This window comes from Fundulus heteroclitus, chromosome 19, assembly GCF_011125445.2.
Source record: "Fundulus heteroclitus isolate FHET01 chromosome 19, MU-UCD_Fhet_4.1, whole genome shotgun sequence".
Classification (NCBI taxonomy): domain Eukaryota; kingdom Metazoa; phylum Chordata; class Actinopteri; order Cyprinodontiformes; family Fundulidae; genus Fundulus; species Fundulus heteroclitus.
The window spans coordinates 132,901-400,603 of NC_046379.1; the positions used below are offsets into that span (position 1 = coordinate 132,901).

Here is a 267,703-nt window from a genome sequence, read left to right on the forward strand (position 1 = left end):
GGAGCCAGTTGAGGTGGCTCGGGCATCTGGTCAGGATGCCTCCTGGACGCCTCCCTGGTGAGGTGTGGATGGATGGAGGAATTAGAATTTATGGCAGAAACAAACATCTGATTGATTTCAGAGGCTCAGGAATTCCTTGAACCAGTGTGTGCTCACTCTCCGTGGTCCAGGCATTTTGATTTATGAGACATTAGGAGCACACAAAGAAATTAATTCTCATCCCTCCCTGTTGAAGGACTCCCACCCACATGATGAGATGTTGCAGGAAATGGCACCGGCACCCCGGCACCAATCAGCCACAGGATGAACCTGTTAACGACCTTTAATATGTTTCTGGGAGGTGGAAACAGCGTCTAATCTGACAAACACTGCGGTGAAGAGGACTCCTACTAATGTTACTACTGATCATTTAGACCCGTCAGTATGAAAGAGGCTGATGTTCGGTTAGATTTAAGAGTTTATTCAAATTTATACAGCGTAAAGGAACTTCACAATTCCACATTAAAGGGTTATTTAGCAAGACAGCGGTGGATAATGAATGTTTTAGAGCTTGTTCAATAGGATTACATTTTCTGAGGGTACTTGAATGCACCACCTGCACCAACACAAAGTTTGCAGAAGCACGGACTGGGAGACAATAAGAACTGATATAAAACCAAAATATCCTGTTCCACCCATTTATATATGATTATTAAAACACTATAATAAATTATTCTGCTAACATGAGATCAAACTTTTTGTCTTTTGTTGAAGGAAAAATAAGGAAATACAAAAAACACCCTAATAACTTTTATAGCGTTTAGTTTTGGCCGCTCTCGGCTTCTGAAGAAAACAAAGTCTTAAATAATTTTGGATTAGATCTTAATTTATACCAGATTATTTCAGATTATATTACTGTCTGTAAAATAGTTTTCTTTTAACCTACAGAGAGTTTATTATCCCAGATCCTTAACCCTATAACACCCGTGAGCAGCTGCTTTATTCAGAACAGGATCAGAGTTTAACCACAGAGACTCATGCAGGATGTTCTGCAGTCTTTGCCTCAGAGGAAAGCTGCAGGTGTTGCTTCAGGCCCGCCGCTGCAGCAGCACCGCCGGCAGCAGAGCAGCCAGGAAAACGCTCGGCTGTGGAAACGCTGCCGCCGCTGTGGTAGCTGCAAGTAAACAGGCAGAAAACATTCAGGAGGAACCGCATGGGTCACACATCCTTCACGTCTTCTTGATTCGGCCCGGTAACTTTACCCTGGATCGGAGCTACAGTGGTCGGCTCGGTCCGGTTGCTGATCAGCCCAATACCCAGAGTGTCCAGGTCGGACTGAAACTGCAGGTTGGCCCAGGTCCGAACCACGGTGTCATTCTCAAACAGCTTCAGGTCTCGCAGCTGGTCGCCCATGAGAAGCTGCACGTTTCTCACCGTCAGATTCTGGGACAGAAGAGAAAACAGGAAGAAAAATCTGTTTCTAGATTCTTTCATTCATACCACAGGTAAAGAAACTCACTCAATGGGTTCTTTCTGGCTCTAAACACTACCGCCTGCCATCTTAACTATCAAAAAGTAATCACCCCCAGGGCCAGGACGGTAGTGGCAATGCATGGGTTACACATTCTACCTGTGACCCGGTTAAGCCCAGATAAGCTCTCCTTACTCTGATCACATCGAGCTGCAGACTCCTGAAGACATCCACGTCCATGTTGATGTTCTGGGTGGACAAGAATACCACGTCACCCAGGGGAGCCCCACCTGGCAGAGGAGGGAAAATCAGGAAAACGTTCTTGGTTTGACAAAGAAACAATATAAAATCCCTTGCAAAAGTATTCATGCCCCTCGCCCCTCTTTTTTGTTTCCTTGCCGTCCAACCAGGAACTAAAACGGTTGTTTGAGAGTTCGCACCGTTTTCATCTACAGATCATGTCTAAATCTCTGAAGATGGATTTTTCTTATTAGGAAGCAAACAACCAATAGAAAAAATACCAGAAAACTTCAGTGTGAATAAGTATTCACCCCCCTACAGCCAGTCCTGTGTAGCCTGTCTCTGGGTCGTCTCCATGATCTCGGAACATCTGGACTCTGGAGGTTCTGCCGTTTCTGGAGGCTGAACCACTGCAGCTCCTCCATGCTGGACGCTTCTCTCTGCTGAACAGAGACCTTCACGTCTGGCCACAGATTCTCCCTGGACTTTGACTAGGCCGTTCTAACATAGTTTAGCACTTTGTTGTCCTGTTGGAAGGAGAACCTCTGACCCAGTCTCAGAAGACAAGCAGACCGACAGCGGTTCTGCTCCAGAACATCCCTGGACTTAGCAGCATTCATCTTTCCCTCGACTCGGACTTATTAATATCATAAATTACACATAATGTTTGTTAAACTTATAATTTCACTGGATTGTCTGAGATAAATGAATTTACTCTTTCCTCCCCCAGCATGATGCTGCCACCACCATGTTCCACTGTGGGGACGGAGTTCTGGGGGGGGGGGGGGGGATGTTTGGGTTTGGACCAGACCAGTCCTTCCTCCAGACTCTGGGGTGCTGCCCATGTGCCTTTTGGCAAACTCAAATCCTGCCTTTTTTCTGGCCTCTCCTCCATGAAGCCCGGCTCTATGGAGCGTAGGGCTGATTCTGGTCCTCACAGAACCTCCATCTCTGCTGTGGACCTCTGCAGGGGGCCTTTGGTCTCTGCTGCCTCTGATTAAGGCCCTCCTGGCCCCGCCTGGGAGTTCTGGTGGCGGCCCTATCTTGGCAGGTGTTGTGGTACCAGGTGCTTTGAATGTGCAGAAGATGGACCTGATGGTTCTGCAGAGGAACATCAGAGATCAGGATTTTTTTTTACCCCACCCTCACATGTCTGGAGCTCCTTGGTCTTGATGGGGTTTCAGCCTCCTGCTTGGTGCTGCTGCTCCTCTGGAGCCTTTCAGCAACGCTGCACACAGGTGGACTTCACCTCACTATTTATGGGACTTCTGAAGGTAATTGGTTGAAGCAGAACTTTCATAGCGAAGGGGGCGGAGTCATATTCAGACTAATTTTCTGTTTATTTTTTATATTTTCCATTTCACTTGACAAACTTTTGACTATTTTCTGCAGATCCTTCACATAAAATAAGATCAAAAGCATTTAAATTACCGTCTGAAATGCATCAAAGGAGGTTAAAAGCCAAAGTGGGTGAATACTTTTGCAAGGTTCTCTAAAGGATGCTTAGTGTGCCGTCTGTACCCAGATAGGGCTTCATCAAGTTGTAATAGTCGATGAAACTGGGCCGATATACCAAGAAGGCATTAGAGCTGGTCTCGTACAGAACCGTCTTCTGCTCGGTGGAGCATGAAGCCACATTAGCAGGCTGGGCAGTCCTGACAGCATAAGAGAGAAGAGTGACAGGCTGTGATTGGTGCAGCAGCTCCTTCACCGTGTAGCTGAGCCTGAGACCAACACTAACAGGATACTGAGAGGAGATATGGTCTTCAGCCTGCTGGCATTTAACGAGCACAGGTTGGAGCCGATGATTGTCAGCTCAGTGGGGCCCAGCGAGTTCCCCGAAGTCCTCAGATACTGTTCAATGATTTCTTTGCTCTGCAAAACATCAAAAGAAGATGTGAACACATAGAGAAATATGCCCAAACATTCTCAAATCACCCAGATCCTCGTAATAGAACCTTTTCTGTCTCCCAGCTTCCATCGTCAGCGCTAAAAAGAGCTGACAGCGTGTCAACTTTGGTGATGCTCCACTTGGAGATGTCCTCTAGCGTTGCAACACGAGACACTGAACCGAGCATCTGGACGGCCTGATCAGGAACGCCTGATGGATACGCCTGGATGAACAGAGAAGGGGTAGTGACTTCTGCAAAGTCAGCATTTCTAGGTTTCCAACTTAAAACATCCACCTACATTTCTGCTGTCTGTCAACGGTGCTGCCCTACATTTTAACCTTCAGTCAAACATCTGGACCTACCAGGCTGAGCTTCTTCAAAATGACCTTCTGGAATTCGTCGTCGTCCACCTTCTGGCAGATGGTGTTGAGGTTATCTCTCAGAACAGGAATATCCAGGCAGAGATCAAATTGCGTCTCATCGTAGCCAAAGGGGAAGGCCGGGTCGCTGATTATCACCTGGCTGATGTTGCCCTCGGTGCATCCTGGGAAGAATTAGAGAGCTGGTGAGAGCGCGGTCAAAGGTCACACTACAAAGCTTTGGACTTTCCTTTTTCTCCTGCAGAAAACAACACAAAATATCTATTTTTCAGCTAAACGCTGAGCTTCAGTCAATGATGGAGAATTTGTACGATTGTGGTTTTTATCACCTGAAGCTCCAGCTCCTGTTTTTAGTAACATTTTTAATAGACTCTCCAGTTTCATCAGAGGATATTTTCACCTGCTGCTCTTTTAGCCACGATGGGGATGATCTGTCTGAACAGGTTCTTCAGCTTAATCTTCTGTGTTTTTAGTTTTCTCAGGTTGGGCATGAAGGTCTTGAGAAAGTTCCTCTTAGCTGTCTGCAAAGTCAGGAAAAAGGTCATTATTTACTCTTAAAACTGTTGATTTTCACTTGTCTTCAGAAATGTGAAGGAGATAAAAGTGCGTACAGTCTGGAACCGGCCCCAGACGTTTCTGCTCAGATGTAGAGGAAGCGTCCCGAGGCTCTCCAGAGTTTGCTCGCTCCAGGACATGGAGTTTCTGAAAACACACAATTTCCTCTCTTTTAGGGTTTCCATGGAGACGCAGCTTTGTGCAACAGCAGAAAAAGGTAAAAACCATAAAAAAAGCCTAATTAAACAATGCAGATTTGGTGCTTTTTGCTCTTTTTAGTGAACATGTCTCCATGTGGACCTCCCAGAGCGCTGGTTGTCCTGCTGAATGCTGAGCTTGTTGGCCAGTTGGGTTTCATGGTGAGAGTCGTTATCCAGCTCAGGTAACCTAAATAATCTCACCAACTGGTACCTGAACCCGGGTTTTCTGGCTGGACGTGAATATCCTGCTCACCGCTAATCTGAATTTAACTCTGAATGTTTTTACTATTCGAGGGACTTCAGACAGTCTACAATATTAGTGAAAAGGTGATGTTAGTGCTCATTTCTGTGGTAATTTGGTCTGGTACCCGTATACTGTTTCCCCAGAGAGCAGCAGAGTCTCGACTGCTGCAACTTGGCCGTCAGAGAGATCTTTGCAGGCTTTGAGCTTTTCCAGAATGAAAGGATCCGAGTTCTCTATGTAAGATCTGTCCAGGGTGCAGACCATGTTCCCCAGGACCTCCACAGCATCTCTGCTCAGGCTCAAGCCGGTTAGACCCTGAAAATATGGGAGTAAAGAACGGAATGTAAAACTTCTCTGCTTGCTTTAAAGCTCCATATAAACCTTGTATACACCTGCGCATTTCTTTGCTGCGTAAAAACACAGCTAACTAAACCCTTGCTTCATTGAAGTGATCCCCACCAGGCAGGTTGTGGCTTCAGTGAACAGCTGTGGACCTTTCCTCAAAATGCCAGAGGCCACGGAAAAGTCGGCCGCACCCAGTGCAGAAAAGTATGACCTGCAACGATCCTTCTGGATGTTCTGAGTCCTAGAAGATGAGCAGAGCAAATGTTTGCATCATATCACAATGTGCACGAAGCAAAATTATCATAAAGTCACTTACTCAAAGAAGAGAAGCATGTCTGAAGGATAGTCTAGAAAGTTTTCAGTCAGGGAGTTGCGGACCAGGTTGTACATGCAAGTCAGCTGTGGGTAAGAAGATGGAGCTGATATTCACGTTGCACGCTCATGTCACCTGAATGGACTGAAAACTATGTTGAGGTTTTACCTGTGACTCTTTCAGCACCACCTTAGGAAGGCCGAGCCTCGGCCTGACGGCACGGATCAACCCGGTAACCTTGTCTGGAGTCATTTTCTGCACCGATGTGCACGTAAAGCCTTGCAGCACAAACGGCGAAAGCCTGTTCACGGAAAAGATTGCAACAGATCCTCAGTAATTAATAAACCAATCGTTAATGAATAGAGAAAAATTAAAACCGCCACAATATTGATGCATGAGCTGCAGACTTACAGGTCAGCCTCAAAAACTGTTGCAGCCAGATTCTTAAAAACTAAGACAGCCTGAAAGAGCCAGAAACGGAAGCATTTAGTCCAAAACTCACATCTGAAACTTGAGGTTAAAATAGAAAACTATTTTAGTTTTTTTAACCTCTGATTGTCACTTATTCTGACCTGATCCGGCGTCCACAACATTGCATTGATGATTTTGATGTCCACACTGCCCTCAGGCAAAGCCAGCAGGGAAGGAGGAATCGCTGAAGCCAAACGATTGGGGACACTGAGGAGCAGCGTGAGCGGGTCTTTGAACAGAGAAATGATCTGCAGCATTGATTAACACATTATTGTTAGTGTCATATATTTATTCGCAAAAGAGTCAAATCACAAATACAAAAGGATTTTAAAACCCTACATAGTAACGTTTTTAGCGCGGCTAATGCAGTTTAAAGGTTTGGAGCCAAGCTTAAAGGTGCATAGCCACGTCTTTTCATTTATACGTCAGCAGCTCACTCTGGTTTTATGAGAGATTATTACATCCTGCAGCGTATTAATTGTTATTTTTGTGTTTTATGCTCAATGTATTAGTAAATAAAGGCTTTCGTGTTTATTTAACGGCTATTAGCATCTCCCAGCGAAACAATGAAGGAAGGTCCAAGATCCAGTTATCTTATGAATAAAAAGCCTGGAATGTCTTTGGTAATCCAGTCTGAACGTTGGTGTTCACTGAAGCTAAACGTGCCGAGGCTCAGATGTGACGCAGAGTTGACTGATGTCAGTAAACGTTCTGATATGAAGCTCTTAGAGTTGCTGTAGATCGGTTTATTTAATTAATTAACGTTGGCCTTCAATCACGGTGAGCTGCTGCTTTACTGTGAGGCTTTGCAGAGGGCCAGGCTCAGTCCGCCATTATTTATATTGTTTATTAATTAAGCAAACCAGCATTATGATAGTTCTGCAGTACTGTCACTAGATGGCGCCACGTCTGTTTATATCTGCTAATCGTGCCCGAGAGCAAATTATCTTTTGGCTCAAGGAGGACTATCAAAAAAAAAAAAAAACTATCAAGATGGAGGCTTAGTGTATATAACCATATTTTATCATGATCAAACGGTTTTTGGCCTTTTTTTAATAATTGGATCCCGTGGCTATATACCTTTAAGTTTTTGTCCACATCTCCTGGAAACTAGTGTATTCTGGGGATTTTCTGGTGTTTTTGCTGCTTGATCAGAGTCATGGTTTCAATTCAAAAGTAAAAAAAAACAGCAGCTTGCATGTCGTTTAAAAGCCATGCTGCATTCCAGCCACTAGAGGGAGGTCTGAAGAAAGCAGAGTCTAAGCAAGGAGAACCAAATACCTGATGATTAAAGGAAAAATGGACAACTGACTCATCAAATAGTCAAGTATAACAATAAGACTTTTTCTCCTGATCTTGTTTCCAAACTGTAGTCTAGAGTGATTTCTATCAACCTTGCAGTTTGCTCAATGAATTCAGTCAGGAATCAGTCCTCTCACCTTCTAGGCTACAAATCCGCATCTAGTACTGAATTGAAATTAAACTCATCATATAGTTATTTTATTTTGATTTATTGTCTCGTGCTGATGTTGTGACTCTTAATAAAGTAAAATTACATCCAAATCTTTAATCAGTAAAACGTTTGAAGTTTCCCTCATGCTTAGTTTAAGGAATAACATCACTAACAGCTGAGTTTAAAACAGAGAAACCTTTAATACCTCAGTGTCTTTTATCCTGAAATCATTCAATTTGCCCCACACAGGCGGGACAGATTGTCCTGCAGGTCTGGTGGATTTTGTACCTTATTGACGAAGGTTAGCTGGAGGATCTTGGGGGCTGACAGTATGTTGGAGATAAAGTCAGAGCTCGTGGCGATGCTGAACAGATCAGCGGGGTCTATTTTGTCAAGAAACTCTGAAGCAAGCCCGGTAACGATGGACCCGAGGGACTTCAGGGCAGCCGCAGAGTCGATCTGACGCACAAATAAAACCTTCAGTAACACCCAAATGTTTTATTCAGGTAGGAAATAAATGTGTGGCAACAATTTCACCTTAAAGTCTGAGATGAGCAGTCTTTCAATGATGGTGCGGGCTTGGTCCTGGGCCCAGTCCGTCACTGAGCTCAGGGTGGACAGCGCAGAAAGCAAGACTGACGGGGACACCGAGGTGATCTGACTGATGGACAGGCCTGAGGAGGCCTTCCCCAGCGCTCTGAATATCTCCAGGGTTAAAGTCTTGATGTTTGAGGCCAGAGTCGCAGCGATCTGTTGCAGGAGATTAACCATAAACTTAAAGAGTCAAACTGGAGACAAGATGGCTCAACAATCAAGCAGAAGATTTTATTTCATTGAACTAAAGTAAACAGCGGAGAATAAGAAGGTAAGCAGATACCAAAGCAAATATTACAGACAGCTGCAGCTTCACCTGCCAGGCTTTTAATGATAAATGCAAATAAAATATTACCAAATATTAACTATTTGAACATACTGAACATACTGTTAACATGTTCCCTCAGCGTTTCCTTATCATCTCTCCATACTGACTGAACAGAACCTTTTAGTATAGTCTCAAGGGGAAAACTGGTACCTCAGGGTTGTTGGTTCCATTGCAGAACAAGCCGAGCCGGTCCAAAATGATAACGGTATTATTTTCATCCAGAGAAGAATACGATGTGCTTGGGACGTCGGAGGAGCACAGGAAAATGCCTGGAAACCTAAATGAGAAGCAGACAACGTACAGATGGAGTGTGTGAAAATATTTATCTTGGCTGGATGTACAGGTGTGTTCCAACAGGTGGAGTACTCACCTGAGCGGGCTGAAGGTTGGGTTGAAGGTAAAGACCTGCTTAATGTAGAAGCTGGTCACGTTAGACGGGATTGCCACGTTGCTGAAAAGGTCCAGATTAAATTGATCCTCCAGAAAAACTTCAATCTACAAAGAAAATAGGAAGAACATCACATGTTAGAGATTCCTAAAGTATTCAAACTTCAGCAGGTTAACTGATTACTGATGCTTATCTATTCTACGCACTCATTTATACATCTAATATCATTCCTACATTTATCTTCCAGAAATGGTTTCTAGGTTTATTAAAGCTTAGACCACACTGCTATCCTAAATAAATAAAGCTTAGATCTAAATACCTGAGTGGTGTTGACAAAGCTGGTGAGATCGTCCAGGGTGATAAATGTGATAAAGCTGCCGATGTAGTTGAAGAACCAGGAGGTAGAGTTCAGCTCTGGGTCTCTGGGATCGTAGCATCTGACTCCAGAACCTAAGGAGAAACAGAAATTCTGACTCAGTGTGAACGCAGAGTATTCAGCGTCGTTACACCTGCAGGTTTGGTTGCACAGGAACCTCACCAGCGCTCAGGTAGCTCCTGATGCTGCTGTACACGTCTTCCCGGCCAAACTCAGAGCTGTTGTAGGTGAAGTTATTTCCCATGACAGACACCCTGAGGAACAGCAAACAACAGGAGCTCAGTTTCACTCGCTTCCTCGTCCATTTCCTGACTGACGGACGCGCAGACTTACAGTTTCTCAAAAGCTAAACACGAGGCGTTCTGCACTGCCGTGGCGCTGATGAGGTCGGGGGTGAGGAACCTCAGATAGTTCTTCAACCGTAGGTCAAACCAGAAATTCACCTCAGATCTGCTGCTGCTGCTCAGAGCCAAGGGCCACACACAGGGGAGGATGGCCCTCCTCACATCATCTGGGACGTCCTCCTGCAGGAGTCAGCACCATGCGGTCACAACTCCTCAAACACAAGCTCCTGTCAGGGAGGATGGTGGCGGCGTACCGTTTCCAGGAAGGCTGCGGTGTGGTTGTAGAGGCTGAAGAGGGCACAGACATCTGAGCCGTTACCGATGGCTCCAGGTCCACTGAGGAACTGGCTCAGCTCGGAGGCGTTGAAGCTGTTGAGAAGCTGAAGAGGAGCAGAAACCATGCCAGAGATGAACAGAACAGCAGCTGTGGCTACAGACAGGAAGTGGCTCCGCTTCGGTTAAATCTGCCAGTTGGACGTTTGTAGGATTTCCTTCACCTCTGACTTGCGTGTCGGCGGCAGGAGAGAAATGAGCGTCGACACATCTGGAAAGCCGAAGCTGAGGAAGGTGTTCTTCAGGAAGAGGTAGAAGCTTCCACCGCTGTAGCATTTCAGCGGCGTTGGTCCTGTTTTACAGATAAACGTGTATCTCAGTATCACATCAGGACACATCTGGGCAGTAAATAAACGCACGATCAGACCAATATGAGGAAAAAATATATTATTTTACGTTTATTTCTCAAAGCAAACTATGAACCCAAAACAAATGGGTTTAGTCTGATGAACCACTTCAGCCTTTAACTGCACCACCAGGAACGCCATGGAGAAAGTGTTGCTTTGCATTTTCTGTTTTCTTAGGTGACTAAAGTCAAAGATTTTTTATTACATAATCTTTACATTTCAAAATATTGACAGAAACGCTAGCTGGTTTATAACCAAGTTAATAATTTAAATTACATTAGATTCAATTTGCTCCCAATACCATTGTGTGGCCATGTATAAAATTATTAGACACATAATTTAAGTATTTGTGCTGCATCATAGGTAATTACTTTGTTTAATAAGGCCTCTATCCGCAGAATATGTCAAAAAGTCTTTATCTCAAAGTTTACTCAGAAACAGTCATGATCATAGACATATATAAAGATATATATATGTCTATGGTCACGATGCCGAGCTTGATATTCTGGTTCATGCTAGAGACGGATCATTTATGATCACAGCGCCATCTGGTGGATGTTTTTAGCACTACATACTTCAATGGAATGCCAGAGACGGCGTTTTAACTAGTTTAGACTTGGGGTGAACAATAATTAAATATTACTATATATCACAATCTATATTGCGGATATAAGTATTTTATTACTTTTCAACCTTCCAGTTACAGCTAAGTGCATTCTCACCAAGCATAATGTTTTTAGGGATTTTAACACTCTTATGGATAATTACAACTATATTATCGCCAAAGACTTTAATTCATCTTCAGCTTTGGACTCTAGCAATACATCCATCATTCTATGCATGTTAAAGGACATTTTTGGACTTAAGTTGTTGTTCAGGTGTTGCACCTGACTGTAAAGCAGATTCTCTCCCTCCTTCAGATCATGTGCTTTTATCATTTTTATCATTCAGTGTCAGTCTCTCCCTTTCCAAATGTAACTCTCCACATAATATAACGTTTCACAAAATTAAGGACATTCACTAGAACAACTAATCTTACATCAGTCGCCTTCCCAGTGCTGACAGGTTTTCTACCCCAGACGATTTACTCTCGCACTACAACAACGGCCTTCATCACCTTTAAAACCACCTCGCTCCACTCAGAACCAGATCTGCTTCATTTGCTCATACTTCACCTTGGTTTACTGCCACTCTTAGACAATTGAAAGCAAAAGGACGTCAACTTGAAAGACTACAAGACAACTGGTGTCACTGTGAGCGAAGACATGTATTCAACTCATATTTTTAATACAAAGACAGCATCTCTAAAGCCAAATCCACATATTACTCCAGCTTAATCAGTTCAAATAAAGGTAACTCTAAGGCTCTTTTCTCCCTACTTACAAATGTTACAAAACCAGCTAATTTACTTCCCTTCACCTGTTCTCCTCTGACTTCTGTAACATCTAACATTCTTTTTTTCTCCTCTCATTACAGACTTCATTCACTCTACCTTTATAATAATTAATAATAATAATAATAATAATAATAATAATAATAATAATAATAATAATAATAATAATAATATAACTTTATTGATCTCACAGTGGAGAAATTCACTTCTACATCTTAACCCATCCCCTCGGGGAGCAGTGGGCTGCCATGTGCGGCGCCTGGGGAGCAATCAGGGGTTAAAGGTCTTGCTCAGGGACCCAGAGTGCAGGCACAGGGGATTGAACCGGGTACTTGCATCCTTCTCTAAGTGCAAGCGCGCTGCTCTAACCACTAGGTCACAACTCTCCCATAATATTAGTCATCAGCATTGTAATATACATTCAAATGAAAAAATTACTGAGCCTGGTTTTGCTGGAGGTTCTCCTCCCTGTTAAAGGGGAGTTTTCCTCTCCACTGTCGCTTCATGCATGCTCAGTATGAGGGATTGCTGCAAAGTTAACAACACAGTACAGTCGGTTGTCCAGACACTCAATTAGGAGGAGAAATTCCCACAAGAGGGGGGATTGCTGCAAAGTATCTCGATGCGATCTGCTGTGTTTTTATTACTTTGATAAATCAAAACGGCTTGACTGCATTTTGAATTCACTAGTATCTAATCGTAATGCACGTCATTGACTTTGGTTTAGATTTTACACCAAAAATAAATCATGAGAAGTGCAGGGGCACTAAAAGCTGCTGATAGTCCTAGAGCACTGTTTTATATAAAGAATAGAGAGCTGCTTTTACTAGTTTTATCAGGAAAAAATGTCTCGGCTGATTGAGAAGAATCCGAGACCTAAATCTGCCGGGGTATGAATCATTTTTGGGTGTAGCTGTAACATTACGTCTATATCAAACCTTGAAGGAAGCGTACAATATTCCCAAAGATCTCAGCTTTTGTGTTGCTGCTGAAGGTCGTCTGGAGAGAATTGAGCAGTTTGATCCTAAATAAAAAGATAAACATTAAAAATGAACCTTTAGGAAAGAAAGCTGCTGTCATTTGGTTCTAAAACCCGGATAGAAATCTCACATCTCCTCAGTGGTGTTACACCTCCTTCCTTCCCCCAGTTTGGCCAAAGAGGTCACCAAAGCCGGAGAGAGGTCGACCAGAAGAGGCCTCAGTCGGACCCGCAGCCACAGCAGCACTTCTTCATCGCTAGCAGCCGTCAGACCTCCACGGTCAAAAACTGCCTGCAGGAAGGCCGACTTTACCTCCTGAGTGTGGTTGGTGGACCGAGTCTGTGTGGAAACATCAACTGTTGTAAAGGTGGAACCTTAGAATCAAACTGGTATTGTTTATATGAAAACCCCAATAAAGGAAATTCATCAATAAAATGTTGCCCAACATTCACAGCTTGCTCGGCTGTAATGACTCAGTTTTTGTTAATATGTCTGATGATGTTTAGGTTTTGCCTGAACCTCCCTGTGAGGGGCGGCAGAGTGACTGTAATGGCACAGGCCTCCTCTAGTTATGATAAAAGAAATGAACATGAAACTCGACACCTTTGCTGTGATTTAGCGTGAGTTCAAATCCGCCTGGAGGCTGCATGTCACATCAGGGACCGTTCTAAACCCTTTTATTCCCTTCACTGTTTAAAGCACAGGCGGTACTGACGTGACCTTATGTGCAGGATGTCACTGAGTCTTTTATTCTAATCCTAACCTGATGCTGAACACTATTTCCTGGGTGAGACTGACTAAAATGTATTTTCTTTGGACATGGGGTGGAGCACATCCCTCCATATCATATCCTGTCAATTCTTCTATTCTAGGAGTACACTACAGGTCAAACATATGATGGTATGCAGGAGTGTCTAAGTAACAACATTATTCTTTTAGCTTTTTAACTTTCATTTCAAATAAGTAGGAAATTACACAGAACTGTGTCCAACAAAGTGGACGGCATGCCTTAAAAATAAAAATAAAATACATTTCCATCATAAGTCATGTAGTTGCATCATATTTTTTTTAGCAATATTGTGATTACATTTCAGTTCATTCTGGGTATACCTAAAACTTAGATTTAAACAATATAAAGGTTTGTGCAACTTAGGGGTAGTTTGGGTTATTTTGTCACATTTGTAGACCACGAGTGCAGCAAAGAAGAGGAAAGACGATAAACTAGGAAAAGGAAATTCCCTCCAACTCCAGTGGTGATGAGGGGCTACCAGAGAACAATAAAGAAACAGGAGGTGAGGATGATGAAGACGATGAAGCCCTGAGCGCTTTCTGTTTTTTATATTTAGGCCTAAAAACAGAGCTTTAGAATATTAAAGCGTTCTGTACTTTTCAAAGCATTTATGAAAAACTCAGTTTCTTCTATTCTTCCATTAAGTTTATAATGTTTTATATTGTGTGCTTAAGCACATGTTGTCCACTATGGGGGGAATTCTGTAGCTTCCTGAACAAAGTCTATTTTTTTTTTTTAAATAAATTAATATTTGTTTATTCCTGCCCTAAGACGAATAGAACCACATAAACATTTTACTCAGTATTTCATATTTCATGCATCAGAGGGTTAAAGGCTTAAATAAGGTGGCATCTAAACAATGGTGCAGAGCATGGCGCTGTCCTGAGGACGTCTGAGATCTAACCAATGAAACACATTGGTTAGAAGAAGACCTGCTGCTGGGTTGGGGTTAGATTACAGACTTTATATACAAGTATCAAACCTTTGGTTTGTTGTGGAGCCCTCAGTTATAAATCAGCATTTCTGTTGATATGTTATAGAAAAAGCGTGTTTGCCATCTAAGATCATATGGACACAAATATATTTCCAAAATTGTTGCAAGTAAAAATCACAATACATAAAAAATTATTTGATAAAATGTTATAAAACCACCTTTCAGAAATAGAACTGCTTAATCAAACAAAGGGTTTTGAGAGTAATTTATAATGTGTATAAAAAAGTTTAACAAACATTTTTGTTAGTTTAATTTTTCTCTTTTCAAATTTCATTTTTTCAAAATAATTTTTTTGGGGACCAAACCAAAGGAAGTGCTTCCTAAGTTCATGTCCAACCTGACCAATAGAAACACTGTTGCGTCCATGAACACCAATGGAAATGCATCTTTGATCCACACCTCAGAGGAAGCTCTGCCCCCTGAAGTATAGAGATCTTTAAAACGCATTTTAAAAAGAATGCAATCTCTAAAACTTAGTCTAAAAAAATGGAAAAAATACAATCTGAAAAATATCAAAATGCAAAATTATGGAACGCCAAAGTGCTCAACATAAAATATGTAACTAAAACATTATGAAATGATTGTTTACTTCAATAAATAAGGGACAAATATACAAAGTGACAGTGATATTGTGAAATAATTTAATGTATATAAAATTATCATCTCATTATTATGAAATACTTTTTCACTCTTCTTTAAAAATGTGCATGCTAACATAAAAATTAGTTTCACAAACATTTTCCCCACAATAATATAGATTATTATTGAGGCATTATTATTTAATTCCAAAAGTATTTATTTCAAAATGTATTTTTTTAAAGTCATCTTTTTTCCCGTAATGACACTTTTGAGCAGAATCGCTTCGCCTACTTGAAACTTGAAACTCTATATTGAATTGCTTTGGTCTGGGTAAAGAATCAGCCAATCATACAACTCGCCCTGCCCTGTTTCTTTTGATTGGCAGGCAAAGTGATCTGCCGAAAAGTGTCATTATGAAATGAAAGATTACTTCATTAAAAATTACCTTTTGAAATAAACACGGATGGAATTAACTAAAAATGCATCAACAATCATTATTATTATTATTGTGAAAAAACATAATGTGAAATAAATTTTTATATTGTTATACACATTTTTAAAGAATAATGTAAAATATTGTACAAAAATGAGATGATAATTTTACAAGGATTCACTTTGTATATTGATCTCTTATTTGTTAAAATAAATTATTATTTCATAATGCTTTATTTGTTTAACTTTGGCGTATTTTGCAAACATTGTAAATTACTTTCAAAACTTTTTCTTAATTGGGTAGTTTTTCAAATTTTAATTTTTGAAAAGTTTTTTTTTCCTTGCAATAATATTGGAACAAATTTTTCTCAATAAGTTCCCACTCATTCAAACAAAGAGGTCAGATATCCCTAAAACAGGAATTATCCAATATTTTTACCTTAATTTCAAATTCAAGCAGGTCAAAGAAACGGCTGAAGTCAGATGCGTTGATGAACGTCATGATTTTCATCACATCTTGCGTCCCGTTGAGCTGTGAGGGGATTGCTGCGAGCTGGCTCAGCTGAGTGAAGGAAAGAAGATCTGCAACCTCCACCTGAAGGGACAAGACGAGATGAAACAGTGAAAAAGGAACTCCCCTACAGATGTCTTCTGTTTTTGCCTTTTTCTGACACGTTAACATGTTTCACATCATCAAAACAATTCTACGACCAGATAAAGATAGCCTGAAAACATTTTAAAAAATGATTTATTTTATGTAGGGAATGAAAATCTATTTAAACCAGCCTGGTTTTTAGTCAAAAACTATTTGGACCAATTTTTATATCATGAATTAAAGCTAGGGCCTGTCAGTTTCCCCAAGTCCCTTTTTGAATAACTCTGCATGCACAAAACCGTCTTACCTGCTCTTCAGAGGGATTGTATTAAAATAATTCTCCTAAATCTACTCTGGTCTTATTTCTTTCTACTGAGGACTTCCTCTTCTTCTCATAAACATGAATGCGGTTTGCTTCTTGTGACTCTCAGCTATGGTCAAAGTCTATGGTGAGAGCAGCGGCTCTACAATGAATGGCTAACCGCTAAGCTAACTGCTAAGCTAACCGGATGCATAAACCATAGCTCTCAACTCTCACGCATTGACCGTGTGACACACGCATTTCATCAATTGCACACGCTGACACGCATTACTTTGAAAATCTCAATCTTACAATGAAAATCTCACTCTTGAAACGCACGCGTACGGACGCCTCGCGTCATGGCGGAACCAATTTGCGGTATAATGGTTTCCGCACGTCCAGTAGTTGAGGTAACACAGCTGCAAGGACCGCCGCCGCGCAAAGAAGTTTCCCTCATCCTAAGTGAAACACTTGTGCGGTCCGTGTTGCGTGCGAATTAAATGGTAAGTCGGCATGTGTTATTACAAACTTTAACATGAAAGCAAAGTCCGTATAAAGTAGTGACAGTCTTGAATCGAACAGCACCCCCCCCCCCCCCCCCCGTTGGACCGTTTTTATCGAACAGCACCCCCCCCGTTGGACCGTCTTCATTCGACCAACACCAACAGCACCCCCCCCCCGTCAACAATCTCACTCTCAACAGTCGTCAAAAGTTGAGAGGTATGCATAAACACTGGAAGTGCCCATGTGCAGCCAGCAAGCGGAAACTAGGAAGGAACGAGCACAGACACTGGCGTTACGTGAGCGCGTCAGAATGATGGCATGTGGGACAACCAGTAGATAAGGAGGTTCCCCCAGAACTGGAGGGACAGAGGGGGGAGAGTTTATAACGTCTATGGATGAGAGCTGGAACAGAACTTTGACAAATCCCTTCAGAACGGCAAAAGGCAAAGATTGGCCGGATTTTTACAGGCCTGCAGCTTCCACAGAGAATGACTTTTTAAACTCCTTTTAGTGAATACATAATATATTTACTACTTTCAGGATGGAAGGACGATTTTACCCAGTATAACGTACCCAGTATGCGTTTCTGAACAGGATAACCAAATATAGCTTTGTGTATGACTGCATTTTCTAGGAAAGCAGGGTCCACACCCAGGCCTGATTGTCTCAGAAAGCAAGCAATCATGTCCTGATCTAAAGACACTCAACAACAGATGACAGACAAAGTCATCCTCCCATCGGGTTAGTCCGTTTTCCTGATCCACAGCCAGAACCACTGCTGACCCAAAAGAACACAAAGGCCTGTCTCACATTTACAAACAAAATTTTGACGATCCTTAAGACTATTCTTTTGGACATTTTGGACATTTTGTAAGGTGTGGGTCCCGTTAAATCTGGTGTAAAACGGACAGCTTTTCAGAACCAGAACCGACATGCAGTCAATGGTGGTGGCGGTGTGATGGTCTGGGCTGCTTTGATACTTCAGAACCTGATTTACGTGCTGTAGCTGATGGAACCATGAATTCTGCTCTGTAGCAGAAGATCCTGAAGAAGAAGGTTCGGCCATCAGACGGGTCCTGAGCTCACATCAGGTTCTGTAGCAGGACAACAAGTCCGCTTCTGATTGGCTTCAAAAGAAACTAAATGAAGGGGTTGGAGTGGCTTATTGAAGTCTATTCTTAGATCTGATTAAAATGCTGATCCATGACCTTTAACATGCCCTTCATGCTGGAAAACCCTGGATTAAAACAATTCAGCAAAGCAGAGCGGGTCAATGTTCCTCTACAGTGAAGTGAAACACTCCTTACACTTGATGGTTTAACAACCAGTCGTGAAGTTTGGGGGGTAATTGTTGTGTCCACTCAGATTATCTTGCTTGAGTTTGACATTTATGTGATGATCTGGAACACGTTAGTGTGGCAGGAAAGCAGAAGGAATCTCTCGCACCTCTGTCAATGTCAAGAGATGATGTCAGATGATCCCAACCGTGGGTTCATTCATGAGTTTAAGGCCTGAAGTTAATTCATGGTAGCATAGTTCCTTTTTCTTTACCTCATCCTGTACATTCCCTGTTGGCCTACATCTTTACCGAAAGAAGCAAAAATCTAAGTTTATTTGGGGACCAGGATGAAAGACTCACTCCTTTAAAGTTGACTTTGAAGGTCAGAAAATCCATAAATGAGGCTTGAAAGCGAAATTGTCCAAAATTGACCTCCAGCCAGCGTCTGTCATCAGTGACATTGCCAGCGTCGACACACGAGAGACCTGCAGGTAAACGATCCAAAGTTTGAATTTTAGAAAAGAAGAGCGGCGACTGAGGGATTTCAGAGCCATGGGTGTTGAGGCGTGATGATGCTGAGCTTACCTGAGGACAGCTGTCCTGTCAGATAGTCCAGAGAAAAGTTGAAGACCAGCTGCGTCTGTTCTCCTGAGAGCTGACTGATGATGTTGTCAAACCCTTTGACACTAAGAACAAAGACTCTCCATTACTAAAGTCTGCCAGACCTCACCTCAGAAATCCAGCAGCATTTTAACTCACATGTGTTGGTAGGAGCTGCAGGTGATGTTCCTTGGAATAACCTGGAAGGTTTGTGAGTTGGCGCTTGGTAGGAGGAGAGGAAGGTAAACCTGGGACCATCGCTGGACTCCTTCATCATTCAGGAGGTTAAACTGGGGAACAAGAGCTGTTAGCGTCAGATTCAGGAGACGGTCGCGCACGTCCACGCTGAGAGCAGTCAGGTTTCTCTGCAAAGCAAAAAAAGCGCCTGTCAGAGGAGGATTTAGGGATTTATGGAGGAAAGCAAGCGAGGCTGACTAGAAGAAACACTGACCTTCGCAGCACCAGCCACAAAGGAACCAAAGAAAGAGTCGAGGTTTTCTAAAGATGTGTTAAGCGTTGTGAAGACGAGCACCACCAGCGTTTCATTTGACAAATTGTTGGATTCAAGGAGGAACTCAGCTTTTTGTTCTGGAGAACAGGATTTCAACACGGTCTCCTGAAACAGATTCATGTGAATAAAAAAAAGAAGTCATCTGGCCCTTAATTGTGCTGCGATGTAAGAAGGAACGTTAAAAAGTTTCCCTGCTGAGACGAGCAGGAATACCAACGGCCTCTCAGGAAAAACTGGATCAGCAACTTTCAGCCGTATTCAATGTTTGGATCTGTGGTTCTGATAATAGCTTGTTTTCTTGAAGAGTGCCAGAACCCCCCCCCCCTCCCCCATCATTAGAAATCTGAATTAGAGATGCTCTACACTGCATCATAAGATTACATTTATTATATTTTAAGATCTGGCAACAATTTTTTGAACATATTCAGTCACTGCAGACCTGCCATGTGCCCACCTAACTTTATTAATACTGCTTTACAGCTACCAATATTATTTTAGTCATAAACCTTCCTGTTTTAAATACATCTCTACTTATCAAACCTTACTGGACCATTCTCTACAATACTTGCTTTTTTATCTTTCTATCTCTGTGAAACGCACCGTACTACCTGTTTTTTTTTTTGGTTTTGTTATCTAAAATATTTCACATATGTTTTGTATTATTGGTGTAAAAGCCCAATAAAAGAAATTTGCTCTGTAGTCTAATTTAGGTCTACCTGTGCTAAGTGTCTCTTTTGTTTTTGATCCTTTGTGTAACTTGGAACCGTTTCAAACTGAATTCTTCCACCTTCTCGAGCTCCTTTATCATTCCACATAATGTTTATCTTCAGAGGTCTGCGGGTATTTCTTCAGAAGCCTGTCTGCTGCACCCTCTTCTTTGTCATGCCACAGACATGTTTATGTTGGCATGGGGTCAAGCAGCAGTTTCACCTTTTCTGAAACCACATTGCTGTTCTCCTGTGACACACCTTCTGGCTCCAGACCTGTTCGAAAACAATTCATTCACATCATGTAACCGTACAAGGCAAGGGGATGAATCCCTTAAAATGACAACTTTAGATAATAACACATAACATTTAAGACAAATATCCATTTTCAGTCAAGATCCACCCTGGACTAGTCTCCAGTCTATCACAGAGACACAGTGGACAATTTGGAGAACCCAATTAAACCAAGCATGAGAGGAAACTATAAATTATGTAAAAACATAAATTCAAAAACTAAAAATGTATTTTGGTCACTAGATAAACATGCCTGATCAAATTATCCAGGTCATGGTAACAGCAAACAGGCTTAAATCAGAGGAACCAGGACCTTCTCTCAGTTCTCCTGAAGACGTTTCCTCACCTGTCCAGGAGGCTTTATCGGTTCTGGAGGTTCTGATCTACCTGCAGGTGGAGCGCTGCTGTTTCTAAGCACATGGAGGTCCATCCTCCTAGAACCGCTCCAGGTCAGAACCAGAATATCTGGGTTGTTGAAGGACTTGGTCACCTGAACCATGATGAGATGCTGATGTAATCTCTAGAGTTGGAGGACCGAGCTGAAAACACTGGAAGCGTGAAGAGAAAAGCCAACAGTGAACAGAGGGGAGGGTCTGAGCGTTGATCATCACTGCAGCTCAATGTTGGCAGTGAGTTTCTCTCTCTGAATATCTGCTGGTTTGTCCTGATTAACAGTTCTGAGTCCAACAAAATGTCTTCTCCATCTTGTCTTCATGTCTGAAACACTGTTCATCTGCAGACACAGCAGCACAAAGCTGCTGTTTCTGCAAAGCTGAATATCACGCCTCATAATGACCCTAACCAGAGACAGCAGAAGAAGACAGAGACAGTGGCATGGAGAACATCCATAACTTTGCTGCAGATGCCATGGAAGAAGAAAGGAGAACTCTGCTTCTGGGATATAAGTCCTGTAGCTGCAAACTTTCTCCAGAGTTCCTGGATTCCTCAGCAGCAGAAAGAGAGCGGCAGGATGTGAGAATCATCGGTCATCTGCAAGCTAACGGGCGTACAGCGGTGACTTCAGCCATGACAACGTCCACCAAGAAGACACAGATGAAAAGAAAACAGGACAACTTATATAATCAGAGCCGTCAAAGTCTGTGGGAATACTCTTCAGTTCCTCATGAGGAGAGTTTGACCGTTTAAAAAACTACTGATGCATGATATTGAGATTAAATCCGTGTATCTCCCTGTTTTAATGTCCAAACATGATATAAATCACAGACGATTTTAGTTACCTGTTTCTTAGCTAGTGTAAAACATAAAAAGTAAAAAGCCCTGAAGTGGCTGCGTAGGTGTCAGCTGACCCGCCCACAATAATACTCTAACTGGACCGGTGTCGCAGCAGAGCGCAGCACCAGCCTGGATATATTAACATCCAACTGAGTTTCGTTGTGGGCTGTTTTTATCATGTCGTATTTTTTATCTGGGTAAAACAGGAAAAAGAATTAATGTTTCGTCTTAGACTTTTATTCCTATAGACACTTATGCAGACATTTTTCTGTGTTTAGTCATACGAATGTTTTAATATGTAGCACTGGTCGATGTAAACCATGAGCAGAAACAAATAATTTCATTTATTTATTGTTCAGAACGGAGCGAGCCCACGGCCACAGGGCCCCGTTTTATCAGCCGAGTTCTGGAGTTTATAAAGAACTGAAGACCACGGCGTCATGCTGCCTGGTCGCCATCCTGAACACCAGCATTGGCATGTGAACATGCTGCCAACACGTGTCAATAACATAGGAACAGTCAATGTTTTAATGTCTTGTTTGCTTTCATTCACAGCTTTGATGCCAACACACCTGTTGTAGTGCTAGCTGCACTCACCGTAACGAAGAGCCTGTTAGCTTTCAGCTGCTGCGTGACCAGGAGGTTCTACCCAACGTCACGTGTAATCCTGCCTTACCTGGACTCTCCTTCGACAAACAAGCGCGTATTTATTCAAAGACTAGGCCTTTCTGGTCCAGTGAAGCCAAAGACATCACATGTCCGTTCGTCCGTCCCCCGCTTATCCGGGGTCGGGTCGTGGGGGTAGCAGCTTCAGTAGGGAGGCCCAGACGTCCCTCTCTCCAGCCACTTGGGCCAGCTCCTCAGGAGGAATCCCAAGGCGTTCCCAGCAGAGAGACATAGTCTCTCCAGCGTGTCCTGGGTCTTCCCCTGGGCCTCCTCCCGGTGGGACGTGCCCGGAACACCTCACCAGGGAGGCGTCCAGGAGGCATCCTGACCAGATGCCCGAGCCACCTCAACTGGCTCCTCTGGACGTGGAGGAGCAGGGGCTCTACTCTGAGTCCTCCCCGGATGACTGAGCTCCTCACCCTATCTCTAAGGGAGAGCCCAGACACACTACGGAGAAAACTCATTTCAGCCGCTTGTATCCGGGATCTCGTTCTTTCGGTCACGACCCAAAGCTCGTGACCATAGATGAGGGTAGGAACGTAGATCGACCGGTAAATTGAGAGCTTCGCCTTTTGGCTCAGCTCTCTCTTCACCACAACGGATCGGTACAGCGCCCGCTTCTCAGCAGACGCTGCACCAATCCGCCTGTCGATCTCCCGCTCCATCCTCCCCTCATTCCTGAACAAGACCCCAAGATACTTGAACTCCTCCACTAGGGGCAGGACATCCTCCCCAACCCGGAGAAGGCACTCTACCCTTTTCCGGTTCAAGACCATGGTCTCGGATTTGGAGGCACTGATTTTCATCCCGGCCGCTTCACACTCGGCTGCGAACCGCTCCAGTAAGAGCTGTAGATCACGCCCTGATGAAGCCAATAGGACCACGTCATCCGCGAATAGCAGAGACGCAATCCTAAGGCCACCAAAGCGGATCCCCTCAACACCTTGGCTGCACCTATAAATTCTGTCCATAAAAGTTATGAACAGAATCGGTGACAAAGGGCAGCCTTGGCGGAGTCCAACTCTCACCGGAAACGAGTCCGACTTACTGCCGGCAATGCGGACCAGACTCTGACACCGGTCGTACAGAGACCTGACAGCCCTTATTAAAGGGCCCGGTACTCCATACTCCCGGAGTACCCCCCACAGGATCCCTCGGGGGACACGGTCGAATGCCTTCTCCAGATCCACAAAGCACATGTAGACTGGTTGGGCAAACTCCGATGCCCCCTCCAGGAATCCTGCTGAGGGTATAGAGCTGGTCCAGTGTTCCACGGCCAGGACCGAAAACCACACTGCTCTTCCTGAATCCGAGATTCGACTATCTGACGGACCCTCCTTTCCAGAACCCCTGAATAGACCTTACCAGGGAGGCTTAAGAGTGTGATTCCCCTGTAGTTGGAACACACCCTCCGGTCCCCCTTTTTAAATAGGGGGACCACCACCCCAGTCTGCCAATCCAGGGGAACTGCCCCCGATGTCCACGCAATGTTGCAGAGCCGTGTTAACCAACACAGCCCCACAACATCCAGAGCCTTAAGGTACTCAGGGCGAATCTCATCCACCCCCGGGGCCTTGCCACCGAGGAGCTTTTTAACAACCTCGGCAACCTCAGCACCAGAGATGGGAGAACCCGACCCAGAGTCCTCAGGCTCTGCTTCCTCAATGGAAGACGTGTTGGTGGGATTAAAGAGGTCTTCAAAGTATTCCGCCCACCGATGCACGACGTCCCCTAACCCAGCACACCACCCCCACTGTAAACAGTGTTGGTACTGCACTGCTTCCCCCTCCTGAGACGCCGGATAGTGGACCAGAATCGCTTCGAAGCCGTACAGAAGTCTTTCTCCATGGCCCCTCCGAACTCTTCCCACGCCCGAGTTTTTGCCTCGGCGACCAGCCGAGCCGCCTGCCGCTTCGACTGCCGGTACACATCAGCTGCTTCCGGAGTCCCACAGGCCAATAAAACCCGGTAGGACTCCTTCTTCAGCTTGACGGCTTCCATCACCGCTGTTGTCCACCAGCGTGATCGAGGGTTGCCGTCGCGACATGCACCGACAACCTTGCCGCCACAGCTCCAACTAGCCGCCTCAACAATAGAGGCGTGGAACATGGTCCATTCAGACTCAATGTCCCCCGCCTCCCTCGGGACGTGTTTAAAGTTCTCCCGGAGGTGGGAGTTAAAGCTCCGCCTCACAGGGGACTCCGCCAGACGTTCCCAGCAAACCCTCACAATATGTTTGGGCCTGCCAGGTCGGACCGGCTTCCTCCCCCGCCATCGGAGCCAACTCACTACCAGGTAGTGGTCGGTGGAGAGCTCCGCCCCTCTCTTCACCCGAGTGTCCAGGAAATGCTCAAGCTCAGGCTCCTTCCCCACCAGCGTGGTGACATTCCACGTCCCAAGATCCAGCTTCTGCAGCCAAGGATCAGAACGCCAAGGTCCCGCCCTCTACTGCCACCCATTGCACAATGCACCCGACCCCTTTGGCCCCTCCCATAGGTGGTGAACCCATCAGAAGGGGGACCCATGCCGCCTCTTCAGGCTGAGCTCTGTGGGTAAAAGCCCGGCCACCAGACGCGCACCAATGTGCCCCACCTCCAGGCCTGGCTCTAGAGTGGGGCCCCGGTGACCCGCGTCCGGGCGAGGGAACATGAGATCCATTAATCTTACTCATCATAAGGGAGTTTTGGGCTGCTCTTTGTCTGGTCCCTCACCTAGGAGACATCACATGTCTAGCTTTGCAGGACCTGGCCCCCCGTGGGTCTGTCAGGGCCCCCGCCGGGGGGCTGGGAGTGCCTAGGCCTCGGTTCTGCTCTTTGTCTCTTTGTCTGGTCCCTCACCTAGGAGACATCACATGTCTAGCACCAAAAAGCACTACTTGGTAAAATGTAATTTGTATACAGTTGAGCACATTTTTAATTAAAAACAACATTGCAGCACGATCAAAATCAAGTTAATTAAGTCAGTGTTTCTCTTCCTGGGACCATTAAAGTCAAGGGTTTAAACAGTTGATGAGTACGGGTGAAGTGACTGCAGTGCATGGTCTCTGTTCTGCCGACTTGTTCATGGTTTAGCTGTGGCAGGTTACGTATGAGTGGAGGACCTAAAATGGAGCTTTGTGGATCAAAACGTGAAGCATCGCTTCTTACCGAGGACTGAATGGAGTTGAACCGTCCAGAGATGGCGACGGGCTGCAGTCTGTTATGTAGAACATCGGGTTCAGCGGTGTCAAAAGCTGCCCTGGTAATACCAGAAACACCACCACTGTTTGCTCCATGTTCCTCTGACTTCAGCGCTGACAGACCCCCCCCCCCGTAGGTCTGTCAGGGCCCCCGCCGGGGAGCTGGGAGTGCCTAGGCCTCGGTTCTGCTCTGGCGTAGCTGGCTGCCGGCGGAGCCCATGGGCTCATCCTTTAACAGCTCCTGGGGGCTTCGGCATTGTGGCTGTTGGTGGGTTTCCTGGGGGCCGTCTCTCCTCTTCCCTTGGGTAGGGGGGGCGCAGCTTTCCCTGTGTTGGTTCCTCTTGGGCCCCTTTGCTCAGGGGGTCCTTTCAGGCATCTGGGGTTCTGGTTCCCCAGCGTCTGCCTCAGTGCTCTTGGGGGTATTTGGCTCCTCACATCCACTGCTGAGCATTTTCAAATGGATAAACCTCACAGACACAAGTTTGCTCTGACCAACACCTGCAGGTGGATCCAGGTGCTACAGACTCACTTCTATCCAGAAAACCCCTGTTCTGCTGTCACTTTCTACATGTTATATTAATTAATCCTGTATATTCTTCAGTGATGGTATCAAGGTGTTGGTTGGTTGTACCTGTAATACTTTATCAGCTGGTTCTGCTGTTCTTTATATCTCTCTCTGCAGGTGTAGAAGCAGACTCAGAGGATGTTATATCACTCTCTACCTTTCCTTTCCTCTTTCTCCTTCACCTTTTCTCCCTTTTAGCATTTTGTCTCATCTGTTTCTCACCTTTTTTCCTCTTCTACCTTCTTGTCTCTGTGTCCATTTAACATGAAATATTCCCTGTGTAAATCATAATACAGCTTTATTTATATATAAATCAAGCAGAGCACCATGGTGAAAGCAAGAAGGCTCCACTGGTGAAAATAAAATCTGTTGGACTCTCTTTGACATTAAGACAACAATTCTAAATGCTTCACAGCCAGACAGGACACAAAACAAAAGCAGCAGGCAAGCAGCCATCTGAAGATAATCGTTATGATGTTGGGCCTGTCCTCCCAGAGATGGATCTGAGAGGCCTCCACCTGAGACAGATTATTGGCTAGAACTGGATCCATCATGTGGAGAATCATCATAAATGATCAGAGTAAAGAGAAATGGCAGTTAATTAGCTCTGATGCAAACTTCCCCTGGCAGGAGAGAGGACCAAAAATATTCCTTTGGCTCATAAAGGTTGCCGAACCATGAGGTACGTCTGGGTAAAGGGATAAAAGTAAGTGCCCCCCCCCCCCCCCCCGCAATGATTTAAGTTTCTTCCTAACCAGAACTGGTCCATCTGGTTGAACCTGGCAGAGTTCTGCTGTAATTCACCCTTAAACTATGACAGCAGCTGCTGCCTCAAAGGTGACAGGTAGACATAAAGATTTAATGATTGATGCTCTCAGTTCAGTGGAACACAGAAACAGGTTTCACTCAAACATTTGGCCCGTATCTGTCATCCATCTGGTTCTTCCCAGTGACAATCATCCCCACAGCATGATGCACCCCTCCCTCCCCATGCTTCACTGAGGGCGACGTTCTGAAGCGGCTTCAGCCCCGTCTGGATGGAGCTTCTAGAGCATCCTGATGAACCGATGGACTGTAGAAACTCCTCACCTCCACTTCTAAAGCACAATGCTGTCAAAGTCAAGATTTGGCAAGAGGAAATGTCCCATTTCTAAAATGTCGACTAAACTGCACCCCTAAGAAGATGTGAAGATTATTGATTCAACGTTTGGTGATTAGTGAGGGAGAACCAATGTGTAACAGTCTAAGATCTGAGGATTATACTATGTGAATCAGGACAATGAGAAACTGCTCCGTTTAAATCATCAAGATCACAAAAGGCTCTGATAACAAAGCATTTTCACACGCTTGCTTTTAATGTATGAAGCATTTCTGGATCTGCAGCATTATTACGGCACCAGGGCAGCTTCTGTGTAAACAAACAGAGAAACACTTTCATTTTCCGCTCTTTTTTTCTCCTGATATCTTAAATAAATCTGCAGCTGTTTCATCATCAGCAGGAATCACATCCCTGTTTGAAACTGTTCCTCACACTGAGAAAAACAGCAAACATTTGTCAGGTGATCCAGTTATGGGGAATAGAAAGTACACCCCGTTAATTCTATAGTTTTAATATTTTAACAAACTTGGCTTTAACAGGTTCTAAATTTATACAAACCAAAGCAACAGAGATTTGTCTTTATTAAGTAAAGTATTAAGTAAATTACTTTTATTAAGTAAAGTAAAACTATGGAATTTTAAGGGTGTACTTTCTTTCTAACACCACAGTTGATTGTTGCAGTTAAAGATGTACATCCTCTCATCGTAGACTTCAGTGATAACTTAATTTAAACATTTCCCATGTGAAAAATTTTAATGATTTTTAAAACAGGAAGTGGGCGCTGGTGTGAATTTATTGTGGATTTCCTCTGATCCCTGACAGATGAAGCTCGTCAACAAAGGCTCAAATATTTGCATATATTGAGGCAGATCCTCTGATAAAGTGTGCTGGAGGTTCTGGTTCTGGTTCTAGCTTGACAGGCCCAGAGTCAGGTCACTGATGCCCGGTGATCAGAGCTGAATGCTGCTGGTAGGTTCTCTGTGACGGAGCTCATCAGGTTCACTGGAGGACGTCCAAGGAAGTTCTGAGAAGGAGAACTGTAGATTTACGTAAGCAGAGTCAGTATTTTAGAACCCCGTCTGAGCTGGAACGGTACAGGAGAGCAGCTCGTTGGGATGTATTATCCCTTTGCCAGAGCCTGGAAGATTATCCAAGCCGCCCCCCTGAAACAAAGGGATGGTTAGGATCTTCAAGAATAATCCAGGAAAGCCATGAACTGGAAACTACAGGAGCACCAGTGATTAACATCCCTAAGAACACTGGGGGTGCTGACCAAAAATAAGAGGTTCTTGCTTTTGTTGTGGAAAAAAAACTTATTTTCCTAAATTATCAGGAAGGTGATCTTCATACGAAAAGCGTTTAATAATTCTTGCAAGAATTGAGAACAGGTTACAGAACAGGAGGTGTATCTCAAAAGGTGCTTTGATCCAGAAAAGGACAACAGTGATTTTAAACTAACTTGTTTCCCGTAACAGAGACATCTACACTGCAAAAACGGGACTTAAAATAAGTAAAATGTTCTTAAAATTAGTGTATTTATCCTTGATTTGAGCAGGTAAATAAGATGATTTGCCAATGGAATAAGATTTTTGCACTTAAAACAGGAACAACTCATCTCCATCGCCTCTTTTCAAGTGCAGGATGTCTAATTATCTTATTTTAGGGGTCGAAATACTCATTCCATTGGCAGATAATCTTATTTACCTGCTCAAATCAAGGACAAATACACTAACTTTAAGAACATTTTACTTATTTTTAGTTCCGTTTTTGCAGTGTAGGATCCAGGCAGCTGCTGTGCAAAACACATTTATACAATTATAAAATTATATGATGTCAAAAGCCACGGCTAAAACAATACTTTTTTTTGGGCTCTAGTGGCTCGCTTTTTATTACAGTAGACTGACAGGAAGGGGGTGGAAGAGGGGGAGAGACATGCAGCAAAGGACCGCGGGTCAGATTCGAACCCAGGCCGACCGCGTCGAGGACTAAGGCCTCCGTACATTGGTCGCGCTACCTGCTACGCCACAAGCGCGCCCGATATATACTTTTAATCAGCACGTTAATACCAACCACTTCAAGCAGGATTCAGGTCTGTCCCTCAAGGACTGCATGAGTTCTGGAGAAAGGTCAGAGGGAATCTGACTGAGCTGTTTAGACACAAAGACCATGGAACCTTTAAACCCCAGAGCAATGCTTCGACGTTGAAGCATGGTGGTGGCAGCATCATGCAGAGGGGCTGGTCCACCTCTCCTCAACAACTAGATAGTCTAGATAGAACCAGATGTTCCAACAGGAAAATGATCCCAAAAACTCATGCAGGCTGGTTTGGATTGACAAACACCTTCACAAAGCCCCAAATAAAGCCTCTTTTTGGGCCTGAAGTGAAGTCTAGCAGATCTTTGAGGAAACGTGGTCAAACATCCAGCCAGAAAGATGCCAGGCGCTGCGTGACGACTTTCATACAGCTTGTTGATGAGGGTCATTTTTATCCAGATGTCAGTGAAGATTGGTACATAAATGGTACATAATTGGTACATAAATGTCTTATTGCTGCAGGTCTTCTACCTGCGCTCTAAACGGATGTTTACTCTCTATAAATATAAAAGCTTCATATTTGTAGTGCACAATCAAATGTTTCTTATTATTATGTAATTAAGAAAATAATCTAAGACATTGAGTTTTCGGTTGCAGTAATCATAACTTTTCACAAAGACACCAAATCAACACTATTACATTATTTTAATTTTAATGATCAGATCACCAGTGACAATGCTGATATTATATAAATTATAAATAAAGACTTTTCCAGGCCTTACGCCTAAGGTGAGGCTTTCTGCTACCTGTTCAGCGAGTTCTTCAGTATTTTCTTACTAAATGCATCTGAGAGAGACATAGCTGAGGCATTGAAACTGTAACAGTCAAGGCAGCGGTGCGTGAAAGTTAACCCATTCAGTCTTCTGCTGCAATGCAACGTGATTTTTGATTTAATGAAGCTCCTAAAACACATGACAGTCATTAAAGGTGCCATAAATTAAATGCGCCATAAATTATCTGTTTTAACTATAGGTGAAAGTCTATTTTCATCATCTTCAGCTACAGGTTGCTTACCAACAGCTAGAAAATTAGCAAACATGAACCTTTCTCTGCTGAATGCTGTTTGGCGTTTAGGTTTTAAATAGATTCATTTTCTCCAAATACCTGAATGGTTTAAATGCTGTTGATGAAGTTGTTTCTGGGTTTTCTGAATTTCTTTTAAAGAATTTCTGTCTGTACTGGATCTCGATGCTGTATTCCACCCAGCTGATGAAAACACGTACAGACTGGGAAATGAGGTCAGATTGTAGCGCAGAACTGGCTCAGGTCTTATTGGCTGACCGAGACATCTTGGTGTCACCTGTGGGGTTCCTCAGGGCTCCATCCTCGGGTCACTCTGAGGACATTAAACCTTTTAGATCTGTGCTACCTTGACCATAGTCCACCACTATAACTGAGTCAGTGTGTCCAGAAAGTCTTTGAGCAGATATCTCAGTTTTTCCCTAGTTTAGAAAAAGGCAATTGTTTTAAATCATCGTCCCAAAAATGGCAGGTTAGAAATCAGAAATCCGAACTCAGCTAAGATCATGAGACTAAAAGCTGCAGAGCAGGAAACAAAGCTGACATCATGGACTCAGACCTGAACTTAATTCTGGTAATAAATCAGCCAGTAAAGGGATCAGGCAGCTGGATCTCATCCTTAATGCCAAACACTTGAACAACACCAGGAAGTGGATCACATTGGATCACATTACACCGCCTGACTTGATAAAGGCCGTGATCTAAAATGTCATTGATGATCTATTTGGCACTAGATGGTCTTTGGGTCTGATCAGATTTTAGAGTTGCTGGCATGAAGCTGCAGGAAACAGTCATGCTTTCATTCACAGTTTAAAGCTGGGGTCACCAACATGGGGTCTGTGGGCACCAGGTGGCCCCCAAGGACCACATGTGGGGCCCTCAGGCCCGTTCTAAAGCCAGCACCACCCTCCAGTCAGCTGCTTCTAAAATGTTATTTTAGTCTGTTGCTCTACTTTTGTAATCACACTCACACTTATATAGATTTAATGACAATATCTAAAAAAGAGCATTGCAAATATGTTTTCTGGTTTATTGAGTGCCGACTCATAGGTGGCCCTTTGTGTGGCATGGTACCGGTGAAGCAGCTCTCAGTTTCAGAAAGGTTGGTAAGCCCTGGTTTAAAGCACAGCTCAGCTTTTCAGACAGTTTGTCCAGCGCTGAAGAGAACAGAAAATAAAAACTTCCTCCACCTGATTAGTTCTGATCCTGGGAACGCTGAAGACCTGACGAGTCTAGAAAGTTCATCTGTCAGAACTCTGGCAGCAGCATGTTGGATGATCTGTATAGACACCATTACGGTAAATATTGGTCTTTAGCTGCTTTTAAAATCATTTTCTGTCTTCAGTTTACCTGAACACTTCAGAACATTGAAAATAAACCAGGAAGTTTCCGGTTTAAAAAACAGTGGAGCCATGAAACTGGACCCGAGAGACGCCATGTTAGACATCTACTGTCTTTACTACGTACGCCTGAACGTGTCAAAGTTCTTTTATGGATCAGCGTTTATCGAGCAATATCTGTTTACGTGTTTGTTTATTAGTTTCTTCTGTTCAGATGATTTTTATTGTTTGTTGAAGCAGCTTTGTTTAGCGTACAATGTCCAAGGCAAATTTCCCCATGGGGACAATAAAGCATATATCTATCTATTTACTGCTATCAGCTTGTTGGAGCCAAAAATCTGTTTTCCCTTAAAGAAAGGGGATCAAACTGTGTGACGGTTGCTGTTAGCAAAAGCCCTAAAGGTCAGAAATGAAACATGTTGTGAATTTTATCTGAGTTAAAAGGTAACAGAGGTCCTGCAGATCCAATCTAACAGCAGTTCTTTGCTAAAGTGTTGACGAAACATTTGTTCATCTCTCAGGTTTAGGAGTCTTTTTTTTTAACTGAAGGAGTTAAAGGTTAAGAAGCTTAACAAACAAACACCTGAAAATGGAGAAATACAAATCTATGCAACCTTCACAAAGCCTGCAGAACTATTGATCCAAACCACTTTAAAGACTGCTGAGTTTGGCATATTGGAGGAAAATAGAAATGAGACGGATGGACTTTAGTTCATATCAGTGAAAGCTGCAGAGATGCACCTGTCTGTGGGTTTACAGGTAACAACAGCGAGCCGATCTGTTGCCGATGTGACGGGTCAGACTGAATTTCTGTGTTTTCTCTCTGACCAGCTGATGGCAGTAAAGCAACGCTCACAGTAATCAGCAGCTGCATCTGGAGAGCGAAGTCTGCAGTGAAGCAGATCTCAGGGGTTTCTCTCAGCTCTGAATGTAAAACATTGATGATTAGGACGTGGAATCAGTCCCTCCACCCTGACGCCGCTGAAGAGTCACGAAGCTCGTCTACATCATGAATATTCCCTTACCTGTGCACTGAGGGGGCTCATCCCTCCACCCATTTCCTTCACAAAACATTTCAGCAGCGCCCGCTAATTTGAAACCATGGTAACAGGAGTACAGAGCAGTCAGCCTGCCATGTTTGGAGGAAAAAATAAAATCTCCATTCTTTATCGGTCTTGGAAAGCCACACAGCTGTAGGTCTGAAATGAGAAGGAAGAGGTTTTTCTGCCTTAGTGCAGGTTTTACTCTGCGTTAGAAGGGATTTATCTCCTTAAGCTTTTAAGGATCACCGTGACTCTTCTCCTCTCTCCAAGCTTCCAGACTCATGGACGGGATTTCACTGCAGCCAACATAACCAGCAGGATACGGAGCAAACGCGAAGGAGTCTTTAGGGATTTCCTGGATGTCTGTGTTGTCACAAATAATCTGAGAGAGAGACGATTTTAAAAGCTCCTCCTTCTGTTGCTGTGTGAAAACGCCTTCGGCCTCCCACCAGAACCTACAGAACAAAATCACACCGTGTTAAAATCTTTGCCTTCCAGCTTCTAAACCCAGGGTAGCTGTGATCATACCTGTCACCGTCACGGAGAACCTGCATCTGCTTTGCGATCAGACAGGCGAACAGCGGGCCGGTTCTGGAGCCAGGCAGGAAGTTTTCCACCAGACCTCCGAGCCACACGTCCATGTTGTCAGGGTGTCCATACAGCTCAAGGATCTTCTCAGCAACTCTGCCATCTCTCACCACTCCTGCCAGGTCAGCCAGTGTTCTGATGCGCTTCAGTCCACAGAACTCCCTCCACTCGTTATATCCTGAGAAGAAGAATGAGACGAACTCAGCTAAAGCACTGGGCCGACCCCACGGTGCATCATTTGCCAGACAACAAAGATCACGACTGAGGTTCCTCAGGGCCGCAGTCTTGGACCGCTTTCATTCACTATACACTTGTTCCCACTGGGTTTGCAAAGTATCACATTATTGATCTTAACTATCTGTGACATCATCCAGAGAAGACAGATCATCCTCTATTACCATCTAACATAGAAAGTACTCCTGGGTCAGTGTGAGCTTCTGTGCTTTCTGTGTCTCTGCTCTGTCTTCTCTAACATAGAAAGTACTCCTGGGTCAATGTGAGCTTCTGTGCTTTCTGTGTCTCTGCTCTGTCTTCTCTAACATAGAAAGTACTCCTGGGTCAATGTGAGCTTCTGAGCTTTCTGTGTCTCTGCTCTGTCTTCTCTAACATAGAAAGTACTCCTGGGTCAATGTGAGCTTCTGTGCTTTCTGTGTCTCTGCTCTGTCTTCTCTAAGCCCCAGTGGGTGGAGGCAGATGAGCGTTCACACTGAGCCTGGTTCTGGTTCTGCTGGAGGTTTTCCTTCCCGCTAATGGGGAGTTTTTCTTCCCACTGTCGCTTCATGCTTGCTCAGTATGAGGGATTGCTGCAAAGCCATCAACAATGCAGACGACTCTCCCTGTAGCTCTACGGTTCTCCAGGAGTGAATGCTGCTTGTCGGGATTTTGAAGCAATCAACTGGTTCCCTTATATAGGAAATTTTTGACCAATCTGTATAATCTGATTGATTCTGACTTTGTAAAGTGCCTCGAGATGACATGTTTCATGAATTGGCGCTATATAAATAAAATTGAATTGAATTGAACTGAGATGGTTTGGACATGCTCAGAGGAGGCTTGGCTCCATCTCCAGGATGCTGAGGCTGGAGGAAGACCAGAGAGGTAATGGATGGAGGTAAAGAGGACATGAAGGAAGATGGTGTGGGAGAAGAAGATGCAGAAGATGCTGTGATCACCCTGAAAGGGACAAACTGACAGACGAAGGACAAAAAAGATGATGACACAGCTTTTTCTGTGACCACAGTCCCTGAGGGAGCGTGTCCACAAAAAGTGGACGGGTCAGAACTTCCTCTGGGTTAGACCCAGGAAAAAACTGAAGAATAGTTTATGGAGGTTTAATAAGGTTAACGATCAGAAGTCAGACTCTGTAACACATTAGATTTTAAGAAACAAAGAAGTTCTTTTACCAAATCAGCCCATGGCCATTGTGGAACAGAATCATTTTCCTGATAAAACAGGACACAGAAAAACTGCTTTTATTTTCACTAGATTAGATCAGAATAATGATGATGACTATACTAGTGTCTGTAAAATATCAATCTGGCAGCTGCAGCTCATCTAAAAGGCTGCTTCCAGAGTTTTGTCTTCAGACTACAGCTGTGGGTCGGTGTTTGGGGAATGTGAGCTCGTAGAACCTTGGTGCTGGTCTACAGGAGTCTGAACGGCGCCACAGCTAAATCCGTCTCCGTCAGTCTGTGGGCGGCCACACCCAGGGATGCATGAGATTATCCAAACAAACGTTAAAATATTCTCTAAACATTAACACAAATCTAACTGCAATAAACCAATTTAAAACAATGTAATGCATCTTATAAAACAAAGCAAAGAACTTCCAATACTTCATGTGGAAAGTTAGAAATGCTACTTTGTGAAAACATTTTTGAAGGAAGTTCGCACAGATTCAACCGGAGGCTGGAGGATTTGGCACCGATGAACATCTAATTAGATTCGCTGGAAATAAATTGCTCTATTAGGTTGATGGCAGCAAGCCAGCAACATGTTTAGATGTGAAGGCAGCAGCAGCCAGTTTTACATGTAAAGAATGGCAGGAACTCATCACTTCTCAGAGCGATCAGATGCAGATTTAAATTAAATAGCCTTAACGACTGAAACTGTTTGCCTGACAGGAAAAAAAAAATTATCTTTTATATTTTATTTGGGAAGAGTCACATGACCAGCAGAAGCTGTAGAGGCGTCCAGGTAAAACCACACCATCAATCTAATCAGTGGAGTGATTTCTATATTATAGAGATTAAACTAGTAGAATAAGTTTAAGGCAAAGCATGCAGGCAGCCTGGCTTTGCATGGAAATGTCACCTAGAACTATTAAAATGCTGCTTTTTTTAACAAAATCTTTGCCTCTTCTCTGGTTTCTTGTTTTGTTCTCTTGGTTTAGCACCATTTTATCTGCAGCACACCTCCAGCTTATCTTCACTCCACTGGTCTTCAAGCCACTTCGGTTTTCACACAGTTCTCCCTGGAGCTGCAGGAAGCGTTTCACATACATGATGAAGTGCTGCAAACTCATCGCTCTTCCCGTTCAGCTTTGACTCTTATGGCAACAATTAGGCTCAATCCAGGGGGGGTTACAAAGAGACAGAGTTATGGAAAACTAACAACACTTACACTTCATTCTGAGCAGAAAATTAGTCACCAAACAAACTACTCTGATATTAATCTTTTATCTATCCATAGATTTAAAGCTCCAGATTTTACTACCGCTGGTATTTAAAAAGCTTCCTGCATGGCTGAGGAATGCAGGACCTTTTACTTCAACGGCTCTCCAACAGTATGAAAAATAAATTAAGCACATTTTCAAGGTGGAGGAGAAATGAGAATATAAGAAAACTCTCTATACTTTACTAACCCTGACATGATGCTACAGAAATATAGTGTGAATGTTCTTGCTTCATCTACAACAAACAAAATGATTTATAATCGATTAGTGATTGAAGGAGCTGAAAATCCCAGGATTATCTCCACTGGTCGCTTCTTTAAAGTGAAACCAGAGACGAGTCACAAGAAGGAGCAGCATGACTTCAACATGTTATCAGTAATCAACCAAAAATGACTCCATAAACTGAGTAACTGAGCAAAACACACATTTTAATATTTCAATCAGAGAGCAAAAATATAAAGTTATATGAAAATGATGGTATTTAAAAACTGAAGTAAAAAAAATTAACCAAATAAATAAAATGATTAGAAAATATCAAGTTCAGGCTGAAGAAACGTTTTTCCAAATCAGTTCAAGCTTTATGGAAGCAACGCCTGCAGAACGGGCCGAGTGGGTCCAGGTTCTGGACCTCCTCCAAATGACACAACGGGCCCAGAAGGTAGAAAACAACAGGACAACAAAGCTGGTGTCCGAACAAGAGGTCTCACTCCAACATAAATCTGTGTGTGTGTTCTGTAAGTTTCAGCTTAAAACATCCGTGGGACAAAGATTCAATGAATGCAGCGATCAAAGGTGATCAGAACGCCACATGAACGGCACACTGGACCTACAGCTAAGAGGGGTCTGTGCCTGCTGGACCTGCTGGACCTTCTGGACCTGCTGGACCTGCTGGACCTGCTGGACCTGCTGGACCTGCTGGACCAGAACCTGACTGATGGTGATCCATTAATGTCTTCTTAGTTTGAAGCTGATCTCAGTTCGTTGGTTTCCATTTCTCCACCAGAAACTGACTCCAGGTTCTCAGTGGGTTTCCCATCTCTCCACAGGTCCAAAGTCTACATGTTCTGATCTCTGAGGAGGACAGGCCTGAAGCCCACTACTGAGACGGAGAAGACACTCTGCATGTAGACCGGATCAAGACGTTTCACATAGGACTCTCTACCTCTCTTCTCCACATGTCTCAGACAGTCAGCTGGAGGATTTATCAGAGACGAGAACTTTGCTTCAGCCGTCTTCCTACGTGTTTCAGTCTGTCCTTGATGGCTTTTCTTGGACAGAAGAAGTCCTGACTCGCTGGACTCTGCTGGACATCTTGAAACTTCTCTGCAGCTGAATCTCTCAGCTTGAAGTTCCTGATGATCCAGGAAGCACTTCTCATAGCTGCAGTATTCTCAGCAGCAGCTTTCTGCCTGTGAAGCTGTTTTCATGCAAAATGCTGCAGCAGGTTCTGTTCAAGTCCGTTTAAACCATTTAATGTAGGCAGCTCCAATTCACAATAACCTGAAGCTTCTAACAGTTACTGACAACTAAACTGGGAAACTTAACAGCTCACCAGCCATTCAGACTGCAGTGCTGGTTCAGGTTTACTGGACAATAACCTCCACCTCCTTTCTAATCTACCTCTTAACCTCCAAAATACGTGTAAAAACTGTTAAACTTTTACCCCATAATGACCTCTGTGAACAACTCCAGGACGGTTTTCTCCACAGCGCTGGAGCTGCTCTCCTAAAAGTCACCTAGGACCTCCTGATGGCAGCTGACTCTGTTCTCATTCATCTGGATCTGAGGGCAGCCTTCAGTAAACGTCTCTCCATCCTCCTCCACAGATTATCCTCAGCTGGCATCACTCACACCCCCTGGACTGGTTTCATCATCACCTTCCAGGCTGCACTCAGTTCATCCAAATAAAGTCCTTCCCTCACCTCCTGCCCATCCAAAACTAAACTAAACCGTGAAAGGACTCAGATCCTCCTTGTAGGAACCAAATCTATATTATCCAAAGTTAACAGTTTGTCTCTCAGTTCACGGTTCCACAGTCTCCTTTCACCAAAGTTTCAAATAGTCATGAAACTTTGGGTTTTCTTTGCAAATAATTAATACTAAATCTTTTTATAAGCGCCACTAAAAGCTGCCAAAAAGTCTGAGAAGTGTGGATATGGACTATGGCCTCAGGGATGTGGGCTGCCTGGTCACTGACGTTGCTTCTGGACCAATGAGAGTGAGGTTCTGAGTCCGTCCCGTCCAATCAGCTGGTGCACTGGGTCCGACTGGCCGGCACCGCGGAGGCAGCGGATCCTCTCTCTGGGTTACGAGAGAGATGATGACCACGTTTTAAGGGTTAGACCACTGATCTAGAATAGTAGTAGTAGTAATATAGTAATATCATCTTTATTGTCATTGAAACATACATTACAATGAAACGTGTTCTCTGCTTTTAAGCCATCACCCTTGGGGAGCAGTGGGCTGCCATGTGCGGCGCCTGGGGAGCAATCTGGGGTTAAGGGTCTTGCTCAGGGACCCAGAGTGCAGGCAGTGGGGATTGAACCAGGTACTTGCATCCTTCTCTGAGTGCAAGCGCGCTGCTCTAACCACTAAACCAACACTCCCCCAGAAGAAGCAGCTCCAGTCCTCCGTTTAAAGAAGTGAAGAATCCTTTGTAAAATCTGCTTTTGTTGTTGGACGTCACGGCTAAAAATCTTCCCCAGGTCCTAAATGTGTTGCTCATCAGGTCAGGAGTCTGGGTGTCATCCTGCATCTCTATCCTTTACTTCTCACGTCTATGACATCACTCAATCTGCAAACATTCATAATCATCTTCTTCTTCCCGTTCCCATCACCGTGCATCAGTTCCATGTCCTTCTCTCCTGCTGCCTCCACGCCTGTAACTCTTCTTCTCTGTGGTCTTCCTCAGAAGTCGCTCCATGAGCTTCAAGTGGTTCAGATTCCAGCTGCTCTCATTTCATCAGCTCAGTCCTGCTGCAGCTCCCGCTTAGATTCAGAGTGGAGACACATTATGGACACGTTCAAGGCCAGCCACAGCCTCGCTCCCCAACCTTCTCATCTCTTTCACTTCTTCACTCCTTCCTGCACCTCAGCTCCTCCATCGCTTCACTGCTCCTCCGTCCCGCCTCCTGCCTCAGCACCAAACCTCTGCATCTCTCCCCCTTCAGACATCCGCAATACTGACGCTTTTCTGACTTAAAGTCAAAACACATGTTTGAGAATGCCTACTCACTGTAATTGTCTGTTCTGTAAAACCTTAGTTTTTATCATGATTTGTTGTTATTGTTGAAACTGTACAGTGTCCTTGGGTGCTCTGAGAGGTGCTGTCCAATAAAATGTATTACTATTATAATTATTATTGAAGATTTCAATAATCTGGTAAATGCATCGTTATCAACATGTGTCTAAATCAGGGGTGTCAAACATACGGCCCGCGGGCCGGATCCGGCCCGTCGAACAATTTAGTCCGGCCCTGTGGCTAAATGCATTATCATTATAAAAAAATATTATTATTTTTTTCCCCCCAGTGTCCTGTCTGGCAATGTGGCAATAAGATGCCACAAAGAGCTCATCAGATTTGACTTTCACAAGTGGACAAGATAAAAGGAAGAGAATGATAAAACAATTATTGAAAAAAAACATGTACTTCGTTTAATTGAAAATATGCAGTTCCTATATTGTCCATGAGGGGCGCTGTGTTTTAATTAGCAGATTAAGCTTCAGGTGTGGAAAAATTCAAATCATTTCTTAATTTTTATCTGTTTGATGTATTTTGTCATGTAGGACAGTGTTTTTAAGTTCCAAAAAATGTGAATAAATGTTTCTCAACATTGTATAATCACTATGATCAGTTCTTATGCATAATGCACTTAAGTAAATGTTTAACTGAGTAAAACTATTGTTGAAATTGCACATACTTTTATGAAAAACGCTGAGGTTATTCATAATATATTGTGTAAGAGTGAAATTAACTTAATATAAAAATCAACAACAAGTCCACATTTATTAGTTCTATTTAATCTTGCAAAGAGTTTACTCATGTGGCCCTCTTGACTCTTGAGATCAGATTAAGCTGAATGCGGCCCCTCAACCAAAATGAGTTTGACACCCCTGGTCTAAATTAATCCTGACGGGTTTCTGCTAGAAGGGCCTGACCTGGGAGTCCGTGGTCTCGTCCCCTCTGCAGGTTGAGGGAAGCCAGGTCCATGTGCTGCTGGGACTCCAGAACCAGCAGCATCTCCGTTACCTCCTCTGCTACCAGGGAGTTTGGACCTGCAGCTGGTGCTGCTGTCCCGATCAGACCCCTCAGGATGGGCTCAATGCCACCTGCCAACAGAGACAGAATCAGTTCAAATCAGCATTTACCCAAAACCAAAGAACATTTAAATTAGTATGAATTAACTCCAAGAAACCGACGGCTTTGTAATTTAGTACATTAACCAATAAAAAAACAGCTTTGCTCAGTAAGCGCTGCTTTCACTGGATTCAGCGCCAATAACAAAAGCAGTTTGTTTCATAGTTTGGCTTTTCTGCTCTGGTGTCAAAGGAAATTTAATTCAGCAAATACAATCAATGGACTGTGTGGTGGGGGGGCAGATTTTTCATGAAACACATCATTTCATAAAATAATGATGGTCAGCTACTGCAGACCAGCAGGTGTCCGCCTACTTCTCAAGGTTTTAGAAATGCTGTAAAAGTGAAAAAGTTTTTCCACTACAGCAAGAACAGAGCAGCAGCTGAGTGGCTTAAATCTGTTTTTCAGCTCCTAAAATATCGGCATGGAAGCAGTTTTCCTCTTAGATGATGTATTTGTGAATAAAGGTTTCAGCGTTTGTTTCCACTTCTGTGGAGGAAGAGCTCAGCCGAGACCTTAGAGCAAAATCTGTCACTTTCAAGACCTTCTTTTCCAGGAGCTCCATGTATTTTTCTGCAGGACAAAAGAAAAGCTCCTCCCAAAGGCCTGGCTGAGGAAGAGGAGGGTACAGCAGCTGGACTGGGCGGTCTGCTGTAGAAAAGGTGCCATGATTACCATATTATGCACTTTGGGATGTGTCGCTGGGCACTGGGAAAGGTATCAGCTGAAACATTTCTTTGTATCATAAGCATCGGGTTGTCTTTATGTTCTGAGCAGGAAAAAAGAAAAAAACCTGCAGACGGCACTAAAGGAAATCAGCTTTACAACATATTGTTCAACATATTTAGCATTCTTTGACCTCAGGTATCTGACCCTGACTGACAGCAGGACAGACACCGGGTGCATAATGCTCGCAGCCGTGTTTTTAAAATTTTTAAAAGCGTAAATTTACAGCAGACGCTGCAGAATACGCTCCACAGCTGCGTGTTTCTGCACAGACAAGAACCTTCACCACATGGAGGGACACCAAGTAGAAGGTGCACCTCAGCCTAACTTTGACAAAGTGTTGTGAGAAGAAAGGCAGAGAGCTCAGTAAAGTTGGTGCATCTCATCAATCTGCAGCGTCAGCAAATTGACTTCTACCACCTTGTGGCTGAACTGGGACTCCACACTGAAACTCTGGTCTTCCTCAGGTCTGAGCTCCGTACGGCGGCACTGATCCCAGGGCGGTCCGCTCCTCCCCCGCCTGCTTTCTGTGAGATCTGTTGCCTCAGCCACAGCGGGAGGGAGGAGAACATCTTTAATGTAATCAGTCTGATACAGCGCCGCCCCCCCCCCAGGCTGTCTCAGCAGAGAGAGCTCCCCGCTGAGTGATGCTACAGTAGATATGATTAATAACTTAGTTCCAATTAATGAAAAGTGACTAAAGACCGGGACAAACCACACAACCTTTACACCTGCCCTGAATTTACAAGACTTAATTTAGACGTTTTCGCAGATCCCAGACTGAACCACTGGACCCGAGGAAGATTAAAGATTAAAGATTAAATTAATAAAATGCTTCAAACTCAAGAGAAGATCAGTTTGAAGGAACAAATAGCCCAGTAGGTGGCGCTGATACTAGATATTCTCAGAACGCAGAACGGCTGCAGCTCTTTTCTCCCACTTAGATTCAAATCTGTGAATTTATCAAACCAAATGATGAGTTGGACAGTTTTGAGTTTTAATCACTCATGTTGGGAGTTTCTGTTTTTATTCTGGGCTTGTTTGTAGGTTTAAGGGTGATTTTCATCTAAAATGTTAGAATTATGGATCCTAACAGATAGAACCTCAGGTTTTTGTGCAGGAAAACATAAACATAATTTATCAGTAAATGCTGAATCTTCAAAACCAAACAGCAGCTGAACCTCTGGCAACATGACCGTGTTTTCTTTTAAAAAATCTTCATTTTCACCTTTATGTTCAAAACTCTAAATAATTGTTTTATTTTAACAAGCTGCAGGTTTTTACTAACATCTGAGCATCTTTTCTCTCTGTGTCGTATTTTATTTGTTTCTTTACGCTCAGTCTGAGGCGCTGGTGCTTTTACAGAGATTCAGTCTGATTGGTGATGTGGGACATTTAGACCTAAAGAGCGGCTCCAGCTTTTCTTCTTCATTGGTTGTCTACAAACTGTGAGAGCAGTCGGTTCAGTACTCAGTTCCCAACAAACCCAAACAGCTCGGCTCGGTTCTCCGCTGCACCGGCAGACTGCAGGAAAATGTTCCTGAGACTTTATGCTCCTGTTCTGCTTATATAAGAGCGCACTGACCTTCTTTGACTATCCTCCATGGACTGAAGAACGTCTTGTGAAGTCTCAGGTGGGGAAAGCGCTCATGCTCCTGGAAGCTGTCGTTGAGCCTGCTGAGGATTGTGGGTATGGTGGCGTGACCGAACCTGAACGCCGCGGTAGCAAAGACGTTGGAGGCGGAGGCGTCCACAGCTGGATCGTATCCCCTGTAGGCTCCCAGGTAACGTTCAAACGACGGCAGACCAATTATCTTTGGCACATAATCCCTCATTGTTATTATCTGAAGGTCAAAGAAGAAACACAAGGCATCACAGACTTAACTGGTTATGTTAAGGTTTAAAACGCAGTGGTTACCGCCTATTTTTAGTATTGTTACGCCTGTTGATGATCTGAAACTGCTTCAAACTCAGCCAGAACCTCCTGCTGGACTCCATTTTAGCACCCAGAGGAACCTTCACCTCAGCTCACACCTCCAACCTGCTCCCCAGAGTAACTTCTCCTTCCAGTCCTCCCTAAGAACTCAGCTTCTCACCGGTTACCCTGTTCATTCTGATTTCCCATCTTCACACATTATTCACTGTTTATTACAGTAACTCTGATTGTATTGAAACATCTCTGCCTGCCATTAAGAGGCAGCGGTTTATCAGACATCCTGCTTTATGAAGGTGTTGGGGAGAGTGGATGAGGGAAACATGCAGCAGACGTAATAAACCCACATGGCCTCGCCACCGCAGACAGAACAGCAGCTTCCAGAGCTCTGAGCCCCGTACTGAAGCAGCGTCTGACCTTTCCTCTGTTTGTTCTTCATGTCCTGTGCTGAGATGTTTTCAGGTGGCCGCCCACTGACAGTCTGCTGAAAATAAAGCTCTTCTGCCTCCCTCTTCCCCCGGCTGGACTCTCTGACTGCTTAGAAGATGGAAAAATCATGATGACTCAACAAAAACACAGACAACAAGGAGAGGACGCCTTTCTGCTGTTCACGAAGACATTTCCACATTTATGAGAGCTAATTATGTGTTATCCCCTAATTAGAGAAGAGTGTAGATGATGTGGGCTGCCTGACAGAAATGATCAGAGAAATATTCAGCGTATTTATGAACGGCTGTTGTTAATTGATGTTGGTGATATGGTCGCTGCACTAGAATCTGTGAACAAACATCCAGTTTCCATCCAATCACTTCATTGTTTTACTGTTTGTGATTTATTTGACTATCTCAGAGGAGAATAGTTATGTAACAAACCACTGCCATTCAATATCGTCTGGAAAGCTCCTTAGCAGCTTCCACCTTCACCCAGTTTGTAACTCTGTGGGCAGACGCTGCGTGATCCAGAGAGGACCAAAAACACAGATCCAAACTGGTTCTGAACGGATCGGGCAGACTGGTGTTGGGCTCCTGGCCTCCCAACGCTCTGATGTCCAGATTTGTTTTCTATGTTGTTTTCTGATGTGTTTCAGTGAAGTCGGGTGTTTTAAAGCTTGGCAAGTTGGAAAGACGACTTTACGTCTGATGAAGGCAAGTTTATTTATAAAGCACTTTTCAGTAAAATGACAATTTAAAGTGCTGTATATGAACAGAAAAATATTACAGACATAGGAAAACAAAAGAATAAGCTAAATATATACTTGACTAGACTTCTTTCATACATTAACAAACATACAGAAAGACTTTAATGTTTCTATTCATAATAAGAAATAAGCTAAATATATTCTTTGGGATTTCTGATCTAAAGTAATTTTGTCCAATCTTTCTAAGCTACAACTAGAATAACTTCATACCTAAAAATTCAAAGCTTAATTTTTTTCTATTCATACATTCCTTAAGGTCTCTGATCTGATCTTTCTAAACCGCAGCTAAAATGGGAGAATTGTTCCTATTCAGGATAAAGCTTCACTGGAATGAGCTTCATCACTAGTAATCCTAAGAAAGCTGAAGCTTGAGGCTCTCCACCAACAGAGTGCAGAGCCTCGTTTTGACCTTTCTGACACAACAGCTAATCCAGAAAGCAGCAGAGTGAGGGAAGAAAGCACAGTAGAGGCAGGTGAGGATGCTGGTCTCTGTCTGCATCGTTCAACCTGACCGTGTGTCTTAGAAGCTCCAGAGGCTGGACACCTTCACCATAATAAACTCCTGTTACTACAGATAATCTCTACTGGTGCTGTTTCAGTCAGAAATGTTCTGAAAGCTCGTCAAAGGCACCAAAGGCCAAACATTGGTGGGGGTGTATGAATAGATGTGAGCCTGGATAAACATGCTGACTTTGAGTAAATTAGAGAAAGTAAAATAAAACTTGTGTGCCGGCTTGTTCTGATATAATTTAGTATTCATGGCCATGATGAGTGGATGTAAACCTTTGACCAAAACCATGAATTGTGTCATAAAATTAATAAGAAAAGAAAGTAAAAGAAGTTTATTGTTAAAAATTAATATTATATCTGATTTTCTGGCCAGCTAATTGTAACTTCTGCAGGATAAAGTTGAATAAGAACATCTTTTCTCCCCTGGAGCAGAGACTGTGAACCAACAGGCTGCTCAGATGCAAAGAGCATTTCTGTCAGACACAACCATACCCACCCTAACCCTCCCCATACCCTTACCTACAACAATTACCTGGTGTCTGAGCAGCAAATTGCATCATCAAACACTTTTACCGTCATGTTTCATTTCCTGTCTGCGACACGCCGCTGTTTTAGGCTTCAGCTTCTGCTTCTCTTGTTTAACGTATTAAAGTTGTGCTTTCACAGCGACTTGTCCAGAACAATAGAGTGAAACAGGCTCTCTGCCCAGTCGCCCTGTTTGTGGGAACAGAAGCTGGAGGACTCAGAAGCTGGAGGACTCAGAAGCTGGAGGACTCAGAAGCTGGAGGACTCAGAAGATGGAGGACTCAGAAGCTGGAGGACTCAGAAGCTGGAGGACTCAGAAGCAGGAGAACTCAGAAGCTGGAGGACTCAGAAGATGGAGGACTCAGAAGCTGGAGGACTCAGAAGATGGAGGACTCAGAAGATGGAGGACTCAGAAGATGGAGGACTCAGAAGATGGAGGACTCAGAAGATGGAGGACTCAGAAGCAGGAGAACTCAGAAGCAGGAGAACTCAGAAGCTGGAGGACTCAGAAGATGGAGGACTCAGAAGCTGGAGGACTCAGAAGCTGGAGGACTCAGAAGATGGAGGACTCAGAAGATGGAGGACTCAGAAGCTGGAGGACTCAGAAGATGGAGGACTCAGAAGCTGGAGGACTCAGAAGATGGAGGACTCAGAAGCTGGAGGACTCAGAAGCTGGAGGACTCAGAAGCTGGACATGTTGAGATTGAACCATATGGAGGGAAAAGCCCAGCAGAGCTGACAGCTGCTGTAGGCTGCAGAGGAGCTGCAGTCAGATGCTGCTTTCCCAGTGGAGCAGGACAGCCGGGTAACACTTTACTGCAGGAACAGACACTGCAGCACTGGTATCCAAAAGTATGAAGAAGGTTTTTATTTGCTCCTGAACGAAGAGTTTCATCACTGCATTGGATCTTCTGACAGATTCTAGCATTTTCTGTCTGACCCTGATGGCTCGCAGTAATCACCTGGAATAATTGGGACACTGTCAATGTGTCGGTGACCTGAGAGACAAATCTAATATCTGCTGAGTTTTTAAACACAACTGAAGAAAGTGGCTTGGCTGGTTTACTAGCAAGGATGCGGACTCAATAACACAAGGATGAAGGTTGAGTGTTCAACATCCAACGTTCAGATGAATCAGTCTTTCTGAGTGAAACGTCTTCATCGTCAAATGTTTAGAGCAACTGGACCCTTATGTCTGCTCTAATGTTACTGCAGACCTTGAAATGAATAAATTAATTCATGTGTTATTTCAAAATGGCTCAGAGAAGACCAGTGGGTCTCATTCATGGATCTTTCCAAGATTCTCAGGCTCCTAGAGGAGGATCCCAAGACGTTCCCAGCCCAGAAGACTTAAGCCTTCCACAGAGTTCTGGCTCCTCTGAGGAACCAGAACTCCAGGAGGCATCCTCATCAGCTGCACCCCTTTCTGTGTGGAAGAGCAGCAACTCAGCTCGGAGCTCCCCTGGATGACGGAGCTCCTAAACGTCCTACGCTGAGGAGGACACGGCTAATGTGTGCTAGCTTTGAGCAGCTCTGGTTCTAAAAGCAGATACATTTTGAGAGGTCTAACCTGAACCAGATAATTCATCACGAAACAAGGATTCTTTAAAAATAGTTTAAACTTTTTAAAACCATTTTTAAAAAAGGAGCATTTTCACAAGCTTTAGAGCCAAACATAGAAGGGTCAAGCTGGGTATTTGTAAATCTAATATTATAAATTGTCTCATCTCTTTTCATTCATGTCCCTTTAATCATTTAATCGTTTAATTGCTGCTGTTATTTCCTTTGTAGTCGTCTCTACTGTAGTTCTGGTTACTGATCAGTAAAACCAGACAGAAATCCTGTCAACATCCTAAACATGTCACATTCCCCCAACAGCTCTGCAGTCTGACCGCTCACTGGTTTTATTAAGGAAAGCATGAAGCTTGCAGTCCTGTCTGCACTTATTAAAGCTGGTAAATAAAGAATTCATTTCTAACAACATTATAAACACCAGAAACAGTCACTGAGCATAATTTCTTCTTATTTCTGGCTTCTTTTTCTTTGAAACACGAGATAAAGCTCCTCCTCTTCACAGCCTGGTCTGACCAGATAGTCTGTCACTTAAACACATCTTCCAGGAGGAGGATTTTCGCTGCAGCGTGTTAATCCTCTACCTGCCTTTTATGCTTCATCCCTAAAAATAATGCAAAGAGAAATCCCACACTTTAGCTCCCCTCTTCATGAAATCTCTCTCCTTCATCGCTCTGCAGGTGTCACATGAAAAAATTAAGCTGCAGATTCTCTGCTGTGCAAAAATGTCAAATATTACAGGAGAACTTAATCATTTGCTCAAATATTATTTTACAGCCTTAAAGTGGGTTCACTGGTTCCCTTTACTGGATTAAATGAATAATTTGCATAAAAAAATAAAGATGCTTTTCTAATAATTTGTCATACATGATATCTGCACCATTAAAACCATCTGCAGCTATAAGGAGTCTGCAGGCATTGAGTTTAACCAGTTTAACCAAAAACACGACACCCACTACCACATCATCCAGGACCACTTTAAAATCTTACAAATTCAACATAATCTAAAAATATTCAAGCATGCTTAATCATTTCAGTCCAATTTCTAGTTGGTTTTGGACACGCTTGGTTCTGATCGTTCCAGAAGAACGTCGTTTTAGCTCCGTCATCATCACAGAAACAAGCCAAGCTGATAATCCTGATCATCACACCAGAATATTAGGCTCTGACAGGGCTGGATTTCTGTAATGACCCTCACTGGCTCCTCTCACTGATGGAGTACCACTCGGCTCAGTTCTACGTCCCACAACCTTTATTCCTCGTATTCTAGCGCTGGGCGGAGTTGTCGGCTGAGATAGCTGTAATTTTAATGAATCATGAAGAAGTCTGTTCTGCCAGAACTCATAATGCATCAGTAGCATTTCAAGTAGTCTTCAGCTTAATTAGGACAAAATGGATGTTTTATTAATTGATTTATTAATTGAGAAAAAGTTCACATGCTAGGAATACAATCTGGGATCATGTTTGATCTGAGCTTTCTATGTTTCTCAAACTGAATAAAACAAAAATATATTTTATCTTCTTAATATTATCAAAGCTCTGCTGTTTGTCTCCCAGTGAAGTATGGAGACTTTATCAGATTGTTTTATAACTATATGTAATTATTTCATTAACCTGACAGGGAACTTATTCTAAATCAGACCAATTTATGGTTTTGGTACAGTTCAAGGAACATTTAAAAACACATTTCAGGTGTTTCAAAGCTAAATTTAAAGGACTAAACACAAAGGTTGTTACTTTTCAGGTTTGTTTTTACCATACATGAAGGACGCTGGTGGCATTTACACTTTTTAGACCTATTCAGCTTGGCTATTAGTTCTAGATGATTAGTATGTGTTTTATTATTTATTTTTACTTTGATTTTATTCTACATTTATAAATCTGTTAATTATTTGCATTTTTATTCATTCACTTGTCGTTTAGGTTTTGGAATTTCTGTCTTTATAATTTCTTTTATTTCCAGTGTTTCCTTACAACATTTTATCAGGTCCATATTCTCTATATTTACTTCATTTCTTGTATTTATTTCATGTTTTTTTAACCGTTCTTGTCTGTCCATGAAAATATTTGTTGCCTCTGTAAATAATTCTGTGCTGTTTGTGTAAAAGTTACTCTACAAGAAAAGTTTGATTTGGAAAGAGTTTCTTTTATAGTAACAACGTCCTCTGGAAAAAGGACCTGACTGACGAGGACAAAATCAGAAAGTCTTTGAGGATTAGGGACTTTTCTGAAAACCCGTTCTTCAAAGTGAAAAGTGTATTTTATGATACATTAGAATAAAGTCCAACCATTTAAAGAGCTGCAGGAACAAAGAACTTGACATGGTTCACTGCTTTCTAATGCTCTTTTCATGTGTAATTGAGAGCAGCAGCTTTTCTCAGCTAATACAGGACGTCAGGTTGCATGATCGTCTGTTCAATGATTCATTTATCTTTTGTTACAGCAGGGCCTAATTTAGGCCATCTGAACAGAATACCACTGAAACATTAAACACAATGCAGCGACATCATCAGAAATCCAGTCAGACGGAGTCTCAGAAACTCAAACATCTGCACGGCGCCCGCCGATAAACCATCTGACAGCGAGACGCAGCAGAGGGAGCGGTGGAAATGAAGCTGCATGTGTTCAGCATCAGAGAACAGGCACCGCCTCTTTCTACTGGTACCTACTCAGCTCAACTCTGCTGGGTTTTTAATTACATTTTATTTAATTTATAAACACATCATCTCAAGGCTCTTTCCAAAGTCTCATGTCCGCCTCTTCAGTCTTTTCTCCAGCCGCTTCCTACTACTTTAACGCTGACATTGACTTATTTTTTGCCATTTTGTATTGATTTAGATAACAAGGTAGACTAGTTTACAGTTTCTGTTTCTGTTCAGTCGTTCCTTTCTCCGTCACACCTCCATGTTAAACTTATGGAATGTAAGAAATTAACTATTTCCTGTTTTTAAGAGAAATATAAGCAATAAATGTAGTGGAGAGAGCTGCTGCTCCACAGTAATTCTGTGTCGTCTTGATGAGGTTCTGCTGATAAGATGTAGTTGAATACTTTCTCAGACCCAGTCAGTCCTTCTCCTTTTGATGAATGCACAAAGAAAAAATGTTTTTAATTCAAATTATTGCATATGATTTATGTTTAGGGCTACAGGGTGGGTTTAGGGGCATCAAACTGATCATGTTGGTGCATAGATGAGCCATTAAAGGTCGGACAGATGGAGTCGGAGACTTTTTGGTTCAGCGGTCACATACCTGGTGCAGCGCCCCGATGATCTTGCGTGTTTCTTGGTATACAGCCTCAGGGCTCCAGTGGTCGTTCATGTGCGTCAATATCTCTGCAATCCGATTGTGCTCCCTGAGCCACAGGGTATGCAAAGCGATCAGAGGAAGACCCTCGTTGACCCGACTGTCTCCAGCCCGGAAACACTCCACTCTCTCTCCCTGCGGGTCAGCGCGGCACGCTGACGGCGTCGTGGCTACGAAGGGAAGGTAAGATCTTCCGTATGGGTCCTTGAATTGGTCATTGATGGCAAGTTTTCCATTGAGGCCTGAGAGGTCACGAAGGGCACTCTGCAGCTGTGGAGTGTGTCCGTAAACGAGAGAAGCGTCTAGGTAAGACGTGATGGCGTTCAGCTGCTGGCGCTGAAGGGCTTGCTGTACGTCAGAGCCGGACCTGTCGTAGCAGTCTGGGGTGGAGCGGCGAAAAGGTTGGCAGAGCGAATCCTCAGTCTGTGAGCAAGGCACAGTGAAACAAGTTCAGTCTGTCAGAATGACGGCAAAATGAAGTATTGAAGGTTTGAATTAATGATTTAATGTCCTTTATATTACGGAGCTGACATAGAAAGGAAACAGAATAGATGAGTCCAGGACAAAGAGAAAAATCCAGATCTTTGAATCAGCAGGTAGGCCAGCATGAAAGGATTCCTCCAACCATGAGGAAAGAGTTGTTTCCAGAAGGAGAAGAGGAGACAGTTGTATTTATGACTGCTTTACACTGGATGAAGACCAGGCAACGATGTCAGAGTCGATCAAGCAGTGGAGGGTGTGTGGCTGTGAAACCTAAAGGGACAGAGTGTGACTAATTTGGCTTTTAATTGGCAAAGATCAAGTATTGCTTTTATAAATACGTATTGTGGCAGACTAATAGCTTAGAATTAGTGGTTTATAAATACATACACTGGGAGGCGACATGTTGTGTCGCTCTTTCTGGTTTCAGTAGCTGAAAGGAGACAAACATGTCAGCCATAAAGGTTTTCCCTGTCTGTCTCCTATATGAGGACGCGCTGTTGTCGATGCAGTAGTAGAAAACAAGCAAAGATGACCGTAGATCATTCTATTTGCCGTTTTCTGTTGAAATGGAGGACCGTCCATACTCTCTGCCCAGCGAGAGGAAGAGAAAGAAACCAAGAAAAGAAAAAGTAGTAATAACTGAAGAAAACTAGAGTCTATATCTGCGCAGCTATTATTACCAGGTGGAGATAATTCATGAGGGAGCGAAGATTTAAGATGTATATGGTGGTTGTAATCTTTCTACTGGACAGCTAAGTTAGTTCAATATTGTGGCGTTATGTTAGAAACTTGGCATTTGCAGCCCAGCAGCTACTCTGTCCTCCCTGCAGAGACGGCTCGTTTGTTCGTCTTCGTCTCCCTTCATCAGATGATCTCTGCAGGTCACTAAAAATCATTTCACACCATGACCGCAGCTATTAGCTATTAGCTGTAGGTTGGTACCAGATACATGGAGGACATGCTGACATTGTCACATTTACGACTCTGCAGCTTCAGCAGCAGTTATTAGGCGCTTAGAGGCGAGGCCGCTTGTAATTCATTTAGCGTAAAGCTTTAAGGGTCCCATCTTTGCTTTTTGCAGACGGTGGGGTTCTGTTGTTGTCCCCAGGCCGTGACTTTCAGCATCTATTGGAGCGGTTCACCATTCAGTGTCAGGCAGCAGGGACAACAGTCCATTATGTCAGAACCATGAGCTCCAACCTAGACTGGGCCAGGATTCTGGAACCAGGAAGAGCTGGACTTCTCTCTCCGGGTCAAGGACCAGCGTTTGCCTCAAGAAGAAGAGTTTAAGTGTTTGTGAGTGATTGTAGGATGGAGAAGACTAGATATATCGGGGAATGGAAGTAAAGCTCTCATCTTATTTTGTCCCGCTGTGCTCCAGACCTGACCTGTGATCCTGGGACAAGAACTATGGCCAAAAGTACCAGATTCTGGGTACAGGCTTCTGAAATGAGTGGCCAGACTTTCCCTCAGATAGGAGTAGAGCTGCTCAGGAAGATTGAAAGGATTCAATGGAGGTGGTTGATCTGATGGGAATGCCTTCCTTTGGAGGTTTTCCGGCTATGTCTCGCTAGAACTTGCTGGTGCTGACCAACATATCCTGTAGGGGACTTTATATTCTATCTGGAATCAGAGCGCCCTGACGAGGGCTGCTGGGAGAAGTGTGACTGGGTTTACATCCCCGACCGGTTATCTCCACGCCTCAAACTGATGGATAGAAATGATGTAATGTACCGTATTATTCAGACCTTAAGGAACATCAAATCATAAGGCGCACTAAATATTCCTCCCTAGTGTGTAATATCTCTCCTCCACGTCCACAGCTCTCTATCGTCTCTGGAGGACAGAGTAGCTGGACTACACTGCCCTGTTTCTGACATGAGGCCAAAATAAACTTTTACATTGAATTAACTTATTAGGTTTATTGCTGCTAGCGCGTACTCCAGGCTGCCTTACATGAATGCTCTTCTAGTTTAGACATTACAGTCAGGCAGTCTGTAGACAGCTCAGGGGTCCTCAGGTAGTGACACAGTGTACCGTAATGCTCCTAATATCCACTGAGCAGAGCAGCTTTGTTGCTAACCAAAGTCATATTTACACATTTTAACAGATTTTTGAGCTCATGGTACCACATAAATATAAAATATACGGCGCACAATGAATTTTTGAAAACATTTAAGGATTTTAAGTGTGCCTTATAGTCCGATAAATACGGTAGTTCTGAACTTCCAAAGTTTGGATAAATTAAGCACAGTGCCAGACAAATCCTTTCTATAAATCAACTATATCAAATCCAGCACTGAGATCCAGTAAAACTGTTATTTTTTTTAGATGCATCACTGTTAAAATGTGTAAGAGTTAAAATCTCACCACTGATTCTTCCCACTGGTGAAACTTTTCTAAAATCACCAGGATGTAGATCCTGAAAGGTGCTAAAGGGCTTTACCTGCTTTCACTTAATTTGAGCTGTCCAAGTCAAGGTTCCCATTAATTCAGAATAAATGCTTCATTCACAAACGTTTAATGAAACACATTTTTAAAGCTATAAATTGAATGCACTAAAATGAAAGGACGTATTTTCATTAATTTTGAGTTTATTTTGCAACACTAAAAGATCAGTTTGTTAAAATGATTTTAAATAAATCTTCACCAGGGGGTTGCTATTTCAAATTAAATCTGAGGTTTCTGGGTTAAATGTTAACTAGACAAGAATTAAAGAAATCTCATTCAGTGAGAAAGTGAATTAAAGACATGAACTGTTTGGTTCTGTTTGTCTGAGCAGAAATCACCTGAATGGGGAAGCAAGGATGCAGGTTTTCACACGACTGCTGGCAGTCCAGCTCCGTCCAGAACGCAGCGCTGCTGATGCTTTGGGGGGTGAAGGTTACGTCGTGATCGATGTACTGTCCCCAGTCCACCAGCAGCTGAGAGTAGTCATCATCTCTCCACTTACAGGAGCTCCTTATTATTTCCCTGCTGACGCTGCGAGGCTGCACACACAGTCTCAGCTTTTATTATGAAGGACAACTTATTTCATCCCAACAAGTTTATTCTTTCATCCTTTAAGCTAAGCTATAAAGAGAAGAAGAGCCGAAGCTCCACACTACAACTACATTAAATCTAGCAGCTGGGTATTATTAATTATAATTAACTAATTATTCCTCCTCAGTCAATAAAAGATGACGGATCATCTGAAGCAGCTTCACGGGGAGGGAAACTTTTTAAAAGTTACTCCACAAACTGACCGCATTCTGTAATGAGCCCCGGAAATTATGGCTGGTTTCCATGTGAGGATGAGAAAAGGTCCAAATAGTGTTTGGAGGAAATGAATGTTTATCCAGATAAGTAGAAATCAGCTCGTGTCAAGACGAGGGAATAATATTCTGCTGCTGTATATGAACCCAGCAGCGTCTGTCGCATGTTCCGGCCTCTTCCTCAGGGCCTTATCTGCCTTAAAGCAGGTGGGAAAATGAAATGCGCTGCTCTGACTTACAGGGTCAGCTCATTTTATTTCTACCGTAATTTGTGCAGGCCCGCCTTAAATTACCGGGGGAAGCTGGAACCCATTATGGAGCCGTTCTCGGTTCCAGCCCTTGGGTTCGCCCTCTCCGTCTTCATATTCAGCAGGAAGCCATCTGACCAAGGCGGTGTTGGCCGCTCCCCAGCCAGGATTCTGCCTGACAAAAAAGAAATCAGGAAATGTGTCAAAGAGCCTCAGCAGAGCAGAATGGATCTGGGTAAACCATCTCTGCCTGGCTTTAAAGCCCCAAATATGGACTATGAAATCTGCTAAGGTTTAATACGAGTTTAAGGAAAGCTTTGCTTGGTTTCTACTTTGCTTGGTATTATGGGATGGTTTAGATCAGACCAGATTCCTGGTAGTCCAGGGGTCTGCAAACTTCACTTTCCAAAGAGCCATTTAGACCAGCTAAATAAAACTATTTTAGAGCCACAAATCTTATGTGACCAAAAAAGTCACCTTATAGATCTGCTGTTGGTTATATTTAGAAACCTGAGTTTTAAATATAGATATTATAACATCATTCTCCAGCATTTTTAGCCTTAATTATTCAGAGTCATTGTGGAAGGTGACTGGCCTAGTCAAAGTCCAGACTTTAATCCAATGAACCTTTTAACAAAAGAGGAATAAGCAAAACTTTCAGTCTGGATCTGTTCCACGCTGTGAGCTGGGCACCACAGGGATGGTGTGAAGGACTACACTTCTGTCAAACGCTTAAAGTCTCTGCTGAACTCCAAACTAAAGCCTGGTAATTATTGTTAAAGCATAAATGAGAGCTTTAGAAGTAATTTGCCACTTTGAATGTTGACTCAGATGTCATTTCTCTTGGATGTAATGAAAAGAACCTAATCTGAAGCAGTATCATGTCTTTAACAGGTTTCCCTGACGCTGCGCAGCGAGGCGCAGGTCTACCTGTTGTTGCAGACTCCAGAGATGCTGCGGTATTTGCTGTGATGACTCCCTTCACAGGCGGCTGGGTTTGCTTCACCTGGACACTGCGACAGCTCTGCAAGCAGCGCCACGTTTTCCCAAGACAGCAACTCTGGTACAAGCAGATAATCAATCAGCACAGGACCAAACTAATGCATCTGAAAGGCGCCATGAAGTAGTTTAAGAGCTGGCAGGCTTTAATGTTTCCAAATGAGTCTGTAAAAGTCAGATGGGGCCTGCAGCTGGAGCTAATAAAGGAGAACAAGCCTACCTGCAGCTGTGAAACTCCTTTCATATTTCTGCTTTGCTCTGATTTTCACCACTTGCAGGGCAGTGTGAAAAACTTCCCCCGCTCTGGAAATCTCCTGAGTCTCCGGCTCAGCTAGCAAATGAAACCTGAGCCCGGAGTGTGGAGGTGTTCTCCGTCTGTGTGCAGAAATGGGTGGACTGAAGCAGCTCCTGCTTGTTGTGCATTAAAGCAACAGTTTATCTGAGCACCCACCGTTGTCTGGAGCGATGTAAGGCGTTGTCGACAATTTGAAGGCTTTCCTGATGAGATGAGATCAGCAGGTCTCTGAAGGACGAGGCTGGACAGAGATGACAGAATGGACATGAAACACGGCCCTGCTTCTACAGAACCTTTGGACCTGAGACCTTTGGACCTCCTTCAGCAGACACAAGCCTACTGGGTTGTCACTGAATCCTTAAACTTCACGTTTTGTTCCACCCTGAGACTCGGCTCTCATGGGCCTCAGCAGAAGTCAGGGACTCAAACGTGATGTCTGGCGACTCCGTGGCTAACAAACGGACCGTTGCCCAATAATCTGGCAAAGACAGTCAATCCGAGCCGGTTCCCCCAGGGTGCTGGACTGCTGCCTGTTTCACCACAGGCTGAACTCCTCCTCAGGATGCAGGACAACCCCCCCCCCCCACGCTCGGTGGTCTGCTCTGTATCGTGGTGGAAGAAGGTTTGTGGGGCAGAAGCTGCAGAGCATCACGGACCTTTGCTCTGACCGGCTCAGCAGGTCCACTGAACACTGGAGGAGTTCTGGGCAGAACATGCTGGGTCAGTCTTCCAAAAGAACCAGGGGGGTTTTCACACTGTAGAACTCAGTGAATAAGATAAAACATCTAATACTGGAAATTTAACAACAGACTAACCTTTTAATTAAGAAAAAAAAGATTGATCTTGACTAAAACTGAATCCTAAGCAGTAAATGTTCCTTCTCCTGTTTATTCTCGCTCCTTTTAATCAACGATTCATCTAGTTTCTGACTTAAACAAGTTGTTTTTAAAATAAAAACGTACTCACTGCTGAACGTCGAGTTGTCCGGTGAAGGAAACCCTGCTGGAACGCTGCAGACAAACGTAGCTAGAAACCATAAATGAAAGCTTTCCATGCTTACGGCCACCCTGTGCAGCCCAGACGGTCAGAGGAGGTTCTGGAGCGCGTCTCTATGTAGACGGTCGGCCCGGCGGGAAGGTGGAGTCAGCAGGTCACACATTCTCCTGATCTGATCATTTTTGCTTTTTACCGCTGGTTGTTTAATGAGACCTCGCCTCCATGTGGTCAGCGCTGCAGGAAAACAAAGCCTTACAGTTTGAAACGGGGAGGTTTCTGGATAAAGCTGCGCTCAACACAAAAAGACATTTAAGAACATAAATCTGGAGCTTAGTAGTTTTAAGAGACACACAGACGTATGTGAATGTGTGCATCAGTCTGCATTTACATATTCAATGTTAGGTTGTTTATTAATTTTGTTCTATATTTCATAAATATTTGTTACAAGGGCTGATGTAACGGATGAATTTCTCCATTGTGAGATTAATAAAGTCCTATCTTCTCCAGTTAAGACCACTAGGTGCTGGATCTGTGGCAGGAGACTGAGGTTTGCTTTGTTTCTGCTCATTCTGAGGCCTCTACATTTCAACCGGTTCAGCTCTTCTTCGCTGCGTTCCTCGATTGAAGGATGTTGAAACAAAACTCATTTTGGAAGATGTTGTCATCTTCCAAAATGAATGCTGTTGCCAATCTAGTCTGTTGTCTGCTTGTCTCTGGGCAAATGTGACATAATCTGCAAAAAGCCCCATTAAAAGCTGGATAAAAGTGAGTTTTGTCCAGCTTTTAATGTCTGTTTAAAAAATGAAAATAAAGAAATAAAAGCTTGTGTGGAAAGCCCGGTAACTCTATTCAGCCACCTGTTTACTGCGACCATTTCCCAGTTATTAATCCATTATTCTCATTTTGCCATATTGTATATCCTGTATACCAGAACTAGCTGATTCCTGTACATACCACCATACATTATACTCATTTATTCCAGCATCCTCTGCACACTGTGGACATTTATGTCTGTCTGTGTTCCTGTACACTTCCACCCTACATGAACATAATATTTCCTCCTGCATAATTTGCTCTCTGCTCGTTGCACCATTGCATGATTGTCTCAATCTGTCCACTCGTTTATAATGTGTTCCTAAGTATTTCTAGAATACAGCCTGTCTTTGACTTTATTATTGCATTATTGTATCAGTCAGCAAATCCTTGTATATATATCACATACCTGGCAAATAAAGCTGGTTCTGGTTCTGATACCAGCTGGCCTTGAGATTTTTGCAGGAAAGTGACGTGATCAAGTCTTTAGAAATAATAGCTGTCCTTGAGCAACATTTTAACAAAGAGTTCTGAGTGAAATGCTCCTCACAAAGCGCTTGAGTGACTGAACATCGATCGGCGCAACTTCTTCACTTGAAGGACAGAAGCGACATGCTGAAGACGCAGCAGAGTGCTCCAGCAGTCTTTCAAGGGTTTGTGGATTTATACAAGAGCTCTGATAGTAGGAAGGGAGACGGTGTGGGTTACCCTGGAAACATCTCATCCCAGATACTCCAGTTTGCTGCAAATTCCCACCGTCAGCTCCAAAAGCCTTTACTCGTGGCTGGTTGAGCAGAGTGCTTGAACTTCATGCTTGGCATGATGCTGATGCAACTTCTTGATGCTCTGTGACTCCAGCAGTGAGCCAAAGCTCCTCTTCAGCGCTCTTCAGCGCTCTCGTCACAGTTGCTGCTTTATCTTGCAGCACAAACAGTCGGAGCCAAAGCACCTCGGTGGTTATTTCTCAGGCTGCTGAAGGATGTCTGGTTTAAACAGCAGCTTCAGTGGATCTTAGTGACATGAAACTCCCTCCCAGCTAAATAACATCCACTCCCTGGACCTTCACAGTGGCCACGCAGGTCTCTATAGACATAGTTATAAAATGTCATCTGCAAAGAATTCAGTTCTTGGAAATTAGGCTAAGCTTCTCACAGACACATACTTTTTATTTTTGTCTTTTATGATCTCAAAACTGCCATAAAAGCCAAACTGAGGCTCAGCAGGGACACCACAGAGGAACAGATGATTGTCCGCTACTGTGAGAAGCTTCTCGTTCTGTAGGATTCATGGACATTCTTAGAAGTCCAGCTTATTCAAGGTCAAGTGGAACGTTTCATTGACAGGTGGTGGACCATCTGGCTGTTGGCAAACGTCCACATCCTGAGGTAGTCCCAACAGAAACAGGTCCAGACTCACATGTTCACCTACATCCTGTGGATCATAAAGTCAAAGAAGTCTCCTAGGGACGAGTGTGTGCATGGTTGTCCTTTGTGTCTCCATGTTGTCCTGATTGGACTGGAGACCGGTCCAGGATGTCCCCCCCCCCTCCCATCCATTTACTGCTGCAAGTGGCAGAACCCGGCCATAAATGAACCTGGATCATTTCTGCAAACTAACACGACTTAAGGAGAAACTGACAAACATTTGATTTCAAAATGTTATACTGTCCCTTTGTTATTATCGTTTAGTTATTTATATTGTTTAAGTGAAAATGTTTACTGTAGTGGTCTGGCTTTGTTATCAGGATGTTCCAATAGTAAAACATAGACTTGTAAAAATAACTGTCAGAGTTTTTTCTCCAATGGTCTAAACTGCAGGTTCTTCAGTACGTCATGATGTTCCTGTAGCAGGAAAGCCTGTGTGAGCTTTCTCCCTGGGCTAACAAGTTCTCTATAAAAGCTGTAAAATAGGGAAAGTATGAATAAAATCAGAGTTTGAGAGACTACAGGATCCAGATTTGATTTGTCTGGTAAAGACAACGTGCTGACGGTTAACGAGACTCTGACCACTTCATGTCCAGCATGAACTAAGACGTGAACTTTCAGTCACACAATATGACCATCATAATGTTAAAGAGACATTTTTAGCAATTTAGGAATTTTAGAAACGTTTCTTCTTCTTTTTAGAAACTATTTTTTTTATAATTATCTAGGCCTGATAATATTAAACAGAAAGTTTCACAGATTTTACACAGATCAGGTTTGAGGTACTGAATGATGTTTGTGTCTGAAAGTAGATGATTATTAGTTTGCAATTTGCTACAGAAAACCTGTGATAGAAAAACACTGAAAGGTGTTTTTATTGATGGAAACATGATGGTGGCAGTTTGGTGGTTCGGGTTGTTATCAAAAAGCAAAAATACTGAGAGAAAATCTCATTTTTTCCACTAAAAAAGGGCAACAATGCAGCAAAACAGAGGCAGAACCGGTTCCAGAGTCTGTGGGGAAGGGACAAACTAAAATGATTTATTGTGCTACAAATATAAAACTAATATGTCTGTAATAAGCAGCAGAAATACAAATTATAGGCAGCTGTATTTATAACTGGTTTTGGGAGGATTTTCTTTAGTAAAACAGCAGAAAATCTGTGATCTATGAGTAAACCCAGAACTATTAATCAAGCAATTAAACATTCACTGCATTGGAATGATAATTCTTAAGAAATAGTGCAACAATATTCTGCACTGAAAAGTTTCTGCTATCTGGAACCAAGTGAAAAGTTTAAACCTGCTCTGTGAAAAGAAAGGAGAACAAAGCTTTAAAAAGAGTCCGGCTCAGTGAAGAAGACCTGGCACAAAGAAAAGGGAGAGAAACTGTCACTCAGCTCAGCTAATTAGGCTGCAGCTCTCTGAAATCCTTTCAGTTTTTATAAACATTAAAGCACAGGAAGACATGACAGAGACAGATCTCTCTGCTCGGTAACAAAACAGTGTGAATGTGAAGAAAGGAAAAGGTAGAGATTTGGGGACAAATGTGACCTGTGTGAGCCACCATCACTGAAATGGATCCACATGGTGTGGATCAGCGGATCTCTACACAGACCAGTCATTTCCAGAAGTTCAGACAGCAACATAAAGGTGTTTTGATGTAATTGGTAGTTTTCTACGAGCTGAGGAGGAATTAAACACATTTCAACCTATTTTTCCTTCATCCTGGTTACTTAACCAGATGATTGTAATTTAAACGTTAGTCTTCGTCTCTGCTGTGGAGCTGGAAATGGTCCACAGGTTTTTAACTTTCTGAACCTGAACACTGCAGATAGCAGCAATGTTGTTTCTTCCCATTCACAAATCGATACCTTTGCTAACAATGTGACTTCCTCATTGCGTTCTGCATTAGACAATGTAGCTCCCTTGAAAAAGAAGGTGATTATTCACAGGAAGCTGGCTCCCTGGTTTAATTCAGAGCTGCGTTCCTTGAAGCACAAAGTTAGGAAATTGGAGAGAAAATGGCGCTCTACACACCAAGAGGAATCCTACCTGTCTGGAGGGACAGTCTATTGTTGTATAACAAGAACCTTCGCAGAGCTAGAGCAGCATATTTTTCATCATTACTTTAGGAGAACAAAAATAATCCCAGATTTCTCTTCAGTACAGTTGCCAAACTTACCGAGAGCCACAGCTCTGTTGATCCATCCATTCCCTTAGCTCTTAGCAGTAATGATTTTTATGGGATTCTTCATAAATAAAATTGATTACATTAAAAATAAAATAATTACCATCCCAAACATGATTAGCTCGTCCTCAGTAAGTGAGGCAGCATTGGAGGAATCTTTAGAACCTGCGCAGTGTTTGAACTGTTTAAAAGCAGTAGAGCTTTCTGAGCTATCTAAAATTTTAGCTTCTACCTGTATGTTAGACCCGATCCCAACCAAGTTGTTTAAGGAGGTATTCCCTCTGATCAGTGGTCCTATTTTAGACATGATTAATCTATCCTTGGTAAATGGATATGTACCACAGGTTTTTAAAGTAGCTGTTATTAAACCTTTACTTAAGAAACCATCTCTTGATCAAGATGAGTTAGTAAATTACAGATTAGATTTATATCTTAGATATAGATTAGATTATATCTAATCTTCTTTTCTTATCTAAAATTCTTGAGAAAGTAGTTGCTAATCAACTATGTGAACATTTACAAAGTAATGACCTACTTGAGGAGTTTCAGTCAGGCTTCAGAGCTCATCATAGCACTGAAACAGCTCTGGTGAAGGTCACTAATGATATTCTCATGGCCTCAGATAATGGACTTGTGTCTATACTTGTCCTGTTAGATCTCAGTGCTGCATTTGATACAGTTGATCACAATATTCTCCTACAAAGACTTGAGCATACTGTAGGGATTAAGGGGAAAGCATTAGGCTGGTTTGAATCTTATCTGTCAGACAGATTCCAGTTTGTTCATGTTAATAATAAATCTTCCTCAAACTCTAGGGTCACTTGTGGAGTACCACAGGGTTCAGTCCTTGGACCAATTCTATTTACTATATATATGCTTCCGATTGGCAAAATTATCAGACAGCATGGGATTAATTTCCACTGTTATGCTGATGACACTCAGCTATATTTATCCATAAATCCTGATGAATCCAATCAGTTACTTCGACTGAAGTCATGTCTTGATGACATCAAAAGCTGGATGACTTTAAATTTCCTGCATTTAAATTCTGACAAGACAGAAGTTGTAATCTTTGGGCCAGAGTCCTCAAAAAATAAACTTCTTAATCAATCACTTAATCTGGATGGCATTAACTTGGCCTCTGGTAATAAAGTAAAAAATCTTGGTGTTGTTTTCGACCAAGACATGTCATTTAAATCCCATATTAAACAGGTTTCCAGAGTTTCCTTTTTTCACCTCAGGAATATCGCCAACATTAGAAACATTCTGTCCAGGAGTGGCGCTGACACTGAAATTATATTAAATCAGCTGCAGCTGCCAACAACTTCATCTTCTAGATGATCCAGCTGGTTCTGTTTCTCTCCTAGACGGAACTGTTGGCTAAGCTTTACTGCAACTAACTTTCTTTCTTTCTTTCTTCCTCTAGACCTGAATCACAGTTTATCTGCTTGACCGTGTTTCTCTCCTAGACACAGTCACCTATGGAACAACTCCCTCTAACATAGAAAGTACTCCTGGGTCAATGTGAGCTTCTGAGCTTTCTGTGTCTCTGCTCTGTCTTCTCTAACATAGAAAGTACTTCTGGGTCAATGTGAGCTTCTGAGCTTTCTGTGTCTCTGCTCTGTCTTCTCTAACATAGAAAGTACTCCTGGGTCAATGTGAGCTTCTGTGCTTTCTGTGTCTCTGCTCTGTCTTCTCTACCATAGAAAGTACTCCTGGGTCAATGTGAGCTTCTGAGCTTTCTGTGTCTCTGCTCTGTCTTCTCTACCATAGAAAGTACTCCTGGGTCAATGTGAGCTTCTGAGCTTTCTGTGTCTCTGCTCTGTCTTCTCTACCATAGAAAGTACTCCTGGGTCAATGTGAGCTTCTGAGCTTTCTGTGTCTCTGCTCTGTCTTCTCTAACATAGAAAGTACTCCTGGGTCAATGTGAGCTTCTGTGCTTTCTGTGTCTCTGCTCTGTCTTCTCTAAGCCCCAGTGGGTGGAGGCAGATGAGCGTTCACACTGAGCCTGGTTCTGGTTCTGCTGGAGGTTCTCCTCCCTGTTAAAGGGGAGTTTTCCTCTCCACTGTCGCTTCATGCATGCTCAGTATGAGGGATTGCTGCAAAGCCATCAACAATGCAGACGACTGTCCACTGTGGCTCTACGCTCTTTCAGGAGGAGTGAATGCTGCTTGGAGAGACTTGATGCAACCTGCTGGGTTTCCTTAGAGAGGAAACTTTCTCACCAACCTGGAGGATCTGATGGAGTCTGACTTTGGAGAGAGCCTTGATGATGATGTGATGTTAATTTGGTGCTATAGAAATAAACTATATTCTAACTAGTACATTTTTCATTTAAAATGAATGCATTCAAACTGGTTCACATACTCACTGTGAATTCGGCTCTGGACAGAACTATGAACATAAATAAACTGAACTTAAAACTAGTTCGCTTGTTAACTGTGAGCAGGAACAAAACTGCTTCATCAGGCTGGAAAATCCTCAGATCGTCTCCAACGGCTTCTGGATTGTGTGAAGAAGTTTGATCCCATCATGGAATCTTTCAGGTTTTCTGCTCCAGGTTCCATCAGCAGGAAGATCTCGTCTCCTGGTCTCCATCTTGTCACAGAAGTTCAGTCTGTCCTCTGCCCTCACACCCCCCTGCTGCCATGCCTGAACAAGTTCTGCACTGGTGGCATCAGGATTCTGTTAAGCCCCCTGATGAGGAAACATCCCTGGTTCCTGGTGGACACCCTCGGTAGACGAGTAAAATTATTATTATTGGTCTTAAAGCGGACTTGTTAGGTTTAACTTCTCAAATATCTAAATTCTCTGAAAATAATTTAAAAACTGAAGCTGCAAAATCTTGTTGACTCTGCCAGCTTTGATATTGTGAAATGTATCAGGCAGGCACTTCCTATCACAGCTCTGTATAAGGATGTTAACAGGGGATTTCAGTTTTTCAATACACCTAAAATCATTTTGTAATATTATCTATGTACCATAATTACTGCCATGTAATTACATGGCAGTAAAAATCTGCATTCAGGCTAAAAAAAATAAATATAAGGATAATAACATGTAATGTACTACATGCATAATTACAAAGGTAAAAACTGGGTGACTGCTAGACATTAAAATATAATATTTGATAGTAATTTATAATAATTAACCAGAGCTAATGCAGAAAGTGCTGAAATAATTTTATTTCATCATTAGAGAGGAAAATTAGTCCTTTCTATGAAACACCACCAGAACAGATTATTATAGGAAATAACTCATCGCTGAGAGTTCACTGATGCATCAGCATCAAATCAACATTTTTACCATCAAACTAATTTCCATAGTTACTATTTTGTGGAAAGGGTTCATCAGATTTAGGTAATTACATATTATGAAATAATTACATACATATTGCTACACTATTACTGCATCTTTATCCCTTATTCCAGAGCTGTGACAGGAGGTACAATCCAACCTCCTCGTTAGATATAAAACAACTTAAAAGGTAAAGAAGGAACGTTCAAAACTGGATAAAAACCATCTATTGGTGCATAATCTGCCTTTACAGTCTTTTCCCAAGATTTGTTTTACAGACGTTTATAGAAAAATAGCAATGACAACACAAACATATCCGGGGCTAAGTTACAGCAGCCAGCGTGTTTTTAAGTGTTCATATAATGTCCAGGGAAGCTCTGACTGCACATAAAGCGAGGGTCCATGGAGGCCACTTTGGCAGCAATGAAAGAGTGAATGCAGTGGAGGACTGCTGTTAGATTGGCAAACTCCAGCTCCTGAGAGAGAAGACAAGAAGAAGCCGCATCGGTTAATAAACGGTGTTTAAAAACTTTGATTTCTTTCCTCTGCCAAACCTGACAATTGATACAAAAGCAGCATTTTAGCATTTCCTGCTACAGGTACGTCTCAATAAACTTTAATATTGCATAAAAGTGCTTTTGTTTGCTATTTATTTAATATTCATCACACAGAGTAAAATATTTCAGGCTTTTATTTCTTGTAATTTTGATGATTATGGCTACAGATTATTATGAGTCCAATCAAAAAAGGACTCTTTAAAGTCTAACTCTTGGACTGAAAAAAAATCCTGAAAACCAATAAAAAACCAGTAATGTGAATCTGAATGACGTGTATGTATAAATTGGTTGTTTCTTATATGAAGCTGTAATTTATGTACATGCCTCCGTGTCTTTTTTTTTTTTTTTTTTTTTTTTGAAATGAAATGAAATTTATTCGAACATGATACAAATATAAAAATAAAATAGTGCACAGTAACAAGAAGTGCATAAGAAAGAAGAGAAATGCCTCCGTTTCTGATTTTGTCTTGTTTTCTGTATCTGTGCTGTATAAGTTTTGCCCTGTTAATGTTATTTTCTTTTTTGTTTTTGTATAAACGTTCAAAAATGCCTAATAAACATAATTCATAAAAAAAAAAAAATCCTGAAAACCGTTGAATAACTTCCAGAACAAGGTAAACTTTGAATGTTCATGTATCAAAAGTTTTCAAATTAAGTTTAAATATGAAATATTGCAAATTTTTTACACCAATTATGGTATTCCGCGTTTGAGTGCTGCCTCCGTTTACGATCGGCCATTTCTGACGTGTGACGTCAGTTCAAGAACACCGAGAATGTGCGAAGCGAACTTGCATAGAAACACACATTGTTTACATTGTACAACTGGTACGGCGAACAAGGATATATGGATGTTTTCCAGTATATTCTTTCACACACCAAATCTGCTGATCCACGTCTACTTTGAGCAAGTGCTTTTTTTTAAAAATCGCCAAACTAAGTCCACAATAAAATGCCTTCTAGGTGCGTAGTTGGTGGCTGTAGTGCAGACCGCGGTGAAGTTGGTTTGACATTGGACATTCAAGCTCCGCGGAGTCAGCGGGATCTAGCTCACGGTTGATCCGGTTGAAGGACTCTGATTTCGGCCAGCGTCTCTCAGCTGATTAGATTTTTGTTTCTCAAGAGTGCTCCGCTGACTCCGCGGAGCTTGAATGTCCAATGTCAAACCAACTTCACCGCGGTCTAGTGCAGGCCAGAACGTAGCGCTATATACTTGGCCGGTGGATCAATAGGTCCGAAAGAAATGCGATAAATTCGTAAAAGAAACGCGAAAGGACTGGATTGCCGGCAGTGACAAAATGTTTTATGCAATTCACACTTCACGAACGAGGATTTTGAAGGGTACTTACAATGGAGCATGGGCTCTATGTGTTGGGCAGCGTTAGATATAGTATCCTCAGGTTCACCTTGTTCAAACTCCGTTTCTTCGTATATATATTCGATATCGGAGTCGCCGATGCTTGAGGTGGAGTTTGTAGATGTATCAGACATTTTTTTCATTAATTTTTTGTACGTAGAGTAAGAGTTAAATAATTAAATTTAATAAATCGGTAGCAAAAGTCGTAGTGTTAGCAGCAGGATGCACGGTACTAGTTCTGTTTGTGACGTCACATTCTGCAGCAGCCCGATTGAGGAATGTTCGGCTCTTTCATTTATACAGCAAGTTTTATCTAAATTACTTCCAAACGCCGCACATAATTCACATATAATATACATTTCTTTACTCTGGTGACTTATTTGAATGCATCTGCATTAAAATACATTCAGCCCAAGAGTTAGACTTTAAGCATAAATGTAAGGCTTCTGTAAAGTGAGTCCATTTCTATGCTTGCAGGACTTGGTTGGGCTCCTCTTGCATGAATTCCTGCATCAGTGCTGCGTGGCCTAGTGACCATCAGCCTGTGGTTCTGCTGAGGTTCTGGAAGCCCAGATGCTTTGATAGCTGCTTTCATCATCTACCCTGGTGTCTCTCATCTTCCTCTGAACAACAGCCCAGAGATTGTTTCTGGGGTTCTGGTCCGGCTCAGAGTCTGGAACAGGACCGCCGTGGTCGTTGGACCAGCTTTAGGTACCTGTGGCAGTGTGGGCCGGTACCAAGTCCTGCTGACAATAAAACCTGCTGGTCTGCAGAGGGAAGCATGAAGCGCTCCAGAATGTCCTGGTGGACGGATGCATTGTCTGTGGACTCCAGAAAACCCAGCGGACCAGAACCAGCAGATGACATGGAGCCCCAAACCATCACTGACTGAGGAAACTTCTCTGTGGAGCAACGAGGGTTCTGTGCATCGCTTCCTCCAGATTTCTAAAATAAATGAATAATTTACGTTCATCTGAAAAGAGTGCAGTTCCTTTCTTGCTGAGACCAGGGAAGACGCTCTGATCACATCTGGTCTGGATGCTCCTGCATAACTTCCCCGTGTGAAAGAAGCTTTCATGCTTACAGATTTATTGTGTTTCTTATCCAAGGACACAGAGAGGAGTGGTCAGATAGGAGGTGGATGGTACCAGAGGCTGCACTCCTCTGAAGATTACTCCCACTTCCTATACTAACCCAGAACGTATAAAAGTGTTCTTCTCCTCTCAGGAAACATTCAAACGCTTCTCGCCTTTGAATTAAAACTTGCAGAGACAAAGATGCGTCTTTCTCTTAATTAAATGAGTAGTGTGGGTATTTATTTAATAATTATTAATTCACCACAGAGTCTTGCATCCATCTGTGTGCAGCGACTCAAAGAGGCACCGACTGCAGCCTCAGTTCACTCCTGAGAAGCTCCACCAAATTCTTCAATGGATTTAGTTTGACAATAATCTCAAAGCTGCAGTTCAGGTGATGTCTTCATCTGTCCAGGTGCCTCCTGACTCAGAGTGAGAGACACTCAGGAAACCACCACAGGTGTTTGGAGTTGATCAGCTGATTAAGGTGGGACGCCATCAGTTTCCATTTATTACTTTTTTTATTACTGATTTCTAATTTTTTGAAACACTAAATTTTGGGTTTTCATTCTCTGAAGTCAGAATGAACCAAATGACAAGAAACAAAGAAACAAAGACCTGGAATATATTGCTTTATGGGCAATGAGTCTGTATTATACATGTGCTTCACAAAATATTGCACTTTTACTCAATATTAAATTTTTTCAGATGTGTGATCTTCCAGTTCTAGAAGTACCATCAAAGGTTCCTCATTAATGGCCTGTTTACTCTCATGAACCGACATCAAAGCAGGAATTAGTCTAAATTAAACAGAATAAAATCCTCTGTAATGCAGACAGAGGAAATAAAACATATTCTTACCTTCATTTCTATCTGATTGCTCTCAGCATTCTTAAAAAGCAGCTTTACTCTGGTCTTCCCGTCATCCGAGGAGCCTTTCAGCTGAGAGAACTTGTATCTCCACAGAACAGCCTGGAAACCATGAGCAGGCTTTTAAAACAAAGCAGTCAGATCTCAGTAACGAGCAAATTTCACCACAGAGAAAACAAGATGAGATCTGAGGAGAATCTGAGGAGAATCAGGAGAACCGCTGTGTGGAACGTGTGTGGAACGTGCACCAATAGAAGAACCTGGAAAAGAAGGACTGGAACCGTAATAATTACCTTTGAAGCGACGTCTGAGCAGGTGAACCCTGATCCAAAGTCTATGGTGAAGCTCAGAACGTTCCCCTGACTGCTGCACATGTAGCTCTTAGACTGGGAAGGAGAGAAATGATCTCCGTTAGCAGGTTCCTCTGACAGACATGCTGCAGAAAAAGCTCTGAGCTCGTCTGTCTGAAGCCCGTTTCAGGTCCAATCAGGCCCAGGTTCTGCCTGCTGCAGCCCAGCTACAGGTCAGCTCCAGGCAGAGAGAGGAAAATGTTCTATCAGACGATGAAAGGGTCCGATCATTTAACCCAGCGTTAGCCTAGCAGAGCGGCTTTTCCTGCAGGGGGGGTTCTTCCTCTGCAAAGTGACAAACATCTGATCTGAGTTCTGCTCGGGAATCTGTGCCCGTTGAAGTCTGTGCTGATGCATCATGACACGCAAAGGATTGTGGGATTCCTTTTAGCGCCGGTAAGGGACGTCTAGGGGTTCCTAGGCTAAACTAGCCGTGAGAGGAAGCATCCAGGTTCCTTTTCCTGCCTCCTTCCTCACTGACTGCTCTGATCATGGCGGCCGATGACGCTCTCTGCTTTGGCTGAAAGAAACAAACGGGGGGGGGGGGGGGGGGGGGTTGACCTGCTGTGAAGGTTCTGGTTCTGATCCAGTTGATGAATAAATGTGGGTTCTAACTCTTGGTACCAGTTTCCCCTCTTTAGGTAGGAAGCAGAATTCAGCCGTAAAGCTACAACAAACAGACAAATAAAGCCTTGAAAATGTTAATTTTAATATGTTTAGATAATATTTTTACATTTATTCTGGATTTAGAAATCTTCTCCGTCTCACCAGCAGTTGTAGCAGAATTAGTCGTTTGTTCGTTTTGCATGATTAATTCCTCTAGAGAGAAAGTATTACTGGCCTGATTAATGAAAAATATAATTCTTGATTCTGCTAATAATTAACTTTTGATGATTCTTTATATAAATATTTAGTCCAAGTTTAATAATCTTTGTTGATTCTGAATTAATTTTAATCCTGAAAATCATAGAAAACCCTTCGTGCTTCTTTTAATCCTTCAGATCGATTTGTCAGCTTTATTATAATCGTACCAGTTTAAATCACTGCAGAGGTCTAAAAATGAGAACCAAGTAAATATATGAAAACTGTAGCGAACCCAAAAAGTCTCGTCTGCAGAATTATATTTGGAAGCAGAACCATAAAATGACCTTGTGTTCTGGTCAGGAGGATAAAGAGACGCTGGACGCTCTGCTGCTCTCTCTGCTAATCCTGAAAACAACACGCGTCTGGACAAATAATCCTGCTTCCCTTCATCCCACAACTTTTTCATTTCCCAGAAATGCCTTAAAATTGATTCTTCCTATTCTTTGTTTCACATCAGGTGAAGATCTGCAGAGTTTGCTCCTCTCTGTCAGGCATCTCTGGAGGATTTCCCTGCATGTAAATAACTGTTCTCAGTCTAATTATTAGCTTACATAAGAGCAGAAATTACTTAAGACATCAAAAAGTTCTTTTTCAACCAAAGGGTTCAGAGGAACCCAGGCAGGTCAGACCAGAGCTAAATAATTAAAGATCCTTCCTGGAGAACGTGTTGCTCCAGTTGCAGTGGATAAATTAAAGAAGCCGTTAGAGTGAAAGCTGCAACCACAGCAGTCTGAAGGCGATCCTGCAACAACAAACAAATTGGTTCTCTTACTCGATGCTGCAAGAACAAGGTTCTCTCTAACAAGAACATTTAATACTTCACAAGAACTCACAGGAGGTCTTCAGGTCTCTGTAGCTGCAGCAGAACCCAAAACACAAGGAAAAGGTTCTGACTGAGTATGTCTGAAGAAGAGGAACTCCAGAGCTGCAAGAACACGATGACAGCACTTTGTTCTTGTCGACCTGGGAGAGGGAACACGATTCTTTGTTCTTGCAGAACCTTGACTCTCCCAGCAGAACCGGCAGCTGCTGGTTCTGCTGGACTGAGGTTGTTGGACACAGACGCTGAAACTATGCAGGGCGCTCACTCTGTCATTCTGGTGGCTTTGTTGTTCATTTAATTACTCTTTACTTTATTTCAGACGGTAGATCGAGTGCAGAACAGGTGAGGTTCTGAGACGGTTCTGAGATGGTTCTGGTTCTGCGTGGGTCAGACCGTCAGAAAAACGGGTCACGGCTGATTTCAGCCTGGAATGAGGCGGTCAGAGAAGAGCAGCCGAGTGACGTAGAAGAGTTGAAGTGATGAAGCCTGAAGAAGCTGAAGAGCAGAGGCCATCACAGCAGATGGCCAAGATGGCGGCGACCAAACCGTAACCATGGAGACGCTGCAGGGAAGTCCGCCAAAACCAGATAATCAGGTTCCTACAGCATCAGGCTGGCCCCCAAACACCAGCAGAGTGTCAATAGGAGGAGGACCAGAGGAGGACCAGCAGGACATGAAGGTCCACGACATAAAAACGATGCAGAATGGTGGGTCAGATGGAGACGACCTTCTGCCAAGAAGCACCAAGTAAGAGTCGCTATAAAAATAAACCAGCATGACATTAAGAACCATTAATAACAGCATCTAAAAAACTCTTTCTTACCAAACGCTGTCATTACTGATAATAGTGGAAACCAGACAAAGAAGTGAAACGTACAGGAGAAGAAAGTGGAAGTGAATGTCACACAGCACTGCCGATATTTCAGAAATACTCCAACACTTCTGTCAATTAAAAAGCTCAAACTGATCTTAAAGTGTCACCTTAACGAGCCACGTCTCTGTCGGGGGGGGGGGGGGGGGGGGTGAGCTAACGAGCTTCCTCAGACCAGCAAACTTTCTCCCTTCCAGCATGAAATCGCGTTAAAATCAAACATAATAGGAAGCAGCGCAGAGACAGGAGATACGAAGAGCTTCTGACCAGCAGCTAACACATCTGGAGCTGCTCCCCCCCCCCCCCCACATGGGTCTGAGCTGTTTTCATTTTGCCCTCAGTGGAGACATTTTAAATCTATAAGTCAATAAATAGTTCACACATGTCTCTGTGGGCTCTGCAGAGATGTTAGCTGTCCTTTCTCTGAGCCTGGACCTGACCAGGTCCTGGGTGCAGGTAGGTCAGCCTGAGGAGCCTCTCTGCAGACCTGATGGTTGCAGTTTGGACCGGTTCTGTTCTGTGGACGAGCCGAACCGCTCAGTGAGGGAGGAAGACAGGACCGACTGAGTGATGGAGCTGAAGAAGACGACCTGTGGACAGTTGGACAGCTTGAGTCGCTGCAGCAATCCCTCACACTGAGCATGCATGTCCAACATTCTGGTGTTCTGGGCCTGTTCTGGTCCAGATATTTAAGTTCCAGGTCTCCTCCAGCTTCACCCAGCTCCTGCAGTCGTAGGAATTAAAGCTGAATGCAGTCCTGAGCTACATGTGCAGAATTTTACACCAGCTGTAAAAGCAGTTTTACTCTCACTTCAGCTGATATCTGCAGCGCTACGCTGAAGGTCTCCATTTGCTGCAGAGTAAATCTTTGTATTCTGGCTCATGCATCTTTGTAAAGACAACAAAAGAATCTTGTTCTCCATTTCCATATAAAACATTTGTTTTAGCGCTCGTCTCTCCGTGTCTTTCTAAAGCTTCCTTCCAGCCACTTCACGCCTCCTGAGGCTCTTCTTGCATCACGACTTCATTCTGTGACGGTCCGTCCTCTCGGCTGGAAGACACAGAGTTTCTCTATGAGGATTCTTCTGCGTGCGCACACACTGTGGGGGCCTGGTGATTTTAATTATGGAGTGCAGTGTGCAGCGAATGTGGCATGGGACTGTACAGAAAGTGTTTTCTGCTTCCAGACCTCGACCCCCCCGGCCTTAGCTGAGTAGGATTTCATGTGTGACGGGCAGGAAAAATAAATATAAAACCAGCAGCAAGCCGTCTGCTAAGTTCCTCCTGTCACCAGAAATAAGACGCTGTTGTGAGATGCTGAGCTGTGACTGCACTTCACTAATTGGAAGGGATTTTTCTCGGGGAATTAGCAACATGGATTTTTGCCCCTTTAAGAAAATCTTCTTAGCAGATTTAGACAGAAGTGGATGAGACCAGGAGCCACAGCTGAAATCTAGTCTCCCTGTGATGGAGGGCGCCGCCTCTCGTCCGGTGACTGCTGAGCGAAACGGCTTCAGTTTCACAGCAGATCCACCATCGATATCTCCTCCCTGGAGCCATGTTTCACACCCATACCAGAGTTCAGGGACCAGATATAAAAAGCATTTCAAATGCTTGCATCATACAAACATTGGATCCAACTAGTAATAACTGAGAATACAGAATAAAGATATGACTACTGTCTCATTAAATATAGAAATACAAACGCAGTTAGACAAAGACAGAACCATCCTTCATCAGACCAGAACAAGTGAAGAGGAATAAGAGGCAGAGGTCGCCAGGCGTGGAGCTGCATGACACTAGAAAACCTTCTGACTGCACTAATAATGCTAAATACTGCCATGGTGGAATAAACGCTGTGAGCCTCTGCTGTCCAAATATTGCATTAGCGTGAAAACTACAAGTCCATAACACGTGGAATATGCTAACGATGACCAATCAGACCCTGAATATGATCACTGCTCTCACTGATACTGAGATAATATATTTTCATTAGATTGTGCAGCCTCAGCCGGCCCACAGCCAAACACCCTGACATCAGCAGCAGACGCCTGGAAACCAGAACCAGAACCGGGCCTGAGACTCGTTTACTGTGTGGACACAATCACCATGTCATATCCACCTGCTCTGTGCTTAATGTTTACCTCTAGACTCCCATGATCACCTGTAGGTCAGGTAAAAGCCAACGTAGCTTCTGATCAGGTCATTGCTCAGGTTAAAGCTGAGGAACCAGAACTCAGAGCAGCTTCATACACTGCAAAATTGGATCTAAAAATAAGTAAAATGTTCTTAAAGTTAGTGTATTTGTCCTTGATTTGAGCAGGTAAAAAAGATGATTTGCCAATGGAATGAGATTTTTGCACTTAAAATAGGAACAACTCATCTCCATCATCTTATTTTAAATACAGTTTGTCTAATTATCTTACTTTAGGGGTTAAAATACTCATTCCATTGGCAGATAATCTTATTTACCAGCTCAAATCAAGGACAAATACACTAACTTTAAGAACATTTTACTTATTTTTAGATCAGTTTTTGCAGTGTAAAACTTCTCTAATTTAGCTCAGAAAGCTAAGACCTGTCAAATGTCCTCGTCTTTCACTCTGACAAGCTTACCAGGGTATTTAGAAACCAGCCTTATAGATTACACATCCGTACCAACACTGGCTCTCAGGTGCTTTATTCACATTCATTTTCTACTACAACAGGAGAATAAAATCCTGACATTATGGCTTTTAGTTTCAGTGCCACCCTAAGTTTTTAAAAGCCCCCCCCTACGAAAGGTTTCTGGAGGCGCCGTTGAACTGAACATCCCCAAATTACTGGACTTAAATTAGAAGCTGGTTTTTTCTGAGTGATATTAAGCTTCTCCATTAAAAGAGGGATTTATTAATCTGCATGTTGTGAAGAAATGTGTCCAGTGCTGCAGCTGAACATGTGTAGCTGTCATGAGTGACCCCTGCTGTGAGCTAAAAGAGTCCATCAGCTCCATGTTGGACACAGCGGCCCCCTCATCCAGGGACAGCATCAGAGCAAAATGCAAACTAGAACATTAGTGGAGTTGCAGCCAATCAGCACCGTCTGTGTAACACTCTGATCAGTCAGTTTGAAGGTCAGCCTATGCTGGACTCTGCAGAGGGCTTCTGGGTAGCCGCAGGAGGCCGCTTTAATTGGCCGGAAGGCAAACTGAAATACTTCATCAGTCTCAGGAGCTTCCCAGAGGACCACGTCCCACATTTGCATCATTAAAGAGCAAAAAATGCTGCATCATGTTTCATCTTAACAGGATGAAAAGAAAGCTTTGTCTGAGAGGAAATTAAAGACAACCATATGCTTTACTTTAAGCTGAGTTTCATTCTAAATTGGATTTTCTTGGTACTGTAAGCAGAAAATAAGAGCCTGTGACTTCTCCAGGAGCCTTTTAATGTGTTTCAGGAGGCCCTGCTGTGCCTGAGTGAAAACACGCAGGAAGAACTTCCTCTTGCTGAGTTTGTCCATTTTAAATTGATGGCAAACAGAGCAGAAAGAAGAGCAGCCAGAGAGATTTATCCTCTCATTCAGAGCTCCCTGTTACAATTTACTACCCATTCAGAGGAGCAGATGCCATAATTTATTACATTTCAAAGCAATTATTGATCATTTTACCATTTATTGGACATCCTTATTGCATGTAATGTTCAGAGAAAGGATGCTATGTTTTAGGTGCTTTCATAGGGAATTTGCAGCTCCTGCTTCTAATCATAAGAAAAATCAACAGTTCTTAAAAGCTGCTTCTTTGAGTCGTAGTGTTTGCTGTTAACTTTATGCAACAACACATAAAGACATAAATAAATCAAGGTCACTAAAACTTTTAGCAGGACTCCTTCAGCCTGGGAGCTCCTCTAACCCAGCAGGTTCCTGTCATCGCTGACATATTTGCTCAATTATCAGACCCAGCTCAGCAAACATCCACCATGCTGCACAAACTGCTCAGACAGCGTGGGGAGAACAGGGATCCATCTTCAGCCTCCTAACTCTTAAAAAGAGAGACTAAACAGGACACGGTCCACAGCAGCGCCATCCTTCACTCACACCCAGACCGTGTTTCTGGTTTCTGAGCAACGCAGAGTTATATGCAGAGACCACGCAGCGAGCAGAGAGAACCCGGCGGTTCTGTCGGTCATTAGCAGACATTAGCTGGATGGTTCGGTCACAAAGTTCTCTCCTGCAGGTAAGATACTGACTGCTGGACAAAGCCTCACAGTTCAGTCATAACTCCTATCACCTATTAGAGGTATTTTTCTAACAGTAGATTATTCTAAAAGACATTCTGTACCTTCCTCTGTCGAATGGCTACCTCACCGTGGCGAGGGACAAGAGGGAGCTCTGTTATCCAGGAGGAGCTCAGGGCAGAGCCGCTGCTTCTCTGCATGGAAAGGAGCCAGCTGAGGTGGTCTGCACGCCTGATCAGACCCCAGGGAAGAGCCAGAGCTCCCTGCAGGGACTACGTTTCCCATCAGGCCTCTGGGTCCCCCGGAAAGAGCCGCAGTGGAGAGGGAGGTGTGGGTTTCTCCCACTGAGCTATATAATACACTGGAGTGCTAATCACCGTCTTTTTGAACGAGTCGCTGTGAAGCCACCAGCCGCCATATTGGTACTCCCTATTTCCCCTCAGTAACTAGGGAATATGTGCGCTACAGCATCGAATAACGAGGATTTTCTCATGTTCAGGGGGGCTTAAGACTTTTAAAATGTCAAATGCCATATACTTTTATGTTATGTTCTAAAACTATCAAGTACTGAAAAAGTCATGTGCTGAAATATTTTGCATTTTATTCATTTAAATATATATATATAACATTTATACATTTATAAATAACAATATACAAAAACATATTTACATATATCTATACATATATATATACATATACACATACTTATATATGCACATATATATATATTTAATATGAATAACATGTAAAGATTTTCAGCACCTAATTTCCTAGTAGTTGATAGTGTTAGTACATCCACTGACTGTAGAATTACCTGTGAAACGTTTTCACTCAGCCAGAAAACTGCTTGTTGTTGCAACCAAATCCTATGGGATTCTGTGAGAGTAGGGAGTAGCAAGATGGCGGCCAGTGACTTCATTTTTTTTGCATAAATCAGCACTCTTCAGTGTATAATAGAGCTCAGTGGTTTCTCGTCTGGACCTGTGGCCCCTGGACCGGCTCTGGTAAGTGGAACGATGGATGGATTCATTCCTCCAAGCAAACAAGCAGGACCCAGAAAGTGGCAGCGCTGCCTTCAGTGATGCTGCTGGCTGGGAGTAAAATGCTGTTCAGCTGCCATGTAATTATTTCTGGTTGCCATGCTGACCCAGAAAGGAATGCATGTGATTAAAACATTTTCAGACAGGTGCTCTGCTTTGTAATATTTATAAAGGTCTCCTCCTAAGTGTCCTGGGCAGCAGAGCCCTGCAGCTTTGCAGCGTTCTCAGCCTTTATCTCTGCGTGGCGTGTCAGAGGCCTGAGAGGTCGGGAACGGGGAGAATTAGAAAAGGCACCGCCGGCCATTTTGTGAGGAGTCTGACCTGACAGGTGGCATTCTCTCCTAATTCCTGAATACAATGTGTGATCATGGCTGGCAGGAGCTTTTAAAGCTGGCTGAGAAGCGGCGATACGGCACATCCGGATGATTAAAGCCGTGTGTGCCGCTTCACAGGACCGAGGCAGCAGCGATCACATTTTATCAACAGAAACAGAACAGAGAAAAAGAACAAACCGCTGAAGGAAACACGCCCTTCAGTCACATTCATGATTTTTCTTTTATTCCAAAGAATTTCAGATTTTAATAAGAGGAAATTAAAGATAAAACCTTCAAAATAACGTTCTGTGCACTGCAAAAAGAGAACTAAAAATAACTAAAATTGTCTTGAAATGAGTTCAGGCCTTGGCAGAGAGAAGTTCTGGAGGACTTTACCTCACAGGAGCCTACAGTAGAAAATAAAGTTCATTCAATCCTTGTGTTTAAAGCAGATGTTGTGTTTGTGATTATTTGGCGCTAAAATCCACACTGACTGATAACTTTGACTAAACTATTTAGTTTAATGCTCCAAAGAGCAGCAGTAAGTTGCCGTTAGTCAGATTCAGCGTTGTTAGGTTGAAGGTTAAAACTGATCTGGATCTCTCTGATTTGTTGCTATATTTAATAAGCAGCCAGTTTACATTGATGTGTTGGTTAAACACGCTCCATCAATTATTAACCGCTGGTGATTCAACAACAACCAAATAGGATTTCTCGTAGTTTCCTGCTCACATGGAGCTGCTGAAAGTCAGACAGTAAAGTCAGACTCTGATCTAAACTCCTCAACATGTTGATGGACGTCAGCTTCACCACCAGGTGCTCCTCAGCCAGCTTTACCTTTCAGACACGTTGCTTCACAAGCAATTTAATGCTTTATTGATGTGAGGACTAATTCTCGCACGCATTTTTAAAACAAACACTGCAAAAAAGAAACTAAAAGTAAGTAAAATGTTCTTAAAATTAGTATATTTTTCCTTGATTTGAGCATGTAAATAAGACTATTTGCCAGTGGGATGAGTATTTTGACCCCTAAAATAAGATAATTAGATACCCTGCACTTGAAATAAGATGATGGAGATGAATTGTTCTTATTTTAAGTGCATAAATCTTATTCCATTGGCAAATAGTCTTACATACCTGCTCAAATCAAGGAAAAATACACTAATTTCAAGAAATTTTTACCTACTTTTAGTTTCCGTTTTGCAGTGAAGTTTATGGAAACCTAAGCTATGGGAAACCGCTGCACTTTCTAAATGCAATTAAAGTCGTCTTAGAAAAACCACAGAATCAATTAGGGGTCCACATGTATGCAAATCAGCCGTCGCTGCTGAAGCATTAAATTGGTAGAAAGTGTCTGAATTAAAGTAATCTGAAATAACTCTCAACCTAATGTAGTTAACCAGAACTCTACTGTGTTGATTAGGAGGGAAGTCCTGCTGCTGAGAAGAGGGAAATACACCTTTAATTAAATCTATATAAAGGTACGGTAAAAAAAGAAAGCCCTCCCTCTGAATTCTGGGGTTTTACATATGATACAACTGATCTGATCATCATTTAGAAGCCGAATATGAAGCCTTGCTGAGGTCATCAGGGTCTGATTTCCAGCAGCAGACAGCATCAGAGGCTCCACAAACTGAATCCAGGAAGACGGCATGAATGGAGGATGCAGTGAGTTCACGAAGGAATGATCTATATTAGCTGTGAAAAATGCTTCCCCCATGATACCTTTAGAAACCAAACAAACACAACCCAGCCCTCTGTCCTGCCTCAGATTCTGGGCTTTCACTCTATTTTCCAGCATTAAGCTCCATAAATAAATCACCTAAACAATCATGGAACGTTAGAAAGCATGTTTCAGACAAACAGCAGCGATAAAACGGAGGAGCTGATAAACGAGGAGCTCTGTGTTTGTGCTGAGAGCATCTATCAGCAGCCATCTGTGTTTGATGATCCCATCTGTCTTCAGCATCTTCATCCCAGCAGGAGTAAAGATGCTGAATAGTCCTGAAGAGTGCCGCCGTGTGAAGCCAGAGGAAATCCTCCGGCCGGCGCTGCAGATTCCCCGAGCCAAACGGACTGAAGCGTGCCACGTCATACGAGGGGAAACTCACCCGCACTCGCTGCACCTCCAGGTAGACGGCTCTCTGGAAGGACTTCTCCCAGAGGGCCAGGTCGGTGGCCAGCTCCACCCGGAAGGTGTGGCTCTGGCCGTGGCCCACCAGGATGCTGAAGCAGAGCGACTCGCTGCTGTCCTGCTGCTCAGGAGAGTGCTCCAGGCCCAGGTAGAGCCTGGCCTGCAGCCAGCAGTCCTCCGTCATCCACAGCTGCAACACAAACAGCATTTCATCCTGAGCCGGGAACACCTCTGCCTCCCTCTTCTTCTAATCACAGCAGGAAATCTGGGTTTAGCTTCTGTCACAGTGCAGATCCTCATTTATGAATCAAACCGAGCTCAGTGCAGCCCGGCTCAGTCTGGGCGGAAACAGAACTGATGGGACTTAACAACACTGATGGGACTTAACAACACTGATGTGACTTAACAACACTGATGGGACTTAACAACACTGACGGGCACAGCACCATCTCCCACGTACCTTATGAACTTTGAAAAGAACCTCATAGAGGTGATACGTCGTTTCCGCTTGTCCCCAGTCGGTGGCGCCGATCTGACAACATCAGAAAGAGTTTGATGAGAAGGTTGTGCATCAAAAAGCTTCCCTGCACTCGTTAGAAGCTCACTTTCACCCCAAAACAAAATGCAAATGAAAGCTGGGAGCTTCAGTGGGGGTGCCGTCTGGATCTGAGCGGCTTCATCCTGCAGCTCCCTGCATGCGCTGAATGTCACAAAGGCTGTGAGGACAGGATGTACCCGGACACACTGAGATCTAACGCACATCATCAACCACCTAAAACAGGTTTTAATGGCATTAATGACTAAATCTGACAGCAGGAAACACTACTGGCCTGATTTAACATAAGATAAGATAAGATAAGTTAGACTTTATAGATCTCACAGTGCAGAAATTCACATGTCACATGAATTTGTCACAGATATTTGATCCAATATCTGACAATGACGTCCTTCTAGGATCAGACATCAGACCTAAGACCACCATCCATCCACGGATGCAGAGGCTTGGTCCTCAGCTGATGAGGCCGTGTTCTGGACTTGCTCTGCCTGAATGAACAGCTTCCTCTGAGGCTTTTAGGCTCACAGGTTCTGTCCAGGTTGAGCCTTAAAGACGGCTTGGTTTGCCGCTTCCTTCACCTCAAACCAGCCGTTTAACATGCTGACGTCAGCAGAAGGCTGGGATGACGTCCTCCCAGCTTCCACTTCTCAAACACTCAAACACCGCGTCAGCCACGTCTCTTCTTTACGTGCTGCGCATCACCTTTAGGGCTGAAGACGAGAACATACGAGGAAACCCAGGAGCACTTTCTGCTCCTCCTGTTCCAGAAGCCAGGACCTCCGCCTGTTTACTGGCTGCCGTTCAGTTAGTTGTCCTTATTCTATCTCAGGGCTGCTCAAACTGTTCATGTCAGATTTTTATTACTGTATAGGAAATCACATAACAGAATAATACTCCTTTATTTCAGCATTATCTGCACTCATCTCTGTGGACGTGTGTGTCTGTGCAACTGTACATCACTTCTGCCTCTTATATAGTAATAATAATAACAATAATAATAATAATAATAATAATAATAATAATAATTACTCCTGCATTACACCTTTGCAGTATTGTCTCAATCTGTCTGCTTGTTTCTAACGTGTTCAGATGTGTTTTCTACCCCGCAGCCTATGTTTGATTTTTATCACTGCATTACTGCGTTATTGTATAATTTTATTATTATATTATTGTATTACTGTATTACTGTATTGTTGTATTATTGTATTACTGTATTACTGCGTTATTGTATAATTTTATTACTGCTTTATTGTATTACTGCATTACTGTATTACTGTATTGTTGTATTATTGTATTATTGTATTATTTTATTATTGTATTACTGTATTACTGTATTATTTTATTATTGTATTATTGTATTACTGTATTATTGTATTACTGTATTATGGTATTAATGTATCACTGTATTACTGTATTACTGTATTATTGTATTACTGTATCATTGTATTATTGTAGCACATCGGGAGCGTTGCCCAGAGTCAAATTCCTCGTATGTGCACACACACCTGGCAGATAACACTGATGTAAATTAAATACGTCCTACTGTGTGTTTTTATTTTATGTTATAAATAAATGTGGCATTGGGGCCTTTTTTGCTTGAGCGCCTTTGCCATAAATTACTCTATGCGTGCCTGTCTCCCACATGTGAAAAGCTTGCTCAACAGCAGGAGCAGTGAAGCAGAGACTTTAGGAGATGCATTAACCTCTAAGGCTTCATTGTTGCAGGAAACCCAGAGGACCCGCCGGGCTTTCAGGACCTGCCAGCTGCACAGCACCTCCAGAATCTTTACTCATTAGCATGAACAATAAACACACAAACAATGTCAATACTGCTGTAACTCCAGACTTTTGTCACAAACAGCACCGACTTAATCCGCTGTTTTCAGTACTTCAGCAGGAACTGCAGCTCTGACTTGACGCCAGTGGACAGAAAAGCTTTTTAACATCCTGCTGGGTCAGGATGTGGTCAGAAGATCAAGGAGGACACAAAGTTCAGCTGAAACAGTGATGGCTGTGCTTCAGATGACCAAGCAACCCTCAGAGGAACCATGGTCTCCATCCATGATGATGTCTGCAGCGCTGAGGCTGCCAGCTCCAGCTCATCTGCTGGGATCCAGCTAGCAGAACCATCCATGGAACCAACTGAGGACCTACCCCAGCAGCCAGCCTGTAATACTGAAGGAAGGCTGCGGGGAACTGGAGCAGCACCAGGATGGTGGACCGGCCGTGTAACGCACCACAGAGAAGGTCATCTGGTGACGTTTGAGGCACGCCGACCACGCCGACCTCCACCAGAGGAACGCTCAGCATGCAGTTCTGCTTGTGTAAAAGCCGATGAAGGGGGCTGCAGGGAGCCTGGAGGATGCAGACTACAGAGCTTTCCCCAGAAAACAGCGAATCGTGTCCCACAGAAGCTCAGCTGCAGCTGAAAAGTCCAAATCAGGCTTAGAAACGAGAATCACTTCAACAAACAGCTGTGATGACAGGAAGGCGTTCGTGTTTTGCAGCGTCAGGATCCGACAATTAGTGTCTTGGAGTAAGAAGCTGGAAACCTGGTTGGAGATGAAAACAGCTGCTGCATCACGGTTTCACCTGCAAAACCTCGTTTAGCTAAACGAGAGGAAGCAGACAGAAGAGCATCATCTCTGCAGGGACTAACCACTAATGCTGCCGCTCACTGACCAATGACGTTAAGACGGGAGGCTGCAGCTTCATTAGGGCACACTGGGCACTGGAAGCACTATGGCCTGCAGCAACAAGGTCCTGGGTTCAAAACCCGGCCTCAGTCTTTGTGGACGGTCTCTCTGGGTACTCCAGCTTCCTCCCAGACGCCAAAAGTCTCTCTTAGGTATCGGTTCAGGCGTGGTTGCTTGTCATGTGTGTCCAAGTGTTACCTGCTTCTCGCCCAGTGACTGCTGGACACCACAACCCCCGTAACCAGTAACCAGAGGAGGCCCCTGAGACACAAAAGGTGAAGGAGTCTCTGCAAATTTCTGACCAATCTGTATAATATGATTGAATTTGACTTTGCAAAGTGCCTTGAGATGACATGTTTCATGATTTGGTGCTATATAAATAAAATTGAATTGAAGTCACCCCAGAATAACACAGAGTCTCTTCCCAAAGCTCTGCTGAGTCTATCCTCACAACAGCCTCGTCTCAGATTGGTGGAGGCGGGTTGGAGGGCATTCCTTGAAATGTTTGCTACTTCTAATAACTCTCAGAGACTTAGAGACTCTAAGTCTAAGTAATAACTAAGAACTTTTCCCCAGGCCAACAATCTGACGAGCAGTCATCCAGATCAATGCCCTGCTTATTTTCACCAATCCAATCACGTCTTCCTCTGTTGTTCAAGACGAATAAATCCATACTACAGAGAAAACTATTTATATTTGCCTCCTTGTACATTTTCCTTAAATGTCCTCGCAGAGAGGAAGTGGAACTGAAGTCAGACTCCTCTTTGTATGAAGCAACTTGGTGATTAAACCGATTCTGACTCCAAAGCCAGTCTAGGAACGAGTTCTGCTAATTAGTCACTGGCCAGATGGCCTCTGCAACAGTTCCTTCATTTTAAAGCTTCTTTCTCTGAACAAACGGACGGATGGAGCATTGGTGGCCAACACACAGCCTCACATAAACAGCCAACAGTGTCTGTAGTAATCCAGTCTCTGTTTATCTGTCAGGGTTCACAGGAAGGAGGGCCGTTCAAAGCAGCATATTTAAGACAGGACAGCTCTGAAATGTTCTGCCTCTTCATCTCCTGCTGACCTGAACGTTCATGCATCATTGATATCACGACCAGCACAGTTGTTATGTTCAGGTCAGGAAGCTCATCGATTATTTTTTAGCAGAGTGTAAATAAAACACAGCGCCTGCCAGAGCAAATGTTAACATCATGTCCCGCCATCTGAACAACGCCGAGGTACCATCAGAGGCCGACCATCAACGCGATGAAGAGAACATGAAAGAACCTGACGTCCCACCTGTGCCCTCACATCCTGCTTTAAGCTTCAACTCTGAACAGAGACACAGGGAAACAACCGAGGTGTAATTCTCTCCCTAAACATTTGCTTCTCGTGATGAACAGTGGTGCTTCCATTAATCAGATACTGTCTTAGAACATGGAGAAGAGTCATGCAGGCTCAGGATTCTCCGCAGTAAATACAGTTACACTGCAGGCAACGGGTCTACTCAACATTTATCTCCTAGCATACCTAACTAAACTAGCTCTCTTCCTCAGCGTCATGGTCCTGGAACTTTAGATGCACCCTGCTCCAAAACACCTGAACTGAATGTTCAGGTTCTGGAGAATTACTTCTCCAGAACCTGAACACAAAAGGCCCACAGCATTACACACCCACCACCGTACAAAACAGTGAGCAAGAGGTGCTTTTCCAAATATTTATCTTTTATTTCTTAGCAGACACGTCTCGTGCTTGTTGGTTCTTGTCTGAACTCCTGGTTTATGCTAACTAGGAAGGTTCTCCATTGTGCCTTTGAAAAGAACGTGCAACCTGTTCCACGTTGAAAGATGCTGATTACTTTGTTTCATATCCGTTCTTATTAATTTTTGAGGTCTTTCGGCCTACTTCATGTTGTCAGACAGGTACTTTTTAAGTGATCCTTTCCTCTACAGGTCTGGCACTAATCCTACTTTTAACTAGGGTTAAACTAGGGAAACTGACCCACAAAATGTGTTTCATGTTTCAACAGGGGGAATAATTCCTTTATGTATTGCTAGTTGGTTTGGATGGATTTGTTCCCTTATTATACAAAATTATCAATTTAAAACAGCTTTTTATATTTATTCATGCTGTCAGATTTTTTGATGATCAGAAAGCGAGACAAAAAAGTAAAAACAGAAGACATCTGTATGGGGTAAATATTTTTTAACAAACTTAACTTTTTAAGCTCACAGTACAATTAATGAACTTGATAACTCTGCCCAACAGCTGCATGGAAAACAGCCTGTAATGGCTACTACATCCTCTCGGTTATCTAAACAACTGAAAAATGTGTCATCAAACATGGACACATCTTGTCCAGTGAGCAGACCCGGCTCGATCTGATCCGAGCTTTAGAACTATTCCTATTGTTGCCAAGAATGGGGCTGGTAATCTTAGAGATCTCTTGGTAAAATGGGAAAGGTCTTGGTAAAATGGGAGCTCTCTTGGTAAAATGGGAGATGTCTTGGTAAAATGGGAGCTCTCTTGGTAAAATGGGAACTCTCTTGGTAAAATGGGAGCTCTCTTGGTCAAATGGGAGCTCTCTTGGTCAAATGGGAGCTCTCTTGGTAAAATGGGAGCTCTTTTGGTAAAATGGGAGAGGTCTTGGTAAAATGTGAAAGGTCTTGGTAAAATGGTAGATCTCTAGGTAAAATGGGAGATGTCTCTTGGTAAAATGGGAAAGGTCTTGGTAAAATGGGAGATCTCTTGGTAAAATGGGAGATGTCTTGGTAAAATGGGAGATGTCTTGGTAAAATGGGAGATGTCTTGGTAAAATGAGAGAGCTCTTGGTAAAATGGGAGCTCAGGGTCGACTGCTCAACGTTTCCAGTCTCTGCTACCTGGGGATCATTTCTCTTGTACTGGGTGTTTCTCAGCGCCCTGCTGAGAGTAAAATTTTCATGACAGCTAAAAACCTCTTCATCAAAAATTAAATAACTTTCCGATTCAAGTGGTATATTTATTAAAATGTCCATGCAGCAAAGCTAAGAGTGTTAAAAATCAAGAGACGAGAGATGCCCTGCGTCTCCACAGTTTAACCCAGCAGGTCATGACATCTTGTCCTTGAAATGTCCAACATATGGACGTGGTGTCTCCTCCTAAAACAGAGGCAGACTCCTGCTGCAAAAAGAGGCATTCTGGATCTATGCTTTGCAAACAGTGAACCCAGAGGCTTTGAAAGAGGAGCAACTGTTTTCTCTGAACCCTTCCTTTCTCCCATTCTGTGACTTTCTGACTCTTTGTGTTTCTAGAGACGCTCTGCTTTGTTGTTCAGTCAGAGCGGCTGATTGGATATTGACTGGTAGTTCCCTGCACTGATGTTTCCTTTTGGGCTTGATTGGCTGAGCTGTTTTCTGCTCCGTGTACATCGACGTTTGCTAGTTTTTTTACACATAAATGTGCAGACGATGGCATTTAGCAGAAACACGTCCATCTTGCCTACATTAAAGAGAGAAGAATGAATCCTGGGTGCTGGTTCTCTATTTGTTTTAAACCAACATTTGCTGGAGGATTTGATGGAATCTGGACTATTTGTAACTCTTGAAGAGATCCTTGCAGATGTTTTCTTCTGTACTGAGTTCTTGGTGGGGAGAAGCCAGTTTTTTTAAGATCCAGGCTTTAATTAATTAATTAATTTAATCTCTCAGGGTGCAAGGTAACGGATCCCAGGAGCTTAGAAACCTGACTAATCCCCACGAGAAAACCTCTGCTTTTGGATTCAGCTTTCTCTTCTCGAGCTGATGGGTAACACTGCTTTGAAGCCAAGTGCATTTACAACAACATCCTTTGGTTGAAGATGCTGGATTTTTCATCCACATGAAAAACTGAATGCCAGTTTGCTCTGATGCTCCTCCTGTATCGCTCGTCTTTTGCAACCGACCACCATGCAGAAATGTGCAGATACCTCATGAAGCATCATCGTTGTTATGCTCCATGGCAGAGCAAAACCAATGCATTTCAAATCAACATTCAACCCTTTGCATTAAATATTTTTAAATTACTTTCAGGTTTTTGACACTGAGATCCAACTGGCAGGTTCCTACTCGAGTGCAATTAAAAATAAAGCCGACCTACTTGAGACTAACCTAGGCAGAGCACAAGGACCCGTGTGCGTCAACACTCGGCAGAATTGGAAATACTCAGCGGTGCAGCTGCTTTCTCTGTGGCTACACAGTCCGTCCCAATCCCAACCAGGAAAGATAATAAGCAGACGCTGCACGCATGCCCTCTATTTAATTAGAGCTGAATCTCGTGGCGTTGGACAACATGCTGCCAGCTGGTTTCTCACTGAGGCAGGTACAATCACAGAGCAATGGGCCGCAGCAATAAGTCACATTTTCTACCCCCAAACTGAGACAATTATATTTTATATTTAGGCAAAAAACCTTTTAAATGAGTGCATTCTAACATGTTAATAAATACATCAGAATAATCTAGATGATATAAAAGTGAAAAGGGAAAGCGTACCGGGGGACTTTTGAAGATATAAAAATACGGTCCCCTCAGCGCCAGGAACCTGAAGACTGAACTGCGACAGGTGGTGCTGCCCTCAGGAGTTTCACACGCCCAGCCCATGTGAATAATCTGCAAAAAATACACTTATATCATTTTATTATATCAAAAGTAAAGCCGGAACATGTATAAAAGGTTCACATGACCCAGCCAGAGTTAATAAGCTACTTGTGATGCAGCTTTGAGGTGATTTTAAAGGACAATTTAGGCAGTGGAGTCCCAGCTGCAGTGCAGCTATCGACATTTAATCAACACCAAAGCGACGCGGTCCAGAAGACGACTAAGCGATAACAACTAAAACGTGTCATTAATGGGAAAGTGCATGAACTGGAACAGGAACGTTCAGGTTTGCTACATTTGGCCTCAATCTGCTCTCGTCTGCTTTCATAATGGCACAAAAACAACTTTTTAAATATCAGTCAGTGAGGCAGCTGGCAGAGTTGCTGCTGTACGCAGACGATGCGCTTCTGTTCAGACCCAGCCGGGAGTCCAGTCAACTGCCCGACTGAAAAGGGAGGAAAAGAAGATGTTCAATGGAGAGAAACAGAAAATGAAACATGGTCCAGCCGGATGTTTCTGACAGACTGACACGCTGTCACATCCGAACGCTTTCACAGACATGACTGTCCTAATAATTTGGGCCTTTTTGCAGCCATCAACAAGCTTCTGGTCCAGTTCTAGTTCGCTCACCATGGCTGTCCTTTAAACTGGCTGATCTCCTGCCACAGATCCAGCTCAGAAAAGTCCACAGATGTTCATTAAGTTCAAGGTTGGAGCACTGAGGTTATTCCAGATGCTTTATCTGAGCCAGAACATTGTCCTGTTAGAACATCCATCTGTGTTCTGCTCAGCAGAAAGGAAACTGGTTCCTCTGAAGCCCGCCGTCAACTGGAAGCTACTGCAGCGTTAGAACCAACTCCTTTAAGGTCGACTGAAATCTGCAGCTACTCACCAGTCAAATATCTTCTGGAGGAAAGTTTGACGATCAGACGAGACAAAGATGGAGCTATTCCTCCATTGAACTGTTGTCCTCCTGCCAACATCTTAGTTTCCATTAATTATTTACCCTCATTGATAATCTTTTGAAGAAGCTGAGGCTAAAATTACGCTCCTTTCTTCAGAAACAAGTCATATTTTTATTTTAATGTCACCATTTTTGGTCCCTGTTGGATGATGGTGATAATTTAAATGTGACCTCCTCACATGTTTCTCTTCAGTTATTAACTCATTAGCTCATCGTGCAGCTTTAAGATTCATAACTGGATGCAGAAATCTGACCCATCGTGTCACTTTGTCTTCTTTAGCTGGTCGTCGTCTCTGCAGAGTTTTATCTTTGGCACATTCACCTATAAATGCATTCTGCGTTTATTTTCTGTACAGTTATCCTGCTACGTGTCGCCTAAACACACCAGGATGTGGTTCCTCTCCTCTTCCTCCTCTTCCTCCTCTTCCTCTCCAACAGGACCTCAAACTGTTGGATCTCAGCTCTCTGGGGGAGTTTACTCGTTTAATAAAAGTTCTTGCTCTGGTTGTTAATTTTTTTTTATTGTCAATCATTCAGTATCTTAAAAAATGTGGCTGTATTTCAGCGGGTCTGGTTGTTCTCTATAACTTCTCGCTTGTAAATGAGAACTATGAGACCACCTGTAGAAATCAAGGTTTAATAATAATAATTTTATTCATGAACATTTTTTGATCCAGGTTCCTTTCATGTTGGTTCAGCCTTACCAGCAGGACCTCTTTTGTAGTTTTACGCATTCTTCTTTCTTCTTGTTTAAATATTAAATCAATAACTTTAGCTTTATAGTATTTTTATAACCAGATCACAGCAGCTGACACGGTGGTGATTGGATAGTTTGAAGTTTGGCATTTATTTTCAAGAGAACCACTGATCACTTACCTGATCCTCTGAAGAGCAGGATTTGTTCAAGAATTTTATCTGCAACAGGAAAACAAAGACAGACGTTTAGTTAATAAAGTCATTTTATTCCACCGGTCCAGCGGGATCTGAGTTGCCATGGAGCCCGAGCCGTGGGGGCCGACCCGGGGCCCGAGCCGGGGGCCCGATCCGGGGGCCCAACCATGGGGCCGACCCAAAGGTCCAACAAGGCGCACAGAAGTGGGTCAAATTTTTGTTAATATAATTGAGAGAGTCTCACAAACACATAATTGCCTGTCTATTGGATCATGATATGATTTTTAAATGTTAGAAATTTATTCGAAGGATTTCTAAAGTCTTATATTAATGTTTCACCTAAAGTCTCCAAAGAAAACAAGACAACCTGAAAATGAGCAGCAGAATATTCATCACACCGTAAAACAGCAACTTCATTTCCACATTTAGAGTTCTTTAATGATGAAAATATGAGAAATCAGAAATGCACCCAGTTAATTAAATACCAACCACACAAACACACTTTAAAGTGGATCAACGAGGACATTTACCTTCAGATAAAATTATTATTCAGAAAAACTTAGAAACAGGCTGGTGAAGGAGCTAAAACTACCAGTTCTTTATGCAAATGATTAAAGAATCAACAATACATAACTAAGACTGAATTCAATCATTCTTTTAATAAATCAGTTAAGGAACAAGAAGCAAACATTCAATTAATGAAGGTAAACGATGAAAGAAGAGATCATTCGCTGTCCTTCGGTATAAATAGGATTAATGAAAATGATTTAAGTTATTAAATACTTAACGCACGCTAAGACACGCCGTCCTCCTCTCTCCATCCTTCAGGAAGCTGCTGCTCTCCCAGAGGGGGGCGCACTAGAGCAGGCCTACAGACCAATCTCTGCATTACTGGCGCCGTCAATGTGAATTTAAATAGCTGCTGAACAACTTGTTGATTACCGTGAAAATAATAATCTTCTTCAGCCAAAGGCAGACACCCGGTCTACTTTGAAGACTAATCTTAAAACTTTCCTTTGTGACAAAGCTTCTAGTCAGAGTGGCTCATGTTACCCTGAGCTACCTCTATAGTTATGCTGCTATAGGCTTAGGCTGCTGGAGGACATCAGGGCCTATTTCTCTCACTCTGCTGAGTTCTCCTACTGCTCTCCAATTTACATTGTTTGTTATTTCTTCTTTTAACTTTTTGTTCTCTGTCATTTTTGTCTTCATAGAAGGTACACCTGGTCTGGCATTCTGTTAGCTGTGACATCATCAGGGGAGGCAGATCATCCTCTATTACCATCTAACATAGAAAGTACTCCTGGGTCAATGTGAGCTTCTGAGCTTTCTGTGTCTCTGCTCTGTCTTCTCTAAGCCCCAGTGGGTGGAGGCAGATGAGCGTTCACACTGAGCCTGGTTCTGGTTCTGCTGGAGGTTCTCCTCCCTGTTAAAGGGGAGTTTTCCTCTCCACTGTCGCTTCATGCATGCTCAGTATGAGGGATTGCTGCAAAGCCATCAACAATGCAGACGACTGTCCACTGTGGCTCTACGCTCTTTCAGGAGGAGTGAATGCTGCTTGGAGAGACTTGATGCAACCTGCTGGGTTTCCTTAGAGAGGAAACTTTCTCACCAACCTGGAGGATCTGATGGAGTCTAACTTTGGAAAGAGACTTGAGATGACATGTTTCATGAATTGGTGCTATATAAACAAAATTGAATAGAAAACAGTCAGACCGAGGTAGCCAGATCTATCAGGACAATAATGAATCCTCCGTTTTACCAGAGAATAAAGGAACTTCTGTCTCTCGGTCTAAGCGAACGTGAAATCTTCCTCCTCCGTGTCAGACTACAAGCTGCCCACCGCCCCAAAGAGTTTATTTAAAGGTTGCAGGTCCTCAGAACAAGACTTCCAGTCTCTCCCAGAGCAGCAGCACAATTAGATCCTGATTGGCCATTTAGCAATCACACGCGTCGTGTCAGTAATTAGGCAATGAAGCCATGAATTAATCAGGTTTTTTTTAAATAAAGCAGCTGTGCACAGAAATACAGTAGGACTGCATCCTCACCAGAAACCCTGTTGCATCATGGGTGCCATAATCAAAGTGAAAAAGGAGGAAATGAGAGAAGAGCACATGGCGAATGAGTACTTAGCAGTCATTAATTAGGAGTGAGAGAGGAGAGGAGCCACCAGGAGTCAACGAGTGCTCGTCACCAGCGGCTCCATCAAAGCCTCGTTAGTGTGGCAGCAGAAACACACAGCAGCAGGGCAGCAGGGCCTTAATTCCCCGCTCCATCCTTCATCCTGCTCTGAACGTTGAGCTCTCCTTCATTCTCTAAAACAACAGCAGCAGCTGAGAGATGAAGCCTGAGCAGAAGCTCACAGCTGGACTTACGTTCTCCTGCGTCAGGCCGTTGATGTTTGTGGAAATGGCCTGGAGCCAGTCTGTGCTTTCTGCTGCGGTGCAGAACTGAAGGACGCTGGTGCTGGTGCTGGTGCTGGCTCCGTCCAGGGCAAACACCTCGAAGCAGTTGGACCTGCAGGGGCATAAAGGCCAGAACCAGTCAGACGCCTGAGCTCAGACCTCACTGTGGCCTTCAGACCGTTCATGAGAACCTTCTGAGAACGAGCAGCAGAAGTTATTTTAGGAAAAGAGGTTTTTCTCTGATCCACACCCTGAAAAAACACGCCAGGCGTCATGAAGAAGAATAAAACACAACCAGCAGTTTTCCCTGGTTTATTCAGTCATCTACTGATGGGAGAACAGACGTTCCTCTCCTCAGCACCGCCCTACAGCTCCTCCTGCTGGCATCCAGGCGGCGCTCACCGGGTCAGCAGGGACACAGCCGGAGGATGAGAACCCTCCAACCATTCAGAGGAACCAGCGGTTCCACCAGGAGAACCCGGATCACGGCCCCATCGCCGCAGATGAAGCTCCATCCATCAGAACCGTGATCCGGACCTGGAGGCGGTTCCAGTCGTTTCTTTGCTGGAGCTGATCTGGTGACAGCGTTTCAGAAGTGGGTCAGAATCTTTGCAGCAACCTGGGAACCTGTGACGATGTTCTGCTGTTGGTCCAACTTTTAACGACAAAGCTCTGCGTTTTCATCAGCTTGCTGTTTTATAGAAGAGATCGAATGTGAAGCGAAATCAGAACACACCAGAGCCCACCTCCAGTTCCTGCAGCGGAGAACCAGGAGGTCAGGAGGAACCAGAACCAGAGCAGCGACCCGCTGCAGTGCTGCAGCCTGACCAGAGCAGGAAGTCATCTGTAGAACCTCCATTCTGCTCCTGGACCCAGAGCCTCCCTTCACCACTGAGGTTCCACTCTGCTGCCTCCTTCCTCAACCACAGAACCACCACCGTGTTCTGCCGTCCTCACCGGTGGAGAAGAGGCGCCGTCCCGACACACATCAGCTCCTACAGATGAATAAGAGCCGTCATTCTGCAGAGAAGGAATCAAACGTGAATCCAGAGGCTTGATGGAGGAGAAGATGTGACAGGAGACTCGGTTCCACGGAGAGAACCTCCAAACGCAGCAGGACGGCTGTCAGCTGAGAGCAGGACCGTGGAAGATGATGATGAGGCTCAGCAGGGAGGAAGAGCAGCTGCTCTGATCTGTCTGCATCAGTTCCTCAGGTTAGTTACGACTCTTTGGTGATAAATGCCCACATGGCGGTCACACACGGCACCAGATCCAGCCTTTCCTGCTGGAGCTGCTGCTAATAGAACTCGCTTTGCTCCACCGTCTCTGCACACCTGGCTGCGTTCTGCAGAACACGAGCAGAGATGATAAAAGCCAAACGTTCTGCAGTCTCACACCGATAAACACGAGTGACCGGTTCCCTCCTGCAGCCATGCATGATCCTCCATCAGTCCCTGCTGTGTGCACGCCGAGCGCTCTGGGGGGATTTACCTGCAGGTTCTAGTTCCATCTGCTGACGCGGCTGCAGAGGCTCGCTTCTCCTGTCAGAGAACCTTTACTGGGGAATGGTTCTCCTCCATTTCCAGACCTTCTCACTGGGTTCCTTCATAGTTCCTGAGTTCTCTGTTGATTTTTCAGCCATTGCTCGTTTGCCGGTCCAAATCAGGAAATCAGTTTAATTCACTGATAACATTCAGAAACTGAAGTCATTACAGAGACTCAGATTACAGGTGTTTGTTTCAGTTCAAGACTCTGACTTTCAGATGAATGCTGGATGGATGGATGGATGGATGAGAGTGTTACCGTGGTAACTCCCACCCTTTGCCTCTTGACAACAGCGTTTTCTCTTCCTTCTCATTCCTTCCTTTTTTTAATTTAAAGAAATGTTTTAGAGGGCAGTTTGAAAAAGAGGTGAATGAGATGTAATAAACTCTGAAATGTAAATATCTTCCATCTGCAAACATCTTTAGATGTAGAACAGGCCCTGTAGGACCACCATGAGGCGTTCAGGAGCTAAATAAAACGAGACCTGCACATAGCAGGAGAGGCAGTTTCTGCTCAGATCCCATAAGCATGGAGGGAGGGATGGATGGATGGATGATGATGGATGAATGAATGAATGAATGGATGAATGGAGGTCTGGACGGCGTGAAGGGAACTGAGGGAAGACATTCAGGTTATTCTGCAGCAGCGTTGCAGCTTTGCTTCACTTTGCTCTTAAAAGAGACAAAGATGGAGCCCTGCATGCTAAAACGTTCAAACCAAGCATCTTCCAGCTGGAGCGGCTTCCCAGGAACAATAATAATAATAATAATAATAATAATAATAATAATAATAATAAACAATAAACAAATGATGAGGAGAAATCAGAGCGCTGCCACATCAGGCCTGATCCATTTTCTGATCCACCTCTCAGCACCATGGGGGGGTGGGGGGGGCTCATCTGAGGAGCAGCGACTCATTTGCAGAATGTGAAACTTTGTGACATTTAATTCTGGTGCTTTTGCACGCGGCTGCTGACACGTTTGGCCTCTGAGGAGGTCACCAAGGCAGTCAGGAGGTTGAGGAGCTGCAGAGGAATGACCTGCAGGATGGAATGAGAGCGAAGGCTCATCCTCAGAAAGACTGCAGTGCTCGGTGGAGGAGGTAAGCCCTCACAGAGAGACAGACTCCACATGCTGGACGGTAAGTCAGCATCTTTAGCTAATCCTCCGGTGGGCACGCCTTCCACGCTGCAGCCCCTCTCAGCTTGTTAAAATCTCCCTTCCAGCGTCTGAGTACTGACCCGCCCGCTCTCTGGGGCTGGTCTGCTCTGAACTCCACGGTCCGGATCTCATCGCACAGCAGAACCCGTTTCTCCTCATTAGAACCCCCCCCCCCCCTGCTGGAGCAGGAGAGGAAAGCAGGAGACGGCCTCGCCCAGAGACCAGACCCACCAAGAGTCTTTCACAGCGCCGCCGGTCCCAGCGGCACAAATTATTGTTGCTCTGCCGGCTGAGAAGACGGGACTAAAGCCGGAGAGACGGAGAGGAAGAATCCTCCAGTCCTTCCTGGGAGGATCTGTTATTCCAGCTAAAGAGAGAGACGGGAGCCAGGCGGGTCACATGGTGAACGACAAACATCCTCAGTTTCTACCAGAAAATTAACACAAATACCCAATTTTTACATTTGCATCAAATATATTTTTATGTGTTGATGTTCAGTTTTTAAAGTTTTCCCATTCCTGGACTGAAGCATCATTTCTAGAGTTTCTGCAGGAAACAAGCAGCAGCTTCACTTTCTGCTCCTCCTCAGTCAAGGCCAGGACTGCAGCTGTGCTATAAACTTAAAACTTACACTTTCTGTGTATCTTCTTTCTGTGCAGACTTATTAGATTTTTTGCTTGCAATTTAAATAAAATGTCACTAAACCCTTAAGTCATGTTTTTATGTTTCATGGCTGAAAGCAGAAGCTTAAGCAGACTTTCACTGATGTTGTTTCTTTGGGGCTTTTTCTCACACTTCATTCCGCCCTGTTTGATGTAGACATAGACTCAACAAGGTGCTGGAAACATTCCTCAGAGTTTGGTCCATGTTGACATGATAGCGTCACCAGATGCTGCAGATCTGTCTGCTGCACATCCATGATGAGAATGTCCCCTTCCACCACATCCCAGAGGTCTCTGTTTGACTGAGATCTGGTGAGTGGAGGCCATGAGAGTTCAGTGGACTCATTGTTCAAGAAAGCAGACTGAGAAGTTTCCTGCTTTATGACATAATATGTTCTCCTGCTGGAAGTAGCCATCAGAAGAAGGTTCACTGGTCAGAAAGGTCAGCAGCACTCAGGTAGGCGAGGCGCTGACACGATTCTCCACATCTTGACTGACCGGCCCGTCAGAACCAGGAGGACGCCAGGTTGGGTAGCTGTGGCGCTCAGAAGCACATTTTTAGGATATTTGTCTCTCCGCTGATCACATTGATGTTTGGGTGAAAAAACATTTAGACTTTAGCTTTTTAAAATGAATTTTAAACAGCACTTTCAACAAGCACCAGCTGCTCTTTAATACAATAACAATATGAAAGGTGCTAAAATAAAATGTATGCATACATTCATTTAATCCTTTGGTGTATTGATCATTTTCCTTTGTTCAACCAACCTGAGAAGCAGAACTGAACAAAGCTTAGAACCAGCCAGCTATACAGCCTGTTGCAGACAAAACCTTGTAAAATTGCCATGTCCCCCCCCCCTTCACCTAAATCCAGCTTGACAGCTGAAATAAAAGGCAGAGAATATCTTCCTGTCAGACTGCAGAACAGCTCTGTCACTTCAGTCTTACAGAAAAACGAGTCCAGGAGGGAAACAAAGCGTGTCGTCTGACTCTTTGCCGCCAGGTATCGATGCAGCTTTTCATTCTGAGGCTTTAATGATTCCTTCCAGAAGCTTTTGGGCCCTAAATTAGCATCCACCAATTAAAACAGGACACAGCACCTTCCCAGAAAACTAACCCAAGCTGGAACTAGGGACCATTATGGTGTCCTACAACAATTTAAGTGTCTAATGATGAAAATGTTTGACTTTGCTGACTAAATATGTTGGAAACAGAGCTGGTTTTGCCTTTTGCTTTGCTGGACTTCAGGTTCTGCTGCCGTCTTTGAGCCATGCTGCCGGTGTTCTGCACCGGTGGGCAGCAGCGTGGAAAGACGCTGAAGGCTCCCTGTAGATTCAGGGGAAACCTCACGTCTTGTGCAGAAGCGATGGCAGATGAAGCAGGAGCCACAGACTGGAGATTTATCTGCTGTAATGAGGGCGCCGCTGCAGTCTGTGGTGCTGAGGAACAAACTATGACCCAAAGCTCGTTTATGGTCTGCAGTTACAGAGAACAGACAGAAGAAAGATCTCTGTTTTGGAGATCCAGTGAGAAGCTAGAGAAAGGAATCAGCTGAGGACTCTATCAGGAGATTTCAGGGATTATTCTGGGCCCGTCTTCCTTTTATCGTCCTCCTGGTCCTGGAAACAGCGAGGAGGAGGAGCTGGAGAGCGTGAAAGAAGAACTTCTGGGTTAGCAAATATCTGCTTCTCTGCCGGTGATGCCACCTTCCCAGAGAGCGAATGCTGGGACTCCCTTTGGGTCTGATGGTGGGTTAGAAGCTGTGTCTGGGTTTGGCTCCATGACGGCCAGCATGCTGCAGTCTGAGCATCACCATAGAACATGAGCCCAGTCCAGGCGCTGAGCCGGCACACCAAATGGTTTATAAGGCATGAAACCAAAGCTAGCAGAACTCTGAAATGCTAAAATCTGCTACTGAGCAACCGGAGGATATTCCTGCCGGGTCGATGTTCCCCAGCAGACGGACCAACATTCAGCAGAACTCACCTCAACGTGGGTTCTGCCCAGAGAAATCAGAACCAGCTGGAGAACTTCCTGAGACTTTAGATATTAGGCGACAATTATTCCAGTGCTGAATTATGATTTATGATAAAAACACGTTTTTTCTTTAAATATCTGACTCCTCGATAATAATCAGAGCCATGATGCTTTATGTGGGATGACTGACGCTCTGAAATTTACTGAATAAAGCATAAGATTCATTTCTCTTCATGTTGCCGTCTAAAGTTTTTACCAAATCCTGGGGAGCAGTTTTCCCAGCATGCTCAGATGAGATCAGGACAGGATTGAAGGATCCATCAGATCAGGACAGACGCTCTAAGCTAGCAGCAGATTGTCGTCCGTTCACCTCGGCGAGCTCTTCGTCGATATGATGTTTGTGCATTCTGAGTTAGCCGCATGAGCCGCGTCTCGTAGTGTAAACTCTGATATCGACGTGCTCTCTGCCTCTGGGGTCCTTTATTGACTGAACTCTGCTATTTCTGATGCAGCGCAGAGACGTTCAGGTTTCACCGTGACTGAGCTCCAAAGCTCTGCTGCAAGTTTTGCTTCATCCTTTGCAGCTGCTCAGCGCTTTTAAACCTTTGATTGGACAAAACATCTGGGAGAATGAGTGATTCTCATGTTGCACAAAGACAACTTACAAAAGAGATGAACCCAGTCATCTTTTGATTTTTGGATCTTTAAATCCAGAGTTGACGTGCAGAAAACCAGGAGAACTCGGCACATTCATCTGCCTCTGCCACCAGTTCTGCCCGGTCATCTGGATTCATGATGGAGACACGGGAATCAGACAAACTGTTCCTTCATCATTCCCAGAAACACAATCAGCAGCTGCTATAACTACGGGCTGTTGCTGGAAACCTGTGAAATAGTCTCCATGTGGGCCTGCAGCAGCATCATGGCGGACCAGAGGGCCCTGCAGAGGATGGTGAGGGGAGCAGAGAAGGCCATTACTGCCACCTACAGTTTCAGAGCCGCTCCAGGAACATGAGGCTCCTCAGATCCTCGCCTTCAGCTCTTTGAACTGCTGCTGTTATCATTAATCATATTTCTCTTTTTAGGTTTTATGCATTCTGAGCGTTTCGTGCCTTTGTCAAAGTTTTCACACCACTCTGAAGAGTGAAATGCTGCCTTGTATTGTTCTTGATGGAAGTAGATGACCATGTGTTGATTTGCATCAAATTTCAGAAATAACAAAACAACCCAGGATAATTTCAGGTATAATCTGTTATGGAGCAACAACAGAGGTTTTCTAATTTTCACAAAGCTGAGCCATCTGCACAGCGGTGATAAGAAATCCCTTAAAGGCTCAAACTGGGCAGAGGATCAATCGGTAGAAACTACTGGGTTACAACAGCATCAGTGAAGGCATTTAGAGCAGCCAGATGACAGTACTATGAATAAATATGTAATCTGGAAACATTGGGGCAGATTAAGAGAGGTCATGTTTAACTAAAAATACATGCGTCTGAAAACAGAGCCCTGAGGTACACCATGATGGAGCGCTGCCAATTAAAACCCATCATCACTTTACTGTAAGACAGAATTTTATGTTTGGACCCACATGACGTTTGTTTCAAGGTTTGGGGTTTATTTTTAGATTAAATTAAACCATGACAGAACCTACAAGTCATTTATGCCAAAATGATGTATGATGGCAACTAGCAATGAGTGAAAAACAGAAACATCTCCACCTCTATTTGCCTTTAGGTCCCAGTCGATTTAAGCTGCAGTGGGGAGTTTGGAGAAAATGGTGGACTTAGCCTGAAAATGTGAACAAGCACACCTTCCACATCCTTCCAGGGGTGAGCACAGCTAACCAAAAAGTTAGCTTCACAAACTCATACTCTGCAAAGGAAAATATTAACTTCACAACCATTAAACTGATGATAAATGAGGAAATTTCAGGAAGCTAACACTAACAGCTAGCCGCTAACAGCTAGCCGCTAACTGCTAGCCGCTTCAAACAAAAGATGCTGCATGCACACATGGAGCATGACGGACGTGAGCAGCGCTGCATGTTTGAGGGGACATGTGTTTTACTTCAGGATAAATGACTTTTAACTTTAACTTTTTCACATCAGTGGAAGCTTATGAGAAGAATTTTCTCTCCCTCTGTGCCCAGATTGCAGTATTTAGGAAAAAAAACATGCCACTGTTGCTAGTTCTTGCAAAACAAACCAGCTCTATTACCGCTACCCTGTAAACAGTAAATGGGGAAGCACAAAGTTGCTGATCATAAGCGCACCTGGCAACACTGCTGGAAGCCCGGAACACAGTACTGAGCATTTCTGGAGGTCCCGTTTCCCTTCTGTCATCATTATTTAACAAATATTAAATAAATCCTGACTCTTTGGGTTTACTTAGTCTTGTAAGGTAAATATTGTTACATTTAAGCATAAATAAAAATCAGTTTCATCACTACGGTAGAAACATACTTTCCCATCCTAGACATTCTGGTTAAATGTACCTCATGATTTCTTGTTAGGCAGTAAACTGGCCGGAGTTTGGTGCCAATAATCCAGGCAGCAACCACCTCATGTGGTACCAGTAACGAACCCAGAAAGCTCGGTGACACTGCTAATTAAAGCGCTATTAAACCCGTGGATACCGGCGTCTCTGTTGATGGTAGCCGACATTATTATGAACACATCACAACTAGAAGAAAGATGAGCAGAAAACAGAAGAGCTGTTAACGATGATTTGCTGAGCCGTGACTGCTGCTATGGAGTGTGTGTGGAAGTCTGAATATTGCCGTACTTACAGGTACAGCGCATGCTAACAACCAATCAGAGCCAGCCAGTCCTCCTGGCTGGCTCTGATTGGTTGGTTCTGACCGGGAGCGGTGGGTTTCTGCAGATGGCAGCAGGACCACTGGGAGGCGCCAGAGGAACTGGACTCATTTCACACAATATATGTCTTATATTTTACTGTCAGAACATAGTGACAATTTTAACAATTATATAAAAAATACATTTATACAAACTTTACCTACTGCAGCTTTAACTAGAATACATTTTGTTATTAAGGAAACATTTCTCACAGCTGCATTATGTTAGATTTCACAACCTGCAGCGAACACAGCCACATCAAATCTCAGTTCATCTGCTGAGAACAAAAGGAAACATTCATTATTTTAACTCAGGAAAGCTCTTCTGCTGCTCTTTAGTTCCTGGTAGTGTGTTTGAAAATCATCGCTGCCACATTTCTGATGCCTCTCCACGCGTCCTTTATGGGCCCTTCACTTATCCCCGGCTGCTGCTTAAGCCTTGAAATTGGATAATAGCAAACTCCACGTCCAGTAAACAAGTTTAATGACGGTTTTTAATTAAGTGTGCAGAGCAGAATTACACCGTTAATTCACATTAATTCACTATTAGGTAACAGCGGGTCGTTTCTTTATGGGTACCCAGACCTTCTGAGGAGATTGTTGCTCAGATTTCAGAGAAAAAATCAGTTTCCTGTTCTTTAGTTAAGGAGTAATACTCTTTATTGTCTGTATCAAGCACATAGCAGAAATTCCCCGAGTAGATGTTTTCTGGTGTTTGAGGCTCCAAAGAAAAAGGCAGAAATATGAATCATGCAGAGAAGTCGGCGCACTCTGGGGCAAAATAAATGTGACTTGGCTTATTTTTAGCTGCTTGGAAGCTGAGTTCTGATGAAAACGTTAAACAATGTCAAACAAAACGGCTCTGAGCGTTCTTTTGTTGCGCAGCTTGGACGCGATGGAAACCAGATTGAAAAAGCTTCTGTGTAATTATTGCACACAGGAGAATCAATAGGAAAGGACAGGCATTATAATCAGAAAGTATTTGCACGTGGGAGCAGCGTTCTCACCTTGTAAGCCGCTGCCTGGCAGCTGCTGTGACCTTTTAAGCCGTTTATGTCTCTGCATAGATATTGGCATTAGCAGCCTGACGCCTAAATGAAAAGTGCTCCGTAAGCCAACACCTTAGAGGTGAATCATATCATGCTGGATTAGCCTCACCTTAATTTATCGGTGCCGGCTTTGAATCTGGAGACTCTGGCCATCAACAGGGGCATGCAGACGGCGTCCAGCCAGCGCTTCTCATACTTTGGTTGGTTAGCTGAGGGCGAGGGGGGGGATGGAGCCTGTGTGGAATACAGAAACAATGCAATCAGCTCCATGTCCACCTGATCACTGATGATGTGGTCTGCATGGAGACCTGCAAGCAGCTGTGAGCCGGGGACACTCTGCACATGTTCTAACCCTAAAACATCAGCTGCTTTCCTTAAAATGATTTAATGCGTAACGTCACACTAACATCATAACCAGCGTTTAGCTTCAGCGCCCTGAAGGAAGCGTCCAAAACACGTTGGTCCCCCGCAGAGCAGCAGATTTAAAGGATGTGATCTGCAACAGCTTAAAGTTGGTTCATTGTTTTAATAGCAAAGATGGAAACAACAGAAAAAAATGCCTGAATTTAAATAACAGCTCAGACAGCAATGATTTCACTTATTAGAATAAAAGCTGCTGAGCTTAAAGCAGAGCCTGTCAGTGAGACCATCTATTAATATCCAGCCCAACATTACCATTAAAACACACACACATATATATAAATCACAAACATAAGAGACTTCTTCATTAAAACTGATATTTAAGGCGTTAGGATTCAGAAAGCTGTGAACTTGTTCATCAGAACCAAAGTTATCAGTCAGCTCTGCTGGCAGCCACAGCGTCAGAATCCCGACCCAAATGTCAGCGTTCAGAACCAGAGCGGGCCTCTTGCTGCTTGTTCTCCCGTGCATGCCAGCGCTCTCTCTGGGTACTCTGGGACTGGTGCATGGTGGGTTCTGTGGGGGTGTAACTGTGTCTGTACGGACCAGCATGCTGTCAGCCGCTGGGGGAAAGCAGCTGCTGTGACCCTGCAGGGATAAGAGGAGCCGACACCGGCTGGGGGGGGGGGGCAAAGAGCAGGTCTCCATGTGACGCTGGTGGAGCGATTTATTTCTAAAAGTTTAAGTTTGCTGCCAATTTTTTTGCTGTTCCTAGTTTATAATAAATCAAACTTTTGGACCCTGGTGGCACATCATACCCTCCCCCCAGGGGCGGTTCTAGACAGGGGCCAACAGGAGCCCGTGCCCCTGTAGAACTGGTCCTGGCCCCTGTTATGGCCCCTGTACTAAAGACATAACATTAAATACACTTCTAATAATTACTTGCAATGTCAAAGAAACCATAACTGGTTGGTCACTTTGACCAATTTTATTTTTTACCTATACAGCTTTACTCTAAGAAGGATATAAAACTTAAGATGTTTCACGTTTAGCTTTAGCTGTATTGAGCTGGGACCAAAGTTTTCAACTGCTAGATCAGGGGTCTGAAATCTGCAGTTCCAGAGCCACAAGTGGCTCACCTAATATTATTACACAGTTAAATATTGCCATTTTATTGTTTAATTTTTTTGTTCTGTGCCCCTGTGAAAAAACACTGGCCCCACCTTGGCCCCCCTGGTACATTTGGTCTAGAACCGCCACTGCCTCCACACCTGTAACTTATGTTGGCAGATGTTCTCGTTAACTAAATTATTTAGACTCATCTCTGGTCTGACCAAATTATGACCTAAATCTGACCTGTTTTAGTTTTAGTTTGGACAAATGAAATGGTTGCAGTGTTTCATCCACATGGGGTTCCAGAGTTATTTAGTTGTTTTGTGGGTCTAAATAGATGTTCTTTGTTTTACTTTGCTCCTAACTCATCCTGCTGTTGATGTTATTTCTAAGCCTTTGGGTTCATGTTAGCGTGCAGATTAAAGCCTCCTCACATGTGAGTGCGGTTATGCCGCCTCTCAGAGAAGTGGCTGAGTGAGATCAGTGATGTATGCAGGAGGTGTGACCCGATCCCAGCCAGCGGCGCCTCGGCAGGATTTGCTTTCAGCTTTGCTTCATGGAAGCAGTCAGACTGAGCCGGACCCAGCAGCCCAGGTATGAAAAACGCCTCCAGGTGTGATGCTTTGCTGCTTTTCTCTTCCTCTATATAATTGGAAATTGGATTCCTGGGTAGCGTTGGAGCTCCGGTTGGTGCGGCAGGCAGAGGAGGAGCCGGGAGCAGAAACAGAGAAACACAGAAACAAACATCTGAACACAAAGGTTAGCACGTAAGCATGGCAACGAGAGAACAATGAAGATCTGCGGTTTGAACATTTTCAGTTCATGATTCAGTCAAAGGCTGATCAGCTTTAAATGAGGCTAAAATGCATAAAGCAACCAGACTGACTGCTTCCATGAACCATCAGTCCCACAAATGATTCACTGAGTCTGAAGCAGGAAGGACTCCATGCAACGACAACAAGGAGATTTCCTAAACCTTTAAAGGACAAACCTGCAAAATAAAAGTTTACTAATGATTACTTTGGAAAGCTCAGGTCCAATAGAACCAAACATCTGATAAAACTACAGACAAAAGCTCATATTTACAGTTTCAGCAGAGAATCCTCCTGGACTCAGAGCAGAACCCTGCAGGACTCTTTCTGGGCCTGGCGGTTCCCCTCAGAGACCTTTATGCCTCCACATCTGGACCCAGAGGGACAGTTCTGCTCATCTGGGCCCACAACCTAAACAGGCTGATCGGGTTCTGGCTCAGTCGGGTCTGGAGCTCAGCTGTGGGGAATGCTGGACCTACATGGACCAGATCAGCCGTGTGGGAACTGTTCCCTCATTCCTTCATCTGAAAAGACTTCAGCTGCACCAAAGTACCGACCCGGCAGAACCCAAACCAGTCCAGAACCAGAACTAGCAATAAAAATCCGGTTTTAAAGCAGAAACCAGTGAACACAGTCAGGATCAGAGCTGCTCAACATTCAGAGAGGAACACCATAAACCCGGAAGGTTCTGGCTGAATGATTCGCCGGTCCGCTAACGCTCAGTCTGCTTCATCAGCGCCGATTTATTCCTTCCCTTGTATCGTCCACAGCTCAGCGGCAGCGTTTAAAGACACGTTACGAGGCAGTAAAGATGAAAATGTGGTCGTTGCTCTTTACACGTTTATTCCTCCCTGTCTGTGTGGCACAGAGAGACGCTGCTGTCTGGTTCCTCAGGAGGTCTGGGCCGTCGCTCCAGGACTCGCTGCCTTTCACGCCGCCGTCCTGCAGCCAACCAGGCAGTGAAGCAGACCTTGGGAGGGGGGGGGTGCAGGTTTACAGGCCTCAGGCTAAACTGAAAAGCAACAATTTGTTTGGTTTGAAAAGATTTTTCAGAGTTTCCATCCGAAGTGTGGAAAGGTGTTGGAGGAGGATGTTTTATAATCAGGCTACAGAATAAAAGTTATTTCTAAACGGAAATAACTTTCTGCTAGATTGCATCAGGAAGGATTGTTTTATAATGTTAAAACTGTAATAAAAGGCAAAAATATCATAAAACAGAGCAAAACTAAACTCCTCCTATAGAGGCTCTGACAGAATCCACTTTAACATTCATCGTCTAACAACTTAGAGCAGCTTCCAGGACGGAGATGCAGTGGTTGGGACATGTCCCTCAGCGTGTCCCTTAACCAGGCCCTAAAGCTCGCAGCGTTACCGCCGTCTCTTTGGCTGCAACACACCAACCCTGCAGCGACGCTGCCGCCAGACGCAGCAGACTCTGATCTAAAGCCGGATCGAAACTCATCAAGGGTTCATGGTGGAGCAGCTTGGACACAAAGCTGAGATGTAATCAGTCTAATTGCAAAGAGAAACAGAATAGAGAGGTAAAGTCCTTCCCAGACGCCGTTCTGTGCAGCAGATGAGAGGAAAGGGTTTAAACAGCTTTGTGACACCTTCTACATTCCCAGAAACGGTGAGGGTTCATCTTCCCAGCACTGATAAAAGCAGGAAACCTCAGACATGAGCAGAGAGCGCTGCTTGTTTACCGCCGTGGGCCAGAACTTCACATCCAGACTGTGAAACATTTCATTCAGGCCTTAAATTCACACTGAAGGCTTGATAACGCCTCCTGAGCGGCGCCGCGTCAGGACGCACCTATCCTTCCTGAGGCACATCACGCTGACAAAGGTTCTGCTAACTGCACGTTTCCCCACATTCAAATGCAAATCATGCCCCTGTGCTAATGAAGAACAGATGCGTTACACGTTATCTAATGAGTTACGCATCAGACGAGCCAACATCAAACAGCAAATCACTCCTGCTGCAAAAGATAATCTGCCAGCATTAAAGCCCCAAACTGCAGAATAATCTGCTGTAGTCTTATTATCATTAAGGGCAGAGAGGAGGGAGGAGAGTCAGGATCCATGACAGGAGAACCAACCCCGCCGAGCTCAGAGCGATTCAGCGGAGCGGCCGACTGGCTGGAAGGGGGGGGTGCAAAGTGAGGCCAGCATGTCAGACCTGTGGGTCAGACCCAGAACCAAGCAGCAGTTCTGCAGAAATCCTCCTCCTTTGGCCTCATTACGTCAAGCAGAACTAAATGTTTGTTACCTCTGGAGGAGGCCTGAGAAAGTGGGAGGTGAAGCAGGAAGTGGAGACCATCAGGCTGTCAGAGGGGATTACAGCGACAGCAGCTGCCTTCACATGCAGGCGCCGCTCCCTCAGAGGTGATCTGAGCCCAGAAGAATTATCTGAGAGCCAAGAGACACAGCTCTGAATGCTACAGAGCTCTGAATGCTACAGAGCTCTGAATGCTACAGAGCTCTGAATGCTACAGAGCTCTGAATGCTAATGCCCAGGAGGAGGCGCTCACGGCGAGGCGTTCAGGGCTCCTGTTGCTGAGCTCCACCCGAGCAGCAGCTCTGCCCTGAGGTCAGCGCTCAGGAAACCAGCTTCTGGTAAAGGTTCAGCTCTGGTAGCCCAGTCCAGAGTCCAGAGTCCAGGGTCCCCCTCCCTGATCCTCCAGACTCTCAGACCCTGAAATCTGAAAGGACTCTGGACCACTGAGCACCGGCCCGGTTCTGAGGCCCAGTAAGACGGTTCTGGTGTCTCTGGCTTGGCAGCAGCTTTTCCTTCCACTAAACTTCCCAGTGACGGGCTTGGCCGCAGTTCTGTGTAAGCAGAGATTTCCTCAGTAATAATCCTGTTAACAACATTTCTTTAATAAAAGCCTTTTTTAATCTGATGTTATGTTTCACTTTCTGAGAAACTGGATTCTGAGTTTATGTCAGAATCATCAAAGAAGCTCAAAACACGGATGTAATGAATTCCTGCAGTTATTTCACCTTTTAATCGCTGAAATAAAAACTTTTTGATGACATTCTAACTGATGAAATGCAAACTCTGAGCAGGAAAACGTCTCTCAGTTAAAACAGCGTCTGTGGAGCAGATTCAGCCAGAATGAGCAGCAGATGTGAGAATCAGCGTCACCAGGAGAGCGACGGCCTTACAGGCGGTAACCAGAGCGCCGACAGTCAAACACCAGGTCAGGTCAGCTATAAGTGAGTCAGCAGACATTTAATAGGCTCATAATTCTGGTCTGCAGGAGTTAAAAGCATCACATCTCTCATTAAAACAGCATTTCTGGCCTCTGGTGCTGAAATGCTCCCAGCAACAGGAATTAAAGCAGAAAACTTACGAATAACTGAGGATGCTTAAATGCATTTGTTCCAGATTAACATCTGAATTCCTTCATTTATAAAGGATTCACAGTCCCCAGTGTGTAGGTGTTGAGGAGCGTAAAGCCACAGGAAGACTGAAGGAATTAGACTGATGGTCATGGGGGGGGGGGGGGGGGGGGTCCACATCTCTCAGCTGAACTCTTCTCCTTTGACTTCCAGCGCTGAGCTGCTGCAGACTATAATCTTAACCCCTGACAGAAAGCATCGTCTCTGCTGTCAGGGAGGAGGAAGCACTATAACCCCCCCCCCCCCGGCCTTAAAGGGACAGGAGCGGCTCTTCCTCCTCCAGCGTTTCTCACATTGAGGAGAACGTGGAGAATCTGCTCAGGAACTCAAATCAAATGCGGTATTTCCCAATAATGCTGCTAAAATGCTGCAGTGAACACAACGGGACATTTTTAGGATTTCTCAGATTTATTCCCTTCCTGCAGTGAAGGCGCTGATGTCCACCACAGCCTTGGTCCTGCCTGCTGCCAGCCGCCTCCTAAAATACCCAGAAACGGCCGTGAGGACCAAGGAGCCGCGGGCTTTGGGCCGGCGCTGCTAAACACAAAGTAGCTGCTCTGCTTAAAGGAAAGGATTCTAAGAGTCTTTAAATGAGTCAGAGAGACAGAAGAGAGGCTAGAAATGACCCAGATAACCCAACCAAGCCTCCTAGAGGAACCCTTTGGTAACTAAGCCCAGGTGAAGCATGACTGAGACGTCTGAGCACAGAACCACCTCAGGTCAGAACCAAGAACACTGCTGACATGTCCAGGTTCTGGACAGAGAGGACAGAACCAGGCTGAAAGAGACAGAACCAGGCTGGACTTCCAGCACCTAGAAACCTGCTGAGGCTCATTCCACAGACACCAGCCGTCTGAACCAGGAAACTAATCACTCCAAGCAACAGACTAACGACCCGTATGAGGGACGGGCGGCTCGCCTATTAGGGCCGAGACACCAAACCGACGGACACAGACTCAGAAAATCAAGTATTTAGCAGAGAACACGCGTCAGAGAAGGAGGCGCTCTGAGGAGGATGGACCTCCGTCTGCTGGGAAGCTGCAGGTTGTCCACCACGAGCCTCCAGGACGGACCAAGGCTCCTGGTTAGGTGTGGGAGGGAAATACGCATCAACCTGACCTCTTCCTGTACGCAGCCATCAACCAATGTTTGAAGAAATCAGAATGAGATGAAGAATATTTCATTTCCCCTTTGGGATTAATCCAGTGTTTTGGAAATGTTCCTACTGTCAGCAGGTATTTGTTAGTCTGATTCGCCTCTTTGGTTTTATTCCTCTGACCGACTCACAATTGTTCATCTTTAGTTCGCCAACTTCCAAAATGCAGATTCATCTCTTTTAGCAGAAAAATGTGCATAAACAGTCCTAATCCATCAGTTCCCATGCCAACCGCTGACCAACAGCAAGTTTAGGTTCGTCTCGTTACAGAACGCCCAATAAATTATTTACAGCTCAAAGAATCTTCTTCTTCTTTGTGGGGCAAACTGCTCTGGCACCAGCGGCCTTTGAACCTCTTGTCTCAAGGCTTCCTGCAATTAAAGTCAGACAATTAAAGAACTAGAACCCAGCACTGCCCCAAAAATAACAGCAAAACAAGTCGTTGTGCCAAGAACAAAGGAGCTGCCTAATGTAACGGGGTTTATTAGTCTGATGCAACAAATCTCATCTGAGACGACCCAAACGGCTCAGGAGCAGCTTTAGATTCTGCTTAATTACATTTAAACGCTAGAAACGGCCTGAGTCGGCTGAAGTTTTACTTCTTTGTATCTGCAGCTCAGAGACGCTGAGAACAAACGGGGAGACCTGCAGAGCGAGGGATGTTCTGCTGTTCTAGGGCCGGTTTATGGATGGAAACACCTTCAAGGTGTGAGAGCAGCAGAGAGAGCAGAGCTGCAGCTGCTGGCAGGAACACCGCCGTGGCTCTGAGCTTCATCTAAACACTGATGCTGGAGGGAAATACGACGCTGACAGAAAGAAGCATGAAGGAGAAGATCCTCAGCAGACTCAGGTCTGGACTTTGACTAGGCCAGGAGTCTGATACCTGCAGCCACATGTGGCTCTTCAGGCCCTCCATAGTGACTCGTTTAGATTAAAGGCTGCTTTTTACTCTCCATAAATTAGCAACATTACATCCAAAACCATTTTTTAAATTCTTTTTCTGTGTCTCTGCTCTGTCTTCTCTATCATAGAAAGTACTCCTGGGTCAACGTGAGCTAACATGAAGCTGACATGAAGCTGACATGGTGAGGTAGAAACAGCCTAAAGCCCACAGAGCTCAGGACCAGAGATTTAAACACTCTGATCAACAGCAACGACTGCAGCGACTGATCTAAGAGCACTAAAACAAATGTTCCAGAGTCTGTAGACTAAAGTACATCAGTAGAACCCTGAGAGGTGTTCTCTCTGTTCTGTGAAGAGCTTTGGATCCAGACTGGAACGCTGTCCTCTGAACATGGAGACGACCTTCTCTGAGTCTTTAGGAACCAATGGAACTAAACCAGTGTGTCCAAGGTGTGTGCTGATGTTTAGAAGTTCCCCTGGTGGAACACAGCGAGAACCAAGACACACTAAGAAGGTAAACCATCCCTCTGAACCGGCTGGACACACCTGTTCTGGATGTAACCAGCGCCCCCTACAGGGCAGGAGGCAGCAGTGCAGGACGTGGAAATGGGGAAATGATCTGCTTCCATCTGGAACACAGCAATCATCTCTGCTGCACACGCTGCAATCAGCCAGCAGCTCTCCAGCATCAGGCAGCAGCCAGGAAGCACCAGGAAGCAGCCAGGAAACAGCCAGGCAGCAGCCAGGAAGCAGCCAGGCAGCAGCCAGGAAACAGCCAGGAAGCAGCCAGGAAGCAGCCAGGCAGTACGTGGCTCAGGAAGCAGCCAGGCAGCAGCCAGGAAACAGCCAGGCAGCAGCCAGGAAACAGCCAGGAAGCAGCCATGAAACAGCCAGGAAGCAGCCATGAAACAGCCAGGAAGCAGCCATGAAACAGCCAGGAAGCAGCCAGGAAGCAGCCATGAAACAGCCAGGAAGCAGCCAGGCAGCAGCCAGGAAGCAGCCAGGAAACAGCCAGGAAGCAGCCAGGAAGCAGCCAGGCAGTACGTGGCTCAGGAAGCAGCCAGGCAGCAGCCAGGAAACAGCCAGGCAGCAGCCAGGAAACAGCCAGGAAGCAGCCATGAAACAGCCAGGAAGCAGCCATGAAACAGCCAGGAAGCAGCCATGAAACAGCCAGGAAGCAGCCATGAAACAGCCAGGAAGCAGCCAGGAAGCAGCCAGGCAGCAGCCAGGAAGCAGCCAGGAAACAGCCAGGAAGCAGCCAGGAAGCAGTCAGGAAGCAGCCAGGAAGCAGCCATGAAACAGCCAGGAAGCAGCCATGAAACAGCCAGGAAGCAGCCAGGAAGCAGCCAGGAAGCAGCCAGGAAGCAGCCATGAAACAGCCAGGAAGCAGCCAGGAAGCAGCCAGGAAGCAGCCAGGCAGCAGCCAGGAAACAGCCAGGAAGCAGCCAGGAAGCAGCCAGGAAACAGCCAGGAAGCAGCCAGGCAGCATCAGGAAGCAGCCAGGAAGCAGCCAGGAAGCAGCCAGGAAACAGCCAGGAAGCAGCCAGGCAGCAGCCAGGAAGCAGCCAGGAAACAGCCAGGAAGCAGCCAGGCAGCAGCCAGGAAGCAACCATGAAACAGCCAGGAAGCAGCCAGGAAGCAGCCAGGAAGCATCAGGCAGCAGCCAGGAAGCAACCATGAAACAGCCAGGAAGCAGCCAGGAAACAGCCAGGAAACAGCCAGGAAGCAACCAGGAAACAGCCAGGAAGCAGCCAGGCAGCAGCCAGGAAGCAGCCAGGAAACAGCCAGGAAACAGCCAGGAAGCAGCCAGGAAGCAGCCAGGAAGCAGCCAGGAAGCAGCCAGGAAGCAGCCAGGAAGCAGCCAGGAAACAGCCAGGAAACAGCCAGGAAGCAGCCAGGAAGCAGCCAGGAAACAGCCAGGAAGCAGCCAGGCAGTATGCGGGCTCATGGAGCAGCCAGGAAGCAGCCAGGAAGCAGCCAGGCAGTACGTGTCTCATGGAGCAGCTGCCTCCAGGCCTGTGTGTTAATGTTTAATGCAGGAATGATGTGAAACTAACAAAGCTGCGTTTAGCTCAGGATTAGTCGCTGCCTGCAGGACTGTCTCCTCCCGGCGCTGTGCTCTGCCTTTGTTACAGATTACTCTGTTACTCTGCCTTTGTTACAGATTACTCTGTTACTCTGCCTTTAATAACGAGTCAAAGTGGATCTGTCCGAGTGCGGCGGCACCAAGAGAGCAGAGCCTCTCCTGCCGACCCGCTGGTCGGTCCAAACCCAGAACCTCTGTGCAGAACAACCAGATTATCCTGCAGCACAGAGAGCTGACTGCAAAGCTCTGGTTCCTCAGCGGGGTCTGCAGGAGCCGGAGGAAGAGCAATCATCATCCTCACGCTGCCTTTTAGGCAGAGATCATGTCTGACAGCGGCTGGTCAGCAGAACCAGAGAGGATGTTCTGCTGGTGAGCTGCAGCTTCAGCTCTGATCTCCTCATGAGCAGCAGAACATCTCCATGTTTCACAGCTACTGGAAGATCTGAGGGGAAATCAGGAAGATGAGCATCAGGAGCTTCTTACCGCGTTGGTTCCGTTCAGATGGAAGCCGCTGTCAAAGAGCGGAGAGGACACGCCCCCATGGTCCGGTCCAGGAGAACCTGGGGGGAACGATGACACCATGAAAACGTTCTGAAGAAGAAAACTGAGTTATCTGCTGATTCTTTACTGAGCCGCCCTGCTTTGGAGGCCAGAACCGTGATGAGCTGATCAGGTTCTGATCGGGTTCTACTCTGGTTCTGTGCAGGTTCTGATCTGGTTCTGCTCTGGTTCTGCTCAGGTTCTGCTCTGGTTCCGATCTAGTTCTGCGCAGGTTCTGATCAGGTTCTGATCTAGTTCTGATCAGGTTCTACTCTGGTTCTGTGCAGGTTCTGATCAGGTTCTACTCTGGTTCTGTGCAGGTTCTGATCTGGTTCTGCTCTGGTTCTGCTCAGGTTCTGATCTAGTTCTGGTCGGGTCAAGCTCCTTAGGAGAACCTCCTGAGCTTCCGTGCTTCACTTTCCCACAAAGAAAACTACAAATCCTGGAGGCAAACAGAACCCCAGCTCAGCACCAGCAGGCCCGGTTCATTTGCCCTGCAGCTAGTCACTGGACCGGTACCAGAGGAAGCCCAGGAGGAGCCGGGTTTGGACCGGTACCAGAGGAAGCCCGGGAGGAGCCGGGTTTGGACCGAGCTGTAGAGGATCCTGCTAAAACGGTTGCAGGTAAGTTAAAGGGACGCAGAGACTGAGCAGAACATCAGGAACGGACCCAGATCTGCCATGTTCTGTGGCGAATCAGAACCTAAGCTGCTTAGTTCCAACTCAGACTCACAGTTTTGGGTTCTTAATTATTACCGTGGAAACATTAATGCTAACTGTGAATTTATAGCTGATAACTGACGGAACCGACCCAAACAAATCTGTGCGCTGAGGTCCAGATGAAGATGGGAGACACCAGAACCAACACTGCAGACTGGAAGGCCGCTGTCTAAGCAAGCTGGACCTCCAGAACCACTCAGCAGAACCACTCAGCAGAACCACTCAGCAGAACCACAGGCGGACCTCCTCTGTTACGCTGCAGCGATGCAGGAGGTTATGCAAAAGGAGCCCAGACCCGGTTCTGAGAGCCGGTACTGATCAGAACCAGGAGGTGCAGTTCATGAGGAGTTCTGGATTTAAATATTTCTGCTAAAAAACACAGGAGGAGGAGGAGGAGGAGGAAGAGGAGGAGGAGGAGGAAGAGGATGAGCAGGAGGAGGAGGAAGAGGAAGAGGAGGAGGAGGAGGAAGAGGAAGAGGAGGAGGAAGAGGATGAGCAGGAGGAGGAGGAAGAGGAGGAGGAGGAGGAGGAAGAGGAAGAGCAGGAGGAGGAGGAGGAAGAGGAAGAGCAGGAGGAGGAGGAGGAAGAGGAAGAGCAGGAGGAGGAGGAGGAAGAGGAAGAGCAGGAGGAGGAGGAGGAGGAGGAGGAGGAAGAGGATGAGCAGGAGGAGGAGGAAGAGGAGGAGTTCTACCGTAAGCAGGTTCTGGTTCAGCCCGGCGGCTGGAGGACTCTCACCTAGAGGCAGCTTCAGGAAGGACGGGACTTCTCTCAGGTAACGAACGCTGATGGTGACCTCATCACCTGCGGTGCGCAGCAGGTGGACCTGGCAGCAGAGAGAGAGAGAGAGGGCGGTTCTGAGGGCGGTTCTGGTTCTGATAGCAGCGGTTCTGAAGGCCGCTCGGTCCACTGAGTGACGCCACATTTATCCTGCTAACAGGTGGACACCTGTTCAGCCTACAGGTAGAAACCCTTAATGAAGGGGAAGAATGCTGCAGCTCCCTGATTAAAGGGTTATGATGGTGAGGGGGCGGAGCCACAATCACACATTTCATTGGTTCTGGTATACTCACCACTTCCTTGTGCGTGCAGCGCTCTACGTTGATGCCGTTGACCTGCAGGAGGAGACGCAGAGCAGGAATCAGTCACACGTCGCTCCACCGGGTCTCAGCCCACCATAGTTCATACGTTTCTGGATCAGAACCACATCCACTGAAGAAGGCTCCTCCAGCCACAGCCACGGATGAGGAAACAGGAAATGACATCGGCCAATGAAACGCAGCCCCGCCCACCTGGAACCAGCCAGCAGCCCCTCAGACACGCAGAGACGTGCAGGGAGAGGACCGACCATGGAGAAAGCAGCAGAATGAACCCCAGACCAGGTCCAGTCTGTGGATTAGAGCCGGTTCTGGAGAGAGAACATCTGCTGCTTCATTCAGACCGAGCTCTGCTGTCACGTTGTCAACCCTAACAACCCTAACCTGAAAAACACCAACCAGTCACCTGATCAGGTGCACCTGCTCCACCAGAGAATCAGCCAATCACGTGGCAGCTCACATCACCACTGGGTTCTGCAGAACCTGGACCCATGAAGAGCTTCAGGGCTGCTCTGTGTTCCTCCTGCAGGGGAACCAGAACCTGAACTATCTACAGATCATCATTATCTAATCATTTAATAAGATTCTGTCACCTAATGAAATGATTTTCTCCGTTCCAGTCGGACCTTCTGGTTAGACGCTGACCTGAGCCCCTCCTGCTCTGCAGAGCTACAATGTTCTGCTGCGTTCCACTTCAGATACTGTGAATAGTTTTCTAATGCAGCAGCTCCATTCACAGGAAGTCCTAATATGAATATTAATATTGGTTCTTCCAGATAATCTCATGAAAAGCTGCAGCTTATGTACACTAATTCACCACGTTTCTATGTTGTTTTGCTCAAACTTCTCGTCTCCTCGGTCCGATCAGGCGGTCCAAATAAAAACATGGCTGAAGCGGAGGTGAGACCAGAAGCAGCCTCCATCCAGACAGGAAGTGAGGTACCGACCTGCAGCACGGCGTCGCCCACGAACAGCTTCCCCGTCTGATCGGCTGCAGGCATCAACAGTCAGAGGTTAATGGAAGCTGATAAATAACTCATTTCATGCTGTGATGTGGTGGAAACCACCGTCAGCGCGTGACGCCAGCAACCTGAGAGACAGACAGCGTCCTACAGAGGGACACGCACACGGGACGGCGTGAAATCTGAGGATAATGGCCACATAAAGGCATCTGCAGCGGACGTGACTGATGGAGGACAGGAGGACGGAAGGACAGGAGGACATTAGGACGGGAGGACGTGACCGATGGAGGATTGGAGGACAGGAGGACACGAGGACGGGAGGACACGAGGACGTGACTGAGGGACGACAGGAGGACGGGAGGACGGGAGGACAGGAGGACGTGACTGAGGGACGACAGGAGGACGGGAGGACAGGAGGACAGGAGGACGTGACTGATGGAGGACACGAGGACGGGAGGACGGAAGGACAGGAGGACGGGAGGACGGAAGGACAGGAGGACATTAGGACGGCAGGACGTGACCGATGGAGGACGGGAGGACGGGAGGACACGAGGACGGGAGGACAGGAGGACATGACTGAGGGACGACAGGAGGACTGGAGGACACGAGGACAGGAGGACGGGAGGACAGGAGGACGGAAGGACAGGAGGACATTAGGACGGGAGGACGGAGGACAGGAAGAGAGAGGACGGGAGGATGGGAGGACTAGAGGACAAAGGACGGGAGGACACGAGGACAGGAGGACAGGAAGAGAGAGGACGGGAGGACGTGACTGACGGACGACAGGAGGACACAGGGACGGGAGGACAGGAGGACGGGAGGACATTAGGACGGGAGGACACGAGGACGGGAGGACGGGAGGACGGGAGGACATTAGGACGGGAGGACAGAGGACATTAGGACAGGAGGACGTGACCGATGGAGGATTGGAGGACACGAGGACAGGAGGACACGAGGACGGGAGGACACGAGGACGGGAGGACACGAGGACGTGACTGAGGGACGACGGGAGGACGGAAGGACACGAGGACACGAGGACGGGAGGACAGGAGGACGGGAGGACGTGACTGACGGAGGACAGGAGGACGGGAGGACGGGAGGACAGGAGGACAGGAGGACGTGACTGAGGGACGACAAGAGGACGGGAGGACAGGAGGACGGGACTGACGGAGGACAGGAGGACGGGAGGACGGGAGGACGGGAGGACGTGACTGAGGGACGACAAGAGGACGGGAGGACACGAGGACGGGAGGACAGGAGGACATTAGGACGGGAGGACGGAGGACAGGAGGACAGGAAGAGAGAGGACGGGAGGACGTGACTGACGGAGGAAGGGAGGACACGAGGACGGGAGGACACGAGGAAAGGAAGAGAGAGGACGGGAGGACGTGACTGACGGAGGACGGGAGGACAGGAGGACGGGAGGACGGAGGACAGGAGGACAGGAAGAGAGAGGACGGGAGGACGTGACTGACGGAGGACGGGAGGACAGGAGGACGGGAGGACGTGACTGAGTGACAACATGAGGACGGAAGGACACGAGGACGGGAGGACGTGACTGACGGAGGACAGGAGGACAGGAGGACGTGACTGAGGGACGACAAGAGGACGGGAGGACAGGAGGACGGGAGGACGTGACTGACGGAGGACAGGAGGACGGGAGGACGGGAGGACAGGAGGACAGGAGGACGTGACTGAGGGACGACAAGAGGACGGGAGGACAGGAGGACGGGAGGACGTGACTGACGGAGGACAGGAGGACGGGAGGACGGGAGGACGGGAGGACGTGACTGAGGGACGACAAGAGGACGGGAGGACACGAGGACGGGAGGACAGGAGGACATTAGGACGGGAGGACGGAGGACAGGAGGACAGGAAGAGAGAGGACGGGAGGACGTGACTGACGGAGGAAGGGAGGACAGGAGGACGGGAAGAGAGAGGACGGGAGGACGTGACTGACGGAGGACATTAGGACAGGAGGACATTAGGACGTGACTGACGGAGGACAGGAGGACATTAGGACAGGAGGACAGGAAGACAGGAAGAGAGAGGACGGGAGGACGTGACTGAGGGAGGAAGGGAGGACGGGAGGACGTGACTGACGGAGGACAGGAGGACATTAGGACAGGAGGACAGGAAGACAGGAAGAGAGAGGACGGGAGGACGTGACTGAGTGACAACATGAGGACGGAAGGACACGAGGACGGGAGGACGGAGGACAGGAGGACAGGAAGAGAGAGGACGGGAGGACGTGACTGACGGAGGACAGGAGGACATTAGGACAGGAGGACAGGAAGACAGGAAGAGAGAGGACGGGAGGACGTGACTGAGTGACAACATGAGGACGGAAGGACACGAGGACGGGAGGACAGGAGGACTGTCCTCCCGTCCTCGGTCTTCTGTCCTCCTGTCCTCCTCTTTCTCCTGCATCCTGGCTGGAGGCGAGCACGGCGCTGACGGCTCGGTCCATTTCCACTTCACTCTTTCAGAACTTTTTTTTCTTACCGACTTGATCTTTAAAAATCTTTGAAATGACCACCGGCACGTTGTGCTCCGCGCCGCCCTGAGAACCCAGAGGAGAGGACGTTAGCGTGAGGACGTTAGCGTGAGGACGTTAGCGTTAGCACGGCCGTCTCCACATGATGGAACCTTCTCTGCTTACTTTGATGCTCAGTCCCAGACCTCCAGCCGCTTGTCTCCGCAGTACAACAGTTCTGTGCTTTAGAAAGGGGGAGTTTTTTATTGGCAAAGGGATTTAGAGAAGCCCAGCAGCCTCCTGGAGGCAGCAGCGTTAAAGTCTGCAGAACGGGGCTGTACTCACGTTTACCTGGCAGTCAGCGGCCGTGGTGCAGACCACATCCAGCTTCTGGATGGTCAGCGCGTCTTTGCTCAGCCGCAGGCAGACGTCGTAGGTGTTGCTGCTCTCCACGTTGTAGAGCAAAGCGATTCCAGATTTGGTCTGTGGGGACGGAGGAGAGCGTCGACATGTTGCCAAGCACAGCCACCATGCACATTTAATCATTTCTCTGTTTCTGTTGTTTGATCTGCTTCTTCCTGCAGCAGGAATGTGGGAACCTGAATAACCTCTGTGTTAAAAAAGATTTCATAGTTTAGCTTCTAAAAACCACAAATCAGAGCATCTTCACTGATCAGAGAGGAAAAGATTCACAGAAAACCCAGAACTGTGATCTTTCACGGCCAAACCTTCATCCAGAACCACCAGGAGTTGCTGTTCTTCAGGAGGAACATGTTTGGTCCTCCGTCTGATGGCAGCCTGGAGCAGCAGCCCAAACCTGCTCCAGGCTGCAGGAACCAACGGTTACTGGGCTTGACTGGCCAGGAAACGGGCCTGACCAGAACCGGTGGAGGATCTAGGGAGTCCAGAGGAAGATGAGAGACACCAGAACCAACGGTGCAGGTGACCTGAAGGCGCTATCTGGGCGACCTGGACTCCCAATTTCTGATTAAAACGACAACGCCACTGCAATCCTCAGCTACAGCATCAAAGCTCTGCGTCACGTCACATGACCAGACTCCACTTCCTCTTATCGGATCGGTACCGACGGTAATGCAGACACGTTGTCCATCCCATGTGTGCGTAGGAGTGGTTCTCTACATCCAACACGCTCCATACGTCCAACCTGAGAACACTGAGCTGCTGACAAATCAAGCCGCCGTTTATTTGCTGCAAACGTCTAGATTCTGGTTTCACCTTCTCACTGATGTGCTCTGGAGGGAGGAGGGCTATTTTAGAAAAGTCAGCGTGAGAACATGACTCTGAGTGAGAACTTATTCTCTTTCTGGTCTCCTGGTTTCTGCAGAAACCAGAGCTGCAGCGTTGTGTCTGCTGCTGCTGGAGAAACACGGTGACAGACGGCGGACACACAACAAGCCGAGCATTTTGATGACGCTCAGTCGCAGAAAGTCTCTCTTCCTGTTTGAAATGAAAACCTTCTCTGATGCACCATGTCCACCATGTCCACCATGTCCACCATGTCCTCACCTGTTCTGTCCCTGAAACAAGCCGAGCTGCAGCGTTTAAGAACCAAGAAGCATAAAAGCAACTTCAGTCGGGGCAACAATAATTACATTTCAGATTCATCTTAGTAACAATAATGTTCTCTACATGATCACGTTGAGCAGGAAAACAGAACATCGGGTTCGCAGAAGGAAAGCCGACTCCAACGTCTTGATGGACATGAAGCAGACAGATTTAGAGAGTTTGCTGCTTGGAGACAGAGACTTCGCCGTAGTGGCAACAAAAGCTACGGCTCAACTTTAGGAAGCTCTGATCTAATGCAGGATGAGAAATAAAGAACCTGATCCAACAGTTTGAGTCTGTTTTTCAACCCATTTCACTTTGACTCTAAAAGCAACCTTTGTGGTGAATTTAAATCCTAATTAAAGAGCCAATCTAACAGAACCTCGCTGATACGGGTCCCACGTCTAAGAGCTGCCAACCTGGCGCCATAAGCAGCGTCACATAAACTACAGCACCGGGTTCTGCTTCCTGTCCACCGTAAACACGACAGAAACACCAAAACCACAAAGATATTCACATATCTGCTACTGCAAAGACTCTCAGTTAGCATGTAGCTGCAGCGTGCATGGAAGACATGGGAGCAGATGGTACCACTGCCAGAGCTGCACTTATAAAAAGGTAGAACATGCAAATGACAAATGCATAAAGCAGATGAACCAGTGGTGTAATAAAAGCAAAATGCATGAGGACTTCAGTGCAGTCTGCGCACCGCTGATGTCTCACATCCCGGCTGCTGCACACGTCTATGTTTTTGGATCATTTTAATATCCTGTCACAGAGTAGATTGTGCAGAGTGTAGTCAGATTATTTTTCCTTTTTTAAAAACATCAATGAGGGAGTGCAGCAGACAATCTAATGCAATCTGACACAGAGTCGCTCTGGCGCTCGTGCCCTGGTGGAGACTAATTTGGCTGTGGAGGCAGAGCTGTCTGGTGCTTATGGTAATCTCTCTGACCACACACAAAAATGAATAACAGCTTGTTAAATCTAATCAGTTTTTGAGGAGCAAAAGCGAGACGAGAGAGCAAAGGTTTCAAATCAAAGCCAGTGATGAAGTGACCTTTGATGAATAGCCCTGAAAGGTGGGAAATTAAACTTGTGAAAATACAATCAGTTCAGCTGGCCAGCTGAAAATGAGAGCGTTGCTAAAAACAACCCAAACAATCTCCTCCACTGAGCTCTGATTGGCCTTTATTCAGCACAAACAGACAGAATTCAACACATTTTTATTGAGGAATGTTTTGATAATCAAACCTCAGATATTAATATAACGCTGCGCTGAGGTGTCACTGCTGCATCGTGATCAGCCTTTCTATCAGAAAAACTGCTTTATACCAACAAACCCAAAACTTCAGGCCATGTAAGCACCGACTGTGAACCAGAACATAAAAATAGTTTGTATATTATGAACATAACATAAAGCTCTACAGAGCTGGTTTAGGAATATTCCAGTTTGCTTATCTTGATGGAAAAGAACCAGCAGTGGCTTCCCAGGCAGTTAGCACAGGATTCAGCGCTTGTTCAGCTAACTTCACCTTGTTTATGCTTCTACATGTTAAAATCATCAGACAGCATGAGAAACGCCTCCTTTATGTTGATCATACTCAGATATATTTATCTAAACATCCTGAGAAATGCAATTATTTAAAAAAGACCACACACACATTTTAATTCAGCAAAATGAAAAAGTTTTATAACTATCTTCAAAGTTGAGTTTAACACAAACAGAATTTTTACTTTTGCTTCCAGTACCGCTGTGAAGAACCTGGACGGGTTCTTTAACTCTAAACCTATGAAACACATTTCCACTTTTCATCTGTAAACCCTTAAACTCTAAGCATTCTGTGGCCCCGGCAGTGTGGAGAAACTGACCAGAACCTGTAGTGTTTCACGGCTGGACTGTTGATTTCCCTTTAACAGACAGTTTATAGTGAAGCTTTGAGCCCAAATGCAGCTGCTAGAAGTCTGATGAAAACGGTTCAGCTCTGCAGACTTCCTCAGCAGAAGTTTGAACTTTTCTTCTAAATTAAATGTGTTTGTTCAGTGATAGGGAGGTTACACAGTAACAACAATGTAACAACAAACTTTACTGGTAAAGCTGCAGTAGGTAAAGTTTGTATAAATGTATTTTTTACATAATTATGTCCTGACAGTAAAATATAGGACAGATATTCTGTGAAATGAGCTCCTCTGGCGCCTCCCAGTGGTCCTGCTGCCATCTGCAGGAACCCACCGCTCCCGGTCAGAACCAACCAATCAGAGCCAGGAGGACTGCCTGGTAAAGTGTTTGCATTTCTCAGAGCTCCATCCTGCAGCTTTAAGGTTCATATAGAACCGCCTCAGGTTAATTTATGGCAGCGCAGACGGCAGGAAGTTGTCGGCTGCTAGCAAGCAGGAGCTACAGCAACGCATGCATCCACACTGGACAGGTGAATTTTGTTGGTTTAAATCACAAAGATGCGAGTTTCACTGTTTCCATTCTCACTATTCTCATTTACTGGGCTCCACTGAAGCTCCACAGCAGCAGCTAGAAGAACAATGTTTGGTCTCCTCTCAGTGAAGAGTGATCCAGATTAGATCTGAACTATGATAGATGTTGAACTGCAGCTGATCCGAGGAGAAAAGAAGTATTTCCAGATTCCTATACATCTCATTATTTATGTCTGCTGTGAGGATGCATTTAAAGATGTAAAGGCTGCACACACACCTGGACTAAAAAATATCTGGTAAAATGGGTACTGATAATCACCAGAATGCTGATTTTCTGCAGCCCTACTGAGGATGACTGCATCAAAAACAGAGTTTTGTTTTTAACTGCATCAAAAGCTGCATTTTAAATGAGTCGGAGTCTTGTTTCCAGAATTAGATGAAGAGAAATCCATTTAGCTGGTCCTGGACCAGACCCTCGTCTTCAGGGTACGGCGCCCTGAGATGGTTTTTGTTTTTAAAGTAAACTGAACTGAAATGATTTATTGATGGTATTTTAACCCCAGTGTTGTCTGTATATTTGCTGCTGCACAGCATCTCATCCTAAAACCTCACAGTGAAATCCTACAGCTCTGCATGGCCAGACTATAAATGAGGGAAGTCTGGTATTTGCAGAATGATTTTGCTCTTTAAGGTTACTTAGAGTCATCTGTCTGTCTCCATCCGTCAGGAAGGACAATGTGAAGCCGTCTCCTCTTTAAAGAGGGATTAGGACTAGAGCCCAGCGTCAAACCAGCCACTTACTGCAGTCTATACCAGCTGTTCATGTAACATGTCAGAAAATCAGAGTCTGCCTCTCTGAGGAGCTCATCCATGTTCCTCCTGAATATCTGACGCCTCTCCAGTATAATAGAGGAGAAAACCTCTTCTGTCACTAAAAGAATAACTACAGAAAGCAGCTAAATTACCTCCAGGGCCGATAGTCAGATCTCAGAGCAATCCCCCGTCTGAAGCAACCTCAGCCTGAAGAACTTTCTACCACCGTCTCTGTAACTGATGCCGTCCTGCTGGATCATTTCTCTGTTATCTCTGAAAGTACGATCTCCATCAGCTCACTTAGTGAATCCGATATTAGGACAAAAAGTTGTTTTAATTCAGTTCAGTTTTATTTATATAGCACTAATCCACATCACGTCATCTCAGAGTCAGGTTCCATCAAGTCCTCTATCAGGACCTCTGATCAATTTACCAACTTCTTTACAGAGAAAAGTAAAAAAATTAAAGGGTTAATCTGCACATCCACACCAAGTCCAGCACTGAAGTTATGTTCACTCAGAAAGTCAGAGAGAATAACTAAACAGCAGTTATTAAACACTGATAAAAAAGATCTGGATAAATCAATCTGCAGAACTAAAGGCCAATCTCCAAGCTGCCATTTATCAGTAAAGTTACTAAAAATGTTTCAACAGTTAAACAGCTTCTTATCAATAACCAGCCGCTTTAATTCCTTCCATTCAGGTTTCCTCACCACAGAGACCGTCAGAGAGTTCAATGACATCCACATAAATACAGACTGTGGAGGAACCTCAGTGCTGGTTCTGTTGGTTCTGTTGGACCTCAGTGCAGCATTTAAAGCTGTTGACCAGGATTTATTCTTAAAGGGACAGGAGAGCTGAACTCTCTGGTAGAGAACTCAGTTAAAATCCTCATAAAGGACTCGTAAACTTCTCATCAGAACGGACAAAAGTCACATGTGGGGATCCCCAAGGTTCCATGCTGGGACTATTATTAGTTATTATCCTTCTGTTCTATATCTATATGCTCCCACTAGCTGAAGTTAGAACAAGAAACTAGATTAGTTACCATCACTATGCAGATGATCCTCAGCTCTACATCACCATGTCACCAGGTGACCATTAACCTGTTAGAACATTGGCTAGATGCTTAGAACAAACCAATGCATGGAGGTTCCAAAACGTTCTCCTTATCTTTGGACCTAAAGAGGAACGAACCAGAGTCAGCAGCAGCTTTAGTTCTCACAGCTACAACCTCAGTGTTGATCAGTGTTCTGGTCTCAGAACCAGTGACCATTGATGATGTTTTTATGTTCTAAAGCACTTTGAACGCCTCGCTGCTGAAATGTGCTACAAAGAAACTTGACTTGATTCTGAGTGAAACTAAAAAGGAAAAATCAGGTATTCTAGGACAGACTAACCTCTAGGAGGAGAACAGGCCGGCTCCTGTCGCTGTTCATCGGCTGTAGCTGAATGAGGACAATCCTGAATTAGTTCACAATCAGCTCTTTCCAGCTGGACGTCCGTGTTCTCCGGTTCTGTTTTCTGAGAAATACGAGCCTGTTTTCCTCAGTGAGGTGCTCAGAGTACAAATACTTCATTACCTAAAGTAGAAGTTTTGGTTATTCATGCTTCAGCGTAATAATTATTTTCAGGTCCAGAGGATAAATCCAGCAGGCAGGTAGTGGCAGTAAAAGCTGAGTCAGCAGTAATTTCTAGGAGAGAATCAGGGTTAGACAGAGAGAACCAGGTGGATCGTCTCTAGGAGAACCGGACGGTATCACAGCTGAAGCCTGGCCTGGTGTAGCTAGAGATGTGAGAAACTAGAATTTATTCATTTCTTTAATAATCACAGCTTTCTAGGCTCAGCTGCTGATTCCTAGCCTGGTCCTGATCCGGTGGATCGGCCCGGCTTGTTCCACACATCCAGAGAACAGTCTCGTCTCTCCATCATGTTCTGGAAGTACGTTCCTGCACCTTAAAGTAGTAACTTTAAGGTGCAGGAATGACGGCAGTTTGTAAATGGTTTACAGCAACCTGCCCACGGCGAGCCAGAACGTCGTAAAACATGTCGTCTGAAAGCAGAGCTCAAAGCACTTTAAGGTAAAACCGGGCCAGCGCCTGCATCAGGCACAACTCTGAATTTATATAGTGCTGATTAGAGTTTCCTACACTGTGGTGACAAGAATCATGGTGTGTTTTACAAAGACAGCTGGAACGCACAAAACTATTCCCTAAATAGAGATAGATTATAAAAGTTTAATATCCAGTCTAGTGACTCGATAAAAACCATAAAACTGAAGACTTAAAGGTGATCAAACTAAAAGTGAATTTAACTCAAATAGTCTCTTGATGAATCGTAAGTTTCTGGTTTACGCAGAACACAAAAGAATAAAAAACGTCAAAATTCTGTGTTGGTTTATTCCAGGTCTCTGCAGGTAAAAAGCACCGTGGTACAAACTTAAACCATCTCTGCTGCTGACTGACTGACTGGCTCACCTATATATATATATATATATATATATATATATATATATATATATATATATATATATATATATATATATATATATATATATATATATATAGGAATGACCTGGACATTTTAAACCTTTTTCAAGACTTTAAAGAAACTGTGTATAAATGTGGATATAAACTGCATGCACAAACATATGAATAAATTATTGTTGTTGGTGTGGAAGCTCAGGATTAGATGTTCATTGGTGAAAAAATGAACAATAAAACTATTAAAATGTAAAATTAGTATTACTTTATATTTAAATGCTTAAGACCACGTCTATCTGTGTTTAAGAGGCAAATAAATATTTTGGCATGAAATATTTATTTGTTTACACATTGTGTAAACATCAGGGCGTTATGATTAATGATTTAAACATTACTGGCCAGAGTTTAACATTTTATGGCACCAGGATGTTATTATTACAATTCTGAAAATTACTTGAAAAATAAAAAATTTAAATATCATTTGTACAAGCATGTTTTTAATTAGTGTCATTTATTGCAAAATTGCATATTAAAATGCCCAAATAGGCTTTTACACTTTCAGAAATAAAATTATAAAATATGCGATTAATCTTGAGTTACACCCAAGACCCAAACAAAATCAATTAACCTAATCACTAACAAATTATTATAAACAACTACATTTAAACAACAATATTAATACAACAAATAAGCAGATGAATAAAAATGAACTAAATAATCTAAATTCTAATTTCTAGAGAAATAGCTCCTACATCCAGTTTATTCAGCATAACAGAGAAAAGGATTAGAGCTGATGGTGTTCAGCGCTGCTGGTAAGAAAAGTCAACATTTTCTAGGATCCTCACCTCATCATTCAGGCTGTTTACGTCAGCCTCATCACTCATACATGGGAAATGGACTGAACTTATATAGTTCATGGAAACTTAAAGTTCCCAGAAAACAAAGTTCCCAGAAAACTTTAACACACAACAGCGTGGAGTCGGTGCGTCTGCAGCAGAGAGGGTTCCACATCTTATGCAGGATGGCCACACACACACACTGAGGAACACACACACAATAACACACACACACACACACACAGCAGGGAAGCGAACTCAAACAGAGATCCTGAAATATTTCATGAGGCTTCGCTTCATGTCGACGGTTCGCCTCCTAAATCATGATCAGCAGCATCTAAACTTCATTAAATGTTGAAGGACAAAAGTTTGCGATCAGCGCTGCTCGTGTCCAGAAGACACAAACCCAACAGAACCCCTGAAATCGTGAGAATGATGAAGCGTAACGATATCAGCAGCAGGAGGCCGGGGCTGAATTTAACCCCCCCCCCCCCCCCCCACCCCACTGGGGAGGCTTCTGAACACAAAGACGAGAGAAGGTCCAGGCTGAGGGCCATAAACAGACGGCAGCAGTTTGATCTGACGGTTCTGATCAGTTCTGATCGGTCCCAGCAGCTGGACCAGAACCGGAGGACAAGCCACCAGCTGACAACAAGTCAGCTTTTAATGCTCAGATCCTTCATGCGGCTCAGAAAACATCCCATAATGTCAGGATTTAGAACCCAGGGACTTACATGAACATTTGGGTCACTGATATTAAAATCACTGTTATGGCCAGTAACCAGTAATAAGTGATATATTACACGTAGTATTACCCCAGAAACATGGAGACGTGGTTATTAGTGACGGCCCGGTTCTCCTTGCCCCACCGGCACCGGCACCGGTACGTTAATAACGACATAACATCAGCTGATGTCAGGCAGAGACTTCATGCAGAGGTTATACCAGACACACGATGTCGCTCTGGTGAGAGCATCTCTACGTGAAATGATGAAGCTGTCAGAGGAATTCAGACCTTTGTCTTCTCTGCACACAGCTCCTCTACCTGCATCACCTCTGCTCACCTGCAGAGCAGCTGATGACGGCACTGCCAACGATCTGGGTCAATCAGACATTCATCAGCCACTCAGCGCCGCGGGGCGCCCCTCACCTCCGCCTGGATGAAAGGGACCAGAGGAGAAACAGAGACGCAGCGGGACGAGGACGCTGGAGACAGAGGCGTCTGCATCGTCTGCAACATCTGTCACACCTCTGGATGGTGTGAGACAGAAGCTGCAGAGTGTCTGAACCGTTTCCTCAGCGCTTTATTGGGCTGAAATGCTGCGTGTCCAACGGTGACTCCAGTGAGAAAAGATAAAAAAAAAAGCTTCTCTACGTAGTTTAGGGGAAAAGCAGACAGCGTCCATGTTTTAGGAAATAAACTTCAAGGAGTGGTTTGATTACCAGCCTTCACACAGAGTACCGGTCATCCTGCATCAGGAGAATGTGGCTTCAATTCCAGCTGGGTGGAAACTGGGTTCTGTCCGCTCAGAACAGACAACGTTCCACAAACAGAACTTCACAGCTAGAGTCAGACACGGTGGTGGCGGTGTGATGGTCTGGGCTGAGTTTGGCTCTCTGGCATGAAATCCTGAAGGAAAAGGTCCAACCACCAGTTAGCCTGGCCTGCTAGATGAATTATTTTAGTATTTGTTCACAAACGCAGAATCCATCTGGTCCCTCCGGCAGAACCAGAAGAATAATGTGCAGAACCAGAAGAATAATGTGCAGAACCAGGGCGCTACACATCATCAGTCTGGCTGACCAGGCTAAGAAACCCCCCCCCCCTCCTTTAAACACTAACTCTGATATTAGTGACCAAACATTATTATTGCCTCTGAGATCCAAAGATTGATCTATTGATCCTCCATCCTCCTCTCTTTATACCGATCTGTTGGACCAGTGGTCTCTAACTCCAGTCCTCGAGGACGGTGTCCTGCAACTTTTAATTAAACCTTTTTTTAAGAGAATAAAAGACCAGCTGAGCTCAAAACCTTTCTCAAGGAGAGCTGGTCCAGAAAGGCTGCTGCACACGTCATGGTGGACGAGACAGACAAGAAGGAGCAGTAAAATATGTAACATGTGAGCAATCTGATGAATAAATGCGGGCCTTATTGTTACAGTAATATAACATTTATAAAGATTTAAGAGGTCCAATTTAATGGATTCCTGTCGAGTGACAGCGGTTCTGATGGTTTCAGCTCAGACTGAACAGAGATTCACCGTTAATTTAGAACTTTAACAGAAAGTTCTGCAGCAGTAGTTAATCCCAGGTTCTGTGACTGATGTCCAGCTCCAGTTTAACCATTTTAATTAAAGCCGTGTTCTCCAGATCTTAGACTTTATCTCTGCAGGACATCAGCCTGAGGGATTTCAGTTTCAGAGCCGACATGAGACTGATGGACTGAGTGAAAACGAGCCGACCCGCTTCACGGATAAAAGGAACCAACCCTGCAGGAGCAGAAGGTCAGTGGAGCCTTTATGAGGGTCGTATTAATACCTTGTTAATCCTCGTTAATCAGGTTCTATCGTCACCGTTTGGCCTGTGAAGCTGAAGCTGAAGCTGAAGCTGGTCTCCAGGCTTCTCTGCTGAAACGCTCGTCTGATGAGAAGGTGACGTCTGGATTTGCTGCTTCTGCAAAGATCTAAACTTTGCAGAAGCAGCCCCACAGCTGTCAGGCGACATAAAGACGTGGTTCTGATCCACAGCCAGCATCAGAGTCTGAAACATCCATCAGAAAGCACAGATGCTAAGATGCTGGACTTATCCTCGCTCACCCATCCTTCACCTCATCCAGCCCCTCATCATCCTCGTTCATGCAGAACCTTCTGAGGTTCTACATTTAGACATGGAGCCCATCAGCAGCAGGAAAGGAAAACAGATTCAGATCTTTGATGTTTCATCTCCAGGGTCTGCATGAGAAGATTTGTTTGTTTTACTACAAAATGAAACAATGAATTATAACCCAGCAGTAAAGCGGCTTTATCTACAGCAAAGACAAATGAAGTTCCCTTAGAAGGGTTTGATGTTTGGGTTGAAGAGAGATTCAGAAATCTACGTTTGTGTATGTCTGAGTTTAAAGTCAGAAATGCCTTTGATGGCAGAACCTAGACGCCTTCAGGCGTTTCTAAAGATCAGAGGAGCTAAAGGTTGTATATCGTGCTTTTTTAAGCTGTCCAAAGTTAACTATAGGCATAAATATGATGAAATATTGCCTTTGGCACTACGGAGGATTCACTGGTTTTCTGGAGCTATTTTTCACACCCTGACAGAAAGACGCTTCAGTGCGATGCTGATTGCTCTAAACATTTAAACACTGGTGACATTTACACAACACGGGGAATTAGGAGGGAACAAAGCTTGTCCCAGGATGACACGCTGGTCTCTGGACTCTAGAAGGCCGGCTACTTTCTTCAGCCTGGCACTTTAGATGTGACGAGTCGGTGAAATAAATCAATTCTAAGGATGAAGCGGCCTCAGACACACAGAGCGCACAAAGATTGTTTCTGCAATCATCCTGCAGCCGTGGGAAGCCGAGGCTCCTGATGCGTTTCCTCTCTATTGCATGCGCTGTTTGAAAAGTCTCACCTCCAGAGCCTCTGCTCCTGCAGCAGCACAACCAACTGGCTTTCAGTCCAGCCGCTGCCTGAGTGCTTCTACCCACAGTTACATCTGGGAAATTAGAATATGTCGTCACATTTCCCACAAAGATCGGTTTTATTTGAAGGAAGCGTGTCTCATTTTTCTCCTGTGAGCCACTGGAAGAGTCTGTCTGGGCAGAGGACTTTAAAATGAGGAGACATAGAGGCACAAAGGAGCAATTTTACATGTCCAGCTGCTATTTTGGAGCTTTTTCAGGGCAGGCTCCTTCAGACGTTGAGGAGCAGCGCAGAGTTCTCCACATTTCACTTGGAAATAGGTTGGAACATTAAAATGCATTAGGTCCCTGCCTTGGCTCCAAATAAACATGCTAATAAAACGCTGGGGCTTTTAATATTGTTCACGTTCAGATTCAGTCTATTTGCAGACATTTGAGAGAAGTCTGCAGCAGCAACTGAGACGGCTTGTTTTTTCCTCTCTGAACACAAATTAATTCATCTCATTAAGACCTGGATTACTGCCCGGGTTTGTCGCAGCTTAAATAATAAAGAATAGACTCTGAATAAAGTGTATTATATACATATGCTTCTTTACGCTTTGTAGAGGGACTAATTATGAAGCCCTGAAAAGAATAGTAATGTGATGGAGCTGTGAAGTCTGCCCTTCGGCCCGTTTCCCAGCTCTCCTGGGACCGCAGCGTCTCCGTCGTTAGCTCAGATGCCATAAGGAACCTTTGGAGCCATCTGACAGGAAACAGCATCTATACGTAATCAGTTCATACAAAATTACTAAACATTTAATACGGCATGAGAAGGAAATGCTGGGGGGAGTGGAGCGACGCGTGGCATGCAGCATGTTCTGCAGGGAGACGCACGGCGAGCAAAAACTCCCCCAAACAAAGAGAGTTTTACACCAACAGACTTTTTTCCTTCTGTCCAATCGTCTGCGTAGCTGTAGAGAAATTAAACGTTTCAGAGACGAGGCCCTCGTTCTCCAACAGGAGTGATTTGGTTAAAATATGATTGACTTGCAGCGCACAAAAGCTTCGACTTTCACACTCCGCTGGGGTATAATTACGCTGCTGCAGCTCCTGCCAAGAGGAGCCGAGGCGAGAGCCCACAGGGGGTCGGTGGGGGGGTTTATGGCATGAATGCTACTTTTTTAAGCCTTCACAAAACAAAAGGAAAAAATCTGAACTTTAATTTTAATCCAGTTTGCACTCATCTTGCTCCAGGTAGGCCTGATCATTGACTATAATATTAATTTCAGCACTTAGTAGAGTCAATATTCTGCAGCAGGTGGGTTTGCTTTATGGGGAAAAAGGAGGAATTCACAGGATAAACAGATCCTGGTTGTTTCTAGCTTGTTTTACACCGAACAGTTAAATAATAAACTGGTTGATCCCATTTTTCTCCATCAGCTTAACAATGGGTGGAGACTCAGGAGGGAGGAGCAGGAGAGAAGGGAACTGCCTTTATGGAGGATAATAAATAAATGATTATTAAGCAGCGACTAAATGAAAAACATGACAGAAAATGTGGCGATTTAAAAAGGTGAGCTTTGAGGCGGATCTTAAACTGAGGCGGGAGTTAACGATGTCTGGCAGCTGATTCCAGAGCTGAGGAGCAGAGAAAGACGCACAGAGACGCTTTACAGCAGGAAAGTTAAACTAAACAGAATGGATAATATTATTATTTTTTTTTTTATCTGGGACTGAAGGAAGAGGAAGACTCTTCACCTGAAAGGAGGGAGACTGGACGGAGAAGTTATTGATGGTCAAGAGGGTGGAACTGGTGCCAATTAAGAGATCTTATGTTTAATCTGAGTTGAGTTCAGGAACGTTTGTTGAGAACCAGATGATGATAGAGAGGCAAGAGGAGAGGGGATGTGACTGCAGGAGACGTAGAGCTGGGTGTCCTCTGCATAGCGGTGGAGCTGGATCTTAAAGAGAAGGGAGATGAAACCCAGCGGGAGAAGATGCATATTAAGAAGAAGCCAGAAGTAACGGGAGCAGGTTAGGAACGTTTTTAGTTGGATGGACTGAGAACCGGAACTGCTCACGTGAATCGTTGGTGGTTCTCTGACTCCGTCCTCCGCGTCTCTGACTCCGTCCTCCGCGTCTCTGACTCCGTCCTCCGCGTCTCTGACTCCGTCCTCCGTGTCTCTGACTCCATCCTCCGTGTCTCTGACTCCATCCTCCGTGTCTCTGACTCCATCCTTCATCTTTCTGACTCCATCCTCCACGTCTCTTCCTCCATCCTCCGTGTCTCTGACTCCATCCTCCATCTTTCTGACTCCATCCTCCGTGTCTCTTCCTCCATCCTCCGTGTCTCTGACTCCATCCTCCGTGTCTCTGACTCCGTCCTCCGTGTCTCTGACTCCGTCCTCCGCGTCTCTGACTCCGTCCTCCGCGTCTCTTCCTCCATCCTCCGCGTCTCTGACTCCATCCTCCGCGTCTCTGACTCCATCCTCCGTGTCTCTGACTCCATCCTCCGTGTCTCTGACTCCATCCTTCATCTTTCTGACTCCATCCTCCACGTCTCTTCCTCCATCCTCCACGTCTCTTCCTCCATCCTCCACGTCTCTGACTCCATCCTCCGTGTCTCTGACTCCATCCTCCACGTCTCTGACTCCATCCTCCACGTCTCTGACTCCATCCTCCGTGTCTCTTCCTCCATCCTCCGTGTCTCTGACTCCATTCTCCGTGTCTCTGACTCCATCCTCCGTGTCTCTTCCTCCATCCTCCGTGTCTCTTCCTCCATCCTCCACGTCTCTGACTCCATCCTCCGTGTCTCTGACTCCATCCTCCATGTCTCTGACTACATCCTCCATGTCTCTGACTACATCCTCCACGTCTCTGACTACATCCTCCGTGTCTCTGACTCCATCCTCCGTGTCTCTGACTCCATCCTCCGTGTCTCTGACTCCATCCTCCGTGTCTCTTCCTCCATCCTCCGTGTCTCTTCCTCCATCCTCCGTGTCTCTTCCTCCATCCTCCGCGTCTCTGACTCCATCCTCCACGTCTCTGACTCCATCCTCCACGTCTCTGACTCCATCCTCCACGTCTCTGACTCCATCCTCCACGTCTCTGACTCCATCCTCCACGTCTCTGACTCCATCCTCCACGTCTCTGACTCCATCCTCCACGTCTCTGACTCCATCCTCCGTGTCTCTGACTCCATCCTCCGTGTCTCTGACTCCATCCTCCATGTCTCTGACTCCATCCTCCATGTTTCTGACTCCATCCTCCGTGTCTCTGACTCCATCCTCCACGTCTCTGACTCCATCCTCCGTGTCTCTGACTCCATCCTCCGTGTCTCTGACTCCATCCTCCACGTCTCTGACTCCATCCTCCGTGTCTCTGACTCCATCCTCCACGTCTCTGACTCCATCCTCCGTGTCTCTTCCTCCATCCTCCACGTCTCTGACTCCATCCTCCGTGTCTCTGACTCCATCCTCCACGTCTCTGACTCCATCCTCCGTGTCTCTGACTCCATCCTCCACGTCTCTTCCTCCATCCTCCGTGTCTCTGACTCCATCCTCCGTGTCTCTGACTACATCCTCCACGTCTCTGACTCCATCCTCCGTGTCTCTGACTCCATCCTCCGTGTCTCTGACTCCATCCTCCGTGTCTCTGACTCCATCCTCCATCTTTCTGACTCCATCCTCCATGTTTCTGACTCCATCCTCCATGTTTCTGACTCCATCCTCCATGTTTCTGACTCCATCCTCCATGTTTCTGACTCCATCCTCCACGTCTCTGACTCCATCCTCCACGTCTCTGACTCCATCCTCCGTGTCTCTGACTCCATCCTCCGTGTCTCTGACTCCATCCTCCATCTTTCTGACTCCATCCTCCATGTTTCTGACTCCATCCTCCACGTCTCTGACTCCATCCTCCGTGTCTCTGACTCCATCCTCCGTGTCTCTGACTCCATCCTCCGTGTTTCTGACTCCATCCTCCGTGTCTCTGACTCCATCCTCCATGTTTCTGACTCCATCCTCCACGTCTCTGACTCCATCCTCCGTGTCTCTGACTCCATCCTCCATGTTTCTGACTCCATCCTCCACGTCTCTGACTCCGTCCTCCGTGTCTCTGACTCCATCCTCCATGTCTCTGACTCCATCCTCCATGTTTCTGACTCCATCCTCCACGTCTCTGACTCCATCCTCCATGTCTCTGACTCCATCCTCCATGTTTCTGACTCCATCCTCCACGTCTCTGACTCCATCCTCCGTGTCTCTGACTCCATCCTCCGTGTTTCTGACTCCGTCCTCCGTGTCTCTGACTCCATCCTCCGTGTCTCTGACTCCATCCTCCGTGTCTCTGACTCCATCCTCCATGTCTCTGACTCCATCCTCCGTGTTTCTGACTCCATCCTCCATGTTTCTGACTCCGTCCTCCGTGTCTCTGACTCCATCCTCCGTGTCTCTGACTCCATCCTCCGTGTCTCTGACTCCATCCTCCATGTCTCTGACTCCATCCTCCGTGTTTCTGACTCCATCCTCCGTGTTTCTGACTCTATCCTCCATGTTTCCGTCACTAATGACGTCAGAGTTAAAGTCTGGAATCAGCTCAGCAGCTGAAGCTCCTTTCCTCCCTGATGGAGTTCTGCTGACCCAGGAAATTATTATAATATGCAGACTAAAGGTTACTGGGAAGATGTCGTGAGGAGTGGCTCTACAACTGACCTGGCTAAGATGGCTGACACAACGATCAACTCCCTGACCATAGTTATGGGGGGGGGGGGGGGGGGGGTTGATTGAGGCGGGAGCCACGATGGATATGGTCTCTATAGGATCTTGATGAGGTCTTCAGAGGCTGATTACAGCAATTCCCGTCATGGACGTTAGCTTCTGGAGGGCTTTGAGTTTGCACAACACCTTGTGGTGATGCTCAAAGGTCATGTGACTATATTAAATTAAGTAAGGTGATTATTAGTCATTTCCTTCATTGAACAAGCAGAGATCACCTTGAAATGTGATTTTGGAGCACAGAGGTTTACATGTTTCACATAAAGTGGATTGTTGTGAAGGTTTGTCAGTCAAACAGCTGATCTGTAACAAAGCTGTTGGCTGAACATCTTCAGACTAAAAGCTTTATTCTGTGTGGGCAGATAATACTCTCTAAAAGAGAAACACGATTCCTAATTCTAACATCCCACTAAAGGTGACCTTATCTCCCTTTGGTACTGAGTGGCGGTGAGGATTTCCCAGGATTCCTTCTGCCTCCAGTGCAGAGAAAACCTTTGAAGAGTTTGTTTGGTGCTGGTACCCATTAAATCTGAAACGTCCCATTTAAAAAGGAACATTTTATCACAATAAAAATAAATAAAAAATCATTTCAACCAAGTCAGCCCTCGGGTTTCATGGCTGAACTCAAACTGGCCACTGTGGATTAGTTTGGGTCAGAAACATGTTGAGTCCGTCTTTGGATCGGGTTCTGGTCCCTTCACCACTACCTTTGGTGCTTTGGTACCGGATGTTTCATGCTGACTGGGACCGGCAGAGTGGCGGTTCCAGCGTTCCTGGAGCTCGGTGGTTTCTTTCATGCATCAGGACAGAAAGACCTGGCCAGACGGCGCTCTAAGCTAGAAACAAACCTTCTTTGGGTCCAGAACAAGGACGGGTTCTGGAGGCCCAATGTTACTGATTTAGCGGGTTGCTCCAGGGATCCGCGGTGCTGCAGATTCTGGACCATGGCCACAGATTGTGTTCAAACAAAAACTCCTCATTTGCTGCTGAATGGGGCTTTTTTTCCTCTGCTGCTTCCATGTGAGATGAAAACGTGTTTATGCAACAGAAAAGACAAATTTCAGGCTCTGAGTGAGAATTCAGAAGATAATGGAGCATAATGCAGCAAAGCTCTCTGTGCAGCTCCCAATTATTTACTCTGCTGTATATCAACTCCTCCACCGTATTATTATCCCTGCTGAGTCAACACACATATTGGCATTATTAACGCTCTCCTTGTGTGCACAGAGAAAGAAATCCCAATAAATGTTTATGTGGTCGATAACAGTCCCTTTAAAAGATCAGATCTAAACTAGTTTGATTTCTGTACATTTAGGACGAGTTTTAGGGAGTTTAGGATTCTTCTGCATCTTTATTCATTAACTAAGATGACAACAGTTTATTCAGAACCAGTGAAAACACTCAAAGCTCTCCTGACCAGAATCTTAGGGAGGAAATTACAAGCATTCATCTTTCAATCATAACCAGGCAGTAAGTTCAGCTACGAAATGCAAAAGTCAAACATCAAAGTCAGCAAATTAGTGAAAAGGTGTTTAAACTTAAAGAGGCTGTTCCTTCACTGCATAAAGTGAACTAAAAGTGAGTGTATTTCTTGTTGATTTGAGGAGGTAAATTATACTATTTACCAATGGAATAAGATTTCTGCACTTAAAATAAGAACATCTCCATCATCCTATTTCAAGTGCATTATGTCTAATTATCTTATTTTAGGGGTAAAAACAACTTGTTCCATTGGCAAATAGTCTTATTAAGCTGCTCAAATCAAGGAACTCATTTCAAGAAAACTTTACTTACTTTTAGTTCTCTTTTTGCATTGATCAAGTGTCTCAGACTTCCAGCCTTAAAAATTCTCAATCTGTGCAAAAATCTGGTTTTAATGTTATTTCCAGTCAGGCATTCACCCCATCATCCCCCCCCCCCATCAGAGAGACAGAAAGCGTCCCTGAACGCAGCACCAGCAGCGCCTTCCTCCAGACTCCATCAGTTTAAAGAAGCTAATGATAATGAGGGTTGGGAACAAAGACCCGTGGATCCAACGGGACCCAAACTAAGACCCTTCCTGGTGCCGAGGTCGACCCATAAGGCTCCGTCCACATGGGAGAACATGGTCTGCATGTTGGAACGAGCGCTCCTGTCGTCAGCGACAGTAAAACTGGTTTCATGAGGGAACAGAACCCAGAATTATCAGAAGGATGAACTGATAAGATCCAGGAGTGATGGGGAACAGCAGTCCTCCTCATAAAGCCCAGGGCTGCTGGTCCTCACCTAATAAACTTTACATCTCGGCTGTCGGAGTGAAAGCTTTTGTTTTTGCTTTTTTTTTTACTCAAACCGTCGCTGTTCGGATAAAAAGAAAGAAAAACACTTGAGCGTAATGGCCCGCTTCCTGCCTTATAACTCCAGGCCAACAGCAAAGCTTTTATTTCCCGTTTGCTGCCTGCCAGCCTAGATGGATTTTCCCCCATTGATGAAACAATAAAGTGTGAAACACACGCATCCTGAGGAAGATGCAGGCTGGGAGCCAGGCACCCACCAGCCACTTTATTAGGCACACCTGTCCGGCTGCCTGCGACCTGAGCGCCTGAGTCATTGAAACCCACAGCACCACTTCACCGGGTCAGTCAGAGCAGGTTCTGGTTCTGCTGAGTCCTGAGGAGAATGCCTATGGTGGGAGCTTCATGCCGTGACCCTCACCGTCATAAACGGCCATCAGAGGATAAATTACACATAATGGAGGGGATTTCAGGAGCAGAAACCTCTTAAACAAACCTCAAAGTATTGAAACGTATTGGCTACAATTTCCTAAGATAGCTGCATAAGCCATGAGGTGAGAAATAAATCTAGATGAAAACATTTCTAAGTTTTTTTTTTGTTTGTTTTTTTTGTAATACCCTTAAAGGCAATTTTTCTGTTTGTTTTTGCAATACTTCGGTTTGCCACTTGAGGCGCTGAAGTAAAACACAAACAAAACATACCAAGGCCAACAAATAAACTGTTATCATAAGAAGCTTGTATATTGATGAGCTATATATAATTAATTACAGGATACCTGTAGGACAAATGACATCATGAATGCTCTTTCTTGAATTGCATTTTCCAAATAACCTTAAAAACTGTTCAGGATACTTGGATCTGTACATATTGGTTTTTGTGGATTTTTGAAGTATCGGCAAATACAGCGGATGTCGGTAGCCATTTAGCCTTGATCAGGCTGCCGGCTGCATATGACGTGCTCACTAAGGCGGTGAACAGACAGACCTGGAAGGTGGAGGAGCAGAGCCACAAAACTGGATGTGCTGGAACGCAGACTGGCTTCGGTGGTTGGATTCTAAGGGGAGATGGGATGAAATCTGGAAGTGAAGCGTGGAAAAGCCCAACAATTTGGAAAATTGGATTTACCATTAGGAGCCAGCAAAAGACTTAAAGCTGACAGGAAAGGCAGTGCAGCTTGCCCTCATAACAAATAACATATTGGTATGCCCTCCCTATCTCTACTCCTGGATTGTTATGGCGGCGAATGCTCAGAACTCTCCCCCCGCTCCCTCCTCCCCCGCTGACATCTGTGGATGCTTTCTGAACTGTTGGCCGGCTGATAACATCAAGGACAATGGCCTCTGGAGAGTGTTCACAGAGATATAAACACTTTCACCCAAACAGACACACATAACTGATGCTCATAAATACAGATGAACTTACACACGACTGGTCTCAAATGTTTACCTTCTGCTATATGTGTCTCGTCTTATTTGTGCTTTTGTGCAAGAGGTTTTTTGATATCTCAAACTGTCTCCTAGGATATAGGATAAAGTTTGAGTTATGTTTTTTTCCCTCCCTCCTTCCTTTTTGTGGCCTCTATCTTTCCACAGAGTAATGGCAGCGCCCTGTGGGCACTGTGTGGTGACCTTGGCAGCAAGGCCTCAGTAAATCGTCTCCCCCTGAAATGTTTGTGATGTTTGTTTGTTATGGCGATTGTACTGAAACAACAATTTCCCTCTGCGATTATTAAAGTATTTCTGATTCTGATTCTGTCAGTAAATGCTTCTCAGATCTTGTCACAACAAACAAGACATGAGTGTAAGAAATAATTTAAATATGAATGCTGTAATAACTATACATATTGATTAGTTTATTTATATTTCAGTTAAAACATATAAAAAGTCATTGTGACAATTTTTTTCTTTTCTCAAGCACCACACAAGTGAAATTTATTTATTTATTTATTTTTCACAAACTAGTTTTTCAAGGTATGTGTTTTTATAATATCATCAAAGAGCTGGCGCTTCCAGCTACTGTGCAGGTGAGTACGGAAAGTTGTGATTTTGCTTTTTTTTTTTTTTAAATCTGTGTCTGACTCTAAAAGATGTTTTGAGGCGTTTATGAGAATTTTGACCTTAAAACGCCACAGGGAGTCAGTTCTTTAAAAATGAGGCTAACCCTAAACCAAGAGTTTTTCCCCCCATTCTGTTGTTTGAGGTTAAAAGCTGTTTAATTTTTCCAATTACTTTATTTAGCTGTTATAACTGAAATGCAAATGAACTAATAAATACATCTAATAATCATTAAAGCATTCATATTTAAATTGTTGGCAAGTTATTTGTTACACATGTCTTATTTATTGTGATGAGTTATGATAAGCGTCGCTAAAATCTAATTAGAAAATGGGACATTCTCACTCTGAGGCAAACAGCCGTCAGTGAAGGTCTGGGGTTTTACTTCAGCGCCTCTAGTGGTAAAACGAAGTATTACAAGAAGTCTTCAAAAAATATAAAAAATTTTCACTTGCCTTTCAGAGCAGCACAAAAAAAACAGAAATGTTTTAATGTAGATATTTTTCTTCACTTGCCTTATTGACGATCTATTTTCCACCCAAACATCTGAGGCCTCCCGCATATAAAACAGGAAAACGTCCCTTTTAGGCCAACTTGGTGACTGAAGCTAGTCCTCAACATTCCCTGCTTCAGCCAAAGCAGCGCTGGACTCTCCCAGCTGGCAGAGACAGAGGAAGCCACCAGCGAGGCGCTGCCTGTCCATCACAGCGTGATGCAGCCAGACGCTCTGCAGGCAGCGAGCCGCAGCCTCACAGCTCATTTACTGCTGGCTGCTGGTTAGCAACACTTCCTGCTGATCACACCTGATCATTAGGAGCCGTTTGATAAATCCACTCCCCTCACCTTCAGCCTATCTGCACCTGGCTGGAGAACGGCTGCTCACTTGATTTACGTGGATCTGCTTATTTGAAGGATGCTTTGCAGGTGTTAAAGGTGTTAAAGGTGTTTTATTGGCAGGTTATCTCATCTTAGCAGGTAAACCATCTGCTGACTTCAGACCGTAGAAAACAGCGACAGCTCTCAGCAGACGCAGCCTTTTCCTCCTGCTGGAGAATCCAGAACCGGCTGTGAGGCCACAGGTCCAGCAGGGAACAGGTACACCTGCTTAACCGGCATCAGATCAGCCAATCACAGCGCAGCAACTCAACGCGCTCAGGCACCTGGACGCTGAAGTCCAAACGGAGCATCAGAACTATCAGAACTAGGAGCAAAGGTGGCTTAAGTGAACGCAGCGCGGCTGTTGGTACCAGACGGTACCAAACACACACCTGATGCTGGACGGCTGGTCCTGGTGGACCTCAGCAGCTTCCCACTGATGAAGCCCTGTGGCCGGGACAGTCTGGACCCAACAGGGACGGGTTCTAGGATGTAGAGGCGGGATGAGCCAGAACCGGAGTTTTCTTTGATTTCAAGAGGAATCTAAATTCTGCATCAAGCCACCAGCCTGAGGTCTCCATGGAAACCCGTGGATGAGGAGGAGGCCAGGAAAATGTTTGCTCCAGATGAGACCGGCTCGGTTCTGAGACCGGGCTCGGTTCTGAGCTCATCCACGGCCCGTCAGCACCTCCCGGTCCCCTTCAGGGAATCAGCAGAGAGCGAGAGCTCCAACCGGGCTGCAGCGTTGGGTTCCATGCTCAGAAAGATCACACAGGAGCGTTAGGAGAAGGTCCGGCAGCGCTGACCCATCAGAACCAGAACACAACGTCCACCCTGAAGTTCACTTATTACTGGACCCATTTATTTACAACAATGACAGGAATTAGAAGCAGAAGTTTAAATGTACTGGATTTTCTCTGGTTCCCTTTAGCTCAGACAAACAGATTAAATGGTTCTGGAGGTCCGACGGGCCCGCTGACACCGCTCAGTGATCATGACATCGCTCTGATTGGTCCAACAATCAGAACCAACCCGAGCAGGACCACCTCAGTCAGGACGTCCAGGACCAACCCAGGAACCAGAGGTCCATAGTGCAGCCCGTTTACCGTCGCTGTGGACTGAGACGGGCCCGGCTGCCGGTCCAATCAGAACCGCTCCCAGCCGGACTGAACCCTGCCGCTGTGCTCATGGGCAACAGTCAGACGGTAAAGCACAGTGGAGGCCCGTGATGCTGTGGGCCAGAACCAGAACACAGAGGCTGATGTTGAGCTGCCAGAGGAACCTTCAGAGCTCTGGAACAACCTGAGGATGACGCTTACAGCCCGGAACCAACCAAACAGAACCAAACAGAACCAAACAGAACCAGCCAGAACCAAAGAGAACCAACCAGAACCTGACAGCTGGACCCACCGTGGAGGAGATTACTCAGCAGCTGACCAGATATTATCTGGGTGTATGAATAATTCTGAGCCTGCGTGGATCAGAGCAACGCCTCAAAGCTCATCAGGTCAGCGCGGCCGGACCGGACCAGAACCCCAGCAAGGCTTAAAGAACCGAACCTGCTTGGTTCGGTGACTCCTGGAGCCGGAGATCACCAGCAGGTCAGAAACACCTGGAGGGGGGGGGGGGGGGGGGGGGGGTCCCGAGAAGAGCGCGTAGGTTCCGCCGGTGGGAGCCGAACTGTTCTGATGGGTCAGCCGGTCCGGCAGCGGCTCCGTTCTTACAGCCTGACTCAGCTCCGGTGGTTCCGACCCAAAAAGCCCAAAACCCGGATCCTTCTGAGGGGAGTCTGGCGCTGCGCACCTCGGACGGAACCTGCGCGTCTTCTCCGGAACCGGAACCGGAGCCGCTTCCTTACCGAAGTTGGCAGCAGGAGGCTGGCGGGTCGCTCGGTCAGCTCGGCTTGCTGCTTCCCGGCCACATGCATCTCCCGTTCCGCCGCGGTCCGCTCCGCTCACTTCCGCCGAGTTTCTCCGCTCCTTCATCCACAGACCCGCCGCGGCGGCTGCTCGCCCGCGTCCCGTTCAGCGGCGCGCAGCAGCGGACGCAGCATGCCCGGAGGCTCGGTGAGGGTCCCTGCGGGCGGAGCGCAGATGACGGTCCGGTGGTTCTGCTGCAGGAGGAGCGGAGAGGAGGTGCTTCTGCTCAGAGCGACCGTCAGCGGCTCCTCTGCTGCTCCTCAGTCCGCAGGACTCCCACCTGCGGCCCGCAGCCTCCTGTTGACCATCCCTGCGTCAGAGCGCGTTAACCCGTTCATTGGCTCCACACTGCGGGCCGATCACACCTGGTCCAGTTAAAAGGAGGAGAGCTGCGAGTCTGGACCCGCCCCAGGGCCGGCTCCCAGACAGGCAGTTAATTAATCCGTTAATTGATTAATCAGTCAATTAATCAGTTAATTGATTAATCAGTTAATTGATTAATCAGTCAGTCCTTGTTCGCAGGGAGCAGCACTAAATGCTCTACAGAAGATACAAACTGGAGGTGATGGAAAGTTGAAAAGATCAGGACCAATCAGATCTGCCCCTCCTTCAATCAGCGTCACTTACCTGGGAGAGGGGCCCAATCAGAGGCCTTGGTGAAAATAGAAAATACTAAACTAGAAGCCTCAGTTTTTAGCAACCTCACAAAGATTAATCTGTGCACCAACGTCTGCGCGCCAATTTAATCTTTCATTTTAAACTATCTTGTTACTCTGATGAGATAATAATAATAATAATAATAATAATAATAATAATAATTAATAATAATGTTCTCGTTTTCAATAAACAAAGATAACCCAGATTTAGAGCCTCTGTCACAATTCAAGACGTTGGTCTTGGCCCCCGGTGGCTCCCAGCAGTGGATCAGCCCGCTCTTAATATCTGCTCCAGCTATCACAACCAGCCCGATATTAAAGGCGGCCCTGAGCGGGGGGGGTGGTTGGTGCTGTTGTCCCAGCTGCTGGTGCACTCTTTACTCTTTGCTACCACATGTTTTCCTTCCACTCAACTTTCTATGAAAATGCTGTGATTTTCTCCACAATGTTCTCATTTTCTGAGACGATAATTTGGGTTTTCCTTCGGCTAGAAATATTTCTGTCTTTAATATGAGTCTCACTTTCTGACACAAAGGACATAATATAGATTTTTTTCATGATGTTCACATTTTTTCAGCTGTACCTCTACATTTTCCTCCTTTATTTGGCCTCTCCAGCTTTTGCACACCAGTTAGTGTTAGAGAACCAGCAACCACTTTAACTCTCTCTGCTCTCTCACCTGATTTAATCACAGCCAGGCTCCAAACCAGCGGCTCTCGTTCACGCTTTAAATGATTCGACCGTCAGAAAACAGAACAAGTTTAGCTGAAAGCTGCAGAAATTCAGACTCTGCTTCAAAATGTCAGCTGCCTCATTCAAGCAAATCCAGAGAACATCTGCGTCTGCTGCCCAAAGCAACACAAGCTGGGAGCAAATGAAACAGGTCCAGCTTTCAGCAGATATTCTCACATTTACCGGGACGCCGAGGCAGGTGGTCATAATGTTCTGACTGGTGTACCTGGGGACTTCTCTTTATTTCCTTTTTAAGTCTTATTTTATTCCAGGAAATGATCTCCAGCCGCTCAGGGTGCTGGAGTCAGACACCCTGGACTGTGGACCAAGCTCTGCACCGTCCTGGAGCCTACTGGCATCCAGCAGGATGTTCTTCTATGACCCAGAGCTCAGCTCCTTCTTCACCCCCACCAACCAGAACATCCTCATGACTGCAGAAGGTCTGATCCTCCCATCGTTCAGGGCTAAGGCAGCAAAATGCTGAACTCTCCTCATCGTCCTCCAACAGGGAGAAGTTCTGCTTCCTCTGGGAGCAGCAGAGCCACGCTGGGCCTTCTGGATCCAGGAGGCTCCCCACCCAGGGGAGCTTCCTGTGCTCCCCAGCACCCCCTCAGATCTACTAACGAACCTGCAGCTTTGATGAGGCTGCAAACAAACGGCAGGACGCACCAGGAGGACGGGCCGGCCTGGAACTGGGCTCTGCGGGACTCTTCAGGCAGAGCCGAGCAGATCAGGGCTGAAGGGACCCATTAAAGTTTCATGTCTAAATCTCAACAACTGCTCGCTGCTCGTTAACAATTAAGGCAGAGGAAGCTCCGACAGCAGCGCTTTGCTCCTTTTGTCAGAAACCTGAGGGCTGCTGCAGAGATCTGCTGTTCTGGCCTGCAGCGTCTTTCTCCTCAAATCTTCTCTTCTTCCAGAGATAAAAACAGAGGAAGCTGGATCAGAAGCTGTAATATTGGTTCCTCCTCCTTCCAGAAGAAGTCATCCCGTCAGGATTCACAGGAGTGAAAGAACCTCAGGTCTTTGCTTCTGTAGCATCCCACATAAATTAATTTATTTTATTTCAGGTAAAATATATAAATATTCATATGGTACCATGTTAACTCAAAATGAGTAACCACTATAGACTATACCTGCCATCAGAGCACGCACAACAACCACCTGATGGGGAGCAGAGCTGCAGAGGAAGAATAAATCCTCTGAGTTGAGTCTTGGAGGAAGAACACTTCCAAACCACTAACCAAACCCAGCAGAACCTCCTGATGGTCCAGTGTTTGGCTCCTCGGGTCGCTGGGCTGAAACCAGCTTCTGTCACCATCATCGTCTCTCACTGCTGGACAGAACCTGCTCTGCATGGAGTCCGGTTCCCCGACAGTGACCCGGCTGGTCAGAACCCATTAGCTGCTGGTTCCTCGGTGTGCAGAGGGGTCAGGAAGGAGACAGCCTCCATGTTCATCTTTCAGCTTCAACATCAGCAAGCATGGACATAACGGCGAGAACAGAACCCCTCAAAGATGGTTTGAGACGCTCAGTCCCGTTTCAGATGATGAAAGAGTCACTAAAAGTTCACAGCACAACATCTGATCTCATTTTCTTTGGAAAAGTGATTTAACTGAACCGTATTAATAATAAGCTTGTTTTACTGTTTAACTATCTGAGGGAAAGTTAGTACACCCCACCCACCGTCTCTGACGTCGATCTAAGGACAGTTTGTCCATCTCACCTACAGCAACGCTCTGATCGGTGATGGAGAACCATGTCTTCCCGCATGAACAGCGTGTGCCACAGAAATGAAATAAAAACCAGAGCAACAAAACAATCTAAATCAGAGTAAAGAATGTGGAAATAAAAAGACCCGACATTTTGCCGAGGCTCTCATAACGAGCATTTTAAGCCATGTTGGTGATTGCAGGTGGATGTTGGGGGCGTGGCTAGACACCTGCCTGCACCCTCCTCCCTGTCTGCTCTGATTTTATGAACCTTAGCGGAGAACCAGCGGACCCTTCAGCATGCAGCGGGGTCTGGAATAACACCCAGAGCCTAAAAACCCGTCTGAACCCAGAGGTTAGATCTGTGGCATAAACACAACGTTGCCATGATTCTACCTTTTTCATTCACCTGTCCGTCATTTTTCTGCCACACATCAGCTTCTCAGTCCCACAGCTTCTCTGCAGGGTTTTGTTTTGGACCCCCGAAGCAACTAAAGATTTCCGGTACATTGGAAACCAGAGTTGCAGCTTGATAAGGTGCAGGGTTTCTGGTACAATCCCCAGCTTCACACGTGGAAATGTCCTTGGGCAACATAATGAAATCCCAACAAGCCTCCGGCTAATCCTTTCAGCCACATTGTTAAAATTGTCTTTTTAATTCCAGGTGAAGCAGATGAAGTGGAACAAGCAATTAGAAACTCGTTCTCTGAACCCTCAGGCGATCCATTTGCTGAACACTGTCCAGCTGAGGCTGTTTTCAGTTTAAAAAGGCCAAAGTGGGCACATAGTCTGCAGGACAAGGTTTAACTGATTGCTCGGAGGTGGCCAGGTTTCTTAAAGGCTTCATGCCTCACTTTCCCACATACATCATTATCACAACAATGACTTTTATGACCTGAAACAAACGTTTATAAGCAGGGCAAAGCAGTGGGAAAGTTACTGAAAATTAAACAACTATGAAGGATTTATGAAGCTGCATGCCATTTATCTGACTTCCCAGCTGTCAGCCTGAAACAACTGTTGGCTACTATTAGCAATGTTATTAATAGTAGCGAACAGTTGATAATAGTAGGGCTATTATTAGCAACTGTTGGCTATTATATTAGCAGCTGTTGGCTACTGTTAGCGACTGTTGGCTACTATTAGCAATGTTATTAATAGTAGCGAACAGTTGATAATAGTAGGGCTATTATTAGCAACTGTTGGCTATTATATTAGCAGCTGTTGGCTACTATTAGCGACTGTTGGCTACTATTAGCAATGTTATTAATAGTAGCGAACAGTTGATAATAGTAGGGCTATTATTAGCAACTGTTGGCTATTATATTAGCAGCTGTTGGCAACTGTTGGCTACTATTAGCAACTGTTGGCTATTATTGGCAACTTAAGTTGTTAATAGTAGCCAACAGTTGATAATAATAGGCTATTAATAACACCTGTTGGCTACTGTTAGCAGCTGTTGGCTATTATTAGCAACTGTTGGCTATTATATTAGCAACTGTTGGCTACTATTAGCGACTGTTGGCTACTATTAGCGACTGTTGGCTACTATTAGCAATGTTGTTAATAGTAGCGAACAGTTGATAATAGTAGGGCTATTATTAGCAACTGTTGGCTATTATATTAGCAGCTGTTGGCAACTGTTGGCTACTATAAGCAACTGTTGGCTACTATTAGGAACAGTTGGCTATTATTGGCAACTGTTGGCTATTATTGGCAACTTATGTTGTTAATAGTAGCCAACAGTTGATAATAATAGGGCTATTAATAACACCTGTTGGCAACTGTTGGCTATTATATTAGCAACTGTTGGCTACTATTAGCGACTGTTGGCTACTATTAGCAATGTTGTTAATAGTAGCGAACAGTTGATAATAGTAGGGCTATTATTAGCAACTGTTGGCTATTATATTAGCAGCTGTTGGCAACTGTTGGCTACTATAAGCGACTGTTGGCTACTATTAGCGACTGTTGGCTATTATATTAGCAGCTGTTGGCAACTGTTGGCTACTATAAGCAACTGTTGGCTACTATTAGGAACTGTTGGCTACTATTAGCAACTGTTGGCTATTATTGGCAACTTAAGTTGTTAATAGTAGCCAACAGTTAATAATAGGGCTATTAATAACACCTGTTGGCTACTGTTAGCAGCTGTTGGCTATTATTAGCAACTGTTGGCTATTATATTAGCAACTGTTGGCTACTATCAGCGACTGTTGGCTACTATTAGCGACTGTTGGCTACTATTAGCAATGTTGTTAATAGTAGCGAACAGTTGATAATAGTAGGGCTATTATTAGCAACTGTTGGCTATTATATTAGCAGCTGTTGGCAACTGTTGGCTACTATAAGCAACTGTTGGCTACTATTAGGAACTGTTGGCTACTATTAGCAACTGTTGGCTACTATTAGCAATGTTATTAATAGTAGCGAACAGTTGATGATAGTAGGGCTATTATTAGCAACTGTTGGCTATTATATTAGCAGCTGTTGGCAACTGTTAGCTACTATAAGCAACTGTTGGCTATTATTGGCAACTTAAGTTGTTAATAGTAGCCAACAGTTAATAATAGGGCTATTAATAACACCTGTTGGCTATTAATAACACCTGTTGGCTACTGTTAGCAGCTGTTGGCTACTGTTAGCAGCTGTTGGCTACTATTAGTGACTGTTGGCTACTATTAGCGACTGTTGGCTACTATTAGCAATGTTGGCTACTATTAGAAACTGTTTGCTACTGTTAGGAACTGTTGGCTATTATTGGCAACTTAAGTTGTTAATAGTAGCCATCAGTTGATAATAGTAGGGCTATTATTAGCAACTGTTGGCTATTATATTAGCGACTATTGGCTACTATTAGCGACTGTTGGCTACTATTAGCAATGTTGTTAATAGTAGCCATCAGTTGATAATAGTAGGGCTATTATTAGCAACTGTTGGCTATTATATTAGCGACTGTTGGCTACTATTAGCAACTGTAGTTGTTAATAGTAGCCAAGAGTTGCTAACAGCAGCCCTGCTATTAGCAACTGTTGGTTATTATATTAGCAACTGTTGACTATTATTAGGAAGGTCCACAGTTCTCTCCCTGATTTCTGCTGATTTTCTGTCACACATGGAGACAGTTGCCTTAAAATGCATCTACAGATGTGCCTCCATTTAGATCCTGATTCCCTACAAAGCAATGACATCATCATCATCATCATCATCATCATCTGGGCTTTCTAGGTATGTAAATTTCTGAATTTCAGGTTAGTTGTAGAAATAAAAATCTTTACAACCACCTGTGATTAAAAAGTGATTCCCAAGCGACCAGATAAGCGTTAAAGCGTACTGAGTGAAGACGGCTGCCATCAGGCCCCACGCTGGCTGGTCATGAGTGGGCCGTCCACGCCTCGATCCGGTTTGATGCGAGGCCAAAGGCGGCAGAGCGCCGCTTTTAAAGCTCTGTCTGCTTCTATAATTCAGAGCCACATTATGAGGTGTTGGGGAGAATTCAGCTTGAAGGACGGCTTGCTTTTGACTCCATCTGCTGGTGGTTCGCTCAGCTTTCATGTTTCCACGTTTTTTTCAAGCAGCTCCAAGAAGGCAAAGAAATAAAAGCGATGCGCTGCAGTGATATGTAAATGAGGAAACACTTCAAAGCAGAGCGTCTGCAGCTGGAGGAATAAAAATCAAAGATAATGTCCGGCCCGGGCGGCTTCCCTCAGGCGACACCGCTGGAATCTCTGAGCAGACATCACAGAGGAGAAGCAGCGCCGCTCCTCAGGTCCGCCGGCATCAGCAGCACCGAGCCGTCGCAGGGAGCCGGATCAGAACGCCCGGCAGCTTCAGAGGTCAGAACCGGGCCGAGGTCAGCTTCCCCTTTAAATGCCTTTAAAGGAGGAGTTCATTTAAACTACAAAGTGAATGTTGGAGACCTGCTGCTGTCAGAGCTCTGTGGACTCATTTCAGGCGTTGCTCTGGAAACGGACTCAGGTCCAGACATGCGATCAGAGATGCTCGTCACCAAGCGGTCCTCAAGGTTCTGCACGGGCTTTCTTTGGATCCGCCAAAACCCAGAGGTCCACGAAACCCTCCGGAGGATCGGAGCTTCACACCAGTTTCCTTTCATAAACCGTCTGGTGAGGAAAGGTTCTGATGTCACCAAGGATCAGCAGCCAGAGCTACAGGGAGGCTGGGCAAATGTCCACCCAGAACGGTACCAGAACAAGAACCCAGAACACGTCCTGATGTCAAACTGAATGGCAACAGTTTTATTAAGTTAAGAAATCAACACATTTAAGAAACGGATCTATGTACACTGGTTCTACTGCATGGATTAAAAAAGACGGCGGAAGCTACGACATCTCCTAGACTTTCTCACGTCGCCATAAATAACGAAGCTACTTACAATCATGGCTGCAGCTGCTGATGGTCACTAATAAAGCATGCCTAGCACGTGTTCCATGGGAAACAAAGAAAAAGGCAATGGTTTAACATGGACTACCGTTAGCTTTAAGACAAATGTTCCAGTCACATCACATCAGGTGGAACCGGTCCGCGTTAAAGCTGTTCAATAATACTAACATGAGCAACTTTGTTCTGGTAAAAACTAAAATTGGTGCAAAACGTTTTGGGTCTGAGCTCAGAGTGGTACTCCCCGCTGTAAACAAGCACAATCACAGGGTTTAGTGGGTGAACTGGTCTAAGAGACTGGGTTCCTCTGGGTTCCTCAGGGTTCCTCTGGGTTCCTCTGGGTTCCTCAGGGTTCCTCTGGGTTCCTCAGTGTTCCTCAGGGTTCCTCAGTGTTCCTCTTTGTCCCGGCCTTTCTTCTCCTTCTCGTCCTGAAGGGCGGTGCCCAGCTTCTTGATGAGCACCGACAGCACTTTGTCCAGCGGGTCCATCACGCCCCGCTGCAGCCACTTGGGAATTGTAGTCCTGGCGTGGTGGAAGCCCAGTTTCTGGAGGATGTAGTCCACCCCGACGGGGTCGATCTTCCTGCCGGTCCAGGAAATTAACCTGAGAGTCGAAGAGGAGGCAAAATTACAAACTGCTTTCTCAGGAGTTTCCCTCCAACAAAGTCTCTTTGCAGCCGGAGACGAACTACCGGATTTTTAAGACCATAAGGCCCTCCTCCACGTCCACATCTCTCTATCGTCTCTAGAGTTCAGAGTAGCTGGACTACACTGCCCTGTTTTTACCATAAGGCCAAAATAAACTTTATACTGAATTAACTTATTAGGTTTATTGTTGCTAGCGCGTACTCCAGACTGCCTTACATGAATGCAATTCTAGTTTAGACATTACAGTCAGGCAGTCTGGTAGACGGCTCAGGGGTCCTCAGGTAGTGACACAGTGTACCGTAATGCTCCTAATATCCATTGAGCGAAGCGGTTTCATTGCTAACCAAAATCATATTTACACATTTTATCAGATTTCTGAGAGTATTGTACCGCATAAAATCAGTCAGTAAGAACAACAGTGATCATAGATAAGGTGATAAATAAAGCAAATTTGCCTGTTTCTTTCAGCCTCTGAAGTCCTGCATTTATCGCTCCACCTGGGAAGACTCATTTAAAGGTAAAAATCACCGTTTATGGAAGCTGGTTGATTTACATGATATTAAAACACCTGATGGAAAACAAAGAAAGCTGAACTTCTGAAGCCGTTTTAACATCAGGAAATGAAAGTTTATCAAATCAAGTTGAACAGCAGAGCATTTATCTGAACACAGCATGACAGAGACACGCCAGCACCATGCTGCATTTCATTTAAAGAGCCAAAACTCACAGCTGGCCCAAATTTAATGCAACAGCAATTATTAAAAAATAAACTAAACAAAGCCCAGGAGGGCTAAAACAGGCCGTCTAGTCTGTTTGATCCACTCTCTGTTATTCATGTAATAAAAGCAGATTTATCTTTTACTTTGATTACGACTCATTTTTATTAATTAGAGGTTTTAAACTCGTGTTTAACATCATGAACATGTGTTGTTAAGCAGAGGTGGTGGTTTAGGCTTCAAAGAGAAAAAAAACAGAAATAAATGTTTAAAATAAACTATTATAGTAAAAATAATCAATGAATTAATTGAGCGAGCTGTTACATCACCAGCAGCAGCCATGTTATTATTATTATTATTATTATTGTTATGGGGCGACAGCGGCGCCTGAGGTAGGGAGTGGGTTGCTGGTTCAAACCCCTGCTCTGCCCAGATTCTGAGGCTGCGATGGAGCAGGCGATTTACCATTTAACATGAATTCTACTATTACTGCTACATTATCATCATCTATGGTACGGATGTCATGATTTATCTGGTTTAGAGTCTTTAAATAGAGATTCCACCCTGTAAAGCTAGAGCAACGATAAAAACGAGCTGTAATTTCAGGTTTTGCAGCTAAAGCAGCAGAAACATTCCTGCTGATGCGTTTCTGCTGCAGACGCCTGCACCGAGCCGTTATGGTGGTTATCTGTGTAAGCGGCCAGCGCTCACCTGAGCGTGGGCTCCAGGTGCCACGTGTTGCACATGAACTCCCTCCAGTCCACCGTGGTGTAGTTGATGGCGTCGTCCCGGTCCCTGTCGGCGCCGTCGTCGTGCAGCGCCGTGGGACTCTTCTGGCCCTGCCGAGCCGCGAACATGCGGGGGGCGAAGAGGGCTGAGGAGGAGGGAGAGGTTTTTCATCAGCAGAGCACTAAACACCTCCGTCTGAGCAGGAGCTACGGATCTACGGCCATCCAGAGCCGACGGGTCCACAGCAATTAATCTGATGAATCCAGCAGGCAGAACCAACAGAACAGCATCTTGGCTGGGATTGAATCAGAGGGAAGGATGCCACCGCGGAGCGCCCACTAGGGCTGAACGATTTTGGAAAATAATCTAATTGCGATTTTTTTTTCTTAATATTGTGATTTTTTTTCCCCAGTTTAATTTATCATGTCTTTTTAAACATATACAAACAACAAATTATTTTGTTTCCTCGCTGTGCAGATTAGTTGCTAAAAGACCCGCAGCGTCTAAACTCAGAGCAGAAATTATTGCGTTCTGCCTACAATATATTTCAACCAAAATTGCAATTATGACTTTTCTCTGCATTAACCACAAGCAACAAAAATGGACTCTAAATAAAGATGTTTGTAAACAAGAACTATTTTAAACAAGAATTTTTAATGTTTCTATTAATCAGAATATTATTCAAGAGAACAGCTTTTAGTTTAATTTGACATCAATCCTTGTTCAACATAAAGTGCAACCAACAAGCAAGTCTATGTATTAAACTGATTGACCAGAACTTAATGCTATGTATGATTATATAAACTCTAAAACAAGTAATAAAGTTAGATTATCTCACTGCTGCAACTGTCTTCCCTTCCATGTGGAGGCAAACCCACTTTAAACATTTTACCAACACCTAATGGACGCGTCTAATTCACTAATTGTTACATAGCCAAAAATTGCAGACTCTGCGATCTGGAAATTGCGTTTTTTTAAATTGTGATTATATTGAAAATGCGATTAATTGTTCAGCCCTAGCGCCCACAACGCCGCCTCCATTCACACAAACCTTTCTCCTTCTCCTTCAGGTAGGCGGACACCAGGTCGTGCAGGAACATGATGAGCTCGGCGTCCATGGTGACGCAGATGTGGTCGGTGAACTCCGTCACCATGCTGCACTCCACCTTGGGTTTGCTGCTGGAGTCTGAAAGCAGAGGCGGACGTGAGCGGCAGAACCAAGCAGGAGGCGTGGAGCCGCCTTCCCCTCGTGTTCTGGTCCTACCCGCCAGAGACGGCTCGTCTGAATCCTGCACGTGAATGGACTTGAAGTCCAGCTGCATTCTGGGAAGGGCGAAGATGGTCTCGGTTTCGTGGTCGTAGGTGTGGGAGCCTCGGAAGTTGCTCAGCAGGCTGGAGCTCTTGGCCGCCGCGCCGCTCTCCTCGTTGTTGGCGTCCACGTTCCTCAGCAGGTTGAGCTCTGAAAGGCAGCAGGAAGCACACAGACAGGTTCTCAGGCCTGGCGCCCACAAGGTCACTTTAATCTGTTAAATCTGGTAAACACCGACCGGACAGTTTAAAGACTTCTGCCACAGCAAGTCAAACAGCAGCATTTAAATGTGTTAGGTGTCTGAAACCAGGGCCTCCTACAGATAATATATGGAACCAACAGGTTTGGGATATTTACTCCATGGAGGAGATTACATAACCTGTAAGGCTTCAGAAATGTGAGGTGGAGTTTTGCCCTTAATGGACAGGCTGCACTGACTCTACCCTGTTAGACCGTATGACCATTTCACTTTACAGGATTTAATTATCTAGGTTTTATTTATTTATCGCACATTTTTGTTATCTCTGTCTTGTTTTCAGTGTCTTATTGTTTGCAAAGATTATTGCTGCCTCTTCTCTTCTTGTTATCTCATAATGCAGAATGTAAGTGCGATGAAAATGTTATTGTTGTTAAAAATGAGTAAAAGTTTAAAAGAAAAAAAGATTGTGCTGCCGATCAGAGATTCTGATTTTCCTGATTATTCAAATAATTTCCCTCTGGGATTATTAAAGTATTTCTGATCACCGGATCGCCATCAGAACCGTGAGCGGGTCTGATTGGACCTCCCAGCTGTGTCTCAACTCAACGCCAACATGGCGGCGGCGTCCCCACGTCTGCGTGTGTCCAGCAGCTGCAGGCTGGTCCAGACTGGGTCACGCACAGAACAATCGTCCCAAACACGAAGCTTTAACCCAGTTCCTCAGAGCAGGAGGCGCTGCTGAAGGTTCTGACAGCTTCTCACTCCTTACCGTGTTTTCAGACTATAAGTCGCACCTTTCTTCACAGTTTGGCCGATCCTGAGACTTATATTCAGGTGTAACTTATATATCAAATTTAAATGATAATTAATATTAACCAGCATGAACCAAGGAGTAAACATTGCCGTCTGTGGCCACATGAGGGCGCTCTATGCCTGTGAAAACCATCCTGCTCCTGTAGCACTTAAACATTAATTAAAACATTAATTTATAAACAGACTGATCACATGTTTGTTGTTTCTCTGTTTCAGTCTCATTCAGGCAGCAGAACGTTACGTGGAGCAGCTCTAAGGAAACAGACAGAACCGTTACTGAGCCATGAAGCTAACAGCAGCTAGCGCTAGCTTACACCTCTGATGTCCGGGGGGGGGTTACAACTTCTCTGATCCATGTGAGCTTTAAGTTGCTCTGAAACATCCGTGTCGTACTATTAGCTTAGCATGTAGCACCGTTTATGCTCATGGTCTGATTTATGCCTAATTCTGACAACTGTGGCAGAATAAAACCTTCTAGCTGCTAATTTCCTCCATTCATCCTCCCAGGTCTGTTCCAGGTTATCCAGCCAGATGTGGATGCAGCTGTGTGATTTAATAAGTAGGTTTACCACATTAAACATCAGCTTTTAGTCTTGGATTGTGTGAAATAAATGTTTATATCATTTTTTTCCTCTTTTTTTTTTAAATGATGGGACTTAAAGTCATAATAATGCTGTGTTTCCACGGATCGCCCAGTGGACACGGATGGCTCTGCCTCCCGTTTACTCACCAGTGAGACTCACAGAGAAACCCAGAACACCAAAGGGTCCAAACCTGCAGCACCGACCCGAACAGACCACCTGTAACGGCAGCGGAGCGCGGACCCACCTTTGTTCCTCATGGCGGTGACGTAGTTGAACCACTCCTTGACCGTGGCCACGCCGTGCGGCGGGTTCTCGTGGCGTCCACGGGTGATTTTGGTTATGGTGGCCATGGGGCTCTCCAGGGCGCCGCAGGGCTTCGTCACCATGGTGTTGTGACCCAGGTGGAAGTCCAGCGTCTGCACGATGTAGGTGGAGTCATCCTTGGAGCCTGCAGGAAGACAGGAAGCGGTCAGAGGGGACCGCCTGACGAGCGTCGGCCCGCCGCAGACAGCCGTCCAGCTCTCACCGTCCTCCCAGATCTTCTGCGCCTCCGTCCAGAAGGCGATGTTGGGCTCCTCCAGGTGGAACAGCGCCCACAGCTTGGAGCGGAAGTTGGGCCCGTGGAAGCAGGCCAGCGTCATGTGGTTGCCGTGGAGACTCATGGAGCCGCCCAGCTGCACGGCGTCCTCAGGCAGAGGCATCTGGAAGAGGGAGATGTGGCAGCCGGCGATGACCTTCAGCACGCCGGGCCAGTGGCGGTGATGGGCGGCGTCCACGTCTGCCAGGGCGGAGACAGAGAGTAAAGCAGGAGGTTGTCATGGTAGCCGTTAATGGGCTCCCTTTATTCTGCTGCTGCCGTCCTGATTTCCCGCTGAGCTCGTCTGATTAGACTCACGCTCAGCGTAAAGAATCACAAACTATCCCCCCGCTGGGCTGCAGACGCCCACTGAGCACCAACCCCGTCCCCCGCGGCTCTTACACAGCTCCGCTGCTCCTTTGTCGGCGTTGATGACGGGGGTCTTGGGGGGCAGGTAGGGGCCGGGGCCCCACGTGGACAGGGCCCGCTTGCTGGTGTCGAACTGCTGCGTGAAGAACTCCTGCAGCTTCATGCCGATCTTGATGAGGTCTGGCGTGGTGGAGCGGGAGATGATCACCTGGAAGATGTCCCACTGCAGGTCGCCGTGGACAAAGATCTCGCTGGGGGAGGGGAGAGCCGCGTGAGTCCGGCGGTCAGAAGCAGCGGCGGCGCTCACCTGTCAGGGAGCCTACCTTTTCTCAGAGAGGCTGGTGTCCACCGTGCACAGGTTGACCTTCCACTCGTCCTGCAGCTGCAGGTCGGCGTTGCTGAACACGCCCATCAGGATGCTGGAGCCCATGTAGTCCACCCGGGCCTCCGTGGAGCCCATGGTGATCTGGATCTTGTGGCTGGGCTGCTGGTTGGGATGCTCAGAGATGTGCGCTGCAGAAAACACACCAGGACATCACCTTAGAGTCCAGAGCCCGGCATCTTTGAGTCCTCCCAGACCTGCTGTGGGCGGCGCCAGGGACCCTGCATGGTCAGCCCTAAGCCTCCATGTGGACCGGCGGTACCGAGCACCACTTGTTCCAGGCTGCGCTGCACCAGGACCGCTCCTGGGACCCATTTCTATATGGCGTCCACTTTGACATCATAGAGTCATTAAAGGGTCCGGTTACACATTTATAGACGATACTTTTGATTCAGAATTTCATTCCAGTTCACATAGAAATATAAAACATCTCACAGGAACATAAAAGTAGCACCTCAGGCCCAGTTTATACAGTTTATCTGCAAAAAAACGTTTAAATTTGGATGAGTTACACTTTAAACTCATCATTCTGCATCACTTTTTCTCTTTCTGGACATTTCTAGCATGTCTTAATGTGTTGTGGGGAAACCTGACACCTAGTGGCAGGAAGCTGTTACTACACGGTTAAAAAAATAAAAAATCAACATTCCCTACAGGAGGCTCAGTTTTAGACACTTTAAAAGGATTTATGCCTCTACTTTATGACATTATGAGCCTTTTGTGGCTCTTTAGGGCCGGATAAACTGCTCTGATGGGCCGTCCTGGAGAGGAAGAGCCGTTATCTGTTGGAGATGATGTGGTTCTGTTGGTGCCTTCGAGCACCTGAAGCCCCTCCATGTCTAAAGGAGGGAGGGGGGGGGAGGCATGAGCTGCAGGAGGAGAGCAGGAGCGTTTACTTACAGACCATCTCCAGGGTGTTCACGTCGATGTTGCCGCCCACCACTCCGCCCTTGGAGTCGAGCTTGGAGCGGCCGAGGCCCACCGACATGCTGATCTCTCGGTCCCGGTTGCTGCCGACAGACAGGCGGCCCTGGCTCTTCAGGCCGCTGGTGGTCCAGCTGAAAGCAGGCGGAGACAGCCGTCAGACTGACTGCTTCATTTCTGCCAGGCTAAAGCCTCTGCAGCTCTGCTGTCCTCCTGAATCATTAGACCTGACCCAGGAGGCCGGCTCAGTCCACCGCTCTGAGGTAAACGCAGGAGACGCAGCGCTTTGGGACCAGAGGCCACGCTTTGCTGAGAGGGGGGGGGGTATCTGGGTTCTACCAGGTTCTGCTGCTAGTTGTGTGTTCAGAACCAGAGGCTAATTATCAGCGTCAGCACCTGTGGACCCTACAGGTGTGTGGAACCACGATGTCAGGGCGGGAAGGCATCAGCCAGGAGCCTAAAGCTGCCGCCTGTCGCTCCGGGTCAGAACAGCACCAGAACAGCTTAAGGCTGCAGAGGAGCAGCTACGTCTGCACCCTGAAAACGAGATCAGTTATCTCAGAGGGACTTTCCTGGTTAAAGGAAACAGACGCAGTGAAACTCTTCTTCTGTGGTGGTCTCTGACTGGATGTCTGGTGGCCATCCTCACTGCTCTGTGACCACCAGTCATAATTACAGAGAAACAGGAAGTCAGGAAAAAGCAACAAGAGTTCCTGAGTTTAGTGGATTTTATGTTGTGGGGCGCAGAAATCTGCAGGAAATGATGTTAAAAGTGAAAAATGGGCCTGAAATCATTTTATTTTCAGGCTGGTTCCGCTGTAATAATGCAGGAATTATCCAAAGAAAAGCAGAAACCTATGATTACAGCATGATTACAGCATGATTACAGCATGATGGCTCTTTAGTACCAGGAGTCATGGTGGCAGGATGGATTCAGGTTCTGATGGAGCCGACTGACTGTGTGTGTGTTTAGGTCTGAGCAGCGGATGAAGTGGACCCAGCAGAACCTACGTGTTGTTGCCCATCACGTTGCTCATGTTCATCTGCACGGTGAGCTGCTTCAGGTTGATGGCGAACACCACCAGCGTCTCCCAGGGCGAGCCCTGCTGACCCGCCGCCTTCCCGTTCTTCCCCAACGACGGCGTGGAGGTTCTGGTCACCGAGTCTGCAGGAGAGACGGCGGCGTGAGGAGGAGGAGGAGGAGGAGGAGGAGGAGGAGGATGAGGAGGAGGAGGAGGAGGAGGAAGAGGCGCCGTGTCACCAGCACTCACCTCTCCTGGGGGCGGAGGAGTCGGACACGCTGCGGGTGCGGCCCGGTGCCGGGGACTTGAGGTGGCCCAGGCCCGGGGACATGCTGCTGTGCTCTGAGAAGACGTGGGGTGACTGGGGGCCGTGCGCGGCCGAGCTGCCGTCCCACGTCCTCCAGTAGGCCTTACGGCTGGACTCGGGGGACAGGTGCTGGGTGATGCTCTCAGCAGAGTCTGGGGTGGCGGGACCGGAGGCTGCGGAGGGGGAGACGGCGTTAGAGCCTGCAGGCTGACGGGGCGTGGCTACCGGGGGTGAGGAGGCGCTTACGAGGCAGATTGATGGTCTGGTCTCCCAGGAAGAGGCGGCGGGCGATGCTGCGGCGGTACCAGGCTCTGGGGAAGGCCAGGATCTCACTCAGACGCCGCATGTCGTACTTGAAGGATGCCGAGCCGATGTCACACACGGCTGTGGAGAGAAGACTTCATGGGTTCTGATTTCCTCTAGAAGCAGAACTTAGCAGAGAGACAACCTGGGCTGGAGTCATGAAGCAGGAGCAGCTTTTATCTCTGCAGCCGTCTGCAGGAGCGTTAGCAGGACCAGGAAGCTGCACAGCTCCTGCTGCCCTCAGCTCAGCGTCTGTTCTCCTGCCGTCATCAGAGGAACCCGTTCTGCTCACACCTCCAGGTGGAACCATGTCCCCCCCCCCCACCTTCTCACACATATCCCCTTTAATATGGCTGCATGCGGTCATGTTAGTAAATCAAACTTAATGCATTAAAGGCATCACTGATGTCTGATCACTGCTGTGTGATTAGCTGTGGCTAGCCTGCTACTAGGCTGCTGTTATTTGGTTATTCATTTAAACACCTTTTCCCCCGTGGTATTAAAAATGTTTTTCCTGAGTATCGATATCGAGTCTGAAATTTTAGTTTGGAGAACGAAGGTAAAACGTTGTATGAACGAAGCTAAATCCTGCGGCGCTGCTTCCATCATCAGATGGACTCATGGCCTCCACCAGGAGGAGAAGAGCTCTGGTCAATGTTTCTGAATGTAAAGGTTATTTATTTTGCTAGCTTTAGGGTGCATAAATATATGCATATATATGCATAATATTGGCAGGAAGAAAGAAACTAATGGTGTGTAGAATATTTTACTGCAGATTAATGAAGCATCTTTTTGTCAATAGGTTGCAGACGACTTGCTTTTTCATCATTTTGATGCCATTTGCTATAAAAATCAAACGTCCAATTGAAGAAAATGCATTAAACCTAAATATAAAAATACTGTTAGTTTAAATAATAAAAACTGATAATCTTTAATTTATAAAATGTTCTATAGTATACTATAAAAAGGTCTTGTTTCAAAGACAGGTGTAACTTTTGTGGCTCTGAACAGAACTTGTTTATCTGGACCGAGGGCAGAAACGGCTCCTAGGGTTGTAAAGGTCGCTGAGCCGTGGCCTAGTCAAAGCACGGACCTGGTTGATCCGCTGTGGTGGGACCATCAGAGTTCTGGACCTGGACCAGAACTCCTGCTGAGGTCCACTAACGGTACTGCAGCTGCTCCACAGGCCTCTGTAACCTACCGGGTTCAGCGGAGAGCAGAACCGCTCCATGCCGTCCTGACCCGACGTGACGGCCTCCTGCAGGACTCCTGCTGGACTCCTGCTGGACTCCTGCTGGACGCTCACCTGAGATGTTGATGAGGGTGGATGGACGCTCACCTGAGATGTTGATGAGGGTGGTGTCCATCTTTCCTCCTTTAGGCGACACGAAGCTCTCCACGAAGGTGGGCGCGCCGGTCCGCCTCATCCTGGATAGGCTGACTTTCACAAACTCCAGGTTGATGCACAGCGAGTCCTTCCTCCCCGTCACCGAGGACGGCTCGTCATCTGCGGGAGACGCCGTTAGCTGGCCGTTAGCCTGCCGTTAGCTGGCCGTTAGCTGGCCGTTAGCTCGCCGCTAACAACACGCTGGTTACTGTGGGGGTACAGACCTAGCGGGCCCGGGCCCGGGGGCAGGCCCGTCACCGCAGACTTCTGCTTGCCGGCGCCGTAGGGGTGGAAGACGTAGAGGGAGAAGTCGGACATGCAGGCGGTGAAGCTCAGGCCGGAGGAGTTGGCGGGGGGGCCGGTGAGGTCCGACTGGCTGCTGCTGTGGCGGCTGCGGCTCAGAGGGCTCCCCAGCAGCGGCGACGCTGCAACACAGCAGACACGGTGAGCAGGAGGACGGCTGCAGCGGCCGCAGCAGCAGGAATACAGACCTTTACTGGGGGGGGGCCTGGGCTGACCGGGCGGCGTGGAGGAGGGCGGCGGGGGTCCGTCGGCGGCGTTGGTCACCGGCGCCGTCTCCAGCTCTCCACGGTTGGAGGAGAAGACCAGGTCCAGAGACGGCAGCTTGAGCATGCACTCCACCCTGGACATGGGCAGGCAGCTGAAGCGGATCTGTGAGGGCTGGAGGCAGACAGGGAGGATGAGGAGGATGAAGAGGAGGATGAAGAAGGCTCAACTCGCTCTGCTTACACTGCAAAAACCAAACTAAAAGTACAATCTTCTAGAAATTAGTCTATTTTTCATTGATTTGAGCAGCTAAATGAGACTATTTGCCAACGGGATCAGTAGTCCTTCCATGGCTCCCTGGATCTCAGAGAATAGACTTTAAAATCCTTCTGTTAGTCTATAAATCCCTGAATTAGCACCTAAATCCATCACAGACTTGTTATCAGGGCATCAACCCTCCAGACCACTCAGGTCTTCTGGCTCCAGCCTGCTCTGCAGAACCAGAACCAGAACCAGACATGGAGAAGCAGCATTTAGTTCCTATGCTCCACTGATCTGGAACAAACTTCCAGAAAACTGGAAAAGTGCTGAAAGCCTGAGTTCTTTTAAATCAAGATTAAAAACACATCTGTTTAAAATTGCCTTCAATCCTAAACTAATGTGACGCCGGTGCCCGTGTCCTCACTAAGACTAAGAAAGTAGAGCACATCACCCCAGTTCTAAAGTCCTTACACTGGCTCCCTGTAGTAGGGGGAGCCAGTGTAAGCAATTTTAAACATCTGTTTAAAATTGCCTTTGACTGTTCTAGTTAAACAGTTTTACTGTTTTTAATGTTCTTTTTTGTTACTACATTCTATCCCTACTTGCTTTTATTATATTTTCTATCTACATTTTATTATTTTGCTATATCTTAATCATGTAAAGCACTTTGTATTGTCTTGTACTGAATTGTGCTATATAAATAAATTTGCCTTGCCTTGCCTTCAACTGTTCTAGTTAACTGAATCACCACTTTTTTGTTCTTTTTTTCTATCTACATTTTATTCCTACTTGCTTTTATTCTGTTTTAATTTGCTATATTTTAATCATGCAAAGCACTTTGCATTGTCTTTGTACTGAATTGTGCTATATAAATAAATTTGCCTTGCCTTGTCTAAAATAATTAGATATTCTGCTCTTGAAAAATGATGATGGACATGAATTGTTCCTACTTTAAGTGCAAAAATCTTATTCCATTGGCAAATCATCTTACTTACCCGCTCAAATCAAGAAGAATTTACTTAATTTTTGTTCCTTTTTTACAGTGTACAGCCTCCAGAACCTTCAGCAGCTCCGCTTTGGGTCCAGTGGAGGAAAACGGTGCAGCTGGCAACAAGCTAGGCTCCACCTGGAGCAGAACGGCGTCTAACAGCCAGAGGAGGTGCGGCGGCGGCAGGAGGCGGGGTCCTACCTGCACTCTGACATAGACGACCACGTCCACAGGGAAGGAGGAGTAGGCGGAGGTGGAGGAGGAGACCAGGGAGGTGGTGGACTCCTCCATCGGGTCCACTGGATCAAACTGACCCATGTCCTCCTCCTGGGTGGCCGCGGCTGCAAACACAGACTCAGGTGAGGCGGGCGGCGCCCAGGAGGAGGCGCGGCGGCGGCGCGGAGACGCACGCCTACCTGCGTAGCTCCGGTCCACGGGGGTGATGGGGATGGTCTCCAGGGCTTTCTCCAGGAAGTCCAGCAGACACGGACTGATGACCATTTCCTCCGGCAGCGTCTGCAGGGCCACCCAGGCGTACAGCTTGGCCGTCTTCACCCCCCCGACGCTCTTGGCTTTGGCTGCGGGAGCAGAGAGAGGCGAGTCAGCGGCGCTCTGCAGAACCGCCACGGAACCACGACGGAACCACGACGGAACCGCCGCGGAACCGCCACGGAACCGCCTGCAGCGGTCCGACGGGTCGGCGCCCGCCGGCTACACAGGGAGCTACGGCATGCAACCAGAAAGAGATGCTCAGTACCTGCAGCAACAGGTGGGGGCGGGGGAGGTAGGAGCGAGTTAGCCTTGCTTTGGGCAGCATTGGGGGGGGCGGTATCTTTCATACCGTACAGCTTGGACTCTTTGGAGAGCGTGCGGGGCAGAGAGGACCCCCGCGAGGCGCTGGGAGACTCCGTCTTCAGGGTCTTGGAGTTGTAGTGCAGCTTGAGGAGAGAGAGAGAGAGGAGGTTAGAGCGGCGCCACCGAGGGAGGGGGGGGGTGGGGTGCTGAGGGAGAGGCTGACCTTCACGTCCACTCCTGGGATGTAGAAGACCGTGGTCTCCAGGTCGTTGGACTTGGTCTGCAGGCTGGACGGGCATTTCTTGCCGGCCAGGAGGTGGGTGGTGGAGGTGTAGGCCGGCTGCAGCTTCTTCTTCTTGGGGGGGGAGTCCTGGTCCAGACTCCTCAGGCTGCGGTCACAGCTCCTGCAGGAGGACAGGAGGCGTGTCAGCCGGGTTCACAGAGAGAGACACAGAGCTGCGGCGGGGGAGCAGCACCTCCTCAGGGAGATCTCCTCGTGCTCCGACTGCTGCGTGGCCGTGTGCAGCACGCACTTCCCGCTGTCGATCTCCACGCGCACGTCCAGCTCAAAGTCGATGTTCTTCTCGGGGGCGGGGCCGCCGAAGCCGCGGTTGGTGGGCGTGCTGGCCCAGCGCTCGCTGAACATCTGGCTGACGGCGGAGAAGCCTGAGGGCTTCCTGAGAGGCGGCTGGCTGAGGGAGCGACAAAGCACAGGCCGGTTTGCTGCGCTCTGATTGGCTGCAGGGTGGTACACCTGTAAAGCACCTGTAAAGCACCTGTAAAGCACCTGTTCTGAGGCGTTACGCTGGTCCAAACCCGGTTATCTGGGCAACGCGTCACAACCAGACGGTAAAAAGTTCCCTCAGCCTAAAAACGGACGATTTTAACACTGGAGGAAACATTAAAGCGCTAATTTAAAGTGATTTAACATTAATTTGTTTCATAAGTGGGAATGCTGGTGAAGATTCTCAGTCATCAGGTCATGATCATTCCAAAAAAAGTAAAAAACAAAGCAACTGGACTTGTTTTCTGTAGTTTGAAGACGTTTCGCTTCCTCTCCAGGAAGCTTTCTCAATTCAAAAAGTCTGGAGTAATGCAGAGTAAAAAGGTATAAAGGTATAAATGGTATAAAGCTTGGTACTCATAATTACTCCAGACTTTTTTAATTCCGGGAGAGGAAGCGAAACGTCTTCATCTACGGAAAACAAGTCCAGTTGCTTTGATTTTTACTTTTTTTGGAATCATAAGTGGGATTATGTCTCAGTTATCAGAAATTAACGGGGTTCAGTTAAAGGACGCTTCACATCTTTCTGATGATGGAGACGTCTGAATGTCAGATGAATCATTAACTTTCTGTCTTCCTGCTGCCGCTTCTTTGTACCAAAGTTAGAAAATGAGAACAGTGAGAAATGTTAATTCTCCATGAATAACATGAACTTTAGCAAATCAAAGCTCCTGACTTTGCTGCAGTCCTGACTTTGTTCCTGGTCTCCAAAATGTTTGCATGTGTTAAAACATGAGCAAACTAATTAACAAGTGCAAAGCAACGTGTGATCTTAATGAATATAGTGACCGTGTGCCGGTGAGCAAAGCACGCAGTGGGAGGAGGAAATCAGAGCTGAAGCGGCCTGCGGAGCAGTTTCTGCATCGTTGTTTAGTCGGTCTGCGGTGGAGAACCCAGAGAACCCGTCTGCAGGAGAACATTTCTGCACTGTCAGCAGAACCAGGAGGATCTTAACCATCCTGGTGGCGCTGAGGCGCTGAGAAACACAGTAAACTGGATAAAACGGCGGCAGATGGACCAGAACGCGCCGTCTGGGTCGCTGTGAGAGCTCGAAGCAAAGCGGGTCATGTAAGGAACCATGTAAGGAACCAGCGTTAGGAACCATGTAAGGAACCAGCGTAAGGAACCATGTAAGGAACCAGCGTAAGGAACCATGTAAGGAACCATGTAAGGAACCATGTAAGGAACCATGTAAGGAACCAGCATAAGGAACCATGTAAGGAACCAGCGTAAGGAACCGTGTAAGGAACCAGCGTAAGGAACCATGTAAGGAACCAGCGTAAGGAACCATGTAAGGAACCAGCGTAAGGAACCAGCGTAAGGAACCATGTAAGGAACCAGCGTAAGGAACCATGTAAGGAACCAGCGTAAGGAACCAGCGTAAGGAACCAGCGTAAGGAACCATGTAAGGAACCATGTAAGGAACCATGTAAGGAACCATGTAAGGAACCATGAAAGGAACCATGTAAGGAACCATGTAAGGAACCATGTAAGGAACCATGAAAGGAACCATGTAAGGAACCATGTAAGGAACCATGTAAGGAACCATGTAAGGAACCATGAAAGGAACCATGTAAGGAACCATGTAAGGAACCATGTAAGGAACCATGTAAGGAACCAGCGTTAGGAACCATGTAAGGAACCATGTAAGGAACCATGTAAGGAACCATGTAAGGAACCATGTAAGGAACCAGCGTGAGGCCCAGACCCGGCAGAACCAGCGCTGAGGTGGAGGCGGTACTCACACGGGCCGGCGGTAGCTGGGCGGTCTCTCCCGCTCAAACTCGTCCTCCTTCTCGGAGTCCTCGGAGGACGAAGAGGACGGGTCGTCACGGCGCGAGTCGTAGTGCTGGAAGGGAACGGCGGGTGAGAAGACGGCGGGGGTGGGGGGGGCACTGAACACGGACGGATGGCCCTCCATGCAGGATGGAGAATGGAGGTGGAGGTGATGATGGGATGGGTCGTCGATGGTGACGGACAGCAGCTCGCCCTCTGACTCCTCAGGGAACTTTCAGACAAGGACAGAGAGTCAGCCTGCTGGCTGGAGACACACACACACCAGAACCAGAACCAGAACCAGAACAAGAACCCACACCCAGAACCAGAACCAGAACCAGAACCAGAACCAGAACCAGAACTAGAACCAGAACTAGAACCAGAACCAGAACCAGAACCAGAACCAGAACCAGAACCCACACCCAGAACCAGAACCAGAACCCACACCCAGAACCAGAACCAGAACCCACACCCAGAACCAGAACTAGAACAAGGACCAGAACCAGAACCAGAACCCACGCCCAGAACCCTCCTCCTGACAGAAGGGATGTCGGCGCCGCTCGCCATCAGGACGTCTAGCCAGAAGCTGACAGCCGCTTAGGGCCTTAAAAACAACCTTTCTCCGCGTGGCTGACGCAGATTAATGAAAACTCCCCCCCACACATCCTTTAAAGGAGCCCAGTGACGTATTTAGACCATAAGAGGAAATCACATATATTCAGATTTAAACCATCAGGCTGGACGACGCTCCTCGTTTCGTCCCGCAGGAAAAATGGAAAAAATGAAAAAAATAATCACAAGTATAAAATCACAAGATAAAATTACAATGCCAATGTTTTTTTATGTAATTGGCATTGTAATTTTATCTTGTGATTTTATACTTGTGATTATTTTTTACACCTGGCTGGGGGACTACCGATGAAAATTAGCACTTTTTAGCTAACTTGGGTACATTTACATTGTTTTAATGTTAATTAATGTACACTGTCCCCTTTTAAATGAAAATAAAACTAAAGTAAAAGTAAAGTTAGAGCAAAAACAAAGAGTAAAAGACAGATATGAACTATAATAAGATAATTTAACCCTAGTATGGGGGTCACATTACGTGTCTGGACTCCTTTAAATGAACGTTGCTGCAGCATAACAGGACAATCAGGTCCCTGACAGATAAACGAAGCTGTTAATTAATCAATCAGACGCAGAGCTGCAGAGTTTAAAGTGATGTCTGTAGATGTGAGGCGGCAGAAAGCAGACAGGGTGGAGGGTTAAAGAAAGGCTGACGGAGCCACGGTGCAGATCCATGACAGGATGTGGTTCCTCACACCTTCCACCGTCAGCTGGTCTCTACATCCATAAAACCAGGATTCAGTTCTGGTTCTACACCAGAACGTCTGAATTAACCGACTAACTGTGTAGGGCGGTGTTAAAAAAGGCTTTTTCCTCTGAGCCTACATGTCCACCATTAACTATGTGACTTTATTAATTTGCTGTTGAGTGTTAATGTAATATTAGTATCAGTATGTTGCAGAACTGCATTCATGTAACTCTGGTCAGAAAGTTCCTTTTTCACCAGGTTTGCTGCTTTAAAGCATGTTTAACTGTCTGTCTGGAGGATTTGACTGAATCTGTAACACTTAGTAAAGAGCCTTGAGGTGACGTGTTGTGAATCGGGGCTAAATAAATAAAATGTATGAATTTTAATCGATGAAACTTGAGCTGGGATGGGAAAGAAGCGACTGTAACTCTGTAACTGGGCCAGTAAGCTGCAGGGTTTCATCCTGTTGTGGTTCTGCACATGTTCTCCAGTCAGCAGCCAACAGCCAATCACCGAGGAGAGGACGCCCAGGAGGAAGTGTTTAGTGTTGATTTCTCTTTTTAAGATGATTTAATGTGAACCGTATACCTTAAACACCAGTGCTGGGTCGACTGGTGAATCTGCAGCGTCCAAAGGCTGATAATTGTTCTTTAATTAAACAAAAGAGTGGTTAAAACCCAAACCTGCGGTCAACAACACGGAGAGCCAATGACGTGACAGACATCAGACATGTGGGACGAGCTGCTGGTGCAGAAACACTCTGACTTTCATTCACATGGAAACATGATGAGAAGGCTCAGGGTTCCCCGTGGTTCCCCGTGGTTCCCCGTAGGAACCCTGTGGTTCCCCGTAGGAACCCTGAGCCCGACACGTATGGGTCTCGGCTGTCCCTGTGCGCCCAGCGTGAGACAGAGAGACAGACAGGGACGTTACCGGGTCCTGGATGTTGAAGGTCACCCGCGGTCCAGGGGACGACGCGTCCACACGCACTTCTGGGAAATCCTCCATGTCCCCCATCTTGGAGCTGCAGAGACAGAGACGTGAGTCAAAGAGCTGCAAGCAGCATTCAGCCTCAGCTCCAGGACATAAATACAAAGATCGTCTGGCACATAAACCCTGAAGGTCTGCAGAAGATGGAGACCAACATGGCAGCTAATCTGTGAAGCACGGCGGTGGCAGTGTTATGGTCTGGGCCACTGCTAAACACTGCTGCTGGGTTATAAAAAGCAATAAACTACAGCTGGACGATAATTCAATAAATATGTGTCCATGATAGAAAAACAGGTCAATAAAAAGTTTAATAGAATAAAAGTTTCCCTTCCTTATGCTTTCTAGCCATGTAGGTTAATATTATATCATTACATCCTCCCAGCCAATCACAGCGCAGAACCAGGAAGCTCCGCCCCCTTCAGAGTTTAGAGAACACGCCGTTATTTTTTCTTTCTTAAAAACTTGCGGTTTTGGTAAATAATTGGTTCAATAAAGGGTCGAGTTTGAATTCAGTGTGCATTATCTAAAAATAGGTTGCTAAGCAACAGCATAAAAACGCCAGGGCTGCACTTAAAATCTATGATTGGAATTTGTTGATAATTATCGATCAATGTGATTTCTATTTTATCGATATGCTTTTCATTCTATATCTTCCAGCCCTACAATAAATATTAAACAAACTCTTTCTGCAGCAGCTGGACTGAAGCAGTCCGGCTCCTTTAATGACCACATTCAGTCAGATTTTAACATATAAATACATTAATTGATCGTTTTGTTGAACCAGCAGAGGAAAAATAGTCCTGGTAAATAAAAAATCCCACCAGCACCCTCCGTATTGGCAGAATTTAGCTTTATCCCAATAAATCTAAGTATTAAAAGTATTTTCTCTGCAGCGCTGAGGATTAATCAGCCATCTTGGTACAGGAAGGTGCTGATAAAGCACGACCCCGCCTGCTGCTCAGGTCATACCATCAGCAGAATATAAAGATCTGATGATTTATTAATGTTTCTGCCAATCAGAAGCTTTATTTCCAGCTATGGGCTCTACCTGCAGACGGGCTGGACTTCCTGCTTTTACGCTCCTGCATCCTCAGGATGCCATGATGGGAGGATTTAAAGCTGTTTCTCTGCAGCAGATCCAGTCTATTCATACTGATCCGTTCATTGTTTGAGTCTTCAGACAGGTTCTGGATGTAATTTCATTTATTAATGTCCTAAACTCCAACAGATCTTCTCTGCTAGAAAAAAAAAAACACAATCTACCGTGTGTCCAAACCCTGGAAGTGGAGAACATTTAGAGTCCAGCTCCTCCACTGTGGAGGAACTTAACGGTGAATGCTCCGCCTTTAAAAGGCCGTGGGGACGTTTTTAGTTTTTATTGATGACGTGTGATGATGAACAAACCTTTGTCTGTCGACGCGCTTCAGAGGAGCCCGACCCGCCGCTGCTGAGATGCTCTTGGAGCGGTTATAGCTGGGTTTGTAGCCGAGACCCCATTTATCCTTCAGAGAGGCCGCCTGTGTGAGGACAAAGCGTCAGAAAACACTAAAACTGGACAATTTCATTTATGCCAATATTTAGAAACAGAGGCAGGAGGGGTGAAGCTGATCTGTGCAGCTGAGAGAGCAGCGATTCCACCTCAGCGTGACGTAAGAACGAGGAACGATGACAGAAATGTCCTGTTAAACATTTATTACACCAAGCTTTTGAACAAAAACAGCAGAAATGGAACCTAAATTTATATAAATAGATTTCTGTCAGTACGGAGGAAAGCTGAGAGAAACGACACCGGCTAAACTAGTTTGTAAATTAATTTAGATCTGAGCCACAAATGTCACAGTTTCCTAAAGCCTTTGATAAAATGTACGAAAGTTAGACAGTTTCATAGAAAAAAATTCAATTAAAGATCATTTTACTGCAAAAACGGATCTAAAAATAAGTAAAATGTTGATTTGAGCAGGTAAAAAATATTATCTGGCAATGAAATTTGTATTTTGTCCCCTAAAATAAGATAATTAGACACCCTGCACTTAATAAGATGATGAAGATGAGTTGTTCCTATTTTAAGTGCAAAAGTCTTATTCCATTGGCAGATAATCTTATTTACCGGCTCAAATCTAAAACAGATACCCTCATTTTAAGAAAATATTATTACTGTGAATGCAGTAGGCATTCACAGTTATTGAGATCCTCTTTCGCGTTTTTACTGTTTAAAGTTTGATTCACTTCTCCTCCTACAGTTTTTGTCCGATTTCAACCATTCAACTTTTAAACTATTCAGCTTCTTCTGGAATCGATGGCTATATCTTTTGTACTTTTAACTTTTTAAAATATTCAGCTTTTTCTGCAAATTTTCAGCTTTTTTTTCTCCCATAGGAAATTAATGTAATTCACTAAAATTCCGCTCATTTCAGCTGCTTTTTGACAGCTTACTGCTTCAGCCTACTTTCAGCTAGAAACACCATTCAACTTTTAAAATGTAGTAATATCTTTCAGCTATTATGGTATATTTCAGCTTTTTCATATCTTTTACCATTTTCATATAGTACCTCCTTAAAATAATTTTGGCTTTTCAAGAAATTGAGCAAATAACATGCGTTGCTATGGTCGTCAAGGAGGCAGTTATAGAGTCCGCACTCTAGAAATTCAACAAATTCTTCTTCTCCGAACAACTTCTTCGCTCAATTTTCAACCTATCTACATAAATTATACATCAAAACGTAGGAATTTTTGTCTGGATTCAGGAAATGTAACCCTCATTGGTGTGGGATTTATAGATTTTTCGCAAATCACCTCAGAGCGACACAAACCCGAAACCTCCCCCATTCATTTCCTATAGAGCGGTTTTAAAAAAATGACGTCTGAAAATCCAAAACATCACACGTTTTCGCATCGTCGCTACTCTTAAACCGTTTGATGTACAGGCATGAGACTTTCACACATGAATGTCCCAACCCTTCTGGCACTCACAAAAATGAATTTTGTGGATAACTGTTACGGTTTTGCCGCAGGAACAATTTGTTCGGGAGTAGCGAATGTGCAAAATCCTGAAAATGCTTTAGAGCTGCATTTTTCCACATGATACACTTTTTTACATCGTCGCTGTCCCTACACCGATTTTTGTACAAACATAAAAATGAGCAACATAGTCCTCAAAAGCCTGCTGATACTCACCGTGAAAGAATTATTTTGATATATCTTATACTTTTTCAGCTAGAGCAATTTGTTCAGGACCGTTTTTAGAGGATTTTCGAAATTCTTTAAAAATCCCCTTTAGATCATAATTTTTACGCCTTTATTAAAATATTTCCAGCAAAAACTGATAGTTTGTCTTGTTTTCCTATCCGTTATGAAATAAACGCAGAAAAAATTACGTCTCTATCATTTACGGATCAGGAGATATGGAGCGTTGTTTGAGGCAAAGTATTCCATTCTATTCCAATGAGTCTGAGCATAGTCTCTGCACTTCTGTAGAATGGTCAGCTGCAGGTGTGAGTAAGTTTCCATGACGACGGAACTCTGCTGACCAGAGGGACAGGCTCCATTGGGATAAAATGGCAAATTTCGACACCCACTGCAGTGGCTGTGATTAATGTAGGAATCTGAAATTCACACAGTCACTTCCTCTTAACATTTTAAAATTTTCAAGTGATTATCAGCCATGTGTCACTTTTCTGTACCATTTTGGATTTCACATGCTTTCCTATTGGGCCTTTGCTTCCAACAGGACCTGGCATGATGCCCAGACACGACCCAATTGGCCAATACAGCACCACCCACCTGTGGGAAATGGCGCTACTGACCATTTTGGTCAAATGTTGAGTTCTGGGCCCAGATGTGGTGAGGCTGAGTTGTTAAAGGAGGCCAATCTGACCCATGAACTTTGGTCACGTTTGGTGACATTAAGTATTGGCACCCTTTTTTGAGGCACTTCCCAGTACAGGATTTGGACCAAACTGACAGAGTAAAATCACCCGGTGATACTGAACACAACCTTGTTAGCAGCTAACTGTTAGCATGTTGCTAACCGGAAGTAGCTCTAGGAAGCTCGTACAAACTTCTGCTTCACAGAGTCTGTACTTCATTTAGAGAGAAAGCTCCACAAGAAATTTTGCCTACGTTGCATAAAGCATCTCCAAGTTAGGAGGTGTCAAACATCCAATGCTTTTCAATGGGGGGCAAAACCCCTTATACTCCTAGAAATGTAGGCCCACATATGGCTACAGTATATTCAAGTTTGAAATTCTACTTGTGCTTTGTTAAACAATTCAGTGTTTAGAATGAGTTAGGGGATGTCTCGTACCATTCCCTCTGTTTATTTCTTCTTCTAACCATTCAGCTATTGTTCTTTCATGTTCAAATTTTTCAACTTTTTCAACTTCTTCAATGCTTTTCAGCTATTTTTTCTCTTCTTCAAAGATCTTCTGCAACTTTTGCTCAATCATTCAGCTTACTGCATTCACAGTGCATTTTCGCAGGAAATGCAAATTTTTCTAGTTTCCTTTGAGTTTCGTTTTTGCAGTGAGTTCACTTGAGTTTACAGAGCAGATAAAGTCGCAGCAGCCAGTTTAAAACTTAAGGCTCCTAATCAAAGTTACAGGAAGGATAGTCATTTCATTAAATTACTGGAATTAAACCACTTCAGCCGCGGCGAGGCCTAAGGAACCGTATCTGGGTGGTGCTGCGCCACCAGAACCCGGACCAGAACCTTTCTGCAGTAATTACACAGTTTGTTTTTACACAACACAATTATCAGTTATTTATGGAAATACTGTGAAAATATGTTAAAACTGCAGGCCTGGTTCAAAGACATTTTCTGTCACTAAAGTCAAGAGTTTTTTAACGTCTAAACTTTATATTTAGCGTAGTGAACACGTCACGATTCAAACTACACTTTGGGTTTTAGAGAAGAAAAAAAAACACAGGAATATAAAGATTTGACCAACCGGAACATTTTATTAGTCAATGTTTAAATAGAAATTATTATCAATAAGCGGCTTAGCTTTCTGTAATTTAATTTAAATATTATTATAGGAGGAAACTCTTGGTTTCACTGACTACATTAAAGCCGGTTGTTTATTTTAATGTATAAAGATATTATTTCTGTGACAGAATGACTGGATAAAGGTAGCGTGATATCAGAGTTCGGTTCTGAAGCATTTCTTTTATTCCTCCTGATTATTGTTCCGGTTTGGGTTCAGAGTTCTGCAGCAGCGAGGAGAGAAAAGGTGGAGCTTAAAGGCAGAGGCGGCTCACCCTCATGCTGGAGCGGCGCAGCTTCTTCCTCACGTCTCTGCGGATGTCCTGCACGGCCACAGACTCCAGCTGCTGGTACCGCTGGATCTCCTGGTTGATGGTTCCCTCGCTGGCCCCCAGTTTCCTGCAACCAGCGGACGACGCGGTTAGACTGAGGCGGGCGGCCCGCCGGGCCTGCGGTCAGAACCTTACTTCAGGCCTGCGGTCAGAAGCTTACTTCAGGTCGTCGATGACTTTGGCCTGCTCGTTCAGCTCCCGGATGTCCACCACCCGCTTGGTGACCTTCCTGCCGCGCGCGTCCACCGCCTGGTTCCCCAGCATCTGCCTGCGGGGGTCCAGGTTCTCCTGTTGGGACCAGAACCAGAGAGAGTCATCACCAGACCGAGCGGCCCGCTGCTACTTCCCACCATGACTGGGAGATTGAGCCCAGCATGGGGGCCCCCCCCCTCCACCACCACCACCACCACCACCACCCCATCACAGGGAAAGCAGGAAAAGCAGCTCCACTGCCACCAGGAAGTGCAGGAGGGAAGCTTTAATCACAAGAACGGTGCTGATCGGCTCCATCTGACAGTGATTGAGTGAACCCAGAGGACAGAACCCAGCGGGGGGGCGGGGGGGGCGCGCTACATACACAGGCCCAGGAGAGGGGTCTCTGGGTTCTGGTTCTGGACGCGGTGGGGCTGTGTAAGCAGTCCTCAGGGACAGAGACACTCTGAGGCCTGGGGCTGAGGCCCAGGATGTGGTTTACCAGACGCCGCTTTAGGGTCAGCCGGGGGCTGAACTGGTTCTCTGAGCTCTGGAACACCAGCAGGAACATGTGGGGGGAGAGAGAACCGGGTCACACGATGCTACCGGGTCACACAGTGCTGCCGGGTCACACGGTGCTACCGGGTCACACAGTGCTGCCGGGTCACACTGTGCTGCCGGGTCCGACAGAACCGCTGGCTCAGGAAGCACCAGACTAACGCTCACAGTCCCTTACTGCTTTATTCCTTCACACATAAATAATATACTTCTCCTTTAAATAAATCTACTTCTCCTGGTTTTAAACATAACGAGGATATCTTCACTTTCAACCCGTTCTATGACCTAATTAACTGAACCCAACGGCCAGACCCAAGACGACCCAATAACGGTCCCTACTTTACCACAAAGCCGTCACTTCACTAGTAAAATGTGCACAAATGTTCTCACTCAGCTGCAACTACATATATATATATATACACACATGTATATATATATATAGAGAGATAGATAGATAGATAGATAGATAGATAGATAGATAGATAGATAGATAGATAGATAGATAGATAGATAGATAGATAGATAGATAGATAGAGAGAGAGAGAGATAGAGAGATAGAGAGAGAGAGAGATAAAAGACTAAAGCAGGCAGCTGCACACTTCAGGTTTATCTCTAAGACATAAAATCTGACGTTTTGATATCAGTTTCAGTGAATAAATAAAAATGTTGCACTAACTTGTGATGTTCATTAGGTCTTAGTTCTGAACACTTTGATGAAAACATTACAGGAGGCACAGCGGCACGACTTAGCCAAAAATCCAAATTGTGATTTAATTCTAACTTTTCTCTGCATGAATCACACCAGCAACAAAAAAGTCCTGAAGATAAAAGATGTTTGTCAACAAGGAATATTTAACAGTTTCTATTAATCAGAACATCATTATTAAAGAGAACAGTTTTTAATTAAGTTGGACATCAAACCAGTTTATGTATTAAACTACTTAATGCTGTGGAGAGATTCCTGAAAGCTTCTGGTAAAAACTCTGATTATATAAACTATAAAACAAATAAATCTGGATTATCTGCTGCTGCAGCTCTCCTCCATGTGGAGCAAACCCAATTTAAACAAATTAACTCATAAGGCGCATTAAATATTCCTCCCTAGTGTGTAATATCTCTCCTCCACATCCACAGCTCTCCATCTGTCTCTAGAGGACAGAGTAGCTGGACTACACTGCCCTGTTTATAACATAAGGCCAAAATAAACTTTTATATTGAATTAACTTACTAGGTTTAATGCTGCTAGCGTATACTCCAGACTGCCTTACATAAATGCACTTCTAGTTTAGACATTACAGTCAGGCAGTCTGTAGACAGCTCAGGGGTCCTTCTTTGCTAACCAAAGTCATATTTACACATTTTAACAGATTTATGAGAGTATTGTACCACATAAAATCAGTCAGTAATCACAATGGTGATCATAGATAAGGTGCACCATCAATTTATGAGGAAATTAAGGATTTTAAGTGCGCCTTATAGTCTGAAAAGTACGGTAGCCAAAATTAGGAATTAGCATTTTTAAAGTTGTAATTATATTATAAACGTGATTAACTCTCCCTACTAGGAGCTGCTGCTGTTTTAAAAACCAGAGTCTCGCCCTGATGGTGCTGATAGGCGTAGCGCCCTGCGGCGGGCTAAGCTAAGCTAAGCTAAGCTAAGCTGTTAGCGCTGCGGCTAAGGCCTGACCATGTGGACGGTGGGCGACATGGTGTCGGCTTCGTCCTCGTCGGACAGGTCCCCCATGTCCACGGAGTTCAGGTCGGTGATGTCGTCCACGTCCTCCTCGCCCGTCAGCGACGTCAGCGTGTTGCCCAGGGCGTTGAGCCGCTTGCCGATGTTGGGGTCCATGTGGACGTCGATGCCACACATCTTCCACAGCACGTTCAGGGTCCAGGTGCCGGCGCTGCTGCTCTCTGTAGCGGAGACAAAAACACATCGATGGATCGGTCTGAGCAGCGTCCACCGGGCGGCTCGGCGGCGGATGGGGCGTCTGACCTGCGGACGGCTGGCCGGTGGTCCTGGAGCACACCTCGTAGGTCCCATCAGGAACCAGGCCTGCAGCAAGGAGACAAGGTCAGGCAGCCGTTCTCAGCCACACGGGGACTGTGCCGGCGCCGCAGCCACTCACATGCGTTCATGACGAGGTCGCCCCGCACCTCGGGCTTCCAGTCGTCCCAGGACGTCTCGAAGCCCTCGGCGAAGCGGATGCAGAAGTTCTTGAAGTGGCCTTTGCTCACCAGGGACTCGGAGGAGCAGGCGGTGATCAGCGTGCTCTCGATGGTCAGGACCAGAGCCGAGCCGGTGTCAAAGTCTATGCTGTGGTTGGCCTGAGGGGGGGGGGACGGTCGCAGTTAGGGGCTTCGCCACGGCGGGGGGGCGTCAACAAGCACACCACAGAACCAGCTTTCATCCACTATGAGAAGCCAGAGCTGGATGGTGACATTTCCCTCTGGGAAGCAACGAGAAGGCGGCTTCTCTCAGCGCTAACGTCCTGATCAAGTCCTGATTAAATCCTGATCAAGTCCCGATCAAGTCCCGATTAAGTCCCGATCAAGTCCCGATCAAGTCCCGATCAAGTCCCGATCAAGTCCCGATCAAGTCTTGATCAAGTCCCGATCAAGTCCCGATCAAGTCCCGATCAAGTCCCGATCAAGTCCCGATTAAGTCCCGATCAAGTCCCGATCAAGTCTTGATCAAGTCCCGATCAAGTCCCGATCAAGTCCCGATCAAGTCCCGATCAAGTCCCGATCAAGTCTTGATCAAGTCCTGATCAAGTCCCGATCAAGTCCCGATCAAGTCCCGATCAAGTCCCGATCAAGTCCCGATCAAGTCCCGATCAAGTCCCGATCAAGTCTTGATCAAGTCCTGATTAAGTCCTGATTAAGTCCTGATTAAGTCCTGATCAAGTCCTGATCAAGTCCTGATCAAGTCCTGATTAAGTCCTGATTAAATCCTGATTAAGTCCTGATCAAGTCCTGATTAAATCCTTCACATTTAGACGTCCGTCAGAGCAAAATGTCACCAACAGTTTACAGCCGATTTAAGCCCAGAATGAGAATTAGCACACCCGAAATGCTAATCTGAGCCCCGTCATGCCAGTCCTCAGCAGAGGGACGTGTAAACGTGTCCACCTCTGGCCTGCTCACCTTTCCACCACATTTTTAGCAGCAGCGTTACTGCAGGGTGTCAAACGTTAGGGTCTCCAGCCCAGTGAGAGGCGCCGTGTGCAACACCGACCGGCAGCAGGAAGCCGGGCCGACGGGTCAGGTGGTGCACACGCACCTCGGCCGGGACACGCCGCAGCAGCCCTAACTTCTAAAAAGGCCGCAGGCGTCAAACGCTGACGCTGAGGTTTCACAGCAGAGCTCCACAATCACTTCATCCCACAACAAGCCAGCAGAGAGGGTGTAATAAAGTGCAGGTTACTTTTGGGGGGCGTTTGGGCTGGCTCGCTGCTGTGCCGCCCCCGGCCTCAGAGCTGGCCTCCTGCCCCGCCGCCGCCGGGCCTTTCTATGGAAACAAGTGTGACACCAGCTTCAAGCTACAGACACGCTGGCAGCAGCTGCTCCTGCTTCACTTTAACATCAGCGGAGAACAGGGAGACAAACTCAGGTTAGGAACCGACTTACTGCAGCCGCCTCACTCATCACTGGAGGCTCAGAGCCGACTAAGCCCCTAATTCACCGTCCTGGCTGCTCAGAATATCAGCCCAGATGCTATTATTACTGCTCTGTGGTGGAGATATTATGGGCTGGACGCCATGGAGACCACTGCAGCGCTCCATGAGGAGGCCAGCAAAACCAAAGTCTTCTTCATTCAGCATCTTAGAAATTATCTAAAATCTGCAGGTTTCAGAAGCTGCTGCAGGTCCAGAGCATGAATGGACCGGCTGGTGCTGGTCCGCCGGGCTTCATCGGGTCTTCATGCTTCATGGAGACGCTGGTACCGGCCAGCGCTGGTCAACGGTACCGACAGCCGGTTCAGTGGCTGGGCTCCAGTAGATGAGAGACAGCAGAACCAGCAATGCAAGAAGGCCTGAAGGCTGGAATCTAATCCAGCTGGACCTCCAGAACCTCTCAGCAGAACCCCAGCCGGGTTTCCTCCACGCAGCGATGCAGGAATTCATGCAAAAGGAGCCCAGACCCGGTTCTGAGTGTGTAAGAAGAACGCTGGACTCTGGATCCAGCAGCCGGTCCTGATATTTCAGAACTTCTTTTGTCATCTTAATGATTCTGCACTAATTCAAAGGTAAAATTAAAACTATCCATCACATAAAGGACTTTATATGTGTTGCAGATGTTCCAGCAGCTTAATAAATCAGCAGAACTGTGTATTTCTGGCTGTGTTGTACAGAACCGGGCCGTCTGGGCCCTGACCTGCAGAGCCTGGAGCGTCCTGAGGAGGACGTCGGCGGCGGGAGGCTCACCTGGGAGGCGTTGGTAATGGGGAGGCATATACCCAGGTCGTTGACGGTGAGCTGCAGGAAGAGCGTGCTGAAGGCCTGCGCTGAGGTCTGCTGGATGCCCGGCAGCTTGTCCACCACCTCCTTGGTGGCCACGTGGATGTCCTTGTTGAGGGCCAGGCGCTGCTCGTTCCAGTTGTCGTACGCCGCCTTGTAGTTGAGCCAGAAGAGCACAGCTGCAGGCGGGACACAGGCAGGCGGTCAGTTCACACATCGGCTCACCGTCTGTGTCAGGAAGGCGGGCGACCAGCACCAGAACCGGACCTCTGTCGAACGCCACCGGCTGAGCGAAGACTATGGGCCGGTTCAGCGTTATCAGCACGGCCTCCTTGTCCGACGAGCCGCTTATCTCCTCCTGCAGCGCGTTTCTCAGGCCGATCCGCGTCCGGAAGTACGCCACCTGGTGGAAGTCTGAGCCGGCCTCCTCGTACACCTGTAGGACAGAGGGGGGGGTTAAAGGGCGGCGGGGCGGGGGGAGCGTGCGGCAGAGGGAGGGCGGAGCGTTGCCTGATGCTTGACGATCTGTCCCAGCGCCAGGTTCAGGTCCACTTGGCATTTGCCGAAGAGCTTGAGGTAGCTGCTGCTGCCTCCAGGCTGAGCCTTGCACTGGATCCTGTTGGAGAGCTCCAGCTCGATCAGGCCCGTCTCAAAGCGCACCGCCCGCATGGACGGCGTGGTGGCCGTCATCTGGATGCCCTGGAGAGACACGAGGCGTCAGCCGCAGCTCTCCCCCCCCCCCCCACCCCCGCCTACCACAGAGCTGAGGAAGCCCACCTTGAACATGAGGCTGAGGGAGTAGAGCAGGATCTTGGGCTTGTCGGCGTCGGTCGAGGAGTCGTGCTCGTTCCACAGCGGGATGGGCTGCTCGCCTCCTGCAACGGCAGCACAACCTCCATCCAGCAGGAGAAACTGAAAGCTACGCTCCCCCCTCTAGAGCCGCTGGCCCCCCCCCCCCCCCCATCAGAACCACCCAGCTAAATGAAACCGTGGGACTGAAACATGGAAGAAAAAGACTAAAGAAGCCTTTTCTGTGATTTAAGCCGGATCCACACGGTTCAGCTGCAGGCCTTTAGAACCAGAACTTCCTTTATTTGACCCACAGTTCAGCCCATTGGTTCCTGGGCTCTGACTTTATCGCAGCCCAGGAACCTTCAGCAGAACTCGGGTCAGAACTTTAACAAAGCCACTCCACAGAGGAGACTCAGCAGGTTAAGGACTTCCAGAACCAGCTCAGATGCATGTTTTGGGTCATTTCCCAGGCAGAACCTCTCCTTAGGTCCAGTTTCAGCCGTCTAGCTGCAACACAGAGGAACCTGTGCAGGAGGAACAGCCCACAGCATGATGCTGCCGCCACCAGCCGGTGCATATTTCTTGTCATTATGGCCAAACAGCTTAAAGGTTCTGGTTCTGGACCAGCAGCTTCTTCCTCCTGCCTTTCATGCTGACCCCAGGTCAGCAGGCCATGTTTCTCCTTTCTAGAAGCTACAGCACCCCCTACTGGTGGGTCTGAGTGTCTCTGCTGTTATTTTAGCCTGTGTGTATAAATGTGAGCTGCATGTTTCCTCAATGAAGGGTTGAAATGAATCATTAAACGTTATTAAAGCTTCCTGCCAGTGAACCTGGGCTGCCTCTTTCAGAATAAAAGCCTCCAGAGGTGGAGGTGGCCTACCTGAAACCTTCTGGATGACCTCGTTGACTTCTTTCATGAACACCTTCTGCAGAAACACCAGGTGGTTGAGCAGGTCTGTGGTCAGGTTGTGTTCAAAGGAGCCGATCTGCAGGGGGAAGAAGCAGCGAGACGTTCCAGCAGCAGCAGCAGACGTAGGAGACGTCTGTGAAATGAGACGGCGCCACGCCCGGCGTCTCACCTCTGCTACGCAGCGCAGGTAGTTGCCCTGCAGGTAGTTGCCCTGCTTGGCCGGGAAGTCCTCTGCAGCCCAGCTCTGGTCGGAGTGGCTCTCGTGGTCCTCCATGATGTACTCCCCCGACATGGTGACGGGGGGCAGACTGAGGCTGGCCGACGGAGACATGGTGGACATGTCCACCGGGGACACCTTGGACTGGAAGCACAGCTTGTGGTTCGGCAGCTCAAAGGTGAAACTGGTCTGAGCTCCTGAAGGGCGGGTGGGAGAGGCGGGTCAGAGCGTAGCTGCTGGACCTGAGGCCATGCAGGGGGGGTAACTCACCCGTCATGCCGTGGCTCTTCACCGGACCCATCTTGTACTCGGCTTTGAGCGAGGGCAGCAGCGCCGCTCCGATGGTGATGCCGTCCATCATGGCGCTGAACTTGAGGACGATGGGCTTCTTCTCCAGCCCCTCGGGGAGCTGGGGGAACTCGTTGGCCTCCACGGGGGTCTGGTTGATGCTGGAGGCTCTGTCCGACGGCTGCGGGGTGGGCGTGTCCTCTCGGTTCGGGTGCCTGGAAGACAACGCGGTGAGCGGAGGCGTTTAGTCAGCAGCGTGAACAGAGAGAGCGGCTCTGAAAGCAGAGAGACGTACGCGGTGGAGGGCTGGCGGATCAGGTCTGAGATCTGCTTGGAGAGCTGGTGGGAGCTGCGCACCATCATGCTGTGCAGGGTGGCCGGGTGCTGCGGGATGTTGATCATGATGGAGCCCACTTTGAAGACGGTGGCGTTGTTGGTCTTCAGGCCCCGCTGGGCGCTGTACAGGGCCTGGGACTTGGCGATGGTGCATTTGACGACCGTTCTGAAACACACAGGGGGAACGGGCATGAGCGGCGAGGACAGAGACGACCTCTGAGGATGGAGCTTCACACGGTGAGACATGCAGAATCAGGAGATCTGGAGATGAAACGGGACACGGCGGCGTGTGAACGACACGTGATGAGAGGAGACCAGAGCACAGGGGATGCAGCGGCCATGAAATGATCCCTGATTTCTCCACCTCTAGGGGAGATAAGCTGCTGCTTATGTGAGGCGAGAAGCCAGCGTTAACCCTGAGGACATGAGCGGAGGGACGGATGGATGGAGGTGCTGAGGCATCAGAAAAACATACAGAAACTCTTGTTTAGCGGTGCTGGTGGGAGACGTGGGAAAGTCCTCCAGTCTATGCAGTTTAGTGGGCAGAGGAAGAGAAAAGAGCAGAGTTACGTGTTATAGAGCCACGGAGAGAGAAAAGTACGGCGCGTAAATGACATCATCAGACGGCGTCATGACGGGAGACATAAACACTTCCTGATTAACTGGAGCTCAGCCAATAGGAGGCCCGCATGGCAATAAGAGTCACAAAGCCTGCCCACATATATTACTCCTGGTAAAATATGAACAAAACCAGCACATAAATAAATTTATTATATATATATATATAATATATAATAATTATTTCATGACATTCAAAAATTTCATCCATTCATTTGTGAAATAGCTCAAATTTTCACCTCAGTTGTCTTAAATGATCACTTAAAACAATCATTACATATTTATTACTAACAATATATGCTTTAATAGATTATTATTCAAAATAAGATTACCATTATTGCATTATGATTAGTATTATTGATACATATTAAAAAAAATTGTCAATTACTCAAACTCCTTCATTACTTAATAAACAAATTTAGTCCATTTATATATTAAACATATTATATTCATTTACATTATTTACTTAGTAATTTATTACCTTATTAGCTCGTTACCTTAAAACGTTGTTATTCTATTTACTTTATTGCACTATTTAGATGAACTATATATATTTTAAACCAAACTTACCTCGGTAGCAATTTTACCATTGGGAAAAAGTTATATTTACAAAAATAACTAGGTTATTAATTTTGTATTAGGTTACTTAGGTCTCTACTTAACTAATAACAATTTTCTCAATTGCATTATTAAAATTATATATATATATATATATATATATATATATATATATATATATATATATATATATATATATATATATATATATATATATATATATAAATTTCAATTCAATTTTATTTATATAGCGCCAATTCATGAAACATGTCATCTCAAGGCACTTTACAAAGTCAAATTCAATCATATTATATATATATATATATATATATTATAACCAGATACCATTACTATTATTACTACTGATTAAACCTTTAATTAATTAGAATTTACTGCATTAATTGCAATAAGATTTATATGGTAACATTAAACATTATTACTCATTAACTAAAGCTATTATTGCCATATTGTTAATATTATCCTAATAGTTATAAAGTGCACAGCTTGGCCCATAATGCAGCCGGTTCTTTACGTTGTGAGGGAGCAGCAGAACCCAACAGAACCCAGCAGAACCCAACAGAACCTTGTGTACGTACTGAATGTCAGGAGTGATGCCCTCCAGCAGGACGATGTTAACTCCTCCTATGTGAGCCGAGGCGCACGTCTCCGTCATCTTCTGGTGAAGGATATCTGCAGAAACACCACCAACCACAGAAACGCCGTTAACCACCTCCCGTCCTCCAGGGGGCGCTCTCTGTCGGAGCAAACGACTCACCCTTCATCTTCTCCTTGAGGGTGAAGGAGCCGTGGATCTTCTTCAGCTCCGCCTCCATGGTCAGCCCGCCGATGTCGGCCTCCAGGTGCGTGCGGTTCACCATGCCGATGCCGAACACGATCAGCGTGACGTGCTGCGGCTCGGCGCTCGCCAGGCTGCGCCGCCGGCCGCCCGCTCCCAGCGGCTTGCTGGGCGTGGCCGGTTCCTGCTGCTCGTTCTCAAAGATGACCTTGCAGAGCGGCTCTGAGGGGCGGCGGCCTCCTTCTGCGGGACAGGAAGCACAGGGTCAGCCAATGGGGGAGCTGCCGGGGGGGGCGACAGGAAGTAGGTTTCTACCTGAGAGGCAGTTCTCCGGCGAGCTTTTCTCCAGAATGCCTGTGGGGTCTGAGATGAGGGAGTAGAAGTTGAGCAGCTTGTACATGTTCTGCCAGCATTCTGCGGACGGCTCGCTCTGCTCCGACACCGTGATGGAGTCAGAGTCGTCCATCTGGATCGGCATGTGGTCGGCCACGTCACGGGAGCCCTTCCTGGACACCTGCGGGGCGACAGAACCCACGGTCAGGAGCGACAGAACCCACGGTCAGGAGCGACAGAACACACGGTCAGGAGCGACAGAACCCACGGTCAGGCGTGGCTGCTGACTCAGCACGGAGGAGATAGACAGCAGAACCCGCAGACGAGAAGAAAGCACCCCCCCCCCCTCAGCCCGATGGGTTCGTTCATCAGAACCAACGGGTCCACAATGTCATTCAACAACGATGCAGCCAAAGCAGTGACTAGGTTCTGGTCTAGACCGGCTGCTGGGTTAGGAGTCATGGTTCTGATGGCGACCCGGTTAGGTCCAACCCTCAGATGGACCCCATCCCCATGCCTCTGCCACTGGGAGGCGCTGCAGCTCATCTCCCGGGTCTAATGGGAGGTTCTTTTCAGACCCGGTGTGAGGGTGGACTTAGGTTCCCTCTGCTGATGAAAGGGGGAACCTTCTTTCACTCTCAACCCTAGGAATGACACGGGGTGTACTTTCTATCTGCCCTGTCTAGCTGTCTCTGCGGGTCCAGAACCAGAGCAGAACCGGGTAACGGGACGTTCTGCCTCCAGGCACTGCATCAGCACCAACCTTAGAGGTGCGGCGCTCGGAGCGGCCGAGGGAGCTTCGTCCTCTCGGCTCCCGTCTCCCCAGCGTGTCCATGCTGGACGGGGGTCCGTTCGGGGGCTGACCGCCTCCTCCGCCGGCGCCGACGCCGCGCTTGGTCTTCAGCGTTTGGGTCCCGGGCCGGCCCGCCCCGTTCAGGCTCCCCTTGGAGCTGCGGCTGAAGTCGGAGGACAGGATGTGGCGGTACGGCCGGGCCTTGAAGGTGGGGGTGGGGGAGGTGGAGCCGGCGGTGTAGCGGCTCAGCTTGATGTCGGTCTGCGTGGCCTTGATGTCGTCGATCATGGTGCTGAACTGGTGGATGAGGCGCACCAGCGCCATGTCCACGCGCTGGCTGATGGCCTGGCAGGCCGTGGTGAAGTCGCAGTGGAAGGTGTTGTACTGGCGCCGGTTCAGGTCGTGGAAGGAGAGCGGCGCCGCCGAGGGGCCCTGAGCGGCGCTGGTGGACTTCTCCATCACCACGGCGTTCACGCTGAAGGTCTCGATCAGCAGGGCGGGCTTGAACTCCAGGGGAGGCAGGTTGACCAGGCCCGGTCTGGGAACACAGAAGCAGAGGAAGAACATTTCAGCCGGTTTATCCAGAGCGACACGGTTCTGGTGCTCATCTCTGATCTAAACGGCTTCAGCAGCTGGTTCTGATCCTCCTCATGACAGCAGCCCATGGATCTTCTTAAAGGAAAACCCTGAACCATCACCAACTGGACCTCCAGCACCGTGGGTTCTGGGCCTCTCCTCTGATCTCCAGAGGAAATGAAAACTTTACTTTAAACTGACTCTGGACCACAGTCCAGTCTTATAAGATGGTTCTGATGTGACACAGTGGTCCATCTCATGGATCACATCTGTCTATGGTGGAACTTGGAGGTTCTGGCTACAGATCCCGTCCAAACGTCGTGCTCTCCACCTCATGGACCTTTTACCTTCCACTTAACTTTCCATTGACGGTTCAGTCTGCTGGTACCACTGCAGCCGTCTGCTGGGCACGGCTGCAGTGGTACCGTAGGCCATAACATGGCTTTAACAGAACATTCGGGCTTCTGACCAGCTGCATCCTCACCAATATTAGCAGAACATTACCTCAGCAGTTCTTTAACGATATTCTGATGTACCGAGGTGGTTCTGTGTGTGTTATTACTAAACATGATTCTACCTCCTGGATCGCTTGTTTTTACGCTCTTTGGACGTATCAGAGTCCACGATGTCGGCCCTCAGACATTCCAGGTTGCCAGAGAAAGACAAGTGTTCCCCAAAGTACATCTTGTAACTGAGCGGCGTGGCGTCCTGGGCCTGGATGCCCGTGTAGCTCAGCAGCGGCTTGAAGACGACCTGCAGACAAGAAAAAGCATAACGGGAGGTTTTCATACGTCATCCATGCAGTCAAGCAACAGTTTTCAGCTAAACCCGAAGATGGACCGGCTGATCAGGAGGGAAAGGTTCTATGATTAACATGTTTCATATAATTCACATGTTTTCTATGATTAACATGTTTTCTATAATTAACATGTTTTATGTGATTAACATGTTTCTATAATTAACATGTTTTCTATAATTAACATGTTTTCTATAATTACCATGTTTTCTATGATTAACATGTTTTCTATAATTCACATGTTTTATGTGATTAACATGTTTTCTATGATTAACATATTTTCCATAATTACCATGTTTTCTATGACTAACATGTTTTCTATGATTAACATATTTTCTGTAATTAACATGTTTTCTATAATTAACATGTTTTCTATAATCAACAAGTTTTCTATAATTAACATGTTTTCTATGACTAACATGTTTTCTATGACTAACATGTTTTCTATGACTAACATGTTTTCTATAATCAACATGTTTTCTATAATTAACATGTTTTCTATGACTAACATGTTTTCTATGACTAACATGTTTCATATAATTCACATGTTTTATGTGATTAACATGTTTTCTATGATTAACTTTTTCTATAATTACCATGTTTTATATGATTAACGTTTTCTATAATTAACATGTTTACTATAATTAACATGTTTTCTATAATTAACGTGTTTTATATTATTAACGTTTTCTATAATTCACACGTTTTATGTAATTAACATGTTTTATTTAATCAACATGTTTTCTATAATTAACATGTTTTATATGATTCACGTTTTATATAATTAACATGTTTTCTACTATCAACATGTTTTTCTATGATTAACATGTTTTCTATGACTAACATGTTTCATATAATTCACATGTGATTAACATGTCTTATATAGTCGACATGTTTTCTATAATTAACATGTTTTCTATAATTAACATGTTTTCTATGATTAACATGTTTTCTATGACTAACATGTTTCATATAATTCACATGTGATTAACATGTCTTATATAGTCGACATGTTTTATGTGATTAACATGTTTTCTATGATTAACGTTTTCTATAATTACCATGTTTTATATGATTAACGTTTTCTATAATTAACATGTTTTCTATAATTAACATGTTTTCCATGATTAACATGTTTTCTATAATTAACGTGTTTTATGTAATTAACATGTTTTATATAATTAACATGTTTTATATGATTAGCATGTTTTCTACAATCAACATGTTTTCTATAATCAACATGTTTTCTATGACTAACATGTTTTCTATGACTAACATGTTTTCTATGACTAACATGTTTCATATAATTCACATGTTTTATGTGATTAACATGTTTTCTATGATTAACTTTTTCTATAATTACCATGTTTTATATGATTAACGTTTTCTATAATTAACATGTTTACTATAATTAACATGTTTTCTATAATTAACGTGTTTTATATTATTAACGTTTTCTATAATTCACATGTTTTATGTAATTAACATGTTTTATTTAATCAACATGTTTTCTATAATTAACATGTTTTATATGATTCACGTTTTATATAATTAACATGTTTTCTACTATCAACATGTTTTCTATGATTAACATGTTTTCTATGACTAACATGTTTTCTATGACTAACATGTTTCATTTAATTCACATGTGATTAACATGTCTTATATAGTCGACATGTTTTATGTGATTAACATGTTTTCTATGATTAACGTTTTCTATAATTACCATGTTTTATATGATTAACGTTTTCTATAATTAACATGTTTTCTATAATTAACATGTTTTCCATGATTAACATGTTTTCTATAATTAACGTGTTTTATGTAATTAACATGTTTTATATAATTAACATGTTTTATATGATTAGCATGTTTTCTACAATCAACATGTTTTCTATAACTAACATGTTTTCTATGACTAACATGTTTTCTATAATCAACATGTTTTCTATAATCAACATGTTTTCTATGACTAACATGTTTTCTATAATCAACATGTTTTCTATAATCAACATGTTTTCTATAATTAACATGTTTTCTATGACTAACATGTTTTCTATGACTAACATGTTTCATATAATTCACATGTTTTATGTGATTAACATGTTTTCTATGACTAACTTTTTCTATAATTACCATGTTTTATATGATTAACGTTTTCTATAATTAACATGTTTACTATAATTAACATGTTTTCTATAATTAACGTGTTTTATATTATTAACGTTTTCTATAATTCACATGTTTTATGTAATTAACATGTTTTATTTAATCAACATGTTTTCTATAATTAACATGTTTTCTATGATTAACGTTTTCTATAATTACCATGTTTTATATGATTAACGTTTTCTATAATTAACATGTTTTCTATAATTAACATGTTTTCCATGATTAACATGTTTTCTATAATTAACGTGTTTTATGTAATTAACATGTTTTATATAATTAACATGTTTTATATGATTAGCATGTTTTCTACAATCAACATGTTTTCTATAATCAACATGTTTTCTATAATCAACATGTTTTCTATGACTAACATGTTTTCTATGACTAACATGTTTTCTTTAATTAACATGTTTTCTATGACTAACATGTTTTCTATGATTAACATGTTTTCTATGACTAACATGTTTTCTATAATTAACACGTTTTCTATAATGAACATGTTTTCTATGACTAACATGTTTTCTATAACTAACATGTTTTCTATATCAACATGTTTTCTATAACTAACATGTTTTCTATATCAACATGTTTTCTATAACTAACGTGTTTTCTATAATTACCATGTTTTCTATAACTAACATGTTTTCTGTAATTTACATGTTTTCTATAACTAACATGTTTTCTATAACTAACATGTTTTCTGTAACTAACATGTTTTCTATAATTAGCATATTTTCTATGATTAACATGTTTTCTGTAATCAACATATTTTCTATGACTAACATGTTTTCTATAATTAACATGTTTTCTATAATTAACATGTTTTCTATGACTAACATGTTTTCTATAATTAGCATATTTTCTATGATTAACATGTTTTCTGTAATCAACATATTTTCTATGACTAACATGTTTTCTATAATTAACATGTTTTCTATAATTAACATGTTTTCTATGACTAACATGTTATATATAATGAACATGTTTTCTATAATTAACATGTTTTCTATAATTAACATGTTTTCTATATCAACATGTTTTCTATAACTAACGTGTTTTCTATAACTAACGTGTTTTCTATAACTAACGTGTTTTCTATAATTACCATGTTTTCTATAACTAACATGTTTTCTGTAATTTACATGTTTTCTATAACTAACATGTTTTCTATAACTAACATGTTTTCTGTAACTAACATGTTTTCTATAATTAGCATATTTTCTATGATTAACATGTTTTCTGTAATCAACATATTTTCTATGACTAACATGTTTTCTATAATTAACATGTTTTCTATAATTAACATGTTTTCTATGACTAACATGTTTTCTATAATTAGCATATTTTCTATGATTAACATGTTTTCTGTAATCAACATATTTTCTATGACTAACATGTTTTCTATAATTAACATGTTTTCTATAATTAACATGTTTTCTATGACTAACATGTTATATATAATGAACATGTTTTCTATAATTAACATGTTTTCTATAATTAACATGTTTTCTATAATTAACACGTTTTCTATAATGAACATGTTTTCTATGACTAACATGTTATATATAATGAACATGTTTTCTATAATTAACATGTTTTCTATAATTAACATGTTTTCTATAATCAACATGTTTTCTATAATGAACATGTTTTCTATGACTAACATGTTATATATAATGAACATGTTTTCTATAACATGGAAGCAGAGAGACGCCAGGATGTAAACTGCTGAATGAGCACCTGAGCATCGGCCAGCTGAACGGCAGCTGGACACTGGTTCCCCTCCTCGATGTCCACGATGTCTTCCTGGCTGGTGCTGTGCTGAGAGTTCTGTGAAGGGGTCCCGTCCAGAGTGTTCTGGTCGCTGGACAGCACAGTGTTGAAGTCTGACGCTGAGGGGATGGTGGGCAGGTTGCACATCCCACCTGGGGACAGAGAGCGAGGAGAGACTCATCAGCTGCACCTGACTGACGAGACACAGGAGACAGAACCCGTCCATACGAGAGGACCTGGACCCGCTGGTACTCTGCACATCTGAAAAGCTAAATTCAGCGCCAGCAGAGAGACGTTCTGGAACCAGGAGGTAGAACCGGGTCTGCTGCACGTGTTACTGGGATCCCAGCAGGTCCAAACCTTCCTGACCTCAATGCGATGCATCTGAACCGCTTTTAAACCCACCGACAGCTTAGCTCGAGTCTTCTGGAAACAGCCGGGTCAATTCTTGACCCACTAAACTAGAACATTTAGTGTTCTGGTTGCAACATCCCTGCACTGGGTCCATATATCCGAGACCCAGTGGTTCCCCGCGTTCCCTGCAGAGCACCTTGCTCTCAGACTGCAGCTTTACAGCAGGAGGGTTCTGTGAGGTCCACGAGTCGACGGAACCAGCTGGTCTTCCTGAGACGGAGAACCTTTTATCAACTAGCATTAATGTCCTGGATAACTAGGGCTGGACCGTTTGGATCAGAACCTGACTGGTTCCGATGTGCAACGATAAGATCGGTTCAGGAATGGATCAACGGATACGAACTGGACCCGTTTGATGCGTAACGTGGCCTAAAATGCTGCTTGCTGCGGGTTTACATCACTTTTTAACGTCCATAAAGAGGTTCTGAACATTTTAGCTGCTTTAAACCATCCAGACATTAAGTTATACTAAGCAATGAAATGAGCCGGGAGGCCGCCATGCAGGAATTAACAGAGGTTGCTCACCTGGCTGGGGCCGACTGACCGGGGACTCCTGGGTGGCGGCGCTGGTCCGGTTCCCCACGGCGTTGGACATCCAGTTGTAGAAGCTGACGGAGGACGGCTCGGACAGCAGCGGGTGCTCGGTCAGCATGTCCGTCCCTGGAGAGACAGATGGGATCAGAGAACAGGGCATCAGGCACTGACTGAGCCGGCGCCTGGCTCGCTCAGGTCCGTTTGGGCTCAACCGTGACGTATCTCCATTAATGAATCCCAGAAAGGCGTCTCTGGAGCAAAGCTCCATCCCAGATGTCTCACAGGGACATTTTCTAACAAACAGCTACAGATAAACATGAGAAACAGCTGAAAAAGAACCTGCTGGAATAAATAGAAGCATAAAAGGGGCGCAAAACCACTTTTGGACAGTCAGGTTTCTCAGTGATAGGGATCCGTCTTTGGAATGATTTACCAACGGAAATAAAAATAGAAACTGACCTGAAAACATTCAATACAAAGGTGAAACATTGGCTGAAAGAAAATCAAATATGTGAACATTGAGTCGTAATGATTATGTTGGATTTGAGGTGTTGTTTTGTGTAATGTTGTTAGGATTGTGTAAAATGTTAATGGTTGTCTTTTATAATGTATTTTATATATGATTGTGCAATGTGAGCTACGTTTTAGGAAAATGTATTTTATAAATGCCTGACTGGGGACTGGGGTTGCAAATTAGCCTATAGGCTAGAAAGCTTTCATGCAACACATTTACAGATTTAGTTATGGCTCTGCCTATTACAATTATGAATGTAATAATGTGCGCTGCATTGTCCCTGATAAATAAACTAATAAAAAATAAATAAATAAATAAATAAATAAAATTATAAGGCAACATCTGGATTTAAACGATATATTCTCCTTTTATACCAGCCCTGTTGGTGTTTAACCCTACTAAGCTGCTGAAGGAGCCGCTAACATTCACACATCCACAGACTGCTGCCCTGAAGGCTGCAGCAGGATATGACATCACGCGGCATCCTGCTTCACCGATGAGACGTTCTACAGCTAAGCACACATGTACCAGTTTCACCAGGAGACAAAGCGCTCTCCCTGCTCCTCACCTCCACGCGTCAGCGAGCCGCTCTTGGCGGCGGCGTTGGCGGCGTCGTTCCTCTGAGGCGTGCCCTCCAGCAGGTTGTGCAGACTGCGGAAGCTGCCGGTCAGGTTGCTCAGGAGGCTCTCCTTGCGCGGGCTGTCCTTGGCCGGCAGGCCGCCGCGGCTGACGTGGGCGGGCGAGTCGGCGGCCGTGTCGCCGCTGGTGTAGCTCAGCGACTGGTAGGGATGCGAGCCCTGGGTGTGACAGACGTGCAGAGGCTGAGAGGAGGTCACAATGGCAGCAGCTAGTCGCTCACCGGCTGCCACGCCGTTTAGACGACAGGAGAGGAGGATCAGGGGAAAGGCTGGACTCAAAGTGGAGGCAATACTTTCTGGATGAAAGAGCTGAGCTGGCTCAATTTAGCCAGAGATAATATTCTGGCTGAGAGAAAGTTTAACAGATGGAGTCACGTTTCAGGCAGTCTGCTTCCTGAAACGTCAGGAAATATTACAGCTGCATCTCCAGCAGAACATGAGATATTAAGACACTAAACTTCCTTTGACAGGAACCCAGGAACCACATTTCAGGAACGTCTGGTTGTTTTTCCCAGAGGAAGACGATGCCCTCCAGGAAGATGGAGGAAAATCAACATTTTGCAGCTTTTCCAGCCAAACTCACCCGGCCGTCAGTAATAAAGCGGACAGCTGGAGTCCAGCGCCGCCTCAGCAGCGGGCCGTGGCTCTTACCTTGATTCTGTGAGCAGACTCGCTGTGGGTGTGGGACTTGGAGAGCTTCCTCATGATCTCCACTCCGCTGACGGGGCCGGCGTTGGGCTCCTTGGGCGGGGGCCGACTGCTTACTCCTTCCAGCAGCATGGTGTGCTCGCTCACTGCGGCTTCAGAAGAAAGACACCAGATAAAACTCCCAGGAAACCAGCTTCCTCCGCGCATGGAGGCCAGTTTCACGCTGATTCAGACCCCAGCAGGGCGCTGCTGAGGAGACGTCTCTGGGAGAACCCACCAGCAGCTCCATGACTGACTGCAGGTTCTCCACAGCGACCTGGTTCTACAGGTTCTCATGGAGATGAGCTCGTCTCTGCCTGGTACTGACTAGGGCTGAACAATTAATCGCATTTTCAATATAATCGTGATTTCAAAAAACACAATTTCCAAATCGCAGAGTCAGCAATTTTTGGCTCTGTAACAATTAGTGAATTAGACGCGTCCATTAGGTGTTGGTAAAATGTTTAAAGTGGGTTTGCCTCCACATGCAAGGGAAGACAGTTGCAGCAGTGAGATAATCTAATTTTATTACTTGTTTTAGAGTTTATATAATCATACATAGCATTAAGTTCTGGTCAATCAGTTTAATACATAGACTTGCTTGTTGGTTGGACTTTATGTTCAACAAGGATTGATGTCCAATTAAATTTAAAGCTGTTCTCTTGAATAATATTCTGATCAATAGAAACATTAAAAGTTCATATTTAAAATAGTCCTTTAATTAACATGTTTTCTCTAACATGTTTTCCCTAATTAACATGTTTTCTATAATCAACATGTTTTCTATAAAATGTTTTCTATGATTAACATGTTTTGTATGATTAAGATATTTTCTATAATTCACATGTTTTATGTGATTAACATCTTTTCTATGATTAAGATATTTTCTATAATTCACATGTTTTCTATGATTAACATGTTTTCTATGATTAACATGTTTTCTATAATCAGCATATTTTCTCTAATTAACATGTTTTCTCTAACATGTTTTCTCTAATTAACATGTTTTCTCTAATCAACATGTTTTCTATAAAATGTTTTCTATGATTAACATCTTTTCTATGATTAAGATATTTTCTATAATCAACATGATTTCTGATTCACATGTTTTCTATGATTAACATGTTTTCATAGTCCTTGTTTAAAAACAAGGACTATTTAAAATAGTCCTTGTTTACAAACATCGTTATTTAGAGGCCATTTCTGTTGCTTGCAGCCAACGCGGAGAAAAGTCAAAATTGCAATTTTGGTTGAAATATATTGTAGGCAGAACGCAATTATTACTGCTCTGAGTTTAGATGCTGCGGGTCTTTTAGCAACTAATCCACATGGCGAGAAAACAAAATGATTTGTTGTTTGTATTTATTTTAAAACACATGATAAATTAAACTGGTGAAAAAAAAAAAAATCGCATTATATCGCAATATTAAGAAAAAAAAAAAAAAATCGCAATTAGATTATTTTCCAAAATCGTTCAGCCCTAATACTGACGCGCATTTCTCAGTTACTGGAAAGAGAATCTAGACACGCAGAGCGCTTTGTTCCTCCCTAACTTGCTCAGACCCAGCAGCTGCTAAAAGCAGACGGTGCAGGAAGCCTGAATAAACGGACCAATGAGAAACGGATCAGAACAACCAGAGATCAGAAACAGCTCTGCGGGTCCCACCTGCGTCAAATTCAAACTCGGCTCCGTCGGCGCTGGTGTCGCTCTGCAGCGCGGCGCCGTTATCCAGACCCAGGGCGGTGTCGGCCCGGCTGCGCTGGGCCTCCTTGGGCTTGGCGAGCTGGCTGGGTCCCATCAGACCAATGGCCTTAAAGCCCTGAGTCACAACGATGAATTTCATCCACTGTCTGGCCAGAGCAACCAGGCCCTTCTTCAGGGTGACCAGAGCCGGGACGCCGTCGTTCTGGTGGACAGGAGCAGAGAGGAGCAGAGAGGAGCAGAGAGGAGCGGCGGGTTAGTGGCGGCGGCCCGGCGGCGCCCAGCGGTGGGTCGGTGCGGTTCCTGCGGCTCACCATGGTGGCCTCCTCTATGATGGAGTAGTCGGCCTGCTGCAGGTAGCGGTGCAGGATGTTGCAGAGCATGCAGGACGGGTTCTCATGCAGGTAGCGGGCCCTCTTGGTCACTCGGTTGTACTTGCTCCGGATCGGGATGTGGATGCTCTTTTTCTGTTACACAACCAAACGGGTTAACAACAAGACGACAGCAAAGGACTCCTGAGACGCAGACGGCCCCCCCCCACCTCCAGCGCTTCGGTCATGATGCAGCCCATGACGGCGCAGACACGCAGCGTTCCCTCCATGTCCAGTTTGCGCAGCGAGGACTTGAGCTGGTCGATGGGGACGAGCCAGGCGCCGATGGCGGGCGTGGCGGTGCTGAGCAGGTTCAGCTGTCTGGACACAGCAGAGAACAGGCGGCTCATTCTGATGACCCGCTACCGTACCCACAGCGGTTTCTGGGCGCCCACCCACCTTGAGATGGTCTGAGAGGCTGAGCGGACGTTAGTGGGAGCAGCGAAGCTGAACCAGATCTCCCTGATGGTCAGCTTCATGCTGCTGGAGTCCGGGGGGGGCGGGATGAGGGGCAGGTCTTTCTTCAGGTCGTCTGACTCTACGCCTTCATCCTGCAGGATGTTACACAATCGCTTCTGATTCGTTCAGTCCTTTCATTCAGATTTTCCCCTACAGTTATACATCTGCAGGGTTTCAGCTACATGGCAAAATAAAAGCCTTCAGAATGAAGATTTTTCTAAATACATGTTAAATGTAAAGTATATGATACATATTTACCCTGTTATGTATAGCCTATATTTGTGCACTTATACTAGCCATTATCAGAGGTTGATGATGAAATGTTAAAATGTATTTTATTTTGAAAAGCCAACCTGGCCTGCTCCTTCCTGTCTGACTGCAAAGCTGCTCTCAGGAGGAAAGTGTTGCCCATTTAGCGACTTTGTTGCTACATTTAGTGACTTTGTTGCTACATTTAGCGACTTTGTTGCTACATTTAGTGACTTTGTTGATACATTTAGCGACTTTGTTGCTACATTTAGTGACTTTGTTGCTACATCTAGTGACTATGTAGCTACATTTAACAACTTTGTTGCTACATTTAGTTACTTTGTTGCTACATTTAGTGACTTTGTTGCTACACTTAGCGACTTTGTTGCTACATCTAGTGACTATGTAGCTACATTTAACAACTTTGTTGCTACATTTAGTTACTTTGTTGCTACATTTAGTGACTTTGTTGCTACACTTAGCGACTTTGTTGCTACATCTAGTGACTATGTAGCTACATTTAACAACTTTGTTGCTACATCTAGTGACTATGTAGCTACATTTAGCGACTATGTAGCTACATTTAACAACTTTGTTGCTACATTTAACGACTTTGTTGCTACATTTAGTGACTATGTAGCTACATTTAGTGACTTTGTTGCTACATCTAGTGACTATGTAGCTACATTTAACAACTTTGTTGCTACATTTAGTTACTTTGTTGCTACATTTAGTGACTTTGTTGCTACACTTAGCGACTTTGTTGCTACATCTAGTGACTATGTAGCTACATTTAACAACTTTGTTGCTACATCTAGTGACTATGTAGCTACATTTAGCGACTATGTAGCTACATTTAGCGACTATGTAGCTACATTTAGTGACTTTGTTGCTACATTTAGTGACTTTGTTGCTACATTTAGTGACTTTGTTGCTACATTTAGTGATTTTGTAGCTACATTTAAAAACTTTTCAGACTCCTCTAGTGATTTTCTTTCAAAAAGCAACAAGCAACAACAACTTTTAGCGACCTTTTTGTTTTAATGGTGACTTTACCAAAAGCACCAGTCGTTCTGGAGGCACTGTATTGAGGCAGTAACTAGACCTGCTATTTGGGTTCCTGCTTCCCTCAGCACTGTCTCACAGGCACACCTCAGCTGCTGCTACCTCGTCACGTACATTTAGTTTTTAAAGTTCTCTCTTTTGTCTCTGAAACTGTTACACTGAAATAATTTCCCTGAATTTGATTTAGCTTCAATCACTTGTTCACCTCGTTCACTTTGTGTGCCTCTGATGTCTCTTTGGTACAGCTTATTGTACGTAGTGTGGATTCAGGCTATGTAATAAAATTCATAAACCATTTTATAAAAGTAGTTTTTAGCTCCAAACACAATCACCACTTTTAATCACTTTTTTGTCTTAGTGAAAGCTCTCCTACAAAACCCTGTATTTCACTAGTTTCAGTTAATCCTGACCTTTTCCTCTGTGTTTCCCCTTTATTTATAGTTTGATCGTTAGTAGATTAGTTTCTGATCCAAGCTCTTATGGGAAATAATGTTTTATTCCTCCTGCAGTTACCTGAGACAGACTGACGACAGGACAGGTCTGTGGCTCCGCCCCTCGCCTTCAGAACATAGATTTGTCATTATTTCACTGAAAGCTTTCTATAACGTTTTAAACTTTCTGAATATGTCGTTTGCTCTGTTGGGCTCATCCAGGGTGTTTCCAGGTGCCATAAAATAATTATCTAATCCTTTTTTATTTATGCTGCTTTCATTATTTCTCTCTCATTTTCAGTTTTCTTATGATCAGAGCTAGAAACATTCAGAACTTTAACAGATTTTTAGCCGATTTATAGATTTTTAAGGGCTAAATAAGACCTTTATGAGGTTATTTAGCCTGTAACTGGTGGCCAGGCTGGTCTGACCTGATCGTCAGAGTCTGAGTGCTCGTTAGCGTCAGAGTTGGGGCTGACGACGTCGTGGGGCAGGTTGTCGTCGGAGACGTCGGTGCTGTAGCCGCTGCCCGTCTGGGAGCCCGTGGAGCCGTTGGACTTGGTCAGGCCCGTCTTCCCCGCGGCGTCGCAGTGGCCCATCACACCGAAGGCGTTGTAGAGGACGGCCCCGGACTGACGGCCCCCTGTCACACCAGAGGCGGTGAGCGGACGGCGCCCCCTGCAGGCGGGGCTTCACCGCACCGGGAGCTGCTTACCTTTCACCGTCAGGTTCTCGATGCCGCATTCAAACATGATCCAGCCCCATTTCTCCAGAGACGCGGCGGAGCGGCTGGGGTCGCTCTGCGCCGCCTGGCCGTCCGTCTCGTCCACCAGGGAAAACTCCTCCATGTCCTCCAGACCAAACAGCACCTTGGACTTCTCCAAGGGGATGGCGGTGATGGCGAAGGTCCCGACGTCTGCGGGGAGACGACACGGTGAGACAGAGAGACAGCAGGACCTGCGGCGGCCGTCGGGTCGACGCGGACCTGTGGAGTCCAGGCCTCGCAGCTGGCTGTGGATGCGGTGGACGTTGAGTCTGGCGGCGATCTCTTTGCCCTTCTCGATGCCGGCGTTGGAGCGCAGCGACCCGGAGGACTGCGGCTGCATCTTGGTGGCCGAGGCGTACTTCTCCAGCATGACGGAGGGCCGGCCGTGCTCGCTGGCGTTGGGCGCCTCCTCCACGATCCCCCTGGAGGAAGAGAAGGAGACCAGGGAGAGTCCAGCGCCGCCTCAGCACCAGCAACAGGACCCAGGAGATGTGGAGGCCTCACCTGTTCATCCTGAACTGGGTGGCTATCCTGTCGAAGCACAGCGCCACCAGAGACACGTGGGGGACGCACTTGGTGGAGCAGGACGGCGAGCCTTCCTCCACGGAGGCCTGCAGCAGGCAGAGGTTCACCTGCACACAGACACAGACAACAGGAGGTTCTGGAGAGGTTCTGGAGAGGTTCTGGAGAGGTTCTGGCCCGGCTCCAGGACCTCCTCCTCTGGCTCACAGGGCTCACCTTGGGGATGGAGACGTTGGCCTGGAGGCCCTTTATCTTCACGTTGTCCGGCTTGACGGACGGCTCGGTGGGTCCGTTGGTCGTGGCCTCCGTCTTGGAGAGCTTCTGCTCCTGCTTGGCGGCCTGACTCTGTGGACCAGAACACGGAGGGGTCAGTCAGGTGTCAGCAGGTGGATCAGCTCCTGCAGCCGGTGGTGGGCGGGGCTACCTACCGACTCGCTGACCGTGGACTTGCTGATCTGATAGGCCTCGTTCAGGACTTTGCTGTGCAGGTCATCCAGGATACCTGCCGGGTGTCGGATGCTGGCAAAGTGGACCATGGACTCGATGTACCTGAAATAAAATCACTTTCACACTCAGCTTGCTCCAGATCCCGTGTAGAAGAACGGAGGCCTTACCTGTCCAGGGACTCGGCCACCAGCGGCGTCAGAACCACGTTGATGGCGCCCTTCACCTCCACGATGGCCGTGGTTCTGGTCTGGGCCAGCGGCTGCTCCAGGGACCAGTCGTCCGTGGCCGTGTCCTCGTCGGTGTTCTCCATGGCGCGCTTATCTAGGGGCGTGTACGGCGTGCTGCGGGGGAGAGCAAACACCGGGGCCGGCATGAAGGGAAGAGCTCCAGGTCGGATTTACGCTCCAGGGAAACAGGAAGTAGCATCATGAGACACGCCACTGCAGAGGAATCGCTAATAACTGAGGCTGCTGCTGAGAAAACCAGCTCTAAGGTCGATTTTCTACATTTCTGCATTAAATATACTTTAAAGCTGCATTAAACACATTTTGCAGCGGTGCCAATGAAGCTGCAGCTGTGAGGAAAGGTGTGGCTGTGGTACCTGCTGCTGTCGCCCATCAGCTGGAGTCCTCGGTCCAACAGAGAGCTGGCTGAGAGGCCCTGCTTGATCACCTGCAGGGAGATCAGTCAGTCACGCTTCATTTAAACACAAGACCAACCAGAACCTCCTCAGCAGCCCAGCAGCCCAGCAGAACCAGAACCGGATCCCCTCCATGCAGTAATTCATTCAAAAGGAAACGGGTCAGTGCCTAGACATACTGTGGAGCAGGACCACATCCTGATGTGAGATAAAACTTTGGGTTTTTATGAGCTGCAGGCAGAACCGCCAATATTACCAGAAATAAACACTTTAAACTACCGGATTTCTCTGATCATAAGGAGCACTAAATATTCCTCCCTAGTGTGTAATATCTCTATCCTCCACGTCCACAGCTCTCTACACTGCAAAAACGAAACTTAAAATAAGTAAAATGTTCTTAAAGTTAGTGTATTTGTCCTTGGTTTGAGCAGGTAAATAAGATTATTTGCCAATATAATAAGATTTTTGCACTTAAAATAGGAACAACTTATCTCCATCGTCTTATTTCAAGTGCAGGATGTCTAATTATCTTATTTTAGGGGTCAAAATACTCATTCCATTGGCAAAATAACTTATTTACCTGCTCAAATCAAGGACAAATACACTAACTTTAAGAACATTTTACTTATTTTTAGATCCGTTTTTGCAGTGTATCGTCTCTATCAGGAGGACAGAGTAGCTGGACTACACTGCCCTGTTTCTAACATAAGGTCAAAATAAACTTTTATATTGAATTAACTTACTAGCTTTAATGTTGCTAGCGCGTACTCCAGGCTGCCTTACATTAATGCACTTCTAGTTCAGACATTACAGTCAGGCAGTCTGGTAGACAGCTCAGGGGTCCTCAGGTAGTGACACAGTGAACCGTAATGCTCCTAATATCCACTGAGCGGAGCGGCTTCATTGCTAACCAAAGTCATATTTACACATTTTAACTGATTTCTGAGCACATTGCACATAAAATCAGTCAGTAAGAACAACGGTGATCATATATAAGGTGCACTATCAATTCTTGAGAAGATTTATAGATTTTAAGTGCGCCTTATAGTCATGAGTGTGGAGCCACATAACGATGGTTCTCCATCCTGGTCCTGCAGGCTGCAGCTGATTGAGACTCCCTGGGATGCAGAGCTGGACCTAAAGCACCAGGGACTGAGGAGTTCCCTTCCTGAACCAATCACTGGAGCTAACCAGCTTTTAGGCCTCAGAGCGGAACGGATGGAGTCAGACCTTAAAGGTGGGCACAGACAGCTGGTCGAAGGAGGCGGAGCTCTCTTCGCTGGTGGGCGTGTCCAGGTCGAGCGGCCGATGCAGGGAAGACTTGGAGGTCCTCTTATTGGTGGGCTGCTTGACGGACCAGTTGGAAACCTGAGGCAGAGCAGAAAGCGTTACCGGGGGCGACGCTACGGAGACAGACAGGTGTGCAGGGTGGGCGGGGCTACCTGATAGTGGCCCAGGTAGTTCTGGTAGCACGCCATGACGTGGGGCTGGCGTGTGACGGGGCCCGGCTCGGCCGTCCTCTCCGCCTCCACAGAGCTCTCCTCCTCCATGGCCAGGGCCGAGACGAAGGAGGCCTGGGAGGTGTGGGTGGCGAGGGGCTGGGGGGGCAGCGGGGGCAGCAGCGGGGGCGGGGGCAGCGGGCGCGGCTCTGTGATCAGCTCGCCGTTCAGCACGTAGGTGAGGGGACCCTCCACGCTGTGGTAGATGGAGCTGCGGCTGCAGGGAGGAAGAAGGCTGCCGTTACTCCTCAGCTCCTCTGACCCGGTTCCCCCGCTGCTGAGCAGAACCCGTCGCCTTTAACGTGGTTCTGACCCGCCGGTGCCAAGGCAACCCACGCCCAAATCAACGTGGAAAGCATTCAGGGACGGCAAGGCGGCTGCAGAGCCAGAGCAGAATGCATTCTGGGAAACCAGCAGTAAGCCGCTGACCTAACCGCCCGTCCCCATATAAATTAAAGCTAAAAGCTAAAAGGGGTTCAGCCTAATTTAACAATTAAATTCATGACTTTGAGGCGGCGCAGAGTAGGGGTGGGCGATATATCGAGTATACTCAATGAATCTCAAGTTTTCCTCCGCGCGATGGTTAAAATTACTTTATCACAACCATCACGTGTAAATTTTCATGACAAGATTGAGCCGCTGTATTTAATTCACTGAGTTTAGTTTTTCCCACATGCTGTGAACGCATCACTTGCTCTCCAAACCAGAAAGAGTTCTGACGCGTACACACAACAACGAACCCGTGCGCTTGCTTAACGTTGACGAGATAAATCAGAAAATGAGTGAAGAGAAACATCACCGGGTCAATAATCTGGCAGCGGTCCAGATTTCATAAGCAGAAGATTGAACAAAACGCGATAATTTGCAAAACATGTTGTAACACAAAAGGTAGCAGCAGCACATATTTGTTCCACCTAAAACTTCATCCAGTGCAAAATTAAGACTCTGCGTGTCGACCCCCACCCCCCCCCCCCCCCACACACACACACACTGAAGGGAACTTTAATTAAACCAGTCATAAAACTGTTGAAACTGGTGTCTTTTTTTGGAAAATCCCATATGACAGAAAAAAACGTTTGTTTAAAATTTCCCAGCAACGGAAATATTTTTGAGATGCTCTGAATATGTAGCTGCGACTGGTCAGTTTATTTTATAGTCACAATACAAGCTTTTGTTTTTGGGATTGTCACATTTTTATGATACCTTTTATTTCAGGTTTATTTTGTGTCAGATTTTTTCTCGGTGTTCCCTTTTGGCCGCTGGGATATTCTGTTTTTTTTAATGTGACAATATTATAATTTGTGAAAAGCTTCTATGTGCAGCTATGGTAAAACAAAATGGCTAAAATAAACCATTTTATATTATTTTTTATTTTGCAATCAATTTTTCAAACAAAAAAAATGGACACATTAATATGAGATTTTCCAGTGCAACTTTAGACACTATTTGGCCAAAACATTTGTTATTCAAGGTTATGTGAACATATCGTGATATATATTGTGTATCGTGATATAGCCTAAAGATATTAGATGATATTAGATATTAGATTTTCTTCATATCGCCCACCCCTAGCGCAGTTAACGCGGTTAATGTGTTCCAGATCAGCGCTCCACCAGAACATCTTAGAATAACTGCAGAGCAGTCAGAGCGAGGCTTAACTCAAAGTTTCTGCCGTTTCTGAGCAGATAAATCTTTCTGCAGCAGCAACCATCACAGAGGCTTTTATTTTGTAGGAACCTGACGGCCTGAAAGTGACATCACACGGGTCCATTTCCCATGGAGGTACTGACTGCAGAGCCAGGATTTATCCTGGACCCGACCGCCATGATGCGTCGGCCCCTTAGAGGTCAGATGGTTCTGGTTTGGTGTTTCTGGACCTAAAACCCACTTCCTTCAGCAGGTTCCTCACCGTGTGCCATTTATTTATCTCGCTATATCTGGACCTCCCACCAGGAGGCTCCTTGGTACTGGAGCGCTCACGCAGAACCTCCCCACTAAACAGAATAATAAGCTGTCATTAACCTGTAGTGCTGAGGAGCTTTAAGATTTAAACCTCGTTCCAGGTCCAGAACCAGCAAATACACCAGTGAGCTCATCCTTCCTGGCGCCGCCAAATCGGACCCCCAGTCCGGTGACGGGCCCAGCAGGACCCATAAGACATCGGACCCCCGTGAAGCCGAGCGCTCTGCTCCTGGTCTCCTGTAAACCAGCTGCACGGGTTCTAAAAGGTTCTGACAGCTGGGGACCCAGTTATAGAACCGGGCTTTGGTTAGAGAGAGAAACAGAGCTGATCTGGTACCGACATGAAACAGAACCAGGATAAGGACCGCGTCTTCAGAACCTAGCTTAGCTAAAACACCTGAGGGTGAGAAGCTCCAGAACCAGCGCTGGTTCTGACCCACACGCCTGCTGGTTCTGACCCACACGCCCGCTGGTTCTGACCCACACGCCCGCTGGTTCTGACCCACACGGCCGCCCGCTCTGACCCACACGGCCGCCCGCTGGTTCTGGCCCACACGGCCGCTGGTTCTGACCCACACGCCTGCTGGTTCTGACCCACACGCCCGCTGGTTCTGACCCACACGCCTGCTGGTTCTGACCCACACACCTGCTGGTTCTGACCCACACGCCCCCTCTGACCCACACGCCCGCTGGTTCTGACCCACACGCCTGCTGGTTCTGACCCACACGGCCCCTCTGACCCACACGCCCGCTGGTTCTGACCCACACGGCCGCTGGTTCTGACCCGAACGCCCGCTGGTTCTGACCCACACGGCCGCTGGTTCTGACCCACACGCCCGCTGGTTCTGACCCACACGGCCGCTGGTTCTGACCCACACGCCTGCTGGTTCTGACCCACACGGCCGCTGGTTCTGACCCGAACGCCTGCTGGTTCTGACCCACACGGCCGCTCTGACCTGTAGTTCTCCATGCGGTACGGAGGATGCTGCTGCGGCTGCTGCATCTGCTGCCTCCTCTTCTTCTTGCGGCCCGGGTACGTCCCCGGACCCTCGTCGGCGCTGCTGATTGGCTCAAAGTCCTCGGTGGCGGAGAAGTAGGCCTCGCTCTCGGCCACCGACATGCTGGAGTCGGCCGAGCGGTACTGGTGGAAGGTGTTGGAGTCCGCCGACGGCGTGAAGGGGAAGGAGCCGTAGCTGCGGCGCTGGCGGGGGGAGTCCAGCACGTTCTCGTCGCTGCGGGAAACCTCGCTGCTGAACTGGACCCCGGCGGCGAGCGGCGGCGGCGGCTTGTCGGCGAAGACGGCGGCCGACAGGCTCTTGGTGCTGCCCAGCCGGCCCGACTGGACCGACGACTGGCGCTTGAGAGGAGAGCAGAGGGGGGAGCGCACCGAGGCGCGGTCCTGGGAGCTGCTGGGGGAGACGGGGGAGACCTCCGGGACGTCGCCCAGCGCTCTGCAGGGGGGGGGGGGGGGGAGAGTTCAGCATCAGCATCATCATCATCATCATCATTATCAGGATCATCGTCATCATCATCACCGTCAGCATCATCATCATCATCGTTATCATCATTGTTATCATTATCATCATCATCCTCATCAGCATCATCATCATCATCATCATTAACATCATCGGTATCATCATCGTTATCATCATCATCATCATCATCAGCAGCATCCTCATCATCGTTAACATCATTATCATCATCATCATCATCGTTATCATCATCATCATCATCGTTATCATCATCATCATTATCATAATCATCAGCATCATCATCATCGTTATCATCATCATCATCATTATCATCATCATCATCGTTATCATCATTATCATCATCATCAGCATCATCATCATCATCACCATCATCATTATCATCATTATCATCATCATCATCGTTATTATCATCATCGTTATTATCATCACCATCATCATCATCATCATCATCATCATCATCATCAGGATCATCATCATCATCAGCAGAACCACCGTTCCTCACCCACTTCTAATCAGCAGACACGTCTCCTGCTGCGGGTCAGGAAGGACCAACAGCTGCTGACTTTCTGTCTAACTTGTAGGGCTGGGCGATAAATCGATTTAATCGATTAATTCGAATTTACAATTCTTTAAGATTTCATTTTTGGAAAATCTGGATTTTATTTTGCCACTACACTCATTGGGTTTCCATGAAGAGAACAGCATGTGATGCTGAATATAAGTTTAGGCAAAATCTATTGTCAAAATATTGTTAAGTGGAAACTTTTTTTTTACCATAATACAAGGTACTTCATTTACTTATTTACTTCTTTTTAACTTAGTTTGAAGTTCACAAGTGCAGTGAAGCCTGTTCTTAGCTCAATGTGTAAAACCACTAGCAGCAAATGTTTTGTTATATTTTCATTGTTTATAATGACACGGCTGCCATCTTGTTTCACAGCTTGTTTTTAGTTGCACTTTGAATTCAGGTCAACTCCCTGACGAAACGCTTGACATAAAAAGCAAGGTTTTAAAATAATTTCTTTAATTTCTTTTTATGAAACAAAAAGGAGGAAAAAAATCGATTAATCGGATTTGGTATGAAAAAAATCGGAAATTTATTTTTTAATTCATATCGCCCAGCCCTACAAACTTGCTGTCTAATTTTAGGCCCGGTGATGATGTCACGGCTCCGCCCACGCCAACGGTTCTGCTGCAGGAGGGACCGGTTCTGTTCCCTCCACATGGAGGACGTCCCTCAGCTACAGACCTGATCCAGTAGGACCGGTTCCGTCAGCAGGAACGGACCCAGAACGTCTGACCCAAAGCGCTGGCTTTAAAAGTGTTGGCTATATTAATCCTTTACCATCTTATACACTTCTAGGCTTGTTGAGCTCGTGAAATGTGCTCATCTGAGCCTTGGAGAGAAGAAGTAAAGGAGCAGGAGGTTCTAGCCAGAACCAGTTTGACTGATTAGGATCAGGAGACAGTGGACAGGAAGCCCAGATCAGGAGTTGATTGTCTCTTATCTCAGACTCAGTATCTTGTGTTAATGTAACCTAAATAAAAGAAGCCTGCCAGGGGAAGAACCTGCAGAGTTGAGCAGAGACCTCGGTGTACTGAAGCTCTCTCCCCTTCTGCAAAAGCCTGTGAAACTTATACTATTAAGTATAAGTTTGGTCTTTCTCTTTAGAAGTTAGGAGGTTAAAATAAACGCAGCAAAAAGGCAGTTCAGGCTGGTTTAAAGTGCAGCGGTGAGGAAAGATGGTTCTGGGTGTAAATATCTGGACGCTGGCACTCACTCGGCGTGGCTCCGGCCGTTGACGGCGAAGCTGCGCTCCTCGTGGCCGGGCGAGGGCGAGTCCCGCTCTGCGGCCAGCAGGGGCAGGGCGGCGCTGGAGGAGCTGTTCTCCTCGGAGGAGGAGGCGGGGCTGTGGGAGCGCTGAGGCACCTGCAGACTGAGGAGCTGCTGGCCGCGGCGCTCTGGGAGCTCGGGGGGGAGGCAGGGAGAGTGCGTGTCCCTTTTCAGCCCGACCACCTTTCCTGGGAGAACGAGAAATCAGAGCAGCCAGAATGAGCGAGCCGCATCTAGAACCCATCATCTGTTCAACCTTTACAATAAATGCAACCCTGTTTAATATTTAAAGAGTAACTAGCACCAAAAATCTACTGTATAAACTGGGCCTCAAGGTGCTACTTTACTGTTACTGTGCACGTTTGTCACATTCTTATGCAAACTTGTTCAGTTCTGCAGTATCTGTCTTAAAGCTGCCTCAGTGCTGCCCTCTGTGGTGCAACGGGGGCGACTGCAGCTGAACGGGCACACTGCAAAAAGAACTAAAAAGAAGTAAAATGTTCTTGAAATTAATGTATTTGTCCTTGATTTGAGCAGGTAAATAAGATTATATGCCGATGGAATTTGTATTTTTACCCCTAAAATAAGATAATTAGATATACTTTACTTGAAATAAGATGATGGAGATGAATTGTGCCTATTTTAAGTGCAAAAATCTTATTCCATTGGCAAATCATCTTATTTACCTGCTCAAATCAAGGACAAATTATCTAATTTCAAGAAATAATTTCTTATTTCTAAAAATAGTTCTATTTTTGCAGTGCAGTTCCTGGGTGGAACCAGCAGGTGTAGCTGTGCCGCTCCATGAGGTCGCTTTCCCTCACCCTGACCGCAGCAACGAGCCGATTAAAACGCCGCCGCTCATCGGTTTGGTGGGAATGTGTCGGGCCAGAGTCACGCCTTTACATGGCGCTGAGTTTTAATTATAATCATTATTAAAGAAGGACTACTGGTGAGTTTAGAAGAGACAGCGATGACTAAAAGCTGGAACTTGCTAACATCTAACTCTCTCCTGGTGCATCTGATGAGCAACAGAGGCTCTCTGGTTTATTAACGTCGATCTCTCCTCAGTCCTACCGTCCACTTTAGGCGTCTCCTTGGTCATGATCCACTCGGCGGGCTGCAGCAGCGACTGGCCGTAGCACATGTCCGCCTCGGCGCTGGAGGCAGACGAGGAGGAAGGCGTCAGCTCCTCCAGCTTGAAGAAGTCCAGACCCATGTTGGTTCCTCCGAAGAACCTGCAGCCTCCCAGGCAGCCGCAGCGGTTCCTGCCTCGTTTGTTTCTAACGCTGGCGTCTTCAGGCCACAGGAACCAGAGCCTGGGGGGGGGGAGGTGCTGGTTAGAGAGCTGCAGGTAATCCCTGCACAGACTCAACACCAGGGGTGTCAAACATACGGCCCGCTGGCTAAATGCATTATCATTATTAAAAAAAAAAAAAATTATATATTTTTTTCAGTGTCCTGTCTGGCAATGTGGCAATAAGAATTGTTGTCTTAATGCCAAAAAGAGCTCATTAGATTTGACTTTCACAAGTGGAGTAGTACTGCTTTTGCCATAGTGCTCCATTTGATTTATGAATGTGAATAGTTTTATTATGATTCATGCGGGGAATATCTCAAATGATATGGACACTACAATGGGAAAGTAGGAAAGGACAGGAAGAACAAGAAAAAAAAGAAAAGGTGAAAGAAAGAGGAGATAAAAGGAAGAGAATGATAAAACAATTATTGAAAAAAACATGTACTTCGTTTAATTGAAAATCTGCAGTTCCTATATTGTCCACGAGGGGCGCTGTGTTTTAATTAGCAGATGGTAGCACTGAGCTTCAGATGTGGAATATTGATTTTAAATAATTTCTTAATTTTTATCTGTTTGATGTATTTTGTCATCTAGAACAGTGTTCCAAAAAATGTGAATAAATGTTTTTCAACATTGTATAATCACTGTGATCAGTTCTTATGCATAATGCACTTAAGTAAATGTTTAAGTGAGTAAAAGTATTGTTGAAATTGCACATACTTTTCTTAAAAACGCTGAGGTTATTTATAATATATTGTTTAAAAGTGAAATTAATTTAATATAAAAATCAACAACAAGTCCACTTTTATTAGTTATATTTAATGTTGCGATGAGTTTACTAGTGTGGCCCTCTTGAGATCACATTAAGCTGAATGCGGCCCCTAAACCAAAATGAGTTTGACACCCCTGCTCAACACCTTTAACATTAATCACACAGGGAAAGTAAATGCACCCCCGCTGGAAAGAATCAGCAGCAGCTTAGTCTGCTTGCTGCTCGCTGTGGTGGTCCAGTCAAAGTCTGGAGCTCAACTGGACCAGAACCATGCTGAGAACTGCAGCAGAGTTACTGCTGCTGCACCATCTACAGCCACGAGAAGCTGTGGGACCAATTAGGAGCAGCAAAGCTGGAAACACTGCAAAAACAGAACTAAAAATAAGTAAAATCTTCTTGAAATTAGTGTATTTGTCCTTGATTTCAGCAGGTAAATAAGATTATTTGCCAATGGAATGAGTATTTTTACCCCTAAAATAAGATAATTAGATATAATGCAGTTAAAATAAGATGATGGAGATGAGTTCTTCCTATTTTAAGTGCAAAAATCTTATTCCACTGGCAGATTATCTTATTTACCTGCTCAGATAAAGGACAAATACTCTAATTTCAAGAAGATTTTAGATTTTAGTTGTGTTTTTGCAGTGTGGCGCCGTTAGCAGGAGCTCAGGCTGTAAATATGAGCTGATTCTGCAGCATCTGAAGCAAACGTGGATCCTGGGCTGAATCCCAGCAGCTGAACACGCTTCACCTTTTGGTCTGGCCGTCATGCAGCTCCAGGAACTTCCTCTGGACTTCACATTTGGCCGGGTGGTCGGCGGCCAGGGCCACGTCCGCCGTGATGAGGTTCAGGTTGACCGAACCGGCCTCCAGCCAGACGGAGCGTCGCAGCAGGGGCGGCTGACCCTGCGCGGCCAGCTGCAGGCGCGCCGCCTCGCCCAGCTGCTGCTGCTGCTCGATGTACTGCCGCAGGTTGACGTCCTGCACCACGGCGCTGATGCCCTCCCCCACCGCCTGGTTGTGCAGGTTGCAGTTGGCCACGCGGACCACGCCCGTCTGGAGAGAACAAGGCCGTCATTCCTCTGAGTCCGGGCTCAGCGAGCGCCAGGTGGCGGCTGCTGATTACCTTGACGCTGGCGGCGCAGCCGTGCTCCACCACGAAGAGGTCGACGCCGTCCATGGCCAGCCGGGTCATGGTGTACTTCAGCTCCTCGGACGTGCGGCAGTGACCGGGCAGGCAGCTCATCTGGAAGAGCACCAAGGTTCAGCGGTTTTTACTCTGAGGGCACGTCCCCGCTGACGTCTGAGCGGCTAACCGCGCTCTGCGGCAGCGGCTCTGCGGCGGCGGCTCTGCGGCGGCGGCGCTACCTTGGCTTCACAGACGCGGCGGTCGACCCCGTGCTGGCAGACGATGGAGGGCTTGGGCTGCTCCAGCTGGAACTCCCTGGAAACCACGTGGAAGACGAAGGTCTCGGCCCACTCGATCATGCCGGCCAGCTGTTGGCGGCGGACGCACAGAGACAAGCGTGAGCAGAGAGCGGCGCGGCGGCGTCACGCCTCCTTCACCTGAGCCACGCACCTGAGGAACGGTGACCCGGCCGGTGAGCGCGCCGGCCTGCATGTCGATGAGCCAGGCGTACTCCAGCGTGTCGCTGACCAGAGGCAGGCCCTGGGCGGAGAACATGGCGTGGGCCCTCATCTGCAGCCCCGACAGGCTCAGGTGGCCGTCTCTCAGCATGCCGTCCGCCGTGGGCCGCTGGGCAGGAAGGGAGCATGATTTATTTATTTATTTAACCTTTATTTAACCAGGACGTCCCTTGAGATTAAGATCTATTTATCGAGGGAGACCCGGCCAAGACGGCACAGCAGTTAAAATACAAACAGAAGTACAACATAGATAAAATCTCACATAGAGGAAAAGACAGGTCACATTTTTCAATTACATGACATTTTAACATGGCTTTAAATTCATTCAATGGGATTAGATCATTTAAATGGAGCAAGTTTTATAAATTATTCCAACACCATGGAGCAAAGTAAGAGAAAGATTTCTTCCCCAGCTCAGTAAAAACCATTGGAACCTGGTAAGAGCGCCACCTGGTGGAACGGAGATGAAAGTGACTGGAATTTAGCTTCAGGAGATTAGATAAATATGCCGGCAGTTTACCCAAAAGAAAATATACAAATGAAGACTTAGTGATGGCCAGCCTAGCAGTTCATACAGCGTACAATGATGAGTACGGGAATAAGAGTTAGTTAAGAAGCGCAGAGCACTATGGTACACAGAATCTAACAGGTGGAGAGAACTAGAGGCAGCATGCATGTAGACAACATCACCAAAGTCTAAAACACTTAAAAAGGTAGCCTGCACAAGTGTTTTTCTGGCTGACATGTTAAAACAGGTTTTATTTCTAAAATAAAACCCCAGCCGTAGTTTCAGCTTTTTTTACAAGTTTCTCAACATGAACTTTCTCAGCACCAGAACCCAGAGCGCCACGGTGAGCTCCCTCTGCACAGTTCTGCCCGGTAACAGGAGCAGGAACCTTCTGCACGACGCAGAAAACCAGCTACTGGTTAAACAAATGGGCTTTATTTGATAAAAAGCCGTGGCGTCATTAACTGACAGGGGGAACGTCTCCATCTCCAGATATTTACACTCAATCAGGACAAACTGAGGCTTAAATAACCAGAGATCTTCACCCTGAACCCTGGAAATGAAGCTTTCAGGTCAGATTAAACGTCCTGATGCTCTATTGGACTCTAGTCTGACTTTATTTAACCTTAAATCAGAAATATTAAGCAGTTCTCTCTCCATGCTATGCAGACATGCAGCATATTAGTGAAAGCAACGCCTCTACAGTCCCTCCACCTTCCAGCTGCCTGGATGCTGCTGAGCAGGAAGAGACTCAGGTTGCCGGTTAAAGTCCCATCTACGTCCTCTAACTCAGCAGAGACTGCAGCACAACGAGCTGAGAGGGTTAAAGCAACATTAATTACAGACACAAAGCATGAAAATAAAACATTATGGTGTCAGAACCCTCAGAAGAATCCCTTGACCAGCTGAACAGAAGCTTTGGGCCATAAAGCTCCTTAACGTTTATTAAAACTAATCCCACACGTCTGGCTCTGATTTATTGCTAGTTCAGGTTGATGGTTCCACCGCCCTGCAGCAGGAAGGTCCCGGGTTTGAATCCTGGGCTGCATGGTCTCCCTGTGCATGCCTGGTTCTCCCCGGGTACCCCTCACCCTGACTGTTAGGTCAGAGGAAGTGTGCCAGGATGATCTGATTACCTAATTACCTTTAATTAGTCCTGGTCTCATTAACGCTGGTCTGACCTCTACCTGTCTGTCCTCTACCTGTCTGACCTCTACCTGTCTGTCCTCTACCTGTCTGACATCTACCTGTCTGTCCTCCACCTGTCTGACATCTACCTGTTTGACATCTACCTGTCTGACATCTACCTGTCTGTCCTCTACCTGTCTGACATCTACCTGTTTGACATCTACCTGTCTGACATCTACCTGTTTGACATCTACCTGTCTGACCTCTACCTGTCTGACCTCTACCTGTCTGTCCTCTACCTGTCTGTCCTCCACCTGTCTGACCTCTACCTGTCTGACATCTACCTGTTTGACATCTACCTGTCTGTCCTCCACCTGTCTGTCCTCCACCTGTCTGACCTCTACCTGTCTGACATCTACCTGTTTGACATCTACCTGTCTGTCCTCCACCTGTCTGACATCTACCTGTTTGACATCTACCTGTCTGACATCTACCTGTTTGACATCTACCTGTCTGACATCTACCTGTTTGACATCTACCTGTCTGACATCTACCTGTCTGACATCTACCTGTCTGACATCTACCTGTCTGACATCTACCTGTCTGACCTCTACCTGTCTGACCTCTACCTGTCTGTCCTCTACCTGTCTGTCCTCTACCTGCCTGACCTCTACCTGTCTGTCCTCTACCTGTCTGACATCTACCTGTCTGTCCTCTACCTGTCTGTCCTCTACCTGTCTGTCCTCTACCTGTCTGACCTCTACCTGTCTGACCTCTACCTGTCTGTCCTCTACCTGTCTGTCCTCCACCTGTCTGTCCTCCACCTGTCTGTCCTCCACCTGTCTGACCTCTACCTGTCTGACCTCTACCTGTCTGACCTCTACCTGTCTGTCCTCTACCTGCCTGACCTCTACCTGTCTGTCCTCTACCTGTCTGTCCTCTACCTGTCTGTCCTCCACCTGTCTGTCCTCCACCTGTCTGTCCTCCACCTGTCTGACCTCTACCTGTCTGACCTCTACCTGTCTGACCTCTACCTGTCTGTCCTCTACCTGCCTGACCTCTACCTGCCTGACCTCTACCTGTCTGTCCTCTACCTGTCTGACCTCTACCTGTCTGACCTCTACCTGTCTGTCCTCTACCTGCCTGACCTCTACCTGTCTGTCCTCTACCTGTCTGACATCTACCTGTCTGTCCTCTACCTGTCTGACATCTACCTGTCTGACCTCTACCTGTCTGACCTCTACCTGTCTGACCTCTACCTGTCTGACCTCTACCTGTCTGACCTCTACCTGTCTGACCTCTACCTGTGTGACCTCTACCTGTCTGACCTCTACCTGTGTGACCTCTACCTGTCTGACCTCTACCTGTCTGACCTCTACCTGTCTGACCTCTACCTGTCTGACCTCTACCTGTCTGACCTCTACCTGTGTGACCTCTACCTGTCTGACCTCTACCCGTCTGACCTCCACCTGTCTGACCTCTACCTGTCTGTCCTCTACCTGTCTGACCTCTACCTGTCTGACCTCCACCTGTCTGACCTCCACCTGTCTGTCCTCTACCTGTCTGTCCTCTACCTGTCTGTCCTCCACCTGTCTGACCTTTAGCGGCTGCATACCTGGTAGTTGTCGCTGACGAAGATGTGGATGGGCGACAGGATCATCTGCAGCATGGTCTCCTTGTAGCCCTTCTTCATCTCGAAGCAGAGCCGCTCCAGGAAGCCGGACGGCCCTTCAGGCCCTTCGCTGCTGCAGTGCTGGAAGAAGCGAGCGTTGAAGGGACTCCCTGCCATCAACAATCACAGCTAGCATACGGCTAAAGATGGAGTCTCACCACGGGCAGCCGGCCGTGGACCTTGTAGAGGTTGACGAGGACGGTGATGTCCCAGGGCCGCAGGTCCAGAGGATGGGTGTCTGAGGCGTCCTTCTGCTCGCCGTCCTCCATCCAGCCCAGGCCTGAGGACGTGGCGGTGGACAGCACGGGGCTGGACACGGCCTCCTCGAAGTCCGTGTACATGTCGTCTTCCCCAAAGTAGTTTTCCTGCGGGGGGCCAGACACACGGGGTCAGGAAGGAGGAGATGACCAGCGGACGGCTGTCAGAGCGCGGCGCACCTTGATGGCGACCAGCGCCCGCAGCATGGGCCCGTAGAGCAGGATCTGGGAGTCAGGAGACATCTCCATCTCCACGTGGAGCCGGTCCGGCGGCAGCTCCGACGGGTCGGCGGGGGCCCGGCTGGGAGCGGCGGGGCGGGTGTAGCGCGGCGCCGAGCTCTGCTCCGGCGGCCGCAGGGCCGACAGCATGGACTCCTCCATCTCAGAGACTGTGGGGGGGGGCAGAGGTTAGCGGGGCGGGCAGGGAGCGGCGTCTCTACGGCCCCACCGCAACACTTACACGACTGCTTGAGCTGCTCGTCGGCCTTCTGGGGGTAGATGGGGTGCCAGGTGTAGTCGATGATGAGCAGGAAGTTTGGCACGCTCCAGCAGTCCACCCAGCCGGCTCTGGAGGAGGAAGAGCAGACGCTGAGGGTTACTACGCCTGGGAGGCTTCACCGCCATGCTCCTCTGCTGCAGGCCGCGCTCAGGAGGAGGAACCAGGAGGAACCAGGACTAGAGGTCTGCACGGGCCTAAAATTTCAGGCCCTAACCCGACCCGGCCCGACATTAAGGAGCCCGAACCCGAGCCCGACTAAAAGGGTCCGCTATTTAGACATGACTGTTTCCCGACTCTTCGGTCGCGTAATAGTTTCTCAGAAAGCCGACTCGAACAATTAAACAAATAATACTTTTAACACACTTTTAACCCTTGCAAAGACAAGCGTTTATGTATTTAATTAGACCTCAATGTCAAAAAACGGGATGTCATTGTGACAGCCAGGATATATTACATCGGTAAATCTATGCGCCACGGGAGTAGATAAATGAGCAGCACACATGATAATAATAATAATAATAATAATAATAATAATAATAATAATAATAATAATAATACACATGAGCTCCTTGTTAGCTATGAGGTGAAGTGCTCCCATAAAGAGATTTTCCCTCCCGTATTGGGAATTTTCAATAGCTCACCTCTGGCTAGCTGGCTTTTCAGTTTGTCCATCTTTATTGACTGACCGGAACAGAAGTACGGAGCCCTAGAGGGGTCATCGCAAAATGTTTTGCATGTTGAGAGAATGTGCGCTCGTTTTACTACATTGTGACGTGCTGCGTAGCGTCTGCTTCCAAAAAAAAAAGAGAAATAAAAAGCTGTGCGCGTGAATGTTTTTCTGACCTGACTGAAAAATCATAAATACATAAAACCAACTTTATCAGTGTCAAGCCCGAGCCCTACTCCAGCCCGTGCTATTCATTGAATTTAAGGCCCGTACCCGGCCCCAATTTGCATATTGTGTCGGGGCCCGTTGGGGCCCATTGGGGCCCGTTGGGGCCCGTTGGGTCCCAACGGGCTTGCAGGCCACTAACCAGGGGGGCCTCTGCAGCGGCTCAGGACAGCCGGGTCAGGCACAAAGTAACTAACAAAGCTGCAGCGGGTTCTCTCACTCTGCTTTGGTGATGTTCCTCCAGCGGGGCTTGCTGGGCTTGGTGGGGGGGGCCTGCTGGCTCTCTCCGGGCAGGAAGGCGTCGGGGGGCAGCTTGATGTTCTGGTAGTCTTTGGCCAGCGTGAGCAGGGGGTAGCGGCTGGGGTGGCACTCTGGCAGCGACAGCCGCATGTCTGTGTCCTCTGCCTGCAGAGACAGACTGTCAGGAGACAAGCAGGGGGAAGCTTTTATTGTGGCGGGGAGACTCACCCTCAGGCTGAAGCGGGTGTGGCAGGTGGTGGGGACGAACTCGTTGAACGGCAGAGTGAAGTCTATGTTGAGCGTCTCGCCGCAGGCCGCCAGGTACACTGCAGAGGATCAATGAGGCCACATGGATGAAGGCGGAGTGGACCTTTACGCCGCATGGCAGAGCTAAAGCATCCAGTAACAGTCACTGCTCCCTCCTTTATTACAGATATGTGGCCTTTAAGGAAGGTCCTTATACAAGTTCATCAGTTAAAAAGTTATCAACATGATTAGTGGAAAGTCAGGATTTCATTTAGCCCAGACTCTCACTGGGCTTCCAGGAAGAGAACAGCAGCAAACTTTAATTTGTTAGTTTTAGTTAGGGCTGAACAATTAATCACATTTTCAATATAATCGCGATTTAAAAAAACGCAATTTCCAAATCGCAGAGTCTGCAATTTTTGGCTATGTAACAATTAGGGAATTAGACGCGTCCATTAGGTGTTGGTAAAATGTTTAAAGTGGGTTTGCCTCCACATGGAAGGGAAGACAGTTGCAGCAGTGAGATAATCTAACTTTATTACTTGTTTTAGAGTTTATATAATCATACATAGCATTAAGTTCAGGTCAATCAGTTTAATACATAGACTTGCTTGTTGGTTGCACTTTATGTTCAACAAGGATTGATGTCCAAATCAATTAAAAGCTGTTCTCTTGAATAATATTCTGATTAATAGAAACATTAAAAGTTCTTGTTTTAAATAGTTTTTGTTTACAAACGTCTTTATTTAGACGCCATTTTTGTTGCTTGTGGTTAATGCAGAGAAAACTCAAAATTGCAATTTTGGTTGAAATATATTGTAGTCAGAACGCAATCATTTCTGCTCTGAGTTTAGATGCTGCGGGTCTTTTAGCAACTAATCTGCACAGCGAGGAAACAAAATGATTTATTGTTTGTATATGTTTAAAAATACATGATAAATTAAACTGGAAAAAAAAATAAAATAATCGCATTAAATCGCAATATTAAGAAAAAAAAAAAATCGCAATTAGATTATTTTCCAAAATCGTTCAGCCCTAGTTTTTGTTCCAGCAGTGAAGGGAAATGAATAAAATAAAACCAGCAGCAGCAAACATTTAGTAACATCCTCACAGTTTATTACAGCAGGGCGGCCATCTTGTTTCTCAGCTTGGATTTAGCTGCAAAATTTGAACGTAAAGCAAGTTTCTAAAATCATTTCTCTTTGTGGAACAAGACAAAAATCGATTAATCGGATTAGGGAAAATAAAACCAGTGATCTCTGTCAGAAGGGTTCCTCCTGACGGAGCAGGTAGCGGTCAGAGCGGCTGGAGGCGGTCGCCCTCATCCTGCTACTCTGCAGAACCTGAAGCTACATGATGGGGTTGGGCTTTACAGCAGGAAGTCTCCAGCAGACCAGACTCACCGTTCTCCTGCTGCTTGGTGGAACAATCGATCCAGTTGTGCTGGTTTGCGGCCCAAATCATCTCAAACTGGTGGAACAGGATCTTGAAGGTCCAGGAATAGGGCACAAAGGAGTAAACGTCGGGCGCGCTGTCACTCGCCCAGTCCTTGATCAGATCTGCGGGGCGGCAGAAGAAAGAGGTGAGACCAGAGGACGGCCTGACGGCGGTGGTCCTCGCCGTCTTCCTCACCTGTGAAGAAGTTTTTCTGGGCGTAGATGAAGTGGTAGGTGGCCTTGTACACCTCGATCTCACACTGCCACGCCTGCGGCATGTTCCACACGCGCGGGTAGCTGGCGATCACGTGGAACTGAAACCAAAGAGGAGACGGCGTCACACGGCCGTCCTCAGACCGGGGGGGGGGGGTGCTGCAGCTACTTACAGCCAACATCTCGGCCTCCAGGAGCGTGCGGTACTGCATGCTGCTGGTGGTGTCCACATGGAGCAGCTGGCCTTTGATGGTGGGCGAGTAGCCTGCAGGCAGAGAGAGAGAGAGGGAACTCACATTTAACAGAACAACCTTCCTCAGCGTAGTAAAGCTGACGGCTCTCTGCGAGGCCTGAGCAGGCTGTAGATCTGAGGTCAGGGGGGGGGGGGGATCACAGCTGGCAGCTTATTGACAAACTGTGTGATTAACAGCAGCTAAACGCGCTTCAGCTGCTCTACACCCACAAAGCAGCTCAGTCTGATCACTGTCACAGCTTCCTCACAGCTTCCTGCCATCAGGGCGTCTCCATGAGGCTGGAGCAGCAGGAGGTCCCCAAACATCACAGATCCACTGATCAACTGTGCAGACGACGCTCCTGCTTTACAAACTCACCGCTGGAACATTCTTCATTACAAATGTAGCAACTAGGAACTCTTGATGCATGCCTTGTTTCCTCAGGTATGAATAAGACGTGACACAGAGAGACAATGCAGAGCTGCACAACACGGTGAATCCCAGGCATGGACGATAATAACGATGTTTATAAAGATCGATAGAAGAAAAAGGGTGAATAAAAAGTTCACACTGCAAAACCAGAACTAAAAATATGTAGAATTTTCTTGAAATTAGTGCATTTATCCTTGATCTGAGCAGGTAAATAAGATTATGTGCCAGTTGAAAGAGTATTTTTACCCCTAAAATAAGATAATTATTTTGCACTTCAAATAACTTGATGGAGACGAGTTCTTCCTATTCTAAGTGCAAAACTCTTATTACATTGGCAGATTATCTTATTTACCTGCTCAAATAAAGTACAAATACAACTCATTTCAAGAAAGTTTTACTTATTTTTAGTTCCGTTTTTGCAGTGCAATAGAATAAAAGTTTTCCTTCCTTCTGCATTCTATCATGTAGGTTAATATTACATCATTACATCCTCCCAGCCAATCACAATGCAGACACAGTATCTAAGCTCCGCCCCCTTTGGAGGTCAGAGAGTGCGTGTTCTTTTTACTATTTTTAAAAACTTGTAGTTTTGGTATAACGTTGGTTGAATAAAGGATTGAGTTTGAATTCAGTGTGTTTGTCTGTATCTAAAAATAGGTTGCTAAGCAACAGTATTAAATGGCCAGAGCTGCACTTAAAATAAATGTTTTGAATCTGTTGATAATAATCGATATGGATCAACATGATTTTTGTTTTATCGACATGTTTTTTTAACATATGGTGCAGCCTTATCAGAGCGTGTGACGCCACACGGGACGAAGCAGGAAGTCGGGTTTTAGGAGCAGCGGAGCGAGATTCTGCAGGACAGAAACATGTCCGTCCTGCTGGACAGTCCCTGTCCTCCAGACCCAGAGAGCCGGGGACATTTTGTCTCCTGCAGCCCTCAGTGACTCCACTGCAGAGCTTTGCTGACCTCCTGGAGAGGCTCAGAGACTCCATCAGCTGGCAGGCTGCTTCTCTTTTTCACTTCCCCAACGTAGACTAAGGTCAGGAACTGGAAGTCACACAAACCCAGCAGAGCGGAACAAACGCAGCGCCTCTTCTCTTAAGAATCATGACGTCTGTCTGGTGCCGACAGGTCCGGTAGGTTCTGGAGGGGACATCTCCTCCTGACTCACTAGTGCCTTTAAAGACCTTCCCTCTACAGTCAGAGCGGCTGAAGACGCTAACGGGCGACGTGTGAAAGGCCTGCTCACCGTTCTCTCCCACGGTCATGGGGATGTTGACTTCCAGGTAGGAGCCTGCGCCCACGTTCACGTGGATGGCGTTGGTCTCCTGGCAACAGCGACGAGGACGGAGCAGAGGAGGGAGAGAGAAACACAAACGTCTCGTTATCAGCGGCTAATAATAAAGAGACGGACACTGGTCTGTGTCTAGAGGAGGAGCGGCAGGTTAACGGTCTACAGCAGGACGGCGAGCAGGACGGGACTCACCCGGTTCTTGGTGAAGAGCAGGTCGATGGTGGCGTCGGCGATGATGTTCATGCGCAGCTCGAAGGCTTGGATCTGCCTGGGCTTCCCTGGCTGGGCCACCTCGCTCACCTTCATGGCCTGGTAGTCCGCCGGCAGGAAGAACTTCCACAGGCAGTCCCTGGAAGAGACAAAGGCCACTAAACGCTGCAGACCCACGGCACACTCTAATGTTCTCCACACACTAGCTTAACCGCTGAAGCATCACCGCTAACTGCGCTGAGATCTGCTGCCGTGGCTCACCTCTGCCGGTCGGCCCAGGGTCCGTAGTTGAAGTCCGTTCCTTTGCCACAGACGATGTCGAGGCCCCAGCACGGCGGGAGGTCCTGCAGTTTGTCGTCCTCGCTGCTCGTCTCGGCCTCCTCCCCCTCCTGCTGCTCCAGGGGGACCAGCCCTGCAGGGACAGACGGAGCTCACTGTGACCACAGGGAGGTGCTGAGGGAAGAAACAGGTTGGGGAGGGGCAGCGTGACAGTACGCCATACAGGAAACGGCTCAGTTAAAGGATCTGTAGGAACTCCAGGGACCCGTCCTCCGGTACCTCCATCCTAGTCAGGCCTCCATGTCCAGATTCCTCACAACAGCCTTCTGTCCAATTTGGCTCAATTTTAAATTTTAATTTGTGACAGAGAAAACACCGCAGTATTTCAGAAAGCTGAACCCTGAAGCCGCTTAGTGTCCCGCTGCGTCTGAACAGAAAAACCTTTACCGTCCCTCAGGACAGAGACGGCAGCCTGAAGACGCAGGAACCTACCGGGTTCATCCTGGTAGTAGTAGATGTCCACGTCGTTAGACTGCATCACCACGAAGCCTTCACCCATCAGCCTGGGAGGTCTGCATCACACAGAGGGACGGATCAGCAGCACTCACAATAATAATAAGGATAATAGTAATGATAATAATAATAATAATAATCGTTATAATAATAATAATGATGATGATAATAATAATAATAATAATAATAAATAAAATAATAACAATAATTAATTCAATATAATTATAATAATAAATACAATAATAATAAATTCAATATAATAATACTAATAATAATAATAAATAAAATAAAAATAAATAAAATAATAATAATAATAATATTGAATAATAAATATAATGATAATAATAATAATAATAAATAAATAAATAAAATAATAACAACAATAAATTCAATATAATAATAATAATAATAACAATAGTAAATTCAATATAATAATAATAATAAATAAAATAATAATAAATTCAATATAATAATAATATAAATTAAAATAATAATAATAAATTCAATATAATAATAATAGTAATAATAATAATAATAATAATAATAATAATAATAATAATAATAATAATAATAATACTACACTGACTGTTCAGTCAGTAGATGACCAGAGCATGAATTGAACGTTTAAACGTTTATTCTAAGAAACTAAAGAGTTCTCTGTGTATTAAAGACGAACCAGAGAAAGATAAATGTGAGGAAGAGCAGCAGAATAAAGGAAATAACTCAGTTTAAGTCAGATCTGCACAGCAGCAGCCCAGATGACTCCAGGTTATCATGCCTCCCATCGCTGTGCTAACTCACTCATCGTTCTGCAGGCCCAGGTAGCGGGGGCTGGGAACCAGCATGACGCGCACGTTCTCCAGCGAGCCCTTCACGATGTGCATGTACTGGTCCAGGTGGCTGGAGGGCGGCTTGGTGGCGTACGTCAGGAAGGCGTCCTCAAAGTTCACACACAGGGTCTGAGGCAGGTGGTGGTTCCCGAACGCCAGGCGGCCCTACAGGAAACCAGAACCAGACCAGAACCATCAGAGCCGGACTTGGTCAGCTGACCTCCACAGACCAGACTGAAGGTGCTGAGACGCTTACGGTGCTGATGTTCAGCTTCACCACGGGGATGAGAGAGCGCCACGACGAGGCGGGCTCCGGACCCTCGGTGCTGATGTTCACACTGCACAACAGGCATTCACTGACATTAGAGCTGCTCCTCTGCAGGAAGGAGAGACTTCCTGGAGTTCTGCAGGAGAAGCTGCTGAGGAGCAGAGAGCAGCTTACCTTTCCAGGGTGGCAGCCTGCTCCTCCTGGCCCCGCTCCTCGTCCTTCCTGCTGGTCAGAAGAGTGGGCTCCAGGCCGAACGTCTCCTGCAGCCCAGCGTACAGGTCCGTCCGGTTGTAGACGTGAAACTCAAAGCCGTTGACCGTCAGGTAGAGTCTGGTCTCCGCCTTTGGATCTGTCCAGGTAGGAAGAACACAGGTGAAGGCCAGGAACACCTTCTCCCTACCTGGGCTGGTCTCCATCAGCCTCCATCAGCCTCCATCACCATTCTAACTTCAGCCTCCACTGATCAGACGTGTGAGGGAACAGTTAGTGTTAGTCTTTTGTTTATGTTCACATATCATGCCAGGCCACTAGGGGGCTCTGGAGGATAGCCTACGGCTTCTTTGTTTGTTGTTGGTGTTTACATGGCGGCGTTGCCTGTACGTATGTTGGAGTAAAAAGAAAATAAAAGTTTTCCTGGACTCATCTTAAAGTGGAGTTATCTTTGGATTAACAGTTAGCACACCCCGTGATCCCACCACACCGTTTCCTTCAGGGTGAGGTCTGGACTTTGACTAGGCCGTTGCACCATTAGTTCATTTCTCCTTCAGCTGTTCTGACTCTGCTGCTGTGTTTGGATCACGGTTCCTGCTGATGGCGTAATCAGCAGCACTGCAGCTACCTGTACACCTGTCCACCTGTCAACCTGTCCACCTGTACACCTGTCCACCTGTCAACCTGTCCACCTGTCCACCTGTACACCTGTCCACCTGTACACCTGTCCACCTGTACACCTGTACACCTGTACACAGCAGGAAGGGTGTGCTTCCTCCCCCCAGACTGCAGGTGGAGGCCACGTTAAACTCCTCCTGAGGCAGATCTACTTCAGCCTGATGCGTTTTGATGTCTGAGCGGAGCTGAACTCACCGTGCTGCTTCTGTTTGGGGTTGTACATCTTCCACCAGCGGAATATGAGGAAGCCGTCCTGGATCCTGCAGGAGACAAAGAGCAGGCGGTGAGCGGCGGTGAGCGGCGGCGCCCACAGAGGCGGCGGCGGGCGGGACGGGGCGAGCGTCTCACCTGATGGACATGTCCTGGTTGATGTAGTAGACGTCTCTGAACATGACTTTGCCCGACAGGACAGAGAAGGAGAAGGAACCTGCGGAGCAACAGGGAGGAGTCACATCTGCTGCCACTTCCTGCAGAAACCCAGCAGAACCAGTTGGGTTCTGCAGAACCCATCTGGTTCTGCAGAACCAGTTTGGTTCTGCAGAACCAGATGGGTTCTGCAGAACCAAACTGGTTCTGCTGAACCGAACTGGTTCTGCTGGGTAAAGGCAGCTGCAGCACGAGGGCTGATCAGAACCGCTGCTCGTCCAAATAAACTCATTGATGGCCTAAAACCCACAGCCTGAAGCTTCTGCAGTCTGGAGACGTCTCCACCCAGAGACGGTGATGGAGACGGAACAACTAACTCCCTGCTGGGCCAACCGGGTCATTCAGAACCTTCAGGTAGTCAGAGGTTTGGGTTCATTGCTGAACCTGCAGCAGCTCCAGGCTCTGCCCCCACAGACCTGCTGCTCTCCTCTCACCCTGATCGCTCTGGAACCGGGTCAGACTCATCAGAGCTTTGGTTCTGATCAGCCGCTCAGTGGTTCCCTTGTCACTGATGAGCGTAGCTCTGATTCTGCTCGGCAGGATTCACCAGATGTCCAACAGAACCCAGCTCAGAACCAGAGAGCTCCTACAAAGACTGATCAGTCTGGAAACTACCGTCTCTCTGTTGTAATTATTTCTGCCTTTAACGGACAGAACCTCGGGTCAGACAGGAAGCAGGATGTGATTCTCAGACTAACTAAAATGTCTTTCTCCCGCTTCATGACTCCCTGTTGGGTCTGGGTCCAGAGAACCCGGCTGGGCTCAGCCGGTTCTCCACGTCACTCGTACCGATGTGGATGTAGCCATCCTTGTAGAATCTGTTGATGATGAGGGTGAGGAAGAGGCCGATGTTGCGAGAGTTGTAGTAGGTCAGATAGATGATCCATCCACAGGAGAGAATGGTGGCTGAAACAGAAGGAAACACGTTGTCATCAGTGCTGGTGTAGCTGCAGCCTCACACCTCACCACCGTCTCACTGTCTCTGCTGCTCTGTCTCTGAGCAGACCTGGTGTCTGCTCAGAGGAAGAGCAGCAGACTGTGGGGCTGTTAAAGGAGCACGGCCATGTTCTTTACTTTATTTATACGTCAGCAGCTCACTCTGGTAGCACAGGAAAATTTTATGAGAGATTTTCACATCCTGCCTAGTTGTTAATTTGGTGTTTTATGCTCTTAAAGCCTTTCGTGTTTATTTTTAATAACAGGAAGTACGTACTGCACATGTGCAGCAGGGGTTAAAATAAGGAAACCGCTAACGGCTATTAGCATCTCCCAGCAAATCAATGAAGATAGGTCCAACATCCAGTGGGAAAAAAACTTAAATTATCTGATTCCTGGAGGGAAAATCCTGGAAAGTCTCTGGGAATCCAGTCTGAACGTTGGTGTTCACTGAAGCTAAACCCGCCGAGGCTCAGATGTGACGCAGAGTTGACTGACGTGAGTAAATGTTCTGATATGAGGCTCTTAAAGTTGCTGTAGATCGGTTTATTTAACTAATAACGTTGGTCTTCATCACCCTGTGCTGCTGCTTTACTGTGAGGCGTTGCAGAGTCAGGCTCAGTCCAGGGCCGCTGGAAGTCATTTTCAACAGGGGGTGCTGTGAATTTATTTTTTTGGACAAAAGACCTATAAGCCTATTTAAAATGCAACTAAAAATAAATAAATAGATTGAGATTCACTACTTTGTTGTCATGTACACTTCAGTGCACGCAACCAGGGTCTGTAACACACAGACATCATCAGTTCTCAGGTGAATATGATCCTACAGATTCTGCCTCTACCTTGCTTGACGTTGCCATGACAACTTGCCATGAACTTGTGTTGATTAGGCCTCAAAATATTTAAATTAAATCTAAATACATGTAATAGAAAAATAAAAAAAGGGAAAATAATTTCCCAAAATATTCTTAAGAAATTTATAAATTGTGCAAAGTATTTTTAATACATTTTTTTTAATCGCCTTTTCGCCACTAGGGGGTGCTGCAGCACCCCCACTTCCCGCGGCCATGGTGCAGTCTGACATTATTTATTAGTGATTTATTAATTAAGCAAACCGACATTATGATAGTTCTGCAGTACTGCCACCAGATGGCGCCACGTCTGTTAATATCTGCTAATCGCACCCAGTGTTGGATCTATTTTTATCCACAAAAAGGACCATCAAACATTATCAGGATGGAGGCTTGGTGTATGTAAGCTTATTTTATCATGATCAAACGGTTTCTGGTCTTTTTTATAAGCACATAACGTGGTTATATACCTTTAAACACTTCTTACTGTCCATTGTCACTAGCTCATAAACTTCTGCAGGGGACAGCATGTGAAACATGTCTCGTGGAGCACATTTCCACCTTAAAGGATAACAGTTATTTAAAGCTTGAGCGCTGGTTTGGTCTCTTACCCACGAGGAGCCAGATGACGTTTGAGTTGTGCTCGTTTAGAAACGAGTCCAAGTCGTTGAAGTTGAGGAAGGTGTTGTTTTTGGAGGCGTCCATGGCTACAGGCGCTCAGTGGGCTGTAGAAAACTAGAAACGAGAGCAGAGATCAGGTTAGTTCTTCTTCTCTGGTCGGTCTGACACAGGAAGGAAAAACAGCGAGAAACGGCGGATCACTGAAGATGCAATGAAACGCCGCAGTTTGATTTATAAACATCTAAGAAATGAAGCACAGTCAAACTATTTCAAAGCTGAACAAATAAACATTTATAGACGCTAGAGCAGTGCAGGGCCAAGGTGAGCCCGACAGGCCGAGGAGGAATCTAGGGTTCCTCAGAGGAACCAGGGTTCCTCTGAGGAACCAGGGTTCCTCTGAGGAACCCCGGGGAGCGACTTTTATATGCAGATCAACACCAAATCTACCTTTACTTCACGTCTGAAGACAGAACAGGTGGTTCAGCTTTGTCCTGCAGACGGGAGCTCAGTATTTAATAACCTAGATCAGATCTGCACATCTAGAGACGTTCTAGAGACGTTCTCTCGTTTTTGGTACTGGTCCAGAGTGTGTTCTGGATCTCTTCTTCCACGTTGAGTCGGACCAGAACCCAAAGACGGAGCTGCACGTTCAACAGAACCAGGTCCTCCACATGCTGTCACCTGGCCACGGCGGCCCGGCCCACATCACAGCGGTACCTGCTAGTAACGCAGGATGACCCGGAACACGTAGAGTCGGGCCGGGTCAGAACCAACAGAGACTGAAGTACCTGAGCTCTCAAGATATTCTTGTGTAGAAGCTAATATTTGGGTCTAGCTGAGAGAAACGGGTCTGTGTGTCGCATCATAATCATTCCCCAGGAAACAGGAAGTGCTGATAATCAGCTAAACATGGATTGTTACATCATTAGCGGTACCGACAACTGTGCCACCCAAGACTTTTTAGTTCTTAACACGGGATTCTAATAAATTAGAAGACGTGTTTTAATGAGTTATGTACTTTTTAACTGAACTGACTAATAAAATGACTTTGAAAAGGAAGTCAATGTGATGACAAAGCGTTAACTCTCCCCTTCATAGAAGGCTGAGCTAGGACTGGACAACATAGATAAAAAACATAAGCTTATCAATAAAACATAAATCATAATGATTGATATCGATAATTATCAACAAATTCAAAACAGTGAAGTGAAAATGTGCAGCCCTGGCCATTTTATGCTGTTGCTTAGCAACCTATTTTTAGATACAGAACTCACTGAATTCAAACTCAACCCTTTATTCAGCCAAGTTTTACCAAAAAGAAAAAAAGGAAGCGTGTTCTCTCTGAACTCTATGAAGGGGGCGGAGCTTGGTTCCTGGGTCTGCGTTGTGATTGGCTGGGAGGATGTAATGACTTATATTAACCTACATGATAGAATGCAACAGGAAGGAAAACTGTTATTCTATTGAACTTTTAGTGACCCTTTTTTTTCTATCATCGATATACGTCTACAGATCAATATATATTGTTAATGAATTATCGTCCAGCCTTGGGTTGAGCTATAAGAACTTAATGAGTGAAATATGACATTAACGTATGAGATTAACAACACGTTCTGTTTTAAAAACTGGAATAAAGGTCAGATGTAACTCATGACCCAGAGCACGTTACTGAGTGCAGAGTTTATGTGTTAGAAACACTGTGGGACTTATTATTGTTTACAGGAGCCTGGGAGCTGACTGACACACACACACACACACACACACACACACACACACACACACACACACACACACACACACACACACACACACACACACACACCTAATCCACCCTAAACGACGCGGCTGAAAACTTGTTAAGCTCTAATTAATCTCTGCGCTTTCTCAATTCTTTGGCAGTTTATCCACTTAGATTTCATAACCAGTATACGGGGTTATATATTATATTTATTATTATACGGGGGTTTGAATCCTGGTGGTGCCTTGCTGCTGGGCCCCTGGAAGAGGAAGCAGCCAGATGGACTCAGATCAGGTCTTTACTGGAGAAAACGCGTGAAGCTGCCATGAGTTTCTCCTCTAAGGAGGATCCAGTGAAATCTCTAGCAGTGACCCAACCTGCCTCGCAGGTATTCCTGTTTGAAAGCAAAACAAGCTGGAACCTGTGTGGCGGGTTCAGGTTCTGTGATAAAACAGAAATGCACCAAACAGCAGCCGGCTCACACCACCATCTTCAGCTCTGGTTCCTGATGCGGGCTTTACAGAGACTCCCTAAGGTGCCACAGCCTGCAGAGACAAAGCGTCTGATCTGGAGGCTCCTTTAATTCATGTTAAGGAACCTGGACCTCCTTTAATCAACTGGACTAAAATCTGACCCAATCAGAAATGTCCACGCTTCAATCATTCACACCACGCTGATCTGGGCGACTTCTGACTTTTTGTAAACGGTGGTATAAATCCTGTCATGGCATTAAAATCACCTTAGATGGGCTTCAGCTCTTTTCCCTAGACAATTATACATTAGACACATTATTAAACGCATTTGTTCAAGTTTAAAAAGCACAACTACAATGCTGGATTTTATAGAACTATTGTCTAAGAGCAACTGAAGCATGAGTTGGGTTTTCCGTGTGGAATATTTCTGATTTTTAACTGGAGCTGATCTAAGGCAGCTTAAGGAGCTTTTTTACTGGAGCTGCCACCCGGAGGCTCTCTGGACCGAGCAGTCCTGGGATGGACAGGACTCTGACATCCGTGCTGGGTGTAAACCGGACAGCTGTCAGCTGGACCTGCCTCCCCGGATGGAGCTCCAGGTCTGGGCTAATTCCCTCTGCGCTGAAAACCTCCATTTTGTTAAGACATCCGCAGAAACATGACCAGAAAGCGCAGCTAACCCGCCCGCAGCAACTGGCTGCTGGTTTTCAGCGTCAGATAGCAGTTTCATAAGCTAGCCGTTAGCATTAAAGCTAGCTATTAGCCAGCTAACGACAGCGGGGCCGCACCTAATGACTTCTCCCTTCCTCCCCGCTCACACGGAACAGGCGTCCAGCACCGCTGGAGGCTTACCGTATTACTCCCAGGACAGCAAGTGGTTTCATCCTGGCTCCGGTTATCCAGGAGCAGCTGCCCTTCGGTCCTTTTCAACGCCTAGCATCCTCTGGTCACTATTTACATGGCCGGCTGCCAGTTTGCGTCCTTTCCTGTTCTCGCCAGAGCTGTCACGGAATTGACCAATAGGAAAAAAGCAGCTGATCCGACGCTGGCCAATTAAATAAAAGAATAGCTAAGACCACGCCCACATGGGATTTTCTGCCTATCAACAAGAAGGTTTTCCAGCGGGAGGTTGTTTTGATGTCTAACCTCCATAAAGGCTGCAGCAGTAGAAGAAGAAACATGGAGTTAAAACGAAGCTTCCGGTTAAAACGAACCGGTGGAGATTATTTTTTAAATTCCCAACTTTAGGCTATATTTTAATATATAATAATATTTTAATGTCAAATGGTTTTAGCTTTATTGCGATCTCGGTTACTTTACAGGAGTTTTTATTGCGATCTCGGTTACTTTCCGGGAGGTAATATTTAACTCAAAAGAAAGACTTTTGAGTTAAATATTACCTCCTTTTCTGCTCCTCTTCTTTTTTACATTTTCTCCCTTTTAACATTTCGTCTCATCGGCTTCTCTCCTTTTTTATTTTCTACCTTTCCATTTCTGTGTCCATTGAACATGAAACAGTCCCAGGATAAAATCCAATAAAGCTTTATGCATGTATAAACCAAACAGAGCATTATGGTGAAAGCAGTAAGGCTCCACTAGTGAAAGTAAAATCTGTTTTAGGCATTAAATAATTCTTAATGCTACACTGCCAGACAGGACACAATAGAAAGAAATAAAAAAGAAATGCTTATTCAAGATTATTTAATGTCCACACATGTTACTGTGGTGAATACTCCATCTTAGAGTACACACGGCAGACAATAAAGGTGTGTACAGCTTTTTTTCCCGCATTAGCGCGTTCAAAAGATAAAAAGATAAAAGATAAGAAGTTCGTGTCAGAGTCCGAAGGCTTTGATATCAGTCCCTTTAGTGATAGGAGCCCTGTTACCTAGATTAGTCGCCCTTCATAAATCATAAGTAATGAGGTAATAAGGTGCTTTAGTGCAATCATTTTGAGGCTACATTTACAGAAATATGTAATTTGATATTCTTAATTCTAATGATGGATGGTTTTAGCTTTATGGTGATCTTGGTTACTTTCCAGGAATTTCGAAAACGTTTTGAGTTAAATATTGGCCTCAGAATCGGTCAGTAAGATTATAAATGTAAGTAAAAGTTTATATCAAACAGGTTGACTTAAGTCTATTTTGTTTATTTTTATTATAAAAAATATTTATTATAAAAATAATAAATATTTATAATAAAAATATATCTAAAATTAGTTTGACTCCAAATATTAACTGTTCATTTTATTATAACTTTATTCACAAGTTACATTCAGAATTTATACTAAATGTTTTGAATAATTCAAAAAATTTTAAGTTATTTTTAAATATTTGGACTGTAGGTTTTTCTTTTAAGTTCTTAGTATTTTAATTGTAAATGGTTACCATCTTGATGATGTTTAAAAGATGTTTATACTTTAAACTAAATGTGTTTTATTTCAAACATGTCTATTTTAGTCATAACTTCATAGTTCACACCTGAAGATAATAATAATAATATTTTTTATTTCAAGCGCCTTTCAAAACACTCAAGGTCACTGTACATGTAAAAACAATAAATGGTAAAAGCAGTCGTCATAATTAAAAGAAACAACACAAATTACACAGAGGAACGTAATATAAAATCATAATGAAAAGGCAATAAAACCGTCCTGCTTTCCTCTGGCCACCTCGTCATTGTAAATGAGAATTTGTTCTCAACTAACCTTCCTGGATAAATAAAGGTTTTTAAATATGATATAAAAAAAATTAATTTGCATGTTATTCAAGTATTTCTCCTTGACATTTCCAATTTATACTGAAAGTTTCCATAAATGTTTTATTTAGTCTAAAGATTTTGACTTAGTTTATATTTTTAAACTGATCATTCATTCTATAATTTTAATTCTCTATTTTAAATATCCTACATTTAATCTACAGCTACATTTATACTTGTTGGAAAATGTTGTAATATTATTTAAAACTTATTCTAAAGATTTGAACTTTATTTTGAGACATTTCCACAGTCTTCTAAATAATCAAACATACAGGTAAACATGTTTAATTTATTTTAGATATTTTGACTGCATTTAAAATATTTAAAGTTTTATTTAAAATAATTCAACCTCAGTTACTTTAAAGTAAATGTGTTATTTAAAAGGCACTTAATTTTAAATATTTGACATTTACATCAATATACCCAATGGAATTTTTTTACTCTGTACTTTTAACTATATAATAAACATTTTATGTTTGTTCTAAACTTTGTTTCAGCTTTAAATAGATTTATTGAACACTAAATATTTTAATTTATAATACACTTTTTTGGTTTTATTAAAAAATAATCTAAAATATAATACATATTTAAAAAAACACTAATTATTTTATTTGTAACAAATAATATGATTGTATGGTTAAAATAGCATTTTATAATTTTTACTTTAAAATTTTTTATTTAAGATGTTTCTTATTTGTTAATTCTGACCATTAAACTATTAAAGCATTCTGGATTGATTATTTTCTTATTCAATTGTACTGAATTTCAACATTATTACAAAATTAAGCCTCTAATTTTAGGCATTTATTTGAAAAATGTTAACATAATTATAAACATTTATTATTTACTCATTTTTTTTAGTGTGTTTAAAACATTAAGACTTGGTGTAAATATTCAGCATTTTAACCTTAACATTAGTATTTTAGGACTTTTTTTAGACAATGTGTTTCATGTCAAAAACTTTTGACTCCATTCTTAATATTTTGACTCTTCTTCAAGTGATTGACTGTTTATTCCACATATTTTTATTTTCTCAATACTTTAATTTTCAAAACATTCTAGAAGCTGAAAAATGAAAAGAGATTTTAGATTATTACTATTTCCTCCCATTAAAGTAAACTCTGCTTTTCAAAAACCCTTTGTTTGGTTTTAGATAAGAAACTTTATGACCAACCTGAATAATCTGATTGATTTTGACTTTGGAAAGAGCTTTGAGATGACATGTTTCATGAATTAGCGCTATATAAATAAAATTGAATTGAATTGTGGAGAAATAAGGAAATAATAAAAAACCTGAAGTTTCCGTTCAATCAGAATGAGAACAAACTGTAGTAATGCTTGTAAAGGATGAGCAACAGAAACAGATGCTGGTCGTGTAAATCCGTTCTTTCTGCAGTACGATGTAGTTTATGATTTTTATCTATGGCTAAATGTGTGTAATGAACACGGGGGCGTGGCACTGAACAGCTGCAGCAATAAGGGGCTAAAAACCAAAAGCTGTCAAATAAAGCAAAGAGGGAACAATACGGCCACTAAGGAGGAAAGTAACACTCGGGTTAAATGAACATTTATGGCTGCTGCGCCCGGCCGAAGGGAACCAGAACCAGAAGAGCTGAGACCCAGTGGACGGATGGAGAGTGTGGCGGGTGGACAGCTCAGCCGCTTTGCTGCAAACTTGTGATTTCTCTGCAGACATTCAGAACGTTTGGTGCAGTTTGTCTCCAACTCTACAGTTTTCACAGCAGCAAATCAAAGGAAAAGTCTCAATAGGTTAAATTTAAGAGTTATAAAACATTCACATCAGAGTTGTGTCTATGTTTTGACATTTTACAAAGACGTTGCTGACCTTTCTTATTGCTCCAGTCAAACCTGAGTCTAATGCTGAGCACAGCGCACAAATATGTATGAGTCCCAACGCTCTCAGCCTCCTGATGGAGATGTCTGAGGAGCAGCGGATGTGGATCAAAGATCTATGATCCGGTCCTTAATCAGGCTGCAGAAAAGACTCTAAAACAGGACCGGGATCAGTCACATCTTCCTGCAGCAGGCTGACAGTAGCTGAGTTCTCTGCAGAATGGAAACCATTGCTGTTGTTGCTATGGCTGAGACAGCGGTCAGTGGAAAGGTCATAAAGCTCAGGAGACGCTCCGGTGGAAGAGGACAGCTGTTCACTCTGACTTCTGTCTGCTGCAGAATCCAGCCTCCAGCTCCAAATGCAGATCAGAAGGATTTAACAGTTTACTGACAGTTTACTGACTAATATCTGGTCGGACTGCATTAATGATGAGAAATCAACAAACGCAGCCCTTCATGCTGCTCAAGATGAGTAGATGTCAGATCAGGCAGATCCACAACTAGAGAAGTCTGAAATCATTAAGAACCTCAGGATGGGAGAGTTTGGGCTCTGCAACCATGGCAGCCTGTTTCCTAATTCTAGAGACTTTCAGTTTATTTCTATAGCATCAATCCACATCACGTCATCTCATGGTTCTTTCCAAAGTCAGACTCCATCAGATCCTCCAGGTTGGTGAGAAAGTTTCCTCTCTAAGGAAACCCAGCAGGTTGCATCAAGTCTCTCCAAGCAGCATTCACTCCTCCTGAAAGAGCGTAGAGCCACAGTGGACAGTCGTCTGCATTGTTGATGGCTTTGCAGCAATCCCTCATACTGAGCATGCATGAAGCGACAGTGGAGAGGAAAACTCCCCTTTAACAGGGAGGAGAACCTCCAGCAGAACCAGAACCAGGCTCAGTGTGAACGCTCATCTGCCTCCACCCACTGGGGCTTAGAGAAGACAGAGCAGAGACACAGAAAGCACAGAAGCTCACATTGACCCAGGAGTACTTTCTATGTTAGAGAAGACAGAGCAGAGACACAGAAAGCTCAGAAGCTCACATTGACCCAGGAGTACTTTCTATGTTAGAGAAGACAGAGCAGAGACACAGAAAGCTCAGAAGCTCACATTGACCCAGGAGTACTTTCTATGTTAGAGAAGACAGAGCAGAGACACAGAAAGCTCAGAAGCTCACATTGACCCAGGAGTACTTTCTATGTTAGAGAAGACAGAGCAGAGACACAGAAAGCTCAGAAGCTCACATTGACCCAGGAGTACTTTCTATGTTAGAGAAGACAGAGCAGAGACACAGAAAGCTCAGAAGCTCACATTGACCCAGGAGTACTTTCTATGGTAGAGAAGACAGAGCAGAGACACAGAAAGCTCAGAAGCTCACATTGACCCAGGAGTACTTTCTATGTTAGAGAAGACAGAGCAGAGACACAGAAAGCACAGAAGCTCACATTGACCCAGGAGTACTTTCTATGGTAGAGAAGACAGAGCAGAGACACAGAAAGCTCAGAAGCTCACATTGACCCAGGAGTACTTTCTATGTTAGAGAAGACAGAGCAGAGACACAGAAAGCTCAGAAGCTCACATTGACCCAGGAGTACTTTCTATGTTAGAGAAGACAGAGCAGAGACACAGAAAGCTCAGAAGCTCACATTGACCCAGGAGTACTTTCTATGTTAGAGAAGACAGAGCAGAGACACAGAAAGCTCAGAAGCTCACATTGACCCAGGAGTACTTTCTATGTTAGAGAAGACAGAGCAGAGACACAGAAAGCTCAGAAGCTCACATTGACCCAGGAGTACTTTCTATGTTAGAGAAGACAGAGCAGAGACACAGAAAGCTCAGAAGCTCACATTGACCCAGGAGTACTTTCTATGTTAGAGAAGACAGAGCAGAGACACAGAAAGCTCAGAAGCTCACATTGACCCAGGAGTACTTTCTATGGTAGAGAAGACAGAGCAGAGACACAGAAAGCACAGAAGCTCACATTGACCCAGGAGTACTTTCTATGTTAGAGAAGACAGAGCAGAGACACAGAAAGCTCAGAAGCTCACATTGACCCAGGAGTACTTTCTATGTTAGAGAAGACAGAGCAGAGACACAGAAAGCACAGAAGCTCACATTGACCCAGGAGTACTTTCTATGGTAGAGAAGACAGAGCAGAGACACAGAAAGCTCAGAAGCTCACATTGACCCAGGAGTACTTTCTATGTTAGAGAAGACAGAGCAGAGACACAGAAAGCTCAGAAGCTCACATTGACCCAGGAGTACTTTCTATGGTAGAGAAGACAGAGCAGAGACACAGAAAGCACAGAAGCTCACATTGACCCAGGAGTACTTTCTATGTTAGAGAAGACAGAGCAGAGACACAGAAAGCACAGAAGCTCACATTGACCCAGGAGTACTTTCTATGTTAGAGAAGACAGAGCAGAGACACAGAAAGCACAGAAGCTCACATTGACCCAGGAGTACTTTCTATGGTAGAGAAGACAGAGCAGAGACACAGAAAGCACAGAAGCTCACATTGACCCAGGAGTACTTTCTATGTTAGAGAAGACAGAGCAGAGACACAGAAAGCTCAGAAGCTCACATTGACCCAGGAGTACTTTCTATGTTAGAGAAGACAGAGCAGAGACACAGAAAGCTCAGAAGCTCACATTGACCCAGGAGTACTTTCTATGTTAGAGAAGACAGAGCAGAGACACAGAAAGCACAGAAGCTCACATTGACCCAGGAGTACTTTCTATGTTAGAGAAGACAGAACAGAGACACAGAAAGCACAGAAGCTCACATTGACCCAGGAGTACTTTCTATGTTAGAGAAGACAGAGCAGAGACACAGAAAGCACAGAAGCTCACATTGACCCAGGAGTACTTTCTATGTTAGAGAAGACAGAGCAGAGACACAGAAAGCACAGAAGCTCACATTGACCCAGGAGTACTTTCTATGACAGACTAGAGGTTCATGAGCCCAGCAGATCAGCTGTGAAGTGATGAAGGAAAGGTGAAATGAGATCAACGGTTGGAGCTGCTCAGTACAGGAGATGAGCTGCAGACGTTATCAGACCCTGGACTCTTTCTAGCTCTGAACGAGCCAATCACAGCAGGTTTGTCATTATTCAGAGGGGAGCCAGTCTTGTGTAACAGGCTGCAGGTTTAACTCCCACAGCGTACCCAGAACTAGGCTGGATGGTTTGAGTCTCGATCGATCAGCGGCTCCTGCAGCGGTCTGGCCTGGAGATGACCCCAGGGTGTCAGGAAGCACCACTGCTCACTGCTCTGCATCATTTACGGTCCTTTAAATTCTTGGGCATGTTTTTAGAACACGGAGGAGCATTTATTAGGATTTAAAGGCCTTTGTGGACAAAATCAAGACAGTCTCTCCTTCTTCTTGCTAACTGCTGTAATTCTGAGATGCTGCAGATCTGGATCTGTGATGCAGAACTATTCTAGTTAGCATGACCTGCTGCTGGTTTCTTATCCATGGGGACGTTCTTGGAGGAACGCAGTCCCATGTCCTCAGGTGGATTTATCCGTCTAGATGTTGTCCATCTGGTGCCTCTTGTAGGACATCAGTCTCTTTGCTGTCCTTCCTGTCCAAACATTGCTGCATTGCTGCGCGGGCAGATGGACTCTCTCCGCCCTGCAGCCGTGCTGAACCATAGACATCATAAACGTAGACGCCTGGTTGGGCGCGGGTTCGTACGTCAACGTCACCGCCATGTTGTATGAGGCAGAAAGAAGTTAAGTTCTGTTGTAGTGAACAGAGAAGATCAGAGAAGATCCTTTCTAGGGATCAGAGAAGATGCCTCATTCCTGTGCTGCATGGAAATGTACCAACCGTTTATATATGTATATATATGTGTGTGTGTGTTATGAATATAAAAGTCAGTTGGTTAAATCTGAACATTGTGGTCTTCATTATTTCATAAAACTGGATCCCATGTTAACCTTTTAAGTTCTGGTATCGTCACAGATTAGGAACAGACGTTTTGGGGGAGTATTAAAGAGAAAGTTACTAATATGAGAAAAAAAGTCCTAGGATAATAAAGTAAAAAAAAAAGACAAAAGTGGTAATATTATGAGATAAACGTCAAATTATGAGAATTAAGGGGGAACATTTCCAGATTAGTCACAGTTTGCAGAATTATTTCAGTCCTGGAGTAATAGGGACAGGTTAGATTCTTATAATTATTTTTATTCTTTACGAGAATAAAGTCAGAAGAATGAAGCCAGAGGGATACGAAAATAAACTCTTAACATTACAAAAATAAAAATATTACGAATATAAAGTATATTCTGAGATTAAAGTCCCTCTGATACTGTTTAAGTGACTGAGTAACTGCAGATTTGCCACATCCAACATGGCGGACGCTCTGACGCATCTCCAGCATAGGCAGAACCCGCCCAACAATGGGCACGCAATGAGGCGTCTACGTTTATGACGTCTATGAGCAACATACTGGCCGCAGCTCAATAGCGTCCTCCACAGGAGGGAAGCTCTGAAGTTTCCTCTCAGCATGAAGCTCTTGATGATCCAGAAACCGTTCTCAGCACGTTAGGCCGACCTTCTGATGGATGGTCCTGTCGTGGACGTTAGTGGCTTGTCTCGGTCCTTCATTGCTCTGGAAGATGGACACTCATCTGCTGGAACAGTGAGCAAGCTCTGCACTGGTGGAGAAGCAGCACCTTCTACAGAAGATGGTGAACGTTGTTTTCTGGTCATATTTAACGTCCTCCTGAGCTTCTTGGGTTTCCCTGAATATTCATGTCGTCTCATTGAGCTCCTCTAAGGCTGCGTTCAGCCCATTAGCCTCACCTGTTTCCCTCACCATCACCTTCCTTTGGACTTCATGTCCTGCTCTTTCTTCAGTTATTCGGCCCGTTGCATTAATGATAAAGTTGAAGTTGCTGGGCAGCGCCGCCCTGCTGCCAAACCGTCTGAAACCACAAACCACTGATATGAGGAACGTGTTCCTGCTTGTCAGCTGGAGACGATAACTGCAGCTCCTGCTGACGTGGCATCATCACGCTGTTAATCTGATGTCTAATCAGGCGGACTGGACGTCCCCTGGTGGGTCTAAGGATGTTTCCTTTTGCCCATCTTTGGGTTTATTACGTGGAAATAAAGCGGAGGATTTAGTGCTGCTGTTTGTTTCTCAGACATTTAGTAAAACTCAGGGGTGCTGCTTAAAATACTGTAAGAGGCAGCTGTTAAGCTCTCCTCCAGAACCACACGGCCTCCCTAATGGACCCACAGGTTCTGCTTAATAAAAAGCCTTCCCAACGTGACGCTCAAAGCCTGCCAATCAAGACGGCCTAATTTGGCTGCGGCCTTCAAAGAATTAGCAGCTATCTGCTCAATTCCCCTTTCAGCTCAGGTCCTGAAGGACATCTTTGCTGCAGCCCTTGAAGATTTTCTATAAGTAATTAACGGCTCCTCTACCCGTCTTTCTTTAAATATGCAGCTCTTCAGGTCCTCCAGGGGAGATGTAATTATATTCTGGCCTGAGGCTATTATGGATGGGTGCAGCCCGTGTTAACGCCGCGCTTTAGGGAAGGTGGGTTTTTATCGTTATGTAACCTGTGAGCCACAGATACAGCCTGAGAAACTGGAAGCAGGTCCAGGAAGATGTCCTGCAAACCTGAATGGATCAGGAGGAGCTGCACCTGAGGACCGGATCCGTCTCCGCTCGGTTCTGTGTGCGCTGCAGCTACAATCTGGATGGTTCTAACACACAGATGTCTACTCGGCCGGGTACCTGCTTATAGAACATAATAAAAATATCCTTTATGGGCTCTAGGTGGGCAAACTGCAGCAAAAGGAGAAATGTTGGCAGCACCAGGTCCAAACCCGGCTCAGAACCTGTCCCAGAAAAAGCAGGAGGAGACAGAGAGCAACCGTATGAAACCTGAACATTCAGCAGCGCATTTCAGCCACTTTTAGTTATTTATTTATTTATTACAGAGTTTGGTTCTCCTGAAATGTTTCACACAGCTTGTAGATTTAAAGCATCTGATGAACGTCGGCGAGCAGCCTGAGCCTCAGGAGCCAATCAGGGAGCGCCTAATGCACATCTGCTGCCGCTTTATTCCACTTTATTCATTACAGGGTTCAGAATTTAACATTAAATCATTCGTGATTGTAAAATGTTAAAGAGTTCATGAAGATCAGAACGCAGGAACCTGCAGAATCAGAAGCTCATGAGAACGTCGCGCTCCTGCACGCTGGTGTAGAACGGCTTGCCGAACACGAAGGAGTGGAGCCCCGCCCTCAGCTTCTCCGCCAACGCCATGATGATGTTCAGGTCTCCCTCCACCCGCAGGTCCAGGTCCGCCTTCAGGTTCCGGAGGGACCGGAACGGCTTCTTCCCCTTCTGCCTGTGGAGAGAGGCGCGTAGAGTTAGGCGTGGACGTCATGGATGCAGCCGGGCCTAATCAACGCCGTCATGGCGGCGGTGACACACGGCGCCGTGAACACGGCCGCTCTGATGGCCGGATCACTGGAGGCGTGATGAAAAGCCAGATTCTGAGTGAGGAAGCAGGAAAGGTCCCGGCAGCGACCTGTGGAGGCGGCAGCACAGACGGAGGGGGGGGGGGAGCCCAGATGGAGCGCTGACCGGGTCGCCGTGGTGATGGGCGGGGAGTCTCAGATGACTTAAAGGAGCAGAACCAGTGAGAGGAGGCTGGTTCTGTGGGTCACCTCGCTGAGCCTGGGGGGCTAACCAGGATCTCCTGCTGGATCCTAAAACACCATCCAGCGCCTCTTCCTCTTCCTCTTCCTCTTCCTCTTCCTCACTCAGACAGGAGAGACGGCGCTGAGGATTTACGACCTCCAGCTCACATCAGCTGTGACTCTGACTGCTGCCTCTCTGAGACAATCGTCCCGTCAGCGGCGTGATAAATCACTCCTTCCCCTGCAAACCACCGCTCTAATTGTTCTGCCGTCTGCTAATTGCTGCACCTCAAACCCACACATTAGTGTTGCTGACGGCTTTAATCTTCATCAGGGAGACGCTGGCTGACGCGCTGCTTGGTCTACACACTGCTTCATGAAATCCTGCCTGTTATCTGCAGGAGGCCGTCAGGGACAAGCTGCCAGCACGACACCGTGGAACTGCCTCGCTCCTGAAAGGACCAGAAACCAGGAGACGAGTCAGACTCTGCAGGCCTCAGGTAGCAGGTAGCAGGTAGCAGGTCAAAGCTGCTCAGAAGGGCTGAAGGAGAAAGAACCAAGATGGCAGCAGGGAGTCTGTGTTCTGGACAGATGGAGACGTCTGGCTTTGATGCACGGCGGTAGAGGGCAGCACTGACTGGACCAGGAAGCAAACCGGGTCATCAACAGAACCACGGTCCCACAAACAGCAGCTGCAAAGTGTTTCTGCAGCGGCCTAGTCAAAGTCCAGACCTCAGCCTGGTTGGATCAGTACCAGGAATGCGTTCCTCAATGTTGGACCTGAACAGGTTTAGAACCTGAGACACGTCAGAACTAAAGGAGGGCTTGTTTGTGTCGCATATCCAGATTCAGAACGCTTCACTTTCTCCTGTTCCTCCTAAACGGACTCAAGTCATTTCCCCTCAGAGCCGCTCCGTTAATATGCTGGCCGGGTTCTGGTCCTGCTGGTCGCCCCAGTCTGACAAAATAGCAGCAAGGCTGAACATGTCTGTAAAGAGGCATTTTAATTTACTTGTTTACTTATTGTTAATGAGTGAAGTGAAGCCTGTTCTCAGCTCATTATTTAAACCACCAGCAGCAAACATTATATTTTCATTACTACGGCAGGGCGGCCATCTTGTTTCTCAGCTTGGATTTAGTTGCATTTTGAACTCAGATCAACTCCCAGACAGGTTTTTAAAATATTTTCTTTAATTTCTTGTTGTTAAATGAAAAGGAAGGGGAAAAATCATTAAGAAAATTTGAGATTTTATTTTTAAGCCCAGCCCTAGTTTGTGTGATTTCTTAGTTTTTAATGTACTGGATTATTAGGTATGTTGTGTCGTTTTCAACTGAATCCATTTGGGGAACGAGGCCGTAACAGAACGACGAGGAAAAAGTGAAGCGGTGTGAATACTTTCTGTGTTCAGCTTTCAGTTCTCCTTTGTCTCTGGTTCTGGTCGGGTGAAGGACGGATGATCAGAGGCTCATCCTGCTGACACGCAGCTCTTCATCCTCGTTTAACCGTCTGCTTACTGAACCGGAGCGGCCCAGATCTTAGAGACAGAGACCCGCTGCATCTAGCTAACAGAAGCTAAAGGCTACTAACGGCTGCTAACGGCTGCTTATAGCTGCTAACGGCTGCTAACAGCTGCTAACATCTGCTATCGGCTACTAACAGCTGCTTAAGTGCTGCTAACGATTACTAACAGCTGCTAACGATTACTAACAGCTGCTAACGGCTACTAACAGCTGCTAACAGCTGCTAACGATTACTAACAGCTGCTAACAGCTGCTATCGGCTACTAACAGCTGCTAACGATTACTAACAGCTGCTAACGATTACTAACAGCTGCTAACGATTACTAACAGCTGCTATCGGCTACTAACAGCTGCTAACAGCTGCTAACGATTACTAACAGCTGCTAACGATTACTAACAGCTGCTAACGATTACTAACAGCTGCTATCGGCTACTAACAGCTGCTTAAGTGCTGCTAACGACTGCTAACGGCTGCTAACAGCTGCTAACGATTACTAACAGCTGCTAACGGCTACTAACAGCTGCTAACAGCTGCTAACGATTACTAACAGCTGCTAACGGCTACTAACAGCTGCTAACAGCTGCTAACGATTACTAACAGCTGCTAACAATTACTAACAGCTGCTAACGGCTACTAACAGCTGCTAACGATTACTAACAGCTGCTAACGGCTACTAACAGCTGCTAACGGCTGCTAAAAGCTGCTAACGGCTGCTAACGGCTGCTGGTGTGCATGGCGTGGCGTCACAGAAGTCTCTTACGTTTCGTCCTCGATGTACTTCAGCAGCGTGAGCGCCTTCCTGTGGAGCAGCAGCAGGAACTGGGCCAGGTAGGTGCTCCTCAGGGACAGACCCGGCTTCAGCATGAACACCTGGGAACAACATAGGACCTGTTAGCAGTCCGACCCGTCGCCGGCTCCAAGTAGGAGAATAAATCCAAACGCTCTGACCGTGACCAGCAAAGCTGCTGATTTAGAAAAAACTGCAGCCTGGGACCAAGCGGTGCTGCTGGAGACGGATCGTAGCGTTTTGTGTCGGCACATCGAGCTTTAGGAGGAGGAACTATTTCTGTTTGCTGTGCCGGAGACGGCGGAGTCTGACAGTGAGTCCAGAAGCAGAGCAACCGCCACCATGTGTCTGAAAACTGCAGATCTGAGCAGACGGCCTGCTGTCTGCAGCCGCTTCCACATCATGGCCGCCACGGCCCGGCGCCACGGCCCGGCGCCACGGCCCGGCGCCACGGCCCGGCGCCACGGCCCGGCGCTAAGGCCCGGCGCTGGACTCACCGCCCAGAACCTTCAGCTCACCTTGGCCCTCACACGGCCTTCTCAGCCAATTACAAGAGCCAGATTATTTGTCTGAAAGGTCAAACTCATCTATCAGAGATGCTCTTTGAGTGTTTCTGTAAACTTTAATCTGTCTTGTTTTGCAGTCTAAAGAGAGCAGAAAGGGAAGTTTTGACTCCACCAATCAGAAAAGCTTTCCTCCACCCAGCTCCTACTTCATATGGACCCGACGCTGCTTGCTGTGATTTTCTCTGTGACCATCCTGCTGACTGCTCACCTCGTCTATGAAGGATTTGACCAGCGTGTCCTGGTGCATCACGTCCTGGAATATATTCCTGGGCAGAAAACGTCTCATGTAACTAGACTCTTATTTCACAGGTTTTAAAGCGACGCGCCCAGAGAGACGTGCTCACAGGTCGGGGGTGAAGGTCTCGTCGGTGTGGATGACCGTCTCCGGGGGAATGTCCTCCTCGCTGTCCGTCTTCCAGAGCGCGTTCAGCTCGGAGCGCATGTAGCGGCGCTGGTTGTAGGTGTGCTCGTGGCACGGTGGCATCTGCTTCACCGTGTTGATGTCCACGTCGATGTGCGTGGTCGGGTAGGGAGAGTAGAGAACCTGGCGGAACGGCAGCACGAAGCTGCCTGTGGAGTCCTGGTAAGGAGAGCAGAGAGGGTCAGAGAGAGAGAGAGAGAGAGAGAGAGAGAGGGTCAGAGAGAGAGAGAGAGAGAGAGAGCGAGAGATAGAGAGAACAGATCCATAGAGAGAGAGAGAAACAGAGAGAGATATAGAGAGAGAGAGAGAGAGAGAGTCGAGATAGAGACATAGACAGAGAGAGATATAGTACAGACTAGATATAGAGAGTATACAGAGAGATACATACATGATGATAGAGAGATAGATAGAGATATAGATAGAGAGACCATAATATATATAGATACACTAGATAGAGATAGAAACAGAGATAGAGGAGAGGAGTATAGATAGAGATAGAGAGAAGAAGAGAACGATAATAATAATAATATAATAAGAGAGATAGCTAGGAAATATGGTTATAGAGAGATATATAGATTATATATATATATAGATACAACTACATTATTGATATATATTGAGAGACCTGAATATACATATAACAGATAAGATCCATCATAATATATATATATATACAGATAGATATATATATATATATACATTATATTAGAATAAGACAGATTAAAGATATATAGAGATACATTCTATATAGAGTGGAGTCCTGGGAAGCGAACTTGGGTAGAACGGCTTTTACCAGGGAGGACGCGCTACCTTCAGGAGGCCCTGAACAAACAGGCCGCTGTCGTATTTGAAGGAGGAGCCGGCCCTGCAGAGGCGAGAGCTCTTCCTCTCAGCCGGCGTGAGGAAGAGGCAGAGCGTGCGGACGATCTGCAGACAGAAGGCCGGAGCATCAGGAAACTTCCTGGAGGAACAATCATTCAAACCGTTTCCATCGCTGAGGCTGATCCCAATAGGGCTTGGTCGTCATGACGTATTACTTTCCGTGGCCGCCATATTGAATGCCTCCGCCGCCGCTACTCAGACTACTGCCTATGACTACCGCATACTGTACTCCCTCTCTCAGCCGTGTTTTAATTTGATTAATTTCACCTTAACTTGATTTCAACCATGGTAAACCGTTGCTGTATTGTGGGCTGTAACAGCGCAACACATGATCGGCATGGGAAAAACATAGAAAATGGGTTAACTTTCCATCGCTTTCCTGCCTGGAGGCGCAACCACGGAGAACAAGTGTCAGAGATAACAAAGAGTCGTCGGCTCGCTTGGATCGCGGCTGTAAGACTACCGATCATAACTTTCCACATTATCCCGATGTCAATGAGAGTGTGTTCCCTCCATTTTCATTCTGGTAAGTTAAAGATGCACGGTTTTATTTTATAGCCTACAGTTTCTTTCCTTCAGCCGCGACACCACATACAAGCACATAAATACTAAAACGGCAGCGGGAAAAGGCTCAAATACGTGAGAAACCCGGAGGGTTTAGGGAGGGCTGGCAGTTAACGTTACTAACTAAACCTTTGAACACATAGCAGCTAGTTAAAAGTACATTACATGCGTGAGTGGTTGTTAGCACTAACGGTTAGCAGGTGCCAGAGCCCGTCTGAGCACAGCTTACCTTTGTATGAATTACTGTGTTCCCACTGTTTGCTGGCTTTATGATCTGCAGCTCCTGAACCCATCCATTCATGAACTGCACATGAGACTCCAAGGATTTGTAGCTTTGGAACTTTTATAAAGTATAGGCGCTCACACCACAAACAAGGCAGCCGAAGACGTCCGATATGCAACAAGTGGTCGTCGGCGCTCCATAATAATGCTGATTTTGTCAACATACCGGTCCCTGATTTCTCTATTTAGTGTGTCCCGGTAAATTTCAGATCCTTTTCGGGATTTTAACATCTTTTTTCTATCTATTCTTTCTCAACTCTACTTCTACGTCTCTTCGTTCAACAACGTTATGTCAGAGGTATTTTAACGTTGCGTTGCCATCAACATGGCCGCCACGTCCCACAATGCAATGCGAATCCCCAGCCCAATAGAAACAACTGAATGCTGCTACTGCTGCCTCAGCAGAGAGCTTTCAGGGCGTACAGCCTTTATTCCCGCGCTCTGAAGGCGTCAGGTCGAGCCATTAACGCTGCTGATTGGCCGGCAGTGAAACGCACCTTGTTTATTTTCTCCGGGTTGCTTCCGACCACGATGGAGCAGCCGCACGTCTGTAGATGAGAGCTGATGGCTCTGAAACACGGAGACAAATGCAAGACAATTACAGCCAATTAGTGTCTAATTAGCTGCATGGATCTAATTAATGATTACAGCTTATTGCAGAGACATCTGAGCTGGAATCCGGCCGTCTGAGAAAGATTTAGAAGCACGCAGGAAAGGAGAAGTCCTCTCGTTGTTGCAGTTAAAGCAAATATTAACACGGTTTCACATAATAACGCCGGCCTGGAGCTCTGAAACAACGTTCTACATCATCACAGGCAGCCGAGCCAGCTGAACATCTCCTCCTCCTCCTCCTCTTCATCGTCTCTGTGGAGAACTTGAGCTGAGAGCGGCCACATCACTCATCATTGGCGGCGTGACGGCTGTTAAACAGCCATTGTTCTTCATCTGTCTGCGTTGGGCTGAGGCGGATTGCTTACTTGTGGAGGAAGCCCTCGTGGCAGCTGTCCCCGATGTCATCATCATTTAGCACCGTGTCTTTAATCTGCTCGGCAGGAACCAAACAGATGAGAGAAAAGGCCCCCGTCAGAGGAACAGCTGATATGAACACACATTTAGACGTTAAAACACAGCGGACCGCAGCGCTAACTGATCTTACGTCTACGTCTTCAGGCACGCTGTGGGACTTCATGGAGGCCAGCAGCTCCATGATGGGCGCGATCTCCAAGCTCAGCACGGAGATGATGTTGTAGCCCTGAAGTCAAAGGAAGGAACGGCAATGAATCAGTCAGAGAACGCTCTGAAACGATGAAATCAGAAAAACGTCACACAAAGAATGAGTCAGTTAACAGCCAATCTGATCTTTAAACGTGAGACGTTACATTTTAACAGGCTTCTTCAGAGAATAGACTTTAAAATCCTCCTGTTAGTCTATAAATCCCTGAATTAGCACCTAAATCCATCACAGACTTGTTATCAGGGCATCAACCCTCCAGACCACTCAGGTCTTCTGGCTCCAGCCTGCTCTGCAGAACCAGAACCAGAACCAGAACCAGACATGGAGAAGCAGCATTTAGTTCCTATGCTCCACTGATCTGGAACAAACTCCCAGAAAACTGGAAAAGGGCTGAAAGCCTGAGTTCCTTTAAATCAAAATTAAAACATGTTTGTTTAGGATTGCCTTGTTCTAGTTAAACTGTTTTACTCAAACATCATTAATTTATCTTTGTAGTCCAACTGTTTTTAATATTTGCTTTTAGTTTCTACTTTCTTACATTTTATTTTGTTTCTACATTTTATTCCAACTTTTATTCTGTTTTATTTTCCTATATTTTAATCACTTTGCATTGTCTCTGTGCTGAAATGTGCGTTACTAATAAACCTGCCTCAGCTGTGATAGATGTGAAATATAAAATAAATTCAGCCTGTTGTTCTGTAAAAACTCCACCGACTTCACCAGAACTGGACTCGTCTGACTGGTTCTGGTGAACTGGACCCAGGAGGAGAGCTTTGGTGGTGAAGTTCTACCACTGGGTCAGAGATCTGGTGCCAGAACACGGATCAGAACCAGCAGAACGAGAACCAGGATACAAGAAGCTGATGAGAGGTGAGAGGAGGCCCTGACCACTGGGAAGACTTAACGATGGATGGATGGATGGATGGATGAAGGAGGGATGAAGGATGGATGAACAGATGGATGGATGGATGGATGGATGGATGGATAATTGATGTAGGGATGATTGATGAATGGATGATGGATGATGAATGGATGATGGATGTAGGATGGATGGATGATGAATGGATGATGGATGGATGGATGATGGATGGATGGATGGATGGATGGAATGATTGAGGAGTGAGGGATGGGGGATTGGTAGGGATGGATGGATGGATGGAAGGATGGATGAGTATGGATGGTGGATGGATGGATGGATGGATGGATGGATGGATGTAGGATGGATGGATGGATGTAGGATGGATGGATGGATGGATGGATGGAAAGATGGATGGATGGATGGATGGATGGATGAATGAAAAATGGATGGATGATGGATGGGTGATGGATGTAAGATGGATGGATGGATTGATGATGGATGGATGGATGAAGGATGGATGGATGATGGAGGGATGGGTGATGGGATGGGGCTGCTGGAGGGCTGGGTGCTGGATGGCTGGCTGATGGCTGGCTGGCTGATGGATGTAGGATGGATGGATGGATGGATGGATGGATGATGGATGTAGGATGGATGGATGTATGGATGGATGATGAATGAATGGATGATGGATGGATGGATGGATGATTAATGGATGATGGATGGATAATGGATGGATGGATGTTCCTACATCTACAGACCAAAGCCTCTCAGGCTGCACAGGAAGCAGCTGTGATGTCATCGACGCTCTGCAGGGATTTCTTTGCCTCTAAGTTCTGATGAAGCGGTTCTGATTCTGGGAGCCGGGCCTCAGCGACTCGTTAGTGAATCCTGCGTCGTTGTCTAAAAGCTCGTTAAGGCTAATTGGTGACCCTGAGTGGACCTGAGCGGCGGTGCGGCGGCCCCGGGGTCAGGGCAGGGCGCGGCGGCGGCCATGTGGCGGCCATGCGGCGGCCATGCGGCGGCCATGCGGCAGTCAGAGCCCACCTTCTGCATCCAGATGCGGCCCCTGCGGATGACGTGCTTCAGCCGCTCCACGCAGACGGCGTGCAGCGGCAGGTAGAAGGCCAGCTCCGTCTGCGGCAGGATGATGGACAGGGCGCACGTGTTCTTATCGCCCTTCAGCTCGCCGTCGAAGATCAGCGACACGATGATGACGCCCTTCTCTGCCAGCACGAAGAACTTCACGTCCACGGCGCCGCACTCGGCGCTGCGCAGGATCTCTCCGTTGAGCGTGTGATTGGCCAGGAAGGTGACCTCGCCGTCGCTCAGGTACATCAGCTGCTCCCCCCGGGGAGCCCAGATGTGGCGTACGCGCGGACCCAGGATGTTATCCCAGTAGGCGAAGGTGGCCGCCAGCAGCGGGCAGTCGCCCTCCACCGCCACCTCCGTCTTTGCTACGGCCGGAGACTGAGGCGGACCGGACGACATGGCGGCAGCCTTCAACACGCCGTCCTTCACGGAACCTGTGGAGGTGAGACAGGAAGTAGTGGAGGTGAGACAGGAAGTAGTTAGAGGAAGGCAGAGAGGCTGAGACGCACGCAGGTTCCTGAACGCCTCAGTCAGTCAGACCAACAGCTGGGAAGGCTTTAGGTGTGGAGGGAGAGAGGGATGGATGGATGAGGGAGGGAGGGATGGATGGATGGATGGGGGATGGATGGAAGGATGCAGGGAATGGGGAGGGATGGAGGGTGGATGGAGGGATGGGATGGCTGGAGGATGGATGGATGAGGGAGGGAGGGAGGGATGGGATGGATGAGGGAGGGAGGGAGGGATGGATGGATGGATGGGGGATGGATGGAAGGATGAGGGATGGATGGATGAGGGAGGGATGGATGGATGAGGGGTGAATGGATGGATGAGGGATGGATGGATGAGGGAGGGATGGATGGATGGTTGAGGGAGGGATGGATGGATGAGAGATGGATGGATGAGGGAGGGATGGATGGATGGATGAGAGATGGATGGATGAGGGAGGGATGGATGGATGGATGAGAGATGGATGGATGAGGGAGGGCTGGATGGATGGATGAGAGATGGATGGATGAGGGAGGGCTGGATGGATGAGGGAGGGATGGATGGATGGATGAGGGAGGGAGGGAGGGATGGATGAGGGAGGGAGGGAGGGATGGATGAGGGAGGGATGGATGGATGAGAGATGAATGGATGAGGGTGGCTTAAGATGTGGAGGGTGAGAAGGATGGATGGATTTGCTAATAATAGAATGATGGATGAATGAATAAATAAATAAATGGAAGGATGAACAAATAAACAAATAGATGGGTGGATGAACAGATGAATGAATGAATAAATGGATGATGGAGCAACAGATAGATGAATGGATGATGGAGCACTATCTGATGATAAATTGATGCAACATTCAGAAAACGGGACGCAGAGTGAAAAATACATTTCTTCCGTTTCTTTAATTTTCCCCGTTAACCCAGAGCAGCAGAGTTCGGAGCGAGTTCTGACCCAGAATGTTCTGGAGACGGCGGCACCAGACAGGCGGGGCTGGAGGTGTCAGTACGGTGGAGGCTGGAGGGTCAGGGAGGAGAACCAGGGGAGGAGGAGGAGAACCAGGGGAGGAGAACAAGAGGAGGAGGAGAACCAGGGGAGGAGAACCAGGGGAGCAGAACCAGGGGAGGAGGACAGCCGCAAACATTAAACGTTCTTATGGAAACAGAAGCTGCATCGCATCGTTTAAATCCCTCCGGGTCCGAAACACGTCACGCGGGCATTAATGGCGTCAGACGGCAGCTATGCTGACTCCGGTTGCCGTGAAACCGGAAGTTAACCTCACGGTTCTAACTCACCTTGCCGGTACTTTTGGACCGAATCCCCGAACTACAGCTCTCCTCCCGGGAACCCTGCTGACGGGAGTCTGCTTAACGGTGCTTTGTTGTGGTCCGAGCTTCCTCTTCCTCGTACGTCACATGTACGTCACATATACGTCAGCGCGTTAGGCTGCAGCGCCCTCTGCTGGTGGATGTATGAATCAGGCATTTATCTGAGCGCAGGTGGTGTTGCCTTCAGATTTAACCTGCTGCTGACTGCAGCTCGGTCCCATAGACATAATATTAATATATTAATATTAATATGTTAATATTAATATATTAATATATAAATATTAATATTAATATATGATGTCTGTGCTCGCTCCTCCGTCTCTCTGCTCCTCCCCTGAAATTACGCCGCCGGTTATTTCCGCCATGGCATCCAAAGAGAAACACTCCAACTTTAACATTTAAGCCAGACAATTACCAACGTGTTTTGGAACTGAACATTTTAAATTGAATTACTAAAGAGGAATTGTACTCTGAATCTATTAAATTATTGTTAAAAACTGCAATTTGAAAGTTTATTTTCTCAATGAAAATTTAAAACCACAATTCATAAATCTGATTATGATTATAAATGCATTTCCTTTCCATTTAAAAAGACAATTCCTTTTTCCACTTCCATTTTCTTTTCACTTTACTCTCCATTTAGCACGCTGAAAACCTGTTAAACCAATCACAGTTGCCCCTCTGACATAACCAGCTTGCTCATTGGTCAGACCATAGACATAATATAATATAATCTTATATAATGTCTATGGGTCAGACACCCACACTTGGATCAGGACACCACGGCTAACGTAGGAGGTACCGCGCATGTGCCACAACTCAGCGCCAGGAGGAAAACTGTTAAGAGAAGGCACAGGGCCAGAAGGTCCTCTTTAATAATGCAACTTAAAATGTGCGATTAAAGAAAGCTTTTTAATTTGGATTTCTAATTGTGTGATTTAAATGTTAAACTTTAATTTATTGTAGCTCTTTTCAGCGACTCTCCTGGTCCTCCACAGCAGACGTCCTTCATCATCAAATGCAGATAGAGGTTATTATAAAAAGACTGGCAGACACTTTTTAATTTTGGGCTCTTTATAACAGAACAGAACAAAGATGTAATAATTCTCTGATTCTATGACTGAAATCTAACAAAACATGCCTCAACATTCACACCGTTGTTACTTCTTCAGCAAACAGGGAGGGCATATGAAAAACTAAGTACACTAACTAAGTAAGGAGCAGATATGCTGACAGATGGCCTCATTTTTTCTTCGTTGGTATACAGAGGAGTTCATGGTCCAGTCAATGATTGCAAGGCGTGCTGGACTCCACAACAAGCCGCACTCATCAGCTCTCCACCTCTCTACTGGGTGATCAGTGCACTGGAGGTTACTTTCCCTCTTAAAAGCTGCAGGGGTGCACTTAGTTCTTTCACAGCTTTTCCATTTCTGCGTCCTCTTTGCTGCAGTGTAACATACTGTGCATTTTTTTACGTAGTTTGGCACCTCAGATGTGTTGTGAAAATGTTTTCCTCTTTCTCTTTGAGAAGCGCACATGATGCAGGAAAAACAGAAACGTTGGTCACATCCTCTGGAGTCGTCGGTGGGGGAAGATTTCTCTGCAGGCAGCCGGACAGCTAGCTGCTCTGTGTGGGTCTGTGTCGCCAACATCCAGCGTCTTCCAGAGGAGACGGCTGAGGCTGCTGCCTCTGAATGCTAACTCTGATTCTGGACAGAGCTCACATCATGTAGCACGATTGTTCTGCCTCTGGTGCGTGTTTCTGGTGCTGTTGGCTGTCTGACCCCTGGAGGTTTCTATGCCCATCATCTGATCTGTTGCTGCCATTTCTTATTTCCTCTGAGACGTTTTTGGGCCCAGAACAGCAAATCTCACCGACTAAACCAGAAATGGACGGGCTGTGAACGTCAGGCAGCTACCATGTTTGGGTTTTAGTCGTCTGGGTCCAATCCTTTAACCGCCTTGCCTCCTGATGCACGGCACGCTTCCTGGTGGGTACGGTTAGCTCAGCAGTAACTGATCAGTGGGTCAGTGGAGACTTCTTCACAGCCAACAGCTGAGAATGGACCCAGCTCTTCAGTTCACACTGATAACGCCTGACAGCGAGGATGTGCTAACACCCTCTGAAAGTCTCGTTTCAATCTCCAGAAACTGTTGATTGAGTCACAAATTAGGTTTTCAAATGTGGGATGTTTCACAGGAATTTAGAGACTTCAACTATTTTTAGCTTCAGTCAAATACTGACAAAAAAAAATCAAAAGCCTTCTTTGATACGATCGAGTTACAGCAAGGTGAAGATTCTTCATTTCAATTCTAGTGGTTGGAGAGGTTGCTGGTTCAAAACTCAGTCTGTCACTCTGGGCGACCCCCTTTTACCCCAGATTGGTCCCTGGGGGCCAGTCAGTGTGGCACCAACACAGACACATTAATTATCTGACTTTAAGGTTCTAGAAAAGCAGAACCACAGTGCAGGTTCTGATCACTAACGGGTCAGTCTCCTGAAATAAAGCTGTTATTTTTGTTAAGTTATAAACTATCTGGTAATTTCAAACATTCATGAGACCCACCCTGATGAACTCTGTGGAGTTTTGTGTAGAATGGATCTCCACACCTTCATAGTTAGAGAATGTAAAGAGAAAGAGGAAAAGTTTGAGTATTTTCAGACTTTCTGTTATTATTTGGGTGATATTTCATGAGCGTGAGCTTGTAGCCACCATCACCCCTCTAGTCAGAGAAAATTGTATTAAACACACATAAAAACAATCTCACTGCATTTCCTCTCATTTATCTGTCGGCTTCTTGCCTCCATTCTTGCTCAGTGAATCGAATTTCTCATCTTGAGAAATGTTTCACTGCAGCGTGTCGTTGTTCGCCGGTGGCGCTGGTGCAGCCCGTCCTCCTGTGACAGAACCGGACCTCAGCTCTGCAGCCCAGACGATAAATGGACCCGGCCAGAACAAAGTGGCTCCGGCTAAACTTTGCAGGGTCAGGAAGCCTCTGCAGCCGCTCTAAAATTGCATCGCCTCCGGCCGGCCTGCTGATGTGATTTCACTCTCAGAGCCACTTTATCCCTCGCCCTTTTAGAGACAGAGACTCGTCTCATGCCCCGTCTGAACACAATCCAAGGTTTTCTGTGTATTAAACCCACTGCTGTGAATTCACTGTTCTGAAGAATACATTTGAGGTCAAATAGCTCTGATTTCTGTGTATTTTGCTTCCAATCAGTCAGACTTTAGGTTTGGTTCCTTTAGACTTTGGCTGCTTCTCTCTGCTCAGTATCTGTTTATTTACCCATTATTTAACCAGGAAATCACAATTTAGATCAAAACTCGCTTCTTCAATGGAGGCCTGGCACCCACCCTCTCCCAGTTACATATAAATATTACATTTATACACAGAAACCTTACATATAAATAACAATTTTGTTTCTATGTGAATGTATCTGACCATTTTCAGAGTTTCTAAAGCTCTTCAGCCTCCTGTTTTAGGAACTTTGCTACCAGCAGCGTATCACAGAGGCAATTTATTCCACTTTCTTTTGGAGAAATCCATAAAAATCCCAGCAGATATGTAATCCTGCTTTTATGGTAAAACACTTGGCATGGATCCATGGTTCCTACTACAGTACACGTCCTACTCAGTGGAGCTGGGGATGCCCTTTTTATTTTATTTTTTTATTTTTTCAGTGTTATTTAAGCAGATAAAAGACCAATTAAGACCAAACCATCTGCCACAAAGGTAACTGGGCCAAGAAAGCCAGCAGCTCCCATCATATTGGAAAAAACAGAGAACAGGAACAAAACAACCTTTAAAATTGGCAAATAAAAGGCAGGAGTTATTGTTACAGTGACAATATACGATTTATAACAAGTCCAGTTTGTTTGTAGCACCTTTCAGCTCCAAGGCGGTTGAAAGTGCTTTACATCATGAAAACATAAAAACATCGTAAACACATGGAAACAGTCACTGGTTGTGAGACCAGTAACAGTAAAACAGTAAAAATGTTTGTCTGCTTCCTAAAACAGAGGAAGGCTTTCAGTGAATCCTGGTAAAGATTCAGAAACTCCATCAGGAGGTCCAGTTGCTGCTGGGCTTTCTGCAGAACGGTGCCTGTGTGACAGTGGTTGTAGCTCAGTGTCTGCCTTGCTGTGGTTGCAGAGAGGTGTCTGTTTAGTAGAATAAATCATCCGCCGATAAGTTACTGATCTGGAAAGCCGAATCTGAAACCAAAGAAAAACATTCAGATCCCAAATGTACAGCGTTCTAATTCTTCCAGTCTATTAGCAGCTTTCCTTAAGAGGCCGGACACTGAACATCTGCCTGTTTGTCATTATTAAACATTATTGACATTATTGACATTATTAAACAATGCTTTAGTGCGAGGAAAAGCCATGTAGATTCGACCGATGCAGTAAAATGCTAACCAACCAATTATTAATTATTACAAATGCAAATAAATAAATAAGCTAATTAAAAGAGATATATACATTTATGTCTCACTGTATAATTTAATTTCTACCTACATTTATTAATTTGGTGGCAATTAATTGTATGCTTATTTATTTATTGAGCATTTATTTATTTCTGTATTTATTTTTAAATATGGAAGACTTGGTCCTCCATAAGATGCTGTCCTCGGCTTGAGTTTATTTAGGATTTTTAACATCTCCCAAATCTTTCCAGGCACCACGTTTATTTTCTTAAACTGCCAAACCTTCCTTCTGTCATTTTTAGTCTCTTGATTCTAGGAAGTGTCAGTGTGGAGACCGCCATCACTGCTATATAGGGGTTATTTTAAACTGGCATCTTTCCATTTCCATTCCATTAATTCACCTCACAGAGCCGACATTGTGAGCTATATTGCCTTCACCTGTCATTTTATCCATATGTGCTATAAACGAGTGGGAGGAAAATCTGCCTCTGAAGCTTTTTCACCTTCCACAGCCCAATTTATGGAGTGTGAAAAAAGGGAAAATGTTTAGCGAGCTGCAAGCATTCGTCATGAAAGTAACAACTCACTACATGAAACACATTTCACAGGCTTACAGTCACTGATCAGTAAACCTGTGTTGATGTGAAATGCTCTGACAGACATGCTAATGACATGCTGTGTTCAGGCTGGTGATTGGTGGATCTGACACCAGACTCACTCTTCATGTCCTTATACATCAGCACAAAGACTGCTATTTATTAAAAGATGAAGTCCTATTCATCAAAGACACAGACTGTGAATATAAAAGGCTTCCCAGGTCATTAGTGAATGCTACAGTAGCTGTTGTGAATCAGTAGGGTTTGCAAAATGATGTTAAATCCACAAATAATGAGAAAGGTTGCAGATTTTAAAGGTTTTTAGAGGGCATAGTTCACTGATTTATTAAACGTGAACATTGTGAACAGAGCGACTGACTTACATGTTATCCTGATGTAAAGGTGCGTTCAGGAACGAATTAACAGTCTGCGATGTGAACAAAGCGTTTCCAGCGATATGATTGGACGAATAGAGCAAAACTGCAAACAACGCGGTTGTTTTATAAAAAAAAAATGTTTTTTTTTATATGTTACATATTTAGACAGCACAATTAGGCTATATTATTGAGCAACGATGGGTTTACTGACTGAAGACGGCCGAGTTTGTCCCCTGGAGGGAATGTGTCCTCATCCTGGGTCCTCTACAGACAGAAGTACCCCTGGAAGCCTGCAAGATGGATTCTCGTTGTGTTTGTGCGTTCACCAACACATCTTGTCCCGCTCCGGCTTCAACCGTTTGTGTCTGAACCAAAAACGGTCCGGGCCAATCACGTTGCAGTATTGTGGTTTAAGGCGGGACATACCGGTTTGATGAAAGCAGGAGCTGCTGAGCCCAGAGCTGAACCAACATGGCAGCGGGCAAGCAATGGAAATCTGTTCTCCACAAAAAACAATCTTAATTTATAGTCCAGGTGGTCTCTTAGGGGTCACCCAAGATAACATTAAGAAACATAAAACATCCCGACTTCATGCATGGCCTCTGATTGAATAGATCTACTGTTTTCAAATGACTCTGCAAAAAAACAAGCCATTACTTAATGATGACAGGATTACTCCTTGGGCTTTAAAAAATAAATGTTAACACAAAATTGATTATATATTTTCATAGCACTAGCTTATCTTGTTGTGGTTTCTCATAACGCCTGCTGCTTCCATTTTAATTTGATAGCGTGATTGGCTAAAACTAATCAGGGTATCGTTTCAGCTCAGAGAGTTCTAGATGTTCCTCCTTTACCCAAAGAATTCAATAGGAGCAGAACCAGAGTGCTGCACATTATCAGTCTGGCTGGCCAGGTTAGCGACAGGTAATGGTGGATAACCTGGCACCGAGGATGGCGTTACAGCTAGACACAACACCAGGCCAGATATACCTGCTGTTAAGAGCAAAAGACAGAGAAAACCTAAAGTTAAAAGCTTAAACAACAAATCTTCATATGCACGTTGATGTCAAAAACTTCCTCTACACGGGTCTAAACTTGAAGAAATGAAATGTGGTCATCCACAGGTAGACAGTCGACAGGGCAGAGGTTTCCAGAAGAACTAGGCCAGAAGGTAATCTGGGGTCCAGGTGGAACACACACCATGCAGAGGCATCCAGGGCAGAGACAGGAGACAGGTCTGATGTCCAGGCTTGGTTCAGGAGGTCAGTGTCCACAAATCAGAAGTCAACAGGAGAATCCAGAGAGAAGAAAGGCAGGCAAGAGAAACGGGAACAAGAATCTGGCGCTTACAAGCTGGGAGGACAAGCTCCTCCCAGTAATCAGAGCTGTTGCAAGGTGTCATCACTCAGACTAATTACTGGTGAACCTCAGGGAGCAGGAAGTGATGTCATAGGTCTGCAGCAGCAGAATCTTTTTTTTTTTTTTTTTTTTTTAATGAACTTTATTTAAACAAAGTAAGTACAAACAAGTAAGGCAATAGCAACAGTGCAATTCTATGGAAGGCATAGTAGAGGCAGATTTCAAAATGGAAATACAAAGTAACATTGATGAGGAAAATAAAGAATGAGTGAGTAATGATAATGAAACAATAATTAACATAATAACAACAAGGGGATTTATATGTTAAGATTGTTGTACATCAGTGGGCAATTCCATTAGTATTTCAGTTATGTATTTGTAAGATTCTATACATTTAAGAGATGTTAAATATAACTTGAATTCAGATAAAAAAATATTAAAGATTGGGGATGATCTCAAGACTCTTTGTTTATGAATAAAGAATTTTGCTAAACATAAAATTAGGTTACAACAGAGTTCTATTGTTTTGTCTTCCAATAGTACTCCAAAAACTACCATATCTCTAGAGATAGAGTTAGGGAGTGCAATTTTGGATTTGACCCATCTTTCTAAGCAATTCCAAAATGTTTTAGTCTGACTGCATTCATAGAAGACATGGTCTATCGTTTCTACATCACTTTCACAGAAGGAGCATTTATTGTCATCAATATTAAAACGAATTCTTAGTAGTTCTTTTGAGGGGTAAATTGCATTTAAAATTTTAAAGTGAGTTTCTTTAGCTTTTGGTTGTATGGGAAGTTTTAAATAAAAGGTTCTCAGTATTTCAATGGATTTTTGTTCAAATTTGCAAAGAATGTTATTTTTATTCATTTTCCCAGGGAATAAAGTTTCGTTTAGACAGTTCCTAATTGTGTGGTTATTGAATTTTTGGTCAGTGATTGATAGTCCATTAATAGATAAATTGGGTAGTTGTGGGGTAATTGGGTGATATATTATTATATTTTGAATCTGATTAATAAATTGTTTTGGCAAGGCGTTAAGTAATCTTGTAAATTCAGCTTTTGGAGGGAAGAACTGATATTTTGCACAGAATTGTTCGTAATTTAATATGCAACCATTAGTGTCCATTAAGTGTATAATAGACCAAATATTCCTCTCCATCCAATCTTTGTAGAATAATGATTTATTGCGATGTAGAATAAATCTATTATTCCACATGATAGAGGAATGTGGTGAGTAGTTATGAACATATATCATTTTCCAGTATAGTAATACTTGTTGATGGAACTCTGATAGTTTAATGGGTAATTTGTGTATATTGAAATCAGCTAGGAGTACAAGTTTTAGACCACCTATTTTGTTAAATATATAATTAGGAACACAATACCAGAACAAATGAGAATTTTTAATCCAGGATTTCAACCAATTAATCTTAAGGGTTCCGTTAAGACATTCAAAGTCAATCACTTTCAGACCGCCATCTTTAATTTCTTTGACCATATGACTTTTTCGTAAGTAGTGTGGCCTGTTTCTCCAAATAAAGTTCATGTTCATTTGGTTAATAGTTTTGGTTATGCTATTTGGGATGGCAGTACTAGAAGTTGAATAAATTAACCTTGACAAACATTCCATTTTGGATAAGTAAATTCGTCCTAAAATAGAGAGGTCTCGTTGGAGCCATGAGTTAAGTTTGGATTTACCTTCTTTAATTTTGTTTTCAATAGTTAAGGTTGAGTTTTGATTTTTGGTTACAATAGTTCCCAAGTATTTAATTTCAGATTTAATTGGAATGTTGGATATTTCTTTTAGAGGGGTGTCATGGATAGCTATAAGTTCACATTTTTTAATATTTAGCGTTAGTCCTGAAGCTTCTGAAAAAAGTTTAATTTTATCAATTACAATTGGAACTTGTTTGTGATCTTTTAAGAAAACGGTGGTGTCATCTGCTAACTGGCTAATGATTAATTCTGTATCGAAAACGTTTAATTTCTTAATGTCTGCACAGTTTTTAAGATAGATTGCTAACATTTCTGCAACTAAGTTAAACAGATATGGTGAAATGGGACATCCTTGAGGAATTCCAACATTAATGTTAAATCTAGCTGTGGTGCCTTTAGGAAGTATTACACAACTATTAATGCCTTGATATAGACCTTTGATTAAGTTAACAAAGTTTGCTCCAAAACCTAAATGTTCAAGAACTGCGAATAAGAATTGGTGTTCCACTGAGTCAAAAGCCTTATAAAAGTCAAGGAAAAGAATAAAGCCATCATCTTGGATCATGTCGCTATATTCAATTAGGTCTTTTACCAGTCTAATATTGTTGTGAATTGATCTTCCTTTTAGGAAGCCAGATTGAGATTCTGCAATTATGTTTGAGATTCCGGATTGTAGACGCATGGTAAATATGTATGTTAATAATTTATAATCTGAATTTCTGAGTGTAATGGGTCTTCTATTTTCAATAATTCTGGGGTCCTTGTCTGGTTTTGGGATACATATAATAATTCCTTGTTTCATTGTGGTAGGTATAGTATGACTTTTAAAGATATCTGTAAAAACTTGATGCAGTAATATTTTGATGTCTTCCCAAAAGTGTTTATAAAAGTTCCCAGTCAGTCCATCCGGACCTGGTGCTTTGTTTAATGATAAGTGATTAACAGCCTTATCAAGTTCTTCTATTGTAATAATGTTGTCGCAGGTTTTTTTGTAGTTATCATCTATTTTAGGGATAAATGTTTCAATTTGATTAAGAAAGGTGTAAGATTTTGATTCTGAGAATTTGGAGGTATATAAATTGCTATAAAATTTAAAGATCTCTGTTGATATTAATTTTTCATTGTTGGTTTCAGCATTGTTTATTATTAAGGATTGGATAGAATTTTGTTGTTGTCTTCTTTTTTCCAAATTACAAAAGTAGGCCGTGTTTTTTTCCTCCTTCCTCGATCCATTTCGCTCTTGATCTAATAAAGGCCCCTTTGGCCCTTTGAATATACATTTCATCCAGTTTAGGTTGGAGGATTCTTATTTGTTGTTTGTCTTCAGTTGATGGGTTGGGTTTATTGCAATATATATTTAGTTGTTGTATAATATCAATTTCTTTTCTTTGAAGTTCTTTTTTAGTTTGTTTACTGAATGAGATAGAAAATTTCCTGATCTTGTACTTTAGGAATTCCCACTTTTGAACAGGGTCATTTAATTCTTCAGAATGCTTTATATTCTGGATTAATTCTTTGATTTTTTGACAGTAGGTGTCATTTTTTAGAAGACTGTAGTTAAATTTCCAATATTTATTTGCGCCTGGTTTCCAGTTTTGAGGTTTCATTTGTAAGGAAATAAGACTATGGTCAGTTAACGGTGCAGCAGAAATGTCTGAATTGATGTCATTGATTAATAATTCATTTGTTATAAGCCAGTAATCAAGTCTTGATTTGCTATTTGAACTAAACCATGAAAATGTTATACAATTAGGGTTAAGATGACGCCATACGTCTACTAAATTTTGTTCATTACAAAAATTGTTAAATATTTTGTTTGGATAACTTGAGTTATGTTTAGAAGGCCATTTATCATAATATTCATCTTGAACGAGGTTGAGATCTCCACCAATTACAACATTGTTTGTTGAGTAAAGTGATTTTAGGTGGTCTAAGTTTAGGGTTATTTCTTCTAGCAATAATTTGTTCTGGTTTGGGTTATTATAACCATATATATTCAACAAAATAAGAGTTAGGTTATCCAGACAGACAGTGAGGAATAACCAGTGACCATTTTCATCCATTTTACTTGAGGTTACCTGACCTTGGAAGTTTTTTAGAAGAATAGCGACCCCTGCTGATCTTGAAGAACCATGACAAAAATAAGCTTCATCTCCCCATTGTTTAGTCCAAAAGTTGCTATCATCATGTTTTGAGTGAGTTTCTTGTAAGAATATTATATTAGCATTTTTCCCTTTACAAAATAAAAAGAAACTTTTCCTTTTAGTCAAATCTCTTAGGCCCCTTGCATTAACAGAAATTAGCGAAAGTTCACTTTTCAAGTTAAACATAAGGAATTAATATAATAACAAAAATAAATAAATAAATAAAATAACGTTGAACGATATTTAAATGGGTTTTACCTGAGAACAAATTGAGCTGTAGGTAACATAACTCCTAAACTGATAAGATTATTTGAAGTTAGAAATGTCGTGTAGAACTATTGTGTCTCTAAGGAGTAACTCGTTGACCGTTGATAAAGGCATATGGACCTTTAAATACCGCCTTTATTCCAGCTTTTCGTGCTTGCTCTACTTTGGGCCACAGGGCCAGCCGTGCTTCTCGGTCTTCTTTGGTGAGGTCTTCAGCGAAACGGATGTTGAGCTCCCTGCAGATGGGGTGTTGTTTAGTGGATCGCCAGAGTTCGTCCCTGAAGACCCGTCCTGAAAACTGTACAATAATCTGCCGTGGGTGGTTGGTGTTGTTTGGGCCAAGACGGTGTACAGTGTCCAGGATAAAGTCCATCTTTTCTTTCCAATGCGGCATAATCTGTCTGATGAGGTTTGCGACTTCCTGTCTTGTATCTTCGTCCTTTCGCTCTTTTAAGCCTTTGATGCGCAGATTCCATCTTCTTTTATAGCGCTCGGATTCCGCCGCTTTTCTTTCAAAATCTTGGACCTTCTTTGTCAGCTCGGCGTTTGTGGTTTTAAGTTGAGCTATTTCACTTTCCATCTTTTCGTTTTTTTTCTTACAATCTTGAATTTCAGCACTATTAAACTCCACCGCTTTGGCAATATTTGTAAGAGAGAGCGTGTTCTGTTTCATTTCTTCTCCAAAGTTCAGCATCATTTTCTGTAGATTTTCAACTACTTCTAAAATCTTGGAGTTGGATGCATTGCAACTGACCTCATCGTCTCCTTTCGCCTTCTTGTGTGGTACAGCGATTTTGCATGGTGATGTAAGGGTATTTTTCGTCCCTCTGGTATCAGTGTCCATGCAGTAGTCGTGAGTTAGCAGAGCCTTGTTGGATTTGGTGTTAGCTTTGTTGTTAGCCATTGCTGTCAATGTTTTCCTCTTGCTTGTAGTTTTCTTTCCCGTTTTCACAGGAGGCTTTAAGTTATTATTGTTAGTTCACAACGAGATTCCTTTTTTATGTGTAAATTCAAGACCTCATAGCTGTTCTACTCTTATTCAAGGAGTTTGCTACCCAGAGCTCAAAGCTACGCATCCGCTCTCTTCGCCATCTTGCCGCTCCCAGCAGCAGAATCACAGGCAGGAAGCATCACAGCATATTGAATGATCTGCAGATGATAATTCATTACACAGTCTATAAGTGCACGATATACTCTGATCATTGCTGAATTAGTCAGAATGTTGGTCAAGCGTGTAATGCCACTATTACCTGTTGGTACAAGTTTCATTCTTAAAAAGGATTATATTGGAAGCACTTTCATGGTTTCCTCTTCTCTCTGCCTACGGACTCTTCCTCTTCCTCTTTGCTGACCAACAGTTCCACCAGTACCCCATCAGTAACCAGCACCAGTAGCAGGCGTAGTTAACTCTAACCAATCCAGTATGAAGTTATTGACTCTCATGGTGGATGCAGCAAACCTCTTACACTGCATGTCCTTCCTGACTCAACCCTCTGCATTTAGTCCAGATAAACACTGCCCCCCCCCCCATGAGGCTGCACTGTGCCCAATTATACCTAACTTTGCAAATTTAGACACTGAACACCTACATTTATATTCATTATATGTAATCAATTTAACAAGCTCTTAAATTAGCATATAATTTAGTGAAAACCCAAAGTTCATTTTTATTTACTGTAACTCTAAATTAATTTAGGTATTGAGAAGCTAAACAGTGTCTCAGAGTTAGAGTTAAAATTTTGGACCCAAACATAATGATTGTCTTGTGATTAAATTGTAGATATGCAAACGTTAGCTGGCGGTATTAGGACGAGACGAGCAGCGGCGCTTTCCAGAGAGCAATCAGTTCCAAGAACTTAGCCTCAGTCACAGACAGGAAAGCTCCATAATTCATGAAACTACTGAAACCCAAAGAAACAAACAGAGATGCAGAGGTAATGGGCAAGAAATGCTAATGTCAGGCTGCAGAGTTGGGGCACAAAGCTACGAAGGAACACAGCAAACAGGACTTATAATTGGCTGCAGTTTCTGAGCTGTAGAAAAAACCATCAACAAAGATAAAATCATAAAAAAGGTCTATGTTTAGCTTACATCTAAAACTAACCCACTTTATCAAATTAATGGCGTTAATAATATTCATATCTGAAATTTAAGGAGGGAGTGTTCACGCTTCAGCTCCTGTGAACACATCCTCACTTAATTGCAGCTCAATAAGTCATTTCCACAGGATCTTCATTGTGTTTGGCGCCGTAAACACCTCATGAATTGCTAATACGGTTAATTGGGGATTTGAGATGGAAAGAGCCAAATTGGATGGCTGAGCAGCATTCTGCTCTGAGGTTATAGAGTCTGTGGCTGGATCTCTGTGTCTGCGCTCGTCTTCATTAGCGTCACAGTTTTAGCTCAGGGAAATGTGATGAAGGGCAGGGATGGAGGAGGCCAGGCCAGAGGCCAAAAGGCGGGATCCGTTAGGTTTACTTTAACGTCAGTCCACCAGCTACTAACCAGCATGGCTACAATAACCAGCCTCTACAGCAGGGGTGTCAAACTCATTTTGGTTTAGGGGCCACATTCAGCTTAATCTGATCTCAAGAGGGCCACACGAGTTAACTCATTGTAAGATTAAATAGAACTAATAAATGTGGTTGCTGATTTCTATATTAAATGAATTTCATTTTTACACAATATATTATGAATAACCTCAGTGTTTTTAAGAAAAGAATGTGCAATTAAAACAATACTTTTATTCAGTTAAATATTTACTTGTGCATTATGCATAAGAACTGATCACAGTGATTATACAATGTTGAAAAACATTTATTCACATTTTTTGGAACTTAAAAACACTGTCCTACATGACAAAATACATAAAACAGATAAAAATTAAGAAATGATTTAAATTTTTCAACACCTGAAGCTTAATCTGCTAATTAAAACACAGCGCCCCTCGTGGACAATATAGGAACTGCATATTTTCAATTAAACCAAGTACATGTTTTTTTCAATAATTGTTTTATCATTCTCTTCCTTTTATCTCCTCTTTCTTTCACCTTTTGTTTTTTTTCTTCTTGTTCTTCCTTTCCTCTCCTACTTTCCCATTGTAGTGTCCATATCATTTGAGATATTCCCCGCATGAATCATAATAAAACTATTCACATTCATAAATCAAGCAGAGCACTATGGCAAAATCAGTACTGCTCCACTTGTGAAAGTCAAATCTGATGAGCTCTTTTTGGCATTAAGACAAAAATTCTTATTGCCACATTGCCAGACAGGACACTGGAAAAAAAAAGAAGAAAAAAAAACATTTTTTTTTATAATGATAATGCATTTAGCCACAGGGCCGGACTAAATTGTTCGGCGGGCCGGATCCGGCCCACGGGCCGTATGTTTGACACCCCTGCTCTACAGCCTCAGTGGATCCAGGCTTCTCCTGTTCCACCTGGCTCTGCTGGTCTGCAGCAACACTCAGTTCATGCAACGGCAGCAATATTAGGCCCATGTAAAACTTAGATGTTGCTGCTCAGTGGGTCCAAATCTAAAAAGATGAACAGAGTCAGCACAGGCGTCCGGTCTTCTGCTCAGGAGGACGGAGGGTGGCCAGCCTGCCGGCCCGTAATCAGCCTGATCCTGCTTCATGCTTTCAAACGAGGCTCTGGCTTTATATGAAAAAGCCACAACAACAATGATGTGCGTTTGCATTGAGAGGACGGACTTCAAAGCGGCTCATTTCCTGCTGGCCAGCTGCAGCGTGGCTCTGTGCTGAGGGCCAATCATTATAATGAGCCAGTTAGGAACAAAGGGCTCCCAGAACGTCTCAGACTACTGCTGCAGATCAAAACCACCACAATTAACCGCAGCTTCTGCTCCTGTAAAGGTCTGACTTAAACTAGGCTGGTGCTTCTGTGTGGGTGCAGACATGAGACGCCCATCATTGTCTTGTTTCAGCTGAATCAGTCGTCATACAGGACGGCAGTAATTGATGCACTTTCTCTCATCTGGGCATTAATGTTGAATTAATCTGGGGGATTTATTCAAAGCGTCCGGTTTCCAAGGTACGGAGGATTAGACAACATCTAACTGTAATAATCTACTGTGGATTTCTACTGATCCACACAGAACCAGAATCCCGCGATACATCCAGAAACCCACCGGGCCCAATTTAGATCAGTTCCTTTCTGGCCACCGATCCTGAATTTGATCATTGGGACCAACGAGCTGAAAATGTTTAGGCTGCCGTTTTGGGACGGTCAGTCCAGATCTCAGTGTCAGCCCGCTGAAACAGAACCAGAGTGGATGTTTGCTCGGGACCACGGTCCATCAGAACCCTGCACTGTGTCCGGTTTACACACTGCAAAAAGCAAACTAAAAGTAAGTGAAATTTTCTTGAAATCATTGTATTTTTCCTTGATTTGAGCAGCTAAATAAGACTATTTGCCAATGGAATAAGATTTTTGCACTTAAAATAGGAACAATTCATCTCCATCGTCTTATTTCAAGTGCAGGAAATCTAATTATCTTATTGTAGAGATGAATTGTTCCTATTTTAAGTGCAAAAATCTTATTCCATTGGCAAGTAGTCTTATTTAGCTGCTCAAATCAAGGAAAAATACAATGATTTCAACAAAATTTCACTTACTTTTAGTTCCCTTTTTGCAGTGCACCTTCCAGCTGCTAATTGGTACCAGTACCACTAATGGAGCAACAGCCCCGCAGCATGATGCTGCCACCACCGTGCTGTCGTTAGACTTTAAGTCTCTTTTATTTCTGGTGTAACACTTTCCCTACGTTAAAACACGCCTTGCTAATCATTCATAAAAGCCGAGGCGGTAACGTCTTCCTTATCTCATCACACTCTGAAGTGACATTCTCGCCCAGCCAAGAGTTCTGCTCAGAAAGCTCATTTCTTCCTGGTGAGGGTTTTTTCTTCAGGGGTCTATTCCTGGCCTGTCACTCTTATTACCTCGGCGCCCACCGACGCTGCAGAGTGTCGCTCCTCGTCTTCTCCAGATTTAAATTCCTCCAGACACTCCTCCAATCCGCTGCCAAGGCATTAAGGGACTCCCAGCCGTTTCCCAGAGCAGTCGTTGGGAGAAAGCCGAGCAGAGACAGGCGTCTGGGTGTCCCCTGCGTCTTTTATTGGGATCATACAATCAAAGTGACAACATGAAACATGCAGCAGCCTCCTTTGCTTCTTTCTTCCTTTTCTGTGTGTGGAGCTGCTGAATGGGGTTGTTCCTCTTCAGAGGAGCTGCTGGTGCCAAATGTAAAGCACATAATCTTGTTTCAGTGTTTTTAACACACTTGTAACAGTTATGACACATCCACAGCTGTCAGACGCGCTGATTTACATTCCTTTTTAGTCAATTCAAAATTATTATTCTGAGCTAATTTATCATAAATTGACCGTATTACTGGCATAGATCGGCTGATTGAATCCAGCTCAGTTAATCAGTGATGGCATTATGTTTTCTTAATAATCCCTGAAGTACGCTTCAGCCCGGTGTTTCATCAGATTATTCTAGTGATTTCTGCAAACCTGGATGTTGGATTACAACAGGAACAGTTTTGATGTTTCTCTGAGGAAATAGTGTTCTTACTGGCATTAAATCTGTAACAACCAGTAACAGCTGAAATAATCCAAACAGGTCTAAAGATGTGAGATGATTTTCCTAGTTACTGTCTCATTTACTGCCTGCATTCATTTTTACTTAAAGTCTTATTTTGTGTTTTTAGTCACTATGTCCTTGTATCTCTATTCCTCAGCTTTGTAGTTCACCTGATCACCTGATCACCTGCTGCCTTGTCATCACAGACTTCTTTGCTCTTTATTCTCCCACTTTTCAGTGACTCCCTGCTGGATTACACTGTTTGCTTTGCTGAGCCTGTTTTGTCCTCACTGAGCCGAGCTAATTTGCATCCATGCTGGTTTTTGTTTCACTGCTGTCATCAGGAGGTTTGATTCACCTTCCTCCTGCCTTCCTGTCCCTGGCTCCTCCTTCAGAGCCGTTCCTGATGCACTCACTCATTCAGGAACCTGTTTTACGCCAGAACGACTGGATTCTTACATCTCAGGGAAGGAACGCAGCACATTTTAGCAGCAGCTACAGAAAGCTCAAACAGGGAGTCAACAGCCAGACCATCGAGGTAACCGCAGGTGAACAAAGCTTATTGGGCGAAAATCAGCCAATTCACCTACTTACTGACTTCTACTTTTAACTGCATGGTTCACTAATAGAAATGAAACCAGAGTTCATCAGAGTAATAATGCTGATCAGAAGTCGCTTCTGTCTAAATGTTGCCAGTATTGTCTTTGTCTTAAATGCCATTTTTGGCCAAACGATCATTTAGCACTGTGGGTGAATACAGGCAGACTGGTTTCAGCACAGAGACCTTTAAGAAATGTCTGCATGTAACCAGGAGTAAATGCATGTGGAAGTGTGGGAGTTTTCTTTCTTATCTGGCTCTTCTTCCATTTAAATTAAGTGTATTTTTTTTCCAAGGACAATAAACGCATCAGATAAAGTGAGACTATCTTAAGGTACGAGCCTGAGAGAAACTGAAAAGGAATAATTGTAAAAACGGTAATATTAGGCCTTTAATGTGATGAACTGGCCACCATGTTGTTGGCGTTATGTAACAGTTTTGACGTATCAGAAGAAGCTTTCATCCCAACAGACTCACATTCCACCTGGAGCAGCTGAAGTGAAAGTTAAAGGCAGTCCCTGCTGGGATGGGATGCATGTGTTTAGACTCAGCTGACTGTGGAAAGCAGCTTTTTACCCCTTCATGTTCCTCTGGCCCTAAATGAAGCGATTTCATCCTTTTCTCTAACTCTGACGCATCGACGGAGAGAATGATGGAGGTAGAAAGCTGTGCTGTCTTTAAGCTCCAAGCACCTGCAGCAACAGCCGCCTATTATGGGTTTAAAAGTTAAACGCATTAAGCTTTCATCAGCCGTTACATCATGGGATTATCTCACTTCCTTTCTTCCTCTTAGTAATTGCATTTAGCCCACAGATCGCCTGTCATTCACTCGGCCTAATTAGCTCTCCTGACCCTCAGAGCGCCGCCGTAACCTCTGCGTCGGCTGAAGCCGCTGACTCCTGCCTCATCTGCTTGACTGCCGGCTGACTTCGTCCTCCCCCCCCCACCCCCATGCAGCTACAGCAAAGCTGCACAACTTTTCTCAAGAGATTTCAGCAGTTTGTTGCAAACCATCAGTAAAGTGTGACACAGGCTGACATCCTTCAGCAAGGCCTCTGTGAAATGAATGGGGGGGGGGGGGGGGCTCTGCAAAGACAATAGTGTCTGGTGAGAACGGGTTCAGTTGAACAATGGGCCTATCTGAAGCTGACCGGGAGGCTTGTTGTAAGCAGAATTAATGTTGGAATTAATCAGCAGCAAGCTTTGCTTTTCTTCCTCTGTGATTTAGTGTCGGCGGGAGGAAACAGGACAGGGAGCCATAACTCCCCAATTAATCTTTTTATAATCGTTCATCTCACTTGCTGCAGCATAAGATGCTCTGATGGCACGTTTTCCTTGGTTCTCTCTCCCTGAAATAAAGTTCCAGCTCAGGCTGTGCTGCGGTGGGAGCTGGCTCAGAGAAGCAGGCGCCTGCAGGCCGCCGTTCACACCAGGAACCGCCTGACATGAGCTGCTGATCAGGAGCGCTCACAAGCCGCCACCAAACAGCTCATGCAGAAATGCCGTCACTACGAACCATGTGCCCCCCCCCATCCCTTAGGGTAACGGTGTTGCTTTTCTGTTATTGCTCTCATCCTTCACAGCACGGCGTTCCACACCTGCCACCAGCGCTGCTTTAATGCAGACCAGACGAGTGGAGGTCGGTTCTGGCCGGTTACAGAGCAACACGGGTATAATCAACGTCTTATCTGGTTAAAAATGTTAAAAGTGTAAATGCATGCAGGCTGGAGGTGTGCTGGTTGTATAATGTGTGCACAGCCATGTCAGAAGGATGTAAAACAGGGAGAACACGATAAATCTGCCTTAATGGGTCAGTTCTACCAAAACAAGGGGAAACAGGCTGTAGAAGTGAGCTCACCCTTAAATCCAGCACTTTGTTGGATTTGGACCTACTGGGCAAAGAACGCCGGACCTGAAGGAAACATTTCACAGGTTTCACCCTCATCCCAGCCGCTCAGCTAACAGCGATGCAGATCAGGATGAAGATCCTGCAGAGAGCCAGGAGGGGAAGCAATGTTCTGGAGATACAGAGACCTGAAGGGCTGCTGACAGCCTGAAGACACAACGTGCCTCAGTCCCATCTTCTCCACATCCATGAAGCACATGTCAGGAGGACGACTGAGGCATCATCTGGACAACCCTTTGCTCCACTGACTGAGCCTATGGAGCCAGGTCTGCAGGTCCTGCTGGTCTTTGTCCAGCAAACTGAACGGCTCTCTGCTGTCTGAGTCACATCTGAGGTCATTTATTCCTGCTGCTATCAGATTTTACAATGCTGCACTGCAACTGCAACTGTGACCATAACTGTAATTATTAATGTGCAATAACCAAGGTGCAATAATCTATTTAATACACTGTCCTACAACCCGTGCAATAATCCTGATGTAGTGACTTCTGCTGCTATCACCACCTGAACATAAATCAGCACACATGTATGTATGTATGTACAAATGTATACAATGTATATGCACGTATATACGCGTAGGTACGTATTTATGTATGCGCATAGATATATGTATATATTTAAGTATATAGATATGTTTATATATATATAGACCACTATGAATGTAAATGAGACATCATATGCTCATTCCTATTTCCTTTTTTTGTATTTTTTGGTATTCTTTCTGATCCATTGTATATATGAAGATTCACTGTATATAACTGAATGCACCTTCCCTACTCTGCACCTTCTTGTATGAGCCGATGTGACGAGTGAATTTCTCCATTGTGAGATCAATAAAGACTATCTTATCTTAACTTAACAGGAAAGGTCCACCAGCAGCGGGCGGCTCCAGCTACTTCTACCAGCTAGTCAGTTCCTCCTGCACAGAACGAGGTTTCTGCTGAGCAGCTCAGTCCTAACATCTGTAAATATGATGCTGATGTTTTCTGCAAAGCGACAGCCTGACGGGTTAAATGCTCAGGATGGGTTTAATTTTTATTCTAGATGGATATTCAGAGCTATTTAAGATTAAACACTGAGTATTCCCGTAAACATGCTGTGTTTAAAGCCTTTTAATGTCTGCAGAGCTGCATCAGAGAGAAAGTCTCTGAATAACTGGCATGTCTAAAAACAGCTAACACAGGTTTGTTCATGTGGGCTCGTTTATAACAGACAGGCGGTCTAAATGTCCTTCCTTTCTGTCATCAGGAGCCGAACTCATGGGCTGCATGTGTGGAAAAATGGAGCAGAATATAACTCTGCCAGCATGGGTTTATATTCCATTTCATTTGCAGTGTAACTGTGTTACGTCTTCTTTCAAAGGCCACAAAGACTGCACATAAACGATGCTGCCTGCCTCATGAAATAATAAGGCTGCTCTGTTATCTCCTGCCGCGCAGATATACGGAGGCTTCAGATGAAAAAGTCTCCCGCTGTGAATGATTCTGAGCTGCAACGTTAGCAGCTGTAAACACAATTAGAAATCTGGGATTAAGCAGCGGCGCTTTTACCCGTCGCTGCAGCTCTCAGCCTTTCATGGAGCGCCCATCGTGTCTGAAGGCTGGTTACAAAGTTACTGGCCACAGGCACAGCCACAACCAGCAGATTAACGCTTTATTATTATTACTATTATTATTACTATTATTATTATTATTATTACTATTATTATTATTATTATTATTATTATGATTATTATTATTATTACTACGCGTTACCAGAACCACCCATCGTGTCTGAAGGCTGGACAAAGTTTCTGGCCACAGGAAGTAGTTTCCCTTTCACCGCCAGAACCAGCAGATTAACGCTTTATTGTTTTTATTATGATTATTATTATTATTATTATTATTATTATTATTATTATTATTATTACTACTACGCGTTACCAGAACCACCCATCGTGTCTGAAGACTGGTTACAAAGTTACTGGCCACAGACACAGCCACAACCAGCAGATTAACGCTTTATTATTATTATTATTATTATTATTATTACTATTATTATTATTATTATTATTATTATTATTATTACACGTTACCAGAACCACAGAGGCGGCTGTGGGGTCTTTCCACCTCCTGGTTTAATGCAGCCAGATTTCTCTGCAATCTTTTAAAGTGATCAGTTTTGGTGATGAGCCTTATGGTGGATGTACACTGTGACTTTCTCCTGCATTGTCTACATTTAAATTGTTTAATTTTAAATCAATGCTGCACCTTATACTGTATTTTAATTTTACTGCAATTTAAAAGCTGTATGCAACAAATTGTCGTTCTGTACGCACTCTGTGCATACAAAATAAACAAATAAAGTTATCTAAGTCTAAGTCTAAAACACTGTCATGGTTTCTGACTACAGAGAGCAGTGGATTGAATAAAGGCTTCATGTCTGCTCTGGCTGCAGCTTGACCGCTTGCTTTGTGCATCAATACCTTTAGTTTCCCTATTTAATGTTGACTTGTTCCCTTTAATGAATATAAATCCCAAGAAAATACAGCAATCTCTCCTTTAAGGGCAAACTCAATGGAATAATAAAGAACTGCTCCTTTGTGCTGGTTTGATAGATTATTAAACCAATTTATTCGTCTTCTTTATTATGGCTCTTTGTATCTTACCAACAATAGAAAGGCTGGAGTCTTTAATTTCATATTTCTGAGTTAAATCCTGACAGGTGAAAGGTCGCCCAGTGGGATAACCTGCTCGCTGATGGAGATCTTCATCTGGAGCGCGCCTCCTTTAATAAGCAGCTTCACCTGACGCTGATGCAGGAGGCTCAAAGATTCGGTCGGCTTTGATTCTGGCTCTTTGATGAGGACCGCTGTCACAGTCTGCATGAAGGCTGACATTATCAAGCTCCTCCACGCCTCCTCAAGTGTTTCCATTCAGTTTAACTGCTGAGTTTAACTTAGTTTTAATGAGCTGTAAAATAATTCATCTCACAGCTCACTCTGCAGGCGAAGCTCAGCCTTTGTTAAGGAAATCTGAGCCTTTTCTGGTTATTGCCGACCAGAACATTTAACCAAAACCCTCCAGTGAACACAGCGATGAGGCGACGTGTCTTATTTTCTGGGCTGTTTTCAGTTTCCAAAGGGAAATGTGCAAATAATGAACTGCACTGCAGCGACTTTGATCTTGTTCCCGTCATGCCACAGCCGCGCCCTGAATATTCCCTGTGAGCTTTCAAACACCGTTATTCTCTTTTGCCAGACAGCAGCTTGTGTTTTCTGAAAGAAAGCAACTCTCTGCCAAATTAGCATCTCCTCTCATCCAGATGTCTCGATGAGGCAGAGTAAAGGTTTTCTGTAAGTCCTGGGGTTCAGGTCTGCAGTCCACAGATGCAACATGTTGGGTTTGTTCTTATGCGGGTGTGAGGTCCAGAATGGAGACATATTCTGCTTCCCTGCAGGACGTCAGAGCTCGCTGTACTTTAAAGCATCTTGATCCGGGTGTTTCCCCTTCATCTGGCCCAGATGGAGGCTTTCTGATCTCTGCATGTTGGAGGAAGATGCATCCACAGCTTGCTGATCTGCAACACATAGAAGAGTGTTGTTGCACAACTACATAAGCATGTCGCAAACCCTGAAGGCTTCATGACAAAAATAGCAACGAGTGCCACGGCTCCATTCTGGGATAGATTACATGGAAATGAGAAGGCAGGTCCCTGACATCGCCCTGCACGGTTCTGGAAGGTGTGCTGGATGTAGGCGTTTCTCAGGTGTTCTGGAGCAGGAGAATGTCTACAACTAGCAGGCAGGTGAGGACCAGGTCTGTTTGAAAAGAAGCTCAGAGATTCATTTCTGATGGAAGTAAACGTGGAAAAAGTTCAGATTTCATGCTCCTGACTGCAGATGATCTGACTTCATAAATTACTTCAGACATGCTGGATGGGAATGATTTCAGAAGACGTTGCTCCACCCATCCTCAAACGTTTTCCTGAGGATTCAGCTCAGAGGAACTCCCAGGATGTAAGGAACCATCAGGATCTGGAGACCCGATAATTCAACCAACACAAGAATTGAGCGTGTAAAAGAGTTCATTTTAAATAAACTGGTGTTGCTGGAACTGGAACCGACAGGAACTGGAACAAGAATCACTGCAGAGAGGAGAGCTAGGTTAGTGGCCAGGAGTAACTCAGTGAAGATGATAAAACACTGAATAAAAGCCACCAACCCTCTCAGAAGCTGGGAGGTTACACTGGCTCTGGGGATTGATCCTAACAGCTCCGTTTGGAGGATCCGGATCACTTGGTGACTGATCCGATTCTTGTTAATACTAGGCAGGTCATCCACAGGTAGACAGTCCACAGGGCAGAGGTTTCCAGAAGAACTAGGCCAGAAGGTAATATGGTCCAGGTGAGAGAATCGGTAACCAGCGGCACGCAGAGGCATCCAAGCAGGGCAGAGACAGCAGACAGGTCCAAGGTCCAGATTGGTTTGTTACCAATAGAGACAGACAGGCTTAGTCCAGACAGGAGGTCAGTGTCCACAAATCAGAAGCCAACAGGAGTTTCCAGAGAGAAGAAAGTCAGGCAAGAGAAACAGGACCAAGAATGGTTGATGACAGGAGATCAGAACAAAGAACCCTGGATGGTTTACTCACACTAAGGCCTTTCAAGAATCTGGCGCTTACATGCTGGGAGGACCAGGAGTATATAGTTCACCTCCCAGGTGCAGCAGATCCCAGTAATCAGAGCTGCTGCAGGTGTAACCGCTCAGCTCTGATTGCTGGAGCA

General features: G+C 45.2%; 5 protein-coding genes across 11 annotated transcripts; all 5 read right to left on the minus strand.

Moving 5' to 3' along the window:
- Positions 1-439: 439 nt before the first annotated feature.
- LOC105939733 lies at positions 440-19,331 on the minus strand. Its single transcript, XM_036150920.1, has 31 exons — positions 19,152-19,331; positions 18,860-19,065; positions 18,686-18,786; positions 18,461-18,585; positions 15,861-16,016; positions 12,757-12,965; positions 12,585-12,670; positions 10,071-10,198; positions 9,828-9,953; positions 9,563-9,753; positions 9,392-9,483; positions 9,173-9,303; positions 8,836-8,960; positions 8,616-8,742; positions 8,081-8,293; positions 7,832-8,002; positions 6,192-6,338; positions 6,031-6,080; positions 5,788-5,920; positions 5,623-5,705; positions 5,421-5,547; positions 5,086-5,276; positions 4,574-4,664; positions 4,363-4,483; positions 3,945-4,126; positions 3,649-3,804; positions 3,432-3,565; positions 3,212-3,345; positions 1,646-1,740; positions 1,242-1,422; positions 440-1,153 (listed from the first exon to the last, which is right to left on the minus strand). The coding sequence occupies exons 1-31, from the start codon at positions 19,329-19,331 to the stop codon at positions 1,068-1,070; spliced, it is 4,278 nt and encodes a 1,425-aa protein (XP_036006813.1). The 3' UTR covers positions 440-1,067.
- Positions 19,332-27,071: 7,740 nt separating this feature from the next.
- Positions 27,072-56,233, minus strand: tpo (thyroid peroxidase). The gene is made up of 13 exons (XM_036150375.1): positions 56,082-56,233; positions 55,272-55,356; positions 55,041-55,195; positions 54,752-54,881; positions 53,867-53,996; positions 53,109-53,309; positions 49,783-50,259; positions 42,381-42,639; positions 39,871-40,041; positions 32,979-33,216; positions 32,697-32,905; positions 32,433-32,606; positions 27,072-27,262 (listed from the first exon to the last, which is right to left on the minus strand). The coding sequence occupies exons 1-13, from the start codon at positions 56,167-56,169 to the stop codon at positions 27,243-27,245; spliced, it is 2,337 nt and encodes a 778-aa protein (XP_036006268.1). The 5' UTR covers positions 56,170-56,233; the 3' UTR covers positions 27,072-27,242.
- Positions 56,234-63,703: 7,470 nt separating this feature from the next.
- On the minus strand, positions 63,704-139,292 carry sntg2 (syntrophin, gamma 2). 4 transcript variants are annotated; one of them, XM_021308364.2, is made up of 17 exons: positions 138,870-139,291; positions 115,636-115,767; positions 115,471-115,522; positions 115,314-115,371; positions 112,794-112,837; positions 111,823-111,864; positions 111,488-111,575; positions 109,977-110,053; positions 99,769-99,893; positions 90,383-90,524; positions 87,993-88,031; positions 86,048-86,164; positions 78,760-78,831; positions 78,277-78,489; positions 67,986-68,078; positions 67,684-67,794; positions 63,704-64,311 (listed from the first exon to the last, which is right to left on the minus strand). In XM_021308364.2, exons 2-17 carry the CDS (start codon positions 115,665-115,667, stop codon positions 64,183-64,185), a joined length of 1,434 nt encoding a protein of 477 aa, XP_021164039.2. In that variant the 5' UTR covers positions 115,668-115,767; positions 138,870-139,291; the 3' UTR covers positions 63,704-64,182. The 4 variants fall into 4 exon arrangements, with proteins under 4 accessions (XP_021164039.2, XP_021164038.2, XP_036006759.1 ...); XM_021308363.2 differs by having other exon boundaries at positions 115,471-115,527; XM_036150866.1 differs by having other exon boundaries at positions 115,471-115,527; positions 115,630-115,767.
- A 6,968-nt stretch (positions 139,293-146,260) lies between these two features.
- On the minus strand, positions 146,261-223,629 carry kiaa1109 (KIAA1109 ortholog). Of its 4 annotated transcripts, XM_036150569.1 has the most exons (91): positions 223,481-223,629; positions 220,408-220,531; positions 218,799-218,915; positions 217,932-218,010; positions 217,779-217,843; positions 216,870-217,044; positions 216,684-216,765; positions 216,399-216,592; positions 215,577-215,656; positions 215,067-215,217; positions 214,788-214,944; positions 214,551-214,629; positions 212,803-212,894; positions 212,613-212,730; positions 212,384-212,539; positions 210,963-211,060; positions 210,715-210,899; positions 209,564-209,670; positions 209,284-209,492; positions 209,005-209,211; positions 208,790-208,927; positions 205,471-205,647; positions 205,260-205,388; positions 205,018-205,137; positions 204,643-204,947; positions 202,897-203,138; positions 201,767-202,007; positions 199,449-199,943; positions 196,474-196,747; positions 196,262-196,399; positions 194,993-195,063; positions 194,559-194,732; positions 194,373-194,493; positions 194,161-194,289; positions 193,927-194,054; positions 193,642-193,844; positions 193,372-193,572; positions 193,088-193,299; positions 190,852-191,003; positions 190,623-190,773; positions 190,396-190,548; positions 190,046-190,286; positions 188,344-188,492; positions 187,623-187,851; positions 186,532-186,666; positions 185,560-185,744; positions 181,429-181,604; positions 180,246-180,813; positions 179,465-179,663; positions 179,129-179,392; positions 178,950-179,043; positions 177,653-177,703; positions 177,137-177,343; positions 176,824-177,056; positions 176,506-176,750; positions 176,307-176,412; positions 175,412-175,509; positions 175,145-175,333; positions 174,902-175,070; positions 174,602-174,813; positions 173,602-173,685; positions 172,304-172,502; positions 172,171-172,230; positions 171,862-172,088; positions 170,003-170,167; positions 169,586-169,713; positions 169,369-169,492; positions 165,517-165,629; positions 164,056-164,146; positions 163,711-163,770; positions 161,777-162,039; positions 159,724-159,939; positions 159,471-159,651; positions 159,210-159,390; positions 158,869-159,030; positions 158,654-158,793; positions 157,188-157,377; positions 156,921-157,121; positions 156,649-156,816; positions 155,253-155,390; positions 154,949-155,179; positions 154,689-154,842; positions 153,654-153,811; positions 152,695-152,884; positions 152,405-152,622; positions 151,952-152,203; positions 151,670-151,873; positions 149,785-149,979; positions 149,572-149,706; positions 148,503-148,665; positions 146,261-147,031 (listed from the first exon to the last, which is right to left on the minus strand). In XM_036150569.1, exons 2-91 carry the CDS (start codon positions 220,499-220,501, stop codon positions 146,815-146,817), a joined length of 15,357 nt encoding a protein of 5,118 aa, XP_036006462.1. In that variant the 5' UTR covers positions 220,502-220,531; positions 223,481-223,629; the 3' UTR covers positions 146,261-146,814. The 4 variants fall into 4 exon arrangements, with proteins under 4 accessions (XP_036006462.1, XP_036006463.1, XP_036006464.1 ...); XM_036150570.1 differs by lacking the exon at positions 177,653-177,703; XM_036150571.1 differs by lacking the exons at positions 170,003-170,167; positions 173,602-173,685.
- Positions 223,630-233,150: 9,521 nt separating this feature from the next.
- Positions 233,151-244,035, minus strand: c9orf72 (C9orf72-SMCR8 complex subunit). Its single transcript, XM_036150817.1, has 10 exons — positions 243,898-244,035; positions 242,069-242,547; positions 240,088-240,183; positions 239,909-239,973; positions 239,429-239,501; positions 238,014-238,130; positions 237,127-237,362; positions 236,991-237,048; positions 236,190-236,299; positions 233,151-233,612 (listed from the first exon to the last, which is right to left on the minus strand). The coding sequence occupies exons 2-10, from the start codon at positions 242,510-242,512 to the stop codon at positions 233,426-233,428; spliced, it is 1,386 nt and encodes a 461-aa protein (XP_036006710.1). The 5' UTR covers positions 242,513-242,547; positions 243,898-244,035; the 3' UTR covers positions 233,151-233,425.
- Between the last annotated feature and the right edge of the window lie 23,668 nt (positions 244,036-267,703).

Excerpts from the sequence above, each read along its gene's own strand:
- tpo (XM_036150375.1), bottom strand. The coding sequence starts at position 56,169 with ATGGAAAGCTTTCATTTATGGTTTCTAGCTACGTTTGTCTGCAGCGTT. Across the intron at positions 55,357-56,081 it reads GGACAACTCGACGTTCAGCA|CCTCGTCCTTCAGAGACCTG; the intron begins GTGAGTACGTTT and ends ATCTCTGTCCAG. Across the intron at positions 53,310-53,866 it reads ATGGGTTCCAGCTTCCCCCG|CCTCGCAGCGTCAGCAGGGA; the intron begins GTAATTTAAGGC and ends CTGTGTGTGCAG.
- LOC105939733 (XM_036150920.1), bottom strand. The coding sequence starts at position 19,331 with ATGAATCTGTTTCAGGAGACCGTGTTGAAATCCTGTTCTCCAGAACAA. Across the intron at positions 6,081-6,191 it reads TGTTGTGGACGCCGGATCAG|GCTGTCTTAGTTTTTAAGAA; the intron begins GTCAGAATAAGT and ends TGGCTCTTTCAG. Across the intron at positions 3,805-3,944 it reads TTTTGAAGAAGCTCAGCCTG|GCGTATCCATCAGGCGTTCC; the intron begins GTAGGTCCAGAT and ends CTGTTCATCCAG.
- sntg2 (XM_036150866.1), bottom strand. The coding sequence starts at position 138,938 with ATGCATGTGGCCGGGAAGCAGCAAGCCGAGCTGACCGAGCGACCCGCC. Across the intron at positions 86,165-87,992 it reads CCTGCTCTTCAGAGGATCAG|ATTATTCACATGGGCTGGGC; the intron begins GTAAGTGATCAG and ends TATTTTTTGCAG. Across the intron at positions 78,490-78,759 it reads TTCTTTTCAAAGTTCATAAG|CTGTGGATGACGGAGGACTG; the intron begins GTACGTGGGAGA and ends TTTGTGTTGCAG.
- kiaa1109 (XM_036150569.1), bottom strand. The coding sequence starts at position 220,501 with ATGGACGCCTCCAAAAACAACACCTTCCTCAACTTCAACGACTTGGAC. Across the intron at positions 195,064-196,261 it reads TGTCTGTGCCCACCTTTAAG|GTGATCAAGCAGGGCCTCTC; the intron begins GTCTGACTCCAT and ends ATCTCCCTGCAG. Across the intron at positions 185,745-186,531 it reads GGTCAGTCGGCCCCAGCCAG|GTGGGATGTGCAACCTGCCC; the intron begins GTGAGCAACCTC and ends CTCTGTCCCCAG.
- c9orf72 (XM_036150817.1), bottom strand. The coding sequence starts at position 242,512 with ATGTCGTCCGGTCCGCCTCAGTCTCCGGCCGTAGCAAAGACGGAGGTG. Across the intron at positions 239,974-240,087 it reads GCGTGCCTGAAGACGTAGAC|ATTAAAGACACGGTGCTAAA; the intron begins GTAAGATCAGTT and ends CCTGCCGAGCAG. Across the intron at positions 237,363-238,013 it reads TTGTTCAGGGCCTCCTGAAG|GACTCCACAGGCAGCTTCGT; the intron begins GTAGCGCGTCCT and ends TCTCCTTACCAG.